This window comes from Pituophis catenifer, unplaced genomic scaffold (genome assembly GCF_029215685.1).
Source record: "Pituophis catenifer annectens isolate HBS135680 unplaced genomic scaffold, rPitCat1.0.hap2 SCAF_9, whole genome shotgun sequence".
In the NCBI taxonomy this organism is placed as follows: domain Eukaryota; kingdom Metazoa; phylum Chordata; class Lepidosauria; order Squamata; family Colubridae; genus Pituophis; species Pituophis catenifer.
In genome coordinates this window covers 132,121-371,245 of record NW_027256889.1, presented here as the reverse complement: position 1 = coordinate 371,245, position 239,125 = coordinate 132,121, and the positions used below count along the sequence as shown (strand labels likewise).

At 54.8% G+C, this 239,125-nt stretch overlaps 20 protein-coding genes across 35 annotated transcripts; 8 read left to right on the top strand and 12 right to left on the bottom strand.

Annotated features, from left to right (window-relative positions):
* Positions 1-2,665: 2,665 nt before the first annotated feature.
* Positions 2,666-11,577, top strand: DPF1 (double PHD fingers 1). 2 transcript variants are annotated; one of them, XM_070949962.1, is made up of 12 exons: positions 2,666-2,765; positions 3,792-3,952; positions 4,408-4,515; positions 5,385-5,512; positions 5,736-5,825; positions 7,053-7,131; positions 7,455-7,586; positions 9,203-9,253; positions 9,891-10,010; positions 10,798-10,910; positions 11,128-11,209; positions 11,302-11,577. In XM_070949962.1, exons 1-12 carry the CDS (start codon positions 2,734-2,736, stop codon positions 11,370-11,372), a joined length of 1,167 nt encoding a protein of 388 aa, XP_070806063.1. In that variant the 5' UTR covers positions 2,666-2,733; the 3' UTR covers positions 11,373-11,577. The 2 variants fall into 2 exon arrangements, with proteins under 2 accessions (XP_070806063.1, XP_070806064.1); XM_070949963.1 differs by lacking the exon at positions 9,203-9,253.
* Positions 11,578-12,346: 769 nt separating this feature from the next.
* SIPA1L3 (signal induced proliferation associated 1 like 3) lies at positions 12,347-29,137 on the bottom strand. Its single transcript, XM_070950158.1, has 21 exons — positions 28,890-29,137; positions 27,053-28,608; positions 26,558-26,688; positions 24,443-24,631; positions 24,083-24,257; positions 23,860-23,963; positions 23,447-23,604; positions 22,541-23,117; positions 22,165-22,439; positions 20,099-20,350; positions 19,669-19,818; positions 18,646-18,791; positions 18,141-18,244; positions 17,701-18,062; positions 17,122-17,349; positions 16,824-16,986; positions 16,283-16,463; positions 15,950-16,093; positions 14,534-14,666; positions 14,132-14,216; positions 12,347-14,020 (listed from the first exon to the last, which is right to left on the bottom strand). Exons 2-21 carry the CDS (start codon positions 28,410-28,412, stop codon positions 13,871-13,873), a joined length of 5,067 nt encoding a protein of 1,688 aa, XP_070806259.1. The 5' UTR covers positions 28,413-28,608; positions 28,890-29,137; the 3' UTR covers positions 12,347-13,870.
* Positions 29,138-39,168: 10,031 nt separating this feature from the next.
* LOC139320864 (WD repeat-containing protein 87-like) lies at positions 39,169-51,431 on the top strand. Its single transcript, XM_070949337.1, has 7 exons — positions 39,169-39,394; positions 39,733-39,900; positions 40,697-42,600; positions 44,697-45,498; positions 46,094-46,305; positions 46,967-47,304; positions 47,672-51,431. Exons 1-7 carry the CDS (start codon positions 39,242-39,244, stop codon positions 51,280-51,282), a joined length of 7,188 nt encoding a protein of 2,395 aa, XP_070805438.1. The 5' UTR covers positions 39,169-39,241; the 3' UTR covers positions 51,283-51,431.
* Positions 51,432-57,352: 5,921 nt separating this feature from the next.
* On the top strand, positions 57,353-62,678 carry MAP3K10 (mitogen-activated protein kinase kinase kinase 10). The gene is given in 14 exon segments (XM_070949971.1): positions 57,353-57,436; positions 57,526-57,588; positions 58,138-58,260; positions 58,262-58,420; positions 58,422-58,821; positions 59,961-60,141; positions 60,471-60,619; positions 60,927-61,013; positions 61,016-61,112; positions 61,218-61,366; positions 61,369-61,446; positions 61,545-61,661; positions 61,995-62,130; positions 62,276-62,678. Coding segments are annotated over 14 exon segments (2,226 nt in total).
* Positions 62,679-66,267: 3,589 nt separating this feature from the next.
* On the bottom strand, positions 66,268-68,203 carry TTC9B (tetratricopeptide repeat domain 9B). The gene is made up of 3 exons (XM_070949855.1): positions 67,818-68,203; positions 66,521-66,703; positions 66,268-66,350 (listed from the first exon to the last, which is right to left on the bottom strand). The coding sequence occupies exons 1-3, from the start codon at positions 68,185-68,187 to the stop codon at positions 66,268-66,270; spliced, it is 636 nt and encodes a 211-aa protein (XP_070805956.1). The 5' UTR covers positions 68,188-68,203.
* Positions 68,204-68,860: 657 nt separating this feature from the next.
* CCNP (cyclin P) lies at positions 68,861-72,505 on the bottom strand. 2 transcript variants are annotated; one of them, XM_070949416.1, is made up of 7 exons: positions 72,435-72,505; positions 71,374-71,480; positions 70,718-70,816; positions 70,477-70,632; positions 70,120-70,278; positions 69,711-69,889; positions 68,861-69,320 (listed from the first exon to the last, which is right to left on the bottom strand). In XM_070949416.1, exons 2-7 carry the CDS (start codon positions 71,434-71,436, stop codon positions 69,140-69,142), a joined length of 837 nt encoding a protein of 278 aa, XP_070805517.1. In that variant the 5' UTR covers positions 71,437-71,480; positions 72,435-72,505; the 3' UTR covers positions 68,861-69,139. The 2 variants fall into 2 exon arrangements, with proteins under 2 accessions (XP_070805517.1, XP_070805518.1); XM_070949417.1 differs by lacking the exon at positions 72,435-72,505 and having other exon boundaries at positions 71,374-71,505.
* AKT2 (AKT serine/threonine kinase 2) lies at positions 72,440-85,681 on the bottom strand. Of its 7 annotated transcripts, XM_070949411.1 has the most exons (15): positions 85,526-85,681; positions 84,528-84,586; positions 81,974-82,087; positions 80,224-80,352; positions 79,797-79,908; positions 79,323-79,476; positions 78,981-79,112; positions 78,293-78,358; positions 77,845-77,913; positions 77,616-77,738; positions 77,389-77,517; positions 77,055-77,269; positions 76,484-76,571; positions 76,265-76,367; positions 73,712-76,156 (listed from the first exon to the last, which is right to left on the bottom strand). In XM_070949411.1, the coding sequence occupies exons 3-15, from the start codon at positions 82,017-82,019 to the stop codon at positions 76,077-76,079; spliced, it is 1,446 nt and encodes a 481-aa protein (XP_070805512.1). In that variant the 5' UTR covers positions 82,020-82,087; positions 84,528-84,586; positions 85,526-85,681; the 3' UTR covers positions 73,712-76,076. The 7 variants fall into 7 exon arrangements, with proteins under 7 accessions (XP_070805509.1, XP_070805512.1, XP_070805510.1 ...); XM_070949409.1 differs by lacking the exon at positions 84,528-84,586; XM_070949408.1 differs by lacking the exons at positions 73,712-76,156; positions 84,528-84,586; positions 85,526-85,681 and adding an exon at positions 72,440-72,506 and having other exon boundaries at positions 81,974-82,331.
* Positions 85,682-85,815: 134 nt separating this feature from the next.
* On the bottom strand, positions 85,816-94,273 carry CUNH19orf47 (chromosome unknown C19orf47 homolog). 2 transcript variants are annotated; one of them, XM_070949415.1, is made up of 9 exons: positions 94,138-94,273; positions 93,930-94,017; positions 92,404-92,518; positions 91,316-91,397; positions 91,080-91,214; positions 90,085-90,234; positions 89,553-89,623; positions 87,481-87,900; positions 85,816-87,074 (listed from the first exon to the last, which is right to left on the bottom strand). In XM_070949415.1, exons 1-9 carry the CDS (start codon positions 94,235-94,237, stop codon positions 87,057-87,059), a joined length of 1,179 nt encoding a protein of 392 aa, XP_070805516.1. In that variant the 5' UTR covers positions 94,238-94,273; the 3' UTR covers positions 85,816-87,056. The 2 variants fall into 2 exon arrangements, with proteins under 2 accessions (XP_070805516.1, XP_070805515.1); XM_070949414.1 differs by having other exon boundaries at positions 85,816-87,900.
* Positions 94,274-94,427: 154 nt separating this feature from the next.
* On the bottom strand, positions 94,428-102,729 carry PLD3 (phospholipase D family member 3). Of its 2 annotated transcripts, XM_070949405.1 has the most exons (13): positions 102,519-102,729; positions 101,105-101,201; positions 100,790-100,856; positions 100,376-100,444; positions 99,508-99,755; positions 98,761-98,944; positions 97,460-97,580; positions 97,165-97,292; positions 96,550-96,750; positions 95,953-96,092; positions 95,442-95,607; positions 95,107-95,206; positions 94,428-94,812 (listed from the first exon to the last, which is right to left on the bottom strand). In XM_070949405.1, the coding sequence occupies exons 1-13, from the start codon at positions 102,727-102,729 to the stop codon at positions 94,619-94,621; spliced, it is 1,926 nt and encodes a 641-aa protein (XP_070805506.1). In that variant the 3' UTR covers positions 94,428-94,618. The 2 variants fall into 2 exon arrangements, with proteins under 2 accessions (XP_070805506.1, XP_070805505.1); XM_070949404.1 differs by lacking the exon at positions 101,105-101,201 and having other exon boundaries at positions 102,519-102,598.
* Positions 102,730-103,780: 1,051 nt separating this feature from the next.
* Positions 103,781-106,472, bottom strand: HIPK4 (homeodomain interacting protein kinase 4). Its single transcript, XM_070949403.1, has 2 exons — positions 104,844-106,472; positions 103,781-103,963 (listed from the first exon to the last, which is right to left on the bottom strand). The coding sequence occupies exons 1-2, from the start codon at positions 106,470-106,472 to the stop codon at positions 103,781-103,783; spliced, it is 1,812 nt and encodes a 603-aa protein (XP_070805504.1).
* A 1,560-nt stretch (positions 106,473-108,032) lies between these two features.
* On the bottom strand, positions 108,033-117,192 carry PRX (periaxin). The gene is made up of 4 exons (XM_070949402.1): positions 117,135-117,192; positions 115,866-116,025; positions 114,908-115,101; positions 108,033-113,850 (listed from the first exon to the last, which is right to left on the bottom strand). Exons 1-4 carry the CDS (start codon positions 117,159-117,161, stop codon positions 108,913-108,915), a joined length of 5,319 nt encoding a protein of 1,772 aa, XP_070805503.1. The 5' UTR covers positions 117,162-117,192; the 3' UTR covers positions 108,033-108,912.
* An 11,027-nt stretch (positions 117,193-128,219) lies between these two features.
* On the bottom strand, positions 128,220-130,211 carry SERTAD1 (SERTA domain containing 1). The gene is made up of 2 exons (XM_070949808.1): positions 130,173-130,211; positions 128,220-129,608 (listed from the first exon to the last, which is right to left on the bottom strand). Exon 2 carries the CDS (start codon positions 129,583-129,585, stop codon positions 128,905-128,907), a length of 681 nt encoding a protein of 226 aa, XP_070805909.1. The 5' UTR covers positions 129,586-129,608; positions 130,173-130,211; the 3' UTR covers positions 128,220-128,904.
* A 1,024-nt stretch (positions 130,212-131,235) lies between these two features.
* BLVRB (biliverdin reductase B) lies at positions 131,236-135,273 on the bottom strand. The gene is made up of 5 exons (XM_070949687.1): positions 134,950-135,273; positions 133,037-133,198; positions 132,865-132,954; positions 132,254-132,385; positions 131,236-131,986 (listed from the first exon to the last, which is right to left on the bottom strand). Exons 1-5 carry the CDS (start codon positions 135,062-135,064, stop codon positions 131,823-131,825), a joined length of 663 nt encoding a protein of 220 aa, XP_070805788.1. The 5' UTR covers positions 135,065-135,273; the 3' UTR covers positions 131,236-131,822.
* Positions 135,274-137,510: 2,237 nt separating this feature from the next.
* Positions 137,511-174,847, top strand: SPTBN4 (spectrin beta, non-erythrocytic 4). Its single transcript, XM_070949766.1, is given in 37 exon segments — positions 137,511-138,060; positions 138,648-138,799; positions 139,443-139,616; positions 139,987-140,078; positions 140,327-140,407; positions 140,674-140,789; positions 142,328-142,440; positions 142,948-143,135; positions 143,301-143,418; positions 143,520-143,678; positions 144,101-144,403; positions 144,931-145,081; positions 145,177-146,050; positions 146,213-146,350; positions 147,924-148,304; positions 148,431-148,812; positions 156,793-156,995; positions 158,196-158,286; positions 159,506-159,679; positions 162,372-162,635; positions 164,831-165,055; positions 165,374-165,463; positions 165,784-166,062; positions 166,381-166,511; positions 166,590-166,794; positions 167,091-167,468; positions 167,576-167,820; positions 167,926-168,064; positions 168,832-168,916; positions 169,214-169,410; positions 169,520-170,082; positions 170,405-170,474; positions 170,581-170,751; positions 170,753-170,865; positions 172,334-172,507; positions 172,635-172,677; positions 172,766-174,847. Coding segments are annotated over 37 exon segments (7,584 nt in total). The 5' UTR covers positions 137,511-137,900; the 3' UTR covers positions 172,928-174,847.
* A 441-nt stretch (positions 174,848-175,288) lies between these two features.
* Positions 175,289-181,870, top strand: SHKBP1 (SH3KBP1 binding protein 1). 6 transcript variants are annotated; one of them, XM_070949279.1, is made up of 18 exons: positions 175,291-176,019; positions 176,107-176,160; positions 176,241-176,286; positions 176,399-176,472; positions 176,569-176,627; positions 176,760-176,843; positions 176,922-177,077; positions 177,338-177,428; positions 177,539-177,729; positions 178,204-178,319; positions 179,067-179,220; positions 179,307-179,423; positions 179,599-179,769; positions 179,868-180,020; positions 180,104-180,200; positions 180,440-180,618; positions 180,837-180,966; positions 181,144-181,259. In XM_070949279.1, the coding sequence occupies exons 1-18, from the start codon at positions 175,952-175,954 to the stop codon at positions 181,172-181,174; spliced, it is 1,971 nt and encodes a 656-aa protein (XP_070805380.1). In that variant the 5' UTR covers positions 175,291-175,951; the 3' UTR covers positions 181,175-181,259. The 6 variants fall into 6 exon arrangements, with proteins under 6 accessions (XP_070805379.1, XP_070805380.1, XP_070805374.1 ...); XM_070949273.1 differs by having other exon boundaries at positions 175,297-176,019; positions 181,175-181,870; XM_070949276.1 differs by having other exon boundaries at positions 175,298-176,019; positions 179,133-179,220; positions 181,175-181,870.
* A 14,330-nt stretch (positions 181,871-196,200) lies between these two features.
* On the top strand, positions 196,201-211,247 carry LTBP4 (latent transforming growth factor beta binding protein 4). Its single transcript, XM_070949959.1, is given in 29 exon segments — positions 196,201-196,492; positions 198,950-199,171; positions 199,959-200,191; positions 200,920-201,025; positions 201,299-201,373; positions 201,515-201,637; positions 202,295-202,459; positions 202,593-202,769; positions 202,864-202,962; positions 203,070-203,201; positions 203,501-203,626; positions 203,713-203,838; positions 204,276-204,401; positions 204,592-204,717; positions 204,795-204,926; positions 205,086-205,211; positions 205,328-205,450; positions 205,961-206,092; positions 206,288-206,413; positions 206,535-206,660; positions 206,772-206,915; positions 207,502-207,711; positions 208,805-208,879; positions 209,006-209,134; positions 209,213-209,362; positions 209,478-209,630; positions 210,195-210,575; positions 210,761-210,913; positions 211,012-211,247. Coding segments are annotated over 29 exon segments (4,437 nt in total). The 3' UTR covers positions 211,161-211,247.
* A 762-nt stretch (positions 211,248-212,009) lies between these two features.
* KCNK6 (potassium two pore domain channel subfamily K member 6) lies at positions 212,010-215,699 on the bottom strand. Its single transcript, XM_070949960.1, has 3 exons — positions 215,390-215,699; positions 213,120-213,515; positions 212,010-212,904 (listed from the first exon to the last, which is right to left on the bottom strand). Exons 1-3 carry the CDS (start codon positions 215,697-215,699, stop codon positions 212,672-212,674), a joined length of 939 nt encoding a protein of 312 aa, XP_070806061.1. The 3' UTR covers positions 212,010-212,671.
* A 2,626-nt stretch (positions 215,700-218,325) lies between these two features.
* On the top strand, positions 218,326-220,602 carry YIF1B (Yip1 interacting factor homolog B, membrane trafficking protein). The gene is made up of 8 exons (XM_070949426.1): positions 218,326-218,362; positions 218,461-218,597; positions 218,674-218,778; positions 218,864-218,942; positions 219,037-219,094; positions 219,176-219,331; positions 219,420-219,513; positions 219,651-220,602. Exons 1-8 carry the CDS (start codon positions 218,326-218,328, stop codon positions 219,801-219,803), a joined length of 819 nt encoding a protein of 272 aa, XP_070805527.1. The 3' UTR covers positions 219,804-220,602.
* SPINT2 (serine peptidase inhibitor, Kunitz type 2) lies at positions 220,530-230,342 on the bottom strand. The gene is made up of 7 exons (XM_070949427.1): positions 230,231-230,342; positions 224,177-224,341; positions 223,436-223,483; positions 222,981-223,040; positions 222,730-222,900; positions 222,471-222,545; positions 220,530-222,053 (listed from the first exon to the last, which is right to left on the bottom strand). Exons 1-7 carry the CDS (start codon positions 230,301-230,303, stop codon positions 221,887-221,889), a joined length of 759 nt encoding a protein of 252 aa, XP_070805528.1. The 5' UTR covers positions 230,304-230,342; the 3' UTR covers positions 220,530-221,886.
* A 1,202-nt stretch (positions 230,343-231,544) lies between these two features.
* Positions 231,545-236,119, top strand: PPP1R14A (protein phosphatase 1 regulatory inhibitor subunit 14A). Its single transcript, XM_070949428.1, has 4 exons — positions 231,545-231,763; positions 233,542-233,622; positions 234,225-234,257; positions 234,763-236,119. The coding sequence occupies exons 1-4, from the start codon at positions 231,545-231,547 to the stop codon at positions 234,877-234,879; spliced, it is 450 nt and encodes a 149-aa protein (XP_070805529.1). The 3' UTR covers positions 234,880-236,119.
* The last annotated feature ends 3,006 nt before the right edge of the window (positions 236,120-239,125 follow it).

Sequence of the window (239,125 nt, the reverse complement as noted above, 5' to 3'; positions counted from 1 at the left end):
TGGTTATTGCAGAAGAGGTGCCCCCCTCCTCTCAGTTTTGGCTTGGATGGAGAAAAATTCTTCAGGTTAATCTTGTTTTTACATATTCCCAATGTTGGGTCTGGCAGGGTACTAGTGCTCAAATCGCAGCGGGAGGGGGGGGGACAGGACATTCCCGTACATTTCAGGGTGATGCCTGGTCTTGAGAGGCTCCCCTGGCTTCACCTCAGTAATCCAAGCATGGGGAGTGGGAGGTGGGGAAGAATCCCTCCGAGATGTAAAGGCTTGAGAAAAATTTCTTTCCTGGAGGACCTCAGGGTCACTGTTCAGGAACAATAAGGCTGAGCGTTTTCCCACAAGACAGCCCAGGGTTGATCTTGAAGGGGCAGCTGAAGGAGAACTTGGGGGAGGGTGTACCTTTTCCAGTGGGACAGCCAGCTTCAGGCAGGCTCTTGAAAGCAGCTGCCTGGCTCAAAGGCAGCAGCCCCTCCCACAAGGCTCCTTGGCCTCCTCAGCCCCCCCTCCAAAAGCAGAACTGCCCTTGCTTCTCCCCCACCCTTTCACCTTGGGCGAGCAGAGAAGACAGAAGTTGAGGAACAAGGCCTCTCCTGACCAGGCTGCCTGGAGAGTTCCAAAAATGTCGGGGGGGGGGGGGGGTGTTATTTTTTATCTTATTTTGAAACTTTTTGTATTAAAGAATCCCACCTATTTGTATTATATAATAAATAACAGAGCCAGTAATATAATATCCCAGTGCAAAGCTTGTATCTCTTATGGGGGGGTTTGGAGGGGGCAGAGGTGGGACACCGGGAGCCTCTCAGCACAAGAAACAAATGTGGGGAGGGGCTTCTTGGCTTGGACCCTTTTGCAGCCTCTGCAGTCCTGTCTGGTGAACCAGGAAGGTCAAGCGGTGGTGCCTGCAGACCACACACCCGGGGTTTTGGTGCCCCCATGACCAATTTTCTGGATTGGTATGCCAGGACATTCTGCTGCCAACTGATGGTGGCGGCTGGAGTTGCTGCTGCCAATGGTGCCCACAAACGTGGATGGGAGTCTTATCGCATGCCCAGCCTGGTATTGGTTTCTCAGGCCTGGCCCCTTCTCCACTTTAGCAACGTGTTAGGACCCTCCCGCGGGGCCAGGCGCAACACAGCCGGCGGGGGGCGTCGCCTCTGAATCCGGAGTTTTAGCGCAAATTGAACTGGAGGCAGGCTGGCTGCGGGCGGCAAGGCTTCAAGGCAACGGCCCCGGGACCTCGCTAGGCCGCCTTAAGGGCGCCCCGAGCGCAGAAATCCCGTTTCTCCGCTGAGCGGCGCGGACGAAGGAAGAGCGAAACCGCCAAGCGGAGGAGCGGCCAGGCAGGAGGCGCCCCTTCACGCGCGAGGCAGCCGGGCGGCCGAATGGCTCTCGGGAGGCGAGGCGCGCCAGTCGCCTTTTGCAAAGAGATGCCGCGGGCGCAGACCTCCGCCTCTCACCTTGCGGGTGTCTGCCCCGCCCCCCAAAACCTGCAGGGCTCTTGTACGAACCTCGCGAGGGGAGGAACCGGCAGCCACTAGGAAGGAGGACGCTTATGCCGAGCGTGGCGGGGGGGGGGGTCGTCGCCGTCCCTCAGCCGGCGGCATTCCTTGAAGGAGTCGGAGGGCGGATTCCTGCTGGTGCCAGGAAGCGGGGCTGCCGGCCAGGCCTTCGCCCGGAGGGCAGGAGGCGGCTTCCCGGTGGCCAAGGCTCTTCTCTGCGCCCACGCAAACGGCGAAGCGGCAGGAGGGGCGCTGCTCTGCCCACCGGCTTGGCCTCGGGGATTAGTGACCGGCGGGGCGGGAGGAGGCTTTGCCCCGGCCCCAACCCATACAGCGGCTAAGGGCCAAAAGAGGAGTGGTTGAAGTAGCCCCTCCTCCCCGGCAGGTCCTTCGAGGGCGTTTGCGGCTCAATTGAGTAGACCAAAAGGGGCCTGAGGAAATAGGGTGGAGGTCGCCGAGCGGGGCAGAAACTGCGGGGCTGCTCGACCTGGAGCGGAAAAGCTCTGCGGTCCCGCTGCCCCTTGACCCCAGATATTTCATGCCTGGAAGCGCTCTGCACATGCTTGGGAGCACCCTATCGGTTCCGTAGCCAGGGACGGTGACTTAGTTTAACTCCTGTAGCCTGCGCCGACTAGGTGTTGCCGCTGCCGATTCGATATCCCCGGATTGCGGCCTTGGCGGTCTCTGCTCCGCGCCGAGAGCCCCGCCCGCCCGAGCCGAAGCCGCGCTGCAACCGGCAAGGAAGGGCGGCTTCTTGCAGCAATGCCATTTACAGTGAGATTAATCCCTCTCCCATTTTTTTAATATCCTCCCTCCCTCCCTCCCTGTAGAGGTGGGTCTCCCAACTGTCAAACGCATGGCCTTGTGGGAGTTGAAGTCCTCTTGTGACAGTTGCCTGCTTCCCACCCCCAGCGGGTAAAGCGCTTGCAAAGGAAGGAGGGGAAAAATATTAATGCCAAAAAAGTGTCTGCGTGTGTATGTGGAGGAGAGAAGTCCTCTGTAAGACCGAGACTACATTCCCCATGGTGCACCGGGCTCAAAGGAGCTGGACTGTGATTGGCCCCCCTTGCTGCAAGCTGCTCGAGAATGAATAAAATTGTACAGTATATTCCGATGTGAGAGGTAAAAGGGGGGGGGGGCTGGGAAAAAGAAAAAGAAAGAGAGAAAAGAAAGGGGGATCCGTGGCTTCTCCCACCAGCCCAGCCAGGCTGGGTGAGGCATTTTCTCCCGTATCAAAATGGCCACAGCTGTGCACAAGTCTATCAAATGGTGAGTGCCCCACATCTGGGGGGTGGCACGATTCCCCGGCAGGCACGAGGGGCAAGGATGCAAAATGGGGGGAGGGAGAGGACTGGAGTCTCCCTTCCCTCCCCTCGCGCGGCGGGGGCTCAGCCGTTCCGGCAGCTGTTCTTGGCGAAAGGAGGAGGAGGAGGGAGGGGGCAGATGGGGGGGCGAGAGGCTCGGTCTGCCTGGTTGCTGGCAGTACAGATGGGCACGGGGAGGGCACTTGGGGCTGGGAGGCATCTGAGAGAGGCCCCCGCGGGGATGTGACTGCGCGTTCGGCGGATCGGCACCAGCGTGGGCTGGTCTCGGCGTCCTTCCCGGTGTCCCGCGTGGAGGTCTGTAGGCACGCGTGTTGTATGAGGGCCAGCGGTACAGGTGTGCCCGAGGAAACAGGTGCCGGGGCTCTCCCCAACAGGACGCGACGGCGAACCCAAGCAGCAGGCGGCCCGACTGCCGGGGTGGGGTCCGCTACTGCTCTTTCCCCCATTGTTCGGTGCCGGAGTTGCTCAGCCTCCCCGTGGGAGGAACTGAAGGCATCCCGCACCCCCGGTCACTCCTGGGCCGGGCTAGCAGATGGGCAGAGGCCCGCTTGATGTCATGCCCCAGCCGGTGCCTTCGAGCCGAGACGCTGCCTGGCCAGGAACAAAGTGCCCGGATCCCTTCTGGGGTGGGGTCTCTCGGGTTGGTTTCCCAGGGGAGGGGACTCTTCCAGGGGCAAATGGTCTCCTCACCCTTTGGGTCCCGGGCCAGCCGTGGCCATCGCCTCTTCCTCTTTGGGACCAGCTCTGTTTTCCCTGGACGGTGGGAGGGAACACGGGGGTCCCATGCCCTGCCACCTCTAGGGGCGCGGGCTCTCTCCACGCTGCAGCGGGCGGTAGCCTTCCCCAGCCCTTGCGGGGAATCCCTGGACCCGCTTTCTCGGCTCCCGGCAGCTTCTGACCCGAGGGCTGCTGTGTGAGCCGCGCCGGGCGGCCGAGGCGTGCTGGCTAAGGGCCGGGCCTTCTCTTGCAGCCTGGGCGAGGATTTCTACCGAGAAGCCATCGAGCACTGCCGTAGTTACAACGCCCGCCTGTGCGCCGAGCGCAGCATGCGCCTGCCGTTCCTGGACTCGCAGACAGGGGTCGCTCAGAATAACTGCTACATCTGGATGGAGAAGACCCACCGGGGCCCAGGTGCGGACATGCCCGCTGGGCACTGTACGTAATGCTGACCCTCCCCCAGGGGCCACAAGAGCCGAGTGCCTAGCTGGGGGGAGGAGAGAGAAGTACAAATTGACTTCATGAGGACTAGGAGCCTGAAACTGATGTGCAGAGAGGCCCATAGGTGGGCATCAGTTCTCCTTCCTAAGTTCCGTGGGCATCAGGATGGGCTGAGTTCAATGGTGGAATAAGAGCAGAGAGAAATGCAGCCTGCCTTTAAAGGACTCCCCTCATGCCAAACACCATGCCAGGAGGCATGGCAACCCATTTGCCCTTCAGCTTCCCCCCAGATACCATGAGGCTGCTCCACTTCAGGGGCCTGGCAGAGCTGAAACTCCTCTGCCAACCTTCAGATGCCAGGGGAGGGAGGCTTGCCCTCCCTGCTTTCCTGCCAAGTTCAGGAAAGATTGTGGGCGTCTCTCCTGCAGGCCTGGCACCCGGTCAGATCTATACCTACCCAGCTCGCTGCTGGCGGAAGAGACGGCGGTTGAACATCCTGGAGGACCCACGGCTGCGGCCCTGTGAGTTCAAGATTGGTAAGGAGCTGGGGGGCTGGGGGGGCAGAGAGTGTTGCCCTGGGCAGGTGCCGTATCTCGAGCAGGCCTTCTCTGCAGCTGCCTGGCAAATAATGGCCGCTGGGATTCTGAAGCCTTCAGAGTGGTGAAAGATGCCAATTGCCAACCAAGTAAAACAGACCCGATTCGGGTTATGGCTAAATGGAAACTCTGGAAAGATCAGATCAGAACTTGGCTTTGAATCATGGTTTATGAAAAGACACATCAAGTGCTTGCCAGGTAAGTGGGCAGCCTTGCTTAGAAGCGGTGGGCAGATTATTTAGTTATTAAACAAATTTACGGAGCTGCCCATTCCTCAGAAGGAGCACTGGTCACCAAACAAAATTAAAGCAGCTGCCAGTGAGGAGACCATTGAAAACAGTTCCCTTCCTGACAACTTTAACTCTTTCCTGCCTGTGGAATTGCTGCCTGCAGTCTCTGGCCTCCCATCTTGCACAGGTTGAGGTGATCCTCAGAGCTTGCAAAGCCCTGGACTAGCCATGGGCAGGGGATTCCAGTTTGCCAGGGGTGGGGGCAGGGCAAAACTGCTTTTCCCCCTCAGGTCAAGCCCTTGGGGATAACTGTGTGTGAGGAGGAGGAGGAGGAGGATGCCCTTACCTCGGAAAAGGAAGGGGCCAGAGGCAGGAGGCCTGGGGGGCGGGAGTGAGCAGGAGCTTGTGCTATTCTGGAGGTTCTGGGTGCGAATTATGCCAGGTGTTACTCTGGGATGAAGCATCTCCCTGGCAGGAAGCAGCAGCTGGGGCCGGTGGAGGGGAGGGAGGTGGTAGTGCCACAAGGAAGACCAGAGGAGGGGCTCCTTCTGTCTGACCCATCCTCCGCTTTCCCCCCAGATTGTGAGCCTCCCCTGAAGAAGGAGGCCTCTCTCCCAGAAGGGCCCGTCCTGGAGGCCCTGCTCTGTGCCGAGACGGGAGATAAGAAGCCGGAGCTGAAGGAGGAAGAGCTGATCTTAGACTGCCCGGTGAGGGCCGGGATCCCCACCCCCCAGGCCCTCAGGAGTCCTCCGGGAGTAGGGCGGTATAGAAATTTGATAAATAAATAAAGGATGAGGGAAGAATCTGGGCGGTCTCCTTGCTGCACCACCCCCCAGCTTCCTGGTTTGAGTGTCTGCAGGCCCTTCAGCTGCGCCTCCCCCGGGGCCTGGGGGGAGCACCCTCTGATGCACCCCCTCCCCTTTCTCACAGAAGGCTCCTCTTGGCGAATTCCTGCATGATTTGGACCCAGAAGATCTGGAGGAGGACGTCCCCCGGCGGAAGAACAAGGCCAAGAGCAAGGTGAGGCCGGCCTCCACTGGGCAGCAGGGCGGGTGAGGTAGTGGGGATGTCTGGGGCACCTTTGGCTGACAAGAAAAATACGTCAGGCGTAATAAGCCTGAGCCTTGCCCCCCACATGCTTCAGAGCCATTAAATTTGCTTTGACCAGCTCATGAAACCCAATATGTTTTCTACATCTTAGAAAATATTATCTTCACCAATGAGAAAGCTGGAGAGAAAAAGATTGCTTGCTTTCCGACTATTTTCAGGCAGGGTCGAAAGAGAGACCCCCGTCCACCAGTCGCAGCTGTTTGCTGGGATAATTGGCAGAAACTCCAGCAACAGATGCAGTCTAGCTCCAGGCTTTCCAATCAGGAGGCAGTGGGCTTCCTCAGGCCACCTCACTGGCTGCTTGGGGAGGGCCCACCTGACCGAAAGGGGCTACCTCAGTCCACGGCCTTCCGCCACAGCTGCCTTTGGGGCTCCTGGAGCCTGGGGGTGTCCTTAGCTGCTAGCCTGGGCAAGGGGGGAGGGCCCCCACCAGAGGGGCTCCTGGCTAGCAGTCACCTTGGAGGCCTCTGCCAACCAGGGCAGCCCCTGAGTTCCTTCCTCCTCACAGCAGGTGGCACATCAGATGGCGCCCCCACCCAGGCAAAGACCCACAGTGGGGTGGAGGGGCAAAGAAGAATAGTGGGAAGGGGGGGCAAGGAAGACTGGGGGGCTGCTGCGGGGGGGGATCCAGAGCCCCTTTGTCTGGCACAGACCCCCGGAGAGCAGTGAGGGGAATTCTGGCACGGTGCCTGCAGTTCCAAGGCTGTTCCTGGGTTTTGAGGAGGGCTCAGTGGGAAACAGAGAGTGGGACCCTCTCCGATCTGTGCCCCCACTAGAGTTGCTCCCAGTCACCATGAAACTCAAAGCAAAATGCCAGAAATAAAAGTAGGTCATTTTGTTTAGGGTACAGAATTGATTCCAATCGCATCCTCTCAGCTGTGTCAGAAGCTGAAAGCACAGTGGCCAGAAGGGGGCAAGGAGCCTCTAGCCAAAAAGCAGGGAGGGTGACAGCACAGCTGAAGGTGGGGGTGAGAGACCCCCCTCCCCAAAAAACTCAGAGACGCTTGTGCAGGGAAGGTCTACCATGTGTCTCGTCTTTCCCCACAGACCACCCACCAGTGCTCATGAGGCAACTCTAGAAAGTTGCCTCCGTTTAAGAGTCCTGGGAGTGTCTCACTGCCTTTCTTCCCCACGCAGGCCTACGGGATCGGAGGGCTGCGGAAGAGGCCAGAGGCGGCCCTGATGGAGGACCGGGACAAGCCCTACGTGTGTGACAGTGAGTGCGGCTTCCTTCTGGGAGGGTTGGGGGTGATTTCTGGGCTGAGGCTGGGGGGGGGTATTATGTGGGGCCTGTACCACCAGGCTGACTTCTGTCATGAGCCCCCATGGCCACCCGATGTCCCTGATTAGAGGCTGTGGGGGGAGGAAGGGGGAGCGGGCTCAGGGCGGCCAGGAGAATGACCCCGTAGGGCCTTCTGGGGGCACCCTTGGCAGCTTCCCAAAACCACCTAGGAGAGAGGAGAAGCCTGCAGTTTCCAGGATGGCAGAGAAGCTGGGCTACCTTGGGATGCCTCCTCAGCAATTTTCTGGCCTTTTCAGTCTGCGGGAAACGCTACAAGAACCGCCCTGGGCTCAGCTACCACTACACGCACACACACTTGGCGGAAGAGGAAGGCGAGGAGGGCCCGGAGCGGCACACCCTGCCCTTCCACCGCAAGAACAACCACAAACGTGAGTATCCCATCCCGTCCCATCCTGTCCCCCGCTGCCCTTTGTGCCAGGGTTGCAGCCTGCCTGTAGCCCCTTGAGTGGGGGAGCCAGCCTGGGGTGCATGCTAAGGCCAGGCCAGGATGCAGCTTCCCAAGTTGGGTTTAAAGGATGGGAGAGTCTCCCAGGGAGCCCCCAGAGGGACAGCAGCACAACTCTTGGGGAAGGGGCCGCAATCTGCGGCCCCCGCCTTGCACAGGGAAGCTCTCAGCTCCAGGGCCTGCCAGAGTTCCCAGCCACCCAGGAAAGCCCCTGGCCCAATCTCCATCCCTGCTGCCCTTCTCTCCTTGCCTTGAAGGGTGTGGAGGTCCCAGCTTCCTTTGCTGGATGTTTCACAGGCCTTCCTGTGGGGGAAACACCCTAGACGCCACCCCACCCACGAAGGAAAACATCCTACACCCCAGTGGAGCTGCAATTGCTGTCTTTTGTGAAAGTGCAGCAACTGGAGGTGTTGGACTGCGGTGGGGGGGGTCTAGGTTCCCAAAGTTGGCACATTTCAGACAGGCAGCCACTTCACCCTCCCAGAAAGTCCCCCCTCCCTGCTCATCCGCCACTGAGGGACGGCTCTGCTCCGAGAACCTCCCACCCTGATGCAGTTGCCATGGAAACACGGTGGGCGAACTTGGCAGGTGGAAGATTTCCAGCTTGGGTTTATCCAAGAGTGGGGGGACGGGTCTGGGGGAGACTGAGGCTGGTTGGGAATGGGAGCTGGAAAGGCAAGGAGGTGGGGGGGAGCATTCAAGGTTGCACACATATGCACGTGGAAACCTCTGCCTCCCCAGGAAAGCTTGGGGGCTGAGTGTGCAAAGAGATGCCTGCACAGCTTCGGAACAGAGCTCAGGCTTCTCCGCTTGTCTTTCTGTGTGTGTGTGTATGGATGAATTTCAGGGAAGGGAGAGGCCAGATGGGGTGGAAGAGCTTTCCTCTGAGAAGGCTGCAAAAATGGGACCCCCGTTCCTTTTGGGGAGGAGGGGGAGGGGGAAAAGGCTCTGCAAGTGGGTGCCCCGGATGAAGCCCTCTCCTGATCCCTTCCCCAGACCTGAGGGGAGGGGGAGGGGGAGGGAAAGAGGCCTCCCCCTCCCTAACAAAGACATCCCCTCCCCAGTCTTGGTGGTTGCCATGGAGATACCAGCGCCGTCGCTGGAGCAGTCTGCACAAAGCAGCCCGGAGGTTGGGAGAAGGGGCTGTTTGGAGCCGCCGTCCCTTGAGAAAATGGGCCGGGGGCCTGCTGCCTCCCCCCCGCCTCGGCCGAGACCTGCCTTTCTCTCTCCCAGCGCCGGTCGTGGAGTCGGTCGCTCGCACCGCCTGGGCTGCTTTTCGCCCGAAAGCTACCTCCCGCCCCACGGCCACGGCCCACGGCCCCCCGTTCTTCCCCAAAGCAGCTCGGCCGCTCTTTCGGGAGATCCGCTTCCTTGCTCGTTCACCTGCTCGTTCTGACAGGCCAGAGGTCCGGAGAAGGCAAACGCCCCTCCCAGGCTTGGTTCCCCGATTCAAATCAAATATATTCCTTTATTTTTTTTTCTTTTCTATGCTTATTTCCCTTTTTTCCATTTCTTCTTGCCATTTCTGGCTTTCTCTAGAGTTTTACAAAGAACTGAACTGGGTCCCAGAGAACCAGCGCAGGCACACAGGTAAATCCCACAACAGTGCTGAGAGGTTGGAGGCGTGGGAACGTGGGGTCTGCCTGGGACCCCCGTGCGGCCTCCCCTCCCCTGTCAGGAGCTTCTCCAGAGTCGTGGGGAGGGTGAGAGGAAGCGCGCTCCCACCTGTCTGTCCTGCGGCCAAAGTCTCCGTTTGGGATCATCCTCCCAACTATTCCGGGATCCTCCGAAAAGCGGCAGGGAAGGGGAGAGAGCGGAAGACCACGGAAGGGCAGCATTTTCTCAGCCACGCAGGCGGCTTCCGTGAGGCAGTTGCGCGATTGCCATGTTTTGCGATGTGCCCACCTACCAATGCAGGCTGCCCGAGGAGTGCCTGGGTGGCAGTTGCTGGCAGAAACCTGAGCTGGGCGCGGAGGGGGATGTCTGCTCCCTTTGGGTCTCTGCAGTGCACAGCCAGGTGCTTGCTAAGCACCCGGGCGCAGGAGGCCGGAGCGAGCGTCTTCCAGCCCCGGGAGAGCCGTTTGGGAGTGAGCGAGTGAGCGAGCGAGCAAGCGCGCTTGTGGCCGGCTGGATGTGGCGACCCCCCTCGGCGGGGTGTGTGTGTGTGTGAAGACAGAGGGGCGTGTGGGTCCACGCCTGATTTCGACCTCTCCTTGCTGTTTTGCAGCTAAGAAAGCTCCGGATGGGACAGTCATACCAAATGGTTATTGTGATTTCTGTCTAGGCGGCTCCAAGAAGACTGGCTGCCCGGAGGACTTAATCTCCTGTGCTGATTGTGGACGCTCAGGTGAGCCGGCTCAGCCTCTGGCCAAATGGCACCTGTGGGCATGATGCAGCAAAGGAGTTCGGGGTCTCCTGGGGACCCATGAGCCCAAAACTTTGCTCCCCCTTTTTTGAGGGAGGGAATAGGGTGGCAGTTGGGAATTTGGTGGCTACACACAGCACAACGAATGGGGATTGCTAAAGCCCTGCTAGGGCTGGCATGTTTGTGGCTTGGCATGTTGAATATGCCCAACACTTTTATTGGGTACATGATCGGATGTATTTTCTGAAGCCTCCTTGCCACCGGTCAATAACAAAGTGATGCCCAACCAGCAGAGTCCTTTATGCCCAGTGGCAGGACTCACCTGTGGCTCAGAGGCACCACTTGAACATGAGGGGGGGGAGCAGGGATGGGTTCTACTTACCTTTACTACCGATTCACAACGGGGCTGCGCGCGCATGAGAGCGCTCTTCTGCGCATGCACAGAAGCGTTCTGATGACATCAGGGTCAGTGGGCAGAGCCTCCCGCCAGTTTTACTACCGGTTCTATAGAGGGGGGAGCATCCCTGGTCCCTGCAGGTGCCTTAAGGTCTTCTGCTGGTGGGGTGTGGAAAAAGCCGTAGGGCCTGGCTTGTTAGGACGGCTGGAGTTGGGGTTTTGTGTGTGCGACGGTCTTTCCCCAAAGCTCTTCCAGCTTCCCCTGCTGGACGGCTGGCCCTTGGAGGCCATTCCGGATGGGAGCCCAGCCTCGCAGGTCGTTGCGGAGGCAGCTGCCCACCTCAGAGGCTGCTGGTTCTTTCCCCCCCCCCAGGGCACCCGTCGTGCCTGCAGTTCACGGTGAACATGACGGCCGCTGTGCGGACCTATCGCTGGCAATGCATCGAGTGCAAAAGCTGCAGCCTCTGTGGCACTTCAGAAAATGACGTAAGTGAGCTGCTGCTGGACAGCAATCGTAGCTTCTCCGTTCCCCCTGCAGGGTTGCCTGGAGTTGCCCACTGTGGCCTGCAGAAAGCGTGGCACTTTCCTAGGCCGATGGCAGGCTGTCAGGGCGGCCATGGGGGGGAGGGTTGCTTCCCCTGCCCCTTGAAGCAGCATCCCAGATGGATGAGCCTCTCAGTGGCAGCCCCTTCTTCCCCCCCAGGACCAGTTGCTCTTCTGCGATGACTGTGACCGCGGCTATCACATGTACTGCCTGAGTCCACCGATGGCTGAACCCCCTGAAGGTAAGAGACCCCCAGCCAGCTGGGGAGGGCAGGGAGGGGACTCCCTCTGCTGAGAAGGCCAGGATGTGATCCCCGGCTGCTTTGGCTTGCAGGGAGCTGGAGCTGCCATCTGTGCCTGAGGCAGCTGAAAGAGAAAGCCTCTGCCTACATCACCCTGACCTAGGCTGCAGCCTCAAGGCCCCCCCGCCAGCCTCAAGGCCCTCCAGGGGGCCTGGAATTGTACTGCAGGCCATGCCCGGGAGCAGTGCAGGACCTTCACTCGTCACTAAGAGGAACATCGAGGTCTGGCACCCAAAATGTTGATGAGGCTCCTGTAGTGGGGACTGGCACTTGCCACCTCCTGGCTCCACCTAGGCCACCCCAATGGGGCCAGTCCACACAAAGCCATACGCCGGGGGGAGGGACAGAGACCAGCCCCTCTGCCCTGGTGGGAGTGGGGGGGGGAAGCTCCATCCCTCCAGACTGATGCATGTGATGAAATTGTTTGCCTTTGCTTGCAAGTCCAGAGGCTGGCTACCTGGAGGGGAGGGGGGCATCCTGGCTGTGGACCCCCTTCCTGCCCATGGGAGCAATGTGCAAGGCCTTTGACAAGAGTTGGGACCAGCCGGCAGGACGGGGGTTGGGCTGGGGGAGGGAGAGCCAAGAGCAATGGGGGGTGGTAACCACTAAGCTGTTGCAAGGCTGAGGGGGGGGTCTATTTATGATTTTAAAGGTGGGGGGGAGAAGAAAGTTTTAAAAGGGCAGCCTTGAAATAGGGTGGGTGGGCTACTCCAGGGACAGAAACGCCTGGGAGCAGCCAGAGGCCTGTGGGGGCCTTGCCCTGCCAACCTCTTGTGTAGCTGTGTTGTTCCGTTGCCTGCAACTTTTGTGTGCTTGGATTGTTACGTACATTAAATGTGGTCAGAATCGCTGCCTTTGCCTCTCTCTGCCCCACTTGCGACAATGGGAGGGCAAATACTGGCCGGGGGTGGCTATCGGAATGGTAGCCCCTTTCCAGCCTCGGTCAGGGTCCCCCAGGCACCCTGACAATGGAGAACCTGAACATTGAGCCCCTCTAGGAGCTGAGGTTGGAGGGGATCCCCCCTCCCATCCGGAGCTTTGCCTCCCCCCCAAAAAAGTAGGCTGAGATTTCCAGAGTATTAGAGAATTTATTTTACAAAAACTGATGGTCCTCTCCATCAGCAGCTTTAAGACAGAGCAAAATTAAATAAAACAGATTTGATCTGCAAAGATTCTTATAAAATTAAAAACGAACACATAATACAACCGATAGACATGAGGAGCTGCAGGAGACATCGTGCCCACAACCGAGGAATTCTTTCTAGAAAGTGTGTGTGTGTGTGTGGGGGAATCCTTAGGATACAAATTCCAGTGAGGTCCCACTACAAAATTAAAAAAAACCTAGGAAGGTTGTGGGGTGGTGAGCCCAGAAGAGAGGCAGTAGGGGGCCCTGGCACTGGTCTCCCCCTGACTCACCCAGAGAGGGAAGTGGGGATTCCTGGAGAGCCCCTTGGGCTCATCCGCAAATGGCTTCCCAGCACTGGGGGCCAAGAGGAGACAGAAGCCCCTCTGCCCACATGCAGAATTAAGGCTAGAGTGGAAGGGGAGGTCGTCCGCAGCCCCAGTGGTGCTCGAGAGAGCCAGCTGGTGCGTCTCTGGCCGGGAGCCCTTTCGCCTCCCTTTCTTATTTCCCTGAAACCCTGGCAGATGGAAAGATGAGGAAGGGGGAGGAAGGCTGACCCCTGGCAGGTCTGGGCCAACCCCCGGGACAGGATGTGCTTCGCATAGATCATACGCTGGTTTTGCAATGTGAAGTGTGTGTGGGGGGAGAGAAATGGTCCAGGCCAGCTGCTCCAGGTTGTCGTTGGCAGAAGCCTCAGCCAAAGAGGGTGAAGGGCCCCGCAGGTCACTGAGCAGGACAGACACCCCCCTTTTCTCAACCAACACCCCCTTTGGGTGGAAGGGGCCCCTGTAGTGGAGACAACAGAGCACCCTCAGTGTGCCCTGCTGCCAGCCAGGCCGGCCCAGCAGAGGACTGGCACAAGGGTAGGAGGCGAGGCAGGAAGCCCTCACATTCCAGAGCAGACACCCGGGAGGGCCTGGGGGGTGTGTGGGATGGGGGGCGGATCCCCCAGCCAGGAGCCTTCCCCTGGGCCTCTATGGCTTTGTGCCAGGACAGGGTCCCATCCCTGCTGCCACTGGAAGAAACCAAGTGTGCTGAATTCAGTTGCATGCACAGAAATGCAATTGAAAAAGATTACAAACAGTACCATTGATACAAATATAGTGTTTTATAAAGAATGTAGACATTTAAACTTTTTTTTAAACTTCCTGAGGCGCTCTGCATTCCCTAGAAAATAATTTAGTTGTTAGAAAGTGCTGAGAAGCTTGGCTGGACTTGGCCGCCCAGCCTGTTGGACACAGACTGGCCCTCTGATGGTGCTTGACTTTGGTGGGGGGGGAAGCTTGGCTGGCCATCTCCAGCCAGGGCTTAAGGACCCCTCCTGTGTCGCAAGAGACCCTCTCTCCAGCCGAGGCACAAAGGGGGCCATGGGGTCAGAGCCCAGCTGGCAGACAGGGCACTGGCAGCGTACTCTCCAAGGGAGCCCCCTGTGCAGATGCCACGCCTGTTCTCCCTCCGCCGCCGCCCCCCCCAGCTGCTCAAAGCTCCTCTTTGTCGACGGCGCTGGAGAAGATCTGGGCGAACTTGCGCAGCTGCTCGTTGGCGGTCTGGGACTCCTCCTGCAGCCGCTGGTTGCTCTGCCTGAGCGTGGCCACTTCCGCCTGCAGCACCACCTTGTCCTGCTTTTCCTGCAGAGGCCAAGAAGGAGCAGGGAGTCCCAGGCCATGCAGAGCCCGGTCCCACCTTCACAGCCTCGTCCCTCCCCCTGGGGATTCTGCCAAGCCCCCCCAGCTCCTTACTTTCTGCAGGTCACTGTGCAGCTGCTTCAGCATCGCTTCCAGGTGGGAGACCTTTCCTGTCAGATCCGCCGGCAGCTGCTGCTTGCTGCAAGAGCAGACCGGAGAGGCTGTGACGCCAAGCCCACCCGGGGCTCCTGGAGAGGCTCTGCCAGGGGCTCCCCCGCCCAAGCTGTCCAGAACGAAGGCCGCACACCCACACCCCAAGCCCAGGGGGGAGGGGAGGGCTGAAGTCACATGGAGGTGGGAGGAGGTACACCTGCAAGGCGGGGCACCAATCTCACCCAGACTGACAGGCAGACCTTGGTGGTCCCAACATCCCCCCCCCAAAACATGACCTTCCGTGAGGAAGTTTTCTCACCCTCTTCTCAAAACATACGTCTGCCCCCCCCGCCCCCTGCTCACCTTAAGACAGCAGCAGTATGTGGCGCTGGCTGCCTCTCCAGGCTCAGATGCCCAAGGCCGGGGCTGCCAGCCGGTGCCGCATCTGGGCTCAACATGGCCTCATGGAGGGAGAAGAGGGAGACAGCTCTCTGCACTGGGGGTGGGGTGGAGAAGAGGGGGAGAATCTGTAGGCTGTCAGGCGAAAACCTGCAGGCCCCGATCGCCCAAAACTGGCACCGCTGCCAGGGCAGAGAGCCATGCCAGTCAGGGCTCATATGGCCTGGAAGGCAGCCCCCGCCCAGGTCCTGGAAGCCCCTCTCTGGGGCAAGAGAAACATTTAAGGGGATGGAGCACCACTTGCAAGGCCATAGACATCCCTGGGTGGTGGGAAGGGAAGGGAAGGGAAGGGAAGCCCTGTTTGGAGAGTCCAGGCTGAAGGCCCAACCTAGCCCCTAAGCAGCAGCCCTCCCACCCACACCCTGGTATCCCGGCAGGCCTTCTCACTGTTGGCTTCCATGTGCCACCGTAGACTCCAACTCCGAGTTCAGAGAATTCAGCCCAGCTGCCCCCATCGCCCCTTGCCAGCTACACTCTGCCTTGCCAGGGAAAGTAGCCCAGGGCCAACGTCCCCAATTTGCACAGAAAAGAGGCAAAGCTGGCATGAAGCCCATGTGGGGAAAAGCCCTGCTGAAAACTCCATCATCCACCCTGGCACAGTGGCCGGTCTTGCCCGGTCTTCTGCCTTTGCCTACCTTTCTGCTGGCTGACTGGGCAGCAGGAGGAGGAGAAGGCAGCACCCTGAGCCCCCGTCTCTCACCATGACTTGGGGAGTCAGCCCCTCCCCTTACCCAGCATGCCCTTGCCCAGAAAGGTGGTGTCAGCTGAAGGCAGCCAACAGACCTGCCAGTGAGGGAGACACCTGCCTGGGCCAAAGAAGGAGCTGTGCCCTGACATGCAGGCTGCCTGCATACTTCCCTCCAGAGGGGGCAGGCAGGTGGCGGGCTGGGGATGGGGTGGGGGGAGGGCAGACTGGCCAAGAAAGCTGTGGCACCGCTGACAAGCAACTACCACAGCTCCTGCTGACACCAGCTCTACCATCCTGAAATTGGGGGCAGCCGAGCATCTGGGCTGGAGGGCAAAGCACTTTGTGGATGCTTGTTCCCCATCGCTCTGCATGAAGGGTTTGCTCTCCCCCATGCCATGGCGGGGGGTGGGGGAATACATGGGCAGCAAAGAAAGCTAGGAGGGATCAGGGCTGCCCAGGGAAGGCAGAGGTCCCCAAAGCACGCAAGGCTCCCAACAGCCAGCTGGCTCTGGGGCCTGATGCCAAAGTCCTTTCCCGCCTCCTTGGAAGCAGAGCTAGAGACCCCGTTCCCCTTCCTGGGCTGCCGCGTCACCTGCCTGGGGAGGAGGAAGGAAGAGGGTGCACGCCCTTACCTTCGTAGGCCTTTGCGGCACTGACCAAGCTTGACCACTCCAGGCCTGCGGCTGTGTCCGGCAGGGGCATCAGGGCGGGGTCAAGGCACCGCAGGGACTGGTCGCGCACCTCGGTCAGGGAGAGCTCAGAGGCAGAGACGGTGCCTGCAGAGAGGGAGGAGGCCCCCAGACCCATCAGCCAACCTATGCAGGCAGCCCTGCTGGTGGAAACGGGTCCCCAGGCAAGCTCCTCCTCCTCTGGATGTTGGGGTTCCCCCTGTACCCTAGGAATGTCAGGGAAGACAGGGACCCCCATTGCCTGCCTGCGACCGACACTGCCCCCCCCCCACTCACCCTTCTCCAAGGAGCCCCCCCGGCCGCTGCTGGCCGGCCTCCGCCCAGGAAGGGTGCTGGTGAAGAGCATGTCACTGGAGAGGGGCTGTTCAAAGCAGGCGCTGCTGGTGAAGGAGGGGTCTCGCCGTCCGCTGCATAGACTTTCATCCGAGAGGGTCCGCTGGAGTGTCTTCTGGGGGGTCTGCGGGGGAGAGTGGAGACCTTCTTCAAAGACCCAGCAAGTCTGTGTCTCTCAATTCTCCTCATCCCCAAACAGTTGGACGGGATCCCTGGGAAGCCTCTAAGTGGTCATCTCCTCCAGTGCGTAAAGGCTGCCAAGACTCGATCCCACCAAGAGGCCCAGGGGAGCATTCAGGCACCAGCCCCTCCCCTCAGCTCACTCACTCAGCCCCTCCCCACCAGCTCACTCAGACCTGGAGCTCTAATGGGGAAAAGCCAGTGCGAAGCTCTCAGACACATTTATGCCCCAGGTTCTAAAAATGCCCCCCTCCAGCAGATCCCCCTTCCATGGAGAGGAAGGCGGTTGGGGGTGGGCGCGCACCAGCTCATCCTCCTGTTCCAGGCTGGTGGAGTCCATGATGATCAGCTTCTTCAGGTCATCTTCGATGGTTGACTTGTGGGCCTTGCGTGGGGAGCGAAGGTCTCGCAAAGAAGCTCGGAGGCGAGGCTGTCCAAAGACGTTCCTGGTGCTCAAGTCAATTCCTCTGTGGGTACAGGGGCGGGTCAATCACACTCCTCAGTCTCAATCAGAAGCCTTCACGCCCCCCACCCCCAGACAAAGCAGCTGGCCATGGCACCACCCAAAGCAGGGCTCACTGCTGCCCCCTGCCGGCGCTCACTTCTGGGACTCTGTGAAGGGAGCTGGCCTAGCCGAAGCCTCGGAGCTCTTCTTCCACCCAGCGGGTTGGGGCCTAGCACTCCGGCTGCTCTGCTTGGACAAGAAGGACTTGGGCACAGAAGCCGAGAGCTGGGAAGAGCTCGCCTGGGGTCCAGGAGCCGCCTGGGAGCCGTCTGCAGGGGGGGTCTTGTAGACCTGGATGGGGTAGCTCACCCTGGAACCACTGGGGCTGAAAGAGAGACGGAGTCTGCGGATAACTGGGCCCCCAGCTGCCCATGCAGGGGCCACTCCCTCAGCAGCACCTGGGGCATCCTGCCCGTCCCCCTGCTTGGCCCTGGACACACGGCACCTGCCTCTCTTGGGTGGGGAGGGAAGAGCTCCACCCCAAATCCAACCCTGGAAAAATCAGGACTGGAGCTGCTATCAAGGACAGGTCTGGCCCCGAGGCCCTCGCCATTCACCTAGGAGGTCCCTCCTTCTGAAAATCAGGTCTCATCTTGCAAGACGCCCCCGGCGCCCAACAGGCCTGCAAACCCATCACGTGTTCAGGGTCCTGGTTATGTTGGGGGGCAGCAGTTACCTGGCCTGCCAGAAGGGCTCTGGGGCGCTGTTGTTTCCCCCCCTGGCAGGGCCGCCAGCGCCTTTCCCAAAGGCCCTGGGGCAGTAATTCCAGCTCTGTCTGCCCAAGTGGCCAGCGGGCCAGGCCACCTCCGTCCTCTTGCTATGGCCTTCGGGGAGGGCGGGGCCAAAGAGAGGTGAGGACACAGGCACTCGGTCGCGCCGGATGGATGTGGCACCGCTGGCATCGATGCCGCTGTTGCTGGAAACCCCGCCCTTGGCCCAGAGCTCGGGTGCGCCGTCGCCAGGATCGGCTGGGTCGTCGCTGTGGCCACTGGAGGCGTTGCTGGAGAGTGTGTTGCTGCTGGAGGTCTGCCCCTCTCCCTGCAGGGGGAGGGGGAGTCAGCCACTCGGACATGAAGGGAGGTACCCAACAGGCAAGCCCCAGGAGCTCATGCTCACCTTGGGAGGTTGGTCTGGGGAGTCCAGCAGCTCCCACTGGCCTGGCCTCTTGTTTCCGGAAGCCGCTGAGAATCTGGAAGGGCCTGGCATGTGCCATAGCAGCTCTGGCAGGGCAAGGAGAAGGGTTAGGGGGAGCCGCTCCTTTGGGGCCTCCAGGTGGGAGGCGATTGGTTTCCTGCTTCTCCAGTCCCATCCCTTGGCTGGAGGGCTGGCCTCTGCCAGCCCTCTTTTCCTCCACCACCATCCTGGGTGAGGCTTCTATTACCCAATGCCAGGCTGTAGGAGACAGCAATAGCAGCCTGCCCTTCTCAGAAGCTCCCGGGGTGGCCCCAGGAACCTGCCGCCTGTCCGGCCCCATGCTGGGAAGGGCAGCCCTCTCTGTGCCCAGGGGGACATGGCTAGGCTTCCCCTCCCCAATGCCTGGCAGCTTCAGCATAGAGGCCACTTCCAAAATCTCAGCCCAGGCACACCACCAAACCCCCCTATGCCCGCCATCCGTGCTCACCAGGCTTGAGCCTCTCCATGGTGCCTTCCTGGCTGGCCAGCCCTCTGCCGGATGAAGAGGAGTCCCCGTTCGGGATCACCTCAGAGGGACAGAGCGTCTCAAAAGGCCCCAGAGGCCGCAAAGGGACCACGTATCTGTGCACAGAGCTGAAGCAAAACAGGGCAGCTGAGAATGCCACCGACACAGCGGGAAAAACACCACCCAGCCCATTTGTTAGCAGGTTTTAAAAATACCAGGCTTAAAGGAGGGAGGGAAGAGGGGCACAGGAGCGGAAGAAGGAAGCCAGCTCCTCCTGCACTCGGCTCCATGGGTGGGCAATGGAGGGGCATCCGGAAGGGGTGGAAGGCTAGGCCGAAAGGCCAAGCCAGACCCTCGGCTGGAGCAATGCAGCACAAGAACCATAGGTGGCACCCTGGGTGTGCATCAGAACGCCCCTTGGCAACTGTCCATGGCGTCTGAGGGGGCAGAGAGAGAGATCTCCCTCCTCCCTCCCTCCCCCCTTCTCTCATTAACAGCCTCTCTTGAGGCAGAATCGGGCAGGGTCAACATTTCGAGCCGACAGACCCCGTTTGCAGCCCAGAGAGGATCTTTCCCACTCCAAGCCCCTCTACCAACGCAGCCCCTTGCTACTCCCCAGAGCAAACAGCTCAGGCAGGAAGCGGCTCCCACCCAAACAGCCCAGGATGACAAAGAGACGGCTGGGAGTTGAGCTCTCTGCATTTCCTGGTTTGCCCCTCTTCCTGGTGGGGTTGCAAGGTCTGTCCCAGCGCGGCCTCTGGCTGCTTCTTTGAAGGAAAGCCTTCCCCCCCCCCCAGCCCTGCAACTGGAACTGGAGTGGGATGCAAACTGCTACGCAGCAAAGAAGCCCCCCACCCCCGGAGCCAGGCGCTCTTCTGCTTCTCTGGAACAAACCCTGCATCTTTGCTGCCAGCGGGCAGCACCTTGCTCAAAGAGAATCCGCGGGATGGAAAAACAGGCTGGTCAAGCGGGCGGGACCCAGGGCTTGGGCATCCACCCACGTACCTGTCCGGTGAGGGCTTGTACCAGGCGAAGGAGCCTCCTGAAGAGCCCGGAACAGAGAAACTGCCTGAGGGCTGCCGGTACGACTGGCTCTTTTCTGTGCCACTCTGGGAGGAGGAAACGACACGGGGGGTCTCTGGGAAGCTGGCGGGCCTAGAGAAAGAGGGAGAGCTCTGAAGACTGGGCCCACGGCTGCCTGGCCCACAGTCGTGCCCAGGAGTCATGCAGGCCTCCTGCGGGGCCATGGACCGAGGCAGAAGAGGGCCATTGGCCAGGCTGCATCCGCCAGAGGCCACAGCAGAGCACACTCTGCAAGGCTCCAAGTCCCAAAATTCATCCTGGCATGGAGTCTGCAGGCCAGGCCAGGAACATTGGCTGACAGTCATCGGAGCCCAGGCTCTCAGCGAGCCCCAAGGCCTCCCCTCCTCCTCACCTTTTGCCATGCAGAGGCTGGACCTGGCGGTAAGGGGTCAGGGTGCTCTGCTTTGGGGTCCTGGTGAGGGACTGGGACTGGCCATGCCCTGGCTGCTCAGCCCATTTGGGGGGCTGGGAGGAGCCTTGGGTGGCAGAGCCACTCCACTGCCAGGCTGAGTTGCTGCGATACGGAGGCCGATAGCCCCCAGGCAAGCTTTCGGGTTCTCCTCTGGTCTCCATCGCGCTCACCTTCAGGGACTCGGCCCACCCCCTGGAGAGAGAGAGAGAGAGGGAGGGAGAGGAGGGAGAGGGAGAGGGAGAGAGAGAGACGCTCAGGAGGCGTCAGGAGGCGTGCAGAGAAGGGTGCCGGGCAGCTCCGTGAAGAGAAGTTGCAGGCATGGAGGTCGGCCTTCCTGCTCCTGGTCCTGCCTGCCAGTCGCCCACTTCAGGACCTGCTCCAGGGGCACTGCTGTCCCCCTGAAGACCCTCAAGCATTTGCTGACACAGCCTACCTAGACCCTTGCCCACGAGGCCCTACCATGGGCTGCTTCAGGTGCCTGTGAGGGGGCCCAGCCACTGCGGTGCCTGAGAGGCGGGCATCGTTGCCCCCCTGCCCCTAGTCAAACCTTTGGCCAAGCAGGTTCCAAAAGCGGCCTAGTCTGCAGGAAGGGGGGCAGCCCTGGCAGCCCCCCTTTCTCAGGTACCCTGTGCTGGTGGGGGTTCCTCCACCGCTCACAACATGCAGTTCTTGGCAGACGGAGCCATCTAAGCCGGCTCTGTAGCTGCCAACACGGGAGATGCCTCAAAGCCTGGGGCAACCTCAAGCTTCCAACCCCCTGCCCAGCCACTCCCCCAGGCCAGGCCTCGCTACCTGCCACCCACCTCCCCGACTCCATGCAGCAAAAAAGCCACCAGATGGCCACCCTCCAGCCCAGCTGCCAGGCGGAAGCCAGCTCAGTGCAGGATCCTCTCAGTTTTAATTGAATTCGGTTTTAATTGGGTTGTTTTAAATTTTGGGCCAAAATTATTTAATTGTTTTTTAAACTGTTTTTTAAATTTTATATGCTATGTTTTATCTTGGCTGTACACCGCCCTGAGTCCCGCAGGAGAAGGGCGGTATAGAAATAAAATAAAATAAAATAAAAAAATAATAATAAATCCTACCCTGCCTATCCTAAAGCTGACGGGGAGGGAGGGAGGCGTTGCTGGAAGCCACTGGATGCCTCCACTTGCTTTGCAAACCACACCTGGAAAACCAGATAGGAAGCTGGGAGCTGGGTGGGGACTCCTCCTCCTCCCTTCTCTTAACTGTGCAGGTTTCCTCTGGAGGAGACAGCAAGCGACTCTCAGGCAGGAAGGGGGGACGTTCAAGACAGTGGAGAGGAGTGATAACTGGAGAGTCAGAAGGAAGCAGGGGAGGGCCAAGCCCCGGCAGTTCCCCTTCTGCACGGCCTACTGGATTTTAAGCCTGGATGCCACCCCAGGCCTGAGAGGCCCACAGGAATCCTTGGCCTCTGGGCTTGCCTCCCTCCACACGCATTTAGCGGCTTCTTAAGCAAGATCCAAGGCAGTGGCACCTTGACCTAAAACGAAGGCAGCCCCACAGGCGGTCAGAGCAGCTGCACTCTGAGCCCCAGGACTCCCTCAACCCCTTTTTTTGACCTGAGGAGCTATCGGCCGGCCTGCCTCTGTTTCGCTCCAAGAAGCAGCTGGGATTCCCAGCAGCTTCCCCCTCTGAGCCAGGGGCTTTCCCGAACAGCGGCCCAGATGCCCAGCCAGCCCCGGTACCTGCCAGAAGAGCCGCTGGTGCCACTCCCTACCGGCTGCCGAAGCCACAGTCATCCCAACAGGATCTGCCCAAGTGGTTCCCCTCTCAAAAGCCAGCTGTCTTCTCCCGGGGGTCCCAGACCAAGAATGGACAGCCACCACCAAGAGGGGCACCGCAGCCCAAGAGAATCAACCCAGCAGAGTAAAAGCCCTTCTCTGAGGAGCTCTAAACTCCCACCAAGGCCAGGAGCCAGGAGAGCAATGTAGAGGCTGGTAGCCTTGGGGCTTGGCAGGGAGCCTGAAGGCGCAGAGGCTCACCTGCGTGGAACACCATCCTCGTGTGGTGGAATCACCACCACTTTCACAGTGACGGAGGTACGCAACCAGTCGATCATCTGGTCGTGGGTGAGGGTAACTACAGCCACCTTGCATATCTCCACCAGCCGGCTGCCCTGCCGCAGGCCTGCCTGCCAGGCGAAGCCGTAGTCCTCCACCTCGGCCACCGTCCCGTCAAACTTCACATGGAAACCCAGCTGCCCCAGCCCGTTCCTCCGCAGGGTCATCTCTACCGTCTCGGCACCAGAGGTCATGACCTGGGTGAAAGCATACAACCCCGGGCGGGGTCAGAAATACCAGTTTCCACTCAGGATGGTGGGGGCATCTTAACTAATCAGTGGGCAGGGGTGCTACTGACCTTCAGTCTCTGCACAATCTCTTTAACATCTTCAGGATTATTCTCTGGGGCCTGGACAAAAATGTGGTCCCCCCGTCCATAGAAAATTTTGAGGCTGCAATTGTCTGGCGTCCAGCCAATCACATCTGCGCAGAAGCAATTGAAGACGACTTCTTTGGTGGCCAGGTCCAGGAGGGCCATGAACTCATTGGAGATACCCAGCAGGCACTCGATCTCTGCTCCCTGCGAGTAGTCCTGGGCCAGAACTCGCCAGACGAGGGCCCCCGCACTCTGCTGCTCAGCCCCGGCCCGAGCCCTCATTTTTTCCCTCTTCTTAGAGGCCAGTGAGATCAGGTTGAACTTCCCCGTGGAGTCGATGGGGGTACTGGTGACGCTGTTCTCAGCCAAATCCTTCAGGTACTCGTGCCGCGTGCGCGTGGCCATGGTGTGGAACTTGTCCGACTTGTGTGCGGCATTCTCGGCATTGATCACCTTGGCGAGCAGGAAATCCCGGAAGACATCCGACTTGTGGAAGGTGGCCTGACTGGGGATGGCTGGCCCAAAGGGGGGCACATCCTTGGAGCGAGTCACTGCCACACTTGGGACATGGAAATGAAAACACAGGCCTGTGGCTGAGACTACACAGGCCGCTGCCAGGTTACTCGGCCGTTCCCTGTGGGCCAATCCCAAGGAGCAGGACCGAGGCCCACTTCAACCCAAGGGCCCAAGATCGGAGGATCAGCTGCCCAAGAAGCCGGAGTTGCGAGGATCACCTGCAGCCCTGATCTGTCGTCCAAGAGAGGCCGCCTAATCGGCCCGACCTCTGGAGAGCTGAAGGAGTCCACTGACGCCAGGATGCAATCAAGGCCCGGAGGCTCGCCTCCTCAGGTGGCCAAGCCCAAACTCTGCCCAGACCCGCACCCTTACCTGTAGCGGACGCTCTCTGTGCAGGGACTCTGAGCACAGACAATGATGAAGACGTGCTGGAAATGAGAGCGGATGTTCTGGGGGGTGAAGGGCAAAGCCCCCGGCTCCTGGAAGATGATGGTGACGATGTCGTTCCCGATGTGTCTCTTCCGCAGCAGCTGGAAGGAGGGTGGCACTTGAGAGCCTGGGAAGGAAGCCTGGAGCCCAGCCAGCGGCTTGGGAAACCAGAAGGAAACATGGACTCCCTCCCCAGTGGGATGAGGGGGGGTCATGGTGCAAAAGAGAAATGGCCAAGACCACTAAATTGAGCCCCACAATTAGTGACAACCCCACAGCTCAGTATGCGCCATGTGACCCCCAAGGCCAGTCTCCTCTCTCCTCTGAGCCAGGCCCCCACCTGCCGTGCCCGGTACCTGCTGCCTGTTGTTGGGGGTGTAGGGAAGCATCGTGGAGACGTGGAACATGATCTCGTAGCCCTGGTAGGTCGTGTAGAGGGAGTGGGTGCCAGTGGAGTCGGCTGTGAGAGAAGCAACAGGGAGGACTCAACAGGGTGGCTGAGTCCCTCAGAGGACAGATATGGTGCCAGCAGTGTGTCCCACCCTACCAGCCCCCAAGCCCCCCTTGGCAAGAACTTACTTTTGGTGTCTAGCTGTGCAGCATATTTGCGGAAGCCCCTCAGGCAGACCTTCTCCCCCAGCAGGGCCAAGAACTCCTCAAAGGCCGGGCCTGCCTCCTCGTTATTGTACATCTCCTCCTCTGAACTCTGGCCAGCCTTGCAGTACAGGACACCCACCTTATGTTTCCGGCAGAGCTGGGGGGAAAGCAGGAAGAGCCCCCTCAGAGCTAGGTGGGGTCCAAGGGTTAGGGTCAGGGTTCCCAGTGACTCTTGGGACGGGGGCTCTGGGAAAGAACAGGGCCTTCCTGAGCCACAGGCAAGGTGGATGGGCAGGCAGGAAAGCCTTCCATCACCACCCAGGTTGCACCCGTGGTGCTTACTCCTTGCTCGTCCAGCTTCCGCAGCTGCTCACAGACTTGGGGCACACTCAGAGCCAGGCGCAGGCAGTGCATGTTCAGCTCGGGGACCACATGCTCCAGCACGTCCTTCAGGGGGATGCCACGGACGGTGCCATGCTTGGTGGTAGTGGGTGTTGCGTCTTCTAGGATGGCACCACGGAGGGTGGTCAACTGCAGGGCCCAGAAAGAGAGGCAGGAATGACGCTTGGCCCGGCCCAAGGGCCACCTGGACTCCCCTCTTCTGGCACAGCATAGCAGAGGGCTGCCCACGGGAGGGCTCCCTCTTGTGCCTGGGGCCAGTGGGCCACATCCTCTACACTGGGGCTGAGCGAGGACAAGAAGAGCCATCAAGCCAGCCTCAGAAATTTCCTGGACAGTCTTCCAGAACGGCGCTCTATGCGGGAGAAAGAGCTCTAGAGAAAATCCCTAACCATCGGACAGGCTAGAAGGAGCCCAAGGCTCCATCCCTGCACTATCCAGGACAAACGGCTTTATCTCTTAGCCTCACTCCCAGCATGCAAAAGCCCAGGAGACATTTTTATCTTACAACAGGAAATGTGCAGGAGCGCCAGCCCACCACATTCAGAGAAAAGGCCCCTTGGCCCTGGAATGGACCCACCACCCAAAATCCAAGATGCCGCATGGAGACGGCAGCCCCATTCACTACTTCAGACAGTTTGCCAGGGTCCAACGCATTCGACCCTTGGTCAAAGGGACAGTTAGGGTTTTCAGGGGGTACGAATAACTCGGACTGTCCTTGCAAGGCAAAAGCAGCCCTTTTGGGAAGTTTAAGCTGCAGGGCTAAAGGGCCTTTGGTGTCTCGCAGGGCCCACAGGGGGCTCAGGCTGGCCTTCCTTCCCTTTCAGTGGAGAAGTGCTGGGCACAGCAGACATGCTCCTCCCAGGCAGGAACTGGCACTGCCAGCTTCACGGCCAGGCCCTCTTGGCGCTGCCATGTGCTCTGCTGGCTCGGATGGACTTGCTTCACAAATAGCTCACGTCAGACAGAGTCCAATCTCCACAGGCTGTGCTTGCTTACTTGTGGCACCTCGGACTAGCAACTCCACCATTAAGCAACACACAACATCACGTCACTGGACTGACTTATGATGGCATTCTATCAGTCCTGGCCGCGACCGTTAGATGAGTCCCATCTGATTGTGGCATCCTGCGCTCATGTGATTGTCTTTTGTGACCTCCTGCCAGCTTCTCCAGCAACTTTGCTTGCTGGAAGGGAGCAGTGAAGGCTGTGAATGGCAATTGTGGGACCCAAGGCTGCTGCGATGTTCTATTTAGCCAAGCACTTAAGTCACTATCTTGTGACCGGGGGACACTGCAATGGCCAGAGTTACAAACACCCATACGTCTCCCCATTCAGGCCACTGTATCTTCAAACCGTCACTGAACAAGTGGATCACTTGTATATTATAAATCAGTCAGACCCCACCTGCTGCCCAGACCCCACCCTTTGAGGAGGGCCAGGAGGACAGAAACTGCCTGCTGCAAAGAAGATGGACCTCAGCCTTGCAAGAAATCCAAGGGGCCAGAAAGAGAGCCACCATCATTCCAGAAGGGAGTATGAGCGAGGACAGAACTACACCAGAGATCCCAGCTGAATGTTGCAGAAAAAGGATGAAGATTACAAGCTGTCTGCCAGGGCACATGCAGTTGCTGGTTCCTTTCCTAGAGATGGTCAAGCTAGGGAGGCTTCAGTATGGAAGGGGGACTCGACACCCGGGCTACGGGGACCCCTTTTTGTTGTGGGATTCTAACTCTCAGGCAGGAGACCCTCCCACAGAAAGGATTAAGGCAGCCTCTAAGCTGCATCCCCAGTGACTAACTGTCCTCCTGATGTCCTGGTAGGACAGCAGCCGAGAAGACCAGAGACCCGTCTTGGATGATTTTCCTGCCCCTTGAGCTTCTCCGCACTAGGAGGAGGTATATCTCCCAGCTAGTTTGGGAATTAATGGGGATTAAAGCCCAGGGACTCTCAAGAGATCTTTTTAAAACCCACCATGTCCCAAATCCTGCAGCTTCTGCCTCACCCACTGCTGCCGAGCTGCAGGACCTCCAGTGCCTCCGAGCAACAGCAACTTACCTCGCTGGTGCGAAAGATAATCCTGTACTGGTACTGAGGCCCGTAATCCCGATGGTCCTCCAGCTTCTCACGCCTGATGCTGACTGCCACGGGGCCCAGCTTCTCATCCACCCCAAAGTAGTTAAAATGTTCTGATGGGGCAGAGAGGAAGAGGGGGAAAAGACTTAGCTGTTCATCCTGCGCACCCTGCCCTCGACTGCCCCATTGTTCCAGCCATTGTTTACCAATCGGCAGTGATGCCCACCCACTCCAAAGCTCCTCCAGCAAGGCTGAAACCTGGCTGCCCAACTAAGCCAAAGAACAGCCCCTGCAGCTGAAGGGACCGGAAGGGGGGGGGGAAAGAGGTGCACCAGGGGAACCGAAAGGAGAAATTTGGGATTGCTGTCTCCATTCATGTGGGCATATTCTGGGATCAAGCCTCATCCTCAACTGCCCACCTCCTCAGGGACCACTCACCCTCTAGCACCCCAAACGGCAAAGCCCCAAAGTGCCAACCTTTGCCAGAGAAGTAGTCCCTGTAGTACCGGGCACCCAGGTCCACGTGCTCAATGCTGTAGTGCTTCAACCGGCTGAGACTGCGCTGCAGTTCCTGTGGCGTCTCCAGCACAGAGATGCTGGCGTTTGTACAGTAAGGGGCAGGGGTTGTCTCCGCAAAGGCCCCCTCTCCACAGCCACCCATGGAGGCAGGTGAAAAACTGATGTTGCGCTCCCCCTCGCCCCCAATCTCGTTGCGGAAGTGAGGGCAGCTGAGCAGCAGACTGTTGCTGCTGTTGTCCCCCAGATCATGCTCCAGATTCTCCTTGGAGTTCAGGTCCTCAGGACTGAAGAAGGTGCTGGGCACATCCAAGCCGGCCAGGCTGCAGACGGCAGCAGCTGAGCCTGCGGAGGCAGCCGAAGCCCCTGTGGTGGTGTTCCTCCGCTGAGCCACACAGACCCGTCTGGCCACCACCTCATTCAGGTCAAAGAGCAGGCTCTGGACGTCATAGTGGGCCAGGCCCTTCGGGCACAGCCAGCCCCGGCCCGCTTCCTCCGCCTCCCCCAGGGCCCTGCTGCAGTCTCCCTCCACCCGGCCACTCCGCAGCTTCCGGAAGATGGAGTCCCCCCCACCCCCCTCTGCCCGGAGGCCCTTCTTGCGGGGCTTCTCCTTGGGGTGAAGAGGCAATCCTGATTCTGCCTGGGCCTCTGCCTTGGTGCTCTTGGCAGTATGGAAGGGATCCACCAGCCGCTGCCGCTGCCCAGTCACTGCCTTCCCACTCCGGAACTCCTTCAGCATCTCGTAGAAGCTCTGCTCAGAGAGGCCTTGCGCGTCGATGGAAGATGTGCTGCCATACTCACGGAAGAGGGGCAGGCCGCCAGCCAGCCGGGCTCCCCGGGGCTCCATTGCGGCTTCCAGGTCACACTCGCTCAGGGTGACCTCACTGTTGCTCCTGTTCCTCAGCGCCAGGAACACCCTGCCAGGAGAGTGCGGCCACCCATCTTGGAACTCAGTGTCCTTAGACCTCCTCCGAGCCAGGCGCCGGGAAGGTTTCGGCCCCAACGGGAAGGCAGCCTCTCTAGATGGCTGCCCGTTCTGAAGCTCCCACAACATGGGGCCCGGGGCCTCTGGAGCTTTGGCAGCACTGGGGGCAGCTGGATCCTTCAACCCTTCTCTTTTGGGAGGCCAGTCGGCAATCCGGGCCCGCACCCCCATTTTTGGCACAGCAGGGGTTGTGGTAGCTGGTCGCAAAGGAGAGGCATCATCCACATGTGGGGTGCAGCCGTTCTGGGACCAGGATCCTGGAGAGGAGTAATCGCCCCCTGTGGGGTCCAGGCCCACCACATCGCAGCTTTCATGCACAGGCCGATATGCTGTCATAGTCTGGGCTGGGCTCCCTGCAGGAAGATGCTCTTCATCTCCATCGGGACATGGGCACACCACAGCCGGCGTTGGGGAAGCCTGGAACAAGCTGAGACAGCTCAGGGCAGCATTGCCCCCAGCCTCTCCTCAAGGCCCAGCAATGGAGAATGACGACAGCAGCTGAGCTTCCATTATTCCAGCAATATGAATCATTCTGAGAGAGAGGGAGAAACAGCATTAGCCTTGGCCCTCTGGGGCAAAACATGGGGCAGGCCTACTTTGCTGCTGGGGAACAGAGCTGGGAATCTACTCTTCTGCAGAAGCCAAAATACAATGTAATATGCTCTATGCTGGGCAATGAGGAAGTCCAAACTCCCTCAGATTTGTTTTATCCGGGGCAGCACTCGCCTTGCTAAGCAGACGGGGGGGGGGGCTGACTTTGCCTGGAGATTGTGGTGCCCAAATTCCCCCTAAATCTGGCGGCCAGAGGATTACCTGTGAAAGTCCTGAGACAGGCTGGGGACCGCCTGAGTGGCTGCTCGCCTTTGCCTGCAGGGAGCAAAGCATTGTGTGTTTTATGTGTGAGTGTTTGTCAGCCATCCTTGTCTACTCATTTCTTTAAAAGATTTGCATAGTCACCTATTTTAATCACAACTCGAACAACCCACCACCAGGTGCCCCACCGGACACAGTGGGGCCCCAGACATCTCCCTTAGGGCAGAAGGGAAGGGGGCAAGGGGGGGGGTCTGGGTTTGCAGCCATTTCTTAGGCCACCTGCAGTGGGGACCCAGCATGGAGCACTTCGGCTCTGCTGCCTCCACGCCTCAAGCGATGGAAGAGGCAGAGGGAGGAGGAGAGGGCAGCCCTGAACCATGGAGGAGAAAATGGACCCCTCCCTCCGAAAAACAAAATGGAAGTGCCATCTCTTGAGCGTCAGCCCTGCACTGCAAGAAGCATCCCGGCACCTGCTGCTGGCTTGAAGGGTCCCCTGTAGGAGTGCAGGAGCTGCCCTGCCAGTGCCAGACACTGCCAAGGCAAAAAAAACTGTGTTCCTGCTGAGCCTGTCCCCTTGCCCCCACCCCACCCCCCTGGAGGACATCATGCTACAAACGCTCGCAGAGCAGGGGGCTCCTGTGTCCATATGTCGGTCTCACAACATCCCTGAAGCTTATGGGGAAACATCCAGCTGCCCCAGCCTCAAGAAAGGTTGGCAGCCGCCTCAACATTCTGTGTCCCCTCAAATAAGCCTCTCCTGGCCATTTGTGCTCCAGAAGCCGTCCTTGAAACACTGCAGTGGAAGGCCAGCCTCCTGTTGGGCCCCAGCCACATCTCGCTTGCACAGCCCCCCCGCCTGACCCTCTCTGACATGCCCCATGCTCAGGAACCCGCAGGCGGAAACATTGGGCACCCTTGACTTTTGACCCTTGTCCAGTGCTAGACAAACATTTCAGACTGATCAGAGGCTCTTTAGCGAGAGCTCTGGCTTTTGGAAGCACTGCAGGCCGGGGAGGGGCAATACACGCGCGCGCGCACACACACACACACACACACACACACAGCTCTGATGCTGAGGTCCAGAGATGTCCAGAAACTGCCACTGTTCATGCCAGGCAGAGCTGGGTGTTTTTCTCCCCTATCAAAGGCTGTGCAGCAGGGGGGAGTTTCAAAACCCTTCACTACCGGTTTTTTTGTGGGCATGGGCATGCTCGCGTGCAGCCACAATACTTCTGCGCATGCGCAGAAGTGTCCGGGCAGGTGGAGGAAGCCTCCCACCATTGCTGAGCAGAGCGCTGGCCTGTCCGGGCTCCAGCAAGAGCAGCCAGTAGCCCCAGCTGCCCTTGCCCAACCAGGGGGACAGATAGGAGCCAGGAGTGCCTTGCAGCCCGGTCCATGCCTTGAGCTGAAGTAAGGGAGCCCTGGGGAGCCTCCTGCCATAGCCACAGGGTCCCAAGCACTGCTGCCCAACCAGGCAAGCCAGCAGCACAGGCTCAGGTGCTCAGACCTGAGGAGGCAGCAGGGACACGTACAAACCCTCATTGAATCCTGCAGCTGAAGCATCTATTCCCCCCAGGAGCCCTGCAGAGACTGGGTCAAGGAGAGGCATTCTCTGGGAGAACTTTGCTTTGGCCATGCACCCCCCAGCAGCTGCAGGAGAGCACACCCGGTTTGCCTCCTGGGCAGCAATGGGGGCTGTTCAAATGGCTCTCAATTCCTCCTGCCTTGGATTGGAAACCTCCGTGCCAGCTGCCCCCCAGAAACCAAACACTCTGCCCACCTCCAGACTCTTCCCAAAAGGCCTTCACCCAACTGGACATATGTGCATGTGAAAGTCTTATTAACTGTTTTCAGCTGCGTGCAAAAATGACCAATGATTCAAGTTTCTAATACTCTCTCCAGGAAGAGAAGCCACCAAAACCTCTGCATGGAAGAAAGTTTCCCACACATTTTCCCTGGAGACCGAAGCAGACTTCCTATTCGGGTGCAGTCATGCACAATCTGCACAGAGCCCACAGTCTGGCACATGTCACAGCACTTTCCTCTGACGGAAGGTTGCTCAAAGGACAATGGTGAAGAACTATTTTGTATCGCCACAGAACCAGGACAAGAAATACCAGTTGCACGTGCCTGAATTTTATTTAAACACAGGAAATAAGATCTGTGCCTAAAACTCTTGGCCAGCTGAAGAAGCCCAACTCAGCCAACTGACTTCCACATCCTGGTGGAACCTAGGACTGCAAAGCCCATTCCTTAGGGAGCTACAGCCTCCTTTCTGGGCTCCTGTTTCTAGGCAGAGTGCACAATGACACACTCATGCTGCGCTTCCTACAGTGACATTTTCTCCAGTGCTGGAATACCTCAAATCCCGTGGACCCACATGCCCGTGGTCACAGGGTGCTCAGGAAATAAAGCCGCAGGCTGTACCTCAGTTTTTCCACTAAGCAGGCCCCTGGAAGCCAGAAAGGAGCCAAAGGAACATCCAGAGACTGAAGGGGAGAATCCAGGAAGGAAACCCCGAGGCACTAGCCGTTTCCCACAGGGGCATCTCTGGCCATTAAGCCACCATTGGACCAGCCTAGGAGGATCCCCACCACTGCAGGACCATCTCCAGGGCTTCTTGTCTGACAAAGCCACCCAGAGTCCGTGCTGGTCAGCAGGCAGCTGCAGCCCCCTTTAGGTCCAACCACCTCCCAGAACTAGAGTTGCTCCCGTGGGGGCAGAACCAGGCTGGCAGCACGCCCCATCCTGGAGTGGGGCAGTGGGGAGAGCCCAGTCGATTCACTAGAACCCGGAAAGCATTGGCTCCTTTCGCCAGCTGGTCAGGAGAGCATCTGAGGGGGTTCTTAGAAGGAGCAGAGGGCAGAAAGAGAAGATGTGGCACCAAGGCTGTCCTGAGTCCATGCATGGAAGGAAGCCAAAGCTGGCCTGCATCGGAAAGAGGGAGTCGTGCTGAACCCAGTTCCAAGTCAGGTTTACCTCCTCCCACCCCTAATCCGAATTTGGGGCATGAGGCACCAGAGCAGTGACATTCAACAGCAGGAAGGATCAGACCTGCAAACTGGCAGGCAGGCAGGCGTGTGGACAGCTTCAACTGCTTGCCAGCTCCCTGGCAGTGCACCCCACTCATTACAAGTCCCAGACAGGCTGACCCAGTGCCTTCTGCTCCTTCCCACCGATTCCTCCCCAGGAGCAGACAGGGGTCACTGATCAGAATTGTCTTGGGGGAGGGGAGGCTTTTGAAGTTGCATCACAGGCTCCTCCCACCGACGGTTTCAAGGCAGCTCCGGACTGCAGGCTAAAGAACATGGCTGACGCTTGGCTTTTCCCACTGGCTGCTTTTGGCCACTGCACAGGCTCTTCCTTTTGCTGCCTCACCTGCGCAGAGCTGCGAGGCCACTACCTGGGGTGAGCCAGAGACTGCTTCTCCCTCCGATCTTGGAGATGCTGGAGCCTTTGAAGCCCAGCCCCTGGGGAAGCAGTTCAGCACTTCTGGGGTGATCAGAAGAAGTAGGGAACTCCTAGCAAAGAGCCCAGGGGTAGAGGGTTGCAGGTGGGCAGGTCTCAAAGGTGCACCGATCAGGATCAGGATGTGGCCTTAATGGTTCGCTATTGGGAAAGAGCAATTGTTCTGATGACAGCGTGGACCAGCTGAAAAGGGAAACACCTGTAGCATTTCAGGAAGCCAACCCCATAGGATGAGGCGGAAAATGTGAGGAGCAGATCTCAGGGGCATCTGCCACTTCCACTACCCAACCTAACCCCTAAAGCTGTCCTGACAAAAGCTGTTCAACTGCACCCCGAAGCCTCCAAGCAGCCCACTGAGGGCTCCCCTCCAGGAATTGGGGGCGCTGACTGAGCCTTCATGTCTGCTGCTCTGAAAGAGGCCCCTTGTAGCTTGCTTGGGGTCCCCTGGCCACCTTCAACAAGAGGACGGGGGGGGGGGGGGGAGCCAAGGAGCATCTCACTGGGACCTGCATTTTATATACTCCTGGAAGAAGACAGGAGTCCTCAGCAGACTTGTCTGTTTATTAAAGTTTGTTAAACTATATAGTCCTAGACCAAACACCCAGAAGTTAAAAAGTCCACTGCAGAACACACACTCGTCCAAAAGCTGTTCATGCCTACAGTTGGAGAAGCTGTTCTTAGCTACCCCGGTAATCATGGATTACGTAGTGTAGAACTGCTGAACAAGAGAAGTCGGAAGAGTTTGCAATCGGAGGAAGATCGACTCAGCTCCCCAAAGTGCCCCCTCCCCCGGGGAAGAGAAGAGATTCCCCTGCCGAGCTCTTGGCACTCCAGGGTTCCCTTGCAGGTGTCTCACTGCTGGACTAGGGAGCGTCTTTGGCGCTCGTAAGAGCAGATCACTCAGAAGCAGGAGCTGCTCTCTCGGTTTCAAAGGCCAAGCAGATTTTGTGAGTGGTCAAGCAGAAACCAAAAGCCCACAACCCTCTCCCTGAGAGAACTCCATGAGAGGAACAGCGCTTTCGTTCTTGATTCGGAGCTGCCCAGTTTGGCGTAAGAGGAGCGACCACGTAAATGGCTTAAATACCTACACACAGCCCCATAAAGAGCCACCACCCAAGCCAGTGTTGATGAGAGCAGAAGTAACACAATTCTGTCCTGCTAGCATTCTATCTAGGCACCACCAGCCTTCAGACACGGCTCCAGCTTGCCCCCAGGTGACCTCTTGCAGTGGCCATCAGCATATGGATGACAACTGACTGGAGGAGAGGGGACCCTCCACCTTCTCCATCTAAACTGGCCTTCCTAATCTAGTTGGCTGCAGCAGTGAGCAAAAGAGGTCCCAGACACGTTAGAGGATTACTGGGGGGGTATTGGTGGGAGTGGGGATAGTAACAGGAAGTTAAAGAGCTGGCTCTGCAAGTGGGGGGGAGGTACATGTTGTTCTTGGCTAAGACAGTCATTGGGACCAGGAGGCACGACATCATGAGATACATTGACTTACGACAGTTGTTCCAGTTGCCATTGTAAAGTGAATCCCATGCAGTCATTAAGCGTGAAGTCACGTGATGGCCACTGGCCACACCAGCCAGCTTCCCCATTTTGCTTGTCAAAAGCTATAAACTGCAAATGACGATCACGTGCCCACAAAATATTGCAATTCCCACAGGCACCCAGCGCCCAAATCAAATCAGGCAACTGCAAGGACGCTGTGACGGCCACAACTTCAAGGAACGGTTGTAACTTTAAATGGCTGCTAACCAAGCATTGTCTGCATTACAGAAGATCCAGTCGGACCATGCCAACCACTCAGCGTTCTGAATAACATCCCATCTGCAAAGATCTCTGTGCTGGGCAGAAGGAACCAGGCCTCCTTGAGTGATCTGGCACAGAAAACGTTTGAAACAAATTGAATCAACGTCTATGTTTGGGGTTTTAAATGAGGGGTCCCGGCTACTGTTTTGCAGTCCAGACTAGCATCCGTAATTAATTGCCCTGTGAATTTTGCTACATTCTGCTGTAAAGATTTCCACCCGAACAGAAGGTGGGATTCACAAGAACCCAAAGTCTGAGCTGGAAACAGCTTGCAAAGCTCTTGGAAGCAAAGGCAACTGTGCTCCAGCACCAGCTGACTGAGCGATCCCAAGGCGGCGGCGGCTTACGACACCCACGCATTTCCTGTAGACTTCAGTTCCTGCCCGAAAGGGGCTTCGTGCCACCTTCCCCACAAAAGCCTTTGCGGCCAGACAAGCGGTGAGTAAAGACCCCGGAGGAATCTGCAAGAGGGCAGGCTGAAGAGTGCTCACCCGTCCTTAAAAGTCAACAGATGTCTTAGCTGATCTTGGTTCAATCAGATCTAGTCCAACTGGACCCACCTTTGTCCACGATAAAGGTCTAGGCTCGGTAATCCTGAGGAAGAGGAGGAGGAGGAAGAGGAAGAGGAAGAGGAGGGAGGTAAAATAAGAGGGGGAGGAGGAAGAGGAAGAGGAGGGAGGAGGAAGAGGAGGAGGGAGGAGGAGGAAAGAGGAAGGAGGAAGAAGAGGAGCAGGAGGAGGAGGAAGAGGAGATCTAAGACTCTCAGCATCTCTCCATCTACAATGAGCCGCAGTGGTGCAGTGGTTAGAGTACCGTACTGCAGGCTACTTCTGCTACCTGCTGGCTGTCTGCAATTTGGTAGTTCAAATCTCACCAGGCTCAAGGTTGACAGCCTTCCATCCTTCCGAGGTCGGTAAAAGGAGGACCCAGATTATTGGGGGACAGAGGCTGACTCTGTAAACTGCCTAGAGAGGGCTGGAAAGCCCTGTGAAGCAATATATAAGCCTAAATGCTATTGGTATCGCTAGCTTCAAAGAGAAAAGGAGTTCTTTCCCGTCAGCTTAAATTGCTCAATCATTCTTCATATACCAGCTTCAAACTCCACCCTAGCTGAAGGAATGGGGGGGGATCTCCCCCCCCTCTTATATACACACACAAACACAAGATCACAAATGGTTTAGAAAACCTCCTTGCAAAACTTCAGTGCCACTCGGGAAAAGCATTCCTTGTCCAGAAAGACCAAATTAACCCTCCCTGCATGCAACTAAAGGGGGGCTGTCAAAGCTAAGGGGGGGCCTGCTCCCTCTCCAGATCCTCCTATCCCAGGCTTGGCCCTACCTAAGGAATAGGAGGCGAAGGCCCATGGAGGCTTCTGAGCACAAGGCCGAGCTGCTTCCTAAAAACCACCAGGCGGGTCTCTGGTGCAACAGACAGGCACACTGTCTGGGCAGGAAGAGGCAACCAACATGGCTCCCATCAGCCCCAACCACGGGAGCTGAAATGTTCTCTCTCTCACATACACACACTCCAAGTTCCAGGGTGCCTGCCTCCCCCACAAGAACCAAGCCCCACTCCAACTCACAGAGCTCTGAAGAGGGGCAGAGAGGCCCTAATCTCAGAAGCCACCCACAGACCATGGGCCCCACGGTGCCCCTTCCTCTGCAGACTGGGTGGATTCCAGAGCAGGATTTGCCCTTCGGAGCGCAGGACACATGCCTCAAACGCTGAGCACTTCCAGCTATCCCTCCCCCCACCGGGTAGAGTGCCCCAGAGGCTCCGGATGGTCTGCCCACCCCACTTCCAGGTGCTTGAGCAAGAATGCGGGCAAGGCAAACACAGCCAGGACTGGCTATTTGTTTAAGGGAGCGATTGTTGCCTCAAAGTCAAATAGAAATCTCCCTCCGCCTTTGTTTTTATCAGGGCAGGCTTGCGCTGAACAGAGACGTCCCGCCACGTGGTTTCTCCAGCGGACAGGCCCACTTTTCAGGTGCCACCTGGGAAGAGCGCGGGAGGCACCTGCTCTGTGTAGAAGAATGGACTGGGAGGAAGCCTTGGCATTGCGGTTTTCTCAGGGCCACCGCCACACGGCCAGCAGAGAACCACTGAACCCTCTGGCTGCCCCTTTCGTGAAGCACATGGCCTGAGAGGACTCCGAGCCACATCTCAGGAAGCAGCCACGTTGCTCGCTGCCACGGTCCAAAGGCCCCGCCATGGGCGGGCTCTGTTCCTGCAGGGATCTCTAAATGCCTAAGGTGGGATCCAAAAATTGTCCCGGCCCAGGAATCTTCTGAGTTACCTGCTGGGCAAGTTCAGGAACAGAAGCTGCTCACCGTGGAAGACATCTCTGGGACAGGCTGCCACCCACAACCTGCTACAAAGTCAGGGCTGATCCCAAAGGGCGTAGGAGTCCGCCCGTCCGCCAGAGGGTGGGAAGCGGCTGCCTTTTGGCTCAGGGTCCTTTTGGGCTATAGATGGCAGTCCCAAACTGAGGCTGCTCCCCGCCCCCCCAAGCAAGGAGACAGGGAAGAGATGGGCTGGCCTCAGAAACTCCCATGATGCCCCCAGAACTCTGGGCCCGAGACAGGGAAGGCGAGCCAAGCCTCTGGGTGGAGTCGCTCTGAGAACGCCCCTTCTAACTGCGAAGGGTCCTACCCTTCCTGAAAAGTTACTTCAGCAGATAAAAGGGACAAAATGCAGGCTCTCTACCCAGGCAGCAACCCAAATGGTAAACTGGGTCTGTGGCAGAGAGGGAATGGGGGCTGCTCTCTAAAGCGCCTGGAGGTTTAGGATCGGTTTAGGCGCTGCGGCCTCCAGCCGCCCCGGGGATCCGGTCCAGTCTCAAACCCTGGCCAAGAGGTCCCCCTCTAAGGGCTGAGCTCAGGGGGAATCGGAAGCCGGGCCTGGGAACTAGCGGCAAACTGCAACACCCATCCTCCTCTGCCCCGCGGAGACAGCCTCCCGCATCCCCGGCGCCGGGCGGCCTGGCCACCCCTACCTGGAGGCACCGCCGGCCCCCAAGCTCTCCCGGCGACGCGCCAGGGGAGCAACAGGAGGGCGGCCGCGCAGCCCGCCGCGGCTTCTCATGCGAGGGGCGGCCGGAGCGTTTTCGGGAGCGGTCCAAGCTCGGCCTTGCCGGCCCAGTAGCAGCGCCCCCGAGGCCGCCTTGGCACCTGCCGCCAGGTGAGCCCGAGCCCGGGGCGGGGGTGGTCCCGACGCTTCTCGGCCCTGCGCTCGCCGGCCCCGGACGCCATCCGCTCCCCCTGCCGGCCCGGGGCGCCCACCGAGGTCGACGGGGCCCCCGCCCGGCCCGCTGCAGGGGCGGCTTCCGGAGCACAATGGCGGCCGGGCAGCTCCGGGCAGGAGCCGCTTCCCCCGGGCCGGCGGGGAGGTGGCCGCCGCCGCCGCTTGAACTCTGGCACCAGGGAGCCCCGGCCGCCCCCCGCCAGACGCCCCGCAGCCCCGCGCCGGGGACCCCAGGGCGGCTGCAGCGACCCCCTCCCGCCCCGCGCGCCGATCCCGCGGCCTCACCTGGCGCTCGGCGGCGGCGGCGGCGGCGGCGAGCGCGGAGCACCCGGAAGGAGGGCGGGCCCGCGGAAGCCCCGCCCCCAGGACCGAATGCGCCAGCGCCGGTGGGGGGAGGGGCGGCCGGTCCACCCGACGGGGGCTGCGGCTCTGCTCTCCGGCCGGCGGCCAGGACGGCGCCCCGTTTCAGCCCCTGCCCGGCGGCGGCCGTGCCCGAGCCGATGCCCGGCGGGAGAAGGAAGCGGCGTCCGGCTGCTGCAGCAGGGGCCCAGCCGGACGGGACGGTCTGCCCTCTGGGCTCCACGCGGCCTTCCTGGCCGGCCTCGGGGGGCTCCCTCTGGGTGCTGCGGAGCTTCTTTCCCTCTCCCCTCGGTGGCGGAGGATACGAAGGAGCCTCTGCTTTCCCCCAAGGTTCCGCCCTCGCCGTTAGGTCGGGTCCCAGGCGGGTCACTTGGAGGATGCCGCTCCCGACGCTTCTGCCTCGGACTCCGCCCCTCCGCCGCCCAGGAGCGGGAGCCGTTTGCAGACGAGCAAGGCAGGCGCGGGCTCCCGGTCAAAGGGCCGCCCAGTGCAGGGCCCCAGTTCTGTCCCCTGGCCCTGGATTCCCGGGAGGAGCCCGCAGCTCTCAGCCAGTAGGAAGGCTGCGTTCTTGATCTGTTAAAGCAGCCCCAACCATCTCTCGTCCTTTTTCCTTCCTTTTGGGATACAAATATTTGACCAGTGACCATCATGGCCTCCCAAACAGAGCATCCCATTCAATGGAGTCTCTCTGGTTTTGCAAGATGATACAGAAAAAGCTCCACCTGAGCTGAAAAGGAAGATCCCATTGCTACTTATAATCCTCAATAAGGTTGCCCAATTGTATGGCTGCTCTGGGCAGCTTAGTCGCCTCTTTCTGCCCACCCCCACCCCCCAAATCAGGAGGCTCCACAGGGGCTCCTTGCCCATTGGGCGGAATGCTGTGATGTCATAAAGCCCTCCTGGGATTCTCCGGGGATTCCAAGGCTCCAGGCAAGTAATTCCTGGTCCTCTGGGCCTTCCCTCCCATCCCATCCCATCCCACCCCCACTTCATCCAGATACCTCCCATCAGGACTCCCCTGGGCAGTGCCTACCAGCCACCACCAGGGCCCCTCCTGCCAAAGGCCTGTTTTCCTCCAAGCCGAGGTGGAAGCACCCTGCAACCATGGGGGAGCTTAGCTTTTTTTTAAAAAAAGAAAGCTCTAACCAGGATGGTGGTCTCTGGAGGGGAGACCCTCCATAAATCCCAGGACTGAAAGGGAGATTGGGACACTCACAAAAAGCTTCTGAAAAGGAGAATGCTGGCTGCCATTGTTTTGTCAAGAAAAACATCAAGCAGTTCATGGCACCCTCAGCAACCGAGCCCCCCCGCCCCCCTCTCCAGAGGCCCTTCTGAGCTTGTTCTGCTTTTCCCTGGGGCTGGCTGGGATCAAGCCACTTTCATGCAGCTTTTTTGCTTCAGAACCCAGCAGCTGCTGTGGTTTATAGCCCAGCCATTATGGCTTCTTCCACAAACCATGGTGGAACTCTATGAAAACTGAGCTGATGCCCGCCATCCATATTTCCCAGGCTGCTACCAGGGAAGGTGCCAGCAGAGACAGGATGCTGAAAGGCCCCGTCCGTGTCGCCCCTCAGTGGAAGGAGCTCCAGAACCAACTCAGGGGGAGGCTGGAGCTGCAAAAGGTGAGGGTCCTGAAGCCAGTCTGGGAATCTTCTTGGCCCAGAGTGGGAGAGGGCCATGGGACAAGGTGGGGGATCAAGACCAGAGTCTCAAAGAATCGGATTTCTTGAAAAAGAGGATAAAGGGGGACAGAATCCTGGGAAGGGGATTCTTTGACTGTCGCTGAAGCGATGGGGAGGGTGCCCCTGGCCTTGCTGATCCGGGAGAGGGTGCAGCTGTGTCAGCAGCCAGCCATCCCCCCCCCCTTTCCCAGCCATACTGCTCTGGCTTCTGCACCTTGCTCGGTGCTGTCCCCCCCCCCACCTTGCAACCTCTCCAGCCCCACTCTCTCTTGGTCCAGGCCTTGCCAGAAGGGGCAGAGGGGATCCCCTTTCTCCTGAGTGACAGGCCCAGCATCGTCTTCCGGGAGAGCTGCTTCCCCAGTTACATGCCGCTTTTCTGCTACTACGCAACCGAGTGGGGGAACTTCTTTGCCTCGTTCACCTGGAGGAGGGCCAAGCGAAGCAGGGTGAGTGCAAGGAAGGCCCTGCCCCCAGCCTAGAAAGAGGCTGCCCCAAGAGTGTCCAGAGGTTCTACTGCTGGATCAGGCCAAGGCTGCCTGCAGGCCACGAGCCTTCGGATCTCTGCTTGATCAGAGCAGGCTGCTTTGATGGGCTCTTGCCAGCCGTCCTCTCCCTATCAGCACGTGGAACTGTCCTGGCCCTGGCGCTAAAAGGGGCTGCTGGCGTTTGGGTCTCCTTGGTTCCGCCTAACTGGTTTAAAGGAGGACCCGGCTTGTCATCCCCCATCCACCACCACCCGCCTCCCCCTGCCCCCGTGCCTGAGGACGCTCTGGTTCTGTGTTCTCCAATCTGGCTTGAGCTACCCTGAGCCATTCAGCCTTCCCCAGCCCAAGAGGAAACCGGCCCTCTGTGCCCCAGTCCTGCTGGTCAAACAAATCAAGTTCCTCCTACTTGTGCCCAAAGATGCTCAGACTGTGGTGGGATCCTCTTTCACAGCTAGACAAGATCCCAAGCCCCTAGCAGTGTGATCTCCGAGATCCCTTTTCTCCCTCTGAGCTAAGGCTCCCTAGCAGCCCAACTCTCTTTTCCTAGCCTCCTGTTATGGGCCTACTGCAGGCAGGGCCGAGGAGGAAGGGTCTGTCCACTCTGTCCATCCAGCCTCTTCTCTTTTTGCCATAGAAGTCCAAGCAGCGCTGGGTTGAAGGGCTTGACGGGGCAGGTGGGCACGAGCCTTGAATGGAGGAAAGGTAGCGCTTGCTCCCTGAACGGCCACTTTTGCTGACTCTTCCTCTTTCCTGGCAGGTGCGTGTCTGGAGTTATAGCATGGAGGACGAGAGTTCAGTGACAGAGAAAATGTACACCTTAGATGAGCATCCGGGGGTCCTCACCATCACCTATGTCCCCCACGTGCACCTCTTTGTGGCTTACTGCGATGACATCCACTTTCGCTTTTTTGGGGACCACACTCGGGACTTCAAGCTGCTCTCCAAGATGTCTTCCCCCTATTCGGTCACCAGCCTGTGCTACAGTCCTGAAACGTGTGAACTGATTTCTGGTGCCATTGGAGTGGTGGCTTTTTGGACCTTTTTGATGTTGGAGGTTCCCTCTATGAATGTCACGCAGGAAGTATGTGTTGCGACTGGTGAGTTTGTGCATTTTCTCAGGGTGGAGCAGGAGCGGAGGATGCTGGTGGCCCTTTGCGAGAACATTATTCGGGTATATGACTACCAAACCAAAGCCCAGATCCGCACCTTCCAGATGAGCCAAGGCGTCTCTCTCACTTGCTGTGCTGCCTATTGGCCGCAGAGCTTCCTCTACACAGGAGACCTGGCTGGGGATGTCAAGGTGTGGAACTTTGATACGGGGACCCACGTCAACCAGTTCAAGGCCCACCAGAGTGCCATCAGCAACGTAATCATCCGGATCGCTGTGCACAGCTTCATGACTGCCTCTTTGGATGGAATGCTGAAGGAATGGAACTTGACGACCTGCGAGCTTCTCCGACGGGTGGACATTGGAGAGGAAGTCTTCCAGATGCAATTCCTCAATGAGCAGACTTTCTTCCTCCGCACCCAATATACCTTCTCCATCCGTACAGTCAACAATTTCTACCAGCTCTTCAACAGAAGCAAATCGACCCTCAAGAGGTTGGTGCGTGTACAGTGTGGACCAGACAAGGCCCGCATCCTGGCCACCACTGAAGATGGAGTCATCCGATTCTTATCCCCTGTGACAGGAGAAATGTTGTTTGTTACCTGGCCCTTCCAGCTGCTAGAAAAAGCTCTGGACTATGTTTATGACCCAGATCGAGAGGAACTCTTGGTGACAATGGGAACAAGTGACATCTACGTGTTGGATACTACCAAGAACCCTTGCCCAGCCAAGTACATTTTGCATACTACAGACAGCATGGACGACAAGGTCCTGTGTTTGGCCTACAGCCGTCTGGACCTAAATGGCCGGACCACCAGCTTCATCTTCAGCGGGTTCAAGAGTGGCAAAGTGCGCTCGGTCACTCAGCAGCTTTATCGAATGGGCAGTCGCAAACTGCACGATGGCAATGTGGTGGCCCTCAGCAGTCTCTCAGGCTTAGGGTACCTGTCGTACCATTCAAGGGAAGCCTCCTTCCTCTGCTCCTACGGACTCGACGAATACATCATCCTCTCGGAAGTGATCTTGAAGAAGAACAGCCTCCTGGAGGTGCTCCCTCTGGTCGTCATTCCCAGCACCAACTGCAGGATCAACATCCTCCTGCTCATCCCCGGCTACATCTGTGCCTTGACGGAGCAGAACCGAGTTCGGCTGTGGCGCCAGGCAGCCCTGGTTCCTGGCGAGAAGAACCCCTTCTGGAAGGAGACAGCAGCCATGCACTCGAGCACCATCACCTCTTTTGACTACTGCCACACCCTGGGCATATTGGTGACCGGCGGCTCGGATGGCTCCGTGCGCATTTGGGACATCCTGGGGAAAATGTTGGTTGACTTTGACACCACCCTCAAATTCAGCCGCGTATGTTTTGCAAACCAACGGGGGGACCTGGTGGTTGGCTGCAGCACGGACATCTACTTCATCTCATGTGTTACGTACCTCCCAAAGAAGCATCTCACCAGTCTGTTGACCCACCGTGTAAGGGATGATGTGGTTGAATATCCACTGCCCTTCCTCCCCCGCTTCCTTCTTACCTTCGATATTGTTTTTGTGCCCAAGTAAGTGGTTCCATTGTGTTTTGGTGGGGTGGCTAAAATTATCTACCTATCCTCTGTCTGTCTGTCTTTCTATATCTATATATCAGTCTATCTTCTATCTATACCTACCTATCATCTGTCTATCTTCTATCTGTCATGTATCTGGAGCTTGTTGGCTTAACAGACATTGGGGTTTTAATTTTATGGTGCTGTATAATTTTTTTCTGGAGAACATCTGCCTTTGCATATTCCAGATATCTGCAGGTTTCTGCTTTGTGTAGTGGTTTTTTCCCCCCCCACACCTGTACCAGTTGGACAGTGGACGCAAACCACCTCTTGGCCAAAGGTTTTCCCCACATCCACTACACGCAAAGTGCTTTGCCTCAGTGTGACTCTTCCAGAGCTTGGCTTTTTCACAGAAGTTCTTCTCGTATATCAGACACTGAATCGTCCCTTCAAGTTTTTTACTAGCTCAGTTTGAGCTTCGAAGCTTTTCCTGGGATCATTGGGCTGGAAGACCCTCATCCTTGCAGACCTTTGGAGGGTTAGTCCTAGATCTCAGTGGGCTCTCTGGCTCCAGAGCAAAGTCCCTTTGCCTCTGCTTCTGATTGGGTTCTTCACAAGCAGGAAGAGCCTCAGACTGGAGGATGAATAGTTCAATGAAGGTGTCGATGCTTGTGGAATTGCCAGGTGAGATTCCCCTTCAGGATCAGTCAGTTTCTTCTTTGCATCACTCTTGCTTCTTGAACCTGTAGCCCAGCTACATTTTCATGGATTTAATTCTATGTCTGCATCCCAACCTAAGTAATTTTTATTAATATGGGAAGTAATTAACTTGACCGGTCCAATTATTGTATCCATACTCTGAGTTTAATGTGGATTTTCTTTGCATCATAGATTTACTTAGCTTTGTTTAGATCTACCTATCTTGAGAACATTGTCCTCTCTCTCCGAGTTAACAGAGCACATCCTGTTCAGGATGGGTCTTCGATGCTTGAACTCTTGAAAGACTTACTGAGTTTCATTGAAGAACTCCAACATAATTTGCTGACCTGGGATTGAAATATACTGTTGAGTCTTCTCTGCGTGATACCCAGCCCAATTGTGGGGAATAACCTGATCCAGCAGTTTCATATTGATCAAAAGTAAGGGAGGAGAATGTTGAGTCCATGACATCCCACCATGGAGGAGGCTTCCACTGGCTCTCCTCTCCCTCCGCTGGCCTCTTTCTTTGGGCCTGATGATGGCCGTGACCATCTCATCTCCTTAAATTCCCAGGACTGAGCCAAGCCTGCTTGAATTGAGATTGCAGAAGTTCTGCATGGACCAAACATCCTGGGATCCTGTCTCAGAGAGGGGTGACCACCAGGTCAACCACTGTCTGCACCTCTTATCCATCATTCCTTAGTTCCTTACCACTCACCATTGCCTCTTTCTCTAGCCAGCATCTTCCTTGGCATTTCCATTTTCCTGTGAGTTCCCTTACCTCGTTCATGCAATAAACCATCTACTTGGTTAGATTGTAAGCACTCATCCGTCTGAGGTCAGATTCAACTGAATTGCTCCAGAGATGGTGGACCCCTTGTGGGTATCATTGTTCAATGCTTTGGAAGAATCAGCGGCAGAAAGACAGCCAGTCCCCCTGACAAGGGACAGCTGTTTTGGCTGCCATCCTTCCCTGCCATCTGGCTGTTACCATACTTTTAAACAAGCATCCACACACAGATATCCTGTTTCCTCTTCCATGCCAGTAGACCACGAGGGGCAGGAGCACATTGTGGGGCTTGCAGGTTCCTTAGACACAGTTTCTGCTTGGGGACTATTTTGGAGAAGGGACACCAGGAAGTTTGTGGACACCTGATCCTTTTAGGGTGGGACTTTAAGATTGGGACTTTGAGCACTGTTGGGGAATCAAACCGGGAGATGGCATGGCCACCTTTTGCAGTCTGATGCCCACATTTGGGCTATGAATTCTGGGAGTTGTAGTCTAACTTACCTATGGGCAGCATGTGGGCAGCTGCTGGGGAACTGCTTGAGAGGTCAGGGGTGATGTGCTATATGGTTAAGAGAAAGAGGCGGCTTCTAATTCTCATGCACCACCATCCTTCGTTGTTCAGGTACCTGCAGGTGGGCAAGCAGGCCAAGAAGTTTGAGCGGATGGAGCCCCTCACCAACCACAAGGAGGTGTTGATCGAAAAGGGTGTGGCCAAGGTGGTGGAGTTCGTCGGCAGAGATGTGAGCGTCTTTCCTGGCCCTGATTTCTATGGGCTGCCCCCGCCGCCCCCCAAGGAGACACTGCCGGAGTTTGCGGTGGAATACCAGCTCATTTCACAGCCCACTCTCGGGCCTTCTCTGGAGAAGAAACTTGCTCCCCCACCGCCTTACCGTGGCCTCCCGCGGATGGTGGAACACGTCCCCTTGCTCCAGACCCTTCGCTTCCAGGAGGGGCACTCTTGGCCGATAGCTCCTGATGGCTATGTCCCCAACTCAGTCATCCGGGCTCAGCTCTTTCCCAAAGGAACTCCCCCCGATCTCTGGTGCCCCTTGCTGTCAAGCCGGGACCCCCTGCCCAAGAGGAAGCTGGTCAAGATCCAGATGCCGGAGTGGGACACATCCGAGGTGGTGGAGAAGGCGCGGAAGAAAAAGGCCCAGAAGATGAAGCAGACGCCCTCGGCCACCAGGGGCCACCGGGACTTGCTGGCAGAGATTATGACCAAGCCCTGGCTGAGGCACAAGCCCAGCGACACCAGCCTGCCCTCCGTCATGAAAGCCATCCTCAACCTCATGGACGATGTCCCTTACTCCACCTACCTGCTCTGCACCTCCGCGCTGGTGCAGCTTTCCGAGTCTTACACCCTGCCCTCCTCCATACAGGAAGTGGCCTTTGAGCGCCTCATCCAAGACACAACACACAAGGAGGTCAGGGCAGGTGGGACTGGGGCACCTCCAGGGAGGTCCTCGGTTGTCACTGTCCACGTCCTCCTTGGAATGACAAGGGGGGGGGGGGAACGGCAGTTGGTAGGTGAGAGTGGAGGAGGCAGTTCTTCCTCCCCCCTCCAGCCCAGGATGGACGCACAATCAGAGCCAAGTGACAATGTAGGGGGAGGGGCAAGGAGGAGAAGGCAGGAGCTCTTCACCTCCCAGGGAGAGGCAGCTGCTTCTCAGGAGCTGCAGGGCTGGCAACTATCTAGCAGGTTGGACAGGAACATCCAGAGGTGACGATGTGTGTATCCAACCTTTCTCTCCTGCCCTTTCCTTCAGGGGTTTGAGGCAGAGGGAAGAGCAGCTGGCTCAGGTGGCCCGGAAGACTTGAGAGCCGCTCGGGGGCACTTCCAGAGGCTGAGGCTCCCGCCTTCAGCACCTGCTTATTCTTTACCCAGCTTTGTTATTTAGCCAGAATTACTGCAGCCAATTAAGCTGCTGACGGAGCATGAATCCTTGTAGAAGTTGGCCTGAGCCAGGTCCAGGTCTAACTCTGACCATCCTGCTTCAGCTCAGGTGTCTTATTTCCTAGGTGAGGATGCGGCTGGCGGCCTGGGAGGCCTTGGGGAAGATGGATCTCCTGGGTGAACAAGAGGTGGTACCCCTGGCTCGGGCCCTGATGGATGAGAACAGGAAAGTGCGGGACCTGGCCCGTTCCTTGCTTGACTCAGTGGCTGGCATCACCGACAAGTTTGTCCTGAAACAGGAAATGCAGCGGCTGGTGGCAACAAGCCTGGAAGACCTGTGAGTCCCTTCCCTGCCCTGCCTGGCTAGAGGCAAAAGATGTGTCCCTGTTCTCTCTGTGTGAGAACCAGGCCCTTCTCCTCCTGCCCGGGAGCAGGTCCTGGAAGGGTCTCTTGCCTAACCTTGCAGTGGGCGATCAATCTGTGTGGCCGATTCCCATCAGATGGCCTTTAACCCTGAAGACCCACTGGGGCAACCCTCAATTCCTGCTGCAACAGCAAAAGGGCGGAGACCTTTGCCTCCACCCTGGCTTTCAAGCACCCCTGAGTCTTCTGCTTGGCCCCTGTGAGAAACAGGCAGGAGTTGGGCTCAGGTGCTCTCGGACTCATCCAACAGGGTGGTCTTATCCTTCGATGTGGTTCTACCTCTCTACCAGGTAGAGCGTGGGTCAGGCTAAGGGGCTAAAAGATGCCGCCCCGCCCCCCCTGAATGGTGGGCCTGGGGCCTTTGGGGCTGCTTTCCTCTCCACTCAAGGCAGGTCCAAAAGAGCTGCCAGAGGTTGGAGCTTCAATATCTGGACTCAGGGCTTTGGGGACCTCAAGGGTTGTCCTCAAGGAACTGAGCGATGCCTGTTTTTCTGTGGAGCAGTATGGTTTCCAGGGTGGGGAAGGACCCTCCCTCCGGACCGCCTGCCTTCACACGGGTGTCTCTGCCTTTCCAGGAGGGTGCTGAGCCAGAAAGAAAGAGCCGCGTTTCCTCGCAGAGTGCGAGCGGCCGGCATCGTAGCTGACTCGAAGGATGAAGCTGTCTATGCCTTGACGGAGGGCACTGAGAGGCTGATGACCTGCGTGGAGAATCAGCTGACAGCCAATCTCTTCCTCATGTCTGAGTACCCACCGCCAGAGGCCCAACTCTTGGGGCACCCTCCCCCTTCCCGGCGCAGGCGCATCTCTGGAAAAGCAGCTGAGGAATACGGAGAGCCAGAAGGGCCAGAGGCAGGCCAGGCCCGGTGGCTGGGACTCTTTGGCCGCTCGGGCAGGAAAGAGGCTGAGGTTCGAGGTAAGACCCCCTTGTGCCTTGGGACCAGTGTGGCTTCCCTGCGGCCCCCCACCCATGAATCTTCCTGTGGGGCCTTGACGCCTCTAAGGTCAGCCATTTGTGGCCATGCTCCGGCAATGTCAGAAGGCTGTTGGGGGGACCCCAAAACATCTTGTAGGCTCAGAGCCTGGATCCCAAGGGAGAGCTCATCTTGGTTTTGCTCTGATGGGGGACAATACCTACATTAATCTTCACACAGATGCCGTAGATGAGATGGATGGTTGGAAACCAGGGGGTTGTGGGGGTGTCTGCTTCTGGCGCAGGCGGTAGTCTTGTTATTTGCACCGTCCCTCCTTCCTTTCATCTTCTCTCTCCAATTGCCCCACAGCTACCACTGAGGAGGCCAAGCAGACCTCCCCCAGAAAGCTGCCCCGCATCCAGCAGGCCCGAGGGAAGGGGGTTGCCATCATGCCATCCCCTGAAGTCCCAGAGAGCAGCAGCAGCAGCAGCCCCAGCCAGCGCACCACCAGCACCAGCGGGTCCCCCACCACGAGCAGCGGCAGCTCCAATACACGGGAGCTGCGGGCCGCCAAGAAGGCGCAGCGTGAAAAGGAGAGGCTACGGCACCCCAAGGTCCCAGCCACCTCTTCCCAAGATGTCCACAGACTGAGGAAGCTGCGCAAGCGGGCCCAGCCCATTCTCCTGCAGCGCCGAGACACCCGCACACAGCTCTACACGGAGATGCTGAAGAGCATGAAGGTCCGGAAGGAGCAGTCGGCACCGGCGGTGGTGGTGCCTCCAGCGAAACCCAAGGCCGGTAGCAGCCTTATACAGGCCAAGCCCAGCCCTGTGGAGCCACCCACGCTGCCCCCGGGTCCTTCCGGGCCCGCCACCAAAGGCATCCTCATCGATCCTAAGCAGCAGTATGCGGCCAGCAAATCCAACTGGCGCAATGACCTCTACAAGTTGATGATGCTACGCATCGCCCCCTCGGTTGAAGGGCGCACCGTAGGAGAGGACTTCCTTGCCTCTGCCCGAATTGCCCTTGCTGGCCAGAAACTCTCCTGGGAGCTCCTGACCAACCTCAGCCAGGCCCTGCTCAGCTCCCAGGAGAAGCTAACCACAGAGACCCCCGCCTGGAAGAAATACATGGATGATTTCATCAAGCTCTCCCTGAAAGAGTCGTGGCTCAAGTCTTCGGTGGAGAGCTTGGAAACCGTCGTGGCCGTGAGGACAGCCGGAGACATGCCCAGCAGCTCAGAGACGGATGAGCTCAGTCAGGATGAGGCAGAGAAGGAGCTGCAGGAGGAAGCTGAGGAGAGAGCCACTGTGGCGGAGAAGAAGAGGCTCCAACAGCGTGGAGCTAAAGAAGGCAAGCTACTCCAAGTGGCCTCCGAAAAAGAAGCGAGGCGGATGGCTAAGTTATCCGAGAAGTGGGGTGCCAGAATGGAAGACGTTTCCAAACGGAGGCAGGAATCAGTGGCCAGGGCCAGGGAGCAGGAGCTTGCTCGGAGCAAGGAGCAGTTGCCTGCTAGGGGAAAAGAGCGGGAACATCTGGAGAAGGAGAAGGAGCCCTCTGGAGGCAGAGCACGAGGAGCAGAATCTTTGAGGCGGAAGGAACGGGAAGCTACTGAAAGGAGAGGAAAAGAAGTGACGGTGCACAAGGCCGGCCAGCCTGCAGGCAAAGCAGAGGAGGAGGCAGAGGAAGTGGAGGAAGCAGAGAGGAGCCAGGAGGAGCTGCTCAGTGTGGAAGAGCTGCAGAAGAAGCCCCTCCTAACGGACTCCGAGAGGATCCTGACCCAGTTGTCGGAGGACACGCTGAACGAAATGAGGACAGAAGGCAAGGCCAGAATAATGGAGGAACTGAAGGCTAGAGCTTTGCAGGAAGCCCTGGAAAAGATAAAGAAGGGAACCCTGGCTGAAGCCCGCCAGATAGCTCTGGCCGAGGCCAAAGACCAGGCATTGCTCGAAGCCCGAAAGAAGGCCCTGGTGGAAGCTTGGGAGAAGGTGTTGGCAGAAGCCCACCAGAAGGCGCTGGAGGAGGTGATGGAGAGAGCACTGGAGGAGGCAGAAAAGATTGTCCAGGCTGAGGGATTGGAGGGGAACATGGCGGAGGAAAGGCTGCAGGAACTGGTGCTGGTAATAGCTGAGGAACTGGCCAAGGAAAGAGTCATGGAATTGGCCATGTTGGCTGAAGTAGAAGTAGATGAGGCCAGAGTTCTGGAGTTGGCGGAGGAAGAGGCCATAGAAATAGATGAGGTGAGACTTCTGGAATTGGCTGAAGCAAGGGCCCGAGAACTGGCTGAGACCAGGGCCCAAGAACTGGCTGAAGCCACCATGCTGGAGATGCCAGAGGAAAGACTCCTGGAGCTGGCTGAGGTAAGAGCCCAGCTGCTGGCCCAGGTGAAGCTAATGGAGAAGCAGCTGGAGCAGGAAGAAGAGGAGTGGGCTGAGAAAAGGGCCCTCTTCTTTGACAAAGAGAAGGTGGGCTCCCCAGAGGCCCTGGATGACAAAGGCATTTGGCTCCTCTCTGAAGACGAAAGAGAAGCCCTGGTGACCCTGTGGGAGATGGACCAGGCTCCGGAGGCAGAGGCTGAGCTGACTGCCCAGGCCCAGCTGCTCCTGGAAGTCCTGACTCAGCCAGAGAAGCTGCAGAGGAGGGATTCCACCACCTTTCAGAACCTCTTCCGCGTGGCATCCCTGGTCAGGGTCCCCTCAACGGCACACCTGCAGGAGATGGTTGATGCTCTGCTCCAAAAAGCCGAGGACCTGCTTAAGGAAGCTGAAGAGAGGCAGGACTCCTTGTCAGAGGAACAGCTGTCTGTGCTCGGGCGTCTCAAGGAGGCGGTGGAGGCCCACAAGCCCTGGAATGCCAGCCCCAGGCAATATGGCGCCCGAATGAAGAGGCTTTTTAAGTCCGTCCTGGCTGTGCTGCAGGCCAGGAACCTAAAGAGGCGGCTGACCAACAATGACTGGCTGCAGGGTTGGCAGTGGAAGGTGGAGAAGGCCTGGACCCAGGAGGAGCGCCGGGAGGAGCGCCCGGAGAAAGACCAGAGAGCCTGGCTGAGGAAGAAGCTCAGGCTGGCCTTTGGGAAGTTTCAGGCCGAGCAGGAAAGGGCTCAGCAGGAAAGACGGGAGCAGCAGCGTAGGGAGAGGTGCCTCAAGTTCAGATCGCGGCCCATTGTGCTGGGCTTCCCGGAAGGGGCAGAGGGGAAGGAGGGCAGGGTACAGGAGCAGGGGCAGAGGGAGGAGGAGTGGGGAGAGGGCCTGGAGACGGCCAGGCTGAAGTCATCCCTGAGAAAGGAGAGGGCAGCAAGGGACCATGGGAAGCTGACGTGGTCAATGGGCCAACAGTGGGAGAAGGCCTGGCATGCCTTCCTACAAACGGAGGAGCTGAGCCCGGTCCTGGCTGCCCCCCAGCCAAAGGGGTACCGCCTGCCCAAAGACTCTCTATACAAGACGACCAAGCCCACCAGGCGCCTCCATCGGAAGATGCTCCGGCGGGGCGGCCGGCAGCACATCTTCCGCCTGGACGAGGCCAAGGGGGTGGACTGGGAGACCTTCATGGGGCTCTATCTCTCCATCGCTTCCATGAAGGAGGAGGGAGTGGCAGCTGCCGCGTGGCAGGAGCAGGCAGCCACGCTGCTTGACCTCTATGGCATGAGCAACCCGCTGGTGCGGGCCATGATCCAGCAGCTCCTGGTGGGTGACCATCGCCAGCGGAAGTACGTGCCCAGCAGCTGCTGGAGACTGAAAAGGGCGCAGGCCGACCTGGGCCAGAGGGTCCTTTACGAGATGATCGTCCACTCTGCCCGGCTTCAGCTCCCACAGCCCGCCTTCCACCACGTCATCCCACTCAGCTACCAGAACAACGTGCAGCCCTTCAAGATGCAAGGCGTCACCCATTTTGGCCCCCTCTACCTCAAGTGGAAGACCTTCTTCCCCAAGGGGAAGCTGCCCAAGCTGAGCCTCTACGTGTATTCGCATCCCTCCTCGTAGCTTCCTGCTCTGTCCGCGTGGATCCCTTCCTTCCCACAGAAGCTCCGTTTTGCTTCTTTTCTTGCTTAAAGGATAGCCTCAGAGAGTTCAGAGATTTTTTTTTGCGGGGGTGGGGTGAGCAATTTATGCAAACTGTAGAATAAATTAGTTATTCAGGCCATCTGTCTGGATCATTGTTTTAAGTTCGCTTGCTTATTTATTTAATTATTAGTTCTCTGCACCAAGCAGAGACAAGAATGTGTGTGTGGGGTGTGTGCGCTATTAATATATATTATAACGTATACACTGAATCAGGTCAGACATCACCTTCTTGGGCTGGATATTCATAGGGATGGGGAATATGAAATAAAAGACTAGCAATGGTCCCACTCTAAGCAAAACAAGTGTAGAGACATCACACGGAGCACAAAGGGAGCTATTTTCATTGTGGTGTTTGTGACATGCGGCTGTTGAAGCCAGACCACCAGAATGGCTGGGTGAAAAATGGTCACTGGCTTTGAGTTGCACTCCTGGAGAAAAACCAAAGAACATTTTGGGCTGCGGGAAGAGCAAATCTCACATCTCCAGAACACGCAGCGGTCTGGGCACAGAGGCCTGAAGGCGCTGCCAGGAAACCACAGCCGAGACCGTTCAATTGAGTGACCGGTCCCAGGAGGCAGCCAGCAGAGCGCAACAATGCTTCTCACATTCGTGCTTACCAATCCAATGTTCCTCTGGAGGGGCTTGGACCAGTTTGTTTGGGATTAATGTACATTGTTCAACTGACATTCTTGTTTTCCTAAAGTAGCCGTATGAGTTTCACCTGTCACACTCCATATATTAGACCAGGGGTGAGTTCTACTTACCTTTACTACCGGTTCGCAACGGGGCCGCTCGCGCGCACGCTCTCTCTTCTGCGCAAGTGCAGAAGCATTTTATTGATGTCAGGGTCAGTGGGCGAAGCCTCCCACCGGTTTTACTGCCAGTTCTATAGAACCGGTGCGAACCGGGAGCAACCCACAACTGTATTAGACCCATTCTTTTCAAAACATCATACATTATTTGAGAATGACTATTTCCAAGCAACCTTACTTCAGGATCAAAATGATCTTCAAATGTACCAGAAGAGCAAGCTGGGGGCACACAAAATCTGCTAGCTAAAATATTACTTTTAGAATAGATCACTATTCCTCCAGATAAAATTTTACAGCACTGCTTTTCTCCAATTATCTCACACCATTCCTGGTTGACAGATCCCTTTGCAAAAAACAGGCAAAACTTAAGAAATTCTTTTCCAAATTCGGTGGCTCAAAAATTATTTTGCCTGACAAACCCGTAAAAAAATCTTGGGAAGGTCCAAGTGAAGGCTAATGCCTGCAAAATCCTTCAGGGCAGTGACATCTGCTGGCCAAGGATCCTTCCTCACTGGCCGCTCAGCATCCTGAAATGGAATACCAATGGCTAGATAATAAAACATGGAAATGAAATATGAAATATAAAATGAATGTTAGAATATAATATGTGAAAATATTTTTTTTTGGAATGATAATGCCATTGTTAAATAAATGACAAATGAGAATAATGGTATAAAGATATATATCAGGTTGATAATATGAGAAATTAGATAATTAGTAATTAGTACAATATGATTATAGGGAAGAAACAAGGGATTTGTAACCGATCGACACACTGCTTGAAATTGTAATGGATGAAGGATGTTTTATGTTTTGTTTGTTTAAAAATAAAAATTTTTTGCAAAAAAAAAAAGGCATCCTGCAATGGAAGAAAACAAAGGAATAGCATCCAGGAGACCCACCAGAGCAGAATCTACTGCCTGGTCTTGCTCAATAAGCTTAGATCCTTTAGATCAGTGGTTCTCAACCTTCCTAATGCCACGACCCTTTAATACAGTTCCTCATGTTGTGGTGACCCCCAACCAAGGGTGGGTTCTAAATTTTTTTACTACCAGTTCTGTGGGCGTGGCTTATTTTGTGGGTGTGGCTTGGAGGTCATGTGACTGGGTGGGCATGGCTAGCTGGTCATGTGACCGGGTGGCTATGGCTATATGTATAGGGACTTCTCAGGGGGCTGAAAAAAGTCATTTCTGACAGGTCCTCGCACTTATGACCATCCTCACATTTATGCCTGTGCAGCATTCTTAACAACCATGTCACTCATTTCACAACTGCTTCTCTTCAACATGGTATAAGATAGGGCAAAAAATGTAAAATGTGAGGACAGTCGTAAATTCGAGGACTGGTCAAAAGTGCGAGGACCAGTCAAAAATAACTTTTTCAGCCCTCTGAGTAGTCCATATGCATAAAAGGATACAGCAATAGAGAGGGATGAAGGAAGGGAAGGGAAATTAGAGTAGGAGTGAAGGTAAGAGAGGGAGGAAGAGAGGAGGAGAAAGAGAAAGAAAGGAAGTAGGGAGAAGAAGAGTGGGGGAAGAGAAAGTAAGTAAGAAAGAAAAGACAGGTGGTAGGTTTGAGGAGAAAGATTGCTGTACAATAAAAAAGATGAAAGGGAAGAAAGCCAACCCCAAACAAATATAAAGATATTAAGATAAAGAATGAATTGTTAAACTTTAAAGAATAAAAGAGAACAAATAGCAATAAATAGCAATAATTAGAAACACACATACAAACATACAATGTATTTTCTTTGAACAGAGTATTTGGCCGATTCACAAATTTAAACAGTTGTAGGAGGTTAGCACCCACCCCTTTCCTAGAAGAATGAAATATTTTGGGAAATATTAAAAAGGCAGAATATTATATTTCCCTACCTGGATGAGAAATGGAGAAGCATATTTTACAGACAAAGCAGCTCCCACCTTCCTGCCCCCCACCCTTTGTTAATGGGCCAGAGGCAGAAAGTCAATCCTTTGTCAAAGGACATTTGCAACACAATAGCAACAGAAACTAACACAATGGGCCCCATCAAGCCATGTGATCCTGTCCACCATTAAACCATCTTTCCAAGCAGTCTCCATGTTTCCAGTGTCTTTTTCCCCACTTGGAGCAGACCCCAGAAGGATATTTCTTCCAACACAGTATTTAGTCATTTCAATTAAATTTACAATTTCTATATTTCCTTTTTACCATATTTATTCCTCATCTATTTTTTTAAAAAAACAATATTACCCTTCATCCTCATCTCTAATCTTAATCAAATTCAATTTTTCCCTTCTATTCTATATTATACCCCTTCGCATTGTCATCTATTTTTATATCCATCCTCACATTGGTTAATTATGTAATACAGTTGTTTAATACAAATTCAACATTTTAATATAAATCAATTAGTTATATAACTATCTTTTTTGTATATTAATCAATATGAACATGAATATTCCAATTATTTCCATGCAATCCAATTTCTTACAAATCAATTAATTATATTTACCAATAATAATAAACCAAATAATGTCTCCCATATATTCCTCCAAACCACAACTTAACCATTTCTGCTTTCAACACAATATACAATTAATAGTATCTCAATTATTACAATTCCCTAGTTAAACAGAGCTTTTTTTCTTTTGTGTTTTAAAATCTTGAACTCTCCTCTTTTGCCCTAAATTTCCCATTGTTTGCTGTTTTGCACCTACCTTTTTTGGTGCGGAAAAAGAAATCTCTCTGCCTCATTTTGTCACGTTGCAGCCTGCTTACTTTCAATTTCACTTTTTCAGCATAGCTAGGGGGAAAAAAATCTGCTCCAGGAATTTACCTCTTTGCAGCTAGCTCTTTGAAGCCCCGCGGCAAGAATTTAAAGTTTTTTTTTCCTCTAGCCATCAGCTGGGACTCCGGAGGCAGCAATAGATTGGGAGTGGGCGGGGTAAGCGAAGGGCAACCGGGCGATCCAACAGAGGCAGAGGGTGAGGGTGAGTGAAGGCGTGAGGGGGGGTGAGAGAGGGCTTTGGCAACCCCTGTGAAATGACCGTTCGACCCCCAAAGGGGTCGCGACCCCCAGGTTGAGAACCGCTGCTTTAGATCCATGATGGCGAAACTGTGGCACGCAGAGCCCTCTGCTGGCACACATGCCATCGCCCCAGGCCAGATCTCCGTGGCATTTCTTTTGTGAGCTGCTGTTTCGTCATTTGCAAACGACGAAACAGAAGCTGACAAAAGAAAAAGATCTTACTTCTTGCTGCGCTGCTCGTGTTGGGATACCCCGCCGGTCAACTGGTCTTCAGGTCTCTGCTGCGCATGCACACCTTTCAGTTTGGGCCTGCGTGCGCACACAGTTTGGGCACTTGGTGTCTAAAAGGTTTGCCATCACTGCTTTAGATGCTTTGAACAAAAATTACAGGACCGAGTTTGTTGTCACTTACATTGTACTGATTATCTGTGTTGATCTTTACATGTTAACCAACTGAGATATTGAAGTCTTAACTAACCAATACATTCCTATTACATTCTGTGATATTTCCAAATTCCCTATTCATTCACTTTGTCTTCTTTTTCTTTGAGCCTGTTTTTCCTCTTTTCTTGTTTGCGTTTCTTCTTTTTTTTCCTTCCTGAGGAATGGAGAAGGAAGGAAGGAAGGAAGGAAGGAAGGAAGGAAGGAAGGAAGGAAGGAAGGAAGGAAGGAAATGGGTGGGAGGCAAAAGAAAGGAAAGCCCCAGCACTCTCCTCCTCCCTCACTGCTGCTGGCCCAAGGGCCGTTGCCACCTCCTCCTCTCCTGGGAAATGGAGGACAGGGGCAGCGTCAGGGGCAGCAATGGCCCCATGGTTCACTGCTCTTCTCCAGTCCTGGTTCCACCTAGAAAGCCCACCGGGAGACAAATTAGGACTGTGGGAGAGGATGGGGGCAGAGGCTTGCTTGTCTCTGGGATCTGTCTTCCAAGATAAGGTGTGCCTCGCATGCCCAGCTGCTTCCCTGCTTTTCCGTGGGGTCTCCAAGGGGTTCTGCGTCTCAGCCACTGCTCACTTTGCCCTGTGATAAGTCCTTCTAGTCAATAACTCGGAAGGCCCTCTATCCTCCCAGGCCAATGATCAAATCCAGATGGGGGGAGGGGGAGGGACCTGCAGCTGAAACCTCAATATTTGTGACCACCTCTATGGAGATTCTGTGTCATCCAGGTTGTCTCAAACATATTTTTTCAAAAGGCAAGTGGACTTTGTTTTTTCCTTAGGGAAGAAGACCTTTCCTTCTCATCCAAGAAGCTTCCTTAAGGAAAAAACGAAGTCGAGTTGGTTTTTGAAAAATGCATCTTTGACATTTGCAGACCACCTACCAACCCCTCCCAAATGCCAACCAAGTTTTTTTTTTCAAAACAGTTTTTTATTTTTATTTCTCATACACATTTACATGTACAGTCATTTCCATCATTTTTCATTCATCTTTTCTTTTAACTTTCATTTTTACTTTTTCGGGACTGCTCTTTTACCCTTTACCTTTACTCCAACCTTTCTTCTTCTCCTCCCCTTTTCTTCCTTCCTCTTTCTCCTACTTCCTTCGTTCTTCCTACTTCCCTTTCTCTTCCCCCACTCCTCTCTTCTTCCCCCCTTCTAACCTTTTTTGCTCCTCTTTCCCCTCCCTTTTCTTCCTCACCAACCAAGTTCTCATTGTTGTAAGGAGTGCCAAATAAGAGAGCGCTGTTCTTGGCAGCCCCCTCCCCTCTCCCCCTTTCAAAAATACTGGTTCTTGCCAGACTGCTAATTGGCCACTTACCACAAATGTTGAGCTGCAACCTCCTTCGGATTGTGAAGGAGAAAAGCGGGGGTTAGAGGCTAGAAATAGCAACCAGCCCGCTGCCTCTGGACAGCAAAGAAGCGCGAGCTGCCCGGCGAGAGGACCGGGGGCCAGGCAGGATGAGAGGGGGCCTCAGGTGCTGCCCGCTCTCCACCTGAGAGGGAACCGTGGAAACTACGAATCCCAGCATGCCCCGGCCTCCCTCTCTCCCCTCCCCCCAGCCTGCCTGGCCGAACTTGCACAGCAGCAGCGGGGAAAGACAGGAAAACAAAGCGGGCGGGGGGCGTCAGGGAGGCCGGAGGGCCAGTGAGGGAGCGCAGGCGAGCGTGCGGCCAAGTGCAGCAGTCGGGGGCGCGATCTCGGCGGGCCTCCGCCTTCTCTCCCAGGCACGATGCTTGCGGGGACGGCTAACGGGAGGGGGGATCCGGAGGCTGGGCCGCCGCCACCGCGGGGACAGCTGCGGATAGAGTCCCCGGCAAGCCGAGAGAGGCCCGGGACCGCGGCCGAGGACGCCTAGACTGTGGTATGGAGCGCACCGCGGGGGCTGCTCCTCGGCCGGTGTAGGGCGCCAGAGCCAGCGGCGGTCGAGCAGCACGGAGCCCGGCCAGGTGGGCGGACGATGAGCAGGTGAGGCCAGCGCGAGGCAGCCCCCCCCCCCCGCGCGCCCAGGTAGCTGCCCGGGTTCTCCCCCACACACACACACACCGCTTTGTCGGGCGAGGGGAACGTGGGGAGAGCAGCAGCCGCGGAACCGAGAAGGTCCCACACCCCGCCGGCAGTCTCGGGACCCCTCCTCCGCGTGGTCGGGCGCGCCGTCCTGAGCTAGCGCCGCTTGTCCGTGTCTTGCTCGGGGGATGGCGCCGCGCAAATGTAAAGCCTCTTTCTTTTCCAGCCGGGACTGGGATGGATGCCCTCAGATGGGCTCCAGGCAGGCGGCCAGGGCCTGGCCTCGCGGCTTGGCAAAAGACAAACAGAGGAGGAATCCGATTCCTTTGCAGGGGCTGCAGCGCCAGGAGCGGATGCTTTTCCCTGGACCTTAAGAAGATTCCCGGGGCAAAGAGTTGGGCCCCCCCTCCTTGCTGGGAGGATGCGGCCTCAAGAACCTGTGCTGCCCCTCCCCCCCCCCCCCGCCTCCCCAGGGCTGAGAAATGGGGCCTTGGCTTGAGCTGCTGCTAGCCTCTCAACCTTGCTGGCTGGAGGCAGACTCTATGGAGCCAGGCTGCAGTGGGCCCCCCAGGATCTGCCCACTGGCCCCCCAACCCCTTCTGGACAGCTGTCTTTGACTACAAGGAGCTGACCCCTGGACCAGGGAGAACTAGTGGAGGTGCTGTCCAAGGGCTCCACTATCTCAGGGGACAAGGGCTGGTGGACAGGGAAGCTCCAGGAGAGAATGGGGGTCTTCCCCAGCAATTACTGTCCAGCGACCCTAAGTATGCCCAGGTCCCCGCCCCCTTTGAAATCCCCGGGAACTGGAGCTGGAAAAGATCATTGGTGTAGGGCGCTTCAGCAGGGTCTACAAGGGGCTGTGGCGAGGAGAAGAGGTAGCCGTGAAGGCTGCCCATCAGGATCCAGAGGAGAAGCTCACTGTGACAGTGGAGAACATGCGCCAGGAGGCCCCGCTGTTTGCCATGCTGTGCCACCCCAACATTATTGTGGTGAAGGCAGTTTGCCTGAGCCCTCCCAACCTCTGCCTGGTGATGGAGTATGCCCGCTGAGGGACCCTCAACTAGGCCTTGGCAGGCAAGAAGGTCCCTCCTCACATCCTGGTCAACTGGGCAGTGCAGATTGTGCAGGGCATGAGCTACCTTCACCAGGGAGCCCTGGTTCCCATCATCCATCGGGATCTCAAGTCCATCAACAGTAAGTCACCTGGGCGGAAGGCCTCTGGTGTGGGAGAGGTTGTATTATTTAGGTCCCCCTCCCTTCTTCATGTTTCAGCCTCCTTGGTCTTCCCAAACTTTCTCCCTTCTAGGCAGGCGGCTCCACTGATCCCCAGGCCCACAGGGGTTTGAGCCCTCCAATGACTCTCCTCCAGGAGTTGTGGGGGCTCCAGCCCTGCAGGCTTTTAAGGAGGGATTGGACAACCATTTGTCCAGAATGGTCTAGGGTCTCCTGCTTGAGCAGGGGATTGGACTGGAAGACCTCCAAGATCCCTTCCACTCTCTTATTCTGCCTGTGACGTTCTGTTGCTGCCAGTGGCCCAGCAAACCGTTCTCTTCTCTCAAAGCATGGTGGCTGGTACCTACTCCTAGTCACGGCCAGTTAATTAGTAACTCACTATTTGTTGCCATTTCTCCCTTCTGGCTCTGAGCACCTTGTCCAATTGTGTGTCCTGCCCCCCTTCCAATCCTCCCTCTGGGTGCCAAGAGAGGAGGCCCAGAGGGCTGGGCTGGGCCCCATCAAAGGGCTCTGGTGACTCTGAGCCTCTGTGCGAACCAAAGTGTCAAATGCAGCCTTGGAATAGATTGGATGTTCTCTAGTATGTATGTATGTATTTTTTATTTATTTATTTATTATTTATTTATTTATATCCCTCCTTTATTATTTTTGTTTACAAATAACTCAAGGCAGTGAACATGTTCAACACACCTTCCTCCTCCTCCTATTTTCCCCACAATAACAACCCTGTGAGCTAGTTGGGCTGAGAGAGAGTGCCTGGCTCCAGGTCATGCAGCTGGCTTTCTTGGAGAAGGCAGCACTTGAACTCATGGTCTCATGCTTTCTAGTCCCTAACCACTAAGCCAAACGGGCTCTCGGTCTTCTGGTTGCTCTGAAAACTCCCCCTCCCCCCCCACCCCGGTTGTTTTGTGGACATGGTGTGATGTAGAAAAGCTTCTTTGCTAGGACTGCTGCTCCCGATTGAGCAGACTGCAGCCACCCCCACCCCCATCACGGGGGCAGAGCCAAACCCAGCACCAAACAGAGCCTCCCCACAGCTGCTGAAAAGGCAGTATTGATGCTTGTCAGGTGCCTGAGGGGCTCTCCCCCTATCCCTTCAGTTCTGAGCTTGGAACACATCGATCACGAGGACTGGAGCCAGCACACCCTCAAGATCACTGACTTCAGCCTGGCATGAGAGTGGCACAAAACCACTAAGATGAGCACAGCTGGCACTTATGCCTGGATGTCGCCAGAGGTCATCAAGCATTCTGTCTTTTCCAAGAGCAGCGATTTTTGGAGGTGACCGGAGAGAATGGCAGGGGAGGAGGACACCCCTTTTCTGCAGCAGGGCAGAACTGGGGCGGAGGGGCTCTTCTCCGGGGGAGACTCTGCACAGCCTCTTGGTCCGGAGTGGTGGAGCAGAGGTTTGGGCCACAAGGGCCACAAGCCACTGATGCCCACAAAACTACGCTCTGGGTCAGGTGCCCAAGTGCTCTTTTGCCAAACGAGTAGGTGGATCCCAGAAGGCTGTAGGGCTCAGTCAGATGGGGGTGGGGCAATCCAGTTTCCCAGCTGGACATAATGGGGTCTGCCTGCCGCTGTGTTCATGTGCTCGTCCATCTTCCCAGGTTTGGGGTGCTGCTCTGGGAGCTGCTCATGGGCAAGGTGCCCTACCGCGAGATTGGCACCCTTGCAATGGCCTGTGGTGTGGCCATGAATAAGCTGATGCTGCCCATCTCCTCCATGTGTCCTGAACCCTTTGCCCACCTCCTGGAAGGTGAGAGAGAAGCTCTCAGCTGTGGAAGGGCACTGCCAGTTCTGGGAGGGGTCTCCCTCTCCCTACCATGCAGGAAAGGGGAAGGGCAGGGCAGCCCTCTTCCTCTGACATGGTCCCTTTCTCTGCCCCTCTCTATGCCAGCTGCTGGTCTTATGTCCGTCTCTGAGGCCAACATCCAGTATGCTCTTGAATCCACTTGGCAGTATCCACCTGGCAAAACTGGGCCATAGCATTTGAGCCCCCCTCCCCTCCACAGGGGCTGCCCTCACACATTAAGCCTCACACTTTCCTTGGCTTTGCTCTGCAGAATGCTGGCACCCAGACCCCCATGCCCAGTTGGACTTCCTGGGGTAGCTGGTGGCCATAGAGCAATCATCCCTCTTCCAGATGCCCCTGGGTCCTGCCAGTCACTGCAGCAGGACTGGAAAATGGAGATTGTGGGGCTCTTCCATGATCTGAGCACCAAGGAGAAGGTGACCCCCCCCTGGTTTAGGTCGGGCAGCACTGATGGAATTCTAGGGGAAGGGCTGGAAAGCTGCCCAGCGGCATGTGGTCCTTCACCCTGCGCCCCTGACCTAGGTGTGCCCCTTGCCCCCAGGAGCTGGGAGGAGGAGCTGCTGTGGGCCATGGAGGAGCACCGGACACAGGAGGTGCTGTGCCGGCGGGAGCAGGAGCTGGCCGAGTGCGAGATTGCTGTGGTGGAGCAGGAGCTGAGCCTCCTGATGCTGCAGCTGGGCCAAGAGAAGCCCGGATCAAGAGGCAGAAGGGGCACTTCCAGCGCTCCCACCTCCAGCTGTGAGATGCGAACCACATCAGCCTCCCTTCAGGTGAAGCCGGGGTCATCAGCCCCTCCACCCTGGGTGGGAGGTAGGCAGGAAGCAACCAGGCAGCGGCGGCTGAGTCACTTCTCTCTCGGCTCGTCTAGGCTTTGAGCACAAGATCACAGTGCAGCCAGCCCCCAGCCTCGATTGGTAGAAAGGGCTAGCGTCCCCCAGCCCCCCAGGGAGGCCTAGCCTCATCCCATACCTGTGGGCCATTCGCTGTGAGTCCCACAGCCACCGGATCTGCTCTGGGAAGGCGCTGCAGACACCTGCATGTCAGGTGGAGCAAATGTTTCCAAGGGACAGGTGGGAGAGACCCAGGAAGGGAGCCACCACAGGGCCCCGCTTGTTATGCTGGGAGTCTGGCAAAGTTGGCTTGGCCATTTTGGAGGATGGAGGTTCCATTGATCGAAAGATTCCTCCAGTTCAGCCAATGCCCTGAGGACCCGGTAGAGCTAGGACTCCCTGAAGCCCCCGGGGAAGGTGATTGGAGTGGTGCCAGTGGGGCAGAGGACCACCGCTCAAAAGCTGCTTCCCCATCCCTGGTTTTGCAGTGACCCCCTTGGACGGAAACCAGATGTGGGGCCGAAGCAGCTTGGCCAAGGAGGAGGAGCCGGTGGGGTCGAAGAAGAAAGGGCGGACGGGGGGGGGGGCAAGCTCCACAGTCCACAAACAGAGACTCGGTGGGAGGACAGATATGGGGCCAGATGGCTCCCTGGATGGCACTCTCCCTTGCCGGAGAGGCTGGAAGTGAGCAATGGCATACCGAAGCTGCTGGGACAGGACATCCTGTGTGGGACAGCCTGGGATGGCCATGAGAATGCTTTCCTCACCTGCATAGGTTGAAGTTCCTGGCCCAAGGCAATAAACAGTGGTCATCCAGCACACCCAACTTGGGCAATTCCCCCAAGCACGTGCCCCTGGCAGTGGGCTTTGCCAGCCTCGTGGGAATGCTAGGCTGCTCCCGTGTTCCCTCTACCCCAAGAGCTGGGCTGGAGGATGTGGCAGGCAGAACCACCTTCTGCACCCCTTTCCCCAGCAGCCGAGAGCCGGTCCCTCAGGCGCAGATCTCTGGGCATAAGCAGGGTGCCTCGGAATGGCTGCATGGTCCTTTTGCAGCCCTTAATTTAAGGGCCTGGGATAGTTGCCATGGATTTGGTCCCGCACTTCTTTGCAGTTCTCCTGTCCCTGTTGGACTGTCCAAGAATGGAGGTCCAAGTTGGGTTGATCAGCGATGATTTAAATGATTGATGTTTCCAAGGTGGATGAACCGGAGCAGGGGAAATCTCAGTGGAGGCTGGAATGAATAGGGGCTCCTCACTGTGCTTCCTTCCCCACATCTCAGCTTTAGCAGGACAGGGTGGGGGAAAGGGAGTGGGGTGTCTAGAGCTACTCCCTGGGGAGCTGTGCCGGTCATGCCACAAGATCTGCCTTCCTTTTCCTTTGCCTCCCTCAGAAGAGCTCACCGAGAAGGATGGCAAATTCCAGCCATGACCAGCCACTCTTGCTCCTGGGACCCTGGCTGCAGCTGCTGCCATCCATTGCTGAGGAACCCAAGCAGGCTTCAGCCACTGGGCATCGTGGCTGCCACAGTGACCTCGGCCTGCTGGGCTGCACAGTGATTTTGGCTTCCGTCATGCTGGGCATGGAGCTGGCCGAACTGGCAGGCGATGGGCTGAGGCTGCCCCCACCTCCTGGGCCACCCAGCAGCATCACCCTACTGCCCCTTTCCGACTGCAACTCCACCAAATTGCTTCTGCCCTCTGACATGGAAGATGCCCCCCTGGACGAGCAGCCCTCGCCCACAGAAAGCCCCGCCTGCCTTCCCCAGTGGAGTCCCCTGGTGGGCATGGTGGTGGAGAGCTTCAAGAAGGACCCCTGCCAGCCACTCGCCCCCACCCACATGAGTGCCACACAGGCCCTCAGCCAAGCGTACCGCTGGACACCATCCGAGGGAGCCTCCCAGCAGGGTCCTGGCCATACAGGTGGGCATCAACTGCAGGCAGGGTGCAGGCTAAAAGGACACGAGGCTGATGACCGCAGAAGTTAATCCTGGGCATGGAGGGGCTGTTGGCAGTTCAGAGGCTAAAAATGAACCACCTGGCTGCTTTAAGGCAAATAACTCCGTAGGGAGTGGAGATCGACTTCCACACAAAGCAGAGCCCTCTTCCTCCCCCCCCCTGCTGCTGCCATCTTGGCTTTTCTCCCTCCAGGCTGCCAGGAAGCCCTGCCTTTTCCAGCTTCCCTAGATCCTCACTTGCTCACACTGTCCGAGCCGCCAGCCAGGACACGCAGCAGTCCAATCCAAGTGCCACTGCTGTGCAGCCTCCGCAGACACTGGCCTTTGCACCCCAGCTTGGACCGACCTCACCTGGACCCCTGGAAGTTCATCTCCCTGGGCTGAATCCCGAGGGCAACCCTCTCCCCAGGAACTCTCGAGTCCCGCCAGACCCTTCTGGACATGGATGTGGGCGGGCAGCCTCAGGACAGCATGGTGGCCCTTTGTCAGGCTCAGCCATGTCTGTGCAGCCTGCAGGCTGACATTTCTCACTGGCCCCAGGAGGACCTTTGCACCCCAGGACATCCTTGGGAGGCTGAGGGAATGGGCTGGCTTTGGGATCCAAGGTCCCTGAGGGGATGCTGGGCTGACCGACCAACTGGAGGCTGCTGGATTTTGGGGCTTCATGAGCTGAGCTTCTGCGATTGATTGTTTTTAAAGAAAAGGTATGTTTGAGAGGAGGACAGTGCCTACCTGACATGCTTTTTCTGGGTTCCTGCCTCATTTAAGAAGGGGCAAATGCCATTGTGCGATGGCACCTTTGCCCTTGCTCTGAACAGCAGTATCAGTATTGCATGATCTTCCTACAGGCTTCAGCCTCCAACAGCCCTGCAGGATAGGCTCACTCAGGCGACTGAAGAGCTCCAAGCCCTTCCCTTTCTGCCCCCCCTCAAGCTTTCTGCCCCATATTTGTCAGGTGAATTTAGATTTCTAAGCGCAAAACAGAAATTGGTTTCACTTTCCAGGGAGGCCTCTGAGCCCCCCTAAATCAAAGAGGCTTTCCTAGGAAATAAAACAGAGGAGCTACAGCCGAAGCTCACAGGGCCTTCCAGAGAGGGGAGCGTGGCATACCTGGGCAGACCCCCTTAGCCAGCCTTCTGTGAGAAGGCCTCCCCATGCCAAGTGTAGATCCTGCCCCGAGGGATGAGATGGCTACACTGAGGCAAACTGCTCCAATCATGGCAGGATAGCCAGGAGACGCCCAACTCCCAGATTCTGAGTGCGTAGAAGGGCTGCACCTTCACCCACACACAGAGGAAGCCTGGCTGCCTTTTCTGAATGCCTAACCCCAACCGGGGCTTCAGCATCACAGAAGGCAGCAGTCAAAATTGGGCCTTTTGCTAGTACTTGCAAGTGGGGGTGAAGGTAGCCAGGAACTGAGGAATGGGGAGCAGGCCATTGATAGCCCTTCTCCCAGTTAGCATTGCTGTCCTCTGTATGGCCCTGGCACAAGGAAGCTGCACCCCATTTCTCCCTCCCCAGCCAGCCCCAGGGCCCTTCCTGCATGTTTGCCAGAGGGTGAGGACCAGCCTGTTCCTTCAAATGGTTTGCTGTTTGGCTGAAGAAACCTCAATTCACAAAGGAGGACCAGGGGTGAAATGCTCCCGGTTCGGACCGGATCGCCCAATCCAGTAGCGATGGCGGCGGGTGGTTCGGAGAACTGGTAGCAAAAATCCCTGCCGCCGACCCCCCCACCCCGCCCGCCATGCCCAGCTGAGCCACGCGATCATCGGAGGCTTTTTTTTTTTTACTTTTAAAAGCATTTTTTCTTCAGCTGACAAAATGCTTTTAAAAGTAAAAAAAAAGTTGGCCATGCCCATCCGGTCACATTACCCTGCCCAAGCCACACCCAAGAACCGGTAGTAACAAATTTTACATTTCACCACTGGGTCTGCCCAAATGTTTTTTGCCCATCAACACTAAGAGGAGGCTCGGTGGGAAGCCCGTGGCAGCCCCTCTCTCTGGAACTGATTTATTTAGGTGGTCAGGAACCACTTTGTGGATCCAGAGGGATTCTGAGAAGCTGATCATCTTATGGCACAAACCAGAACCAGAGCCTGGGTTTTAGGGCCGCGGAGGGGAATGGGTTGTAGACAGGAGGGGGACCAACCAGGCAGGACAAATCTCCCCTCCAAGGGCTACCCAGAAGCAATTGGGCAGCCAGAGCAGAAGGGGGGGGGGGAGAACAACAACACAAGTTTTTTCCTGCCAGGTGAAATCCTGAGTGTGAGGAGGAAAGAAGCAGCAGGTGCTCCTTCCTTCCTCCCTCCCTCCCTCCCTCCCTCTCTAGAAAACCCTGCTGCTCTTTGCGGGGGGGGGGGGCGCCAAGGGGAGTTCGGGGGCTGCTCCATCCACTTGGTCAAAAGAATGCTGTGTTCACCCATTCGCACGGGGGGGCGGTGATGGCCATAGCCCCAGAACCCTCTGGCTGTTCCCTTCGCTTTTACCCCTCTCTCCTACTTCCGAGGAAAAACCTCCAGGACCAGGATCCGTGAAAGGCACCCGCGCCTATCCAGAAGCCCCTCCTTGGAGCCTGTCGAAGGTCCCGCTTGCGCCCGGCCTGTCGCCTTTGTGCCCTTCCCCACCCCAAGAAAGCACTCATCGCCCCAGAGATGTTTGGCAAAAAGACACTACATTCTCCAGCCCGCAATCCGGGTCAAGCTGTCTCTGGAGAGCATCGCGGATTCCCGGATCTTGGACGCAGCTGAGACTTGGATCAAGGCCCGGCCTGGCCAGACGGGAGGGAAGGAGGGAGGAGCAGGTCCGTCCTACGCGGTCACCTCCTTTTCGCGCTGGTGGCAGCGACTGAGCTTCATTTCCGTCAGCTGGATGTAGCGGAGGACGTTGGTGTCTGGGGGGGGAGGGGCCGTGAGCGGAGGGGGGGCTCCGGCGGATGGGAAGTGCCCCCCTCCCGCTTCCCTCCGACGCGGCTTGGCCCCCTTCTTGCCCGGAGCTGGAGCGGCCGGGACTCAGGGCCAGGGTCCCTTTGCCGCCTGGCCCTCGGCCCGCCCAGAAACCCACCTGTGGGCTGGCGGCCCTTGGCCTCCTTCAGGTAGAGCAGGGCCTTGTCGCAGTCGCCCAGGTGGTAGAAGGCGATGCCCGCGCGGTACATGGCTTTGAAGTTGCCCTTCTCTTTGGCCAGCACCTTGAGGCAGTATTCGCGGACTCGCTCGTAGTTCACCAGCTCCGACTGCAGGAGGCAGGCTGCGGGGAAGAAAGCGGAGGGCACCGACACACCCCGAGCTCGCCTTCCCTGCTTTCACATGCGGCGGGGTGAGACTGAGCCGCCCCCGAGGGATCGCCCCCACCCCCCGCTGCGCTTGATCCAGCCCGGGGCCAATGGGCCCCTCAGGCTGCAGCAAATGGGGGGAGGGGGGAGGAGAGCTGCTCCCTCTAGAGACTGCGCGCGCGCCGCACTCCTTCTGCCCAGCAGTGAGGCTATTGTAAGGCTCCCTCTTTTTTCCAAGATTAACTCTTTGGGGTTAAACTGGGGTGGGTCTATTTCTTCTTCCTCCTCCTCCTCCTTTGTCATTTCTTTCTTCTCTGAGACAAAAGCACAAAGTTGTCGAAGTTCATTTTGGGCTACAAATCCCACCTGAAATGACCCAGCTGAAGGCTTCCATTCTGCACACCAAGAACGCAACCGGAAATGCAGCTCTAGCGGCCTCTTTCGCTTCTCGAAGGGCTCGTCGTGGCTAAAGGGTCCACATGACACGGGGGACCCAGAGGAGACCTCGCGGTGCTGCCAGTCGCTGAGAAGGCCCCCCATCCCGCACCGCTGGTCTCAAAGCAAGGACGACGGGCCGGGAGCCATCGCCTGGCGCTTTGGGGCGCGGTTGTGAGGCGGGCGGGCGGGCGGGCCGGTCAAGCAAGGGAACGTCGCTTCAGCGCTGAAACGCCCCGGGGGCCTTTGCGGCTCTTTGGGCCAATTGGGCGGCCTCGGCCCATCATCCGGGGGGGGGGGCTAAAGGCACAGGGAGCAGCTTGGCTCCATTGAAAGGAATACCTGATGACATTAAGGGGAAAAGGCTACCGGAAAAAAACATGTTTAATTGGCATTCAAAGACCAAGTGGCAAAATTAAGTTCGGCGGCCCCTTTTCAGGCTTTGCAGAATTCCAGTTGGCCCCAAGCAGCGCTTCCCTGGGCGTCGGCAGGCAACAGAGGCCCCTTCCACGGTGCTGGGAGCCGCGTCTGACTCTGAAAGGCTCTCTCCAGCTGGGCGGGCGGGCGAGGTCGGGTCTTTCTACTCCCGGCCTGGGGCCAGGACTACGCGGCTTCCTCCTCCCTCCCACCTCGGCGGCGGGGGCGGGCTCTTACCAGTCAGGCTATCGTAGCACTCCATCTCGGTGCTGTCCGCCTGCTCCCGCTGCTCGGCGGACAGGCGACGCCAGGCGACCAGCGAGCTGCTCTTCGCAGCCGCCGCCTCGGCCTCCCCCTCGGCGGCCGGCGATTCCAGTCCCTTCAGCTGCAGCAGGGCTCGGTGATACTTGCCGATGGCTTCGCGGAGCTTCTTCTGCTTGTAGCAGCGATGCCCCTCCGCCTTGAATTCCACCGCCCGCTGGAGCTTGGCCTCCAATTCCACAGCCGCGGCGCAGCGGGCCCGACAGTCCCCTCTGCCCGTGCCCAGCACCAAGGAGGCCCCGCCGGCCTCCGGGCAGCTCTGCTGGTACGGGCTGCGCTCCTCCATCCCCGCCTTCACTGGCCGAGACTCATGCCTAGCCCAACGCCTGCTTCCGGCGGACGGGGAATTGGCAGAGAGGCTGGGCGTAGAGGGAGGGATGCGGGCAGAGCCACGAGCGCAGCTTCAGCACCGCGGATAGCGCACTAGCGCATTGTGGGAAACTCCTCCCGCCTCAGGACAAGGAGCCTGACCTCGCAGGGCTCGGGACCGAACCGGGAGGGGCGGCTCCAGGCAGTTCCCCAGTGGGTGGGTGGGCTAGCGCCTCTTGCCTGCCTCGGACGTGACGCTGGAAAAGCGTCGCCAGCGATTTGCAAGCTGGACTCTGGATGGGTTTCCCACAGTTTGAAGAGAGCTGTGTGGTCAGACAGCTGGCTAGGCTGAAGTTGGCTTGAGAGGCATTATGAGGAGCCAGTCAACGGGGTGGGGGGGTGTATTAGCAGCAGCACATAATGGAGGGCTCATGGCTACTAATGAACGAATGTCAAAATGGCTTGTAAGCTGCTTGGAATGTCATTGGAGTGGGAGAATTCAAAGCCTGGGATGCCCTCCGGCATGGTTAGCTGGCAGCCACAGCAGCAGCAGCCACCCCCAGCCCCACACTGCAACTGTCTCCTGGGTCCTGCCAGCTCCATGGGAGGGAGAAGCACACCATTTTTCTGACCTCAGAAGCAAGAGTGTCTTCACAAAAATAAAACACTTTATTAGACATATTAAGTCCCTTTGCTTACAGTCTCTTTTTTGTTTTTAGTCATTGGGGGCGGGGGGATTGTGCAAGACTCAAGACCGCAGAGAGAGGGTAGGATAGACAAATGGACCAGGATGAAATGGGAAAACTTTATGTATGAAGGAAGAAAAGGAGAGAAGGGGTCCCCCACCCTCTTGAGCCTAGAGTCACACCTGGGACAATGCTTGGCTTTCTGCACTCCCAGTTCAAATGTTATCCCGGCATCCTCCTCCTTCATTGGATGGGATCCCCCAGGAAGCGGCTCAGGAACTTGGAGGCAGCAATTGCAGGGTTGGTGCTGACACAAAGCTTCTGTGGTCTGGAGTATTTCAGGAAGATGGCACGAAGGGAGGCGTTGGCCCCCTGCAAAACTGCCTTGGCCATGTACGGGAAGACAGCCAACAGCTCGGCCTCACTGTGAGGAGAGAGGAGCGGTTGGAGGGCACTTACTGACCGAATCCATCCTTGGTCGGTTACTGTTCAAATGCCCCAGTCTCTGCGGTTGTGGGGACAGCCAGGGTCCTGCCTCACTAGGCTGCAGCTGACCTACAGAGTGTCCTGAATGGGGCACAACTGCACAGATGTAACCAGGCATCCCATGGGGCATGAGAAATCTGGTGCCATGCAAGAATTGGGGCAGCAGCCACACCTGTGGTTCCCATGCCCTCTGGGCACATGAAGAAACATGCAGTCTCACATCCAAGAGGTTGTGCTTTAAAAAGCTGGGAAATGAGGGAGAGACCCCAAATTATTTGCACCTCTGCTATTTCTCATTGACATTACCTTCGTTCCTTGCTCATCATACCTGTACACATGGAACTTTGGAAAATATTCCTGAAGCACATCCATGTCTTGGATTCTGGCTTCCCATGACAGCCGGTGTGCCAGAGACAAAGCTGCAAAGGACAACTGAGCGGGCTCAAAGCGCAGGCAGTCCACCTCCATCAGAGACGCTTCCAGGAAATAGAGGGCCAAGAACTGGACCTGAACAGGCATGGGGAAAGAGGGAGAAGAGGATGCTTGCTGCCTCCCCCGCACACTCCAGGACTAAATCACTGCCGGGGGGGGGGTCCTCTGGGTCCGCACAGGTACATCTCTCTCTCTCCTGCCCTCCCACAAAGCCAGGGACCTTGACCCAGGGATCGCTTGGGAACAGCAATTGGTGACCCTGCAGCTGGTTCTGGGCCCTGGCCAGCTCACTTGGGGACCTTTACCTCCAAGGTGCAATGGGCCACTTCTGCCAGGAGGCGTAACAGGTGGATGGGATTGGCGTAGTGCAGCTCAAACCTGAGTCGGGCTAGGATTTTGCGTTCCATTTGCAGGAGGTCCTTTCGGCTGCAGGAGTTCTCCATCATGAAGCACAGCTGGGCTGGCTGCAGGAAAGGAGAGAGCAGCTCGGACCTTATGCCAGAACGTGGTGGGGCCTTTCAGAGAGGCCCAGATGTCCTCCTCTGCCAGCCGCAAAGGCAAGAACCAAGAAGGGCTGCTGGAGCAGAGCAAGCGAGTTGCTTGGGTTGCCCGGTCTCTGGAAGGGCAATAGACATGCCCAAATCCAGCTTTCGCACTCTCACCTCTGGACAGGTGTGCTCCTCCAGTTTGCATGCCAGAAAGAGGCAGGTGGCGCTGAGGAGCTGCAGGTGAGGGATCCTGACCTGGCCTGCTCTCATGTAGCAGTTCATGAGATGGACGGCCAGGTGGAGGGTCTCATCAGCCAGATTCAGATACTCCTGGGGGGAAAGGAGCAGTGGTAAGGGGGAACTCCCCTCCCACGTCTAGACCCAACAAATCTGGCCACCCCAACCCAGTACTTACATGCACTTGTACCAGCCAGTCCACCAAAAGGGCTCGCATCTCCACTGTCACCGACCGCGGCAGGTCAAAGCCCTGGAAGGCATACGACGGTTGCTTCCGCTGTGAACAGTTCAGAGCCAAGGGTTGGGCAGTGCCTGGCCGCTGGCACAGTGTGCCCATTGGGCAGGCCAGGGGAAGTAGGTGGACTAGAGAGACGTTCCCTGGAATGGAGCTGAGGAGCAGGCAGTGTTCTGCTCTGCTCTTCTCCAGTGCAGGGCAGACTCCTTGGCAGCCCTATGCTCCCTGGCCAGGGGGTGTATGTGGCACACACAGCAAGAGGCCATAGGTAGCCAGCAACCCCCAAGTGATGGAGATTTAGGCTCCCTTGACTAGGCAAAGACGCCATCAGAGGAACCCTGAAACCTGGGCCAAGCCAAGGGGGTCAGTCTCTGTCTTACAGTTACCAAGACTGCTGATAACATCTTCCTCCATTTCAGAGGATAAAGCACCATCCTGGATGCCTTAATTGGATTCCTGCAGGGAATGCAGCAAGCCGACTCTCCCGCCTTCACCTGCTTCCCCAGCAAAGAGTATTCTGGATGCACAATGCCATTGGCATCCAGGCCAGGGGTTGCCAAAGGCCGGGTGGGGTGGGGGCCTCCACTGCCAGTGCTCACCATCAAGTTGCTAAAGATGTCAAAGGCATACTCCCTTTCCAGGGCCATGTCCATCCGCAGCATCGCTTGGGACAGCTCCTGCGCAAGGGTTAGTGAGGCTGGGACCACTGGAGGAGAAGGGGAAGACTGGAACATCAGCAGGGCTTCCTTGCAATGAGGGGATGCCGGCTTGTCACAGAGCATGGTGCAAACATAGGATTATTCTCCTCCCCCCCCCCCACGGAAGATGGACTCCCTTTGCTGCCCTCCAGGGCCCTTTTGGGTTATCAGCACCTCACCTCGCTCTCTCAGCAAAGGAGCTTCAGGCAGGGCTTGGGGGAACCCCTGCTTCTCAGCCTCTTTTTCATAGCTTTCCAGGCCTTTTTTCTGGAAGAGGAGGGGAATCGGGCAGCCAGCAGGAAGGCAAGGCTGGGGACGGGGTGGGGAGAGCTACCTGCCAAAATAAAGCCCAAGCAGCTGCCTCCCCACCTCCACCCTTTGCACATGACCTGCTGTCCTCCTTCCCAGCCTGGAGCCCTGGAGGGCTCGAGGTTGCCTCCTGCTGGGTCCAATGCTGTTCAAGGGCAAGATTCCGGGCCTTTGCCCCACCAGGGGAGCCCACCCGCAGAGCTCCCTCTTGCCAATCTCATGGATGCAACCTAATGCTTGATAGAGGCACCCTAGCTCCACCTCCTTCCCTGGCCAGTTTCTGGTGGTCCTATTTCACCCAATCCCCCTGGCAATCTGACAGCTTAAAGTATTGAGGGGAGGGGGGGCAGGATTTGGGGATTTGTTCCTACCATACTGCCACAGCTCAGGTGCAAAGAGGCTGAAACATGCCTCTTGTGCTGTCCCACAAAGGAGGAGGTGGCATTAAAGTTGGGCTGGCCATCTTCTCTCCCTTGACCAGCTGGGTCCTTACCAGTGGCCCCCCTGCAGCCCCAACCTTGGGTTGATTTCCCCCAGGATTGATTCCTGAGAGCACCCAAATAATTTCCAGATCTGAAGCTTCAGGTTGAGGCTGCCTTTCCTTCCTCTCTCCCTTCCCACAGCTCTCCTCTGCAGGGCCAGGAGCGACCCACCTTCCCAGATGCTTTTTCGGTGCTCTGGCCTTCATTGCTCTTGCTTTTCAAAGGCTCCCTTTTCTCATCCACCTGAAACAGAGCAGCATTACTGAAAGAGGGGGGTCGTTTAAAGGAACACACAGCCCTCCTCAGAGGTGGATGCAGCCTCATTTTATTAGTGAACCTTCCCAACTGCCCCAGAGATGGCAGGCATTCCACTGGCATCTCCCGAGTTGGTGGGAGTGTGAGTCCTTGCTCCCAAGTGATTGAGAGGCTGCCTCTGCTCCTCCTTCTCCCCCAGTTTGAGGAACCCAGAGGAGCAGGGGGTAACTTTGCAGCTCAGACAGAGGAGCTACTGAGGTCTGTTTGTAAGGGATGCCAAAGAATTCCTCCTCCAGATTGCCAGAACTGGTAGTGGCATCTTTGGTGAAAAATAATGGCCACAGATCCTCTCCTAGTGAGAGGACAAGAATAGTGTTTCTTCAATTATCGCCCTCTGCCGCCCGACCCCCAACAGCCCAGGCTGCCTAGGGCACTTACTCAGCTTACAGTCTGCCCCACAAACAAGGCCCCTACCGAGAGTACGGCTCTTTGCAGCAGCAGCAGCGTCCAGGGCCTCCTCTCGGGGCCCGCCATGACCTTTGCCCGAACACCCACAAGGTGGGAGGGAGCTCAGAGCACCAGAGGATTCCCAGCTTGGCTAAATTAGGGCTCATTAGCAGAACAAGCCACCAGCGAGTGGAGCAGGAGGGACGTTTGGATGTTCCAAGGTAAGATAGAATATAATATTACAGGCTGTAATTTTAGGTCGCTTTTCAAAACCGATGGCGGAGTGGAAGGGGAAGTTACACCGAGAACACATTTCCTGGAAGCCAATTCCTGGCATGCCGCCAATTCCTGAAAGGGGGGCAGGTGGGGGGGTCATTGCCTGATGCTTAAAGGTTGGAGGGACGATGGTGGGCCTGGGGCAATTCTGGGGGTGGCTTACTTTAGTGCCTCTCCCTTGGCAGCTAGGTGGCTATTGAGCAGTACTGAAGGAAATAGCCCACCATTTAAGGGAGGGGGCTTAAATTGCAAAGATTTAAAGAAGGCGAGGAAGACAGGGACAGGTAGGTTTTGCTGAAATTCCCTGGATAAAATGTTCATCTTTGCGAAAATGAGGTAAGTGGCCTTCCTCAAAAGACCACGGCTACCTAGGATTGAATTTGTAGATAACTATAATGAACAAGAGCTTGGGTGTTGCTTTAAAATTGTAAAGTATTATAATATTAAATAAATTTTAAAAAGACCGCATAACCAAGAAATAAAATCTTTTATTGCTTGTACCGTACAAATCTGAGGGTGGAGGAAGGCAATTCTGTGGTTTACCAAAAAGGGAAAAAAAAGCCTTTCCAGTTTTTGTGCTTATCAGCCACATTTACAAAAACACTCCAGCAAACTTTATTTTACAAACGGAACTCAGGATCTCGAGCCAGCCCTGTCTGTGAAGGGCCAGAAGTGCTGCTGATTTCCAGCAGTAGGGAAGAGAACGGGGAGAAAACGTACCGCAACAGAGCGGGCGCTTCACTCTAATCTAACAGGGGCAACATTAAATTAGTAAATCTGAATTAGAACTACAGCAAACAAGAAAAAACTATTCTTTTCCCAGTCACCCCAATCTTCACCGAGATCCTACCCAGCCCTGCAAGTCCAGCAGGGCACAAGAGTTCCTCCCCAGGAAGCCGAACTCTGAGCAGACCCAAAAGGCTCAAGGAGGCTCGGGGGCTGCCGGCACTTCGGGTACGCTGAAAAGGCCACGTGGTGGTCTGCAGCAGCCAGGGCTCACCCTCCCACCCACCCCGCTCTCAGAAGGCTCTGGCCAGGAGTGCCCAATGGGAGCCACCCTGCAAGGCAAACAGGCAGCACCAGGGCAGCCGACTGGGAGTCTTGGAGGTTGCATTCACTGGGGGAGCCCCTGTCCTCTCCCTCCAATTTGCCACAGGGCTCCTCAGGACATCAGATCAGAAGGGCCTGCTTGAAGGCTCCGCACAATGGAATCGTGCAACTGCCACTGGCTGCCTGTAGGAGTTGAGACACAGAAAGCCAGACAGGGCTGCCATGGATGTTTGCAGCCAGGTTCATGCCGTGCCCCCCCCCCCGCCTCCCAGTTTTGTAGAAAGACTCGCAGTGGAGCCCAAAGCAATTGTGGAATTGGCAGAAGTCCCTGGCACAGGCAGGTCCCCAAAACCCAGGAGGCACAGGAACCCCAGGTCTGCTAAGGTCAATAGGAGAGTCAGATAGAGCAAAGGTGAGCTCAGGGGTTTGCTATCCTCTGGCCCACCAGGTGGCATCCTCCGGTACCTGCCCGAAAGGTGACATAGGTGCGCAGGAGGGACTGCTCTGGCCTGCCAGCTACACAGCTGGAGCAGCCTCTTTCCCTGAAGGCCTCCCACTCTTTGCACTGGGGGTGGGTGGGGGGCTGCGGACTGTTAGCCAGCTGCAGGAAGGTCCGTCTGCCTTCCAGCCATGCTTTTCAGAGGACCACAACCTCCTCTTTAGCAAGGGGGTGGTGGTGTCTGCCTGGGTGGCTTCTGGGCCCTTTGCAGCAACTCAGCTGAGCGGCGTCTGTGCTCTGGCAGAGTCCGAGCTCCTCCAATCTGCTTGGCCTGGCCTGCTCCTTCCCTGGTCAAGCCACATAGGGGACAAGGCGAAAGGCAGCCGGATAGCAAACCTCCCTTCCTCCCAAGGCAGGGCCCTGCAGCCGTGGGAAGAAGGGAGGAGGCCTGCCAGGGGGCTGCCATCCCCACAAGGCCAGAAATGGGAAAGGAAGGCAGCTATCTTCCACAGCTGAAAATTGGGAGGGAAACACTGCCAGCCCCCCACCCCACCCCGCTCCACAAGGGCATCCCCCTTCATAGGAACTAATTGGCAGGGGCAGCTGGGCCCAATCACTCCAGCGAGGGCCACTGCTGGGCCTTGCAAAGAGCAGCTGCGGACTGTCCGGGGGCAAGAGGGTGCAGCTGCCATGCCCAGCACCCTGGTTTTCGTTAGAAAAGGCCACTGTTCTAAGTGGGGGCCAGTTCCCCGTTATTTGGAGGGCAACTCAAAAGTTCCTGTTAACAGCAGCAGCGCCCCTGGAGGTGATGGGGAAGCCCACCAAAGGTCAACAAGGTAACAGTTGCCAGGTTACTGACCCCAAGAGCACCTGAGTGCTGGCCGGCCAGCCGGCCACTATCCCACAGACACGGGGTGGTGGGATTTCGGGGCTCTGCCCTTCTTAGCACAGCCTTGCAAGCCAGTGTTAGGGTCCTCCACACTCTGGGGTTCAGGGTGGCACCCCATACATGAGGCAGCGATCGGTCACCCTGCCTTCCACCGACACGATTTGGTGGCAGAGTGCAGCCCTCAGAAGCCAACCAAACACGCCAAAACAATTTCCATGTAAAACTCAGCAGTGTCCCAGAGGCAAGGGAGAGAGGCTGGTGTGTGTGCGTGTGTGGGGGGGGGGAGGGGGGCAGGGTCACATGGGCACAAGTGAGCCAGCTGGTCCTGATTGCAAGGGCCGACATGGCAGGTCCAGGCTCGTCCGCTTGGCTCCCAGAAGTGGGAAGGTGGGATCAGCCAGATGGGGTGCTCTCTCCCCACCCCAAGTCCTGGCACTCTCCGGGTGGCACTGCAGCCCTACTCCCGAATGCTGGCGGAGTAGGAGAACTGAGGGAAGTGGGTCCGCTGGTCGGCATCCAGGGGATCCACGCAGTCGTCTGTGGACAAGAACATCCCGGCCGGGGAATTCCCAGTGAAGCCAGAACCAAAGAACTAGATGAACTCCCCCCCCCCACCTGCCTCCCAATGCAAAGCCCCCTACTCACATCGGTCTGGTGGCGTAATGGTGATGGACTGGGCTGTGAACTCGTCATCAAAGTACCGCGTATCTATTTCGGACGTCACTTGGGGCTTGAAAGGGGGCATGAGCTGGAGGGAGAGAGCCTGCTTAGTTCGTCTCATGGGTTGCAACTCCCCCTCCCCGCCTCCCCATCCAGGAGCCCCAGAGGGGAGAAGGGCAGCAGCAGCTGCATCGCAGAGCCTACCTTCTTCTGAACCACGTCTTGCCAGTTAACAGCAGCAAAGAACCGATGCTCCATTACCTCCTTAGCATCATTGGGGCCGCCCCCCAGTCTGGCAAGAAAAGGCTTGGTTAACAGCTTTCTGTGTGCGTGAGTGTGCCCACAGATTCAGGGGGAGGGCAAATGCCTGTTTGAGGGAGAACCAAGTCCTTTCGGGAAGACAAGGAGGGGGAATTCCTCGGGATGGGGCTGGCAGCTCTTCCCCCCCACGGCTGCACCCCAGAACCTCCTCACTGTATATTCTGCCCAGAGGAGGGCACTCGCGTTATACGTGCATTTGTGCAAACTATGCACTAAGCGTTTATTTCAATCTCTAAAACAAAGATGTCAACTGTAATTTATTCCAAACGCTGGATTCATGCCAACCATGGCTTGGCCTTTGAATCTGATCAAGGGACACACACACACACGCTCTCTGGCACATCCAGGAACCCAGCCCAAGGACCCCTGACCCTGACAGCTCGGCCCCTCTGCTTCCCAAGCGAAGGCCCAAGGCCAGGCTGGTGCTGGGAGGGGCAGTTGGGAACTCCCTCACCTCTGCTTGGGGTCTTTCTTGAGCAGGCCGGCCAGCAGGGCCTTGGCTTCAGGGCTGAGGGTGCGTGGGAAGCGGATCTCCTCCAGGAGGATCAGCTCAAAGAGGCGCTCATGGTCCTGGCTGTAGAAGGGCAGCCGGCCGCACATCATCTCGTACATGACTACACCCAGGCCCCACCAGTCCACGGCCCGCCCGTAATCGTTGTCCTCCAGCACCTGCGGGGCAAAGGGCAGGAGAAAGATGAGACACGCAGCGTTTGGCAGCGGGGGCTGAAAGCCATTCCACCTGCCAGCCTTGGCCCCCTGCGGCCAAGGACCCGCCCTTCCTCCCATACCTCTGGGGCCAGGTACTCCGGTGTCCCACAGAAGGTCTTCATGGTAGCACCATCGGAGATGCCTTCCTTGCACAGCCCGAAGTCTGTGATTTTGATGTGCCCGTCTTTATCCAGCATGAGGTTCTCCAACTAAAAGGCACAAAGGCGGTTGGGCCCTAGCCGAGGGGAGCCTCCCCACCCCCTGCAAAGCTGACCCAGGGGCCACCCCTTTCGACCCTCATCTCCACCTTGATGTCTCGGTAGACGACGTCCCGCGAGTGGAGATACTCCAGGGCAGAAACGATCTCAGCCCCGTAGAAACGGGCACGCTCCTCCGTGAAGACGCGTTCTCGCGAGAGGTGGAAGAACAGCTGGAAGGGAAGCGGCCAGGTCAGGGGGAAGGACCCAAAGGCCGCTCCTGCTTCCAGTGAGCGAATAACAACACCTCCAAGGAAGGGACTCCTGGCGGACACCCACCTCCCCTCCGTTGGCGTATTCCATGACGAAGCAGAGGCGGTCGTTGGTCTGGAACGCATATTTCAGGGCCTAGAAAGAGGGGCAGAGATTTCCCTCACAAACGGCACCTCCAGAGAAGCCGCTCCCTGCCCACCATGGCCCTGCGCTCTGAGTAAAATCAACCCCAGGCTTGGCACACAACTCTACTCTTCTGCCTTGTGTTGGGAAGAGAGGGGAGAGGGAGAGAGACGAGGAGGAGGAGGAGGAGGAGGGTATTTCAGAGGCTCTTTCACCTGAAGCCTCAATGTGGAATTGAGCCGGCCTCAATCTGGGCCCCCAGATTGGGGCAGGACCCCCAGGCTTTTACTGGCTCTGGGCGCCCTCCCCCTCCTCAGCCCAGAAGAAAAACCTACTTCTGGCTAGCAGGGAAGTATTCCAAAGCCCTCCTGGATCAACCCTTGGCATGTACCGTGAGAAAGGGGTGCCTTGTGTTCTGCAGCACTCGGCTCTCCGTGACGGTGTGGGCCACTTCATCCTTGGAAGAGAGAAGAGGGTCTTCACCCAGCACACCTGGCAAGTACCTGCCCTTCACCATTAACCCTCCCAGCCTGTCTCTCCAGGCTCCAGGAAAACAGCAGGAATGGCAACCCTTCCCAGGGCCGGTGAAGAGGAACAGCTGGTGGGAGTAAAGACATGCCTCCCCACCCCCCATGGCTGAAACAGGCAGCGATCCTTGGCTAACTTCTCTGTGTGTGGTCGGATCCATTCTTCTCTTGGGTGGCAGAGGAAAGGAGCTTCCCAGAATCAAACTGTCTGAGAGCTCGTTTCTTTCTCTCTCCAGGTGCAGAAAACCCCTGATTCTAAAGGGCTTCCCCACCACCAGATTTTCTGAGGAAGGACCATGGGTCAGTCCTCTGAAGGAGAGGCCGGCGAATCCTACCCTAGGAGACTCCTGCAGATCTTGAGTTGGCTTGGATCGGTCAGGGTGGGGCCTCCCTAAATGTCTTCCTCTGGCTGCTAAGCCTTGGATGGGCCCCCTCCCTGGCCTGCTCTTGGGCAGCAGCCCTCTGGCTGGTCCCCCAAAGCAGCCTGTTGCTGGCCTGGCCAAGCCTCTCCACTCTTCCCCCCCACCCTGAGGGGCTGGAGCTTCCGCCCACCTTGGCAATGATGACCTTTTTGCGCAGAATCTTCATGGCGTAGTAGCGCCCTGTGGCCTTTTCCCGTACGAGGATGACCTTCCCAAAAGTGCCCTTTCCCAGGAGTTTCAGGTAGTCGAAGTCACTCATGGTCTGGCAATGGAAGGCAGAGAGAGAGAGAGAGAGAGAGAGAGAGAGAGAGAGAGAGAGAGAGAGAGAGAGAGAGAGAGAGAGAGAGAGAGAAGAGCTCCTTGCCTGCCTGACCAAAGCCTTTCAGGTAAAATCCCTGGCCGTAATTTGACAGCACCCCTCAACTAGCCAAGATCAGCGTCCGTCTCCTTCCCGCAGACCCGTCTCGCTTACCGCCTTAGTTCTGGCCTTGGTCACCGCCACTTCCATTTCCTCGGCCCCTGGACTGTCGCTGGGGGAGCCACACTTGTAGTCCATCCTGTCCTCTTCCGCCTCCTGGTTCTTTAAGCTGTTGGCCACCATCTGAATGGCCTGGATCCATTCTTCCCTGGGAAGACGCAAACCGGCACTCAGGGCACCAAGAAGCCTTAAGAAGTCTGCCAAGGCAGGGCAGCTCTATTACAGGGCAGCCAAGACAAACAGAGGTGGCAGCCCCAGGCAGGAGATGCCACTGCTGGGTAAGGGAGCCGCCACGGTCAGGGAAGCTAGGCATTTCTGGTGCCCAAAGAAGACTGGGGTGCAAGAGTTTGATGCGGAACTACATAGGACGGGAAACACCACCAAACAGACCACCCACCACTCCAGCCAGCATCTGAAACTGCAGCTGCTAGTGGCGGTCGAAATGAGGCCTCGGGGCTGTCCACTCACCTTTCCTCTGGAGAGTCCACGTGGAACGTCCGCTCAATGACCGTCGTCCACTGCAGGCAGCGGATGATGAATGTGTTGGGGCGCGGTCGCTCGGCTTTCATCAGCTGGCATTCTGGGGAGACGGGAGGAGGAGGAGGAAAGGGCCCCCAGGTTGGAGTCTCCCAGGGAGCCTTCCTGGAAGCCCTCTCAGCCCCTGCCCTTTCAAGATGGCTCTGGCCTGGCCCAGGTCCACTGACCAAGATCTACACAGGCTCAGACAGGGCAGCTTCCCCCAATGCAGAGAGGCGAAGAGGAAGAGGGCAATGCCAGAGTACCCGTTGCTCACACACCCAAGTCACTTGGCAAGGTGAGGGAAAATCCTGTCACCATCCCTGGAGGTCTGGAGAACAGCCCGCCCACCTTTTCCAAGCTAACCTGGGCAACACACCTGCCACAGAGAAGTTGTTCAAAGGGGGTGCACTGTGGTCAGCAGCTTCTGGCTTCTCCTTGTAGCCGATGAAAGAGCCGTCGCTTTTGAGGAGGAAGTATCGGGGCCTCCAAGTTTTGATGTATTCCCCTGGAAAGGCATTCTGGGGTTACCCAGGGAGCAGGCAGCTTTTGTTCTGCCCCCCAGTGATTGAACAGGGTAGGCAGGCATAGAGGTGTGACCAGGGGTGAAATGTAAAATTTGTTACTACTGGTTCTATGGGCGTGGCTTGGTAGTGGTGGGGGTAATGTGACTGGGTGGGCGTGGCCAACTTATTTTTTTTAACTTTTCAAAGCATTTTTTCTAATGCTTTGAAAAGCCTCTGTCAATCAGGCAATTCAGCTGGGATCGTTAGAGACTTTTCAAAGCATTTTTTTAACCACCTCTTTGTCCAAGAGATTGCAGAAAAAAATGCTTTGAAAAGCCTCTGACGATCCCAGCTGAGCCACACAATCATCAGAGGTTTTTTTTTCACTTTTTAAAAGCATTTTTTTGTCGGAAAAGGTTGTAGAAAAAATGCTTTTAAAAGGGAAAAAAAAGCCTCTGATGATCGTGCGGCTCAGCTGGGCATGGTGGGGTGGGGGGGCGCACAGGGATTTTTGCTACCGGTTCTCTGAACCACCCATCGCTACCAGATAGGGCTTATCTGGTCCGAACCGGGAGCATTTCACCCCTGGGTGTGACCCCATCAAGCTCCACATTTGGCCCAACACCCCTCAAAGCCCCCATCTGGCCTAAATGTTGGAAGAGGAACAGATCCTCATATGTCACCTTGTCAGACCAGCTGAGGCTTCTCTTCCATTGGCTGGAGAAAGAGCTTCTGTGGGTGGGGAGGGGGGGATAGGGGAGGCCTCCTGCTGCTCCAGGGCAGGAACCCTCCTGGATTCTGGCCAGGGCAGGTCAGCCCAGGCGAGAGCTCTTTTTTTTGGGGGGGGGGGGCTGCTCTCCTGTCCAAGCCCCCTTGGCAAAAGCGGACTGAGGCTTGCCACAGCTGTGTCTGCCACCCCTCCAGGCCACAGCAGGACCAAAATAGCCCCCAGCTGCGGTCTATATTTGTCTGTCGGAAACAAGGACTGGACGAGGAGCAGCAGCTCAGGGGAGGGGGAGGGGGAGGGGGAGGAGACCTGCCTGGTGACAAACAGCTCATGCCAAGCCACCTCCAATGATTTGTTTTGGGTTGCCCTACAACCATCGAGTCCTAGATGATTGAGACAAGCCCCTTAAGAGCACAGACTACAGAGCTGGGTCTTCCCTGGGCTGGAAGAAATGCAGCCCAGTAGCCCCTCTCTGGGAAGGCTGGTGGCTCAGCAGACTGAAAGCATTGTGATTAACACCAGCTGCCTGCAATTACTATAAGTTCGAATCTCACCAGGCTCAAGGTTGACTCAGCCTTCCATCCTTTCTAAGGTAGGTAAATTGAGGACCCAGTTTGTGGGGGCAATAAGATGACTTTGTACAAATATACAAAAAGGATGAAGGCTATTGCTTAACGCATTGTAAGCCGCCCTGAGTCTCCGGAGAAGGGCGGCATATAAATCAAAAAAAATTTTTTTTAAAAAAAGGCTGCTCAGGGCCTTCACCAGCTGCAGCCAAAGCAACGAGCATCCCAACTCTCAGGAGCGGCTTGCAGCCCAGGGGAGAGGCCTCCATTGGGGGAGAAGCCCCGCTGCCAGCTCAGGGCCTCCGACAGGGCAGGCGGGGCACTGCTCACCTCGCTTGTGCAGCCATCCCTCCTTAATCACCGACACCTCACTCATGTTGCTGCCACCACGGGGCACAGAGAGGGGCTGTTGCCTGCCAGGGGGGCCAGAGGTGGCCTGGCGACCTGCAGGGGAGAAGGGAATGGCTGCCGTCCTGAGAACATTCAGGGTGGCCATCCTGAAGCCCTGCTACCCACTCAGCACTGCAGAGCAAACTCGGCTTCTGAACACTTTGAAATTCTTGATGAAGCCACAATCGACACCAGCCTGGCTCTCCCCCGCCCCCCAATCCCTCATCTGCACTGGCCGGTGGCTAAGATCCATGACCGATTGAAGGCCACAGGGCTTCCACTAGCTCCCCTTGACCTCCCAGTCAGAGCCAAGGCCACGCAGCCACACCCCACGCGACCCTGGCCAGCAAGAGAGGCCAGGATAACCAAGCAGGATGCCACAGACTTGCCACGGTCAAGACCGGGGACCTTCCAGAAGCGGCTTGTTACTTGCACGCTTCGCACATGGCTGCCTACGAAGGGTTGGCTAAGCTTGGATCCATCTCCATAAGGCAGTTCTTATTCCGCTGGGCTCCCAGAGCGAGTCTGACATGGATAGGCAGAAAGCTTCTGTGGGCAGAGGAACAACATAGAGAAAATGTCTCCCAAGGGCAAAGAGGTTCAGAGAGGCAGCACCACCAATAAAGATGCCAGGTGATGAGGAAGAGGTGACAGAGCTGCAGCTTCTCCAGCAGGCAAAGGAAGCCAGGTCTGGAGCCTAAGAGCCCCATGTCACAAACCAGAGGAACCATTGGAGCCGTCTTATGGAACAGCCTACAGACACAGCGCTTCTATGGGATGGTACCCGGCCTCCGTGCAAAGACCCCCAGCAAAGGGGGAACCCACCACCCGTTCACTGGCAGCCTGCTCAACTGGCCAACAGCTTGCACTGTGCAGTCGGGAAATCCTTCTCAATGTCTAGCCCATAGGTCTGCAACCTTAAACACTCAAAGAGCTATTTGGACCCATTTCCCACAGAAAACACCAGGAGCCACAAAACCCTTCCCGTGCCTGGCTGTTTCTTGAGCGGCCCCAAAACTAGCGCATGTAGTTGAATTAAACGTTCTGTTTTTTTCTGAAACTTTACTTTTCTTGGATTTATCCATGGTTGGCCTACCGGGGGTTGAAAACTCAATAAATTGCGTGCCGGTGGGTGTTGCACATTGGTGGTTGTGACGCATATTTTGAGTGACAGGGAGCCGCAGCAGAGGTGAAAGAACCACATGCGGCTCCAGAGCCACAGGTTGCTGACCCCTGGTCTAGCCTGACCCTCCTTCCTTGGTGCTGGTCCCTCCTTCCTTCTAGGGCAGCAAACAGCAACACCATTCCTCCTGGGCTATCACCTCCAGAGGCTGGAAAAGTATCACAGCCCCCTTTTTTGCACACTAAACACACTAAGTCTAGATACTTCTTTCCAGCCTCCTGTCTTGACAACCTGGGGTTTGCTATTATGCTTTTTAAATAGTGGTGCCCCAAACTGGCCAGTCTGTATTAGGAGGACCCAGATTGCTGGGGGCCAGATGCTGTAAAGCACTGTGAAGCAGTATAGAAGTCTAAGTGCTATTATCATCTGAGTAGGGCACGATGGAGTGAAACAACCACTTTCTGTCATCTGCCTCCTGTGCCCTTTCCCGATGGCTGTGGCTGCTTATCTCCTTGCCCCAGTTGGAAGACTCTCCAGAAGGACGTCGCGCAGTGTGCTGTTGCTACAGCGGCTGAGAGTGGCAGGGACAGCGAGGGAGTTGCAATAGAGCTTTGGAGAGTCCATTATGGAAGACTGGAAAGGAATGGATCAGAAGGCTCAGCCCAGGCTTGGGCAAAAGGACCGGAGGCTCCCCTCCCATTGACTCTGCTTCTGCTGATAGCCAGAAAAAGAGCAGAAAGCTAAACTGGCCTCTCCAGCCAAAGAAGCCACGTTGCCTTGTTTCCTCAAAGCACGCAGGCAAGGTAGGGCAGCCGGCTGGAATCTGCCCAGGAGACAAAAGGCCTTTCAAATGGCAGAAGGCAGGGACCGGACTGACGCAGCGGCTCAGCATTACATCAAGTGTTACGCTTTTACACGCCACCTCTAGTTGTAAGCAAGTTGGGAAAACTGAAAGGACTCTGGTCGACAGGCTCTGATCACATATGGCAGGAGGGACACAGGATGGCGGGGAAATGCCTTCCGCCACCCTAGAAATGAACTGCTAAGGAATAAAATGCACCATCTGTGTAACTCAGTGCCTCAAGAAGCCAAAATGCATTAGAAGTGGCCACGGCCCCAAATGTAGCCAGGGCAGCTTAAACATCCACTTTTCAAGCCCATGTCCTGCTGCCCTGAGATGGAAGGGCTTTGAGTCAACGCAATGTTGCAAAAGTGACTCTCCTGGAAATGGCACCTGCCAACTCTCCCAGCAGGAGATCAGAAATGGGATGTGTGTGCGTATGGTGGGCAGGGCTAGACTACTGCTGCCATGCCCCCCCGATTGACATTTAGGCTGTCAGGAATCCCCAGGAGGGAGCAGCATCGCCTTACCTTCTGGCAAGGTAGAAGGGCGGATACGGAAACATCTGTGGGATGCACAAAAGGGATGCCTGGGGAAAGACTCGGGTGTGAAGGTTCTGCACGCTCCTCCGCAGTGACAGCGATGCGGAAGCTCTGCTTAGAACCAGCAAAGCCCCTGGGCGGGCAAGGCAACTGCCACCTCTCAGCTGGCAGTCTCTTCCTTTGCACTGGCTGCCCCCCACCGGCCCCACTCCGCTCATGGGTCTCCCCTGACTTCCAAAGCGGCCAGGCCAGGCCTGAATCCCACGCTGCTTTGGGCAGCAAGGAGGTGAAGTTCGAGGCCTGAGTTTCTGCCCACCTTTAAACAAGCACCAACTCGCCAGCCTTTGTGACCGGGAGCCCTCCTAGTGCAAGACATTTGTTAAAGAATTTGCACTGTTTGGCCTGTTTAAAATGAACGTGCTATTTGCCAGAACCCAGACTTTCTCCTGGAGCCCCCTGGGGTGCGGGAACTAACCCCCTCTGGAGCGACCATCCTTCAGCCCCATGGGGCTGCGGTGGATGGAGCCCGGGAAGCCCGGGGGGTGAGGGGGGAGAGAAGATGTGCCAGCCCACTGGGCCTCCCCCGGTTCCCCGCACCATTCCCCACCCAGGGTTGGTCAGCCCGAGAGTCCCAGGTCTCCCGGGAGCCTCCACGGCCCAAGCCAAGGGCCAGCCCGGCCTGCGGTCCCGCTGAAACCAGCCCGGGCTGCGCGGGCCGCCTCGGATCCGTCTTTGCCAGCCTCCCGGGCAGCGCTGGCCCCCCTGCGGGAAGGGAGCGGGCCTCAGCGGCCGGGCGGGAGACAGGCGGAGCGCCTTCCGGGCCCGGACCGAGCACGAGCCGCGGGGGCGCGCGCCGCCCTCCCCTCCTCCGCCGCGCGGCCGACGGTTCGGCCTCCCTCCCACAATGCCCCGCGCGCGGCCGCCCGGCGCCGGCGCTCTCGGCCAGGCGGCGGGGCCCGCGGGCGTCGCCCCCGCCCCCCCCTCACCTGCCGCCGCTACCGGCGTCCCCGCAGGGCCATCCTCAGGGCTGCCGTCGCGTCAGGTCCGACGGCGCCCGCGCCCGGAAACCCCGCCTCCTCCCGGCCCGCACGCAGGAAGGGCGGCCGGGACGCGAGAAGGAACGACAACAACCCTGCCGCCAGCCAGCCTTCGCCGTTCTGCGCAGGCGCGTTACCGAGTCCCGGCGCCTGCGCAAACGTCCCCTCGCACATGCGTAAAGGCGAGACAGGCGCTTCTGCCGCGGCGCCCGGCAAAGAAGAGTCGAGCCACACCAGCCGAGCGGAAACACCGTTTATTGTGAGCGGTCGTTCGCCGGCCCGGCTCGACGGCTGCGCGGCCGCGGTACAGCTTGAAGCGTCCATCATCCCGATGTACAGCGACTCCAATTGATAAACCCGCTTTCCAGCAGCGAAACCCCGATAGGCGCCTCCCGCTAAGCCCACGTGCCTGTAGGCGGTCTCAACTGGCAGCCTGGGGGCAGGGTGGCGGGTCACCGAGGGAGGAGGAGGAAGGCAGCGCTGCTCCCCCTTAGCACCCCCCCTTCCGCCCCGGTGGCTCTGGGGGATGTGCGCGGGGATCCAGAAACCTCCCCCCCCCCACCAATCAGGAGACGGAAGATCGTGCGTGCCCCAGATCCCCCCCACCCCCGGGAGATCTTGCCAAGGCGGGGGTGGAGGCAGATGACTTCACAGGTCTTCTGAAAAGGAGATTGTAAAAGCCAGAACTGGGGCTTTTTCTGGTGGTAAATAGTAGGGGCCCATCAGTGCCAGGCGCCTTCCTTTTCCTGGCAGATCTACCTCTCCTTAAACTTGCGATGCCCATCCATTTCCTAAGGCCAAGGCCATAGCTGTGCTTGCCCTACCTCAAATCCTATCAGCTGGGGGGGGGGGGTGGAGCAGAAGGGTGTGTGCCTGCTGTAATCCAGGATTCCCCCCCCCCCCCCACTGATGGACAGCCGAAGCCACAAGAGGGGGAGCTGGGTGGAGAAATACTCACTGATCCAGAGATGCCAGCCACCTTCAGCATGGCAGGTGAGAGAAGAGCCTCAAGACATTGGATATGTGCGCTTTAAAAAAATGGGTTTGCTTTTGTTTGCTCAAAAAAGGTCTAAGAGGGAATGCGGGTACAGCCATTTGCACACACGCACCCCCAATCTAAGAATATCTTAATTCAGGAGTACAGCAAAAGAAACGGAGCTAGATCAGTCAGGGATCCTGACATGTAAGACAAGGAAGGGCGTTTCTCAACCGGAAAGGAAAGGAAAGGAAAGGAAAGAAGGAAAGGAAAGGAAAGGAAAGGAAAGGAAAGGAAAGGAAAGGAAAGGAAAGGAAAGGAACCCAGAACACTACCAGACCCGCCTTGCCAATTGCACAGCTCCAGCATCCACTAAAAGATGTCTGGCACCCAGTCAGTTGCCCTTCCTGGAATGTGGGTGTTCCAGGATCGGCAGATGAAAGCTCAGGACAGAGAAGGGAAAAGAAGGAAGGGACCGCCTGTCTCTCTTATGGACACTACTTCCTAGGAAAAAGCAAACACCTGCAGAGAAAAAACAGAAGGTGTGTTCAGAGGGCTGCCCAGAACTCCTGGCTTTCTCTCCAAGGCCGCCTAAGCGCTCGCACCCTGCCAGGACTGGGCTTTTGTGTGCCTCAACCATGCGTGGCCCTAAGCAACTCTAGATGAAGTGCTGGGAGAGCCAACCAAGAGCTTCACAGAAGCAGACCCGCATCAGCTGCGGAATGCGGCCACCCGCTCACATCACAAAGGGAGCTGACAGGAGAGATGAACACACACACTCGCTTGCCCTCCTCGTCTGGAAGCTCCCTCCAAGCGGGATCCCAAGCCAGGCTCACACAGTCTTCCTGCCCAGCCTCTTAAAGACACTGACAGTGCCCGTGTGGTCCATCTGAGCGCTGGGGGGCTCTGCAGGGCTGGAGCTGCTTACCTTGGAGCTCCCTAAAGTTCTCTTTATGGTGACTCGGAAGGAAGAGTCCGGCCTGCTCCTGGAACTAGTAACACTGCTGTCCTGGGCCTCAAGGAGTTTCAGCGAGCGCTTGCCCAGTCTCTTGGCCACACTGCCCGGGGCAGGAGACAAGCCCTGCGTCTCTTCCTTGGCATGAGTGGCAGGTCCAGCCACACTGTTGCTCCCCCGTCGCTGGATTACAGTGGTGACGGCATCAGCCGCCATCTGCCTCGCCTCAGAGCTGGTAGCTTTGGCCTTGATGGCGACGCCAACTTTGCAGATCTCCTTGGGTTGGGAGGGTCTTTTCAGCACTCCTGCATACTGCAGCACAGAACTGTCATCATCGCTGTCAGCCGCTTTGTCCTCCTGCACGTCCCCCAGCCGGCTGAACACTCCTGTGGGCTGTGGAGAGACAGAGCAGAGCTCAGTGGCTGGATGATTCTGTGTACCTCTGCTCTGGAGATGAAGCAAGCATCACTCCAGCAGGCCAAGGGTACCACTGGCCTTGCACTCAGGCAAAGAATTGGGAGGCATCTGGCAGCACCTTGCCTGGCTGTTTAAAGCCATTAGTTCACATGCAGAGAAGGAGAGAGGAAGACCATTTGGTGGTGCAGATGTGGGATCCAGAGGAGGGTCCACAAGTACCACAATCAAGCAATTAGAATTGGCAATCAAGATACTGAAGTGGTGGAAAGCTTCTGCCTTTTAGGATCAGCCAACATGAAAGAAACAAGCGGTCAGGAATTATGCTACAGAACAGCATTCAGCACAGCAGACACGAAGGCTTGGAAAAGGTCTCATGAATGCAGCCTATGGCTTTAAAGGTTAGAACTGTGCAAGCCACAGTACAGCATTGTCTGACACATTGTGAAAGCAAAAACCAGGACTTTGAGGAAGCAAGAGAGAAAGGGCAGAGACACTTTTGAATTTTGATGCTGAAGAAGATTCCTGAGGATGTCACAGATAGCAAGAAAACAAATTGATGGCTAATCAAATCCATAATTCACTTAAGTATAAATGACCAGACTCTTAAGTATGCTATTTTGAAGAGACCCAGCTCTCTGGGAAATGATCTGATGCTGGGAAAGGTGGAAGAGAAAAAGACAACGACCAGTAGCCAGGTGGAGGGACAACAGTAATGCGGCACCCTGGGAAGAGCTGAAGTTCCAGGACAGGGACAGACAATTGTGGAGAAAATCTATCTAAGCGAGTGACAATGATTTGATGGCAATCACCATTATCACAGATAAGAGATTGATGAAGTCACATCAAAAAAATTCAGGCAATCTCAAGATCTCAACACACACAGTAGTGTGTTATTGCACTAGGTACTTGTGATCTGTCTCACCTGTGTCTACATAACCAATCTTCCCTTCCCACCTCACCTGTTTAAATCTTATCTCAGTGTAGCCCCTCATGCATCTGAAGTGAGCTGCAGCTCACAAAAACAATCTTTTAATAAAATCTGTTAGATGGAAGACTTTACCAGACTTTTAATTTTTGCCACCAAATGCATATGCTCTATTCCTAAACGTAGAGAATCTCTACAGACCTCTACTCCTAAAATGAATTTATACCATAGTGAGTGTAAGGGGGTAGCTGACATGGCATGGTTGTCTTCCTGACACGAGCGACTGCTGCAACCTCCAACCAAAAATAGTTCATGACAAGAACCTTCCACCATTTAAAGCTTGTTCCTTCACAGCAAGATCTCAGAAAGAAAGAAACTGCAAAAAGCAGAACCAACCAACCAACCAACCAACCAGAAAAGTCCAGTGCTGCTGTGTCAGAAACAAGACCCCCAGGCAAAGAGTCTGCTTCCCTGAAGGAACCTGCTATAGCTGTATTCTTCAGGGAGGGGCATGCTAGGACAGGCCCCATTCAGGCATGGTCGGGGAGCCCAGCAGATCAGAACTGCCACCTCCCACCCAGGGCACCTGGGTCAGCACCCGATACGTTGGGGATCACTGAGTCAGTGGAAAACACCAGAAAGGAAAGTAGAGAAACTGCCATCAACTGCAAAGAAGTTGCAGTTGATACAACTGCACCCTCACCTTGTTTCCTATGGCCATCTCTCCACCGGTCTCTGCACCAAGCCGGTCAAACACAGAAGTTCTTTGCAAACCTGACAGAGAACACAAACATGGATGCATACAACATCTGCACTATGAAATGAGTAGAAAAGGAAAGGCTTTTCCCAAAAAAACAATCGAGCTACAGATTTATTTTTTATTCCCCTGCCTCCGTGCTGCTTCAAAAGAGGCTCTTCCCTTCAAGAAAATGAAGGAGATGTCGTGTCTCTCTATAGAAGGGAGACAAGGAGCAATAGATACTCTCAAGGGAACCCTGCCTAGTATAGCGAACAAGACCAGAAAAAGCTCAGTGACCAAAAAAACCTCCCATTATTACATAAAAAGATATTTGGTTTGAACAAATGCTCTTAATTGGCCACTTTTGCTTGATGGCCTGTTTGTCCTGATCAAAATTTTGTTTTTATATCCTTACCCCCACTTTCATTTCAAGTTTCCCACAACCTCCTTCCTTTGAAGAAGCAACCCCCCACCCCCCCCAAGATAGCTACAGTACCTTTTGCTGCCTGCTGCTGCTCCAGAATCTTCTTAGTCCTGGGAGTGGTTCCTTTGGGCATGTGGACAATGTACTTCCCTTCCATCTCTGCTGTGACGCGGCGCCGCTTCACTGGGATGGCGGCATTCTCAGCCCGAGGAGCGCAAATAGCTGCCACAGCAAAGAAGACATAAGCAAGCAAATGCAGTTCAATGGATGCTCTTGTACTGCCTGCAAATGCCACAAAACGCTTTCCACCGCTTCTGCTCAGGAGCCCAAGCAAGCACAGCCATTGGGATGTGAAAAGAGAAATTGCTCAGATTCTTGAGTGGCCTGTTCATTTTTGGCTCCAGGTCCTCCAGCTGAGCAGCTCAATTCTACCTTTGTGGAAGCAACAGAAGCCTAGACCTTAATACTCTAACCATGAAGGGAGAACGCCCAATTACGGCATGGGGAATAATGCTTAATGTGTTATACAAAAATAATATTTTACTTTTGTTGACTTCCATAAAAGTTGCAAGTGTTTTTAGCCTATGCATTTCCTTCTCTATACTCTCGCAGCAGGTAAAAACAATAAAAGTATCTCCAACCACCACTGATTTATGAAGGACAGCTGATGCTTGTAGCATTGAGAACATGAAGCCCTCTCCCCTTTCCCTGCCCAGCAGGCTTGGACCCCACCAGCATGGAACATTCCTTAAAGTTCCTGGCACCCTCATTAAAGTGCCCTGAAGACAGGATTAATGCCACACAGGGTGCTGCACAATTCCTAGCCCAATAACTCCCCAGCAACCAGCAGCTTCACCTTGCCAATGAAAGGCTGAGACTAAGAAAAGCTAAGCTTCTCCTCAAATGCAGCATTCCGAATTCATCTCCTATCCCACTCCTCAGAAACAGGATTGAGCACCACAAAGGCAACAGCTGCACACAATGGCAGTTTTGTAGGGACAGCGATGCCACTTAGAACAGAAGTTGCCAGCAGAGAAATACATTCAGCCATAGATTTTTAAAATTACCTGCTTTGGTGTTTTTTCCAGCCATTTTGTTGGATACGGTGATGGAGATTTTGGAGGCACTGGTGTCAGACCTCCGAACAGGAGTAGAAGGTGGAGAGTCTCGGCTTAAACTGTTGGCAATCATCCTGGTGGCAGCTGCAGAAATTGGTGAGATCACAACTGTAAAGAACAGCCACCGTGGAGGTCTGGACTCCGCTGAGACTCTGCGATCAGCAACACAGGCAACCTGTACTCACCAGTATTAGCATTCCTGCGGAGTTCAGATTGCAAAACAGTTTGGCTGGAGGCCACTGACTCTGTTGCAGCTTTGCACATATCCTGGAGGAGAAAATGCCCACAATAATAAAGTGATCATAAGCAGATCAGGAGACTGGACTCATCTTCCCCAAATACACCAAAATGGCCACCAAACCAGAAGAAATGCATCAAGCCCCCAGATTAAAATGTTGCATTCTGGAGAAAAGGCAGCTTGAGGAACAGCAGAGCCTCAGATGCAAAAATGGCCTGTAGTTCCTGAAGCATCTGTGAGTTTTAGCCTTTCAGAATTTCTTCGCTCCAGAGCTCGAAGACTAACAATGTCTATGGGGAGACAGGCCTAACTTCAGAAATTCCGTGTGCACTGTTAAGAGCAGTCTCCTTGTACTAGGCCAAAGATTATTTGGCATCCCCAGGTAACAATCTTTTTTTCTTTTTACAATCCTGTAACCCCTTAATTTTGAGTAGAGTTGGGGTGGCTAAATGAAGCTAAGCCTTTTTTTTTTTTTTTTTTATTTGATTTATATGCCGCCCTTCTCCGGAGACTCAGGGCGGCTTACAATGCGTTAAGCAATAGCCTTCATTCTTTTGTATATTTTATACAAAGTCAGCTTATTGCCCCCACAAACTGGGTCCTCATTTCACCTACCTTAGAAAGGATGGAAGGCTGAGTCAACCTTGAGCCTTGGAGAGATTCAAACCAGCAGAAATTGCAGGCAGCTGTGTTAGTAACAGGTTGCACTAAACCACTGTACTATCAAGCCTTTACTGGCCAGATGCCCTTCCTGATGCCTACGTGGAGTTTGCAGCAGATATTTTCTCCTGGCCCCCTGAGAAATACCTGCTGCTACCTAGGACTCTCAACCTTCTGAATGGGAGGGGAGCATCTTCACCACCAAGCCACCACGCCATTCCCCCAGGTACAAATTCCAGAATTATTAAGACACCCCAAAAGCCCTACATTTATTGGTCTCCAGAAAGTTCATCCTGAAAACCATGACTCAATAAATGTCCGAGGCCTCAATGTATGAAGTAAAGCAAGGATGAGCAACAATTACACGGAACTTACCTGCCGATATACCACTTTAGCATGCTTCAGAATGGCAATAATATCGCCAACTATCGTGATACCCAGCTCATTCATGATCTCCTTATTGAGGTCCATCAGCATATTCTTCTGGATTCTGCAAGGACGCAGACAGCAGTGGTCAACTCTATAAGCCACAATTCCTTGTTTTGACAAGGTCCTAAGAAATTCTTTAAATGAAGTGCTAGATGGCTCCATCTAGAAGGTATAAAGGCACTTGAACCCTGTCTTGGAAGCGTGAACATCATGGACATTTTGTCATAATATAGTATAGCCTTTATTGTCATTGTACATCATGTATACAATGAAATTGGTTTTAGCCCCACTGGTGCAATCCATGACAAAAAATACAACTTAAATAATATAAAGAATAATCCTTATGCAAGTAATTAGGGGGGAAAAGAAAAAGAGAGAAAACGTTTCCACGTGTGCGTGGAGTGATTGTGGTTGTGTTTTAAGAGTGACAGCCCAAGGATAGAAACTATTTTTAAACCTATTTGTTCGGCTGGCTATACCTGCCCGATGGTAGAAGTGTGAAGAGACACTGACCAGGGTGTGAATCATCTCTGAGTATCTTCGTTACTCTGCTAAAGCAGTGAGACCTGGCGATATCATCCAGTCATGTTAGAGGGTAATCAATGGTTTCTTGTGCTGAATTGATCATTCTCTGTAGTGCCTTCCTGTCCGCAGCAGTTAAACCAGCGTACCATACTGTAATTCAGTATGTGAGGGCACTTTCTATCGTGGACCGATAGAAACAGGTCATCAGCTGTTGTTCCACCTGATTTTTTCACAGGACTCTAAGGAAATGAAGTCTCTGTTGGGCCTTGCCAATCACGGGGGACGTGTTGTTTTTCCAGGTGAGATCTTGACTAATAAGCATTCCCAAGAATTTAAAAGAGGAAACCCCCTCCACAGTCCCCCTCAATATACAGTGGAGCAAGTTGCTCTCTGTGCTTTTGGAAATCTAGCACCATCTCCTTTGTTTTACTAGTATTTAGATGTAAGTTGTTATTTCAATATTCAACATTTCCCATTATGGAGAAATGGCTGGAGAAGTTAACAAAATTTTGCCAAAATGGATAAACTGATTTATTTTATCAGAAAGAAGATATTGCCTAAATTTATTAGTGACCAGAAGCTTTTTATGAACTTTTTTTGTTGTGTGTGTGTGTGTGTGTGTGTGTGTGTGTGTGTGTGTGTGTCTGGATAAAGATGAACTTTTGATTTACAGCTTTAACTAGACAGGGTAAATTATAGAAGGAATTATTGAAAAAAAGAGTAACGATGTAACTTTAAGGAGAAAACTTAAAATATTTGCACTTCTAATTGCCATGAAGAACACTGGAAGCTACCCTTTTTTCCCTTTCCTTGAGCTTTTTCCTTTCCCCTTGATTTCTTTCTTACTTTATTTTAGTCTACGTTAATTCTTTACTGCTTGAAAGTTTCGATCCCGGCAGGGCCAGGAAGAGGCCCCGGGACCCGGCGGCCGCGGAAGAGCCACTCGCCTGTTATCCACGAACGTGACGGCGTAGTTGACCGCGGGGCCCGGGGGGATCCCGGCTTCCTTGAAGAACTGGATCCACTCCGAGGTGGCTGCGGGACCAACAGCGGCGTTAACCGGGCGGGGGGCCAGCGAGGGAGGGCCATAGCGACCCCCCCAAGTAGGGGAGTGGGGAGAGGAGGGGGCAGGGCGGCCCCCCCGCGCCCACTCACCCATCGTCACCGACGCCATCGCGCTGCTCCAGGCGGGGCGGACGGAATGCCTGCGGAGAGCGACACCGCGTGAAGCCGCCGCACGGCTCCCGGGGCTCATCACCTGCCGGGGCCCGTCCCCGCTCACCCCGCTGCCCACAGGCCGCACCGGAAGGCGGCGCTGCGTCACTTCCGGCGGCCGCTCGGCGCTCCGAACCCTCCCCTTTCCCCCCCCCCGCGGTGGGCCGCCTTCGCCGCAAAGAGAGCAACGCCCCAGACAGACAGACAGACAGACAGACAGAGAGGCTGAAAAACGAGCCTTTAATCGCCCAAAGCCGTGCCTGGACTCGGCGGGTCCAGCAGGCGGGAGGAAGCGTCGTCGCCCCCCCCCAGCAGCTGAGCCAGCGGAAACCTCCCCCTCCCCCCCCCTCTGCCCATCGGGGGTGGGGGGGGGTGGGGGCCGGAGGCGAAGGCTCCTCTCCCCGGGCCGCCAGGCAGGGCTCTAGCGGGCGCCGCAGAGAGCCTCCCCCTGGCCCTGGGGGTCCAGCTCCCGGCTGTATCTGGAGTTCCAGTCCCGCTCAAAGATGCGCTGCAGCTGCTCCCGGAGGGTGGCTTGGTCCCCGGCCGGGTTCTGAGCCACCACCAGAGCAGAGCCTGCGGTGTGCAGGAAGTAGTCCCCGGACCAGTTGGAGGTTCCTGCGGGGAGGAGGAGCGATGAGGAGGGATTCTCGGGGCCCGGAAATGACTCCTGTCTGGGTGGCCCCTCTGCTCTTGCCCCATCTGCTGCCGAGAGCCCCCCCCTCCATATATAGACACAAGCACTCCGAGGTGGGACCAGCAAGCCCTTCCTCTTTGCAACCTACTCTCCCCCCCACCAAAAAAAAAAGAGAAGCTCCTTTTTCTGGCAGGAGCTGCTACCGCTTCCTCTTTCCCCTGCCTGCTTCCCCTGGGCCTTCCCAGTGTGTGCTGACCTGAGCTGTCCCGACTTACCGATGTAAGCCACCTTGTCTGTAACCATAAACTTGCTGTGGTTCACTCTGGCATAGGGGATCTTGCCCTGCGTCTCATTTGCGGGCACCACAAAGAGCCTCTGGGGAGGCAAGGGAGGCAAGTCGAGTGAGGGGCACTTGGAGATGGGGTAGGGAGAGGGCTTGTTGGGCTGGTGGGGGGATTCCCCCCCCCATGCCTGGTTACTTGCTCAGCCACAAAACAACTACCACAGAGGTTTGTGCGGGACTGCAAAGGGAAGGCCGACCCCTCATTTTGGGAACAGGAGGCATCTGTCTCCCTGGGCCTGGGAGGCAGGACGCCATAGGGCCCCTTACCACTTCCAGGCTGTAGTGGGTGCGGTTGTCCTGCAGGGCAGCCAAGGAGCGCAGGAAGGGGAACATGTTTGGCTTGGAGTGTCTCCAGCAGCCAACCAGGAGGCGGAGGCGGACTCTCTTCTCGTAGGCCACTTTCCGGAAGTGGTCATCGATGGCTGGCCAGAACCTGAGGGGAACAGCAGGGCTGGAGTCAGAACAGAAGAACAGAGTTGGAAGGGACCTTGGGAGATCCTCTAGTCCAGTTGCCCCCAACCTTTTGGGTACCAGGTTCTGTGGAGAGAGGTTTCTCTGTGGACCGGAGGGGGCTTGGTTTTGCATGCTGCCTGTATCCTATATGGCAGCTCCCTATCTGCTCCCAAGAGGAGAGTCTAGTGATGCCCAGAGGCATCTAACGGTCCCCATTGGAAACAAGTAGCACCCGCTCCCAGCCTCTGTGGGGCTGCTGTGAGGGAGAGCACCTCCTCAAAAGCTTGGGATGATGTTCCCCCACTGCTACTTTCCTCTGATTTACCTCCTGGGGTGGGAGAACTCCATGGTGGGCAAGTAACTCATCACGGACACATAGACAAACTCCTGGGCCCCTTCAATGATGCTCAGCAGGGACTGGAGATCGTCTGTTCGCCCGGTGGCACACAAGGCTGGGGGGGCACTCTGGGCAGCATAAAAGAGCATCCACCTCAACATCACTATCACTAGCAAAGCAGGCAAAGTCTGCCCGGAAGGCAGCAGGCATTCGGACCCATTCAGTGGTGGTGAGCTGGCACCTCCCAGCCCCCCTCCAAGAGCCCAATCTGGCTGGGAGCCTGGTCTGCCCAGGGCTGGGGAAAGAAGCCCTCTCATTTTGCCAAAAGGAGGGTGCTGTGTTTTTTTTCTGGGCAATAGCAATCCAGCTGTGTTTTGTGTCTCTGCTTGGGCATGGGAAGGGCTGGTGGGAATCTAACCCCAATCCATCAGAAGGGCTATTCTTGCTGAAGCCTCTTAGCAAAATGATCATTTTTGCACCTTGGAGAAGATGTTTCTCCCACTGAGGGTGATCAGAGGGTCCCATGAGCAACCTGGCAGCTGTTTGGAGCAGAGCACTTAACCTTGTCCACACACAGGTCCTCACCGAAAAGTAGACTGCAGCCTCTGTGCCATTCAGTTCCAGATCCAGGGGCGTCTCCTTGTTGTAGGTGGTGGAGTAATTGGCTGGCCAGGGTGATGGGATGGTGGTGTTTGGCAGCCCAAGGGCCCAGTAGGCCTCAAACATCTTCCCTAAGTCCTGGGCCAGACAGCTGCAGTTGTAGACAGCTGCCCCAAGCTCCTTCACCTGGCATCAGAGAGGAGAATGGGTCCAGCACATCTGGTTGCTCTCTTGTCCCCACATGGGACACAAGGAGCTGCAGGCACATAATTCAACAGGTGCACCCAATATCCCAGTAATGCTCCAGAAAAAAAAAGGGGGGGGCTTCTGAATGACTCAAAACCCCAAGAAGCCATCTTGGCTGCCAGCATACCAAGTCACAAAGCAACAATTTTGTTGGGACACCTAGGCAAATTGGTTTTGCCTGATGGTGCCAGGCAGCCTGCCTTCTGGAACCTTTAGAAAGCCTTCGAAGAGGGACGAAGAATGCCTGCAGAGTTGACCCTACAGGAGACACCTAGTTGCTCCACCAAAACCCTCATCAGGAGCCTCAAGGTTTGGGCGAGAGAAGGCCAGACAGGCTGAGCAAGAGGGCAATACCTGTGTAAGGGCACGCCAGTCCATATTTGCACTGCCAAGATAAATGTGTAGCTGGTCCACAATCCAGAATTTGGTGTGCAGGACTCCCCGGGTCAGCCTGGGTAAGTCCACTTGGCGGATCTGGGCCCCTGTGTGTTTAGAAGCAAAGACCATGGTTGGTCTGGGCTCCTTTGACTAGGCTACGGGTTCAGCATCTTCTCTGCCCTAATTAAGGGCCAAGCAGACATAGAGCCAGCAGCAGCAGCAGCTACAGCTCCCCATTAACTGACTTAAGCCTGCTATGGCAAAAACTCACCACTCTCCTCAAGGAGCTGAAGGTCGGTACTGGGCATCCGGGCAGAAGGCGGGTTGACCGCTATCCGCAACGCAATCCCTCGACTGGTAGCATGCAGCAGCTCGGTCAGTATTTCCTCCCCCTGATGGGTCCAGGTGGCAGCAGAGAAGTGACGGAGATGGGGTGAGCAGGAGGGAAACCCTTCCCACCCTTGGTGAGGCCCCCTCACCAAGGGGGCACGTGATGCCCCAAATGCTACCCAACCAGCCCTGGCTCAATCCCTAATGGCCCCTCGGATGAAGCCTGGGCCAGTAGAGCAAAGCAGGCTTAACACGCTCATTGTGTGCTATACTGTTAGCTGCTGCTGAACTTGCTTTCTCACATGAGAGCCGCACACAGCAGTTCTCTCCATGTCCTTGGACAGCTGTCAAAATGAGAAAAAGAGGCTCTTTGCTCTCCCTCTGTAGCCGAAGTCTGAACCAATGGATGTTCCACTGCCCTCAAAGGGAGCTTTGATGGACTGCAAGGCCACGCGTGGCTCCACGCCTGTGTAATTAGCTGCCTGTTTCATGTGGGTTTGGCCACAGTCCCATGTGCTAATCGGCATCTGCCTCTTGGCCAATGTCAGCTCCAGACCCCTTCCCTTCTTAGCAGCAAGTGCCTGCCACACACCTAAGAAGCCTTGAGGTTTGAAGATGGCCGACAGATGAAAAAAATGATCCGTTGTTAAAACTAACCAGTGGGACTAATGCCTGGGAGAGGTTTCACTGAGCTGGGACTTTACACATCTGTGAAGTGCATTTGGAAATTCTGAGAACTGTAAATTAGTATAGCCACAGTGTCCACTTAAAGGAGGATTCCCAGGTGGAAAAAGCGGTCTTAGACCAGACCTGGCTTCCTACAGCTAAGAAGAGGCTATTCTAAGCCCAACGCCAGGGAGTTATAGATCACAGGCTGGGAGGGGACCTTTGGAGTCTTCTAGTCAGCCAGCTGCCCGGGGCAGGAACCTTAGACTGTCCTAGACCATTGCTTGAAAACCTTCATGACTCCAGGAAGCTGGCTAACCCACTCTGTCCTAGTTCTCATAGTCAGGAAATTCTTAATCCAAGTCTGGATCTCCCTCGGTCAAGCTTCCATGCGTTGGTCGTCGTCTTGCTCTCATGAACTCTGGATTAAGCTAAGGACCCATCTTTGGCCGGGTCTGTGGACCATTTGCTGAGCCACGGGATGCAGGACCTGCCCTTGGGCTTGATCCCTCCTCCAAACGTGACTCTCACCCTCCCTGGAGATGAAGTCTGGGACTTCTGCGCTCCTCCCCTCACCTGGCTGGCTGAAGGATCATGGGTATGGGTGTCCTGGTTGCTGAGAGTCCAGTAGAAAGAGGCGATGTCCACCGAGCTCCTTGCGTTTTTCAGAAGGCTTTGCCAAGTCTCAAAAGTGGAAGGGCTGAATGTGCTGTTGTCATCGTATGTCACTCCCTCAGGGATGCTCTCCACCAGCACACTCCTGAGGGAACAATTGGGTGTTTATGTGTTTCACAAGGATATCACATCACACTGCAGACTCATTGAGCCAGGAAGCCCCATAACCTCTATGGTGTCCCAGGAAGGCATTCAGTCTGAGGGATTTTACCCATTAGCCAGCAGCAGTAGAGTCTCCTAGCCTTATCTCTGGGCATTGCCCTACTCTACTGCACGAGGGGGGAGCCGTGGGGCTAGTGGGCTTCTGGCATGCAAGCACGGGGTGTAGGCACTGCTATACACATGTGTTTCTCCAGGAGGAAGTTGGTGAGGCAAGGCAGTTCTAAAAGAGTCCCAATTTCCCTCCCAGGCCCCTTGCCCGGCTTCTCGTATGACCAGGCCCTTTTTCCTGGAAGGACCACCTGCGTCTTTGTTCTTCACAATACTTTTTGCAAGTGGACAAATGCCCAACAGAACTGAATACTCTTCTTCGCAGTAAAGCAAAACCACAAAATTTTCTGATGGAGAAGGAGCATTTACAGCAGGCCATGACATGACATCCCACTACCTGAAGCTAGAGCCCAAGAAAATCACAAGCAGAGTTCATACCTGCACGAGTCGCTGTATCTGTGATCCACATGTGGGACTGATGCCACATGCCCTAACGTGGCCAAACCGTGCAAGGGAAAGACGAAGGAGTGGACCACCAGGGCCACCACCAGCACAGTGGATAAAATGGCCGTCACCAGCATACACTGGAAATCCCAGGGCAGGATGGACGTAGATTGGCTGGGTGGCTCTGCAGGATGCAGCCTGGAGACACTGTGACAGGGCGTCCCCAGTGCAGAGCCATGGAACTGCAAAGGAAGAGGGGAGCTCAGTACCACATTAGCCACAAATACCCATGTGCATGGGAGGGGGCCAGTGGCCTGGTGGGCTCTTGCTGCTTTGCTTTCATTACTGGAGACTCTTGGGGACGAGCAGAGCTGTTCAATGTCTGCTGACCAACCCAGCAATGTCTGGAAGCAGCCTGACTGCTGCTCAGGCCCCCTCAACTCTGGAGAGGGAAACCCGGCTTGCAGGCCGCCCAGACAGGTTGCTGGCGCCCTTGCTCAGGACCAATATCCAGTGGAGAAGGGAACAGGTAAAGCAAACAAGGAAGATGGAGATACGAACTGATCTTCCCCAGGCAAAAGGGGCTGAAGCATTTTAAAGCCCAGAACGAGAGATAACTTGTGGAAAAAGCTCAGACCCTTCTAAGGAAGGGGGCCCAGCACAAGCAGACTGGCAAGATTTTGTTCTCCTAGCTGGTCTCAAGCAAAATAGTTTTAGCCTTCCTTCCTGGGAAGTTGATTTCCTGGTGCGGCCTGACAGCAGGACTGGGTGGGCTTAATGCCTCTCTTTCTTGCCCCCCTCTGGGTTTGGCCCTCCCATTTGAAAACAACAAGAGAGATGCCACCGCAGGTGGAAGACCCACCTGGTGCAGAGTCTGGCTGGGCTGCTCGGCCAAGGGCAGCAGCTCCTGAGGGCTCTCCAGTGTCTTGAGCTGTGAGGAAGGAATACAAAAAAGTTTTCCACCCTCAGGAAAAACCCATGGGGCAGGAACAGACCCACTCCAAGCTACCAGCACGGACGTGGCCATGGGCCAGCCAGAATCCCACATGAAACCTCTGAGGGGAAGATTCATTGGCTTTCATCAAGCAAACAGAAAGCAGCTCTGCACTCACCTCAGCACTATTTGCTTGGGGGGGGGCTGCATGGATCTCTTATTTGCTGAAGTCTTTGCCCCCCCTTGCAGATTAACAATGGGGTGCCTCAGATGTCATCACTCCGCAGGCAAGAGAACCCCACACAGCACAACCCCACCCCTAGTGCGGCTGAGAGACTTTACCTTCTGGTAAGCAACCGAGGGCTTCATTTCCTCAGATCTTCCTGAGTGGGAAAGAGCTTCAAGGAACCTGTGAAGGGCACAGGAAGAAAAAGGCGCTGCTCAGGGCTCTGTGCCCACCCTGGGTCACAGTGGTGGGGGCCAATAGGAAAGGATATCAGGTAGAGGACTTGTCCTGCTGGAGGCTTAGCCAGGACCGGTTTGTCAAAGCCTGCCCTTGAGCACTTTGGTCATGGAAGCAGTTTGGGAAGTGAGGAGGTTGAGCTTCGAATGTGGGTGCTGCCAAGGAGGGCCAGCCAGACCCGAGAAGACACTCACAGGCCTTGCAAGGCTGGGAGGCTGCAAATCAAGGAAACTTGGGCAGGAATTCTGGGGGGCTCCTTCTGAGGTGAGTGTGAGGGGAGGAACTGGGCATCTGTGAGGCACAGCAGAGAAAGGCAGGGTGGCCACTGGATCCTTAGATTAGTGTAACATCCAGGGCTGCATTGGGGCTCTGTCCCAACTCAGAAGTCAGGGTTTCCCTTCATTCTTGGCAAAGATCAGACCCTTCTGGCCCCAGAGGAGGGGGGCCACTCAGAGGAAGGCTCTAAGGCTAAGTGATGCCCACCATCGCCAGCACAAGCAGATGCCAGGACTGCAATGGCAGCTCATCGGGAAGGCAGCTGAAGCCTCCCTTTTACTCATCAGCACTCCAAAATGCAATTAATCCCAAGGATGTACTTAAGTTCAAAGAAAGACTGAATGCCAAGGAGCGGCCGGAAGGGGCGACTTGTGCCAAGCACATGCCAGCAGAAACTAAGGGATAGCCTGGGCCTCCAGACTGCAGAAACCAACTAGGCCCAATTCCACATTGGAAATTTCTTTTGCAGGTACCAACCACCCTCAAAAGAAAAGCACTTTTCTAAACCAAAGAGAAAGTTAATGAACATGATCCGCCACAGGCTCCTTGTGATCACACCAGGCAAAGGCCAAGCAGGTTATAAAGCTTATATACTTTATTATGGTATAAGCCCAGGTGGAAGACTGGAAATCTACCCCCTCTCCCATGAAGGGCGGGCTTTCCCAATGTTCAACCCACCCCAGCCCCCTCCCCAAAGCAGGCCCTGGGGGGGAAAGCGGCGGGGAGGAGCCGCCTTCTCAAAGGGGCACCCGGGCCGAGCGGCTCCGCCAGGGACTGGGCTCCCGCCGCCGAGAGCACCAACCGGCCGCATCCGACGCCGGGCAGAGCTCCCTCCCTCGCAGACGCCGGCCCGGCCCCGCCAGCCCGACTTCCCCGGGCCGCTTCAGAGCGTGCCCGCCCTCGCCAAGCGGCTCGGAGCCAAGGCAGCCGCCCGGGCAAGCCGCGGCGAGACCGTCCCTCCGACGGCCTCAACGGAGGGAGGGGTGGGGAGGGCTCCTTGTCTCTCAGCCCGGCTGCCCTCCCGGGGCTCCGAGCGGCTTTCCCCGGCGAGCTGTCCGGCGAGACGCGGCTTCGGCAGCCCGCTCCGCCTCCAGCTGTTGCCCGGCTCCTCGGGGGGGGTCTCCGTGCTCCAGCTCCGGCGGGGACGCAGACCGGGAAGGAAGGCAGAGCCGGAGGCAAAGCGCCCACCGGCAGCATCACGCCGCGCTGCCCACGGAGCGGCCGACTCGGGGGCGGCTGCCCACGCCACGCGGGACGTGCCAGGCGCCCCCCACCGCTTCCGCTCGTCCCGTCCGGACCCGCCGCCCCTCGGCCGCCCCGCGCCTACCGTACCGCGGACAGCTTGGCTTCCCGGGCAGCCCGACGCGCTCGCTCGGCCCTCCCGGAGCAGCCAAGCCCCGCCCGCTGCCAGGCTGGTTCCATCCCTCCGGGGAGCCAAGAGGGGGCACCCCCCCACCCCGCTGGAAGTGGCTCCGCGGAACCGGCCCGACCGGCGGCTTTCGTGGGACGGAGGCGGAGCAAAGGCGGCGAAAGAGCCGGGCATTCCGTCTGGTCCGGCTCGATCGCCCCCCCCTTGCCCTGATGGTAGATCCCTCCCGCTTACCGGGAATCCTGGGAGTTGAAGTGCGGCGCCGCGCCCGACGCTGCCTGCTTGCCTGCCTCCCTGCGCCGAGGTTGGCGGCCGATGCCTTCTTGCTCGCCTCGGCGGCGGCCCGCCACAACCCGCCCGCCGCGAGGCTGCAAAGAGCCGGAGCGACTCAGGGGGCAGCGCCGCGGTTCGGCTCTTTGGCTCCTTCCGCGGGGGGCGCCGTTCCTGGCTTCTTCGGCTGTTGGTCCCGGTGACAACTGGCCCGTCCTTTGTCCCCGGGGCAGCCCCGAAACGCCCCGGCCCACGAGGGCTCCGGGCTGCCCGGCACCACCAGGTGGAATGAGGAGGGGGCAGCAGAGCACGTGGGGGGAGGGGGCTGCCCGCCACTTTCAGAAAGCCTCCCTCCGCTTGACCTTGTGGGTTCTCGGAGATCAGCCTCAGGTGTGGCGCCCTCTCCTTCCAGGGTAGGCCTTGCTTGCTGCCCTGGCCCTCCCTCCCTGCAAGACCCCAGGCTCTCCTTGGGAGGAGGCTGATACTCCCTGCGGAGCAAAGCTTGAAGGCCACAAGTCGGGTGGGGGTCAGCAGGCAAGTCAGGGCGGAAGCGTGGAGGGTCCCTAGACAAACATGCCCTCAAAGCAGTCTGTAAATGATAATGAGTTTATTAACGATGCAACAGGTCAAGTGCCACCTGGACACTCAGGGGAATCAGTGCGGCCTGGGTGTGGTGCCCTCGGCTCCTGGAAAGACCAGTGGGCTGCCTGTGGTTGGTCAGAGCACCCCAACTCCATCACCCCCCCCACCCCCCCACCCCCCTCCCGCCGGGTCTGCCTTGGCCTGCCTTCAGGGCTCCGTACAGCTCAGTAACAGCAAGATGGCGTTTATTAAGTAAGTGGGGCTGGGCAGCGAGGAACAGTCTATATATTTAATGTCTAGAAAGGTATCTGTCCGGGCCTCAGTGGGCCATCTCTCCGCTGCGCCTGCCCTCTTCCTGGCCGAGGGTCCGGGGCTAGTGGTGGCTGGCAACGTGTTGCAGGTAGGGCTGCAGCTGGTGGCGATTCCGGGGGGCGTGCAGCACGGCCTTGAGCGGGACTCTTTCCATGCCGTGTTCGGCCAGCCACTCCTCACTGGGCAGCCAGGGGTTTGGCCCGGGCAGTGGCACAGCCGGTTCAAAGACCTCTGACTGCCCGTGCTGCCAAAGAGAAACAGAGCATTACTGGGGAAGGGGGCCCGGGGAGCGGCTGAAGTGCTCTGGGCAAGGCCCCATTCAGAGTCGGAGAGGCTGCTGGGGGGGCTTGGGTTCCTGGAAGCGTTTTTGCATCATCTTCCTCTTCTTCAGTCTTGCCAAGATTGATTGGTTTCTACCCACCCACCCCCTCTCCAAGCTAGGGAGGGCTGGGCTGGGCTGGCCTGCTGGGAGGAGAGCACTTTGCCAAGCTTCATGGAAAATGAAGAGCTACAAAGGCCATGGATGGGGGTGTGTGCATGAATAAACAATCCAACAAAAGACCCCCTCAGGGTAGTTGTGGTATGTTCCTTTTCTCCGAGGTGGGTGTCCATGCTGAGCCTGGAATGTGCAGATTCTATGATTGCCTTTGCAGCCTGCTACGACTCCCATAACTCCCTGCAAGCCCACTGGGGGTGGAAAGAGGCCGACTGGTCTCGGGCTAGGACAGCCAGTGGGCCCTCTTGGCTTTGGTGAGGGGCTCCTGAGCTGGACCTGCAAGGATGGGGAGGGGCTGAGCATTCTTCCCCAGAGACGCTGCTCAAGAGGGGTGCGAGCATATGCGAAAAATTGCTGTGGACTTGGGAGACTGAGGCAGCCTCATGGGTGGCCTAGGAGAAAGGAGAGAGCCAACCCCCAGAGCGACAGTATTGGTGTGGAGGGGGGGTACTGCAGACCCTCCCATGTCTGACTCAGTCCTCTGAGGCCCCATTCATGCCACCTCAACCACTGCCTACACTCCCTTGTTATGCCACCAATCAGCTCAGGGAGCTCCTTCTCTCCTTTGCAGTTTCATGAAATCCAGCCCCCTGCCTAATGTGTGGCCTCCTTTGACCATCCTTGTTACCTGTGTGGTGGGTGAGAGGACCAGGCCTTTGGGGTAGCTCGCCTCCTCCCGGGCACCGGACTCTGGCAAGGAAGCGGCGCTGGCATTGCTCTCCTTCTCCCAGCCGGGGAGGTCTTCTGGGGTGTACTGCCCCAGAAGAATCAGATTCTCAAAGGTGGGGTCTGGCTTCACGTGGTGAGAAGCCTTGTGGTGTCTGGGGCTGCCGGGCCGGCTTCGGTAGTAGGCTGGAATGGGCTCCTGCTGGGCCTGCTCATGGCGCAGCCGGAGGCTCTGGTGGGCCACTCTGTGCCGATTTGCCACCGCCTCGGCCGGGTCCGGGAGGGGATCATAGCCTCCCCCGCTGGGCCCTTCACCCCACACCTTTAGGGGCACCTCCCGGCTGGCTTCGGCAATGCTGAGCTCGTCCATCTGGCTAGTGGTGCCCTGGATGCCGTGGGCGCTTTCCTCCCGGCTGTAGAAGTGGTCCTCGTCCATGGCACTGTAATGTTGCGTTTCCTCCTCAGAAGCCTTGCCATGGCTGGGCAGTGACTCCCGGAGGCTCCTCAAGCAGAACTGATAGTACTGGGTGAGGTCGTAGTTCTGCTTCAGGGGTTGGGTGGAAATATAGGGGTGTTTCAAGGCTGCACTGGGGGTGATGCGCTCGTGAGAGTCCCAGGTCAGCATGCGTTTAATGAGCTCCACCATGCTCCGGAGGTCAAAGTATTCAGCCAGGGCTTCTGTGTCCGGGTAGATCATCTTGTGGACGTTCACTGTCTCCATCTGGTCCAGGGACTTGAGCACGTACTTTCTCCTCTCCACAGACTTCACTTTGGTGTCAGCCAGATACTCCGCCGGGGTTTTCAGCTGCCAGGAGTTCACCACCTCGGGGTGCTGGCTCCTCTTGAAGAAGAGGTGGGCCTTTCGGGCTGCATTCAGGAGGGTGGGTCTGGGCATGCCTTGAGTCTCGCAGATGTACCGGATCTGGTCATACTCGTTGTTCCCGGGGTAGAGGGGCCAGCCGAGGTGCAGCTCGGCCATCACGCAGCCCAGGGACCACATGTCCAGCTTCTCGCAGAATGGCAGCCCCAGCAAGATTTCTGGGGCCCGGTAGAATCGGGACTGGATGTAAGGCTCTTTGACGTAGCGCACTTCATTGAAGATGCTGGCTGATCCAAAATCAATCACCTTGACCCGGAAAGGGTACCTCACTTGGTCTACCAACATGATGTTCTCTGGCTTTAGATCAGCGTGGATGATTGACAGCTCTTTCAACTTGGCCAGGGCTCTCAGCACCTGTGTGGTCACTGTGCGGATGTGCCGGACCGGCAATGAGGAGAAGTTGTGCTCTTTCTGGAAGTCGAAGAGGTTTTGCTCCAGGAGCTCAAAGACCAGGTAGAACTTGAGCTCGTCGTGGAAGAACTCGTGGAATTGGACGATGTGAGACTCCTCTGAGTCCACCTCGGACATGGTCTGCAGCAGCTTCAGCTCGTTCTTGATGATCCTGCTGCGGTAGGAGTCATTCTTCAGGATTTTTATGGCGACCATCTCTCCAGTGCTTCGTTTCCAGCTCTTCACGACCTCCCCAAATGTGCCCTTCCCCAGAATCTCAAAGACGTCATAGAAATCGGACTCTGACTCGATTGTGACCATTGTCCTGGGCTTGCCCAAGCTCAGAAAGATGGGTGCAAAGTGGCTTCTTGCAAAGAGAGGTCCGGCCGCCGCGGAGCAAAGAGAATCCCAGCCTCCTCCGGAACAGGAGGTGATGCAACAGTCAGCCAGGTTCCAGAGTTGCCAGGTGAAGAAAGTTCTGTTATGGAGGCAGGGATCCCACTCCCCCTGGGGTCTCCTAACAGCCCCTTCCCTGGGAGGAAGAGCTGCTCCAAGGTAGGAAACCAGCCCAGTGCAGGAACACCTCTGCAGTGCCAGCCAAAGGGTTGCTTTTAGCCAAGGGTGAGTACTGCAAATGGATGGGTATGAAGAGGCGTTTGCAATATGGAGCGGACGTTCCGTGGTGAGTGGAGGGATGTGGTTCTCTCAGAGGAACCCCTTTCACCCCACACCCCGTCCTTATGTTCAAGGGTGTGCTTTGAGTGAAGGGTCTCTCACATTCCTGGAGTATATGCAATGCTCAATCCTAGATTCTTAACGTGGCATCGTGCTCAGAGGATCTTATCAGTTTGATAATTAATTTAATTTAATTTAATTAGGCAGAACTTTATATGGGTACCACACATAATCTTTTAGTGTCCCTGAGGAGAGGACTCCCTCTGTAAAACAAACTGGCTGTAAATGAACACCACAGCTGCCCGCAAGGTCTCCCTTAAGGCCAATAGGAGGGAAATGGTTGTAGAGAGAAAGCCTTGTAAGGACCTGTCTGCTCTACAAGCCCATCAGCCCTCCAAAAGCACCACCAAACACCCGGGAGGGGGCAGAAAACCCCCTTGTAGTTTATGTTCTTGCCCCCCCAGGTCAATTCTAAAGGCACCTGCAGACCAGATGTTTGCCGGCCCCTCACCAGGAGAAGAAGCCCCAGTAAAGAAGCTTTGTTTGGCCTGAGGCTAGTAAAGCCAGCTTGCTGAAGGGCATTGCTCTTGGGACACTATAAAGATTGATTTATGAACGCAGTGCTTTTGCAGATCACTGCACGTGGCCCCAGATGCCCAAAGGCCCAAGAAAGAGCATTGGATCCCAGCTGTTGGCTTTTCTTTCTCTCCTGCAAATCTGCCTCCCAACACCCTATCAAAATGTTGGCTTCCTTCTCTGAGAAGGCACTGGCAGAGATGCCCTCCTGGCATCCAAGATGGAGGAGGACCTGGTTTCTGCTGCTTAGGTGGTGATGGCATTTCCAGCACAGGAATTTGCTTTGGAGTTGGCTCACTTCAGGTCCCCAGCAGCAAGTGACCAGTGCAAGGGCAGAACAAGCCAGGATCTCTGGATGCCGGAACTGACTTTATGAAGTCCCACCTTCAAAGTGATGCAAAAGGGAAGAGGAAGGAAAAGGGAAGGGATTACTGAGTCCTTGGCTACTTTGACTGCTGGGCTGGTTCTGTGCAGAGATGGACAAAAGTGTTGTATCTATGGAGAGCCCAAAGATGAAACATGATGCAAACGTAATGGAATTAGTTCACAGATTAATTTTTATTCAAACCCAGGGTAGAAAACAAGCAGCAGCTGTAGAATGGGCTATCTGAGATAGTGTATCTTCTTTTTCACATTTTAGAAAAGGTCAGTTTATAATTTTGGGAAAGAAGCAGTTATCAGATCTTTTAGTTTTTTTTTAAAAAAAGGCCACTTCAGAAGGCCACGTTGGTTAAACTTAGAATAAAAGATTTCTGTACATTGAGCACATTGAATAATTTTGCCCCATCTGAGAAGAGGGAGAGGCCCCCTAAACTGCCCTTAACTCTCCCAGTTTCCCTAGGCCAGTGCCCCCCTTGGTGCCACAGGTGGGCTATTCCCAGGTTATACCTTGGGACAAGAAGACCACGGGAGGGGAGGGGGTTCTGAAGTGAAGGCAGTGGAAGCAGCCTCCCCTGGGTGGCCCTTTTGTCCCCAGAGGCTCAGCATCCTCCTCCCGCAGGCATGTCTCCCACCAGCTCTCCAGATGAGGGGCAGCATCAGTGTGAGGCATGCCCTGCTCCTGAGTGCTAGACCCTTTTGCGAACACCATGGAACAGCCCCAGCTGCTTCCCCACTCAAAGCTTCTTCCAACCCCCCCTCCCAATTCTAAAGCTACAGAATTAGTGTTATCAAAGGAGCTGGGAGTGGGGATGTCTTCTAATGGAAAAAGGCAGGTAAGTCCTTTGTCTCAAATGCAATCTGTGCCCGGGAAGCAGGGGGCAGCGCCCAACGGGCTTACCAGCTCTGCATCCCTTTCTGGGCTGGCTTCCTCTTTTAAGGCACAGCCCCGGAGCAAAGGAGGAGGGCCGCGGTGGAGGGGCAGTTAAAAAGGGAAGCCCATCAGAGAGGCGGCTCTACACCTGTGCCAGCCAGCCGTCCCTCCCCCTGCCAAGGCATGTCTTCCCCTCCTCCCCCTCGCAGTTAGTGCTGGGCCTTACATGGTGTGAGCCAGGCTGGGGAGCACCTTCATTCAGAGAGCCTCCTTTTCCATGGGCTTCCTGGGAGGGGGCCCTCCCTCCTCGGGGCCACTCTCTGCAGAGAAAGCCACAGCAGGCAGCCTGAAGTTGCCCCCCTCCTGGTCCTGCTGATGCTCGGAGATCTCCAGCACCTCTTGGGATCTGGAGCTTAATGCCAGTTTTGGAAACCTGAACTTGCTGGATGGCTCCCCTTTAGTGGTTGTTTTCAAAGATGTCCCCCCCGCCTGGGACCTGGGTGCAGTTACAGCCTCGGGGGCCAACTCCCCGTTGCGCTTCTTGAAGCCAGAGAGTGCGATCCTGGGGGGCTTGAATTTGGCAGCCTTGAGGGCTGTGGCAATGGTGGCACCGCAGTGGGCTTCCTCCTTGGCCTCATCAGCCTTAACCAGTTTGAGGCTCAGCTCTGGGTCAGTCTCAGCCCCCTTAGAGGGAGACAGGAGTTCCACCTGGGGCAGTGGGATCTTCCCCAACTTGCTCGCCCCATCCTGGAGCAGCACCTCCACCCTCTCTCCCTGGAGCTGGGCAGCTCCCTCGGCCTTGGAAAAGCCCAGCTTGGGCACCTTCAGCCTGGAGGAAGCCTCCTCCTCGGCTTCCCCATTGAGTTCGGTGGCCCACTTGGGCCTGGAGAGGGAGACGCCAAAGGGGGGCCTCAGCTTGAGTTTGGCGGCCTTAACCTGGCTCTCCTCTTCTCTCGCCAGGAGCCCAGCAGACCATTCCTTCTCCTTGGCCCTTCCCAGGGTCAAGAAGCCCCCCTTGGCTTCTGCCTCCTGCCCCACAAGGCCCATGGGAGCCTCCAGCCCCACCCTGGGTAGGAAGAGGCCAAATGTGGGGATCTTCACCCTGTGCCGCTTCCCTGCATCTGAGTGGCCATCTGTCCGCTTCCAGCCCTCCCTGCCTGTGCCTTCCAGATCCAAGGATTCCCTCTGCCACGGGTGGGGGGCCCCCACCTCATATTCAGCATGAGTTTTGAGACTTGGAGCAGAAATTTCCAAGCCAGGGACCTTAAAAACCGATTTCTTCCCCTCTGGCTCTCCCCCACCCACACCCCTCTGGCTTGGACAAATGGTGCTGTCTGCGCCCCACTTGGTGTCTACTGTCCCACATGCAGTGATACCGATTTTGGGCATCTTTAGCATGGCCTCCAGCCCTCCGTCCAAGTCTGTTGCCCCTGCCTCCTTGGCCTCCTCTCCCTTCTCCTGATCCCCAGAGAAGCCAACATCGGGCAAAGCAATCTGGGGCATCCTGAAGGCAGGCGCTGCCTCCTCGACAGGAGGACAGAGGGGCTGGGTATCCAGGCTCAACTCAGCCTCTGGCTTGGAGACGCTGAATGACGGGAGCTTCAGCCTGAATCTGCTCTCCTCGGTGCCCATCCCAGCTTCTGTTTCCAGCAGAGTGGGCACCTTTAGCCAGCCCTCTTTTGCCCCCATTTCAGAGTCCAAGGCATCTGTGCTTCCTCTGAATTTGGGAGGCTTCAACTCCAGTTGGGGGACCCTGGGCAAATCCTCCTCACCCTGCCCATCTCCTGCTGAACCCAAGGCCCCAAATTTAGGCCACTTCACTGAAGGAGTGCCTACTGTGACCTTGGATATCACCCCTCCCCTATCCAAACCCATATCAAGCTCCAGCTCAGGAGCCTTCACTTTTGGGGTGCTGAGTTTCGGCAGCCCCATTGAAGGCATCTTGAATTTTGCCTCTGACTCTTCCAGGCCAAGATCCACCTTGGCTGAAGGCAATTCCACCTCTGACAGCCAGGTCTTGGGAAATGAAATGTCCACCTTGGGCAGCCGTACCTTGGTGCCCAAGGCAGAGGCTTCAGCCACCCCTTCTAGGTCTTTCTCTCCTTCCTTCCCCAGGAACTGCACAGTCGCCTCTGCTTCTTCCTCCTCACCCTTCCCAAGTTTTTCCAGCTCCACCTTTGGCAGCTTGATCTTGGCACCTGTGCCAGGGGCTGCCTGGAGAATGCCCTCTTCTTTACCAGCCATGGGAAAACCAATGTCCAGCTCTAGCGTGGGAGCAGACACCTGGATGGGAGGCGCTCTGGGCCTCTTGAGCTCTCCCTCCTGCTGCTGGAGCTCCAGCTTGGCTGCATCTCCTGCCAGTTTCTCCACAGTCACCTCCCCTTCAGCTTTGGAACTAGGCACAGCAATCTCCACGGATGGCACCTGAACCCTGAACCCAGGGCTCTCCGGCTCTGGGATCAGCCCTGTTTTGGCTCTGGGGGCAAGCTTAGGCAACTCTACCTGGGGGAGGACTTTCTCATCTAGTTCTGGAGCTAGAAGGTGGACCTTCCTTCTCTCTCCTTGGGCCTTCAGAGAGGAAAGCTTCAGCTGGGGCATCTTCCCAAATGGGCCTTTTGGCTTCTCCTTCGGACTCCCAGGGACCTTCTTGGCTTTGGCCTCCACTTCTCTCATCATGAGGCCAAAAGAAGCTATCCTGAACTTGGAAGCCTTGGCGTCCTTCTCCAACATCCTGGCCTCCGGCTGCCCTGTCAAGCCCCCCTTGCTGCCTCGTAGCTTTACCCCCTCACTCTCTAGGGCACCCCACTCTTCCTCCTTGCCTTTGCCCCCAAAGCTCGGTAGTGAGAGTTTTGGCCCTTTAAACTGGACACCGAGAAGTTCAGGAGAGGTTCCCTCCCTGTCTCCGTCAGACCATCCTTCCATGCCATGTGGGCGGCCAATATCCACCTCCACTGTGGACAACTTCATTCTGCTCTCTGTAGTTTTGCCAAGCCTTTCCTTGGGCACTTCCCCTTCACCCTCAAGGGCTAATTTGGCATCTTCTGCCTCTGCTTCCCATTTTGATTTGGGGAAAGAGATCCCAAACTTTGGCAATTTCAGCTTTGTACCCAAGTCGGCAGCTTCTCTGCCCTCCACTCCAGACACCAAAACTTCTGGGCTCATTTTGCTCCAGACTTTGGGGCCTGAAATGCTGAATTTGGACAGTGCAAATCGAGATATTTTTGCCTTGACCTGACTCTCAGTAGTCAACTCTGGGAGACTTATTGGTGGGATCTCTACATTTGGCAGCTTCATCTTGGCTTCTTCTAGGTCAGTCTTTGGCCCTTCAGCGTCTGATGGCCGTTTCTCAAAGGCAAGGTCCACCTTCGGGAATTTGGCTACCATCCCAGCAAGAGCCGGCCCTTCGATGCTCCTCATCACTGGCTCCAGCTCAGGTTGGCTGACCTCACACTTCGGGAGACTGATTTCTACCTCTAGGTCTTTGCTCAGGGTCTCTAGGGTGACCTCCTGGGCTTTAGGTCCCTGCTTAGAAACGTCTCTTTCACGCTTCGCCAAATCCAGCTCTACCCCAAGTTTCGGCAGCTGAATGTCCAGCGCAGGCACAGTGGCAGATGGAAGGCTCAATGGGGCTGGAGGAGCGGTTATCTCAACTTCTGGCTTCTCAACAAAGATGCCCAGCTCAGGCTTTGGCACCTTAGGAAGTTGCACACCTGGCACCTTCATTGCCAGCAAGGAAACATCCACCTTTGGGAGGCTGATCTTTGTTCTGGGGTCTCCTTCTGGTTTCAGCATTTTGACCTGGACTGGAGGCAGGGAGGGGACTGCCTTGACAGGGAAATCAAATTTTGGGAGGGATATTTGAGGCATTTGAAGGTTAAATCCAGCCCCTTCAGCAGCCTCTTTGGGTTTTGCCCTTCCAGAAGGGGCAGCCAGTTCCCCCATGGCCTTGCAAAGATGCATATCCTGGACTTTGGGGGCAGAGATGTCAAGAGAGGGCACCTTCACCTCAGGGAGCTTCACCTGAGTACCACCTGCCGCTCCAGCTGCCTCTTGGCTCTCCAAAGGCTGCTCCCTCAGGGAAATCTCCAGGCCAGGCAGCTGAATTACGGAGCCCTTTGTCTTGTCTGCCTTGGAGCTCCTCGGAGTCCCCAGGCTGACTTCCACCCAGGGCAGTTTGCCTGCTCCTCCTTCTTGGGCTTTGGAGCCCAGCTGGGGTAGGCTGACCAAGGAGACTCTGCCCGAGATTTCAGGGCTGTCCATGCCCGTCTTCCCCTTGGGAAGCTCTAGATCCACACCAGGAGCTACTATGCCCAGAGAAGGCACTGTCCCTCCTGGTCTCAGCTGGTCCTCCAAAACATTTTTTTGACTTTCTCCCAGGGCAGGAGCCTTCATCAAGGGCAGCTTCAGTTCTGCTTCCTCGTCTGAGATCCCAAACTTGGGGATTTTGATTCTGAACCCCTCCCTTTTAGGGGCAGCCTCTGGGGCACACTCCAACCTGGGCAGGGCCAAATCTACGTCCACCTTGGGAGCTGCCACTTCGGCTGCAGGGAGCTTCAGCCCGGCCTGGAGAAGACCTGGGTGAGTCTCCAGCACACTGGCGCTTCCTTTGGGCAGGGCAGCCTCCACTTTGGGCCACCCAAAAAGAGATTCTGAGACCGCGAGGCTCTCACCTTTGGGGCTGGCCTCGAGAGACTCATCCTCAGCCCCCATCTTAGGCAGAGCAAACTCTACTTGCGGGGCTTGGAATCCCATTTCCATTTTTGTCCTGGCTTCTTCCTTGGGCTTCTTTGTTTTGGAAAAAGGCATAGTGAATCGGAACATCTTCCCCTCGCCTCCTCCCCTGCCTGCCTCCTTCAATTCCAGACCAGCATGGGGCAAGCCCATGGCAAGGCGGGCCTCAGCCGCAACTGCTTCCTTGACCTTGAGGTGGGGGAACTTCAGTCGGTGTCGCTTTGTCTCCAGGGAGGACAACTTCCACGAAACACCTGGGCTCGGTTCAGCTATGGCCACCTCTCCAGCACTCCTGGCCTTGCGCAGCTTGGAGAACTTGGGGAAGGAGAACTCCACATCAACCGGGGCCACCTCGGGCTTCCCGGCTGCCAGGTGTGCCTCCGTCTCCTGCAGGCTCTGTGCCACCATCCTCTTCTTCTTCTTCTTCTTCTTTTTCCTTTTCAGAGAGGAGAGACCCTGGATGTTCTGGGAAGAGAATAGAATAGAATAGAATTTTTTATTAGCCAAGTGTGATTGGACACACAAGGAATTTGTCTTAGCGCATATGCTCTCAGTGTACATAAAAGAAAAGCAAGAAGAAGCAAGGGGTTGGTGAGCCTCCCTGGCCAAGAGGCCTGCCTCATTCCCCGAGATCTGAGGGATGCTTCTCCCAGGGAGATCTCAATGGTCTCTGGCAGAATTCCTGCATATAAGGGTTCAGGAGAAAAACAGCCCCTTTTCCAGAGCTCCTCTGCCTTTACGATTAACGGGGAGGAGCAGGGGCTTCCGGGCTCTGATTTCTCAAGCCATCAGGCCTGTCCAGGAAAAGTCAGCATCGGGCTCTCTTTAGGCCCTCTCAGCCTTCCCTACAATGCAAGGGGGCTCCAGGGACAAAACAGGAGAGGGAAAAGGGCCCAACCAATCTTTCTGAAGAGTTTGTAGGAAGCAGGAAGGTTAGGAAGCAAACAAATGTGCAGGCTGTTGGGAAGAGAAATGAACAAACATCCTGCCTCGAGCTGAGCAGATCGGTCTCATCGCCCTCCAGAAACCCCCCGGGGTGCTTGAAGAGGAACCTGCGAGAGCCGATTCTGATTTAGACCCACTCCGTAAGGGGACAGACAAAGTCACTCCTCCTGGTTCCAGTGGTGGACAGTACAAGTGTGAGGAAAAAGCTGCAGGATTGAATCTGGATTCCATTATAAATGCAGCTTGCATTTTAGATGCAGCCACTGCTGGAATTGCCCTTTAACGATTTCTTATTCCTGCAGTAAACTTACTTATCAGAAATATCCCTTCTGGGATGACTGCCTAGGAGACTCCCAGTTCTTGTATCAGCCAAGAGAAGCCCAACGAAAATCACTTCCCCATTTCTCCTCCAAACTTGTTCTTGGAAAGAGACAGCCTCTGAGGACAGCGGACGGATCTCCCCTTGTGCTCCACCTCAGCTTCGGCTTGGGGCTGTCACCTGCCCTCCCTGGGTGGCTGCTGTGCAGAGGAAGGCAAAGTCTGGGTTCCCGGGGGTAAAACACTCAGCGTCACCTACCAGCTTGGCCATCTTGGCTTTGGGGCCTCTCACTTCAAAGACTGTGGCTCCGGGCTTGCGAGAGACGTCTGCGCTGGGAACCACCCGCTTCAGGCAGAAGGAGATTTTGTACGGTTCGGCACACTTGAGGATCTGCAGGGCGTCTTCATACTTGATGTTGTCAAAGTAAACTCTGGCACTCAGGAGCTGATCCCCTGCAAGTTGCAAGATGGGTGAGGGAGGATGTTAAGGACATTGCGGTAGGCTGGTTCCCAAGATCTCTGGCTACCAGGCAACCCATTCTCCCACAGATGCAGCCTTTGAAGTCATAAGAGCAGAAAGGCCTGAGCGGTCCAAAGCAGCCGGACGAGGCAGTGCCCCCTCTCGTCCTGCCAGGCTTGCTGCTGCCAGTTTCTGCCCCCCTGAGTTGGGCCCTTCTGGATCGACCCATTTTATTGGTTTATAATATGAAATACAAAAGCAAATAGCAGGCAAAATAGGGGAGGGAAAAGGGAAGAGAAAAATAGGAGCTTTGATGTTATGTATGTTGATGGCAGCAAAATCACTTTATGCACAAAATGGAAGGACGCTTTAATGCCCTCGGAGGAACGGCTGCAAAAGCTGGTGAAGTTAGAAGAGGTGGCTAAACTGATGACTTTGATCAAAGACAAAAACACAAGTACTTTTGTTTCTACTTGGAAACCGCTTCTGGACTTTGTGCTTGAGGTGGAAAAAAATGAAACTTTGATTTTGAGCTATACTGATTAGATAGATCTGTTGTTATAGAAATGGCTAGTTTATACTATTATGCAAAAGTAAAAAAGTTGAGGTTTGGTGTTACTTCTTATTCTACTGCATCAAAGAAAGTCTTTTATTTCTTTTTCCCTTCTTTGCACTTTTCCTATACTTTGCTTTTGTATTTTATATTATAAACTAATAAAAAGGATTGATCTGAGTTGGGTCCTTCTGGATCACTCACCTTCCTGGAGACTCAGCACTCGCGCAGCTGGAGAGTCCTTGAGCACATCCTTCACAAAAAGGCCTTCCTTCCCTCCACCGGCCACGCTCAGCCCCCGGGCCCCAGCTCCAGCCTCAGTCTCCACTACCATCTCCAGCAGCTCAGAGGCCTCAATGGTCTTCTGCAGAGGAAAGAAGAATCCATCCATCCATTTGTTGCCTTTGGCTTCCTGGGATGGGAAGTGGGGTGTCTACTAAATTTGCCACGTGATAAAAACTGGCTGCTTTGGAGGACTCTCTTTACAAAGCTGCTTGTCAAGCAGGGCAACCTCAAGGAGCTGCAGGAGTGGAGGAGGCAGAGGACAGGAGGGTAATAATAATAATAATAATAATAATAATAATAATAATAATAATAATAATAATAATAATAATTTTATTTCTATACCGCCCTTCTCCCGAAGGACTCAGGGCGGTGTACAGCCAATTTAAAAACACAAGACACAACAATGATTAAAATTTAAAATAATTAAATAGATTTGGCCGGTTTAAAACCCCAAAAATTTAAAATACCCCAATTTAAAATCATTATGTTGATAGCCCGGCCTGGCGGAACAACAGGGTCTTCAATGCGCAACGAAACACCCGGAGGTTGGAGATCTTACGTATTTCCAGGGGCAGTTCATTCCACAGGGCTGGGGCTCCCACAGAGAAGGCCCTCCCCCTGGGTGTCGCCAGCCGACATAACTTGGCCGATGGCACCCTGAGGAGACCCTCTCTGTGGGAGCGAACTGGCCGGTGGGAGGCTATTGGTGGCAGAAGTCAGTCTCGAAGATACCCGGGTCCTATGCCATGGAGCGCTTTAAAGGTGGTAACCAGCACCTTGAATCGCACCCGGAAGACCACTGGGAGCCAGTGCAGCTCGCGCAGGAGGGGTGTCACACGGGCACAACGAGTTGCGCCCATAACCATTGGGGAAGCGTGTTCAGTTGGCAAGTCTGTCTGATAATGGCTGCAAAGCAGAGCCTTCTAACAAAGCTGGCTTACCTGCCCTGCCAGGTACACCTTGCCAAAGCCACCTAGCAACTTCCGCCTGCAGGGGACTTCAGATGAAGAGAGGACCCAGGCCCATCCAGAGGCCTCGCTGAGCTTGGCTCTGTTTGCTCAGCTGAGCTGAGGCTTTCTGGGGCTCATGCCTAGTTTCCAAGGCAAGGTGATCCTACAGGCCCCCCTGCCATTCAGAGGTCCCTTCCTGCAGACCCATTGAAGCTCTGCAGCCTCCCGCCATGCTCACCTCCATTGCAATGAATTGTGCTGTCATCTTGGGGGAGGGGGTAGCAGAAGGATGTGCCCCTCCACTTCAGGATCTCCTCCCTGGTTCGTGCTTTTCTCAGGAGGGCACCCTTCAGCACCACATGAAGCTTCTCTTGTAGGCCTGGAAGGGGATAGTGTGTCTCAACCCCAGCAGAGATTCTGTAGGCTGCAGAGGTGGGAGCATCAGCCACGTTCCCTGCAAGAGTGCCAAGACATCCTTAGAATCTCCTGCCTCCCCCCCCCCCCGGAACAATGATGTCCGAGCTTCAAGAATCACCCCAAAGTAGTCTTGGCTCTCCCTCCTGCCTCCACCTACACGAGAGACCCCCTTGGAACAAATCCTCTCCTCCACTCCCTCCCACCTGAGGCCCTTCAGAGTGGGCCCAGGACTGCAGCAGACAGCACATCCCTCTGCCCACCCCACCCCCACTAGGAACAGGGAGCAAAAACATGATTGCTGGAGGGGGGGCTAAAACCTCCTCCCCATCAGTTGCAAGTGGGTTGTCATGGAGTAGGTTCATTACCCTCCTGCAGGCGCCCATAAGTCCTCCTTGCCCCAGAGCAGTCCAGCCTTGGCATGGCACTCAGCCCCCCCCCCCTCCCCAAAGCTGCCCCTTTTTCCAGGAGGAGGAAAATGTCTCAGACTTTGCTGGGGTGTGTGTGAAGAGCACCCGAAGCCCAGAGGCAAAGGAGCTTCCCTTGGCTCCGGCAGGAAGGCCAGCTGCAAGGAAGCTGAATGCCAGGGAAGGCAGGGCTGCTGCCGTTCCTTCTGCCCCTCCAGGAAGCCTGGCTCCAGCTCCCATCAGTCGGGGCGGAGGGGGGGGCAGATACTGCAGGAGTTGGCCACATTCAGAACCACTGTCCAATTGCCGTTGGCAGAATTGCTCACTGAATCCAGCCTGTTATGACCTCATCCTTTCCTTGGTAGGCTTCTGCCCCCACTCTCAGTGTGGCCTCGTTCTGTTCTGGTTTTGGACAGGTGGGCAGGCAGAGTGAACCCGTTCCAAGATTCTTTGGCTTAGAAAGAATCAACAGAGTTCATGCCTAGGTGGGAGAAGGAGGGAAGCAGGCAGGAGGGGGTGTGGGGCAGGATTGCTGACTTAAAGCAAGGGAGGCATCTTTGGGGAGACAGCAGGTCCAGTTTGGCCAGTATCCGGCAGGGATCCACCTCTGAACCAGTTTTCCAAAAGGGCACTGGTTAAGGGTGCCTTTCCAGGGCTGAGTAAGTCAAAGTGGAGGGCGAGGGGCGTTTTAGGCCAGGACATCAATTACCATCTGAAAAGTGGATAGAGCTGTTCAGAGATAGCAAACCTGGACCTGGAAGCCTCTCATAAGACTCATTCCAGGTGTACCATATTTTTCGCACTATAAGACGCACTGGACCGTAAGATGCACATTAGCTTTAGAGGAGGAAAACAAGAAAAAAAAATCTGCCTCTGCCTCCCAGCATCCATCCGGTATTCATTTGGCTAGCATTTTTGCAGCAAACAGCCTGGTCAGCTTCAGCATGTTATTGCAGCCCCAGCATGTGGCTCGACAGGGCTCCGCTTTGTTGCGCCCACCACCAGTCAATTGAATTGAGGAGATGCTGCCACCGGTGGGGAACACTGGAGCCTTCACTGCCAAGCATTTGCTTGGTGGTTGGATTGGCCTCCCGGAATACTGATGATCAGTTGTTCTAGGCGGTAGGGATCACTGCCGCCTATTGCTGCCATCTATTGCTGCCGTTTGCAGCTGTTCATTGCTGTTCACTACCACTGCTCTTCGCTGCCGCCAAATGGCCATTCGGCGGTGGCAGTAGCAGCAAGTGGCAGCGATCCCCGCTGCCTAGAACAGCTGATCGGTAGTATTCCAATCACCAATCGCTGATCCAATCACCAATCATCTGCTTGTCAGCGAAGGCTCCAGCGTTCCCCAGCGGTAGTGAACAGCGGCAGCAGTGACAGGCGGCAGCGGCAAATGCCGCCGCTGCACTAACCCACTCCCCCCCACCGCAATATTTGACACAGAGACATTTCCACTCACTTTTTTTGGGGGGGGGGACAGTGCATTTTATATTGCAGAAAATACGGTAATTTCTCCTTTCCTTGAGGAGGGGAAGCCAGTGGTTGATTCTTTCTCTTTCTCTCTCCCTCCCTCTCTTCATCAAATTTATTTATTTTTCAAATTTATTTGTCACCAATCTCACAGTTCAGGCAACTCTGCAGGATACATCAAGCTGCCTGGCCTGTGGCTGTGGCCTTAGAACGGGCAGCAGCACAAGGCGTGGACCACTACAGAGTGGTAGTGGCTACAGAGTGGTGGCTACAGAGTGGCAGAAAGAAAACCCTCCGTGGGACTTTTGTTTCCTTTCCTGCTGGTCAGCCCTGGGTTGGGGGCTGCTCTGCTTGAAAGCAGGCTACAACACAACACGTTCTCAAGGTCCCTCTGGGTGAAATGGCACCCTCCTCGCTGGAGTTCGATCCTGACTGGCTCAAGGTTGGCTCAGTCTTCCATCCTTCCGAGGTCAGAAAAATGAGGACCCAGATTGTTGGGGCAAAATGCTGACATTTGTAAATATGGACTGTAAAGCACTGTGAAGCGGTATATAAGTCTAAGTGCTATTGTTATAGTGCTATTGCTATTCCTTGTGGAAACAATTGATTGGATAGAATTTTGCAATGATTCTGCCGTATTTGTACCACACCTGGGCACTTATTTTAGATGTTGTTATTATTTAAGTTTGTATGCCATCGAAAGACATTGGGAAGTATACAAATACTAATAACAATTCTCAGTTATGTTTTAATTTGGAAGCAGCTTGGGGCAGGGAACACATATATGTTAAGACTGCTTGTTATGCCTTTCATCTGGACAGGGTGAGCCCTTGGGAAGGCCACCCCTCCATTCCCCCGGGGCCTCTGGAAAAGAGAACCAATTTCTGCCCCATGGATGCCTTTGGGATCCCCCCCCCCAGGCATCATCAGCAGTTCCTTTCTCGCCTTCCAGCCCAGTCCTGGTGGGGCCCAAGCTGCTGTTCATTTCATTCCCACACTGGACACTGGGGCCCACGCACCTCCATTCCCCAAAAGGTCAGGGCTCCATGCCAGACATTCCCTGCCCAGGAACACAAAGGGGCGCTGAGTCCCAGCCAGGCCTCTGGCATTGCCAGCATTCCAAGGAGAATTCCTCCACGCCTCTTCAGAGATCACTGTGGATGACAGCCCCAAAGGCTCCTTTCCACAGTGACCATTGAGCAGGAGCAGGGCCCAAAAGCAGCCAGAGCAGCCCCCCTCTTCTGACCAAGCAGAGGGATCAGGGAGCCGGGCTGCTGCCTCTCCCTGCTTGCCTGCCCACTGGGGCAACTCGGGACCAGCCTGGGAGGACAAAGGGGACCTGTAGCAAGAGAGGAAAGGATGTAACATATAGCTAGGAGGGTCTTCAGTCCACTGGCTCTGGACAGGCAATCCCTGGCAGGGCTAGGAACGTAGAAGTTTTTGTGGTCACCAAAAGGCCAAGTAGAAGCCGGAGGGGTTGAATGCCTCGGCCAATTGGGCCAGGCCCAGGAGTGAAATGTAAAATTTGTTATTACCAGTTCTGTGGGCGTGGCTTGGTGATGGGAGGGTAATGTGACTGGGTGGGCGTGGCCGACTTTTTTTTTTTAACTTTTCAAAGCATTTTTTTTGCAATTGCAAAAAAAGGCTTTGAAAAGGCTCTGCCAATCAGGCAACACAGCTGGGATCGTCAGAGCCTTTTCAAAACATTTTTTTTAAAGAATTTTTTTATTTTTTAAAAAAACAAACAAAACATAAAAACATTATCTTTCCAAACAATTACAGACAGTGTGTCGATCGGTGACATTTTTGTACTCTTCCATTCTTCAGTTTATCACTAAACATCCCTGCTTGTTTCCATGAAAGTTTTTTCCGCCTAGCTTATTTCAACAACCCATTCATTTCATAATTATTTCCAAATCTTATTCTCCATCCGGTAGCGATGGCGGCGGGTGGTTCGGAGAACCAGTAGCAAAAATCACTGCGCCCTCCCCTCCACCATGCCCAGCTGAGCTGCACGATCATCAGAGGCTTTTTTTTTTTTTACTTTTAAAAGCATTTTTTCTACAACTACTTCTGCTGAAAAAATGCTTTTAAAAGTAAAAAAAAAAAAGCCTCTGATGATCGTGCAGCTCAGCTGGGCATGGTGGAGGGGAGGGCGCAGTGATTTTTGCTACCGGTTTTCCAAACCACCCGCCGCCATCGTTACTGGATCAGGCAATCCAGTCCGAACTGGGAGCATTTCACCCCTGGCCAGGCCTTCCATGGAGCCCAGGAAATAGCTTCCAGCAAGGCTCAACCAGGCCTGGTGGGAAGCCCCTGGAGGTGAGGGCAGTGCCCTGTGCTTCTTTGGAAGCCAACCCACAGCCGTCAGAGGCCTCTTTCAGCAGGAGTCCAAGTTGCCTCTTTGGCAACAGCACAGTAAATCCCTTACACACGTTCAGGGTTGGAAGCCAAGATTCCCCACTCATGGGCAGCAAAATAAAAGTGGACCCAAGGAAGTCCCAGACTGGGCCTGGTGAAGAACTCCTCAGTCCCTGAGCCAGCCGGAGGGAGATGCTGACATGACTTCAGAAGCTCCCATAGTTTGAGTGGAAGAGGCAGCGAGCAAAAAGAATTGGGGGGCAGTCCCTCCCCCCTCTGCTCATGGCTGAGCAGCTGGAAGGTTGGGGAGAATGTCAGGCATTCTGTAGTCTCAGCAAAACTCGGGGGGGGCGGGCAGAACAAGGGCCGAGGCTGCAGTTCCACCCAGCAGAGACATCCCAAGAAAGTGACTCAGCCTCTTTCCCACAGATGGTCAGCCCAGATGCATTTCAGGCACAGGCACCACGATCTGGCCTTGCTAGATCACTGTGCCTGTTATGCACTTGTGCTGGACATTAACCTGCCCACCCATCTCATTCACCTGCCCCTTGAGAGCAGCCTTGCCCTGGCCGGGTGGGGAGACCTGGCAGGTGCGAGGAAGAGGCTTGGCTTTGGGAGAGCAGGTCACAAGCCCAGTCAAGCTGAGCTGGGGGAGTGAGCGCAGGAGGGGTTGCCACAGAGCACACTGAGGGTGGGGGGGGGCTGTGAAAATCAAGAGCAGAACAAAATGCTAAAATTAGTGTCAACTCAGAGTCAAGAGGAGCAAAAATGAAATAAAGAGAACTTACTCCTTCAGGACAGATTGCCAGAATCAGGGGTTGCCCTCAGAGACTCCGGGCCCATTTCTCTCTCTTTCCTGCTGGCTGTGCTAGGGCATTCAGCTCAAGAGAAAGGAGGCTTCCCAGTTTGCCCACCCACCTCCCGCAGCCCAGCATCCTGTGGCTGATTCTGGGTCCCGATCCTGATAAACCCTTCCAGTCAGATGCCCTCAAATCAGTGTCTCCTCCTCTCTCCTCAGCAGGCTAAGGGTGGTCCCGTTTTTAGAGGCCTCCTCTTCTCCTTCCTAGGAAAGTTGGTTGGCGGAACAGGCACCATATGTCCTGGAGAGAGACCGCATGAGCAAGTACAAAAGTTGGAGCTGGGTAAGGAGAAGGGAGGATCAGTCCTCGATCCCTGGCTTGAAAGGATCCCTTTTAGGCTGAGCTGTGAAACACAAAGCCCTCGGGCTCCAGGGATGGCTTCCAATACAGGCCCAGCAATGGGACAAGAGCTGTGGGAAGGGGGAAAGCTGGTCTGAGCCCTTCTGCAAGTCAGGCCCAGGGTGGGAGGAATGAGGCTTTCCCTCTCCCATGCTGGACCCCAAGGACGCTAAAAGCACCTGGGCCCCTCAAAGCCGATTCCAAGGATCAGCTGCAGCCCTCCTGTCCACCTGGTCCCTCCCTCCCTATCTGGGTTCTGGTCATCCCCCAAGAGTTCTGCTCTCACCTCCTCCTTTGCCCCCCTGCAGCCTCTGGGCTCTGCTCCCATCTCTCCTTCCAAAGGACTTTCCTTTTTTTTTTTTTTAATTGAAAAAGTTTTTCAAATACAAATTTTTCCCCCTTTTTTCCTCCCTCCTCCCCAACCCCCCTCCCCCTCCCCTCCCCCTGTGGCTTCTGCAAAATAAAACCCAAATTCATAACAGATTATATAATACTTTACCATCCCTTTGCTCCACCCCCCATACGCTGACCCTTTCTTTCTGATAATATTATTATATCCCCCTTATACTATACATTTCAAAATAACATTCAACTGTAACATTATATAATAACTCCTAATTTAGCATAATAATATTATTATATCCCCCAGTTTAGCAATTTCTACTCATAATCTACCCTTTTCCTCCTCCCCCATACATATATCTCTTAATTCAAATCTTTTATATATATTAGTATAACATTTCAAAGCAACCTTCAACTGTAAAACTATATAATAAATCCTAATTTAACATTTATTCAACTCATAGTCTGCCCATTTCCTCCACCCCCATACATATATCTCTTAACTCAAATCTTTTACATGTATTCATATCTAAACATAATATCCCTTTTCTTAAACTAAACAAAAAGGACTTTCCTTTTGAGACCCCTGTCTTGTCCTCTCCTTTTCCTGCCCCCAAACCAGACAGCAAACATCCTGGCAGCTTTATTTCCTGGCCCCGACAGCAGGGCCAGTAGTGCCAAGACCTTTCCTCCCATTGTTTCCTGGATGACACCCCCCCCAGTACATTCCTGGCACTGGACTGCCCAAGTCCAGGTGGGGGAAGCACTGGCAAGGGCCTTGCCCAGGCAAAGTGGGCTTCCCCGAGATCTCAGCAGCTCTCAGGAAAGGAACCGACTCCCTTCCTGAGTTGGAACACCAATTCTCACTTGCTAAATACAGGAAGAGGAGCTGAGGAGCTTTCCTGGGGTTCCAGAGTTCATGATCCAATGAAACAGGAAAAGCCATCTGCAGTCAGCTAGGAGCTGCTGCCTGGGTTCTGAAGACGCTGCCAGCTCTTCTTGTGTGGGTTGTCCCAAGCCACCTGGACCATTTCGCAACTCGAGAAGCAGCTCCTGGGAGATTTGGGAAGCAGAGCCCAGGTGCCTACAGGTGAGTAGCCCAGCCAGGAGCAGCTTGACCATCCTATCCTAGCTGGTGCTAGGTACCCTGAGACTGTCACTCCAGCCAGGAGAGCCACCCCCAGTTGGTTTTCTACTCAAGAGCAGGAGGGAAGCTCGCAGGGCAGCTCTGAGACCACAGCACAGAGCCACCAACGTTGGCTGCCATTTGGTGCTCGTTTGGAGTCTGCAGACCAGAACTGCTGCCCCGAATTAAGTCAAAGATGAAAAAAGGAAACTATCAATCAAAAGTTGAAAAAGCCCAACCAGCGGCTCTGGGGACATTTTGCGAATATGGAAGGAGAAAAAGCGGCCGCTCTGCAAACTCGAGTTGGGCCAAGCTCAGCAAGGTCCCTCGACCCCACCCCCCTCCCCTGATCCCCCGGCACTGGCTTTTCCCGGGCCGCGGGGCATCCAAGATTCTCCTCGTTGATATCCGAGAGGAGAGGGCTGTCGGGCCGACCGGGAGAAAGCTGAGGGCGCGCCTTCTCCTGTGGCCGGGTCGTGAAGAGCGCGGAGGCTCGGAAAAAGCCGGCGAGTTGAGCCTTTCCCTCGGCCAGCAGATGTGCGACGCCCCTTCTCGGCCGCGTCCAGTGAGCCAGGCTGGGAAGGGCCCGAAGGACGCCGAAGCGTCCCTCCCCCTCGCACAAGACCAGCGCAGTTGTGCAGAGCGAGTCGCTCCGGTCTGTCTCGAGAGGAGCCGCCGGTTGGGGAACAGGGCAAGCCGCGAAGCCCCGGCCCCTTCGGACTTACCCGAGCCAGTGCGTGCGCTGCGCTCCGCTCCGCTCCGCTCCGCAAAGCTCAACTGCCGGTCTGGCTGAAGCGCTCCGGGCGCGGTCCAGCAGGAAGGGGGAGGCTCTGGCCGACCCTCCATCCCGTGGGCGTCCAAGGCGGCCGCGGCGGGGCCAAGGCAGGGTCTGGGCGGCGTCGAGCCGGCTCTGAGGCAGCCCCGCCCAGAGAGAGACGTTGCGACCGAAGCGCCCTTCCGAGCCTCCCTCCGCCACAGAAGGCCCGTCGAGCGGACGAGGCGGCGCCAGTCACGATCTGCCAAGCGGAAGAAGCGACCAGGCGAGGGAAGGGAACTGAAAAACGTACCCAGGGAAGGTCTGGGCATCCCTCGCTCTCTGCAAAGGACCCTGCCGGAGCTGTCGACGTGCATCTTTGCGGGCAGAACACGGCAGCTTCCTGGAAGGCGTCCACATTCAGAGCATCCGAATACACCTCTTTACCCCGGCAGGAGTTTTGTATTTATTGTATTTTTAATCTGTCTTTTAATTCTGCTTCTGCTTACAGTCATGTCAGGTTCACTTAGAAGAATTGTTTCGTAAGGTGGGGGTGGGGTGGGGGCTAAGCAGGCTGGCCAGCAGGGCCTGCGAACCAACCTGTCACCCACTGAAGAAAGATGACATGTGCCAGCCAGGGATGCTGGGGAAGAGTCTCCAGTTTCCCAGTGGGTGAATCTGGGCCTGGCATCCAAGTGAGGCACCAGCTTTACCTCAGCAGCCTGGGCACAGTGAGAGGCCAGGAAGAATTTCTGGGCTCTGCACAGACTTCCACCCCATCTCAGCCACAAGGCTGCGTAGACGCCCTCTTGGCACACCCTCCTCCGATTGGCAGCTGAGCTTCTTCGGAGGGGCAGGACAAATGTGTCCTTCCTGCTCTCTGCTGGATTGGTGCTCCAACCAAGTCACCCAGAAGCCTGCTTGTCGGAAGAACACCATGGGGTCTCAAGAGCTGCCAGGTGGGGTGCATTTTGGAGTGCAGTGGGCCACACAATTTTGGAGAGCAAGATATGTTTGTGGGTGAAGTTATAGCACCGTGATGGCGAACCTATGGCACGGGTGGCACGTGGAGCCATATCTGTGGGCACACGAGCGTTGCCCTAACTCAACTCCAGCGTGCGTGCGTGTGCTAGCCAGCTGATTTGGGGCCTTCTGGGCTGACTGGAAGTCAGGAAATGGGCCATTTCCGGCCTCTGGAGGGCCTCAGGGTGGTGGTGGGGGCGGCAGTTTTCACCCTCTCCAGGCTCCAAGAAAGCCTCTGGAGCCTAGGGATGGCAAAAAACGGGCCTACCGGGCCCACCGGCAACCTTTTTGCCATTGTGTGCCAAAAGCAGGGGGATGTGGGCGGGACATGGGGGGCATTGAATTATGGGCATGGGCACACATGCGTGTAACCCCCCTGTGCTCCCCCGCTTTTGGCACGCGATGGCAAAAAGGTTAGCCATCTCTGTTATAGCAGTTGGGTGAGACTGGAAAACGTCCCCTTGCAGGCACACACTGAGAACCAGTATCATTTTCTGTCCTACCCTCTTGTCCCAAAGATGCCCTTTCCAAAAAGAAATGGGACTTTCTTGGGTTTTTTTCTCTTTGAAAATGGTTTGCTTCTGTTCCAAGTAGTTGAACTGATGAAGCTTCTTAAAAGTGAAACTTTTTTGAAGAAAAAAATGAAGAAAGTCCAGTTGCCTTTTGGAAAAAGCACCTTTGGGACAATCCTAACCTGGATGATTGAGAATCTTCATAGATGTTCTACCCTCTTCCTCCAGAGGTTTTTATTTTTCTTTTCCTTATTATCTATTTGCTTATCAAACCTCTGCCACAATCAAATGACTTTTGGTAACCCACATAGAATATAAAGTTTTTTACGCAAAAAGTGTTTAAAAAGCAGATTGGGTCAGCCTTAGTGTACATTTAAATGTAAACACAGACATCTGTAACTTGCAAAAAAGGGCCAAGGAATGCAGATAGTCCCAAGGTTAAGAACCTCTTGGGAAGGCTTCAGAAGGGGCAAAAGGGAAAGCCCCCCCTTTCTTTGCTACATTCTTAATATCAGTCTGATTCACAGAGCAAGATAAAGTGAGACAGGCTGGCCTTATGTGAACTTCTGTAGCTGCGTCAATAAACAAGTAACTAGTCAAAACATAATTTATGTATTGTTCAGCTGTAACCACCATGAATTCCACTGCAAGGTTGGGAACAGCCACTTTCTTAGAAAATTTAAAGATGGATTTATAACACCAATTATGTATTTATTTATTGTTTTATTTATTGGTTCGATTTTATATGCCGCCCTTCTCCGGAGACTCAGGGCGGCTTTTAATGCGTTAAGCAATAGCCTTCATACTTTTGCATATACCTGCTTAGTAGGCTTTCGGCCCCCCCTAAGCGGTGTTCTTTTTTATACAAAGTCAGCTTATTGTCCCCACAATCCGGGTCCTCATTTTACCTACCTCGGAAGGATGGAAGGCTGAGTCAACATGGAGCCTGGTGAGATTTGAACTTGTAGTAATTGCAGGCAGCTGGTGCTACTTAACAGCACTTTAATCTGCTGCGCCACCAAGGCTCTTAAGACTTATGGGAAGACAAGCAGGCTAGAATCTCCATGAGCAGCAGGAGGAGGAGATCAGGCTGCTGAGCAAACCCAGATCATCCTCTCCTTTTTTCATTCATAGTTGGGTTGTCACTGAGGAAGAAAAACTGTTGGGACTAGATGGGCCCCCCTTGAGCCAACCCAATAGTTCTACATTCTTCGCCTTAAATTGGTGCCAAATCCATTCAGAATTTGTCCTCTGCATGAACCTCCCTATCCTGGAGTTTCCATTCCAGCAATTACTTTGGGTCTCTGCGCAGGGGCTGCAACCTGCAGCCGACCTATGTACTGGTTCACCTTCCAAGCCCACCCCTCACAGAAGCCCCCACCTTGTCCCACAAACTCTCCCTCACTGTTCTGCCTCCTCAGGACATCCATCAGGGAGCTTGTCTTCCTCTTCCAGCACCAAATGAGGAGTTATCCAGTGCAGACCGGAATGCTAACCTGCTCCCTGAAAAAGGTGCCATCCAGCCCAGGGAGGGACTGCTGCCATTGCAGTCAAAACAAGAGGGGAAAGCAGCAGCTGGGTGTGCTTGGTCAAGAGGCTCTTGGGCCTTGGGGGAAGGAAACAAGAAGACCCTGTACCAGCAAAGACCCTCTTCATGTCCCTCCTTCTCAAATACATAGAATATATGCAATTCCAACATGAAAGTGTTGAATTCTTTCAAGTAATTTAACAGGATGCAGCTTTTTCACTTTTTTTAGTACTTGATGCTCATATAAATTACTCTCTCACCACTCTTGACTGCTCAACATGTGGGAGTCGTGTTCTCTCTACTCACATAAAGAGACCAGCCCGGTGAAGCTCCCCAACCCAGGCAGATCAGGAGGGTTCACCAGGAGAGGGGAAAACAGAGGTACCATTCTGGAGAAGACTTGGGTAAACGCTCGCTCTCAAAAGCAGGCAGTCTGGATCCCAAAATCAAAGTCCTGGCATGCCCTCCAAATAAGACAGATCTAGCCCTTTGTGCAAGTAAAGTTCCCGGCTGAGCTCCAGAAGAGGCGCTTTAGGCCACTGCAGAACTTTGCTGTAGCCTACATTGTGACTGAAATTGAAGATGGCAAGTAGAGTACTCAAATTATTTAAAGTTGGTCACTTTTTTTTGAGAAAGCTTCCAAAGAGGTAGCCGTGTAAGGAATTGGGAAGATGCAATTAAGACTTCGTTCTCTGTGGCAGAGGCTCTTTCCCTGAGATCATCAACTCCCATTTTCAGCAGGCAACCAGGGACCACAATTTCCTTTGACGGTGCCCTCATAGTTAATTTAATTTAATTTAATATTTAAATTTATGTGCTGCCCTTCTCCCGAAGGACTCAGGGCGGTGAACAGCCAGAAGTAAAAAACATCAAATAAGTTCCTGCACTCCCACAAGCACATCCATGAGACAGTCAAGATGGTCTGCCAGACCTGGCACCTGCTCCCCAGGTGAACAGAAGGCCTCCTTGAAGTTGGGGAGGCTGGTGGGCAGCCACAGATCGCAGTCAAACATGGAGATGTCAATGTCCTCCAAGACAACCTCCAGGCTATCTTCCAGAAGGTAGCCGCCAGGGCTCGGAAGGTCCAGGGTCCTAGAAGGGCAGGTGTGGGGAATCCATTCAGCCTCAGGGCTGAACAAAGACAGCAGGGGCTTTTGGGGCTGAGCAACATCACTCGAGTCCTCCAAAAAGTCCAGGAAGGCAGAGGAGTCCCCATCGGAAAGGAGGAGGTTGCCCATGGGCGGGGAGAGGGAAGGGGGTGACATCAGCCTCCAGCTGGGCTGTGACAGGTTGCAGGCCAGGGCACTGGGTATCGAGCTGCCCTCAGAAGGGTCCTCCTGGCCTAAAGCAGCCTGGAGAATAGGGGCAGGGCTTGGCTGCAACTCCCCCTGGAAGCGATGGAGCGTGTTGGCCACCAGCACTAGGTGCCAGAGGTTGGGCTCTACAATGCGCAGGCTTTGGTGGAGCTTGGAGACCGACAGGCTGAAGAGAGAGCTGCATGGCGGGGCTGCTGCAGGCTGGGCCTCCTCTTCGGCCCACTTTCGCTTCATGGCGGCCTGTCATCAGCCGATTTCTGGAAAGGAGCAGAAGGGGAGCGCTCAGAGATGCCAAGTGCCAAGCCCGGCCAGGCCCAGGCAGTGGCTCCAGGGGGTCAGCCTTGCCAAGGAGGCCAGAGCGCAGACAGAGCCAGGATTTCAGGCGGCTACTTCAGTGCTACAGAAGCGGAAACCTCCCCAGAGAACCAAGCAAGGGGGGGGGGGTTTCCGGATTTCTTCTCCCTCCTTTACTTAACTCGCCTTGCTGGGCGACCCCAGGGAGGCCGGGCGGCGGGTGAGGCGAGGCGAGGCGAGGCGAGGCGAGGCGGTGGGGGCTGCGACCCTAACCTGGCCGGCTCGTTTCACCCGGCGGTGACGGAGCCCCTGGAGCCGGACTGCCCGTCTCCTCCGCGCGGCGGGCAAGCGCTTCCTTCCCACCGTCCCCCGGCTCCGTTGCGCCGCTGGCCGGAAAGTTCGGCACCTCCGGGAGAAGCGCGCAGGCGGGGAAGGTGCGCAGCTGAGGAGCCTGTCCTGCCCGTCCACTACGGGGGCGCCTCTCCGCCCAGACCCGGCGGGGATCCCCGGGACCCGCTTTCACCTACCCGGCTGCTCAGAGGCCAATCGGCGGGATCTGGAAGCCAATCAGCGGCCGGTACGCCACCCCCCCCCACCCACGGCGTTCCAGGCGAATCTCTCCGATTCGATGAGAGGATCGCTCGGGGCGCCCTGCGTGGGCGGAGGAAACTATCGCGACCAATGGGAGCGCTCGCACGAACGCCTCATCTCCATAGAGTGGGCGGGCGGAAGAAAAGGAAGGAGCCGCGCGCTGATTGGCTGGACAGGGAGCGGTCCCGGAATCTGCCCGGTAGGAGGCGCTGTCGCAGAGCCGGGGCAAGGGCGACCCCTAGAGGCGGCGTTTGCAGCTTTGTCTCCTGGCGTGCCTGTTCCGACCTTGGAGGCGCCGGGCTGAAGCCGTGCGATTGACCCGAGAGAGGTCCGTGGTCCCCCTGGCGGAGAACGAAACGCCCACCTCCTCGGAAGAAGCGTCAGGGGAGGGTTTCAAAAGCACTTCCACTGTTTAAAAGATTTGGTCAAGTGAAGGGCAGCGAAGACACCTAACGCTCGTGCCTCTTTTCCTCATCACATCACAACAACCCTGCGAGGTGGGGTGGCTGAGAGACAAGGACCAGCCCAGTCACGGCTAAAGGGAGGATTAGAACTCACACCTCCCGGTTGCTAGTTCAGCACGTTCACCGCTGCACCAAACTGGCTGTTGTGTTATATGAATCCGTATAATCATGGTTTATGCAATAAATCGTAATCATGACTATTTTTAATTGAATCGGTGTGACGACTAGCTCAGTCTTCTATTTTACTATTCATGAAATCCTGGTTTTTCATGTTTCCCTGCATGAAAAGCAGCGGAGTTATTGCCCCCGACTTCCAGTGTGGCCACTAAATGCCCATCCGTGTTTATTCCCTTGACATTTATGTGCAGGCCCGATCTGTAATCCCTCTTTAGGACCACCAGCAGGGAGCAAGAACCTCACTCTTTTGTCTTTTAACCACAACACGAAGAGAAGAATTGATGGTTCAGGATAAGTAATTATTGAAAACTCCTTCCAAGTCAGTTCTTAATTAGATCCCAGTAATCACATTACCATCCAAAGTTTAGCATTTATTTGATTAGCTGTTTATGCTTTGTATGCTTTCAAGCTGCACAGAACTTTGCAAGCATCAACATGAATTAAGGTTTCTTAGCAACACAGGAGGAAGGTTAGCATTAACCTGGGGATATTCAGTTACTTGCCGTCCAACCTTTTACTACTTCTGATGGGTTTGTTTACAGCTGGATACCTAATTTTCCAGGTGGCCTCCGCATCCAACCTCCTCTCTGCTGATAGAAGGGGCTTGGCTGCTGCCTTCTACTTAGAACGTAAAATCATAGGTTTGGAAGAGACCTTTGAGGTCTTCCAGTCCAACCCCTGCTCAAGCGGCAGACCCTAAATCATTTGTTTTGCGCAAGGGCTTTCCTCGGCATAGCAAAAAGGGCTCTTTGTTGTTCTGCCATGGGAAAGAAGCTGCAGAGCATCGGCCCAGACGGGGGCCAGAGCCCGCCCACCTGTGTTTGGATTCAGGGGCATCTCAGCGCGCAGGGACTGGCCTTCAAGTGGGGGGGGGCTCTCATTAGCACAAGGAGCGGTGGGGGAATGCATCTGAGGCAGCGATTTCCAGCCTTTTGAGGAGGGGAGTCATTCCTTGGAATAATGCCTGGAGAGGTAGACGTTTTTCCCATCATACTCCGATGTGGTCAGGCACTTGAGAAAGAAGTGCCCCAGGTCATGCTTTGAGATGACTCGGGCACCACTCGAAGTGTTCACGGTTACGGTGTAGTTGCCGGTGAGGGGCTGGTCACCTGCAGGAGGAAGAACACCCATTGCCAGAAACCGCATGCAAAGCCCAACTGGGCCAGCCATGCAGCACCTGGCTCAGCCCCAGCTGAGAAATAGCACTGGAAATGGGGCACATTTCTCCATTAGGGGGTTCCGGGTGATACCACTGGTGGAAAATGTTTTTTTGTGCATGATTTTGCTGACTACCTCACACTCTTCCTGCACCCAGATTGACCTGCCAGTTGCCGGCCACTGTGCCCCCACCACCCAGATCTCTGCCTAGGACACACCTGCAATGTGGGGTGGCATGACATAGATGCAGTCCAGGCCTGACTCCTTCAGGATCTGCTGCATTCTGATGTGGTCTTCGGTCACTGGCTGCAGCCTGGCAGGAACTTTGTCCAGGTCCCACATCAGGAAAGCTACAAGAAATCGACAGCCCCGGGCCAAGTCAACCCAGCCCACCTCTTTGCGGGGAGAGGGGGAGAGCGTCCAAGAGCCTTGGAAACCTCAGCACCCCTAGATGAACGGTGAGAAGGAAAGGGCTGTGGAGACCAAGGAAGGCAACCCCCCCTGCAGGAATCCGAGGCAGCTCTGCACACCCCTTGGGGCCCAGTGAGGCCCCCTCTCCTATTTGGTCTGGAGAAGAGCAGAGGTGGGGCCAACATCCCACTGACATTCACTTCTTTCCAACCTCCAAGACCTCCAACTGCCCGGCCAGTGGAACCATTTCTCCATTCTCTTAATTCCCGGAGACCCCCAAGGCAGTTCTTTTCCCCAAGGAAACCCAGGGCTGGCAGACACATGGCCAGGGGGTGGGGCTTCTGACCCTTTGCTCAGCTGGAGATCCTGTCCAGGAGGCAGGAGCACATGACCTCCAGGCTTTTTATGGGACGCCTACCTGAGAGACAGGCTACCACTTTGCTGATGCCGCAGGACTTCATGGCTGCCACGATGTTCCGGGTGCCTTCAGACATCATGGTGGTGGGACCTGAGAGGCAGAGAAGGAAACTCACATGAGCCCAAAGCCTCAGAAGAGGGAGACGCTGGGGAGGAAGTACAACCATTCTTACTGAGGTCATTGCGAGTGCCCAAGATGATGATCACGGCATCCTGCCCCCTCACGGCTCGATCGACGTCTGCCCGGTTCAGCACATCTCCCACCACCACTTGTGCTGGCTGGAGGTCAGGGGGCAGCCGGACAGGATCCCGTACTAGCACTGTCACCTGGTAGCCTGGCAAGGGGGAAGAGAAAACAGCTGGTCAAGGCATCCTCCCCCCCCCCAAGCTCTTGGAGGGAGCAGCAAAGGAAGCCTCAGAGCAGGCTGGTGAAGGCGGCTTCAGCCCTTTGCCCTGAATGGGTTGGCAATGGGGTGGGGGGAGGGAGACTTCAGAGGAGGAATTTCTGCTCCCCCCGCCACTACTGGCCATTGCTCTCACTTGTCCTTCTACTCCGGCCATCTCTATGGACAGAAGGGAAGAAGGAAAGGATTTTGGTGCCGGTTTTCCTTGGCTACAGTCCTCTTTCTGCAAGACTGTCTATTCCCTTTAACGTTTAATTGTCTCCTCAGGTTGTTCAACGTTAAATGGTTTGTTTTTTTAAAATAACTTTAGGTAAATTTTTTCTTGGCTTGTTCACATATTTAAGAAAAAAATTACAGAGGAATCGCTAAACCTGTTAGGCCTGGCAGAATTTTTTGTATTACAATTTTTTGTGTGGTAAACCATTCTTTTTTAGATCATTCTCCTCTAAAGCCTTCTTTTCAAGCACACCAGCCTTCTTTAGGGTTTTTATATATTCAGCCAGTGAAAGGTATTTTATGCCACTTACTACCCTTAAATGGGCCGTTCCAACTAATTCCCTTGTTGTGGATTTTTTTCCCTTTGAAAATTAACCTGAGCTGCTTTGGGCAATTCTGGCATTTTTCCCTGCCTCTGTGCCAAGTTTGAAAGTACAGGACCAACCTCCTCTAGGCAGCTCAGGCTCAGCCCCACTTAAATGTAATCCAAGCCTCCCCCCCCCCCATAGCATTGAAGCTTCCTTTCCCCCTTCCATGGCATCACAAAGGGCCCACGCAAAGGACCTTTATATCTTCAAACTCAGAAGTAGCCGGAGGGCCAGGCCTAATCCTACAATCCACCAACTCTCCCCACCTGGGTTGACCAGCCCAGAGCCCCCCCTCCCCAGTTATGGCTGCAGTGCTCATCCAGAGGGGCACTGGGGAGCCCTTTTCACTTTCTTATCCAAAACATCAATTGCAGCAAGCTTTGCCCCGCCCCTCTCCTGTCTGTCTTGCAAAAGGGGGGTGGGAACACCAGCAATATGTGTCCCCAGCAGAGGTGGACTAGCACCCCCCCACCCCTTGGCTGGAGGAAAAGTGGGGGCAGAACAGCCTCCAGAATTAGCTCAACTCCCCAAGAAGCCAGAAAGTCCCTGCAGGGCTGGCCCCAAACTCTCCTCCTTATCACTGCACAGCACAGGGCAAGCAGGGGGGCGGGGAACGCCAGGCGACTTGTGATAGCGTCCCAAGCGCCTAGCCAGCCCCGGCCACTTCAGCCTGCCAAGGAGACTGGAACACGACCAGAGCTGCTTTGGGGTTCATGTCTGGTGGCATCACCTGCTACACCAAGATCCCATTTCCCGAAACTACACTATGGATTATGGACTCAGTGGTAGCACCAGCACCAGGGGATAACTTGCAGGTGCAGCGCCAACTGGGGAAAGGCATCCTTGATCCGGAAGCCTTGAATCTTGACCAACCCCACTTCGCAAACAAACAACACACAGCAGCCCCCGGGTGCAAGGCGCTCCTCCTTCGGTTCTCGCTCGCAACCCCCCCCCCCAATTGTCAGCCGCTGCGGTGCTTCTCTGGGGAAGCAGCCGTGTCCAGAGCGCGTCCTTTCGCAACCGGGGGGGACGGCGCGGCCCTTCGCGAGTCCCCCGTTTGCTCTGCCCCGCGGGCCGACGCCCGCTGCCCTGCCTCACCCGCCTCCAGGGCTTGCGCCAGGGTGGCCAGGCCAGTCATGCCGGTGGCGCCGAAGATGGCGATTTTCTTGCAGGCTGCTGCAGCCGGGCCTCCGGGCGCGCAACTTCCCTCCATGCCGTCGCCTCCTCGCCGCTCCAGCCCAGGGCCAAAGCAAGCCTTTCCGCCTGGAGCTCCGCCCAGAGAGGCAGGAGCAGCGGAAGGCGGCGCCTCGCCGCTTCGGTTCCCCCGGAGGACCGCAGCCAGGGGCTCGAGCCCCGCGGGCTCGCAGCAGAACGAGCAACCGGCGCGCCTGCCTCCCCTCCCCAGGCTCTCGGGAGAGCCGCTCGCCGGCCCTGGGCGACCGTCTCGAAAGGGGCGGGAGCGGTTGATGCGCAGGGCAAGCCGCGGGATCCAGTCTGAGCCTCCTTGGTCGGGTCGCCTTCCTGGGAATTACTGCCCGGCCCAGCCCGGCCCGGGGTTTGGCAAAACAGGGCAGCGCGGAAAGGAGAGAGGAGGGGCCTTACCCGGAGCCCAGCCGGCAGAGAAAAGCTGCCAGGCTCTGCCGTCGTCCTTTCGCGCGAGCCGTCCCCGCACGGCTCTCCGCTCCCTGTCCAAAGGCGCGGCTCAGCCATGCGGGGCCCTCCGTCGCGCTTCCTCCGATTTGGCGTGGTCGGCTCAGTTACCGGCGAGAGCAGCCGCTGCCTTCTCACCATCCAAGCTGCCGGCCGTTGCTCCGGTTCTTTCCGCCGCAGCCGCGCAGCCGCGGGAGCCCAACGCTGCGCTTCCCCTCGCTCCAACCAGCAGCCGCGGCTCCGGCCGGGGGGAAGGAGGCCAAGGGCGGGCGCAAGGTGACCCGGATCGCTCCCGCCTGCTGCCGCAGACCCGCCCGGGCAGCTCTCCGGCGGCCGCGGGCGGCCGGACCGCGTGTTCCGGGGCTGCTGAGCGGCGCCAGAAAGGCGGGCCGCCGCTCCTGGAAAGCACCCCTTGCAGCGGGCGCGGCGGCTGCTGGAGGGGGGCTCGCCGGCTTTCGGGGAGGGGCTGAGCGGCGCTCCTGGATTGGCTGCTCGGCCAGGACGGCTATAGCGAGATCGGCGTAGCGGCCCCGCCGGCCGGCTCGGCTCCGCTTTGCTCCTGCGCTCATTGACGAGAGCGCCCGCCAGCAGCATCTAGCCGCTGCGGGGAGGGATGAGGCCTCGCAAGTCACCGGTGTTCAGGTGAGGTTGGCCCGGTTGCGGCTGCGCTCGGGGGAGGAGGCCCGAGGGCCCCCCAGGGGCTCCGACCACAAGACCAGGAACGGGAGCGAGGCGGAGAAGAGCCGGAGCCGGTTCTCCGGAAGCCTCTCGGGAGGGGAGGGAGCAGGCCGAGAGTCGGGACGCAAAGCAGATGACCCCCGGCTCCGGCCGCCCTTCGGGGCCAGCCGTCCCCGCAGCAGGCCCATTCCCCAGGGCGGGGGAGGAGCAGAAAGGTCGCTCTTGCCTCCGTGGGGCAGAATCCTTTGGAAGCCTATGGCGGCTGCTGAAGGGCTGAGGAGGGATCTTCTGAACCCTGGGAAGGAAGGGGAGGGGTGGGGGTATCATCCAGGCCCTTCACCCCTCCCTTGCTGAGCCCTTTTTAGCCAAACAAGGCCAGGGACCCGGTTCCTTCCCTGCCAAGGACCAGATGAAACAGCACCTCTCCTTCGGCCTTGCGGTGTTGGGCTCCAGATTCCCAAACCTGGAAAAATTTGGGCTGCATATTTGGCGTGTCCAAATGGGTACGTAAATGATGGCCATCTTGCTCCCCTGCAAGGGATCAGGTGGCTTGCTGGACAGGGGTGTTGCCCCAGAGCCCTCCCTCCACCTCCCTGGGGGCTCGAAGCAAGGGAGTTGGTGCCTTGTGCTCAGTCCCATGTGCTGAGTTCCATCAGAGAAGGCATAAGGAGCTGCTTTACCCACAATCCTTGGCCATCATCTGCTTCCCGGCCTTCCTTGATGGGTGACTCTCGTGAGGCGAGGAACCCCATTCTCTGAGCGGCTCCTTAAGATGGCCAGGCAACCCAGGGCTCCTGAAACCATCTGTGAAAACCCACCGAATGTGGAGAGCCACGTTGCCTTAAATATTGGGGGGGGGGAATTATTCTGTCATACCATGTGGCTGTGGCCTGATGCTATGAGTCTCCCTGAGGACTTTTGCCCTGGCGCAATTCACCCACTCTCACCCACTTAAATTAACCTCTTTAGGATATTCCCTCAGCATCATTTGTCTTTCAGCCTGTCTTCCCCAGCAATAAATATCTATTCCAAGCCGCCTGCTCCACAGAGGGCGACTTTTGTTGGGGTTACACTCTGTCCTTCCACCACTCTCTTCCTACAATCGACTCAGGAGTCAGCCCCCCCTCCCTCCATAATTTAAACTGCAGCTGCTTCTGCCCCAGATTTTTCTCCTGAGGGACTCCCAATCTTCTGAATGGGCCAGACAAGTTTCTAGTGGAGGAGTGGGAAGTCATGGCAGCATGCAGAAGGTTTTGGACACACATACACCTCCAGCTAGTAGGGCAGTCTAGCTGCCTTGAGGGTCTCCAGGTTGCACCCTGAGGGAAAGGGAGAGCTAGTTCAAACAGATGAGCTGTGCCGCCCTCTCATCTACTCCAGGGGACAGCAAAGGCCTAAGCACCAAATTGCCTGCTCTTGCATTGTATCTTTTCTCAACCTTGCCTGGCTGGCTACATTGGGGACTGGTTGAAAGGGGGGGTAGGCATCTGCCAGCCCCTCTCCATTCTCACCAGAGAATCACCCAGTTGGTGACATCTCACACAGTCTTTGGGCCAGGTGTAGGCATCGCAAAGCAGGTGTGCCCAACAGATGCTCGCTTTCAAGAGCTGCCATTTTCTCTTTCATTCTTTCTTTGGAATTCTGAACTCAGTATGTAGGCGGCTGGTGCAGTTTCAGGGGTTCATGTGGCCCCTTTATGGGGCTTCCAGGAAAGCAGCAACATGGCAAACATTGCACCGGCTCAGCTGGATAACCAGGAGGCCCAGCAGCAACTCAGCAATACCCAATGGGAGAGCACCGATCCCACCCAGCCCCGGCTTTGGGAGGAGGCCACGGCCACCGTCAAGCTCTTCGAATGCTCACGGATCAAGGCCCTCGCGGGTAGGCCTCCCCTCCTCCACCTGGGCTCTTCCTGTTGGGCGGGAAAGGATATTGCCGATAGGGAGGGGCACCAAAACAGAGCTGGGTGAGGGTACTTCCCCTCTGAAATGGTGCAGCCAATGGGTTTTTAAATAAAAAAGAGGGGTTTTGTTTCAGAGAGATCTTCATTAAGTGTGCAGAGTGAGGGAGGGAGGGGTCCTACCTAGTGCTGAGCCCTGAAATGCGGAGAAGGGGGAGGTGTGGAGGGGATTGCTGGCCCAGGCCCCAGGAATCTCCATGGGGCGAGGCTCTGGGAATAAAAGGTTTAGCCCCAGGAAGAGTGAGAAGGAAATGCTGGACAGGTCTGGGATTGGCCCCATTGTGGCTGTCATCTCTCTGTGTTTAAACACCACCATAGAGAAGGACCCCATGGCTGTAGCTGTGGCCCCTTCCCCAGAAGTCCCCTAGGCCAATTAAAATAAAAAGCTCCCTGGGGCAGCAGGATGCCCTCAAGCTCAGCCTTGTGCTTCTGGTCCTTGGGGAGGGGGGGTTTTCTCTGTGGGATGAGAGATCGGAGTAATGCCACCCCTCCCCCCAAATTTTGCTAGATGAGCGAGATGCAGTGCAGAAGAAGACTTTCACCAAGTGGATCAACTCCCACCTGGGCCAGGTCTCCTGCCGAATCGGCGACCTTTATACAGACCTGAGAGACGGATACCTGCTGACCAAGCTGCTGGAAGTTCTGTCTGGGGAGCAGCTGGTATGGGGGTCTCTCAGCTTCTTCAGGGATGACTGCCCCAGAGGACGAGGCAGGTGCCTCTTAGGGCAGAGGGGTTGGTCGCTCCTGTTAAGAGGGGTGCACTTTTGAGCCAGTCAGAGTCACCTTGATTTTTGCTGGGTAACTTCAGGCCTCGGTGCCAAAGAGGGGCTAAGCCCTGAAAGGGAAGGCAATGAAGGGGGGGAGGGGGGAGGGTCTGGGCAGGATGCTCCCTGCCCCACACTTGCTCTCTGCAGGGCTGTGAGGGGTTATTGAGAAGGGTGGTTGGTAAAGGCAGAAGACACGGCTGTTTTGTTCTAAATCTCTTAACCAAATTCTGGAATTCTGCAACTGGTTGTAAATGCAAGCTAGTTTGCCAACGCCAGAAATATGACCATGTGATTGTGCCCTTGAAGATGGGTTCTAAGTATCTGTTTTCAAGTCTGTTGTAACTTTGAATGGTCATTAAACAATTGGTCGTAAGAACTACCTGTCAGTGTTACCTGTGCTGTGACTTACAGTACAGTACTATTTTTATTTTATCACATTTGTGCAACTTTAAACGTTATTTTTACTAGTCAATTCTGAATGTGCTTAGACTGTGCCCTGATGGGAGCAGTTATATTTTGATTGGCTTCTGTGGCAGCCCAAACCCACCCGGGGGAGAATGCGGATCCACTCCCTGGAAAATGTGGACAAAGCCTTGCAATTCCTGAAGGAGCAGCGAGTTCACCTGGAGAATGTGGGTTCTCATGACATTGTGGATGGCAACCACCGCCTGACCTTGGGCCTCATCTGGACCATCATCCTGAGATTTCAGGTAGAGCAAGAGGGCAACCTTTCCAGAGGAGGTGACAGATGCGGCTATGCCTGGGCAGCTGGGGAGGTCATCTGCTGCTGGAGGCTTCCAAGTGAGGCCTGAAGCAACCTGGAGACCATCTTGTCTCCCTAAGCTTTCCAGAAGCAGGAAGAGCTAGAACGGTATTCTGTGCAGGTCACAGAGAGTTTGGGGAAGGATGGACATCCTGGGCAAAAGAGGGAGGGAGGGAGGGAGGGAGGCGGCTGGTTTCTAGGGCATGTCAGGGAAGTCATCCATGGAAATGAAAACAGGGGTGGGGAGGGGGCTGAACACAGATGAGCTTTGGAGAGAGGAGAGTGAAAGGACCCCCCTCTCCTGCTTCCTGTCCCAGATCCAGGTGATTAAAATTGAAACAGAAGACAGCCGAGAGACCCGCTCGGCCAAGGATGCCCTCTTGCTCTGGTGCCAGACGAAGACGGCAGGGTGAGTTCTGAAGAAGGTACAGGTGTCTCTGTGGGGCCGAGTCCTGACAATCGAGAGGTGAGGGTGCTGTGAGCAAATGCTTGCACACTCAGAAGGGCCCTCTCCTGCCTGGATCTGCGCAGGCAGCCTGTCGGAGGGGCAGGTGATCCCTGGGGCCCTGCAGGTGCCTGCTGGCATGGAGGTGGAAACAAGGCCACCTCCCTATCCTAAACCGCCCTGGTTCAGAAGAGGCTGCTCCTCCTTTTCAGTTACCCCGAGGTTAACATTCAGAACTTCACCACCAGCTGGCGGGACGGGCTGGCCTTCAGCGCTCTCATTCACAAGCACAGGTGAGGGGGCTCCGAGCGGGCTCTGGAGAAAACATGGCTGGAGGGTTGCTGTCCAGGGGCTATTCTCTCCAGCCAGGGACTGGGGTGGGATGGGGTAGGTGGCCTCTCCTGCAGGAGCTGTCAGTTGGCCAGCTGCAAAATACAGAGGGTTTCTCATGGATTTTGGCCCAGGCTAGGAGTAGGTCCAGTACCATGAGAAGGAATGCCCTCTAAGTCCCACCCTTGAGAGGCCCAGCACCTCAGGATGTCTTCTGTTTCCTCCCCAGGCCAGATATCATTGACTTCAAGAAGTTGACCAAATCCAATGCAGTCTACAACCTCCAGCAGGCCTTCAACACCGCTGAGCAGCATTTAGGCCTGGCTAAACTTCTGGACCCCGAGGGTAAGGCTCTGAATCGACCCCAAATGGCACAAGTGGCTTTCTCTGCCCAAGACACTTGGAGAAAGGAAACCCTTTCCCAGCCTCAGGAGGTGGAAGGCGGCTCTGAGCCGGGAAGGATTCTTGGCAGTTGCATTTGGGTGGTCTGTGGAGATGGAGGTTGGAGGTCCAGAGCTCTGCCAGGCCCAGCTTTCCATTACAGGCGCAGACCCCTCTTGCTGGACGCTTGTCCCAAAGCGTGAAAGTGGCAAAGGAGCAGAAGGTGGGATTTCAGGCACCAGGACCCAGTTGGCCTGCCATCTGCAGCACTTGAACTGGGCTGGGAAGGAGCTCCTCAGTCAAAGTCTGGCAGAGAAACTGGTTTCTCTCCTGCCTGCTGCCAGTCTAGGCATCACGGCTCCAGATCTGGGCTTCTTAAGCAATATTTTCTGATTTGCCGGGATTAGACTTCCACTATTGCTTTTTATGGGACGCGGTGGCTCAGTGGCTAAGACACTGAGCTTGTCGATCGAAAGGTTGGCAGTTCAGCGGTTCGAATCCCTAGCGCCGCATAACGGGGTGAGCTCCCGTTACTTGTCCCAGCTTCTGCCAACCTAGCAGTTCTAAAGCCCGTAAAAAATGCCAATAGAAAAATAAGGACCACCTTTGGTGGGAAGTTAACAGTGTTCCTTGCGCCTTTGGCGTTGAGTCATACCGGCCACATGACCACAGAGACGTCTTCAGACAGTGCTGGCTCTTTGGCTTTGAAACGGAGATGAGCACTGCCCCCTAGAGTTGGGAACGACTAGCACATATGTGTGAGGGGAACCTCTCCCTTTCCCTTCAGGCCAGAGTTTGCCTCCCCAAGAGAGCTCTTTGCCCGGCAGGCTCTATAGCCCCTGATGCCCCAGTTCAAATGCAATGGCCAAAGAGGCTCCTCTCCAGGGCCCTTTTGCAGAGAAGTCTGGCAGCTGCCCCTTGGGTTGCTGAAAGAGGTGTAGCCCATCTCTTGGACCAAGAGAAGCCGGGAGACAGGCGCAGCGGCCTTTTGTTCTGCCCCGCCTTGGTCTGGCAGAGGGAGGGGTGCTGACCCCAGGCCCCCAGTGGCAGGGCCTTAGAGGGTCAAAGAGCTGTTGCACATAAAGCGTCCAGACAGAACTGAGGGATGAGCTGATCTGTCCCTGCTAATCCTGGGGGGCTGTGCCAGGATCTGACCCGCATAGTGGGTGATAGCCCACTCGTTCCTCGGAAACCTCAGAGGTGAATACGCTTCCCAAGTATCCATTACCTTTTCACAACAACCTGCAGATTAGTTGGGGTGGCAGTGGTGGGGCTGCCTGAGCCTCTATCCAGGGACGACGGTGGGTTTGAACCTGCCCAGGCTCTGCCCCTCAAATCCTTGTTGCCCAACCATGGAGAGGAGACATTGGCCTGCCTCCTGGCTGGCTCCTCAGCTGCTGTACTTTCTCTCCTCCTCCTCCACCACCTCCTCCTCCTCCTCCTCCTCCTCCTCCTCCTCCTCCTCCTCCTTCTCCTCCTCCACCACCACCACCTCCCCCCAGATGTCAATGTGGAGCATCCAGATGAGAAGTCTGTTCTTACCTACGTGGTTTCTTTTTACCACTACTTCTCCAAGATGAAGGCGCTGGCTGTGGAGGGGAAGCGGATAGGAAAGGTGAGCCTGGCAGGTGCGGCTCCCAGTGGCACCTGGCCCACGCTGTCCCCATGCATTGGGGGCACTCAGGAGGCTTGGCGGAGGGCGAAGGCTGCACTCCTGGTCCAGAGCAAGGAAGCCCCCCACACAAACACACCCTCCAGCCTGGGTGGGATATTTCACATGCTCAGCAGCTCAGCGTGGACCCTGGAAGGAAGGAGCCTCGTCCAGGTTTTGGGAGAGCTCCAGGAGGAACATGAGTGTCTGTTGGCAACCATTGGTCTGCCAGGGCCTCTTGGGGGACCATGTGGACCTGGCATCTGGCCAGGCAGCCTGGCTGGAGGGCAGAAGCTCCCAGAAACAGGCGTCTGGAGGAATTGGCAGCAGTGGCTGGCCATTGCGGAGGAATTAAGGGGTGCTCAAGGCCGTGTGGCAGGCTGGGTCAATTGTGTGGATGCCCCAGGGGCATCTGCTTGTTGCCATGCACATGGCAGGATTTCACAAAAGTCTCCCCTATCCCTGATCCAGGTATTGGATCAAGTGCTGGAGATCGAGAAGATCATAGAGCGATATGAATCTCTGGCCAGCGAGTTACTGGAATGGATCGAGATCACCATCCCCTTCATCACCAATCAGAAGTTTGCCAACTCTCTGTCTGGGGTCCAGCAGCAGCTGCAGGCCTTCACCGCCTTCTGCACCCTGGAGAAGCCCCTCAAGTGAGCCTGCCGGGACTGTCTTGGCACCGAGGGGCCCGCTGTCTCCCAGCAGGGCTCATGCTTCGGGCCCCTGCGTGTCCCCCAAGGCTGCTGCTGCCACCTTCCCTGCTTGCTCAGTGGGGACGTCCACCCCGGCTGGGCTGACCCCGTGGTCTTTGCCCGCAGGTTTCAGGAAAAGGGGAACCTGGAGGTGTTGCTTTTCTCCATCCAGAGCAAACTCCGTGCCAACAATCGCAAGCTCTACGTCCCCAAGGAGGGCAAGAGCATCTCAGATATCAACAAGGTAAAGAGAGGCAGGTAGTCTGATGGCATGTCTTGGCTCTGGCAGGCCCTGCCTTCCCCTTCCCCTTCTCCCCTCTCCTCTCTCTCTGTCTCTCTCGCCAGGCCTGGACACAGCTGGAGAAGGCAGAGCATGAACGGGAAGTGGCCCTTCGCGCTGAGCTCATCCGGCAGGAGAAGTTGGAGCTGCTGGCCCAACGTTTCGACCACAAAGCCATCATGCGGGAAACTTGGCTGAATGAGAACCAGCGGCTGGTCTCTCAGGTAGCAAGACTGGGCTGGGCTGAGGGAGCCCACGTGTCCCATGGGGGAAGCTTTCTTTTGACTCTTTTCACTGTCCCTCACTAGAAAGTCCCATGGAGCTCAACTCGGGGGGGCATTTCTAAAAGTGTGGGGGGGGGGCTGCTGGCCTTGGTGGGGACAGCTGGGGGAAAGGCTTCCATGAAGCACGGACCACAACCAGGATGAGGAGGTCAGGCAGCTCAAGAGCCTTGGCAGTTGTTGGGTCCAGCAAGGCAGAATTTCCTGGGGGTGGGGGTTGTCCATGGAGATTGGATCTCCAGGCACTCCTTTCTGGAGCCTTCCAGAAGGCAGGAGAGCTGCTGGCTTGCTCAAAAGGTACTCTGTGCATGTGCAAGAACATATTGTCCTGCCTCTGCTTACCAGCTGACCTTTCCTCTTCTCAGGACAACTTTGGCTGTGACCTGCCAGCCGTGGAGGCCGCCATGAAGAAGCACGAGGCTATTGAGGCAGATATCTCCTCCTACCAGGAACGCATCCAGGTGGTGCTGGAACTGGCTCAGGAAGTGGAATCTGAGGGCTACTATGACAGCAGGCGCATCATTGCCCAGAAGGACAACATCTTGCGCCAGTGGGGACTATTGACGGAGCTGGTCAGTGCCCGGCGCACCCGCCTGGAACAGAATGTCGCCCTGCAGAAGATCTTCCAGGAGATGGTCTACATGATTGACTGGATGGAAGACCTGCAGGTCTGGGTCCTCCCCAGGACCTCCTGGGGAGCTCGTGGGGGGGAGCGGTCTATAGGGATCTTGCCTCATCCCCTGCTCAGTAACAAGGGAGATCAGCTGGAAGGTGGGTCCTGCCCCCTGCCATTTTGCCAACCTGAATCCTGGCAGCTGTATTCGTACACATGGACATGTAGGCTCTGATACCTGATCTCAAAGAACACTGAGTGATATGCAACATCACACAAAACCCCGCAAAATGCACAGAGGGTAAAGAGAGCCAAGTCGGGGGCCACCCTGTTCTTTAGGCTGAAGTCAGAGTGTGCCACCCCTCTGAGCCTGGAAACAGAGCACCCCATGGATCCCTTCCAACTTGGCCTGGTCCAGAGGAGACTCCTGGCTCCCTGGTATGTTTTGTCCCCAGAGCAGCATTCTAGAGTGGGTCCATCCCCTGAGCCAACAGAGGTTTGGTGTGGCTCCAGCCGTGGCCTCTCCTGGGAAAAGAAGCCACTAGTCTCGTCACTGGAACTCATGCCCAATCACCCTGGCAGGCCCAGCTGGCATCGAAGGAGTTCGGGAAGCATCTTCTGGAGGTGGAGGACCTGCTGCAGAAGCACAGCTTGCTGGAGGCCGACCTGTCTGCGCAGCACGACCGGGTCCAGGCCCTCAACGCTGCAGCCCTCAAGTTCTCGGAGCTGCAAGGTGATCCTTGGGGCCTGACTGGCAGCAGCGGGGGGCACTTATGGTCTCATTGTGCAGGCTCTCACCACACGTTCTGGGTGTCCTTCCTCCCCCAGGCTACCAGCCTTGCGACCCCCAGATTATTTGCAACCGTGTCAGCCACGTCCAGGGCTGCCAGGAGCGGCTGCAGGAGCTTGCGTCCAAGCGGCGGAAGGAGCTGGAGGCCTCCCGCCAGCTGTGGTCCTTCCTGCAGGAGGTAGAGGAGGCCGAGGCCTGGGTGCGGGAGAAGGAGCGCATACTGTCGTCCTCCCAGAGCTTTGGCAAGGACCTGGACAGTGTGGCCAAGCTGCTGAGCAAGCATAACCTGCTCCTGAGTGAGATGAGCGGCCGCCGCTCCCTGCTGCAGGCGGCCATGCGGCAGGGTGAGCAGGCCTTGCTGCGCAAGCGCTTCGGCCTGGGCAATGTGCAGGAGAAGATCCGGGACGTGCGCCTGCACTGGAAGAAGCTGGAGGGGCTGGCGGCTGTCCACCTGCAGAAGCTGCAAGGGGCCTTGAGCTTCCATCAGTTCAGTGCCGACACGGACGACTTAGTAGCCTGGCTTCAGGATGCCTACCGCCTAGTCTCCAGTGATGACTTTGGGCATGATGAGCACTCCACCCGCTCGCTGGTCAAGAAGCATAAGGGGGTGATGCAGGAGATTGACAAGCACCGGGCAACGGTCCTGGCCCTGCGGAAGCAGCTGGCCGCCCTGGCGCCTGAGTACCATGAGACCATGGAGGTGCAGATCCGCATCGTGGAAGTGGAGCAGCTGTACGAGGAGGTGGCTGAGGTGGCCGTGCTGCGGTGCCAGTGGCTGCAAGATGCCCTGGCAGTGTACCACCTCTTTGGCGAGGTGAACGCCTGTGAGATCTGGCTTGACGAGAAGGAGCAGTGGCTCAATCGGATGGAAGTGCCTGAGAAGCTGGAGGATGTGGAGGCGGTCCAGCACCGGTAGGAGAGGCAGTGGAGAGAAAGATGGGGATGCGGTTGTTCGGGGCCCAAACACCTTGGCCTTCTTTCTTTAGTTGCTATTTCTTTCCCCCCCCCCCTTCCGCCCAGGCGGGCTGTCTTTTCTGGGTGAGTTGGGCTGATCTCGCCTCCCTTCCCATGCAGGTTTGAAAGCCTCGACCAAGAGATGAACAGCCTGATGGGTCGCATCCTGGATGTTAACGAAATAGTTCAGCAACTGATTGATGGGGGCCACCCTAGTTCCTCTGAAGTCCGATCCTGCCAGGATCATCTCAACAGCAGGTAGGAAGTGCCCTTCTCTGGAGGGAGAGGGCAGCCCAGCTGAACGTCTGGCATGAAGGCCGGCACCCTCCTCTCTGAGCCACGTACAGGCCAGGGGGGGTGGCAGCTTCTCCTAGTCTGTCCCCAGAAAACCTTCCGGGACCTGGGTGCTCCCCTCTCTTTTCAGATCTCGGTCCCTTTGGGCTGCTCCACTGAGAGCAAACAAGGAAGGAGGGACAGGCTGCTGGAGACCCTCAGGCAATTGCCCCATCAGCTCACTGCAGCTTCCCCTCTGTCCTGCCTCCCCCAACCCCTGGACGCTTGGCCGTGGGTTGCCAGAGCCAAACACTGCAGGAAGAGCAGTTATATCTCTTTCCTCCTGCAAGAAATCCCTGCATGCTCAGCCAGGAGAGGACGGCCTTTCTTACAACTGGGCACTGTACCATGTGTCCACCATCTCTCTCCCTCATTCCTTCCTTTTTTTTAAAAAAAAAGAAATTATTTTTATTTCTCATAAACACATTTACATGTACAGTCATTTTCATCATTTTTCATTCATATTTTCTTTTAACTTTCATTTTTCATTTTTCGGGACTGCTCTTTTACCCTTTACCTTTACTCCAACCTTTCTTCTCCTCCCCTTCTCTTTCTTCCTCTCTCTTCTCCTTCTTCCTTCGTTCTTTCTCTCCTTCTCTTTCCTACTTCCCCTTCCCTTCCCCACTTCTAACTTTCTCCTCTACTCCTCTTTCCTCTCCCTTTTCTTCCTCTCCTTTTCTCTTCTTTCTCCTCTCCTCTCCTCTCTTCTCCCTTCCTCTCTCTCTCCTCCTTCCCCTCTCTCCTGTTGTTTCCCTTTTCAGTTCAATCTAAAGTGGTATTCGAGCAGCCCTGATCTTCTAATTATCTTTATTCTCATTTCAATTTCTTATTCAATTATTATTTATTTTTATTTCATCATTTGCGTACATTTTTATAATATCTCACTTTTTTCCCTTTTACACACCCCCCCTTCTCCTTTTACTTGACATCATCTGGGTATTTATTTTTCTAATTGTTTTCTCCCATCTATTCTCTATTTTATTTCTATATCCTTATTCATATTTCTTTTCTAACCAATCATAAAATTTATCCCATGTCTTGAAATACATCGACTCCTCTTTAGCTTTTATTCTCAATGTTAATCTGTTCATTTCTGCACATTCTAAAATTTTATAATTTCTCCTTCCAACGGGATTTTATCCGCTTTCCAGTTTTGTGCAAATACAATTCTAGCTGCTGTTATTATATGACTAATCAAATATGTATCTTTTTTACTATATTTCTCTGGTACAATTCCCAATAAGAATATCTCTGGTTTTAACTCTATATGTTGCTGCAGCATTCCCTCTAACCTCACATTCCTTCCTCAAGCACTGAGCAGAACCCTAATCAGGACTCTGGTGCTCGGTCACAGCTGAACACAGCATTGCTCCAAAGGTCCAGATCCTGCTGGCCCACCCACGTGCTGGACAGGGGGGGCAAGTGTGTCTCTTCTTCCCATACCCTCATGACCTTTCCCGTGCTTGTCATCCCTTTCCTGGTCCCGTGGGGTGACTAGGTGGAACCGAGTGGTGGAGCTGGTGGAGGAGAAGAAAAACCACCTTGGGTCCATCCTGAAGATCCAGAACTACCTGCTGGAGTGCAGCGAGATTAAGTCTCGGATCCGGGAGAAGCGCAAGGCCATCGAGTCCACCCAGTACAGCAGTGGCGACCTGGGCAGCGTCCTCTCACTCCAGCGCCGCCTCTCCACCATCGAAGCAGCCCTGGTACTCCTGGAGCCCCGGCTGGTTGAGCTGCAGCAGGAGGGGGAGTCCTTGGCCACCACCCACCCTGCCCAGGCCATGGAGGTCCTCATGCAGTTCGAGGAGATCAGCGAGGAGTGGGAAGCTTTAAAGAAGACACTGCAGGGCTGCGAGGACTCGCTGACGGTGGCCAGCAGGTCAGCGGGGCCAGTGGCTGGGGGCAGGGCATGGGGCTCACCACAGGTGGCCAACGCGAGTGCTGGAATCGGAGAAGGCCAGGGAGGCCAATCTTGGCCTCTCACTGCCCCGGCCTCTCCTTGCAGGCTGCAGCAGTTCATCCAGGACCTGGACAGCTTCCTGACCTGGCTGGTGAAGACCCAGGCAGCCATGGCCTCACCCGGGGAGGAGCTGCCGGGGGACCTCTCGGAGGCTGAGCGGCTGCTGCACCACCATGCTCTGCTCAAGGAGGAGATCAGCCGCTATGAGGAGGATTATGCCAAGATTCAGGCTGTCAATGATGTGCTGGCACTGGAGGAAGCTGAGTTGCCCTACCTGTCCCTCCAGCAGTGGCTGCAGAAGCTGGAGGTGGGCTGGAACAAGCTGCTGGAGAGCTGGGAGTACCGCCGGGAGGTCCTGGTGCAGGCACACATCTTCTTCCTCTTCCTGCGTGATGCCAAGCAGGCCGAAGTTTGTCTGTACAACCAGGTAATCTTTGATGCGGCCCGGCATCGCTCTCCTCCACAGCAGGGCAGATGTGGCACAGTGCCGCTCCTGAGCTGTGGTGGGAACTGAGGAGGCAGAACTGGGAGGGCCTCCTGCCTGCCAGTTGCTGCACCCCTGGCTTCGGAGGAGGCCACCCACTTTCCTGCTTCTCAGCCCTGGGGAGCTCAGAAGGGGCCTGCTCTGGAGGGAAGCTGCCCTGAGATGTTTGGCCAGCCTGTTCGGCCCCGTGGCACCCATGGGACTTGCCCAGGTCTGCACCATCCCTTGACTGTCTGCCCCACAAAAGATGGGTTATTCCAGCTTTCCCCAGGCCTTGGTGGCCTCTGAAGAGTCTGGCCAGTGGCTGAGAAGGTCGGGCTTCTCCCCAGACACAGAGAGTCTGCCTGCTTGGGGCTAAGGGTGTCAAAGTTGCCAAGCCAACCTCAGTCTGGCCTGGCAGGACATGGGATCTCTGGGGTAGATTCAATCATACCCACTGAAGCAGCGGTGAAATCTACTTACTTTTGCTACTGGTTTGGGTGCGCTCCCGCGTGGGAGCGCACACTCTATGCCTCTTCTACGCATGCGCAGAACCTTTTTTTTTTTATTATTATTTGAAAAGTTTTACAAATACATTTTCTCCCCAGTTCCCCCCCCCCAAAACCCCCCAAACCCTCCCTAACCCTCCCCTTTTCCCCCCAGGACTTCCACAAAATAAAATCCTAATCAAAAATACATTTTATGAAACTTAAACCCCTCCACCCCCTGTATACTATTTATACCTTCATAAAACTCAATTAATCTATCCCTACATAATACCTTCATTCAGCTAAAAGCTATCTGATATTTCCTAGTTTGATATTTATTCTGCACATAATCTATCCACTTTTTCCACTCCCATACATAAGACTTTTGAGATCGGTCTTTTAAATATGCTGAAATCTTCGCCATCTCTGCAAAACTGGCCATCTTCAAAGTCCATTCTTCAATAGTGGGCATAGCATCATTTTTCCAATATTGACCTATCAATAATCTCGCTGCTGTCACCATATACAATATCAGCTTTGTTTCACCCAATGTAAAACCCTTAGCTATACCCAATAAAAACAGTTGTGGAGAAAACTGAAGTTTTTTCTTCAAAACATTTTGCATAACCCACCAAATTTTTATCCAAAAAGCCTTCACTTTCTTACAAGTCCACCATATATGATAATATGTGGCATCTAAGCAATCACATCTCCAGCATTTTGGTTGAACATTAGGATACATACACGATAATTTCTTAGGATCTAAATGCCACCTATAAAACATTTTATAAAAATTTTCCCTCAGATTCTGCGACTGTGTAAATTTAACATTCTGGACCCATATTTTTTCCCATGTTTCCAACATCACTGGTTCTGCAAAATTTTGTGCCCACTTTATCATACAACCTTTAACCAATTCATTTTCTGAATCCCTTTCTAGCAAAACGTTATAAACCCTCTTAATATGCATTGGACCTTTCTTTTTTATATGTCTAACCAATTCTTCTTCATGCATCATTATACCAGTTTTTTGATCTTCTTTCCATCTCAGTTGAAGTTGATTATACTGTAGCCAAGTTAAATTAATCCCTTCTTCCAACAGTATTTCTAATGTCTTTAATTGCCATCTGCCCCCATCCATAAAAAGAACTTCTTTGTATAACCCCCCCCCCCGAGTGACATTATATTTGTATTCCACATGATATGACCAAGATCCAGCCATAACGGTATTTTGTAATCCCATTTGAATAGGTGCTTCTTCCAAACTCTCATCAAAGAGTTCCTAAGTATGTGGCTTTTGAATACTTTATCCACTTTGTTCTCATAGAATAAATATGCATGCCAACCAAATTCAAGATCATGACTTTCTATATTCAGTATTCCAGTCTTTATCCTTCCAAACCAGTCACTTGCTTGTGTCAAAGCTGCTACTTCATAATACAATTGTAGGTTTGGAAGTTTAAGGCCTCCCCTTTCTGGAACATCTTGCATAATTTTCAGTTTGACTCTCGGCTTTTTCTCATTCCAGACAAACTTATTCAGTCCATTTTGCCATTCTCTCAATTGCTTATCACTTTTAAGCACCGGAATCATTTGAAACAAAAAGAGAAATCTAGGCAAAACGTTCATCTTAACTGCTGCTATTCTTCCAAGCAACGACAGCTGCAGTTTTTTCCACGTCTCCATATCCTTTTGTACCTCTCGCCACAACACCTCATAATTATTTTGAAATAATTTTATATTTGAGTCTGCAACTTGTACTCCTAAATATTTAACTTTTTTTTTTTTTATTGAAAAAGTTTTTCAAATACAAGTTTTTCCCCCTTTTCCTCCCTTCTTCCCTAACCCCCCCTCACCACCCATCCCCCCCCGTGACTTCTTCTTCACAACAATAAGCTAATTCATAATTAATTACATAATATTTTACCATGCCCTTACTCACTCCTCAAAGTACTGACCCTTAGCAAAGTATTCTTATAACTCCGCTTTTCTCCGCTTTTCACAATCTACCCTTTTTCTCCTCCCCCAAACTTATAAAATATTATTATTATTACAACAACATAACCTTTACTTTTATATATATTAATTTAACATTTCAAAGCAGCCTTCTCCAAATTTAACATTTGTTCAGTTCTATCCGATTCTTCCACTCCCCAAAATATATGACTTAAAAATCCTTTTTCTTAAACTAATCAATCACTAAACTAGCCTATTTCAACCCAGTTTCCTGCAAGATTACCATGCACTACAATTCTAAATATAATCCACTGCCCACTCTGCTAAAATATACATATGTCTATATATACATTCCATTTTATAAAAAAAGACAATAACTTTAAATTTATAATTCATTTAGTATCTTCTTTGATGTCTTTCCACTAGATTGTTAAATCCATCATCCATAATAGGGTAACATAGCATCCTGGTGCAACAGTTTATTCAAAATCTTCAGTCATCTTCTGCCCCCATCAATAATGAATATCCTCATGTATATATAAAAATAAAAACAACCACCCGAGTGACATTATAATTATATTCCATATAGTTGTAATTGTGGTTTTCATCAGGATTATAAATCCCCATCATCTTTGTGGGTAACAGCCAGATCTTCTGCATGCCCCAGCATGACTCTCTTGCCTTGTAACTCAAAATAGTTATAATATATTTATCGGTAAGAGAAATCCAAAATAGATAGTTCAAGTTCAAATCCAACAATGTAAGGCTCTTTCCACATCCCAAAATCACGGCATTGCAGAGATCTGCCACTTTCCTCAAGATAGTATTAAACAATAATTCGCCTCCAATATCTTTTCACATATTCATTTATTTTTTTTTTAAAATCCCTGGCTTCACTGTTGCTTGGTTTAGAAACTACTATTTCTACGAGATCTGTTTCTTTTCTTTTTCTTTTGCGGGTTGCATTTCCATCCAGATTTCCTTCCTACAAGTTGTGTATCAGCTGATCGGTTGTCATTCTGCTTTGTAAATTGATCTTGTTGGTTTTGTTTTATTATCTCATATGTCTTTTCCTTCACTTGTATATCAACTGGTTGATTTACGCACTTGTCTGTAAGTTGATAGTTCATCACATTAAAATCAGATGACACTGCTCTCAAATTTATAGACAGTCCAGCTGGGGTATCCAAGGAGTCCAGAGACAGTTTATCTACCACAGCCTCTGTAATTTGATGTTTTCCCTTTATTTCCAACTCCTTTTGCTTGTCCTGTGTTATGCCCAAAGATGTTAAATTTATTTTTAAAATTTTTTGATAAAATTCTTCCGCTTTTTCGACTGTATCCAGTTGGTATCTTACTCCTTGGTGTCTCAATATTAAACCAACTGGGACGTCCCACCTAAATAGAATATTCCTTTTTTTTAACTCATTCACTAGAAAACCAAATTTCTTCCTCTCCATTAACATCTTGGGCGGGAGTTCCTTAAAAATCCAAATCTTTCTTCCACAAAATTGCAAAGCAGAGTCATAAGAATTCTGGACAATATTATTTCTAATTTCTTTGTCTGTAAAATAAATCACCACATCTCTAGGCAATTGCCTTTGTTTTGCCAACCAGGAGTTTATTCTATAAATTCTGTCAATCCTGCAAAACACTTCATCAGGTTGAACCTTTAAAATCCCAGCCAGAATTTCAGAAGATATCTTCCTTAAATCATCTCTGTCATCTTCCTGCAAACCTCTCAGTCTAATTGCATATTCTGTAAAATTGTATTGGATCATTAAAACTTCTCTTTCAATCCTCTGTTGTACATTTTCTTCAATAACAGTCTTTTGATCAGCCTCCATTTTAAGTTTGTCTTCTGAACTATTATCCTGAATGTTTGCCAAATCCTTTTTAATTTTTTGGATCTTGTCATCCAAATTCTCCTCAGTTTCTTTCATTTTAGAGTTAGTATTTGCTTCCAACTGAGTCATAAAGTCTGCTAAGCCATTAGCTACTTTTAAAATCTTTCGATCCAAAAAGCCAAACTTAGATTTCACCAGTTCACCAATTTCTTTGATTTCCAACTTAAATTTTTCAAGTTGCTGATTCACAATCTCATCCCTTCTTACAATCTCCTCAAGAAGAAATTCTATTATATTAAAGTCAGGTTTCTGTGACTGGAGAATTAAAACTTGTTGATGTAATTTATTAATGGGGGAATCCCCCCCCACTGCCTGTTTGTCTAGTTTTATAAGTCTCAGTGCCATTTTTCCACGCAGACAAAATTTACTGGAAAAGAGAGAGAAAAAAAAACTTTTTTCCAACCAAGATCAATATCAAATCCTCAAAGAGAAAAAAGAAACAAGAAAAAAAAACACAGAAATGAGAGTGAGATTTTGCCTTCAGTTACAGCCAAAAGTATTCATTCTGCTACTTTGTAATTGAAAACGGAAGGAGTTTCCCTTTCAGCCTCTCTTCAAGCCGCAGCAGCAATCGCCATTTTAAAAAAAAACTTTTTTCCCTTCACTTCACTTCTTAGGCAAAATAGAATAAAAGGAATACTTGCGCTTCAGGATCAAAGGTCCAGCTCATATCTTCTTTAATTAATTTATTTGACAGATTTACAGGCTTGCTTTTGCCCCCTAGCTCTGCGTGTAGCAGAGATTTCCCAGAGCCCGGAGCGTCGGCTGGGGATACGGGGAGTCTCTTCCGCTCCCTCCCAAAAGTAAATAAAAAACTTTTGGGATTAGGCAGAGGACTCTACCCACCCCAGCCGGCTCTATCTCCGTTTCCTAATGGAAACGGAGTTTTTTCGAGCCACCATTCCGCTGAAAAAGGCGGCTCTTACAGGCAGTGGGTTCGACGATCCCAGAGGAGCGTCCAGCGGGGACAAACAGCAAACAGGAAGTCCCATTTAACTTTTGATACTATTTCAAAGCCTGCCTTGCTTTCAAGTTCCTGCTTACGATCTTGTGTCATATTTTTAACAATCATCTTAGTCTTTTTCTGGTTCAGTCTAAATCCTGATATCATACCATATTCTTTTATAATGTCTTTCATCTGAATTATTGATTCCATCGGCTGTGTTAGGGTAACAACCAGATCATCTGCAAATCCTCATGCCTAATAGCTATGCCATGTAATGAGTTTGAATCCCATATTGTATTCAACAAGACTTCTAATGTTAAAATAAATAACAATGGGGATAGTGGACAACCTTGTCTTGTTCCTTTTTCAGTACTAAAATTTGTAGTCAGACTTCCATTAATAATAATTTGTGCCGTTTGTTGTTGATAAATTGCTGAAACCGCCTGTATAAACTGATCCCCAAAGTCCATTTTTCTCAAAATCATTAGTAGAAAGTTCCAATCCACTCTATCAAAGGCCTTCTCCGCATCCAGAAACACCAGCACTGCAGATATCTGTTTATTCTTCTCAAGATAGTCCAATAAGTTTATTATTTGCCTTACATTATCCTTCATGTATCTGCCTTCTATAAATCCTGCTTAGTCATGATGAATCACCTCTTGAATAACTGGCATTAACCTGTTGGCTAATACTTTTGCGAAAATTTTATAATCATTGTTCAGAAGAGATATTGGTCTATAATTCTCAGGTTTTTTAAGACCTGCTTGCTCTTTTGGTATTGCGCAGAACCTTCTGTGCCCGTGCAGATGGTTAAAAAAATGGGACGTAATAACATCCCAGCAGGTGGACAGAGCCTCCAGGGGTGGGAGGGATTTCACCGCTGCACTGAAGGTGTGCAACAGGCTGAGTCTGGATATCGAATTTATCCCCTTGCTGGGTTTCCTACGCTGCCAGATGGCCAGTTTGCAAAGGGCTAACACTAGCTAATCATAGCAGAAATTGGGTAGCTTCTTTTCTGACCAACAGATTTTATTAAAAGGCAAGAAAGTCTTCCTGCACCTCACCAGACCTTAGATGGTGGAGTGCAATCCAGGATTTTAAAAGGCAGCAAGGCAGTGTGTGTGTGTGTGTGGGGGGGTGTTATGCAGGGCCTTGCCTTGTTGGAATTCCTTTTCTCTGCAGGTTTGGGGGCTAGCAGCTGGGTGTGTGTGTGGAGTTCTCACCAGCAGGCACAACTGCTGAGTCTGTGGCTGGATTTTCACAGAATGCCCAACCTTAATATATGCTAAGCCCCTCTAGTTAGTTCTCCAGAAGGAAGAGGAAGTTGGAGCCAATATAGTTCTTTTAGTCTTCTAACAAGGGGATGAGGGATTTTAATCAATTTTTCCTTCATAAATTCGACTTCTGACAAGCGTACGCTCTTATGTAACCCATTGCCAGCACCCATTTAGGAGAGGGGTTGGCAAGGGGGTGAGAGCATAGGATTTCTGCCTGCTTTTATCCTCCGGGGTGGGGTGGCCTTACACTGTCGGGGTCATTGTCTTCTCAGGTAAATTATGGCAGATTTCTAGATGCATTTTAAGCCTTTGTATGCCAAAAGAATAAGTCTGTTGGTTGGGCATTCGGTGCTTGAAAACGTTCTGGACAGTTCTCTCCTATATCCTTATTTAAAAAGAAGAAAACTTTTGCAAGGAAGTGAGCCAAGCACTGGGTGGAGATCACAGCTGTCTTCCTTAAGGAAACCCTGCAGGGCTGTTTCTCCCTGGGGGCATGCTGGGGGAGTGGACAGGCTTTTCTCTGAAGCTTTCATGGCATTGCAGAGCAAAAGCACCACCTCCACGTCAGAGGGTTGCAAGGAGTTGGTACAACTGCAGGCCCACCATCCCTGAGGCTGGGCCCTGATCCGAACAGGGGTGGGGTGGGGGATGAAGAAAGAGCAGTGGCTTAGGGATAATTGCAGCCCATGCAGAGATGCCTAACCCTTGCCCGCCCCCCCCCCCCCCCGGCTTCTTGTCTTGAGCCATAAAATCCAATTTCTATTGTATCTTGGAGTCTGGGCAGAGGGTCATTCAGATTTGGGTTTTCAATCAGCTGTGTCACAAACCGTTTTTTGGGTGGTGGGCTTGCTGGGTTAACTCTGAATGCAAAGTTTGACTTGTTTGCACAATGTTTTCCTCCCAATTCAATATCAAATAAATTCTGATATAATATTTTGCCCTTTTATTATCTCCAGCCTTGACCATATCAGCCTTTTCATTGGCTTGCCCTGATCACTTTCCCACCTAGAGCAAAAGACAGAGTTGTGCATTTTCTACCTGGCTGCCTTGTAGCTTCATCCAGGGCACAGCTGCCTGCCTTTAAAACTTCGCTGCATGCTAGCCTTATCTGTGTCATGCTGCTTCTGGTTTTGTTTTCACGCAGGTTTATCTTGTGCACAGCATCCTGATGTTTGCAAAGCCTTCAACCAATGTGTTAAGGTGGGGAGGGGGCTCAGCCTTGTGGATGATGTAATTGGAGGTCTCCCGCCCCCCTGGCCTGGCTTCCATGGTTCTTGCAGAAAGTCTACGTAGGAGCATCTCAATCAGCTGAAGGAAGCAGGAGGGTTTTGACGGCTGTGGCCTCAGCCCGCTTTTTGGCATTGTTGCAGGAAGCCACGCTGGCCCACACAGAGCTGCCCACAACAGTGGAAGGGGTGGAGAAGGCAATCAAGAAGCAGAAAGAGTTCATGACCACCATGGAACTCCAGATGCAAAAGACCACAGTGGCTCTCAAGGCGGGCGAGTGCCTGATTCGGCAAGGCAACCTCTATAGTGAGCGGGTGAAGGACAAAATGGAGACCCTCCGGGCAAAGTAAGCAGGTGGTCAGCAGAAGTCCCCCCCACCAGTGCAAAACCCACAGGACCTGCCCAGGTCTTCTGCTTCAACCCTTGCCTGCCTGGAGAGGCTAAACAGAGTGCTGGGAAGTTCCTCCCTGGGTCAGAATCCCAGGGTGGCTGCATGCCTTTCCCTGCTGCTCTCCCTGTGGCCTGAGCCCGGCCTTGCTGACTAGGAGCAGACAAACCCTTGGCCAGCCCCAGTCATGTAGACTTTGCAATGGGGAGAAAAGCTGTAGGCAGCCCCTCACACCTGTTGCACGAGGGCCCCTAGGCCTGAGGATGGCATTGACCAAAGGGAAAAGGTTCCACACTCAAGCCCCAGAGAAATAAACGCCAGTTCCTCCCCATGCCTTCCCCCACCAGGTGCCTTGAGGAGCTGTGGTGGAACTGTGGCCATTTGCAAGTGTTTGGATGCTGCTGGTTGGGGAAGGCACCACATTCCCTCCCCCCACCATCTGCAGGCCAGAGATTGGCTCTCAATCTCCCTCAGGTGACTGGCTGTATTCCCCACAGCCGCCAGGCCTTGGGTCCAAGTAAGGTGCTAGATCCACTAAGATGAAGGAGGGCTGCAGCAAAAGGGCTGGGGTCTGAAGGAACATGCTGGGAGGGGCTGCTTCTCCCCCTTCTCCTTAGAAGCATGTCTTTGCAAAGGGCCAAGAGCTAGTTTCTTTTGACAACTTAATTGGTGTCATATTCCAAATCTAGTTTCCTGCTCCAGATAGCCTTTTTTTTTTAGCCCAAAGCAGGAGGGGCAGAGAAGGTGTCCCTTTGGGGGGGTGGGTGTTATTATTACCACTGTCATCATCTATTTGTCCAATCAATATCTTGATCTTTGAGCTTATAGTGATTTGGGTTCTTAAAGAGGAATGCAAACATCACATTCTCTCTGATGGCATTTTTGTAGGTTTGTGAAGCAGGGAGTCACTTTGACTACTAAGATCCGGTTTGGCTGTTGGGAGGTTAATAAAAAAGGGGCTTCTGGGAGCACAGAGACCTTCCCTGGATGCAAAGGGCTCTGAAGCCAGCCCTGCCTCCACATCCCTTCACTGAGCAGAAAGGGGGCCTGGCTGGTTAAGATACCAGGAAGGGCTAAAAGGGGGCAGGGGCCCACGTGCCAGGCAGAATCCTCCTGGGAAGGAAGCTAACTAGGTTGACCAGTTTGCTCTCCTTGCAGGAGTGGACAAAATGTCCAGCTGGCCAACCTCTGGATGCTGCGTCTCACTGACCACCTGGAGCTGCAGCGCTTCCTGCAAAGTTGCCATGAGGTATGGAACACGGGGACTCCGGGTGTGGTGGTGGTGTATGCCCAAGAGGCCAGAAGAAACCAAGGGCTGGAAGGTGGCAGACGTAGGGGACCCCTGCCCCAGTTACACTCCCCCCAAATGCAGCTAGTCCTTTGGAGGGCCCCAGAAAGGATGTGCCCGGGAGGCTGTTCTGCTTTGGCCCGAGAAATCTGGCAGTGAAGGACCTCCCCCCCCCCTTTGCAAAAGGGCAGAGTAGTGTTGATTGTTTTGGGGGTTTTCATGAGGGGATATTCGAGCATGCTGCCTTAATCTATGCCCACAGCTCAACCAACAGGATGAGCTGGCCTTTAGGAGGGTCTGGGGGCGGGAGGGAGTATAGGTGGAAAGAGTAAAGCAGAAGGATCCAAGGATCAGAGTTACTCAGAGCTTTCCCCTCTCGTTTGTTAGCAAAAGGAATGTAGCTCTATCTCCCCCTTTCCTCGGGGTCCGGTGGGCATTGCATTCGCGGGGCGGTCTACCCCTCTATCCCCCCCCCCCCGCCCCAAGCACAGTTGCCGGCCTTCCCGAGACCCCGCGATCCGCGGCTGTTCCTTCAAGATTCTAATTCGGCCTGGTTGAGTTTCGCCTCCCCTAAGGTTGCCGTTGGGAGGGGCCGGCTATGGGGGATGCCTGATAGCACCACCACCACCCCGGTTGTACGGCACGCGGTGACCCGGGTTTTTCGATTTCCCACAGCCCTCCAAGCGAGGACTCGGCTTGAAGCCCCTCCGGCCTGCGCTGCCCCTTCCCGAGGCCGAGGGGAGACACTCCCAGCGGGGCGGGGGTCCCTTCGCGGCACACGACCTCCCCCCACACCCCGCACAGTTTCCCCCCGCCTCGGAGTGGCCTGGCTGGGAGGAATGAGCGGTTTGAGCCCCTCTCCACCCCCCACCCCCGCGAAAACCGTTCTCCGAAAGCGAGCGGCCCCCCTTCCCCTCCCCTCCCCTCCCTGCGAACTGGGTCTGAGCCGGGCGGGCGGAAGGGAGGGCGACTCCGCGGCTGCCAGCTCTTTCGCTGCAGCGCGCCGGCCGGGATCGGGGCGCTGGGGACCGTGACGCGGCAGGGTCTGGGCTCGGCTATAAGCCGCCGGGCGGAGGCGTCCTCTGCGCAGGTAGGAGGAGGCGAAGGGAGCCCGGGCCGAGTGGGGGGGGGGCTCTTCGGAGCCAGGCTGAGCGCGCCTCCCCGCCCGTCTCTCTCGCAGCTGGATGGCTGGGTGGCGGAGAAAGAGGCGCTGATGGCCGGCGAGGCGCCTCGTGACAAGGACGCGCCGTCATGGAAGCAGCAGCCGCCGCCGGCCCCCAAGCGATGGCTCCGGCACCGCGCCTTCATGGCCGAGCTGGCGCAGAATAAGGAGTGGCTGCACAAGATCGAAAAGGTGGGTGCGGGAGGAGCGAGGCTGGAGGCTTGCCTGGCGGGGGAGGAGAGACCCCCTCGCCTCCGGCCGGCTGATGACGCAGGGCGCGCTTCGGGCGGCGCGTTGTTCAGCTCAGGTAGAGAGCCCGTCTCCCCCCCCCACCTCCGCACTGCGTCTTGGAGGATGCTCCGGGGAAGATGCCCGGAGCCTCCTGAGGGCCTCTGCTCTGCCTTGGCCCGGGAGCCCCGGGGGGGGGGATGCAAGCGCCTCCCCTTTGCTCCGCAGCCTGTGCTTGGCCTGTTCTGTGTCTGTCGCCAGATGTGATATGCGGTGCCTGCTCCCTGGCTGGAAGGTTGGCTGACCTGCAGCTGCGGGGCTTTTGCTGGTGGGGAAGGGACCGTAGCTCTGTCTATGAAGAGACTCGGAGACGGCACCTGGCAAGCGGGGGCAGGGGTTTGCTCACCTGGGGGGGGCTGCCCTGGGAAGAGCAGGTATGGTAGAAGAGGCTCTGGGCTGAATCTGGCCTGGAGGGAGGTGGTTCTGGGACCAGGCCGCCTGACTTGGGCTGGGGTGGTGGGCTGAAAATCCGGTATATCCCTTACTTGCCAAGGAAGGGCTCATTTGCACCTGCAGGTAGCGTGGAGAGTTGAGTAACATGTGCTTGAAAAGATGCTGTTTCTCAGGTGAGAGTGGACCCCTTGGGGGCGGGGAATGAGAAAGAAGAAGGGGGGTTTCTTGGCACTAGCCCTGAGAGTGTCCGGATTAGTTTGGAGCTGCTGCTTGATGTGCTGTGAATGCAGAGTAGATGGCAATAATTAGAGGGCAGCTCCTACCCCAATGGCACCGCATGGTATAGCTGGAGATACAGGTCTCTTCTGAATTTAGGCACCAGATATCTCTTGCCACAGGCCCAGAACCCCTTCTTTCCTTCAGTCTGCATTCCTCTGAAGGGGTGATCCCGGGAGCAACTGATCCCAGTCGCTTTGTGGCCCTGCGACAAAGCGACTGACACTGCGGGGATCTCAGGGCAGCAGGAAACCCTCTGCATGGCAGACCACTTGCTTTGGGTGTCAAAAATTTGGGCCATCCAGAAGGGTCCCCAGGCAGCATCCAAGCACCCATTTTTTCCTCTGTGGAAGATCTCAGCAAGCCGAGTGGAACAGGAAACTCCAGGCTGAGTGAGTGGAGGGAGGCCCATATTCTCACAGGAGATTCCAGTGAGATTCCACAGGAAATTTCAGGGGGCCAGGGGAGGCCTTGGCTATGCCTTGGCATTGGTTTTGCTCAGGGTAAACATTGACAGAGAAGTGTGTGGGTTAAACTAGCCTGCCTGCGTCCTGCATAAATTGGGCTAACCCACCAGTAAAGGTCTGGCAGGCAGGAGGAGGCTGGGGTATTATGCACAGCTGTTGGCCCTTGATGTCTGATGTCTTGACCCTGTGGCCTGGGCAGGATGCTGCTTGCCTAGGGGCTTTGCTGGAGACCTGCAGGCGGTGCCCAGGGAAGCATTGGACTGATGAAGCCACTCAGGTAGTTTGCTGCAGCTTCCCAAGTCCTGTCCTGCAAGGGTTAGGGTTAAGGTTAGGTCTGCAGGCAGGGAAGATGGCTTATGTACAGCTGCAGTGGGAGCTACTGCCCTCCCGGCCGCTGCCCCCTCCCACCTGACATAAGCCAAGGCAGTTAGGAGGGCTGTGTGTTTTTGGCAGCCTCATGCCCCCCCCCCACGAAGACTCTCATCGAAGGGTTCCTGAAGGGAACAATCAGAGCATTAGAGCAAAGATGGCAGGGGGGTTGCCCCTCTGGAGAAGACTCCCTCTTTTCCAGATCAACGGAGAGGAAGGGAAGGCTGCTGAGCTAGTACAGTGGGGATGGGGATGGGCACATCCCGTTTCTCTCCTTCGGCTGTTCTTGTGCATTCAATGACGGCAACTCCTCCGTCATTGGACGGGGACAAGGGGGCAAGACGAGCGGCTCCCTGCTAGATGGGCTGCCCCATCTCAGGGTGAGGGACAAAGGGAGCGCTGGCTGAAAGCACAGCTGGGTCTGCAGAGCCATTCTTGGGCCCTTTCAAAGCCCGGAGCCAATGAGAGAGGGGAGAATTGTGTTCTCCAGGGCAAACAGGGCTGCAGACAGCAGTTCTGGGGAACCTGTGTTTAGACTAAGCTCCCAGGATGGGAGTGCATGGGTCTCCCTCGACTGGTGGCAAAAGCTGCTCAGGTTGTTGAGCCACAATGTATGGTGGCGGTGGTGGCCAACACGCCTAGCGACAACCTGCCACTGGTGTTGGCGAGTCAGAGGTCAGACCAACTGGTAAAGTTCCAAGGCCACTCGCGTGGCAGGGTGCAAACAAAGGGAGTAGGAGGATTTCTTAGGGAGGTAATGAACGACCATTTAGGAAATGAATTACCTAACAAATTCCTCTTTTTTTTTCTGGGTGTGCATTTCTAACATTCCTTCCCTTACTTTCCCGGCTTCCCCACAATCCCGCAGAAACTTAGGGAGCGTTTTTAGGAAGGGGCTGATGAGGAATCCAGACTCCCAAGTTGTGCCCAGAGGCCCAGGAAGCCTTGACTCAGCTTCTCAAGGGCACAGCCGGAAAGCTTCCTTCACTTTGGGGCCCTTCGGAGCCGGAGGCATCGGGCCCAGCATCCAGGGCCATTGGCAGAATGCATGGGGCGCTGTGCCAGCTCTTCTTTCTTTCCCTTGCCACTAGGAGGGGCAGCGGCTGATTCAGGAGAAACCTGAGTTAGCGGAAACGGTGAGGAAAAAGCTGGGTGAGATCCGGCAGTGCTGGGCAGAGCTGGAGTCAGCCACCCAGATGAAGGCCCAGCAGCTCCTGGAAGCCACCCAGGCCGACCGGATAGTGCAGAGCTATGTGGAGCTGGACAAGCAGCTTCTGCACATGGAGAGCCAGCTGCAGATGGTGGACGCTGGGCCAGACCTGGCCAGTGTAAACAGCAACCTCAAGAAGCTACAGGTGGGTTGCAGGAGGTCAGCAAAGGGTCTTTGAGAAGAGATTTGGGTGTTTTGAGGGTGGACTTCCAAAGGGCATCTGGCTTTGCGGCTCCAGTTGTGCGAAGGCTTTGCCAGTTTGGACTTCTCCAGGGCAGAACATTCAACATTCAACGGCCCGGCTCAGATGTTTCCTGAGATGCTGAAATGCCCGGACCTCTTTTAGCTTCCCAGGACAGCACTGAAAGAAAGGGCAACACACTGCAAATGAAAAAAAAAAAATGCAGCAGGTGCTGAAACCAGAAGCCTCCTTAATTACCTCCTGCGCCCTCCAATCAGCTCTGGTTGGTACTGGGGGGGATGAGGGTTGCCTGGAGTAACCTTGGACAGCAGTGAGCCAGCCTTGCCCCTCCCCCCTCGAAAATTTATGGAGCCCCAGGAAAAGAGTTCAACAGCCAGGAGACAAGGAGAGCCTGTGGAGATGCTGGGGTGCAAAGGGGTGCCTGCTTGGCTGGCCTGTTTACAGTAATAACAGACTATTGTAGCTCAGGGTTGAAATGAGGAGGCCTTGGTGCTCTCTGAGCTTGGTGGTTTTCTTGCAAGCATTTCATTACCCAACTAGGTACCATCATCAGTGCTAGTGTAGCACTAACATCAGACTAGCACTGATGATGGTACCTAGTTGGGAAATGAACCGTCTGTAGAAAAACCACGAAGCTCAGCACCACGGACCCCCCAGACTCCAGTAGATTGCTTCCCCTCTGATTTGTGGCCAGCCCTTTTAGGGCGGGGTGAGCCACCCCTTGGTTATAGGGTTTCTGGCCTAGCTCTTTATGGGAAGAGCTGGTGGCATTTCTGGCACACACCACCTCTCTGCAAACCTGTTCTTGGTTCTCAGTTGCTGCCACTGCTGCCGCACTCCCTTTCCCATCCTTGTCTAGCTGAGTTTTTCACGTTGCCCTTGGATTCCTGTTAATGGGAGAGCCTTTTGGCTTCCTTGCCACTCAGAGCCCACCTTGGGAAAAGGGTCACTGAGCAATTCTGTGGAGTTTGGAGACCAGTGGAATGCCAGTTGGGCAAAGTAGGCCATGGCCAGTTGTTGGGCTCCACTGTGGCAAGAAGCTGCCCGTGTGAACTGGGGCCCTGGCGGGGAGGGTGGGGAGCAGAGGAAGCCCTTGGGCTTGACCCCTTCAGTCAAGCGCAGACCTGCCCTGGCTTCTGTTGCTGGTGTGTTGGTGGGGAGGGGCAATCTGTGTGGACCACTGGAGGAGCTACAAAATGGGGCAGAGGGAAGGCTGGGAACTGCCCCATCTGGGCTCCTGGGGGCCTCTGCTGGAGCAGCTGGTCCAAATCAGACCTATTACGAAGTTGCGCTTCCTGCAGTCCGAGAAGCGAGTTGCTGCATGAGGAACCTGGAGGGAGCGCAGCCCATCAAGCTGGGAAGAGCTGCCCCTCTGCCTCCCCACCTTCTCTCTGCTCTGTGGGTATTCCTGGGTCAGTTCCTTTGGAGGAGGAGCCCCAGAGAAGCTGCTCTTGGAGAGGCACATCTGATCACCTCAAACACGTGGAATGGAAGAGGAGGGCAGGCAGCTGGTTGGGCTGTGAAGGCTAGAGGAAAGTGTCCCTGCCCCTGCCCCACCTGGCTGGTCCCCACTTCCCACCTGCTGGAGATTAGCTGGGTGTCCCATAACCTTCTCTTGAGATGGTTGGTCTCGTTTTCGCTTCTATCTTGAAGTTTACTTGGTTCTTTTAGAGCAGCAATGGTCTATGTGAGAATCATTATGGGTAGATGTTTAGACAGGAGAGCCACTTCCTCTCCACTGCCCCCTTTCAGCTTCCTCCCTCTTGGGCACGGGGTCTCCCTACAGCCTCCCTTCTGAGGCATCAGGTGTTACTGATGGCATTCTCCAAGCTCTACTCCGGAATTCGGCCAGGTTGTTTGGAGAAGGGCAGCTGGGCTGGAGCTGCCCCCGGGCCCCTCTCGGCGCAGGCACAGCTGACTGGACAAATGACTGGGTGACCAAGCCGGAGCCTTCAGCAAAGATGTCAGTTCCATCTTCAGTGAATTTCACGCATCAAGCAGAATGATGATGAGGGGGTGGAGGGCATTCTGGGCGGCTAAAGGCCTCTTCCAGCAGCCAACGTTTTCCCAGAGGAAGGCCCGGCAGAAGCCGGAGCGTGTTCATGGCTGCCAGCCAATGTCAGCTCTCTCTCTTGCAGACCCTGGAGACGCAGGTGGAGGAGTGGTCCAAGGAGGTGGGGGAGCTGCAGGCCCAGGTTGCTGCTCTGCCGCTGGAGACGGCTGGCCAGGAGATGGTGGATGACAGGCAGAATGTGGTGGGGGCACGGATCGTGCGCCTCATTGAGCCCCTCCGGGAGCGCCGAAGGATCCTGCTGGCCTCCAAGGAGCTGCACCAAGTCAGCCACGATCTGGAGGACGAGCTGGTAGGTGCTGGGTAGAGGTGGCAGCCAGATTGGCTTCAGGAAGGCTGATGGGGTTTGAAGTCAGTCATCTGGGGCTCCGGGCCATGCAGGACTCCTCTCTGACTGGAATGTCCAGCTACAGAAATCCATAAGGTGCTGAATGGCTTGTTTCCGCCCCTCACAGCCAGAAAAAGCAGCATGAAGCCCCCACAGCCAAGAGAACTGATGTATAGAGGAAGCTGCGCTCTCTCCACACTGGGGCCCTTGGTGCCAACTGGCCACGTGGCTCATATTGCTTTCAGCAGCCTGGCCCTGTTTTTGCCCTTGCTCTCCCTCTAGGTCTGGGTGCAGGACCGCCTCCCACTGGCGATGCTGAAAGACCGGGGGAGCAACCTGCAGAGCGTCCAGCAGCTGATCAAGAAGAACCAGGTGAGAAAGGAGACAAGGGCGCTGGTCCCAAACTTTGCGGGCAGCCCTGCCCAGAGAGGGATCTTGGCCAAGAACCCGCTTTGCTCTGAAGCCAGCCCAGATGGTGGCATTGCTTCAGAAAGCTGCGCTGGTGTAGCTGAGCCTCTGGGTCCCAGCCCAAAGCCCCTTCTCCCACAGCCCAAATGGAGAGTCAGTCAGTGATGCCAAAGGATGGTCCTTCACCCTGCCTCCCCATCCTTGGAGCTGGACCTGGCAGCCACTCTCCACTCTGGCTGGAGGTTAAAAATCGGCTACCTCCAATGCTCTGTCTCTGACACCAGAACCTGCGCCGCGAGATCCAGGTACACAAGCCCCGAGTGGACGAGGTGCTGGTGCGAGCTGGTGGCATCGCCTCCATCCAGAGCCCTGAGGTGGACACAATGCGGCTGCTCTGGGAGAAACTCTCCGAGCTGTGGGGTGCCCTGCAAGAGGAGACGGAGCAGCGGCAGCAGCTGCTGGATGCCACCTACCAAGTTGAGCAGTACTTCTTCGATGTGGGGGAGGTAGAAGCCTGGCTGAGCGAACAGGAACTTTTCATGATGAACGACGAGAAGGGCAAGGTGAGCCTCCCCTCTGCCCTGGCTGGAGGGTGCTGGTCCCTGCGCAAGGGAAGTGGTTAGCCAGCCACTGGAGGGGGTCTGCTGGCTGGGAGGCAGCTCCCCTTCTCAGGCTGTCTCAGGAGCTCTCGAGCAATCAGAGCCACCACTCTCCTCGGACCGCTCTGGTCCTTCTGGCTGGCGGGAAGAGAGGCACTTGGGGAAAGCTGCCTTCTCCAGCTGCGGGTCCGAGGCTACCCACCTGCGGGAAAGACCAGCAGGGCAAAGGGGGAGAAAGGGAGGGGCCTCCCCATACTCCCATCTCTGGAATCCCTTTTCCAGGATGAGCAGAGCACACTGCAGCTGCTGAAGAAGCACCTGATGACCGAACAGACAGTGGAGAACTATGCGGAGACCATCGCCCAGCTGTCACGGCAATGCCGGTCCCTGCTAGAGCTGGGCCACGCAGACAGGTGGGGCCCTGCCCTGCCCTCCCCGCCCCTCACCTATCCCCCCTGCCAGCCACACTGACCAGCTTGTGTCCTTGCCAGCGAGCAGGTCAGCAGGAGGCAGTCCCAGGTGGACCGGCTCTACGTGTCCCTGAAAGACCTGGTGGAGGAGCGTAAGGCTAGCCTGGAGCAACAGTATTGGCTTTACCAATTGCATCGTGAGGTGGATGAGATGGAGCACTGGATCGCCGAGAAGGAGGTGGTGGCTGGCTCGCCTGAGCTGGGGCAGGACTACGAGCACGTGACCGTGAGAAAGGGCAAAAGGCCGAGGGCGCGGAAGTGGGAGGAGGACCCTGCCTGGGGTACAGCAGTGCCCACCAAAAGCCAGCTTCTGGGCTGCTCAGTGAGGCTGCGACGTGCTTTGCCCATGCCTAGGAAATGCTCTCAAGCCTTGTGCTGGTTCCAGAGCCAAAGGGGGACAGAAGAATTAAGGACTGGCAAGGAAAAGGAAACAGCGAGAACGGCATGTCCAGAATGAAGAAAGCAAGGAGGGTTTTGACTGCTGTTGTGCGATCCGCATAGCTCTCTCTTTGTTTTGCACAGTTGCTGCAGGAAAAGTTCACCGAGTTTGCCAGTGAGACTGGCACTATTGGCAATGAGCGGATCTTGGCCATCAACCAGATGGTGGATGAGCTGATTGAGTACGGACACGTGGATGCTGCCACCATTGCCGAGTGGAAGGACGGTGTGAACGAGGCCTGGGCAGACTTGCTGGAGCTGATCGAGACCAGGGCACAGATGCTGGCTGCCTCCCATGAGCTGCACAAGTTCTTCAATGACTGCAAGGATGTCCTCTCCCAAATTGAGGAAAAGAAGCAGCGCCTGCCCGCGATTGCAGCCCGGGAATGCAAGACCTCGGCTGGGACTCTGCAAAGGATGCTCAAGTCCTTTGAGCACGACATCCAGGTGCTGGTGGCCCAGGTGAGTGGGGAGGGGACAGAGCTCAGGGAATGCTCACCTGGGGACGAGCAAGCTCCCGGGTAGGATCATATTTTCCTGTTCTGGGGGCGGGGATGGACGGATGGCAGGTACGGCAATTGCAGGAGGTGGCAGCCCAACTGCAGACAGTGTATGCGGGTGAGAATGCCGACGCCATCGCCACCAAGGAGCAGGAGGTGATGCGTTCCTGGAAAGAGTTGCTGAGCTCGTGCGAAGATTGCCGGCTGCAGGTCACCACCACGGCCGATAAGATCCGCTTCCTGAACTTAGTGCGGGACCTCATTTCCTGGATGGACATCCTCCTCTGTCAGATTGGTGCTGGTGAGAAGCCCAGGTACTGCCATGGGGAGGGAGAGTCGCCCCGGCCTGCCCTCCTCAGAAGGAGCGGTGCCTCCTCCTCGTGGCCCTTCCGCTCTCTCCACGCCATCTCTGTGTGCAGGGATGCGTCCACTGTAGAGGTGCTGATGAGCGACCACCAAGGCCTGAAGGGTGAAATTGAGGCTCGCAGCAAGTCCATCTCTGCCTGCGTTGATCTAGGCAAGACGCTAGTGCTGAACAGAAGCCCGGCCTCTGAGGAGGTGAGTCTCGCCTAGGGTCCATCGCAGAGCTGGCAGACAGGTGGGCCCACTGTGTGCGGGGGACGGGAGGACACCCCAGATCTGGCGCCTGAAGTGCTTGGGGGATTTAGCATGCAGGGGCTCACTTGGTTGCTGATGTTAAGGAATCGGTTTGTCAGAGGTTTTCCTCAAGTCCGACGCTGAATGTAGGTCTTAATCTGCACGAGAAAACTGCAGGGAGGAAACTGCGGGGAGCAGGGTGGGGGGCGGATCAGCTACCCTGGACTTGCTGAGGTTGTGTGGGGGGATCCTGGAGCCAGACCCATTCTCTATCGGGCAGAAGGGGGGAAGATGTTGCGTGGCCTTCTCCTACGAAGCCTCTGGGGGAACGAGAAGCCGTTGCTGATGCGGCTCCCCTGGCCAGAGCCAGAGATGGATTCCTCTGCACATGAGCAAACTGCCTTTGTTCTGATGATTTCAGCGGGAAGCAGGTGTGCGAGGAGGCGCCTCCAGGAGTTTACGGACAGCAGAGCAGAGCCCTTCCGAAGGCGGCAGGCAGGCCAGGGAGGGGGGCAGTTCTGTTTGCTTGCCAGCCTTCGGGTTTTCAGCCTTTGCCTGGCCCAGCGCCAGAGAGAGCCGAACTGCCTCTGGGTCTGGGGGCAGAGGGGCCTACGGCGAGTGCCCAGCTTCAGACACTAAGCTTTCCAAGATGGTGGTGGGGATCCTGGAAGGTTCAAAATTGTGCCCCTTTCCCCCTCCCAGCCAGGATTCTCTTGCTTGCAATGCAGATCAAGCTCCACCTGGAGAAGCTGATGACCAAGAAGAAGGAGATGGTGGACAAGTGGGATCAGCATTGGGAGTGGCTGCAGCAAAGTGAGTCTGCTTGTCCCGCCCCTCTTCCCAGCGGTAGTGGCCAAGGGGAGCGTCGGGCTGTGGGACCACCAGAGGAGCAGCAGCTTGGAGGCCGGCAATAGGCATCCTCATGCTCAGTGGCCGCCTCTGGAGTGATGCATGCCCCACTAGAGAGAGAGAGAAAGAGAGCTCAGCAGACTGTCCCTTGCTAGATCCTAGATTGGGCATTGCTCAGCTGCCCTGCCTCTGGGCTTCCTGAAGGAGGCCGGGCACGTCCAGAGGAGCCTTTGCTGAGAGCTGTTCCTCCCTCCTTGGCAGTGCTGGAGGTGCACCAGTTTGCCCAGGAGGCCGTTGTGGCGGATGCCTGGCTGACCGCCCAGGAGCCCCTGCTGAGGAGCCGGGAGCTGGGCAACAGCGTGGATGAAGTGGAGCAGCTCATCCGGCGCCATGAAGCCTTCCGGAAAGCTGCTGCCGCTTGGGAGGAGCGCTTCAGCTCCCTGAGACGTCTCACCACTGTAGGAGCCCAGACTCAGGCCCCTCACCCTGGGAGGCTGGGAGGTGGGCTCAGGGTGGTGGGCGCACAAGACACTCACTTTCCTCTCTCTTGCCTCGGTTGCCCCTTAGATTGAGAAACTGAAGGCCGAGCAGAGCAAGCAGCCCCCCACTCCTCTTTTGGGCCGAAAGATCTTCCCGGACCCTGCTGAGCTGAGCAACAAGGGCGCCTCCCTCCTGTGCCAGCCGCTCTTCGAGAAGGCCCATGCGCTGCTCAACGGACTGGAGCCAGAGCCCACTGAGGCCAAGATGGCCTACGTCCGGCAAGGGCTGAAACCGGAGCGGCTGCAGCCCAAGATTGACCACCTGCAAGAGGGCCTGGGGGCTGCAGTAGAAGCCAAAGCCCAAGAGAAAGTAGGTGAGGCCACCGCGGCTGTGGAGGAAGCCCTCAGAGTGGGTACCCTGAGCCGAGCTCCAGGGTCCTTTCTAGAACAGGGGGAGGCCAAAGTAAGCCGGTCAGATAGGCACCGGGAGCGCCAGGAACCCCGGCACCCGCTGGAACGGCACGAGTCCACCGAGCAGGATGCACCCCGGCATGAACCAGCCGAGCGCAAGAGGGAGAGACGAGACCGGAGGGCAGAGCGGCGGGAATCCAGCGAGCAGGAGGCTCCCCAAATGGACCCCAAAGCAGGAGGGTAGGTGCTGGTGCCTCAGATGACAAGCGTGAGAAGGGAAGCCGCAGCTTGCCTCTTCCCATGTGCGGGACTTCTACCTGGGGACTCTGTGCCCAAGGGTTAGCCCTTCTTTGGCTGCAATTTCAGTCAGGGGAAAGGCTAATCCGGCAATAAAAGAGGGATGAACTGGTACCATTTCTGAGGCGGTGAGTTCCTTGGGCACTCAGAAAGAGAACTGTGGGCAGCCCTCTCCTCCAAACTGCCCAGTTCCTCCTTGGCCACGCAACTCTGCTAGGCTGGCCACTGCCCGCTTCTGGCCTGATCCTCCCTCTCTTGTCCACAGCAAAGCCACCCTGGCTGACATTGTGGAACAGCTTCAGGAGAAGGAATCAGGGGTGCTGGCCCCTACCACGGTGAGTATCCTTCCTCTCCTGGCTGGGTGGGCCCCGGAGTCCCCAGCATGCAGTCCGTGGGTCCCTCCTTTCTTTTTGGCTGTCCGTGGGCCTTTCTCCCCTGTAGCCTCGGGAAAGAGAGTCTCCTGCCCGCCTTCCCAATGGCCTCGATGTGCTCCCAGAGAGGATGCCACGGCCGGACCGGCCCCGTGCCCGCGACAGACCCAAACCTCGACGGAGGCCCCGTCCCAAAGATTCCAACGCGCCACCAGGTGAAGCCCGGCGTTCTCGTTCGGCCCCCTGCCCAGAGCAGTGCCCCACCCCCGCCGCCCCCCACACATACCATCCAGCAGGAGGGCTACCTTCTCCGCAAGCTCGAGCTGGAGGGGCCAAACAAGAAAGCCACCAACAGGTGAGGCGGGGGAGGGCGGGAGAGGGCAACAAGACTGCTGCTTGGGGAGGAATGTAGCCCAGTTCTGCAGCCAGATCCTATGGAGCAACAGCTGGCAGCTGCCACTCACTCAAGAGGGAGGCCTGGTTATGGGGCCAGAGCATTTGGGTGGCCAGAGACAGCAGGCAACTGGGCTGGGCGAGCTAGTCAGTGGGAGGAGTTCATCGTCCCTGAGACTTGGAGTTCTGGAAAGGCGTTTTCCTCTGAGCTGCTATGAGCACACCTGAGTTTGGGGTTCTGTACTAAAACAGAGTGCTAAGTATGCCACAACATCCTGATTTAAAGGAATTGTTGTTTAAACGGCTCAGATCCTGGCAAAGATTAGGGTGTGCGAAGGTGAAATTAGGGTCTGAGGGTGAAATTCCAAGAGAGGCAAGAGGCTTCCACGGCTGGGCGCCAAGGGTAGCCTTTCCTAACCAGGTTCACACAATGATAGAAAGTCCCAGAATTCCTCAGTGGAGCAATCTGAGAATTCTGGGAACTGAAGTCCCCACAGTTGGAGAATACAATCTCGGGGACTCTGTTCAAAATGCTTTGGGAATCGGAGGAAGCCATGAGAATGACAGCTGAGGTGAGAGAGGCAGAAGTATAGGCTGGGACTTTATTTGGAAGTGGAATTTCCATCCCTAACTGAAGCGGTTGTTAAGTGAAACATGTAGCCAGACAGCGATGGTTATCTTGGTTGTTAGGTGAATACCTCAAGTTTCTCCTGCCTTGTGCAAACAGCCTCCGTTTCAAATCCTCCCCTGGCCAAGGTGAAGAGCCCCCTGTTTTCTGCCATTCCCTCCCCCTCCCCACAGCTGACCTCCTCTCCCCACCCCCACCCCCGTCACCTCAAGCAATCCTAGTCTGTCCCTGGCTGGAGGGCTCTACATGCCCCACATAAATCAGCTCCTTGGCTGCCCTGCCCCAAGGAAAGAGCCATCCAGAGAATGCTGTCCAGACCCCACCGGAATGGACCCCAAGCCAATGGTGAAATCTAAAATTTGTTACTACCGGTTCTGTGGGTGTGGCTTGGGGGGGGTAATGTGATGGTGGGCGTGGCCTTTTTTTTTTTTTACTTTTAAAACCATTTTTTCTATAACCTCTTCAGCGAAGAGGTTGTAAAAAAATGCTTTCAAAAGGCTCTGATGATCCCAGCTGAGTTGCCTGATCGTCAGAGGGTTTTTAAAAGAGGGAGGCAGGGATTTTTGCTACCCGCCTCCATCGCTACCAGATCGGGCGATCTGGTCTGAACTGGGAGCATTTCACCCCTGTCCCAAGCCCACCTGTATTGAGGGAGAGGAGACTTCATGGGGGAGACTCGGCCTCTCCCAAATGTAAATGCCCTGGGACAGGATTGGAACCAATTTCCAATGGAAAGCAAGGGAGCTGCTGGGAGGATGGATGGATCCTGAGAGAGTTTCTGTCCCCCCTCCCCTACTGGTAGATCTTGGATCAACCTTTACTGCGTCCTCAGCAAAGGGGAGTTGGGCTTCTACAAGGACTCCAAGGGCCGGGAATCTGGGAGCACCCACAGCAGCGAGCCTCTGCTGAGCCTGCAGACTGGCACCGCGGAGGTGGCCAACGACTACAAGAAGAAGAAGAACGTGCTGAAGATCAAGTGAGCCTCCTCCCGGGGGGAGGGTGTGGTAGTGTCGGAGCCAAGTATGCAGGCCTCTTGGAGGGACAGGCAGGGTTGCCAGGAGGGGCCCAAAGCTGCTCCCTGTTGATGGGATTCTCCCCTGCAGAACTAACGACGGGGCCGAATTCCTCCTGCAAGCCAAGGATGAGGTATGGTCTTTCTCCACACATCCCAGGGCACAGTGGGACACTCCCCACCTCTCTCAGACCTGTAAGAACTCTTCCCTCCTTCCTTCAGGAGGACATGAAGACCTGGCTGACGGCTCTGAGTTCGTCCATTGCGGAGCATGCGGAGATCACCCGCTGGGGCCAGGCACTGCTCACCACCTCCTCCACAGACGAAGGCCTCCCCAAGCGGGACACAGACAGAAGGGCCAGCACGTCTGGCAGGAAGAAATGAGACAGCTGCCCCCCACCCCCCACCCCTGGGGCTGGGAAGGACAGGCAGGCTGGCCGGCCAACGTAGTCTGGGGGTGTGGAGAAGACTCGGGGGTGGCTGAGAGGCCACCCAACAGGAGCTCTGAGGCTGCCAAGAAGGAGAGACAAGGGTGGGGCATGACTTCTCTGTGAGGCAGATGCTGGACCTGTGTGGCTGGACAAAGAGCTTCTGCCTGCCCCATCTTTTCTAACTGCTAGGAGCTGAGAGGCACCCTCAGCCTGGGGACAGAGGTTTGCTTCCCAATGAATGGCAACAGGAGACCAGGTGCCCCTGGGCTCCCCCCACCCCCCAGTTCCTTTTCTGTCCATGTCCTGGCAGCCGGACAGAAGGATCCGGTCCACAAGGTTCCTTTCGCTCCTCTGTTCAGTGGAATTACTGCAGCTCCCCAAAGGAGTCCCGCCAGTTGACAAGCACTGGAGAGCAGCCAGCAGGGAGGAAGCCAAGTGATGACAGAAGAGATCCCAGAGGCTGAGGGGCCATGTGGAGCACCCCCTTGTCTTCCTTGCAGCTTTACATCTCCCAGAAATGGTGCTACTGTGGGTGCCAAGGATGGTGTGTGTGTGTGTCTGTGTGTGTGGTTGGTTGGTTCTCGGGGCTTGCTGCAGGCCCTTCTCTGTGTGAGTCTCCTTACCCCCACCCCCACAAAGGTCACTTGCGAGAATATCGGCACCCACACAGCCCTGGACGAAAGAGCTGCTCTTTGGGGTTCAGTTGCCGCCTTCAGCCTGCCTGGGAGAGGACTTCCATGTCTGCTCTCCAGCCAATTGCCTTTGCCTCCCTCCCCTTTCAATGATGTGCTTAGACGCATGCTGGGTAAATCCCTGGGATGAACCCCCACAAAGATGGCCTGGAGGGGTTGAAGGGCAGATGCTCTTCCAGCTGACCCTCCAGAACTTCAGCCAGTGTCTTTGAGAAGTCTCCTGCTTTGCTTGTCAACCGCCCCTTCAGCACCGTGCTTGGGCTCCTGGGTCTTCCTGCTTTCCAGGATGAAGGTGGCCAAAGCGGAGGGTAGGCAGCGGCCCCAATGTGTGGGAAGGCCCCTTGTCCTTGTGAACAAGCCATATTCACATCCCCGCTCCTGCTGGGAGGGAGGGAGGGAGGGAGGGGCTCACCCAGGTGTATTTATATGCAATAACACAACGGGAGAACCAGACTCAGCGTAGCCCCTCCCAGCGGAGCAGTGAGAGCTTGCATGGGACCACCCGACTCTCAAGCCTGCCTCCAATGCCAAGTGTCCAAGGGCTGCCCAGTTCCTGACTCCCTCCACTGCAGCAAGGGAGTGGGGAGGGAGGCTGCTCTGAAGGAGAAGTAGAAATGCCTGTCCCTCTGGCCATGGAGTCATCATGCATGCCAGTCCTTTTCTCTGCATAGTCCAGAATGTGCCCCCCCTCCCTTCCGTGCTTGAGGAAGCAGGAAGAGATCGTGGCTGTGGGCCTGGGTGGAATCACACAAAGCGCAGGGAACCCACATTCAGTAGCTCAATTTGAAACTCCACTTCCTTTCATGACATGCTAATGTGGATGTACACGTACAGAAGAACAGGCAAAGAAGGATTTGGAATCAAAGTGTGTGTGCTGAGCCCAGAAGAAACCAGTTTAGCTGCTGTGTGGCTCAATTGTCTTTTCCCAAGGCACCTGTCTCCCTCGGGAGCATCCTTCAGCTAAGGGGTCAAGAGGCTAGTAGGTCAGTTACTGCTTCCTGTGGTTGTGTGACACACTGCCTGAGTTGGGGCCAAATCCAGCCTCTTCTGGGCCTGATGTAGTTTCCACAATGCTTCACCCTGGATGGGGTGGGCACAGCTTGTCAGGGAGCTTTCCTGGTTCAGAACTGTAACTGCTTTTTTTTTTGACTAGTATAAAGGATCAATCAAAATATGAACAATTGGGGGTCACATCTTTTCTCTAATTGTAAATCTGGACATGGGTTTTTCAGAGACCAGTTTGCAAACATTTTAAATCCTAGTCATATGAGATCAAAAGGTGGGGTCAACCAAGCTTCCGACAGATTTTTGCAGTCACTTTGGGAAGGTGCCCTCGACTGGATGGGCAAACTTTGGCTCAAGCATCCAAAGAGCAGCTCGTCTTCTTCGGATCCCTTGCACAGAAACGATGAGATTTATTCAGCCGCGCCTCCGGCTGCAGCAGTGGGGAAAGCACAAGCCCTTCGCCAATGATGGGAAACGGGGCGGTCGAATCCCGTTCTTTTGAGGGGGGGTATCGATTTCCAGTATAAACTGCCCACCTGCAGGCTAAGGCCACGGCGTTTCCAGGCGCTTCCGCTTTCTAAAACTTGCTCTGGCCGTTTCCTTGCGTGTATCTCGGGAGGCATCTGGCTTTTGGCTGCCTAGGTTGCGTCCCGCGAGTCAACTATTAACATTCATCCTGTAGAGACAGACGGGATCCAAGCGGGGAATAGTGTCGACAAAGCAGGGCTGGCCTACTGCTAGGAAGGGGCGGGCTTCCATTAGTTAAGAGTTTAACGTGTGGAAATTCGTCGGCGGGCTTGATAAGCAGGTGCCGTCTGGGAACGGGACAGGCTGTCAAAAATCACCGAGGAGGAGTCAAAGGAGCTGCTCCTCCCTTCTGGGGAGTCGCGACCTTTCCCGCCCGGCCAACGGCTGCTTCTAACGGGCTGAACTCATCCCTCGCGACGGGGCCCCGGTTTGCATTCCTCGAGACCCCCCCCCTTGATCATGCCGCCTGAAGCGGGAGGGTGCCGCTTGCTCCCCCAGAAGCCCCCCCTGCAGGCAAGTGCCGGGAGCAACCCCACCGACGGGAAAGGGGGCCCGGTCTCGAAAACCCGCAGCGGCGGCGCCACCGAAGCCCGGCAGAGGCGGCAGGACTACGACTCCCATCGGCCCCCGGGAGACTCGGCCAATCGGGAAGCCCCAGAGGAGGGCGTGGCCGTCGGGCGTCCAGGGAAGCCAATGGCCGACTGAAGGTCCGTGGCCAATCGGGCGGATCCGGAAGCGGCCTGGCGAGCAGGATGGCGGCGAGCGGCGGTCCGGCGCCCGGCGGGGCCGACCTGGTGCAACTCAACGTGGGCGGCCGCAGGCGAGTGGCCGCGGCCCCGGGGGGGGGGAGGGATGGGTCTGGCCGGGGCTCCTGCCCTCTTCACTCGCCTCCTCTCTCCGCCCGCAGGTTCTGCACCTCCCGCCAGACGCTCGCCTGGGTGCCGGACTCCTTCTTCTCCAGGTGCCTGGGAGGGGGCGGCGGGCGGGGCTCTCCTCTCCCCCGCCTGCCTGGCCGCCCCTCACCGCCTCTCTCGCCCGCAGCCTGCTCAGCGGCCGCATCTCCTCGCTACGGGACGAGACCGGCGCCGTAAGTGAGCCTCCCCCACCCCGCTACTGCGGGGGACCGGCGCCTCCCCGGGCCCTCGGCCGCTGCCCAGCCGCGACCTGCCCTGCCCTGCCTTGCCTTTCCCTTCCCCCAGATCTTCATCGACCGGGACCCCGGCCTCTTCGCCCCCATCCTCAACTTCCTCCGTTGCAAAGAGCTGGATTTCAGGTAGGCGCCCAGCTGCTTCGGGAGGGGGCGGGATGACGCGAGGGGCGCTGGGGCCGCCGCCGCCGCACCGGTTTCTCCGCCTTTTCTGCTCCACAGGGGGAGCGACCTCTCGCTGCTGCTGCATGAAGCCCAGTTCTACGGAATCACGCCTCTCAGTACGTTGTGGGGCGGCGGCGGCTCCTGAGGAGCCATCCTGGGCCCCCAAAGACGAGTCTTGTGGACCCCCCTCCCCCACTCCCAGCCTCAGGGACTCACCTGGCCTCTCTGCCTTGCTCTCTTCTCCACAGTTCGCCGCCTGCAGTTGCACAAGGAACTGGAGCAGTCCTCTTGCGGGAGCGTCCTGTTCGAGGGTTACCTGCCCCCCCCTTCTGGTAGGGCTCAGCCACTGGAGATATGGGCTGCAGCCGTCTCCCTGCAACCCAGTCAGCTCTCACTCTCCTTTCCTGCAGTGTTTCCTGCCAAGCGGTGGAACCGTCACAGCATCACAGGGGGACAGTTGGCTGCCCGGCCAGGCAACCCCCTGGTGCGCCGGAGCAACACCATGCCTCCCAACCTTGGCATCGGAGGGCTTCTGGGGAGAATGGAAGAGAGGAACATGGCAGCCGGTGGGTGTCAGGAAGGGAAAGGTGGAAGCAGACCTGGGAGGTGGAAGAGAGAGCCTGGGGTGCGGCTGTACTATTGCTGCAATGGCTCTGCTGTCTGGTTCTGCAGCCCTGCAGCTCGGTTGATACGGCTTGTAGTTTGGTCTTAACAATGGAAGAAGCTGGGATGCTTAAGGCATGGAGGGTGACTTGTGGCTTGTGGGAAATGCTCTCTGGATTTTGGAAATGAGGTGCAGCGCATCTGCATTGCACATTCCCTTTAGGAGCCACAAATGATCCAGGTATGGTTCGTCTTATCTGTGGCCATCATAACTGGGTCGCTCTGGCTTACGTTCACTTCCTTATCTGCTACAAGTAAGTGTAAGGGGTGCAGCTGAATCCTCAGCGGGGTGTATGTGTGTTGTGTGTGTGAATGGGAAGAGACTGGTCTCCCTCTGCTTCCTGACTAATTTCTCACTCTGTAGGATGAAGGAGACCTCTGGCTGGCAGCTGGCTTTCTGTAGCCCCCGGCTGGACTGGGTAATCGAGCACGTGGCATTAAATGCCCGGGTGCTTGGTGGGTCCCTGGGTGATAGTGACAAAATGGTGGCTGCTGCCTCCTGCAGCGAAATCCTTCTATGGGCCCTTCAGCCTGACGGGAACGGCAGTGAGATTGGTGAGAAACTACCCCCCCCCCACGTGTCCTTAGCAATCTAAAATGCCTCTTGGGTATGGGGAGGCCAACTAATTTCCTGGATCCTGGCTTTGCCTGGGCTGAGGTAAAAGTTTGTTCTTCTGGGCAGTGGGATCAGAATAAGGCAAGTTGACAGGTAGCTGCCAGGAACCTCCCCCTTTGATCTTGTGTGAATGTCTCAAACCTGTCCCCAAAATCCAGCTGGCTCTGGTTGTTGAGTCTTGCGCTCCCAGATGGCTGGGGAGGGCTTTTGAAGAAGATGAGGAGAACCCATAGATGGGGGGCCTCAACGCTGTCTTCACTTGTATTTTCAGAGACGAGTTGGGTGGAGAGGAGCAGGCATTCCACTTGGCCTCCTGCTCTGCGGGGTTCAACCTCTCCTTGGTTCAGGAGTCTCATGGGCCCAATCTTGCAGCCTCTCCTGCTCTTATCCCAGTTGCTTCTTTTGTTCTGTAGGAGTGTTCTGTTTAGGGGTCCCCCTAGAAGGTCTCTTCTTTGTTGGCAGCCAGCTTATTGCCACCAGCCACACGGGCAAGATTGGCGTCTGGAACGCAGTCACCAAACATTGGCAGGTAATGAAACAGCTCGGGGAAGGAGGATTCCTAGAAGCATTGGAGGTTGGCTTGTTACAAGGAGTTGTATAATAGCTGCAGATTTGGGGTTAATACAGCTGGGAGGTGGGGGTGCTGCTGTTGAGATCTTTGAGTCTGACCTGTGGCAGCTAAACTAAGTTTAAGTTTACTTTACTGTCATTGCATCTCGTACAACAAAATTAAATGCTATCTTCAGTGTACATCATACATAAGAAAATTATAAAAAAATAAAACAAACACACATTCTTCACATTCTACACAATTGAATTGAAAACCCCTGATACTGCATTAATATTGCACTATACTTGGCAGCTCCCCCCCCCCCCACTTTTGAAGATGGGGACAAAAGTTACTTGACTCCACTTCTCTGATTCTTAATCAGCGCTTCATGATTTTCCAAAGATCATAACAAAGTTTTGAACAGGTTGTTTGCCAGTTCCTGTAATTCATCTGGTCGTGAAGGTTTAAACTTATTCACACTCCCTGGGTGTGGTCTGACTGCATTTCATCCGAGTTGCTGGGTGGAATAAGGAGGTTGGGTCCCAGTTGGGGCTGGTGGGTGGCATTTTGCCCTCTTTGTGGAACAGCTTCAGCACTAGTGCAGCTCCCTTCATTTAAAACATCCATGAAAAGTCTTTGGTTCCTTGAAGTGTTTCCTGTTTATCTCAGCTGATGGGGTTCTCAGTTCAGGATCCGCCTGGATTCTCATAACAGGTAATTTTCTAGATCTCAGAGGCTGTGAGCTCCGGCTCTCTGATCTTCCTGTCCTCACCAGTTCCTCCACCTCCCCAGACTCAAGATGTGGTTCCCATCAACAGCCATGATGCTGCGGGCTCCTTCTTGCTCCTGGGCTGCCACAATGGCTCCATCCATTATGTTGGTGAGTTACGGCCAGCTGTCCCAGCAAGGCTATGTTGACTTTGTCCTGCCAGCTGCCCTTCTCACCTGCCAGCTGCTTCCCCACAGATGTTCAGAAGTTCCCTCTGCGCATGAAGGACAATGACCTCCTGGTGACCGAGCTGTACCGTGACCCTGCAGAGGATGCGGTCACTGCCCTCAGTGTCCACCTCACACCCAAGAGCAGTAAGCCCGCCCGCCCCCCCTCCCGGGCAGAATTGGGCACAGGAGCCTGGGTCACCTGCCCAGACTTTCCCAAATCCCGGCTATGCTTTGCCTCCCTTCCTGGGCTGGAGCTGGGGCTGGCCTTTCTCGGCTGGGGCAGGTTTGCTTGCCTCCAGCCCTCTGCTCCTGTGTATAGGCCACAATGGAAATTGGATTGAAATTGCCTATGGCACCAGTTCAGGGATGGTACGAGTGATTGTCCAGCACCCAGAGACAGTGGGCTCGGGACCCCAGCTCTTCCAGACCTTTGCTGTTCATCGTAGCCCTGTCACCAAGGTGATGCTGTCAGAGAAGCACCTTATCTCAGGTACTGGCTTTGAGGAGGAGGGGCAGATGGGTGAGGCCAGCCAAGGGTCCTCTCCCTCCCTCCCCTCATTTTTTCTGCCTGCTTCCCTCCACCCCCAGTCTGTGCTGATAGCCACGTACGGACATGGACGGTGACTCGATTCCGTGGGATGATTTCTACACAGCCAGGCTCCACCCCGTTGGCTTCCTTCAAGATTCTGGCCCTGGACTCGGTGGACGGGCAGGGGGGCTGCAGTGCAGGCACAGACATTGGTAGGGACATCTGGGGTGCAAGGGTGGGGCCTGTGAGATCTGGGCCCTGGGACCCCCCGTGCTTCCTTCTCTCTCCCATGCAGGGCCTTTTGGCGAGCGCGATGACCAACAAGTGTTCCTCCAGAAGGTGGTTCCAGATGCCAGCAAGCTATACGTGCGCCTCTCCTCTACTGGGAAGAGGTGGGTCTGCAGCGGTCAGGCTAGCAGGCGGCTATGCTTGAGGCCAAGCTCCAGTGGGTGAAGCCGGAGGCAGCTGGCCGGTCTTCTTAAATTTAGCCCTGCTCTTGCCTTTCGGCAGACCAAAGGTGGTCGGTACCACACCCAGCTTCACCGGGGGGGGTGGGGGGTGTTGTGTTTCCTGGGGAGGGAAGTCTCTTACCAAATTTTTACCCCAATTTTTGCCTCTCTCTTCCCTGCAGGATATGCCAGGTGTGCTCAGTTGATGGCTCATCCATCACAGCCTTCCTGGTCCAGGAGTGCGAGGGCTCCAGCCGCATTGGTTCCCGTCCGCGCCGCTACCTCTTTACCGGCCACAGCAATGGCAGCCTCCAGATGTGGGACCTCACCACAGCGATGGAGATGGGGGATCAACCCCCAGGTGCAAGGGTTGGGCTTGGCTGGGAAGGGTAGCCCAGGGGGCAGCCAGGGGCTCTGCAGTGGGCATGGGTAGACTGCCCCCGCCCAGAGAATGCGTTCCCGCTGCCTTCTGCTGTTCACTGTGTTGTTTCTGGGTCTCTCGGCAGACTAATCTCTGCTACTGCCCTTCCTCCTCCTCCTCCTCCTCCTCCTCCTCCTCCTCCTCCTCCTGTCCTGCAGATTGTGGTGGCCTCGCAGAAGAAGAGCTGCTGTCTGAGTTGGGGCAGTGTGACCTGGCCCTTACCCACACCCTGGAAACGAGTCCTACGGGGTCTTTCACTCTCTCCAGTACTTCTGGCATCAGGTACAGGTGGGCCCAGGTGCCTGCGTAGCCGATGGGGGCAGGTAATTGAAAGGGAACCCACCAGCAACTCCAGATGTGCAAGTCTGCAAGGAAAGAGAACTGACTTGCCAAATCCCCACCTTCCCTGCCCTTGGCTGGCCTTAAGTGTTCCTCAATGGGATAGAGCTCTTCTCTTCCCCATAGACAGCACGTAACAAGGTTGTGGTTCTCCTAGCCGCCCCCAAAACCGAGACGTCGATGGGACCTGTGAGAAGCCATTGAAAGCCTCTCCAGCCAGGTTGGACTTCCAGCAAGGAGACTGCCACCGACAACAACTGAGCAGGAACTTCTTGGACCAATCCGCCAAGGGCCAGTGGATCAGCCACTCTCGGGGAGGGCTCTCTGCTAGCCTTCTGAGCCAAAGATCGCCCAGTCCCCATCCTGCTCCCCTGGAGCCCACCCTCCCCCTAGCCCCATCCAAAGTGCCACTCAGTGAAACTTCTTTCTGACCTCTGGCTGTTCTTGGGGAGCAAGAGAGCCAGCGGGAACCCCTGCTGCTGCTGCATCCCACCTCTTGCAACTCCCATGGCCTGGAGCTCAATGGAGTAGAGCCTGCCACAGAGCTGCCCACCCCACCTCCTTCAGGGCTCCTCACCTGGGAACTCTGTCCCAAGCCCTTTCCAAGGCTCTCGGGGCCTTAGTCCTCTGGCAGGGTCCTTTTTTTCTTCTCTCTGGTGTGCAAGAGCAGACTGGATTAGGTGGTAACACGTGGCCTCTGCGAGGCTGCCCCCTCCCTCCTGTTTGTGAAAAGCCAAAGATACTTATGAGCAATATACCCCACCCCTCTTCAACTGCCTTGGCTGACTGGTTTCTCTTCCCTTTCTCTGATAGATAAGCAGCAATAAATATATGTGGAAAGATGTTCACAGAACCTCTGGAGTCTTCCTGGGATTTGCTGGAGGGCAAACCTTTCCAGGATCTTGTAGGTTGGCGTCCAAGTGCTGGTTTTGGCCAAGCAGATCTGAGGGGCAGGGGGGTGAGAGCCAGGAGCTCTGCAGGGCAGAGCCAGCTCCCTGCCTTGACTGGAGGGACAGCAAATGGTTAGGGTTAGGGTCTAGCAAGGACCACTTTGTGTCCCACTTTGGGGGTGGGACAGAAAGAATCCCTCCCTGTGGTAGATGGAGGCCTTGGAGGTCTTTGGAGGATCCTGAATTTGGATGGGAAGGGAGCTGAGGATCTCACCCACCTCTCCACTGCTGGATTTGTGTGACCAGTTTTCATTGGTGCACATAATGTCCGGCATGCTGAAGTTGTATCTGCCCTTGCGAGTGTTGCACGTCCGGCCGTTCCTCCTATTCGTGGTCTGCTATTGACTCCTTCAGATCGGGTTCTTCCTTGAGGCATGTCGGATAGGAGATGAAGAGGCAGCTGGACAGGGGCTGGGGGAATTACCTTATGTGGGCCGGCCACTTGCCTTTGGGGGTGCCAGAGGTGATGTTTTCTGACGGTTAGGGCTAAAGATGAGGGTGGGTTCTTTTGCAAAGGAGAAAACTGGGAGGCTCCATCTGTCCACAGGATCTCCCCTGCCAGCCCCCTCAAGTCTGGGCTGTGCAGAGGGAGAAGGAGGGCACCAAAGCTTCAGCCGACTGGGGCAGTGTGAGCAGCCAGGGCTCGTTTCCACTCACTCCTGCCAGTTGTGTGCTGGGCAGGGCTGGCATTGCCAAGGATGGAGGCGCAGAGATGCAGCCAGCGGGCAGGCAGTCCACTGATGGTCCTGACCAGCGGGCGTGAGCGGTGCTGGAAGCCCACCCCTGATGCAACGTGCTGCCAGCCCCACCTGCATCTGCTCCTTTGGGGGTTGCCAGGAGCGGAGCAGGGCTGCAGTTCATTTTGGGCCCCCACTGGCGAGGGCGGGCTGACGGGGCAATGAGAAGCCCACATTTGCCACAGAAGGCTCCAGCTGCATGTCCCCCATCCTGGTGTTTGATGGATTTGGGGAAACTGCCATCTGTAGCTGATACTGGAGTCTGTGAGGACTGTGAACCACCTTCCCCCCAAATTGGCACCCCCTCCTGTATGCACAAGGACCCCATTGCAATCCGGTACGACATGAATCATGATTCCGCACCAGAAAATGTGATTTTGCAGGTTTCACCTCCTGCTCCGCATCTGTATGTTTCTTGCTCTGCCCTGACTATTCAGTACTCAGGTGGGTAGGCAACATCTGATCAGTTGGTTAGCCTCTCTCTCTGTCCGTTCAACCCTTCACCCATCAAGGGCCTCTTTCTTCCACTGTCCCACTGGTTGAGCTGTGGGAAGGGGAAGCCAATGGGTTTACTGTGGGGGCAGCTGGTTCTGGCCAAGTCTAGGTACTGCTCTCCTCCCCCTCCCCCCCACTGTGTTAGTTTTATCTGGTGCAGTTGTATCTGGTGGAGTGTGAAGAGTTGATTGGACAATGTGATGAACTTGTGAGTGTGAGGCAGGGCTGTGAACGCTTAGCTGGGTGGGGAAAACCTAGGAGCTTTAGATTCGGGTTTTCCCAGATGTGCCAACATGACATCTCTAATAAATTGGAACTTTGAGGAACCTCAGGCTTCAGAGCTTTATTTTGTTGGGGGTGTTCCTTGGAACCCTGACACACTGCTTCCAGTGCCACCCAACTTTCAAAGGCACCCAAGGGTTTCCTCTTCCAGGAGATCCTTTCTAGTGCTGAGACAGTTACTCTTGTTCTGTCGTTGGTTTTCTAATTCCTCTTTTGAAGGAAGATCTGGAAACGGAACCGTATAATAAAAATACCCCCCACCCCTCAGCAATAATGAAATCAAGTGCAGTGAAACCCTAGGTTTCTCTCTAGCAAAAGTGCCAGTCCAGAAAACCACAGAATGAAACGGCTGGGTCAAGGGTGGGGGCACTCCCCCAGGCTGGCTGGCAACTGGGCTGAAGATTACCATATTAATACATGAAGATAAACGTACAATACCAACATAGAAGATTTTTCCAATATAGCAGTTACAAGCAAAACACAAGGCAGGAAAGAACAGTTAGTTTCATTTCAGCAGAGCAGAGTAGTTCACACTGGCTAGTTTCATTTTAGATCTCAGCACAGAGCAGGCAAGCAAGTTGCTTAGTTTCTGTTTCAGAGCTGCACTGATTCAGTTGCCTAAGCCATGCCCAGACTTCTTCCTTAAGTTTCTATTTCCAAAACAAGCCCCATTGGCTGACCTTGTTACCAGTTGATGAATATACTCTGACAAAAATAAGATGATCCAGACCAGGTGCCTGCTCCGTTGCCCTCCATGTCATCCCTGACAAAAAATGTGCCAACTGAAAATACCCTAAAGAAGAGAGATTCAGGGATTTCTGCCAACGAGTGATTCCATCCAGGAGAGGCCACTGCTCATTTCTGTGGGCTCACCTGAGCCCCCAACAACCAAGCTGGACCAAGGACTACCTGTTCCCATCACCTCATGTTTCACCTCCAAGCCCTCTGCAGACTCTGAGATGCTGAAACAGGTGGAGAACAAATTAAATTATAGCAGTCTTCTGGCATTTGGGTAGGAAAAGGAAGAATCAGAATAGAGCTGGAAGAGAGCTTGGAGGTCTTCAGCCCTCTGCTCAAGCAGGAGATTCTATACCTTTTCAGACAAGTGACTCTCCAGTTTCTTCTTTAAAAAGTCCTTAAGTCCTGGAAGCGGAGCTCTGGCTTCAGAAGGAGTGCTCTGCTCAGCCTCAAGTGAAGCAGAAGTCTCCAAAGGTATTGCCAGAGCAGAAAGGACATGCTGGATGTGTGAACAAATTGTCCTGCTCAGCTCCTTCTTGAACAGACCCCATCTGGAGTCCTGGCTCCAATTCTGGGCATCCCAGTTCAAAAATAAGCAAGGTCAGAGGAGGAGATGGAGTCTGGAAAAGACTAAAGGGAAAGAGGGCTCTTCCCCATGGCAGCTGAGCTGAGAGTATGCATCACAGTATGCAGTGATTAAACAATTCTTTTGCATGGATTTAACTTCTTGGTTTCTTAAATCTTAGTGGCCCAGGGGTGAAATCCAGAAGGTTCTGACAGGTTTTGGAGAATCAGTAGCAGAAATTTTGAGTAGTTAGGAGAACTGGCAAATACCACCTCTGGCTGGCCCCAGAGTGGGGAGGGAATGGAGATTTTTCAATATCCTTCCCCCAGGAGTGGGGAGGTAATGGAGATTTTGCAATATCCTTCCCCTGCCACCCCAACCAAGCCACACCACACCACGCCCACCAAGCCATGCCCACAGAACCGGTAGTAAAATAATTTGAATTTCACCACTGTAGTGGCCATATTAGTCTGTATATTAAGAAATAGCAGGCTTGTGGCACTTCAAAAGTATACAAAGATGTCAAAATTGTACTAGAGGGTAGATTATTTTTTCTAAGGATACTAGTGATAATTTGATTTATTGTCATAAAAAGATTACACCTTGTTTGCATCTCATGTCAGAAAATTCTTTCTTACTTTTATGTAAGAACCCTCAACCCATTAGCTGAGTCCATAACTATCAATGTATTTCAATCACTTCCTGGTGCCTTGGAGAGAAAGCTGAAGAGGCTCATGATTGGCGCAGGGAGGAGCATCCTTTGTCTTTGGCAGCCACACCTTTTTATTTCCTCACCATGCCTTCTACTGTCTTCTTGTCCACCCCTACCCTATGTCCTACTCAGCAGGTTGATCTGAAGGTGCAGGTAGAGAACGTGACAATAACCATGATGCCTGTCATTGCAGGAGGTGGCCACAGGCTCAGCCCCACCCACCCGTTGCTGCCAGAACCCTTGGAAGACCAAAAGGAAAGGGTTCTTGCCATGCTGGACATCACAATATAGTGCTCATTCCCATCTGTTGGCCTGCTCCACTCTGTGGCCAGCAAGTGCCAGCTGGAAGAGGGGGGAACAGCCATGGCAGGGCCAGACTGAGTGCCAGGAGTGTCGCTGGATGCCACCTGGGCTCAGGAGGGGCCTCATCTTTCACCAGCTTTGTCCCTTCCGGGGCCTTACTCACCAAAGGGGGCTTTCCCACTGCCAAGACCTACCTGGATGACATCTGTCTGCTCTGGGCATGGTTTTTGCCTGCCCCAGCATAACTGCCAGCTGCTGTGGCTACCCACCCAGGGGATGCCCCATCTCCCTCCAGCCCTCAATGTCTCTCCACCCCCACTTCCCAGATGTGGCCCCCAACAAGCCCAAGGAGCCTCTCCTGCCCCCTGCCCCACTCCCTGGAAACTTCCTCTGCCAAAGGGCCCCAGGTTGCTGAGGAAGAGACACAGCCAGCCCCCTCTGAAGTTGCCCTTTGCCCCTTGGGCACTGGCCCCTGCCCTCTGTCCAGCACCCATCAGAACAAAATTCCAGCAGCATTCTTGGGTTGGTGTTTTTGGTTGGTGCCTGCTTCCTTAGTCCCACTCCAGCTGCAGTCCCTGTGGAGTCCCTAGCTGGGATGAACCCCCTTGCCTACCTCCAGGGGAACACACTGATGCAGCCCCTGGGATGGGAAGGAGGGGGCAGGGTGCTTAATGAGCAGTGCAGAAGACCTTTGCCCTAGAAAGTCACTCCTCCAAGAGATGATAGAGTTTGGGATGCACCAACCAGGGCAGGAGGACCACAAACTCTTGTGGAGAAGAGGAAGAGGCCAGCCACTTGGCCTGTGTTTGTGGTTTTATTTTTTAACAATATTTCTTTCCTTCCTGGCACATGGGAGTGATGGGTGGAGAAAAGAGAGAAGTCTGTGTGTCTCTGTGTGTGTATGTGTTGGGGTGTGATCAGAGCAACTGCCAGCACCAGTCAACCTTCCTTTGCCTCCTGTGGGAGGTCTCCCCTCTTCTTGGCTTTCACCTTTCCTGCAGGGGAAGAACAATCCAGACTTTGGGGAAAGTACCAAAAGAGCAAAGCAGGCACCCCATTTTGTCTCCGCCTTTTGCAGTGATTAACAGCTGAGGCCAACTTGTAGAGCTTTGCATTTTGTTATCAGAGCAGTCTCTTGGTGATCCTACTCTGAGGAAAGGCCTGTATTTTTCTAACAAACACGTTGTTGTCATGCAATTTTATATGCAACCGAATTTGAAATAATCACAGGGAAATATTTATGGACACCAAGCACAGAGTGTCCAAGCACAGACACCAAGCACAGACACCAAGCACAGAGGACCCAGTTGTGGGGGCAATAAGCTGACTTTGTATAAATATACAAAAGGTTGAAGGCTATTGCTGAGCACATTGTAAGCCGCCCTGAGTCTTCGGAGAAGGGCGGCATATAAATCAAATTAAAAAAAAAACAAAAAACAGTAGTCTTCATGTTTTGCTGCTGTTATGTAACTGGGTCCTTGCCGGAGTAGGGGATGGGTGCCTCGAGGCCGTCAGTATTTTCTCGCTGTGCTGCTGTTCTCCATTGATGGGAATAAACTTTTCCACCACGGGAAGGTAGTCCTTGGGCAGCAAAACTAGGTGTACCAGCTGCCTTTCTCCATTGATGTCATCATCCTGGGTTCTGCTTGTCTTAACGGGAGACAGGAAAAATTGCACAAGTGGGAAAGCTCCTTTGCTTCAAGACAGTAAGCGGCAAAACACAGGGGTACTTTAGAAGACATTATATACGAGAGGCTTTGTTACTAAATAGGGAGAAGATTAAAAAACAACACTATTTAAAAATTACAGTCTGGTTATCAACGATTGAAGCATTTTCATACTCAATAATATTTAGAAGGGAACAAATTGTTAAATATAGTGAATTATTGAATGAAAAGGGTGAACTTAAATCGAAGAAAACCAGTTCATCTTTAAACCTTGTTCCTCCAACTGGTTTTCTTATATGCAAATACATTCTAGATATGACAAAGATTGTAAGACAGAAGGTTTTTATAATCATTTGACTAACTTAGATAAAATTTTAACAGGTTCTGATGACTATGTAATTAAAAAATTGTATGGTTATTTATTAGAGGTAAAATTGGAAGAAGAACAGGTTAAAGAAACAATTGCATGGGGGGAAAATTTTGGTTATGGAATTGATTTAGAGAAATGGCAAAAACTGTTGTTGCAAAATTACAAAATGACAATGTCAACAGCATATAAGGAAAATTTGTATAAGATGTTTTACAGGTGGCATCTAACCCCGACCAGAATAGCCGGAATGTTCAAGAACAAATCTGAAAAGTGTAGGAAATGTCATCAGATACAAATATACTTTAAACCAGAGATTTTTTTATTAGGGATCGTGCCAGAAACATACAATAGAGAATTGAGATATTTGATTGTGAATGTATTAACAGCGGCTAGAATTGTATTTGCTAAAAACTGGAAAAATGAGAAAATACCAATGCAAGATGAAGTTATTAAGAAAATCATGGAATGTGCTGAAATGAGTAAATTGACATTTGAAATTAGAGAACAAGAAGATAAACAATATTATAAGATATGGGATTTATTTTATCAATGGTTAGATAATAAAACATGGAAATGAAATATGAAACATGAAATGAATGTTATAATATAATATTTGAAAATAATTTTTATGAAACGATAAAGCCATAGTTAAATAAATGATAAATGAGGATACTTATTTGTTTGATAATATGAGAAATTAGATAATTAGTAGATTTTGAATATGGGGATGAAGCACAAAAGACTTGTAACCAACCGACACAGTATTTGCAATTGTAATGGATGATGGATTTATGTTTTATGTTTTGTTTAAAAATTAAAAAAAATCTTTTTTTTAAAAAAAGACAGTAAGTGGCATTTCTCTGCCACAAACCAGCTTAGCAGAGAGAGCATGACGGACAGAAGCTGACTCACCACCCTTGATGGCCAAAATTCTGGAATGTTAGAAGAGCATCTCCCCTCGAAGACGGTATCCTCTGCGCAGGGAATTGTTCTCCCAAAACAGCTGCCTCCCTGGAAAGAAGTCCTCTGCTCATCTTCCAGGGCCTTGGCAGGAAAGCGGCTGTCTGGCCAGGCTAGGGCTTCAGGTCTCCTTAAGCAAGGGACCAAGGCCAGGCTCAAGTCAGAGGAAAGCAGGGGCCTTTACCAATTGGTATGAAGTAAGAAACAGTTAATTATGAATATTTAAAAATAAAGAGAAGGAGCGGGAGGATAAAAGCTAAGAGTAAAGACAAAAGTCGATGCAGAAAGTTGTAAAATTGTATATATCTGTTGTTAGTATCATCTGATGTGGGTGTGTTTGTTTTTTGTTTTTGTCTCTTCTTTTGCTATTGTATGTTTGGTTTTAAAATGTAAAACACTCAATAAAATAGCACACAGGCGCGCGCCGCTTCTCTAGCTGCTTACAGGTTTCGGTCGAGCGGTCAGAAATGCGGAGAAGCGGACGGGAAGCGACTGATCAAGGCTGCCGCTCCCCTCCGAGGATCTGGGTCTGCTCCGAGAGCCCCACTAGGGCTCTTGCTCTCCATCGCCGGCAGGTGGCGCTTCATTTCCAGTGTCTGGCTCGGTCTCGAGAACAGCTGACCTGGCGGAGACGGAACGGAGAAGCCCCACGGCCCCGGGAGGAATGCTGGGCGCTGCTGAGCACGTGTGGAGAGCGCGACCCCTCGGAGGCTTCAGCAGAGGGGCGACAGAGAAGGACTTTGGGCGCTCTAAGCGGCGAGTTGCGCGGGAGGGGCAGGAGGGGGACATGTCCGGGGGCTTCCTTGGCCGCTAGGTCCAGGGGCTCCGACTCCCAAGCTTTGCCTTGTCCGGGAGGCTTGCGGAGAATCTCTTTGAAACGCACCAAGGGAGGCTTTCGTTCATTTCGAATAACTCACAACCAATAAAAAACAAACGCAGGCAAAAACTGGTAATAAACAGGGCGCCGGACATACCCAACTCCTTAAGGCCAATTTGTTCAGGGGCTGCAACCAGCCCAATCTGTGGCCTGGGAAAGAGCCAGATCCCGGAGACTTTTTTTGAAGGACAGCAGAGCAGGGCACCTCAAATCTAGGTATTATGAAACAGCAAGTTTAAGGTGGACTAAAGAATGGATAACTTTGAGAAATTCTAGATTATTGAATTTGGAGGGACACGATTTGTTGATGGGGTGGCATGCCTTTTTATGGTACAAAGGCATAAAAATACAAGGGTATTTTAGAAGACATCAGATATGTGAAGCTTTATGGTTGAATTGGGAGAAGGTCAAAAAATATCATTATTTGAAGATTCCAACCTGGATATCTACAACTGAAGCTTTTTCATATCCAGTAATACTCAAAAGGGAACAAATTATTAGGTATAGTGAATTGTTGGATGAAAAGGGTGAACTTAAATTAAAGCAGGAATTAGAAAACCAGGGATATAAAATGGATTGGTTTTCATATATGCAAATATTTTCTAGATATAGAGAAGATCTCAAACAAGGTTTTTATAATGTCTTGACTAATTTAGATAAGATTTTAATGGGCTCTGATGATCATATAATTAAAAAGTTGTTAGAAGTAAAACTGGAAGAAGAATAAGTTAAAGAAACAATGATAGCTTGGGGGAAAAATTTTGGTTACGGTATTGCTTTGTTGTTTTTGTTGCTTTAATTCATATGCCACCCTTCTCCGGAGACTCAGGGCGGCTTACAATGCGTTAAGCAATAGCCTTCATACTTTTGTATATTTATACAAAATCAGCTTATTGCCCCCACAATCTGGGTCCTCATTTCACCTACCTTTGAAAGGATGGAAGGCTGAGTCAACCTTGAGCCTGGTGAGATTTGAACTTGCAGTAATTGCAAGCAGCAGATGTTAATAACAGTGCTTCAGTCCACTGTACTACAGGCTCTTAACATAAATTGTGGTCACATAATTATAAAATGACAATGTCTACGGCTTATAAGGAGAATTTGTATAAGAAGTTTTACAGGTGACATTTACCCCCGACGAGGATAGCCAGAATGTTCCAGAATAAATCGGAGAAGTGTTGGAAGTGTCATCAGACTCCAGGATCCTATTACCACATGTGGTGGACATGCGGAGATGCAAAGAGGTATTGGAGTAAGATACACATGTGGTTGGAAAAAATGACTAAGAGACATATTGATTTTAAATCAGATATTAGGGATCTTACCAGAGACATATAATAAAGAATTGCAATATTTAATTGTGAACCTTTTAACAGCAGCTAGAATGTATTATTTATTTATTTATTTATTTATTTATTTATTTATTTATTTATTTATTTATTTAATTAATTAATTAATTAATTAATTAATTAATTAATTAATTAATTTGTATACCGCCCTTCTCCCAGAGGGGAGAATTGTATTTGCAAAAAATTGGAAAGGAGAAAGGACACCTACTGATGAAGAAATTATTAAGAAAATGATGGACTGTGCTGAAATGAGTAAATTGACATTTGAAATAAGAGAGCAGGACGATTATTTGATATGGGATTTATTTTATCAATAGATGGACAATAAGACATGGAGATAAATATATGTGGATGTTGAGATAAATTAAGTGGAATATTTCTTATGAAAATAAGCTTTGGATGTATAGTGATATTTTGAAGAGAAGAGGGAGCACAAAAGGATGTTAATCAAGACCGATACACTGTCTGTAATTATTTGGGAATGATGATGTTTTTATGTTTTATTTTTGTTTTAAAATAAAATCTTTTGTGGGAAAAAAAATCTAGGAGCCCCCAAATTGCCAAACAGCTCTGTCCAGGGAAGTGTGATCACATTCCCAACTAAAGGTGGGCACTCCATGGGACTTGAAACCAACTCAGGGATGCTTGAACTCAGATGCCTGCAGGAACGGCAGTGGGACTCAAGGGCCCGTTCCTGGTTTAAGGCTATTTCCATCTGGAATTCCCAGAACCAAATTGTAACAAATGCTAGGTGATGTTCAGCTTCAAATGATCACTGTCGATGCAGGCGGCGCTTAATGTAACCATTGACATTCACCATACATGACAGTTTCTGGACTGTGCAGATCCCTTCCTGCCTGGCAAAGGTTATTTCTGTTAAAAAGAACAGGTCGGTAAGACCAGAGCCACATTTTTCCCAAACTGGGAGTGTTTACAGGCTACGAGTGTAGGAGAACCACCCTCTCTTGAGGCAGTCGCTTCCAACACTGAAAATCTCTTTTACCATTAGGAAGTTTTTCCTAAATGCCAATTAAAATCTACAGCCTTCAAGTTGAAGCCTGGGATTTCTTGTCCATCTTCCAGAAGAACAGTCCGCCTGACCCTTGAAGACCATCATGTTTTTTCACAGTCTTTCCGGGCTAAATACACCCAGCACCTCACACTGTTCCTAGCAGGATTTCCCCCTTATCGAAATGAATGCTCACCTCCAGACATCCCCCATTTATTGGTGTCCTTTCGAAAATCCAATGCCTGGAACTGGACACACATATTCTAAATGCCTTCTGACCAGCACAGACTCAGGCTGACTCAATCCTCTACATCTGTCAGTGCAGTCTAGCTTGCCACTATTTATTCCAGCTTTTCTGGAACTGTTGGCTCATGTGACCCATCAAGACACCCAGATCCTTTTATGTACTTTTATGGTTTAGCTTTTGCTTTTTCCTATCCAGGCGTAGGCTTTTTGCATTTGTCCTGTTGAAATTCATCGTGCTGGTCTTAGCTGAATATTCCAGCTTGTTGAGATCCACCTGGGTCTTGGTACCCTTTTTAAGGTGCTTGCTCCATATTTTATCCCAGATTCAATAATTGTACTTTCCAGTACTTCATCCAAGAGATTTATAAATAGGTTGAACTGAATTAGGCCTAAAATGAGGTTGGGGCCCTTGGTGTACACTTGTTGCATCCGTGGCTCAGTCAGTTCTGTAGCCACCTACTGCCTGATGAATTTAGGGTAATCCGGCCCATATTTTCTGCCTGAAGCCCTTGAGAAACCTCACTGAATGCTTCGATTACATCAAGATGTGCCAACTTGTTATGAACTCAACTGGTCAGTAAAAAAAGCAATCGGGTTCCTTTGCCACAATTTATTCTTGATAGACTCTTGTTGGCTCCCGCCCAGCCACACAGACTTTCAGAATGTTCGGGAAGTGATTGCTGCTTGCTCCAGAATTTTCCATGGTATCATCAAGCTGACCAGTATGTAGTGACTGAGGGCCTCTCTTCTCCCCCTTTCTGAAGCCAGGGAGCAGCCTTAGCTTTTGTCCAGGCTTCTGGTGCTATGCCTGTCCTCCATGATTTCTGACAGATCCCAGAAGGAGCTCTGAGCTGATGATCTTCAAGACTCTCAGATGCGGCTGATCTGGCCCTGCAGGCTTCATGATTGGCCGGTGCTCTTGTCTTGTCTTGGCAGCCTCACCTCTTCTTGTCTTGGCAGCCTTTTCCCATGGGCCCATCCCTCCCTTTTTCCAGTTAGAGTTGCACAGCCATATTAATGAGATTACTCTGGTCCCAGAGACAGGAGTGAACATCTGGTCTGTTGATAGAAAATCGTTGCTCTCAACTGCCTCTGGAAAGAGCCTAGTTGTCAGGTTTTGATGTCAGCGTCCCAGCACTGACACTAGTATTGAGGTTGTGGTCCCAGAGAGTGATGTGGAATATGGAAAACATGCCAAGTATTTTTTACATTCTAGTCTTAGGAAGATCAGCCTCTCGAGACCCCTCTGGATCACCCTTGTTCAAATCTGACCGCCTGAAGAGAGTGGCCAGAGCATGCCACACAGCCTTTGTTTAGTGCTGATGGGAAAGAAACCTTTGGGCAAGCCTGTGCCTGGCCTTTGTGAGTTGGGCTTTCCCCCATCCAAACAGCTGCCAAGAATGGCCACGCAGGGGGTCCAGCCCCTGGCAAGCATGGGAGGAGCAGCCCTGACATAGGAGCTCTGCAAAGAGAAAAGGGCCCTCCTGGAAACAGCCATTCTGACAATCCCAGAGGTGAGGGAAGGGTCAGAGGAGAGGAGAGTGGAATGGCAGAAAACAGAGCTGTCAAGATTGTTGGGAATTATGCTTTTCGCTGAGCTGTAACTTGAGGGCGTCAGTTGTAGAGCTGAAGAAAGAACTGAGAGAATGGCAGTTTTGGCAAGTTGCAGAGGCCCACAGTTAGGGTTAAAGCAGAAGGGCGTTCATGAGCAGATCCTCAAGAGGTTAAGACTGATAGTTTTGAATAAAGAAGTGTAAGTTATGCAATCTGCCTTTTTCCCCTGGAAGAGTGGGAGTATGTGCAAACGGTGTTTTGTTTTTTTCCAGTGGGAATAGATGAATCCATGCTAGATCCGCTAATCCTGAGAAGTATAACCCTTTTTGAAAAAGAATTGGCATTGGATGTCCTGCCTAGAGTTCTCTCGGAAGCAGATGTTCTGGTGGCATGACATACAGCTGTGTCTCAAAAAGATGTCTTCCTGTAGGCCGGGTAGAGGATAAAGCCTCAGGACCTGGCTGGGAGGTGGTTATCTTGGTCAGGTGGCAGCACTGCCCCTGGGCAAAGTGGCAGGAGAAGCAGACGAGGGGCAGCAGTCTGAGGGCAGGTAGCCTGGCCTGCTTAGAAGCCACTGGGCTGAAAGCAGTAGATGGGTCCCTCCGAAAGGGGGCGTCTCGAGCAGATCCTCTCTTCCAAGGTGGGGGAAAAGCAGGGGTCACTCATTCAGTCACAGTACATGGCCTTGGATCGCTCTGGGAAGATCACAGCACTTCCCTGGCAAGGAGATGTCCACCAGAAAGGTCAGGTCAGGTGAGGGTCCTTGTTCTTGGGGAGGCTCCAATGCAGCTGGAGAGAGACTCGGGAAGTAGGTGGGGACTCAGAAGGGGTTACGGGGGCTGAAATCTTGAAGGAAGGGCCATCCAAGGAGAGTTTGGAGCTTCTCTTTAGTTGGTCTCTTTAGGGTCCCAAACAATCTTCTTGCCCAGTTTGTCTCCCACACATCTGGGCTAATTCAGGAGAGATTCTGAAGAGGCCTGGGGGGAAGGGGAGGGTTTCTCTCTCTGTAGAGAGAGGCAAGGGACTTGCAGATGCCTCCCCCCCCTCTTCCCCCTATCTTGAAGTTTCAGAAGAGTTCCCATGTCCAACTCAGTCCCCACCCCTCTGGGTCTGGGTCTGGCAGTTGTTCTGTGCTAGGTTTTTCCAGATGATGTCATGCGAAGCTGCATTGGAAGGAGGAGAGCGGGTGCTGTTGTTCCTTCCCCCACCGCCCACAGGCCCACTTCCTCCCTGGGGAAGCCATTAGGAAGCCCCACCTCTCCTTGCTGTCTTTGAGTGCTTTCCACATTCAAATGTTTGAGGGGGGGAAGCCATTTACTTTGCCCTCCCTTGAAACTTCCATAAATCCCAGGTCTGTTCTGTTGCTGCTCCAGGTTCCTCCTTTTCCCCTCTGATCAAGGGTCCCCCATTTTTCTGGAATGAGCATTCCTAAGTCCTCTTGATGTCTGAGAAGGCAGCAAGCAGCGGGGGGGGGGGGGGGAGAGATGGAGAATTGGCTTAGAGTACAAGATAAACTCATTATGACCAGCCAGTGTATGTCCAGCTGGCACAGATGTTTGCCCTGTTCCCAAACAGTGCCTGCTGGGAGATTTGTAAAGGGGGGCGTGAATCTTTCTTCTGGGAACAGCTATTGGAGGAGGAAGAGTTTGCATGTCAGAAATCCAACACAAAACAGCCCCGAGTGTCAACAGCTGGGGAAACGAAATGGGGAGGGGGGGTCTTTCCACTTAGAAACCAGTTTCAAATCTTGCATTTCCAGGCTGAAAAACAGTTGGCCTCCTGTTGTCAGTGACCCCCAGGCAGAAATGGGACGGAGGGACAGGGGGGCTTCGCCCTTCAGACGGGAGGGGGAGTGGAGGGATATGTGGGGCGGGCAGGGCAGCCTCTCCGGAGGAGCCAGGCGCGCTCCAGTCAGACTGGGCAGGAAGCAGCTGCTGAGGGGGGTTGCCCTGGTGGTGGCGGAGTGGTTGTGTCAGTGTGGGGACGCAGCAATTGGGAGCTGTGTGAACCAGCACAAGGCAGGGTGAGAGCCCCACAAGCACAGTGGAGGAGAGTGGGTGGCTTGCACGGGAGAGCACATCTCCTGATGCATCTGCTGCAGCTGTTTGCAGAGGGAAACAGCTGGAGGAACTTCAGCAGAGTTGGCTTGTCTGCTGGCACCTCGGCTCTGTGTGCAGGGGGGGGGAGGGCAGCCATTCTGCACTGGGGGGCCAAGGGAAGGACGCTCGCTCCTCCGGGCTTGTGGAGAGCAGCTAAGAGTTAACCCTGTTCCTGGCGGCCGTGCTCCCTTGTAAACATTGTTGTTGGATTGCAGCCCACCCACCCCAAGCTTGCTGCTTCCAATTAGCGGGTGGGTCTGTGTGCTCTCCATGGTGGGCGCATAGCCCTCCCTGCCTGCAGCCTGTCTGGAGCTGTGGCTCCCTGCTCAGCTTGGGGCCATGGGCTTCGTCCACCACCTCCTGCTGGCTGTGCTGCTGCTGGTTGGCTTCTCCCCCCTGCCTGGGGAGGGTCAGCAGGTCAAGGTCCTCTTCACCCCCACGATCTGCCACATGCACTGCAGCAACGGGCGCTGCATTAACCGATGTGAGCAGGGCAACGCTACCACTCTGTACAGCGGGGAGACCGCCAGGGCAGTGGAAGGGGCTTCTGGATTCCGAGTCTGTGAGTACCGAGGGGTCAGGGGAGCTGACGGTCCCATTCATTGGCTTATGGGTTGAGATGATGGGCCCCTAGTAAGAGACCTGCCCAGACTGGTCAATGGGGAGGGGGAGGGGAGGGTGGCAAGCAGACATCCCAGATCCTGGGCTGGGGGAAATGGAGTGCCCTGACTCCATTCAGTTTTCAAGCACCTCTTCCCTTTTGCTGCCTGGTGCAAATCAGGTGCCTCTGGGGGTGTCTTGCCTTACTTTCAGCCCCAGCCACTGCTTGGCAGGGCCCTGGTTCTCTGTGCCTCTCCTGTTTCCCAGGCAAGGTTCTGCCCAGGGATCAGCAGCTAGCTGGTCCTCATCCCTTTGATAGGCCCACCCCAGTTTCTTCCTTCTGGGGCCCCTACCTCTTCCAGCTGCTGCTCTGACTGCAGGGCTGTCTCTGGATGGGAGTCCTCTGTGCTGCTGACCCAGCCAGGCTCTTGGGCGTGACTTTGCCAGGCAGATGCAGGAGGTGGCTGAGGGCCTTGTTCCTGGGTAATGGGAGGAGGTAGGGCAGAGGCAGGTCATTCTCACAACCCGGAAGCAGGTAGCTGCCTGCAGGCTGGCCTGGCCTTCCTCTCCTCTCCTCTCCTCCCAGGTGGGCGTTGGAGGGTCTCCCAGAACTACATGGGTCATTGGGGGAGGGGAAATCCGGGGCAGAGGCACAGAACTGTCATCTGCTGGGCTACCTGTTTTCCCTCCCCTGATTTCTGGGAGTGGGTCACCTGCCTCTGTCCCCATTCTCCCATGAGCTCTTTCCCCCCACAGCTCAATCCCACACCAAAGTCCTACTGGAGCCTCTTTAGGGCTCGGTGCTGGGAAATGAAAGCATAAACAGGAGGCTGGCATCATGCCACCACCAGATGGGACAGCTGCCTTGGGCCAGATGCCAGTTTGCCTTGACTCCAGTCCTGCCAAAGTTGCGGAGAAGGAGCAAGGGGGTGGCTGTGAGATCAAGAAAAGCCTCTGGGCCCCAAGTGTTTGTCCGGCCCACACTTGGCCCCAGCGAGCCTCTGTTCTCCCCAGAAAGGCAACAGCCTCTAGCTTGAGCTCATGTGTGGGGGCGTTGGAAGGGGGGGAGGGGGCTGTTTTCAGTCTCCTCGCTTCCAGTTGTTGTGCAGTTTGTTCCACTTGATGCTACCCAGGCCTGGTGTGGGTGGGAGCACAACAGGAAGGGGCTTGGTCGAGGGTCACACACTCCTCACTGCTTGCTACAGCAGCTGCTCCGCACATGGGGGTGGGGTAGCCTTTGGCATCCCCCCCCAGGTGGAGAAAATGCCTAGCTGAACTTGAGGAGAGGAAGCAGGTCCAAGTGTGGCCAAGGGATCTGGCCCATGCAGCTGCTGTTGCTCAAGAGACATCCCTTCCCGGCCCCTCAGCCTGCTGTTCCGGCTGGCCTGGAGCCCCTGCCCTCCCGCAGGGCTGCCCCTCCTCCAACCAGAATCCTTTCCTTGGAAGGATTCTGAGCTGGAAGGCTTGGATAGGCACCAGGGGCTCCCTTCTCTGCCCAGGTAGCCCCAGAGGAAAGGATTTGTAACCTGCTGCTGCTTCTTTCCCTGTAGATTGCCATGGGGCAGGCGGAAAAAGCCTGGAGGCCCTCTGCCCGTGCCTCAGCCTTGCCATCACGGCCAGGTCTCAGTGCTAAACTCCTGTTGGAGAGCCATGCACACGTTCCAAATCAAAGTGACAGGAACATTTCTGTACTGAGGACAGTTGCTCACCCATCTGTCAGTCTGGGGGACAAATGCCTTTCCAGACCAGACAGGCTTAGGAAGTTACTGTTCAGGGCAAGGGCAGCCAAAAGATGGATTGGGAAAAGCCAAAATCTCCCCCTACTCACATTATCTTTCTCCTCCTGGATAGAACAACAGAATAACAGATAGAATAACAGCATAAGAGAATTGGAAGGGACCTTGGGGGTCTTCTGATCCAACCCCCTGCTCAAGTAGGAAACCTTATTCCATTACAGACAAATGGCTGTCCAGTCTCTCCTTAAAAGCCTCCAGTGATGAGCGACCCACAAGTTCTGAAGGCAAGCCGCTCCACTGGTTAATTGTTCTCACTGTGAGGAAGTTTCTCCTTAGTTCCAGGTTGCTTCTCTCCTTGATTAGTTTCCATCCATTGCTTCTTGTCCTGCCTTCAGGTGCTTTAGAGGATAGGTTGAGCCCCTCCCTCTTCTTTGTGGATTCTGCTTCCATCTTCCTCCCCTTCCTTCTCCTGTGCTCATTCACCTTGGGAAGAAAAGGTCCAGTCGAGAGTGTAACAGGGCCAGACAGGCAAGGTGCTTCATTGACCAGGGTGGGGGTGAAAAAAAAAGGCAGACTGCTGGGTGTTTTGTTGTTTGCATGTCCACTGAGAAGCCAGTGAGCTGAGCTTGGGTCAGCTGAGCTTCTGCCTCTGTTTCCACTCCCACCTTCTCTCTGTCCTGCAGTCCTGTGTCCCCTCATCTGCCAAAACGGGGGAGTCTGTCTCAAGAAGGACAAATGCCTCTGCCCCCCCAACTGGACCGGCAAGTTCTGCCACATCCCGGCCTTTCCTTACCTCAGTCAAGGACAAGGCCCTGTTCATCCTGGAACTGAGAGGGAGCCGGAGTATAGTCGGCAGCAGTCTGTGCACACCCTCCCAATCGCCAACCACCGCTACGAGCGAGATGGTAAGGAAGCCTGGAAAAGGGGGGGGGGGATAGGTGGGAATCAGATTGTGAAGGAACCACAAAGAGAGAAATGGCTGTGAAAGTTTGCTTACATGCCAATGTTCCAGGCGAGGACACCAAGGCAGGGCCATCCCCTGCCCATTACTATATGGAGCAGGGCAGTTAAGAGCCAGACCCCTGGGTTGAAGGGATAGAAGGATCTATGAGAAGAAACAGGGTCCCCCACCTCTGTCTCTCCCCTTAGGACTGGCATGTCTGAGTCCCATCTACAAAGAGCCTTTTCCGCAGTGGCACTCACCCTGCAGAGCATCATTCCCAACCTACCCTGGACCTTAGGCTGTCCCCACCCATTCTGGCCTTTAGGGAGGCTCTGAAGACACCGCTCTGCCATTGGGTCTGTAGGTCCAGCAAAGGTGGGACCATCTTACAAAGGCTGCATTGAGCTGAGATAGGATGCATTCGGCTACTGATGCTGATTTCCCCAGTTTTTCAGTTATTTTTATTGGATTTTTTTTTACCTGTTGTGAGCTGACTGGAGTCTTTGAGATAAGATGAGATGGGCAGCCATATAAATACAATGTCATAATAATCGTGTCATAGCAGCAACTCCCTGGGCAAAAGAGGAGCTCCTCAAGGCACCTGGCAGACTGGGGGCAGTAGGAGGAGGGAGGGGGGCAGCTTGCCCAGGGTCCAAGCCTTTCCTGGTGGCCAGGGCTGAGCCCCTTCTGAGCACCAAACTGCTGGCGGGGTTCGGGTTGGGGCCCCCACCTGCGTCTCCTCCCGCCAGGTATGGCGTCGCTGGTGAACGTCCATGTGGAGCACCCGCCAGAGGCCTCGGTCACCATCCATCAGGTGGAGCGAGTCAGCGAGGAGTTGCTACCCAGCGACCCCAACGCCTTCTCACCCTCCCGCCAAGCCCTCTCCGGCGTATTGGCCCAGAGCAGCAACCGGGACCCCGAGGGCGGCTACGGCGAAACCTCCGGCTTCGGCTACTGCTTTCAACAGTTGCGCGACGAAGAGGTAGGCTAGGGCGGCTGTCGAACAAATCGTGCTCGGGCGCCGGGCCGGCTGAAAAGCCGCTCCGGCACCTCCGACCCGCCAACCTCCCCCCACCCCGGAAGACACCAGGGAAAGCGGGGCTGAGCTCTGGCCGGGGCTCGCAGAGGCGACTGTAGATTCCCGCGTGCGCCCGAGGGTTTTCGGTTGTTTCCGAAGCGGCCGCGGCCGGGCGCCGGGCCGGGTCAAGCCTGCCTTGGTCCTCGGTCAGATGTCCGCGTCTTCCCTGGCCAAGCGCGTGGGTTTTCTCCTTCGGCGCCCACAGCGAGGGAGGCGGGAGCGGCGGGCGGGAAGAGGCAGGCAAGGAAGGCTCCCCCAGGCACCCCCCCCCCATTTCAGGTTCTCTCTGCTGAATTCTCCGCCTAACTCTAGCGCACGCAGGTCTGTTTTCACACCCCACGCAGGTCTGTTTTCACACCCCACGCAGAACCACATGCGTAGGCAAGAGTGCAACTTTGCGCGACCGATTCCTCTTGAGAGGGTGAAAATCCCCAGGGAAGAAGCGAGCGCGCTGCTCAGGGTCCTGTTTCGCATCTCAGGGGGGCGGGGGTGCCTTTTTGGCTTTACACAGACATGCTTGTGTGAAGTCACACCTCGCCTTCTCCTCGCTTGCCAGGAGCACGGAAGGTTAATGGGGTGTCGTTGGGTTGGTCAGGGGCATTGCCTAACTGGTCGCTACCTCGCCCTTTCAGTGCAGTGCCCCCATGCCTGGGCTGCGCACGCGAGAGATCTGCTGCCGTGGGTCCGGTGTCGCCTGGGGTGTTCATGGCTGTCTGCCTTGTGCCGATGGTGACGTGGGTAAGATAGCTGAAAGCCGGGGGTTCCTGCTGCCCCGGGGTACCCGATACCCAGCTGGCCTCCTCTGACCCAATTCTTTCCACAGATCCTCACACACACATCCACACGCACCTCTTGGCTGTGCCTGCTGCTTGCCTCCCTACTTGGAAAGCCCCACGTTCCTCTTCCACATCCCCCAAGCAGCCCCGTATGTGGGGGCGGGGGGGGGGGGCAGCGGTGGTTCAGGAAAGGGAGCGGAGTGGTCTTTCATTCTCTGATGCTGTCTCGCCACAGGGGCTTCTGGGCCAGTTGGAAGGAACGCGGTGGGCTGCCCCAGAGGGTTTTTGCGGCTGAATAATTCTTGCGTGGGTGAGTAGGCAGGGCCACTTGGGAAGGGTTGCTGGGCTGCAAGGGATGCAGGGAGCCTTGCTGAGAGGCTGGACCTGCAGGTGGGGATTAGTCCTCCCAGCTGATCCCACTGCCATCCTGGCTGTCTCTCCCTCTTGCCAGATGTGGATGAATGTCAGGAGGGCAACTTCTGCCACAATGGAGAATGTACCAACACTCGTGGCAGCTTTGCCTGTGTCTGCCATGAGGGCTACATCCTTGATTCCTCCCGCAGCAGCTGCATCTGTGAGTCCGGCCCCAGAGGAAGGCAGGGTGGGACAGGATGGCTCCATCTGGAAGTCTGGAGGGGCCTGGGCCGCTTCTCTGCCTGTGGCCTTGGGAGAGGGGGAGGGGGACTAATCTTTTCTCTTTGTGGCTTCCAAGGCAGGGAGGTCTAGGTGGGCCGATGCTGCCCTCTCCTGGCCATCCAAGGTAACATGGAGGAAACCCAATATTTTGCCCTCCCCCTCCCCCAGGGTGAAAGAATGGAGTTGACATCTTGTTTAACATTTGGTTGGTTTGAAGAATTCACACAAAAGTATGTAAGAGAGGGAAGTAAGATCAGATTGCTGAGAAAGCCACACTATCCACTTGCAGGCCATTGGCTTTTGATGTGAAAAGCAAGGCTGTGCCAAATGTATAATCGATCAGAAATTGTGTCCAGATATTAGGAAATAATTCTTCAAGTTCTTATTCAAAATTGGACAAATTATGCAACCAACTGATCTGAGCCAAAGATATAGCAAAATTTTATATTGGGGAGTGGCTGAAGGTTTTTAAGGCCTTGCAGCAACAGCCACTCTCCACCCTGCATCCTAGCCATGCTCAGACTGGGCTTGTCCCCGGTGGGGGGGGGCACCCCCTGGATTACCCAAAGCTTTAAGCCCTTTTCTTCCTCCCCAGCCCACCACGTGATCTCCGAGGTGAAAGCCCCCTGCTTCCGCGTGCTGCGGGACGGCCGCTGCTCCCTGCCCACCCTGCGGAACATCACCAAGCAGATCTGCTGCTGCAGCCGAGTGGGCAAGGCCTGGGGCTGGGGCTGCCAGCACTGCCCGCCCTTCGGCTCAGGTGAGGCACCGAGAGCTCTGCCACACGAGCAGAAGTTAATCAGCAGGGCAGGAATAAAGGCAAGGGGATGGGGTGGAGGGTGGGATGGGCACTTTGCCCTCTCCTTTACCTGCCACTGTTGCTCTCCTGCCAGAGGGATTCAAGGACATCTGTCCAGCTGGGCCCGGCTATCACTACTCTGCCTCGGACCTCCGCTTCGACACTCGCTTCCTTGGTCAGGACCCCCCCAGGGTGCCAGTGACCCGTCAGCATGGGAGGCAGGGGCCTCCCCCCCAGGTGCCTCGGACAACAGCAGCACCGTCTCTTGTGGGTATGTCTTTGGGGGGACGACTCATCTTGACCAGGGTAGGCCACCAAGGTAGCCCCCTCCTCTCTTCCTTATGCCAGCTCTTTCTGCTTTGCAGCTCTCTGGAGCGTCCCTCCCACTACGTTGCTGGAGCGCTTTCGTTGGCCCCTGCCCACTCGGTCCCCTGCATCTGGCCCAGCTGCTCCAAGTACAGAAGGTGGGGCTATGCCAGGTGGCAAGGGGCTGGAGGGAAGGGAAGGAAGGAGGAAGGGGGGAAAGGCCAGAGCGCAGAAATGACCAGGCTCCTGTGGCATGCTTCCCCAGAGGCTGGGCGAGGGGTGTGCGAGCGACACCCTCAGGTGTGCGGGCCAGGACGTTGCATTCCCCGCCGGGGGGGCTACACTTGTGTGTGTGACCGTGGCTACTGGTTGAGCCCTCAAGGCACCCACTGCATTGGTGAGTTGGAGAAGAGTGCCCCCCAAAATCCATGGGGAGCGACCTTTGGGATGTCATGCAGGCCTTCACCTCCTCAACAAGGCCACCCGAAAGACAGAGCGTCTGATAGTCATGTGGATGCTCAGAGGCAAACCGGGTTTTGCAAAACTGGTAGATTCTGGGCTGAGCCTGGCTTGCAGCATAAATGTCCCTCTCCCCCACATAGGTGGCCAGAGGAGCAGATGAAAGGGCTCCACTGGGCCATTCTTGCCTTCCCACCTTCCTGCCAATCGTACTCCTTTCTTCTCCTCTCTCTGCAGATGTGGATGAATGCCGCAGCAGTCCACGCCCCTGTCCCAACGGGCATTGCCAGAACTCCCCGGGTAGTTTTAGCTGCAGGTGCCGCACAGGCTTTCAAGCTGACCCCTCCGGAGTGGAGTGCCAGGGTAGGGGCTCCAGAGGATTTGGCCCTCAGGGGAATCACCCTTCCCATCATGCACCCGTATCTTCCATTGTCCGGTTTCCTTTCCAGATGTTGATGAATGTGCCCATGTGCCCCGGCCCTGTGTGGGTGGTCATTGCCTCAATACCCTGGGCTCCTTCCGCTGCTCCTGTCCCAGCGGCTATCAGCCCGACCCCTCTGGTGCTGAATGTCGAGGTAATGGGGGTGGGGACTTGGTGGGGGCAGGAGGCTGGCTGGCCAGCAGCACCAACTCCTCTCCTTCCCCACCTTTCTACTAGTATGCAGAGGCGGATGGCATCGAAACGTGGTTCTCATTCAGAGAAGCCTAGGGCATGGTTTGCCGTTATGGCTGCCCTTCTCTTTTTCTGCACATGTAAATGGGTACTCCCAAGCTTCCCCCTCCCATCCTCAAACACGCTGACTCTTGCCTCTGTGCCTGCTCCCGTGGGTACAGCCAGTGTCAGGGCCCACAAGATCACACCCCCTTTGCTGATAGGGTTTAAAACCCCTCTTAAGTGTGGGTCTCGCTTCCCACAAACAGTTGGTTCCCCTTGGCCAGAGTGCTGGGGGGATGAGTACATGAAGGAGGCAGGGAGGAGCCTGGGACACAAAGTTACCCTGTGATTTTCCAGATGTGGATGAGTGCCAAGAGCGCCCCTCCCTCTGCCAGCCTGGCCGCTGTGAGAACGTGCCGAGCGGATATCGCTGCAGCTGCCCCATTGGTTACCAGCCGAACCCGCTGGGGACTCTGTGTGCAGGTCAGGGGGCTGGGGAGAAGCTGCCCCTGTGGGTTGGCCTGTTGTCCCACTTGTGCTTTGGGGGATGGCAGCAGCCTGTCAACACAAACTTCCCAGGGACCCACTTTGGCAGGCTTTGCTCAGAGGCCTCCGGAGCAGAGAGATGGGCATGGGTCCAGAGGGATGCAGCCTCTTGCTTTGTGTCCCACAGATGTTGATGAATGCTTGCAAAGCCCTCCCCCCTGTGGCTCTGGACGCTGTGAGAATGTGCCCGGTGGATACCGCTGCCTCTGCCCTGCCGGGTTCCGGGCCAGCCTGACGGAGAACCAATGCCTGGGTGTGCAAGGGAAGGGAGCAGGGGGGAGGTGTGGGGGCAGCACAGGGGCACCACTGATGGGCAGACTCCTTCCACAGATATTGATGAGTGTACAGCAGGAGGATTGCCTTGTGGCCCTCAGGGGCGCTGCCTCAACACAGAGGGCTCCTTCCGTTGCCAGTGTGCCCGAGGGTACCGGATGGAGGGCGCAGGGGGCACTTCCTGCGTGGGTGAGTGCCACACATTAGAGGAACATGCCAGCCAGGGCTGAGCTCAGTTGGGGGCTGCCACCTTCCTGTAGACCCACGCTTTCCGAGTTCTGGGTCCCTCCAGGCATAGACTGGCAACACTGGCAAGAACGGTGCCCACTCATCTTTCCCCACTGCTAGATGTTAACGAATGCCTGGAGGGTGACTTCTGCTTCCCACGGGGTGAGTGCCTCAACATCGAGGGCTCCTACACCTGTCTGTGCGCCCAGGGCTTCACTGCGGCCCCCGACAGGGCCTCCTGTGAGGGTAAGGGTCCTGTAGGCTCATCTGGGGGGCACTGAGTGCATGCCAAGGGAGGGGTTGAGATCCAGAACCACTGCAGTGTTCGTGGCCTGCTGACTTCTCTTTTGGCCTTTGAACAGACATTGACGAATGTCTCAGTGCTACAGTTTGTGCTGGAGGGCACTGTGCTAACACCGAAGGCTCCTTTGATTGTTATTGCCCCCCTGGCACCCGCAGCACGCCCAGCAAAGCTTCCTGTGAGGGTGAGTGGCAGTTTTCAGCTGCAGCCTCTCAGCAGTTGGTCTTGGGGGCTGTGGGATGGGGTGGGGGGCACTGTTACTTTCAGCCTGCCAAGGTTGACAGAGGAGAAAGTCAGAATTTTGGTTGAAGCTCTCAGACAGGGGATCCTGGAGTCTCTGGTTGCTGGCACAGGATTAGCCACCATAAGCACAAGCTCCAAGTCCACCCAATATGGCCTTCCCTCACTTGACAGCACTAGTGGGCTCCGCAAATCAGGAGTTTCTCTGCCCCCCCCTCCCCCCAAGTGCTGGTACCTCTCCCAGGAGGGCCTGCTGCCAGGGCCCCTGCAGAGTGTCGTTTCACACATTTGCCTCCTTGCAGGGGACCTGGGGACCCCAGAGGCTCATTCTGGGATGCTCCACCATAGTGGTTAGTCCCTTGAATGCTTATCCAAGTCTGATCTCTGGAATTTTGAGCCCCTCCCCGGGGCAGGGAGCTCCTACTGAGCCTTCCTCTCTTCCTACATCCCACAGACATCGATGAATGCCAGGAATATGGGGCAGCCCTCTGTGGAACACAGCACTGTGAAAACTCAGTTGGCTCATACCGCTGTGTCGTGGGTTGCCAGGCCGGCTACCGAACCAGTGCCACAGGAGACTGTGTTGGTGAGTTCCGCCAGGCCAGCTACTGGTGGGCTTTCCATGTCTCCTTCCCCACCCTAGGCTGGTTCTGGGCATCTGTTGCACAGTGTCAGCATGAAACCCTTCTCCGAGAAGACACCCCCCCCCCCTCTGCCTGGGAGGGTTCAGCTTCCTGCTCGTTAACCTTCCATCTGTACCAACCAGTGGCTCCCCCTCCAGATATCGATGAATGCCAGAAGCCCGGGGTGTGTGGAGAGAAGCGATGCGAGAACACACTGGGCTCCTATCACTGTGTGACCACCTGCCAGATGGGCTACCAAGCCACTGCTGCTGGGGACTGCATAGGTGAGGACATCCGTGGGGTTTTGGCCGTGGGCAGGAGGAGCCTCACAGTGGTGACCTCTGCAATTTAGTGAGCCACCAAAGGATCACAGCTCTTCTGAGTTGGCATACATGACCCTTGCAGATGTGGACGAGTGCCAGAACAGTTCCCTGTGTGGTGCCCATGCCATCTGTCATAATTTGCTAGGCTCCTTCCAATGTATCTGTGACCAGGGCTATGAAAGTGCCAGGGATGGGCGGCATTGCTTAGGTATGTGGCTGGCAGCAGGGCAGGGGATGGAGACCCTGGGACAAACCGAAGGGAGGAGGGAGGGGGAGGCCTGGATACCAGTGGCACCTTTTTTCCATCCCTTCCTCACAGATGTGAATGAGTGTGAGACACTGCAGGGGGTCTGTGGAACAGCACCGTGTGAGAACGTGGAAGGCTCTTTCCTGTGCATCTGCCCCCAAACTGGGGAAGAGTTTGACCCCATGACTGGCCGCTGCATTGCTTTGCCCAGTGCTGGTAAGAGCTGGGGGGAGGCTTGGAAGGGGGGGAGGGCCCTGTGGGACAGAAGGTAGGTAAGCTCCAAAGGTCTGAGCTGAACAGAGAAGCCCTCCCAGTAGGTGGCCCTTGGAGGGAAACCACTCTGAACCCATTTCTGAAAGATTTGGGGTGGTTTTCAATGTCATACAATAACAATTGAAAACTGTCAGGCAAGTAACTAATTAAGGTGAGCCATGATGGCAGGTCCCAAACGCTTCGTGGAATGATAGGGGAAGGGGGGGGGCTGAGGACACCCCTTATTTCGGGAAGCCACCCCTTATTGCTGGGAAAACACCTCCTGCCCCCCACCTCAGATCAAAATGGGTCAGCCAAGGCCGGGCAGGGCGGGGTGGGGGTCCTGCAGATACCTGGGTGCCTGCAGGGCTTTAAAGATGAACTGGATCCCCTAGCAGAGCAACTGCAGGAGAGGAATGATGTTGCCAGACGGTTTGCCAGCTGCATTTCGGACCACCCAGAGCCCTCCAGCAGAGGGGAGGGAAGACTTTGGGGGGAACTCTCTGAATGAACCTGGGAGGGGGTCCCATCCACCTTCTCCGTCCTGCAGCTCGTCTCCCAGCTCTCCCCAGGCACCCAGATGCTGCGCAGTCGGAGAGCACTGACAGCCTGCGACGTGAGTGCTACTATGACCCAAATGCCGCCCAAGCGTGTGAAAATGTTCTGGCCAGGAATGCCACCCGCCAGGAGTGCTGTTGCAGCCTCGGCCACGGGTGGGGCCTTGACTGCCACATCCAGGCCTGCCCCTCCTTGGGGACAGGTAAGACTGGGAGGGTCAGCAGGGCTTCCTGGAAGAGGCTGGGGGGGGGGTGGCACATACAGGAATGTGGATTGGAACAGCTCTAGGAACAGAATCTCGCGCATGCCCCCCCCACTATTAAAAGCTTATTATTTTGCAGCTTTTAAATAGTGACAGAGAAATGGGAAAAACACACAAACATAAAAGTACATGCTTTGTCAAAAAAAATGCATTAAAATGTTTTTAAGTGAAAAAATAAAACAAAAGAAGGCATATAACAATAGCACTTAGACTTATATACCACTTCATAGTGCTTTTACAGTCCACTTTAAGAGTTTACAGAATCAGCATATTGCCCCCAACAAACTGGGTCCTCATTTTAGGACTAATTTTATCATTTTAACTGTAAATAGTTACATCTATATAGGCTTGTAGGTGGCATTGGGATCTTCCATCCTTTGGTGAAAGGATCCCCTGTTGTAATGGGAACGGGCAGGGGGGGGTGTAAGGGTTTTCTCAAGTTAATTTTGTGGAATGGGCTTCGGGCTCGCTTGCCTGATGGTAACTATACAAGGGACCTTCCCACTCACCTTCAATGCCATCAGAGAGGTGCAATCTCTTCTTACTCAGAGAACCTGTGGAGGTCGGGTGGGGGGGCGGGAAATGCAGAGGGGAGAAATGATGGCTTAAGATGTTGCAAGCAGCCTTTTAGTCTCCTCTCTCTGGAAGGAGTTTGGTCAGGCCCCCACCCAGCTTTGCTCATGACTTCTAGGAATCCAATAGGAAATGGGGAGGGAGAGATCTGTGCTTCTAATGGAAACCAAAGCAGGGGTTGGCTTTGCATTTGGGGCCGCAGAAGGCTGCAGGTGGTCTTGAGAATGTCTGTCAGCAGCCCCAGCTGTCTCTGGCAGAGGCAAGCAGGCTCCCTTTGTGGGCGTTCCTGGCCTCTGCCATCTTCCCTCTCCTCTGAAGGCTGTTGGATGGGAGCTCCAGCAACAGCTTTCACTGAGTGAAGTCTTTTTCCAATGGCCGAGCCACCCCTGCCACAGACTGAGGCTGGGAGGGGGCCTTGGCCCTTGGGGCAGCTGCTGACAGATGGCCTGTTTCCCTGCAGCTGAATTCCAAGCTCTGTGTCCTCATGGCAGTGGCTACGCTGCTGTCCTCATCAGAAACGTCCCAGCAGTTACAGGTGCGCACTTGTGTGTGTGTGTGTCTGGATGAGGCCAGCTTAAATGGGGCTGGGGGCCCACATGGAAGAGAGTGGGTTGGGGGTCTTCACTTTATGCCTTTATGCCAACTCGGTATTCCTATACAGATGTGGACGAATGTGCCCTCTTCGGCTCCCAGATGTGCAAGGGAGGGGTTTGTCTGAACAAGATCCCTGGCTACTCCTGCTACTGCCCCAATGGCTACTATTATGAGACACAGCACCTGGAGTGCATTGGTGAGGACTGCTGCCCCCCCACCCCCCACTTCTGAGGTGCTTGTGGCCTGAGATTTATCAATGCCCTTGTCGCCCCAGATAACGATGAGTGTCTGGATGAAGAAGCTGAGCCCTGCGTGGGGGGCCACTGCATCAACACCATCGGCTCCTATTACTGTTCTTGCGCTGCTCCCCTGGTGCTGGACCCCTCCCAGCGCCGATGCGTGACCAATGAGAGCCACGGCCTGGGTTCGTATTCTCCCCCGTTCTGGCCCAGCCTCGCAGGGGGGCATTGGGAGATGGATTGCAATGCAAGCCTTGGTTCTTTGGGGGTCATCCTGGCAATCCCTGCTCCACCCCCCAGATGAGGACCTGGCCGTCTGCTGGCAGGAGGTGGGCCCGGACCTGGTGTGCCACCGACCCCGCCTAGACCGCCGGGTGACTTACACGGAGTGCTGCTGTCTCTACGGAGAGGCCTGGAGCATGAACTGCGCTCTGTGCCCAGCCCGGGACTCGGGTAGGTGCCCTCCTTCTCCCCAGGAGCAGAGGATGAAGCAGAGGAGCGGGCCCCGTGCCCGAACAGGGAAGGGGAGAGGAGCACCAGGCACTGGGAAGGAAGAACTGCAGCCACCTTTCCTTTTCCCAGACATCTGTTTTCATTTATTGTATTTATTAAACTTTTATGCCACCCATCCTCATGGTAAGGAGCTGGAGGCCAGAAAGTACTTATTCGATGCAATGAGGTTTCTGGGTGCTCCCTCAGGTCCCATATTGTGTGCTTGAAATGCAGCTCTGCCAGCCCAGGAGGTGGTGATGGTGGTTTGCCTTCTTCCTGAGCCCCCGCTTCCATCCGGCCACCGGGAGTCTCCTTCCCTTTTTCTAGCTTTGTGACTCTTAATAGCAAGGAGAGACTGTGGGGAGAAGCTAATGGGGCACTCTTCAGAGCATTTCCTCTGGAGAGGATGGCCTCCTTTGTTCAACAGCCTGCCTATGCCCTCCTGCGGGGCCTCTGGAGACCATCTGCCCCTGCATTTAGACTGCTTTGCTCCTAACCCCCCTCCCGCCCCTTTGCTCTCCCCAGATGACTTTGAGGCCCTGTGTAATGTCCTCCAGCGTCCCAGTTATGGGTTGGGGCGGCCGGGCAGCCTGCGGGCACCCTTCGAATATGGCGGAGGAGAGTTTATGCCTTACGGCCCTGATGTCTACGACCCCCGGGCACGGCCTGGCCCTCTGCTTCCCAGCTATGATGCTCTCCCTCATGAGTCACTCTATGGACCATCCCCATACGAGGCAGCTGGCCTGGACGACGCACCCTATAGCGATGCACAGCTGGAGACCCCAGCTGAGGACCTCCGGGATGAATACCAGCCTCGTAGCCCCCCTGACTCAGACTGGCACTACCCGTCCCGTGGCCATAGGCACTCCTATCCTGAACGGCCCAGTCGGGCCAGCGAAGACTACCGTGAGTGGGTGACAAAGGAGAGGGGGGAGCCACCACTTGTATGTTTGCAAAACAGCACTTGCAGGTGGTCCTGGACTGGAAAGAAAAAGGGCCTCTGGGAGGGGAAGCTGTAAGGAGGGGGTGGGGGTCTTGGGCCATGGCAGTGCAAAAGGGAAGCCTGCTTGCATCTCTTGGTCTGTCACCAGCAGGCCGTTTTGGAGGCGCTGGAGGGCTCCCTGCCGAGGAATGCGGGATCCTGAGTGGTTGTGAGAACGGCCGGTGTGTCCAGGTTGCCGATGGGTTCACCTGCTCCTGCAACGAGGGCTACCGCCTTGACCCAACCCACATGGCCTGCCGTGGTGAGGGGCCCCCTCTCCTTGCCCCCCCCCAGCTGGCGGGCTGAGCCTGGTTCTCCTGGCCAAAGGGCAGCCTGACATGATCTCTCTCCTCTCCGCAGATATTGACGAATGCAGGGAAGTGGACAGGCTGTGCTCTGGTGGTCGCTGCCTCAACCTGGAGGGCTCCTACCATTGCCTCTGCCCCCTTGGCACTGCGCCCACAGGGCAGCCCCCCCGCTGCCTCCACATCCCCCGCAGCCGAGCCTGAGTTGGGACGGGTGGGGAATATTTATTACTTGTCCAGGTGGGAACGGAGAAAGGTTGTGAAGGTGAAGGGACCCTTTGCTCACCCCACCCCCTCAGCCTGCAGTCTCTGGAGGAACTGGGAAGATGGCTAGTGCTCAGGAGAGGGGGGGCTCTTCTGCTCCTGATTAGGGCCATGGGATGAGGGGGGTGGCCAAAAGGTCCCAAAATGGGGTCAGATCCCTCTTGTCCTTGGAAGGCAGGAGCCCATCTGGATGCCTGCGATTGGAAACATTTTCTCCCCTGCACCCCCCACCCCCTCTTTGTCAGTGTGTGCATGGGAAGGCATGCCCCCCACCCCCCCTCAGCTTTTCCTCATCTGCTGAAGACTCACAGCAGAGTTACCCTGCAAGGCCCTGGTAGGGGCACAGGGGCCTCTGAGCAGTGACAGTCTTCCCCTGGGCTTTCGCAGAGGGTCCGGAAATAGGGCCGAGTCCAGGTGAATGCCCTGCCTCCAGCCCTACCCTCATGGACCGAGCCCACCCCCCCCAAACGTTTCCCAGGTACTTAAATGCCTGTCATGAGGAGAGGGGCCCTACAACTCACCTTCTCTGATTCCCCCAGCTCCACCTCCCTTGTTGCTCCAACAGACGCTTAAACTCCCTTGCACATCTAAAAACTCCCACAATCCAGGTAGGGGCTGTCAGCCAGGCAGGGGGCCTTTTAGCATCATGCAAGCTGGGGCCACAGTCACTTCTTCCCTGCTGTTACTGGACCAATAAATATTTTCTATAAAAGGAGTTGACAGATTTGGCTTCTCTAAGGAGAAGAGAGACCAGCAGGGAGTTCGTTCAATCCCCCGCTCTTTGGGGCACAGGCGTTTGGTGGGGATGAGCAGAGTTGGCTGGACTAACTGGGGTGGGTGGGGTGGAAACAGCAACACAGGCCAAGCAGCGTCCAGGGTGGCTCTGGGGTCTCACAGCCAGAAGGGGAAGGAGCTTCTGCAGTCAAGCACTCAGAAATAACCACAAAGAGTGAATCCCACCAGTTTGTCTTCTCTGATGTGAAGTGTCAGTAGCAAAAAGTTTTGAGAAATGGACCCTGGATGGGGCCCTTCACTTCCACTTTCCATTTGAGGCTTTGGTGTCTCAAGCGCACAGCGCCCACCCCCCCTTCCGCCTCAGCAGCTCCTGGCTTGCAAAGCTCAGCTCAAACCACAGCCGGAGGCAAAGGTACTGGGCCACGTTGCACTGACTACAGTGATAGAAGGAGATGTCAATGGGGAGGGACGAAGGGCCTGGAAGCTCCAGCCTTTCAGCTATGCTTTTTAAATATCGCCCTCCCCAGCCCATCCAAAGGGAAAGCCAGAAGCTCTGCAAACTCTCCTTTCCTGGCCAGAGAGTAGCTGTATTCCCTCCCCTGCCCTCCACAGGAGTGGACTGTCCAGGAGCCTCCTTTCCTTGGTCAGGAAGGGCAGAGTGATCAGCCAGTCTTCCTTGTGGATTAGCCCGACTCTTGCCCTGCTGCTCCTTGCTGTTATCTGTTAATGGAGGAATAATGGGATGGGCCACATGGCCGGGGCTGTGCAGGTAATTTTTCCCTCTGCCCTGGCTCAGAGGCAGGGCTGGGCTCCCCCAGGATACTCTGATGCTCTTCGGGAGGCTGCTCCAGGGGCAGGAAGACCAGCTCAGAGAGGCCGTGTAGGTCTGCCAGCTTGTGGAAGGTCTGGAGAATCAGCAGCATGGCCATGAGCCCCAGAAGCAGATAAACTGGAAGGAGAGGGGGGAGATTGAGCCAGGAGCAGGTCTGGAAGACAGGCAGGCCCTTCCCTCCTCCTTGCCCACCTGAGAATCACAGGTTGCCCATGTGAGGTGGCAGGCTTGGGGTACCCATCAAAACTAACTCGTCCGGCTCAGCCTTCCACCTGGATGCTCTCTGGGTGGGCTAGCCTTTTTGCTTGTTCCCGGGGCAGAGCGCTACTGACCTGTGACAGAGACCTTGTAGAGGGGGCGAAGGCGTTGTCTGGGCTGCTCCCCAGGGACGTAGTCTCCCAGGCCAATGGTGCAGAGGGAGATGAAGCAGAAGTAGAAAGCATCCAGAAAGCTCCAGGATTCTTCCAGGGAACTGAAGATGGCAGCAGGCACTAAAAAGAAGGTCGCCAACACCAGGCCCATCAGCACTAACAGGTGCCCCCACGACAGGATGCGGCGGTCAGAGCCCCAGCGGAGGGCCAGGTATTCCAGAGGCCCAGAGGTGAAGGTGCCCACAAGGCGCTGCACGGTAGCTGTCAGCACCAGCATGGTGAAGGGGACGCCCACCACCGCGTAGAAGATGCAGAAGGCTTTGCCAGCATCTGAGAGGGGTGTAGTGTAACCGTATCCTGGGAGGAGGGAAGGGTGTGTGTCAGAGGCAGTGGTCACTGTGCTGAGGCTCCCCCGTGAACAGCCCTGGGCCCAAGAGCAGAGACCAGCGCGTTCATCCCTCCACTGACCACGCCAGCAAACAGGCTAAGCCACCTCTGGCCACGGGAGGACTATTCCTGCCTTCGCAGCATGCGCTGCTGTGGGGCCCAATTCTTAGTTGGATAGCAACCTCACACAGCTCGTGGGACAGAAGGTAGGAAAGGTGAGAGGCAGGCAGACCTCCGCCCTTTTGAAGGGAAGTGGAACATTCATGGAGCAACTGGAACTTCATGACGGATGGGGGGAGGGGGCGAGGGGCCTTTAGTTTGAGCGCTTGGGCTGGAAGCATAATAGGTTGATCACTGCTGGGACCTCCAAGGTTTTTTATTGTTGAAAAGAACAAATGTCAATCCTGTATATTGGGCACAGCAGGGCTACCCAGAAGTGACATGGGGCAAAGAGGCGGATGGCAGATGCCAGCACCCCAGGACACAGCAGAAGCCAGAGGGTGGGGAACCCTGGCTCCTGGGCAGCACCACCTGCTGCCTAATCCCCGTTCATATCGAACACTGCCTGTGGTGGCTTGGGGGCTTTTGGGTTAAGACAGGAGGGACAGTGACCTCTCTGTCCTAAAGGCAGAGCTGCACACCAACTGGGGATGCCACACTATGCTGGAAAGACTAGCTAGCTTACTTGTGGCTCAATTCCAGGGGGCCAAATGGTTGGGCTACCCCACCTGTGAGACATCAGGGCTACGGACCTTCTTTACAGCTAACGCTGGCACTTCTGCCCATAAGCCAAGTATTGCTGATAAAGCCCAGCACTTGCCCATATTACCTTTCAGCTTTTCTCTCTCCAGAAAGAGATGGAGAGGGTAAATTAACTCGTTTTTTCTTCTGCCATATCTGTGGGTTCTGTAATCACAATTATCTTCAGAGTCATTCTACATGACAGTTGTTCAATATCAATGTAACTATTGCTAATAAAATTTTGCAGGACTCTCCTCTGTGAAAGTATTTGCTATTAGATTTTTAAAAAATGGAACATGAGATTTTACTACTTGCCATTGGCACAAAAAGCAAAGAAATCGCCCCTCACCAATCATGGAACTGGACTGAGAAGGGCACCAGTGTTGCGACCTGTTTTGCAGGGCACCTGGACCGTCGGCAGCAGAGCCCTTCCAGGAGTAAGAGGATCCACGGAGGCCAGCCCAGTAGCCATCCGATGCTCCCTCGGAAGAGGCGGCTTTCACTAGAAGAGCCAGCTGCCGCCAGGCAAGGTACAAAGCGGAGCCGGTGGATTGCTACCAGTTCACGCATCCAAACGAGCCTGAAAGCCCGAGCGGGGAGACGCAGTTCCGGGTATTCCGCTAAGCCTGGCAGCTCCGTCCACACCCTTCGGGTCAGAACGGGCTGCAGTGCAGGGACCGTATGTGACCAAGCGCACCAGCAGAGAACCGCCCCGAGGCAGAGCCAGCGACTGTATTAAGGCCCATCTCAGGGCGCTCTTTCAGTCCTTGGCAGCCCCGTGCGAGCAGCAGCCGAAGACCAGGAAGCGGCCCCCGCTGCTCACCTGCGCCAGGAGTTCTCTGTCAAGATTGCGTCTCGGAGGGTGGAGGCACGGCGCCACGTCCAAGCGCGAAAAAGAGGCTGTGCCCGAAAGGTGGGGGTGGAGGGTGGGTCTCGGCCTAGGGCCCCAAAACGCGCTCCTCCCGATGCCGCCACCTTACAAGGCGTTCGGCTGCGGGGATCCCGCCTGATCCTTCCCACCCACTGAGCCCGGAATGACCCGAGGAAAGTGCAGGAGAACAGGGCCGCCTGTCCCCGAAGAAGCGCAGTCGGCCTCGGCTCACCCACGGTGGTGATCAAAGTGCTGGCGAAGAAGAAGGCCGAGGCGAAATCCCAGTTGGACGTGGCAGCCGAGCCGTTGTGGAGGAGGGCCGCGGCGTGGCGGTCGGCGCTCAACACGGCGTCCAGGAAACGCTCCAGCCTGGCCTCGGACAGGCAGGGGCTGCTGCGCAGGAAGTCGCTCTTAAGATCCCGCAGCTCGGCTCGCAGCCGGCTCTCGTAGGGTCGCTCGACGGCTGAGATGATCAGCGCTCCGAGGAGCAGATAGCCGGCGTAGGCTAGCGAGAAGGCCGCCAACACTGCGCCGCGCCTCATGGCTCCCTCGGCGGAGCTCAGAGCCACTCGCGGCAAATAGAAGCGGAAGAAGGAGACGCTTGCAGAAGCGAAGCCGGTGTCCGCCCCGGCACTCCGCGGACCAGCCTCTTGGGCGGCGGCCAGGCCCCTCCCGTCAGGCGGAGCCGGGACTGCCAAGAGTTGCACCTGGCAAGCGGGATACTGGGTCGGGCGCTTTCCGGACCAGTTCCACCAATTCCGCTCCTTCCATCGGGTGTGACGGTCGGGCGCTCAACATCGAGTACATGTTCAGGGGCCCTGGGCACCTCACCCTGACGCAGGCTAACAGATTAAAGCCAACCCTTGGAGTTCACCCCAGGAGGGTCAGATTTTGGAGAAAGCAAGGGTGGTGGGCACTTGGATGGACTACTGATCCAAAGCCGTTGTGCTTCACTGCTGCCCTTCTCCTGTCCTTGGCTTTGGTCCTTGCCACCTCCCAGAATGTGGGAGGGGGGGATGTTATAAAAGAGGAGCAGAAAAAAGAGCTCACTAGCCTCCGGAGGTCTTGGGGCGGGTGGCATTCCCCCCCCCTTTCAGGACTGTGGGTGTGCTCTAGGCAGGAAGCAAGTGCGAAAACAGGAACTGGGGAATTGGTGAGAGGCTTGCTAGCAAGGAAGCCTCAGGACCCTGGGGAGAACAGGAAGAGCCACCAGGCAGAGAAAAAGGATCCCCAGCAACAGCAGTCAGAGTGGGGAGCAAAAGAATTAGAATGATCATTCTTTATCAGCTAAGGAATTTATCTCCGGTGCATAAGCTCTCAGTGTACATACAAGTAAAAAGTGAAGCAAATCCCTCAACATCATTTTTTATTTTCCAACATTCACTCTCATCTTTCATGTGGACATTTCCAGAGTGTTCACATGTGTACATGAACAGCCTGTGAGGGCCCGAGTGCTTGTTCCAGAAGGACTGATTCCCCAATTCCACCAGACCCAGTGAAAGGGAGCCTATGGCTCTCTGTGCCACTTAGAGCCCCCCAGCATGGTCCCCAGAACCCACCAAACTGCCTGAAAGTGAATCCTCCTTCTGAGACCCACTGACACCCGTGGAGGGATGATGCCATGCGCTCCCCATCAACAAGGGCTTCTTGCAGAAAGCAAAGCAAGGCTCTCCCTCACAAGAAGAATCTGAAGGAACAGCAGCTGCTGAAACCTTGGGGCACCAGCCCAGCCGTGAAAGGAGAACTCCCCAAGTAAGAGCCGCTTAACACAACTGCCGGGTTCGCAACAGCTTCAACCAGATGATCACAGGACACAGAGAAGATGGCTACCTGCAAAATGGGGACAACAGTCTGACCTTGGAAAGCCTGATGCAGGGGCTATTATTTAGCCATTAAATGTCTAAGGAACCCAAATCTGGAATGACTCTTGGATGCTTCATATAAGAAAAGAACGACCGCCCCTGGGAGGGAGCAAATCAAAACAACCGCGTGCCTGTTCCCTGGCTTAAAGGGGCCTGCCCATTTACTGACCTGAGCCCTGGGAAAGGCTGGGTATTTAAGGCTCTTTGAAAGGGGTGGGCATACAGATCTTGAGAGGCCAATGCAGCAAGAAAGAAGACTGACTTAATCAAACAAGCGAAGCCTGTCAGGCTGTGCAGGTCAGGCAGTGGCTGTAGCTGATACCTAGGCCCTACATTGCGCTTGACAGAACCTGCAACTGCGCCCAGGAGCAGGGATGCCACTTGGGCATCACTACTTATGCCACCACACACTGGCTAAGTGCAGCTTCTGAGTAGCCCACCCACAAGATGCCCCATGTAAAGACTGCCTGAAGACCTTCCTGGCCAGAACTGCCATCTGTTCTTCAAGCAGGAGCTGAGAGTCCAGGCAGCTTGCCAGTCCCAAATGGGCACTGCAGCCTGACTCATGGCTAAAGGTGGGAGATCCCCAGGTCCAGTCAAGTCAGGGTGGCAAGGTTCTGTCCCAGTGTCAGGAATTTAGGCGGGTTGGATGGAGAGGAATGATTTGACCCTGCCTTGACTTGAGTGAGGTAGCATATGCCCCTTCAAGGTGTGCCACCTGAAGTTCTTCCCGTTCTGTGTCAGTTGGAGCCAGGAAGGCCTTTCCTAGATTGGGGGCCCTTCCGACAGACACTCATGTTCTAGCCTTCTTAAGCTTGACTACTGTGATGCACTGTAAACAGGCTCCCTTGAAAAGGACCTGGGAACTTCAACTGGTCCCAGAATTCAGTAGCGTGAGCAGTGATGGGCATGCCTCAATTTGCCCACCCCTGCTTTGCAAGCTGTATTGACTGCTGGCTTACTTCCAGGCAGCCTTCAAGGTGGTGGGTGCTAGGTTACTTGAGGGATCACCTGTCTCCCATCATGTATATCCATCCCATTCACTCCTCCCCTCGAGCGTCTCTGGGCTGCCCGGAGCAGACCCCGAATCCGCGGGTGGCCCTCCCTTCCTCGCCCCCACCGACTGTAACCGCCTCCGGGCGGGACGGCTTGGTGCGCGGTGACGTCATTGCCATCGCCAAGCGGGCGGGGCCTCGGTGACGTCAAGCGGTATCCCAGCAACCGGCCTGCCTGTCCGGAGCGACGGTGGCCTCACGTGCCTCGCCTCCAGGACCGCCCATTGCTCCGCCCAAAGCAGCGCCCAGCTATGGAGGGCGACCCGGCAGGAGGGGCCGCGCGCGCGCGTGGGTGTCGCGGGGGGCCCCGGGGGGCTCGGAGGGAGGGCCCGGGGGGGGGGGTCTCTCCGCGCCTCCTGAAGGCCGACCCGATTTTCCCTTCGCAGCGCCGGCCGAGCGCCGCCCGCCCGCCGCCCCGCCGCGGCTCTCGGAGGACCCGAGCGGGCGCCCCCCGCGGCCGGACCCGCTCTCCAACCTGGCCGCGGCCTACGGGAGCAGCCTGGCCTGGCGGGGGAGGGCGCTGGTGAGTGACGCGCCGGTGCCGGGCATCTGCCGAGTATGTGCAGAGCGCCGCCCGCCTGACCCGCGTCTCCCCGCAGGCCGAGCGCCTGGTGCCGCTGCGCCGCCTGCAGTGCTACTTCGCGGTGGACACGCGGTACGTGGGGCAGAAGCTGGCGCGGCTGCTCTTCCCCTTCGGGCACCAGGTGAGCGGGGGGGGGCGGGCGAGGGATCCTCTCTCCCCCCTTCCCGCCCCTCCCCCTCCGTCTGTCTCTCTGTCTGTCTCGGCAGGACTGGCAGGTGCGCTACCAGCAGGACCCCCCCGTGGCGCCGCGCTTCGATGTCAACGCCCCCGACCTCTACATTCCAGGTAGGGCCCGGGCAGGTGGGGGAGGGGCGGTGTCCCGGCTGCAGGGCCGCCCCCCCTTCCTCCTCCTCCTCCTCCTCCTCTGCTTCCTCCACAGTCATGGCCTTCATCACTTACCTGCTGGTGGCTGGGCTGGCGCTGGGCACGCAGAATCGGTGAGGCTGGTGGGGGCACCCGAGCCAACCGAGCATCCCTTCCCTTGCCCGGAGCCCCCTCTCCACTTTTGCTGCTTGCAGGTTCTCCCCCGACCTGTTGGGCTTGCTGGCAAGCTCCACCCTGGCGTGGCTCATCGTGGAGGTGCTGGCCGTTTTGCTCGGCCTCTACCTTGTGGCTGTCAACACCGCACTGACCCCGATCGATCTGGTCGCCTTCTCAGGCTACAAATATGTAGGGTGAGGAGCTTGGGACCCTTGCATCCTGGCCGGGGCGGAGGGAAGCTGGATTGGTAGTGAGGTTGACCCATCTTTTTCTCCTTGCCAGTATGATTGCAGGCCTCTTGGCAGGGCTGGTGTTTGGGAAGCCTGGTTATTACATGCTGCTCGGCTGGTGCTGTGTCACCATCTTTGTGTTTACGGTAAGAGGGAAGCTACCATGCTGGGCTCGTGTTGCGGGTGGATGGGCAGCCTTCCCCTCAACTGTTGCGGGTCCTTGGCCACCTGCCTACACTGACTTTTCCTAGCGGGCTTCTCTCATCCATCCTTCTTCTCCCAGATCCGTTCGCTGCGCCTGAAGATCCTGTCAGAGGCAACTGAAGGGGTCCCGAGGCAGGTCACCCAGAACCAAGTGCGCATGTACCTGACCATGGCTGTGGCTGGGCTGCAGCCCCTCCTCATGTACTGGCTGACCTTTCACCTCATCTACTGATGCTTTGCTCAGGCAGCTGCTTTGTGCCCCCATCCACCCACCATTTCCAACCAGCCCCGACTCCCTGGCCGCCCTGGTTGTGCAGAAGACAGAGTAGGGCAAATGGGCATTTCTGGGCCCTAATTCACAGCTCCCCAGTCCTTGTTTGCAAGGGGCCTGGCAGTTTGCACTGCTCCCACCTTGATTTGGCTCAAGACATTTACTTGTCCCGCTCTTTTCTGTCTGGTTCCTGTCCAGCTGGGTTGGTCACTCCTGCAGAGGAGCTGGGAAAAGCCTGCTTTCCTGTCCCTTCAGGATATGGAATTTCCTGCTTGCCACAAACCAAATAAAATGTGGGAGGCAGTGTGCGTGCTCTGTCATTTTGAGAGAGGTACTGGAAGGCATTTTCTATCTCCCACCTTCTGTCCCCCAAGGGGTTGGCCTGTCCTGCCCTGCCCTGCCCTGCCACGTGTGGTCAGGAGCAAAATGGTTGTGCCTTCAGCCACTTGGGGAAATGTTTGGAAGAGCGTGGGAAAGAGAAGCAGTTAGGTTTCTTGTGGCAGGCAAGCCTGTTTTGCAACAGGGGCTTTCCAGGGAGTAGCAGCTACCTTTGTTGCCTGCGCTGAATGGGCAAAGGGCAGCCTTAGTTGGGCAGGATAGTTGGGAGCTGCTGCCGGCCTCTTCCGATGCCTTCTGGGCTGCAGCCCTTGGCCAGTAGCCCCCTAGTACTAAAGCATTCGTTGTACAAAAGTTTACTCTTTTATTCAGAGTCCACTCATTACTAAAAAGAATTAAAAGAATCCCTCAAGATTTAATACAATCAAGTTTTGATTTGTTTTTTAAAAAAATATAAAACCCATTTAAAGCTGGTTATGTAGAAGCTTGCTCAGTGAGATGCCTTTGCAGCAGCTGTGCTCGCTGGAGCCGCTCTTGAAAGTCCCCCTCAGATTGGAAACACAACCTTTCCCAGTAGGAAGGGAAGCATGCGGTGGAACTGCTGGCAGCTGTAGCCAATGGTGCAATCCAAGGCCTTCGGTTGCCACAGTGCCCCCTCCAGCTCCTCTCTCTGCTTTCTTGCCAAGCCAGAGGCATTAAGGTGGGCCTGTTAGTCAAAGGTGGCCTCACCTGAGAGTCTTTGGAAAAACGGTTGCAGCTGTGGCACTCGATAATCTCAAGAAAACCATCTGGCACACTGGAAAGCAAAACTGGGCAGTCCCAACAAAGAAAGGGGGAGAGGCACTGGAGGGAAGGTCCTGGAAGAGAGCTGAGCTTAAGATATACTGAGGAATGAACTAACAAGGAGGGTGGGACACATTACTTTTAGGGTCCTTACACCTTACTTTTCTCCCTTCCTGGCCCCCCGATTGGGGGCTCTTACATTTTGCCGACTGCACTGGCATAGCCATATTTGGGATACTCAGCATTCCTTTCCCCCAGGGAAATGGGGTTTCACAGGGCTCTGGTAGAAGCTGCTGTAGAGCCCCCTGCAGGCACTACTTTACATAGCCTGTTCTCCCACCCCCCTGGGAAATGCATGGCTGTGGTAGTTAGCCCAGCCCAGCTTGAGAGGGAAGACGGTACCTTTGAGTCTCGGGTGCACTGGAGGAATTCTGCAGAAGCACACGGGTTTGAACACCCCAAAAGTTTTCTTCCTCCTGAAGAAAAATGGCTTCGGCAGCTCCACCACTCCTTTCCCCAGGCCCACCCATCTGAGCCGCCTCTGCGGGACTCAGCCAAGGGAATCACCGGCGGCTTCAGCAGGGGATTCCCAGGAGCTCTCCCATTGCGTTGAGAGGGCCCAAGTGGGGCAGGGCTATGTAGAGCCTATTCACCAGAGGGAAGGCAAGGGGGGCTCTGGGTCAAGCGAGGAGTCGTCATTGCTGGCTCTGAAAGGGGGGCACTGCCCGCAGCTCCTCTTGGACTTCTATGGAGCAGCTGAGCCAATTCCCCCGTGTACTGGAAAGGGTGATGGGCGGGGGGGGGGGAAAGGAGAGGGACGTTCCCAGGGAAAGAGGGATATTTCCCTATCAAAGCCCTGCAGGGTAAAGCTGCCTGCTGCTGTATTTACATGCTGCTTTGGTTCCCACTGAGGCAGCTCCCTCGCTCAGAGGGTGTAGGCATTGCTCATCAGATACTCTTTGTCATCCAGTGTGCTCCACACCGTTCCCACTGACAAGTCCGGGTTCTTCCGGCAGATCTTGACAAAGAAAACCCCCATCGAGCCCAGCAGGATAGTCACCAGGATGGCCAGAAGGACTGCAAGGATCACAGCTGGAGAAGAGAAAGAGGCAAAGGATCAGGTGGGGGAAGGGGCTTTGCTTTCAGAAAGGCAGGGGAGCCTCCCTGCTACTTGCTTGGTTGGCAAGGCAACTAGTACTGTGCGCCTCCTTATCCAGAATGAGAACTTACCACCGAGGGTGATGGACAGAAGGGAACACGCGCACAATGGGATTCCCTTCCCTGGAGAAGCTGTGGCAGTAGCACAATGAGGGAGTCGGCAGCCCTTCCCACCTCAGAAGAGCTGCTGTGGAGCTATTGCACCAGCAGCACCAAGGACAGCCCTGCCAAGATGTCCCAGAAAACCCAGGCCCTTCTTGGATTGAGCTGGCCACAAAACCAAGGTGCAGCGGGAGATCCCACTTCCCTCGTGGGAGTCCCTGCAGTCTCAGCTGAGGACTAGCTACATACCTCTGGTGGAGAAGCTGAAGGGTTCGGACGGGAGGCGAGGGTCTGCATCTGTGTCTCCTGGCTCTTCGGTTATCTCTGAAGCCGGGAGAAGACAAAGAGGAACCGGTGAAAAGTGGGGAGTTTGGGGAGGAGTGATCTGGAGTCCCAGCTGCCCTTTTGGGGGTCGTGTGGGGGAAGCATGGACTTTTCCAAATCATGCTGGATCTTGGGAGGTGGGGTGGGAGGGCATGCCAACTGTGTGGGAAGGGCGAGAGGTTACCTCCATCACCTGTGCACTGGCTCCAGCAGTGCTCCTCAAAGAGATAGTTGTTCTTGTTGCCACGGCAGCCCCCATAGACAAACTTCTTGCACATCTGGCTCTCGAGGTCAAAGTACCAACGGAGGAAGGAGGCTCGGCAGGGACCTACCACCCGGGGTGCAGCGCAGAATTCTAGGGGAAAAGATAATTTGGAGAGTCGCCTGAAGGGAAGATGAGAGTCCAGGGCCCAGGGAAGAAAGGCTCCCTCTTACCTCTGAAGCCAGGCTTATTTTCGTAGGCCTCTGGGTGATGTCCGGCTCTTGGTGTAGCCACTGGGAGAAAAGCAGAGCAGTTGGCCAGAGGCTGAAGACCAGTGATCATCCTTGGCAAAGCTGACTCTTCCAAGCCACTCCCCCCTTCCCAGGCCTGGGCACCCCTAATATGCACACCAAAGGTCCTAGAGGCTCATCTGCCCCACTCTCCAAAAGGCAGCGAGTGCCAAACAAGGTAAGACTTAACTTGCAGGAACACCTCAAAAAATCTCTGGCTTTGGAGGCTGTAGAAAACATCCCCTTGCAGAGAATTTGGTCACCAAGGCAGCATTATTAAAGGGCTATAGATTTTCAGAGACCCCAGCCTCCAGCCCACCCAAGCTCAGAGAGCAATTGCTTTAGCTCCCAATTTCTGTCCATTCTTCTAGCCTCGTGCATGAACCCAGCACTTTTACCTTTAGTGGCTGGCCCTCCATGTACCACTGTTGCCTCTGCAGCCCCACCTGGAAGTCAAGAGAATTCTGGCATCAGAGACCCAGAGCAATGGTCTTCTGGAGGCAGACTCACCAAAGGGCTTGACCTGACCTGGAACACTCCTGGCGGAGCAGCCTTGGACAAAATCTCCTGGGGAGATCTCAGCCTTTGCTCTGTGTTAAAGTTGTTAAATTTTAAGCTGCATTCTGGAGGGTGACCTGGAGCACACCCCTTGCTGGGAACCAACCGGGGATGCCAGGTCCTGGGAACTCCCACTTCCAGCACAAGGTGCTCTGAAGGCAGGAGAAACACAGGCTGCTTCCTCTCGGGGCTGAGAATTTGGGTGTAGCATAAGCCACAAAGCACAAAGGGGAGAAAGGCAGCGGGAGCCTCAAACCCGTTGTAGTGGCAGGGGGTCCCAGCAGTAGGAAAAGAGGAAAGCAGCGGCAAGTGTTGTGTTCCCAAATACACTTTACCCCAAATCTCTCTGGCAACTCTCTGGCATGCTCACCTGTGGGGTGGTGCTCTCTGAGCTAGGTTGTTTTCTTGCAGATGTTTCATTACCCAACTAGATATCACCAATGCTAGTCAGTGCTAGACTAGCACTGATGATCTTACTTAGTTTGAGTAATAAAATGTCTTCAGAGAAACCAAGCTCAGGGAGTAACAAGGACTCTCATTTCAACCCTGACCTACAAATATTCTCCTTTATTGATGCTCACCTCTGATACACATCTGGAAGCAGTCCTGTTCTGAGAAGAAGTTGTTGGCATTGCCTTTGCAACCCCCAAAAATGAATTCCTGGCACGTTTGACTTGTGGCATTGTACCACCACCGATGGAAGGATGCCCGACAGGGGCCCACTGTCTTGGGCGAGTGGCATCCATCTGAAAACAAAGAGAGGTTTGTGGAAAGAAGCAGCTTCAGAGAGGCCGGTGGCCTCCACACTCAATATTTTTCTGATGGCATTTAGGGCCACTGCCACATTTAGCTGCTGCCCACTCTGGGTGCCAAGAGCCCAGGGCAACTCCACCCAGATTGGTCTGGAAAGGCAAGTAGGATTGTGAACCACAAGTTATGAATGGGATGCTGAACTTGGGCCAGTGGGATCCTTCATCCCCTCTGCCTCAGAAGGCTGATCTTGCAGAGATAAATTTGGGATACCCCTCTATGCAAGTCAACTTGCCTTAATAGAACAGTCACAGTGGTACTTTGCTTGGGGGAAATAGCATTCAAAACTCAAACTCTGAAAATTCTTCCTTGGCTTTTCTGCAAATATATTTCAGGTATTGGCAGGGCTGGCATTTGTGAACTTTTCACTCAGAGCAGATGAATAGTTGCCCTACATTTTTATTCTATTACTGAATATTTAAAGTATTTTCCTAATTCTAGAGCTGATTGTAGGAAACTCTTCTAGTGGAAGGTCCTTATCTATGCACGTGACCATTTGTCCCAGGAGAATGGGAAACAACTTCTTTGCAAGAAATAGCTGTCGTTTGGGGGGAGGGTACAAGTGGGAAGACCACAGTACCCTAAGATTCTGCATTTCCCCACTGGTGAAGCCAACCAAGGAAAGGAACGCTGTCTCTCTGGATCACTTTCCTTGCCCACCAGCATAAGCAAATCCCACAGGATCCTGACCACCACAAGATAGTCGATGTGTGCCACAGCTGCAGTTTAGATTTTCCAGCAACCTGGTATGGCCAATTTCCCACTATGTAGCTGGGTTAGGGTTAGGGGGGCTTTCAGAGTAGGAAGGCTGAGGCAGGCCAGGCTCAAATGCACCTCTTCTGGAAATGTTCTGGATTACCGCCTCCCTCCCTCTGGTTGATGTCCTGCAAACACCCTGTTTCCGAGGTCTAAGTCTCAAGTCTTGCAAACAGTGTGTCTGGGCAGATTCCTATTCCCTCCCCCCCCAGTGACCCACAAAAGGAAAAGAGATCAGAGCCCGTAGTTAGCTTTTGGAATTACACGGAAATAAAATCTGCAGGAGAAGCAATTTCCAAGGGCAGAAGTGGGGAAAGGTAACCTATGCACCTGGAAAGAAGAGAGGGCTGTGGTGTGAGGGGGAGGCCTTTGGAGAGCAGAGGAGAAACTCATTCAGCAACACGTGTTGCTTGGCGTGGGAATTATCGCACTGTAACTGCACTTCCCTAGGCCTTTTCACTGTGAGATGCATACAAAACTTCTGTCCATAACCTCATTAGTTTTAGGTCAGAACCCAAATTGAAAAGGGTCCAAATCCCCCTTGGATTAATTTGAAACCCTCCTTAACTTGGAATGAGTTTGAAGCTTCAGGCATATAGCTATGTCATGGATATAAGAGTCTTCAGTTTATGACTGACCTGCATGAAATGTTGCAAGGGGCTAAGATGGCCATTTTTCAGATGAACAGAATTAGAGATTTTGTGCAGAAATAATGGGGCAGATTGTGAGCTTCAGAAAAAGAAGCCTTAATTTCCTGCTTTGCTCCCCTGGTGCAATATTTGTGGCCCAAGGATCCCATCCAGATTGCTGCTGGCAAGGAGCCACAGATTGGCCCACCATAACCTCCCACAGCAAGAGAAAGCGCAAGGAAGACCCTCAGCTCTTTTTTTTTTTTTTTATTGAAAAAGTTTTCAAATACAAATTTTCCCCCCCCCCTCTCCCTCCCCCTCCCTAACCCCCCCTCCCCACCCATCCCCCCCTGTGACTTCTTCGTAACAAAAAAACCCCTAATTCATAACAGATTACTTACTCCCTCGTCAAAATACTGACCTTTACTTACTAAAAATATTATAAATATCATAACATCCCCCTTTATCCATACATTTCAGAAAAGAAGAGAACAAAAAAAAACAAAAAAAACATTATACTATAACTATTATAAAATAACTTCTAATTTAACATAATAGTGTTTTATATCTATATATTATTACAACAATTCAAAACCACCTTCCACTTTAAAACTATACGATAAATCCTACTTTAATATTTAATCTTCTATATATATTACTATAACATTTCAAAGCGACCTCCCCTTAAAATCTAATTTAACATTTATTCCACTCTATCCATTTCCTCCACTCCCCTAAATATATCTCTTAAAAATCCCTTTTCTTAAACTAATCAGTCTGTAGTTAGCTTATTCACCCACTGTCCTACAAATTTACCATACACAACAATTCTTAATATCTTTAATTCACTGCCCACACTACTTAAATATATATATATATATATATTCCATTATGTCTAAATAAAAAAAAAGAAAAGACAATAACTTTAAATTTATAGTCCATATAATATCTTCTTTGAGGTCTTTCCACTGGATTGTTAAAACCAACATCCATAATAGGGTAACATAGCTTGCTGATGCAACAGTTTATTCAAGATCTTCAATCATATCTGCCCCCATCAGTAGTAAATATCTTCTTATATGTATAAAAGTAAAAACAACCACCCGAGTGACATTATAATTATATTCCATATAATAATAATTATGGGTTTCATCAGGATTATTGATTTCCATCATCGTAGTGGGTAACAACCGGATCTTCTGCATGCCCCAGCATGATTCTCTTGCCTTATGATTCAAGATAATTATAATATGTTTATCAACACAAAAAGAAATATCAAAGTAGATAATTCAAATCCATCAGTTTGAGGCTCTTTCCACGTCCCAAAATTATGGCAATGCAGAGATCTGCCACTATCCTCAGGATGATATAGACCAATATGTCGCCTCCTCTATGTTTTCACATAATCATTCATATTTTAAAGACACTGGCTTCACTGTTGCTTGAGTTAGAAATTTCTATTTTTATACAACCTATTTCTTTTTTTGTTTTCTTTTTGTGGGTTTGACTTCGATCCTGGTTTCTTTTCTACAGATTGTGTGTCAACTGGTCGGTCTTCATTCTGCTTTATAGATTGGTCGTATTGATTTTGTTTTGATGTCTCATGTTTCTTTTTTATCCCTTGTATATCCCCTAATTGGTTTCCATGCTTGCCTTGATATGTCATCACATTAAAATCAGATGGCACTTCTCTCAAATTTGTAGATAATCCAGCTGGGGTGTCCGGTAAATCCAAAGGCAATTTATCTGGTACATTCTCTGTAATTCGATATTTTCCCTTTATTTCCAGCTCCTTCTGCTTATCCTGTATCATTCCTGAAGAAGTTAAATTCATGTTCAACCTATTTTGATAAAATTCTTCCGCTCTTTCAATAGTATCTAACTGATATCTTTCTCCTTGATGTCTCAGTATAATACCAACTGGGGCATTCCACCTATATGATATATTTCTCTTTTTTAACTCAGACACCAGAAAACCAAATTTCTTCCTTTCTGCTAATATCTTAGGTGGGAGTTCCTTGTAAATCCATATCTTTCGTCCATACAATTGCAAATTAGAATTAAAAGAATTTTGCACAATATTATTCCTAATTTCCTTGTCCGTAAAATAAATCACCACATCTCTAGGCAGTTGCCTTTGCTTAGCAATCCAGGAATTTATTCTGAGAACTCTGTCAATCCTACAAGACACTTCCTCAGGTTGAACCTTTAAAATCCCAGCTAGAATTTCAGAAGATATTTTCCTTAAATCATCTCTATTATTTTCCTGCAAACCTCTCAGTCTTATCGCATATTCTGTAAAATTATATTGGACCATGAGAACCTCTTTTTCAATCCTCTGTTGCAGATTTTCTACATTACCAGACATTTGGTCAGCATCCATTTTAGGTTTTTCTTCTGAGCTATTATCCTGAGTGTTTATCAAATCATTTTCAATTTTTTGAATTCTATTGTCCAATTTATCTTGAATTTCATCCATTTTAGACTCTAGTAAATTAGTATTTGTATCCAACTGTATCATAAATTTTGAAAAACCATTAACCACTTTTAAAATTTTTTGCTCCAAAAAATCAAACTTAGATTTTACCAGTTCTTTAATTTCCTGCTTAAATTCTTCAAGATGCTGATTCACAATCTCATCCCTTCTTTCAATCTCCTCTAAGAGAAATTCTATTATATCAAAATCAGGTTTCTGAGACTGAAGAGTTAAAACTTGTTCCTTTAAATTGTGGGTGAGGGAATCCCCCCCCCTTCTTGTTTATCTGACTTTGTAAGTCTCGGCGCCATGTTTCCGCCCAGGCAGGCTTTGTTAAAAAGAAAAAAAAAGAAAAAGAAAAAAAAAACAAGAAAAAAGACTTCTTTCCAGTCAACAGCAATATCAAGTCTCCAGGAAGAAAAAAAGAAAGAAAAACACAGGAGCGAGGTTTTGTCTACAAATGTAGCCAGTGGTATTTATTCCGCTACATTGTAATAATAGAAAACAGAAAGACTTTTCCTTTCTGCCTCTTCTCCAGCTGCTGCAAACGCCATTTTAAAAAACTTTTTTCCCCTCCTTTCCTTTCCTCTTCTCTCTTAAGTTATTTTTTATTTTTAAAAGATAAGTAGAATACTTGCGGTTCAGTATTACAGATCCAGCTCACATTTTCTTTAAGTAATCTGTTAAATTCACAGGCTTGCTCTTGACGCCTGGCTCTGCATTCGCAGAGGTCTCCCAAAGCCCGGAGCGACGGCTGGGGATATGGGGCATCTCATCCGCTCCGTCCCAAAAGAAAAAGAAAAACTTTTGGGACTCTGCAGAGAGTTCTACCCACCCCTGCCGGCTCTATCTCCGTTTCCTCATGGAAACGGAGTTTTTTCGAGCCGCCGTTCCGTTGTGAAGGCGGCTCTGACAGGCAGTGGAAGCTGACGATCCCAAAGGAACGTCTGGCGGCGGCCAGCAGCAAACAGGAAGTCCCCGACCCTCAGCTCTTGACTGCAGAGAGAGGATTCTGCTACCTCCTCCTCTTTGCTCCAAGTTTGGGGTCTGCCCTGTGGCCACTTGCAAAAAAGGCAGGTGAAAGCACCCACTGTCCAAAGGCACAGAAGCGATGCCAGCAGGGCCAAAAGGAGCATTTTCTTACAGGAAGTCCAGTTGGCATCAGCTTCCTCCAGCAGACAATGGCAGGGAGGCAGGTGACTCAGGCACAAGTTGCAGACCTCACCTGAACAGGCTGAACCGGTTCAGGGCTGGTTGGCCCATCCCACCAGATCAGATTTCACTGAACAACCTCTCATCCCTGGGAATTTATCAGAAGGGCAGGCACCACTACCCCCACCTGGCTCTAGCCCAGGAAAATGCTTTCGTGTCCCCCCAACCCTGGCAGAAGACAAGAACGCCCATTTGGTCAGGACAACATGCCAGCAGGTGCCTAAAGCCCTGATGAGCACAAGAAAGGCCTGGCGAGAGGCTGCCATCTTCATATCTGGCAATGCCCACCCCTCTAGCAAAGCAGGACAAAGGCAGTCTGGCAAGTGCTCCAGACCCGGCTTCAAAGCCACATCCAACCCAGGGGAACTACCAGGCTGATGCCCGTCTAGGTGGGAAGAAAGGAGGCCCTCATCTCCCAGTCCCAGCAGCCAAAGGTGGCTGGGAAAGGAGTGGGGGTGGGGAGGGAGGGGAGACCAGGCTTCCGGATTTGGGACCCTTGACCCAGGGAAAGGGGGGGCTAAAACGATCCGCAGCCGGCCGATCCTTTCGGGTGGGGCACGTCAAGACCAGCCTGCGCTGTAGGAGCGCCCAAGAGAGGCACAGGGCGTTGGCACTGGCCCGGATACAGCGCAGGAACCCGCCTAACGATCCGCAACCAAGCCTGGCCACCGTATTTGAAGCTACAAAGGGGCGGACGGAAGGCCTCTTCCTGAAGACCGTTCAGGGGAGCAGCACGGGGCGCGAATTCTTACCTGGCGGCGACTCTGCGGCCGCCAGAGCGGCCGCCAACGTGATCCACAGCGCCAGATTCTTCTCGCGCCCCATCGCACCGTCCTCCCGGACCAAGCTACCCGCTGGGCCGCAACGGCCACCGAACACCGCAGGTGGGCCACGCCCATCGCTCTCCGGGCGCCAATCACGGGGGCCGACGTCTATCGCTATCGCACCTGTCTGCCCACCTATTTTGCATAGGCTGCGCAGCAATCACGTGGTGGTGGTGATGGAGCGCCCCACCGGTTGCAAAGTAGGAAAGTCCCGGATGGAGAAACTTGCCAGGTGTAGTCAGGGCGGGGCTACGGTCTGGACTACTGCTCCTGATTTCTTCTCCCACTCGCGGTTGCCTAGTTCCGGGATGGCTTCTGTGGGAAGCCTCCTCCGCCGGCTTCCACCCTCCGACTTGCGAAGAGCGTGCTGGGCTCTGCACAGGCCCCGGGGTAAAAGCCGGAGCCCCTTCCCTTCGGCCCTTTCCCCCTCCCTCTTCAGCATTCCGGCCTACCTTTTGCCGAAGTTTCGCGCTCGGACAGCCGTTGTGTTGGGAGCGCGACGTGGTCAGGGAGGCCCTCGCTTGCCTTAGTAGCCCCCACCGCAGGGAGGCTTTCTGAAGAAGTTGCACCTCTTGGGAAGGGCGGGGGGTCGTTGCCATGAATGTACTTGCATAATGACAGAACGGGCCAGGCGGGGATAGGGTGGAGCTAGAAGGAAGAGGCCGCTGGGCGTCCCGCTGGGCCGATGAAGCTGCTCCAAAAAGCTCCGGCAGCTTTCTCTCTCAACCTGAGTCCGAATCAAACGACCCGAATCGAGCAGCGTTGCTTGGCCTGCCCCTGCCCTGTCTGGCGGCAGCAACTCGAAGGGGCAAAGCCCAGAGGTGGGACCAGAGCCCGGTGAGGAGATTCGAAGGTAAGCACTTCGCAGGCCGGCGCTAGAAGAGAAGGGCCGTGCTGGCCACACATTCAAAGGGCTTGGGGGTGGGGTGGGGGGGATGCCGGGCCCAAATCTTAGCAGCCGGCGTTATTTCAGAAACTTGAAAGGCTGGAGGAGGGGGAAGTGGCCAGGCGACCGCGCTTTGCTGGAAGGCCATTAGAGGCCGCAGGGCTCGTTCCCGGCAGCAGCAGCTCTGGAAAAGGGAGGCCCGCAAGAACGGTCGGGAGACCGGTTGGGCCCCGCCTCTGCCCCCAGACCAAGACGGCCCCCTACCCCGAGGGAGGGTCTGGGAGTCAGAGCTCCGCCCCGGCTGCTATAAGGCGCGGGAAGCCGGCGGACGCCCCGTCTAATTGGCGCAACGATCAATGGCGGCGGATCGGGTGGGGAGGCGCTTAGGGCGTGCGTCGCCGGCCCGCTCTCCCGGCCTCTCTCCCGGAGGCAGCCGCGCGGAAAGGACAGCCAGCCCGGGCATCCAGAGGCGCCAAGCGCGGGTCACGGTTAAGTATGACCGACGGGAATTGCAGCGGCGCCTTGACACGGAAACGTGGATCGACGGCCGGCTGGAGGAGCTGTACAGAGGACGGGTGAGGGAGACGCCGGGTTAAGCGAGAGGACTCGGGGGACCGCTGGCGCCCCCGTCCAGAGCGGCCCGCCTGGGACAGAGCGACTCCTTTGTGGCCAAAGGAGCTGCAGCCTTCCTCAGCTTCCTGGGAGGCCGCCTTCAATTCTGAACTGGTTCCTCGAAGCCACGATGGGGTTAACGTTAAGGCTGTGGGACCCCCCCTCCCACCCCTCCCTCCCAGCTGCTAATGCTCCTCAGGGACTGGGGAGCCATCTGCCTTGTTGGGAGGCACATCTGCCTTTAAGGCTGCCAGGAGGCGCTTTAGTTGTAGCAGCAACTCTCCATCCTTTTGGTGAGCAGCGGCCTTGGTCTAGCTTTGCGTCCAGCAGGGTGGTTGCTGGTTGTTGCTTGCTGCTGGTTTTGCTGGGTGGGATTTTCAGGCTCAAGAGACTGAAGGTTGCTGGTGGTTCTGGACCAGGAGAGAGACTTGTGGCAACTGCCAAGAGGGGAAGCTGCACTCAGAAATACAATGGACTGGGGGCTGCAGGGTGGGCCCCGCCTGTCGCCCTTAGTCACCCCATTCAGCCGTCTTTCCGAGAACCATTGCTTAACGCATTGTAAGCCGCCCTGAGTCTCCGGAGAAGGGCGGCATATAAATCAAATTAAAAAAAAAACAAAACAGGTATTTGAGCCCCAGCTTTTCCTGGAATCTGGAGAGCAATTCTGAAATTCCCTCCTCAATACATGGGAAGAGCCCATCTGGCTGTGGAACAGGCAAGACTGAGCAAGAGATGGGCTCCTATCGAATTCAGGCTGGAATGAGGGGAGCTGCATCCTCAGCTACCAGAGGGCTGCTATCTGCCCTGCTCCAAGATTCATTCTGGCCCCAGGGCACCTTGGCTTGGAAAGGAGGCCAACCTTCTGGGCTCACAGAAAAAGTGGCAGATGGGCTTGCAGAGAAGGGTCACCGGCCTCCTCCTCCTCCGCCGCCTCCTCCTCTTCCTAGGGAGGAATGTGCATCCCCGCCTCCGGTTGCTGATATTTTCCTTGCCTAGAAAGGATTCTTCGAGGTGGGGGTGGGGAGCCTGGCCTAGCTATAAAAGAGACATCTCCAATCCTCCCATGAAAGGAGCGAGTTACCATCTGGGTTGCTTTTTTGCCTCCCCAGGGAATCTGGGAGGGGAGCAGCTCAGCTGGTAGGTTGATGCTCTGATCCAGAGGCTTCTTGGTGTGAGGGGCAGCAGTGCTGTGACTATCCTCTTCCTCCCCCCTGCATATTTACAGGGAGGTTGCAGAGAAAGGTTTTTGCACTGGAGGCTTTTAAGAAAACTGAACAGCCATTTGTCTGGAATGGTGTAGATAGGGTCTCCTGCTTGAGCAGGGGGTTGGACTAGAAGACCTCTGAGGTGCCTTCCAATTCTGTTATTCTGTTAAGGGGTACAGATGGAACCAGGCTCTCCCAACTGGATCAATTACTTATCGCGTGGTGGGCAAAATAGGAGCAATGGGTACTTATGCTCCCAGGAAAAGCAGCAACCACATCTCTGGGATAATGCGGGGGTGGGATGCTCTTCATCTTGCCTAAAAAGGGGGATACAGGTGGGTCTGGGTTTTGAAAACTTTGAAAGCTTTGTCATTCTAGATTATTTTCAAACTATGAAATGCTTCACTGAAGAGCTGCACAAGTCAGAGAGCCTGGGCTATTGTCAAAAAGCTTTCCTCTTGTGAGACCTCATAACTCTTGTTCCTAACTCTTGTTCCAAGAGCCCCTTAGCCTGACCCTTTTTGATTTTGTGGCAGGAAGATGAGATGCCAGATGAAGTCAATATTGATGATCTCCTGGAGATGGACACAGATGAGGAGAGGGCCAAGAAATTACAGGTAAGCTGCTTTCACATTACCAGGTCTGCTGACTCAGAATCCTGAATCGGCACCCTTGACTGGGTCCTCTCAGCAGGAGCAGAAGGGAGGTGAAAATGTTGAGTTTATAAACCGGGCAGGGACAAAGCAGTTGCAACATTAAAACAGAGCAAGCAGTGGAGTGAACAGGGGCTCTTATGCAGACAAAGAGCTCCACTCCTTGTTTTGAATTCTGAAGAAGTTGCTGCTCTAAGAGGTGAAGCTCTTTTTCACGATTAAATGAGCCTTAATGCCCATTAACAACATGCTGGTGCTAATTTCTGAGCACCAAGATTGAGGCATAGATTCATCTCGCCCTGCGCTATTTGCTAATAAGCATACCTAATGCGGAGTTAGCCTAGGCTGTGCCATTTTGTTAATAAATAGAAATTAGGATCTGAACAGGAAGAAAAGGGAACCGGTGAAAGAGAAGGCTGTGAATTAGATCTGAGCCCAGGGAAGAGATTTTCCTGGTTAAGTTCAAGAGTAAAGCTGAAAAAGAGGCTGGAAATTAAAAGGGCTGGACAAATAAATGCTGGGCCGCCCATCCTTTGGGACTGTTCCTCACTGTAATTTTTTTCTAGGGCACCTTGGAGTCATGCCACAACAACACGGAGGTGGGTGTCCACTTTGAGCAATCACTGGCTTTGGGTCCTGTGGAACGTGCATGTCCGCCAAGTGGGGGGAGTTGGCTTTCCCAAACAGATGCCGCACTTCCAGCTGCTGTGGAATAGTTGAGGAAAGGCATCCTTTCACTCTTTGGGCTCCCTGGCCTCCTTCCCACCCATGACTCCCTGAGGAGCTCCCTTGCAATTCCTGGGGATCTGGTTGCTCTTGATCCTGGGAGTCCCTATTGGAGGGAGATCCCTTTCTTGGGGGGTTGTTGTTGTTGTTGTTGTTGTTGTTGTTGTTGTTATTATTATTATTATTATTATTATTATTATTATTATTATTATTTAGACTTCTATACCGCTTCATAGTGCTTTACAGCCCTCTCTAAGTGGTTTACAAAGTTTACAAAGTTAGCATATAGCATATATGGTTCCCCCAGTGTCAGACATCTTCTCCACCTTACTGGAGAAGAATGGTGGGACTCAACTTCCTCCCCACCCCCACCCCCAGGACTTCACCAGAGAGCTGCTGGAGAAGCTGAGAGGTCTCAGAACGGAACATGTTCTCCGCCGGACAAGTCCCAGCAGCCAGAGGAGCATGGACCAGAGGCCCAAAGTCCCACAGTGACTGTGATGCTGGAGAGCTGCAGAGACGGCTGAGCTGCTGGAAGAAATTGCTGCTGTCTCCCTGTCTCCAGTAGGATGGACTGGCTCCATGGCTTCAACCACCTCCACCCTGCCGGGAAGGTCTCCTGCGCCCTTTTGAACTTCTCTCTGTTGATGGATGACAGGCTCTGCTGGGCTGCCTCCCCACAATAAAGTGCTCTGTCTCCCAGAAGCTCAACTGTTGCCTCTGCCAGAGCAGGGTGGGGGAGACGGGACCTTATGATGACGGGGACCCTTGTGAGAGAGAACCTGGCCAGGATAGAGTTTGCCCCCTGTAAAGTGCTCTGGACTTTTCTGGCCATCACCCAGAAGCTGCGCCTGTGTTTGCACACTCTTGGCTAGATTTTTTCTGGCTGGGCATGTTTGGCACAGTCTGCCTGATTATCCAGGGCCATGAAAACTCAGAAACGGGTTCCTTGCCCAATCCATCCTTCAGCAGCCCCCCCTGTAGCCGGTGAGGTGAGGTGAAGGCAGCAGGCTTTACTAAAGTCTCACAGCTGTGACTCCAGGTGGGTCTGTGACAATTTGCCACGGCCAACTTGCCATGGCCAATTAACTGTGGGACAACTTGCTCCGGGACAAGAGTTATACTAATATCAAAGAAATAGTGGAATAGAATAATTAAAGAAAGGATGCAAAAGGAGGGACAGAATGAAACGCGAATTGCAAAAATTAAAGTATTTTTTTATTTATTTTAAATAACGAAATAGAATAAATTGTCCTGCAGCAAGTTATCCCACGGTGAGTTGGTCACAGCAAATTGGCCGTGGTGAGTTGACCGTGGAGTAGTTGCCCCATTCCGACCCCAGCCAGCCTTTCCATGTTTCAGGCAACCCCCTCAGTCAGATAGAGGCACTGAGTCCTGTTTCCCCCCTCCCCACACTCAGCTGGGACCCAGAGTGGGTTTTCCGGGTTAGAAGCTGCTTCAGGAGTCCAACAGCACTTTGTGCTTCCCTCTTGCCGGGGTGGAGATCTGCGTGGTCCACCAGGAAGTCAGGGGTCCCATATGTTCAGCCCACCTGCCGGCAACTGGGCCTGCGGCAGCTCTCTCAATCCAGGCCGTCCTTGTAGCTTCTGGATCCCCCAGCATTATCTGGCTATCAAAGGCCTTCTCCCAGGCCCCACAGATGTCTGTGTGCATATGGCTTCCCATGTGCCTCCCCCACTTCCCATTACTGTCTCTGCAAGTCAATGTGTGCCAGCTACTGCCTGCCTCAGTCCAAGCCAGAGTGGCAGGGGGAGGGAGGGAGATCCTTTCCCCAGGGAGGGAGGGAAGATGCTTGCAAAGGGAAGCTGGGCCAGGCCCTCCCTCCCTCCCATGGCTGGTCCAGCAGACACTGGAGCCTCTGAAGCTTGTGCCCTTATTTGGGAACAGGCAGAGGCTGGAGAGGGGAGGGACTTGCTGTCCAGCTCAGCTGGGCCCTTTTGTCCTCCCTTGGCCTAGATGCCCACAGCCTGCCCTCCCCCCCCCAAGAAAGGGCTTTTTCTCCAGAGGGGGTTGGCATGAGGGGGAGTGCTGGACAAGGGCAGGAGGAGAGCCCAGTTGGCATTGGGGGCTCCTTTTTTATGGGCTGCTCTGGCAAATGACTTTTATCTCAATTCTTCCTCCTCCTCTTCAAAAAAATTCTTATTGAAAATTTAAAAGAGAAATGACCCCCAAGCCCACATAGTATACAAAATGTGTAAAAAAACAGTAATATTCAACAATTATGAAATAGTATTAACAAAAGGAGGGAAACGGCCTTTTCAAAAATAGATAAGTCACACTTCCTGAATACAATCTTTGCTACTGACCACTTTTCCAATCTCTCAATATAATTCTATTGGTTATTCTGCACAACAAATAAACCCCTCAAACACCCCTGTGATCAAGTTCCACAGTTTTGTAATATAGTTCAAAGTAACATTGACAAATGTAACTTGAAAACTTTCACATCCATCTACTTAATGTATGTTAAAATACTATTCCAAAAAGAAACTCAAATTAGATAGTTCCTTGGCACAAAACATCAAAACTTTAATCCCAATCTGTATATAATGTTAATTGTATAATATGCAATCCCAAAGTTAACATTGAATTAACTCACTTCATTGTCTTTTACACTTTATTGTTTTATAGTGAGGTGAATTGTTTAGTGTCCGAATACAATGGGATTAAGTTTCTGTGTATGTATAAATGCATTTGGGTCAAACATAATTGTTTAGTTTTGCAGATGTTATGTTTTATTGTTATGTGCTGTTTGCCACCTAGAGTTGCTGTAGTGAGAAGGGCAGCTGTACATGAATCAAATAAATAAACAGGAGTGGCTTGAGCAAGTTCAACATATTCAGGGAAGGCTAGAGTTAGTTTGTTCCCCAGATCAGTCTTGAGCCAAAATAGAACGAAGCTCCAAATCACCAACTGCAGCCTTGGGCGTCTGGGCTGTTGCCATTCTCCTGTGCTTTGAAAGGCTCTTGATACTCATTACCTCTCAGTCCAGACCCCCAGTTTGGTGACTTCTCTGGCACTGGGGGGGAGGGGGGCACTTTGCAAATTAAAAGTTCGTGCTCTGGCCCTGCAAAACCTGCCTGGCCCAGCCCTGGATCTTGTGGCATTCCTTTCGTGGCAGAGGCTTAACGGAAAGGGCCGTGCTGATTCTCATGCCCCTGTGGTCAGGAGAGGTCACCATCCATCTTCTGGCTTGCCAGGTCCTTGCTTTCCCTTTCCTATAAGATCCCAAACCCCAAAACAGGCTCCCTGCCTGCTGGAGAAAGAGCCTTTCCACTTCCACAGGATCGCTTGCTTCCCAGGTTGTCCCTGGATTCATCTGCAAAAGCTGAGCCTCTGGAGACTAAAACCACCTTTGCTCACTTCCAGATTCAGGAGCAATGCACAACCAGTGACCGTGGCCTTGTCACATTAGGTTATTGGCAGTCCACAGGGAGGCATCACAGTTCCAAAGGGATCTCTTGCCAAAACTGATTTCAGATTGATGCCCCAATTAACCTTTGGGATCTGCTTCTCTGAGTTACAGCCATGACCACCAACTGAAACTTCCCCTGGCCTACACAATGCAGCACGCCTTTCCCCTGCTTCAGAGGCAAACAGCTGGTTTGCTTGGGAAGACCCTTCTGCCGGGTGGGGGCCTCTCGCCTGCTTAGGCCCTGGCAACTGGGGCAGTGGGGCTATGAGCTGCTTCAGCATAGGAATTGCTGAGATGATGATTTTCTTGGGGCCTGCCTTGCTTTGCACCATAAGCTGAGCTTTGGTGCAAATGGCTTTGCAGAATCCGCTGATCTAAATCAGCTATAATGCTAGTCGGGCAGCTGCCGGTTCTCTAACTGATCTAGCTATCTCTGCTGCGAAAGAAGGGCCTGCTGATGCCACCGGAAAGTGACGTTGACCCAGGACCTTGGGATGGCTCTGATCTTTCCTCATTCCAACCTCTGGCTTTGGAGAGCAAATGGGCACTGTGCCTGAGCACCTCTCTTCTACCCCACCTGCTGCAGGGGCCAAGGCCCAGAGTGCCTGAGAGGACCTTCCAATGATACCTGTGATGTCCCCAGGGGTCCTGCTTGCTTTTTGTTGCTCTCCAGCCCCCTCCCTTTTTTGCCTGAGCAGAAAGAAAAGAGCTGCCGAGGAGAACCAGGGCCGAGAAAGGGGAAGCCTTGCTCCGCTAACCCTTGGAAGGCAATCGGACCATCTAACCTGGGGAGGTCTGGTTTCCCTACACCAAAGGGGCACATCTTGGGCCTCCACCCTCTCTCGTGCTAGTTATTAGCCAGGGTAGAGAGATTCAAAGATGGGCAGAATCTCTGGGGTTGTGGAAGTTATCCCTGGCTGCTCTCAGTTCTGGGTGGCTTGTTGTTGTTACTTGCGAAGTTGTGTCCGACCCATTGTGACCCCATGGACAACGTTCCTCCAGGTTTTCCTGTCCTCTACCATCCTCTGGAGTCCATTTAATCTCACACCTACTGCTTCAGTGACTCCATCCAGCCATCTCATTCTCTGCCGTCTCTTTCTTCTTTTGCCCTCAATCATTCCCAGCATTAGACTCTTCTCCATTGAGTCCCTCCTTCTCATTAGGTGGCCAAAGTATTTCAGTTTCATCTTCAGGACCTGGCCTTCTAAACAGATGTCAGGGTTGATCTCCTCTAGGACTGACCAGTTGGATCGCCTTGCAGTCCAAGGGACTCTCAGGAGTCTTCTCCAGCACCAGAGTTCAAAG

Excerpts from the sequence above, each read along its gene's own strand:
- PLD3 (XM_070949405.1), bottom strand. The coding sequence starts at position 102,729 with ATGCCCGGCTCTTTCGCCGCCTTTGCTCCGCCTCCGTCCCACGAAAGC. Across the intron at positions 98,945-99,507 it reads AGATACAGCGACTCGTGCAG|GAGTGTGCTGGTGGAGAGCA; the intron begins GTATGAACTCTG and ends TTGTTCCCTCAG. Across the intron at positions 95,608-95,952 it reads GAGTTCTCCCACCCCAGGAG|GTTCTGGCCAGCCATCGATG; the intron begins GTAAATCAGAGG and ends TGTTCCCCTCAG.
- SPINT2 (XM_070949427.1), bottom strand. The coding sequence starts at position 230,303 with ATGGGGCGCGAGAAGAATCTGGCGCTGTGGATCACGTTGGCGGCCGCT. Across the intron at positions 223,041-223,435 it reads TGGAGGGCCAGCCACTAAAG|TGGCTACACCAAGAGCCGGA; the intron begins GTAAAAGTGCTG and ends CTTTTCTCCCAG. Across the intron at positions 222,901-222,980 it reads AAATAAGCCTGGCTTCAGAG|AATTCTGCGCTGCACCCCGG; the intron begins GTAAGAGGGAGC and ends CTTTTCCCCTAG.
- PPP1R14A (XM_070949428.1), top strand. The coding sequence starts at position 231,545 with ATGGCGGCGGATCGGGTGGGGAGGCGCTTAGGGCGTGCGTCGCCGGCC. Across the intron at positions 231,764-233,541 it reads AGGAGCTGTACAGAGGACGG|GAAGATGAGATGCCAGATGA; the intron begins GTGAGGGAGACG and ends ATTTTGTGGCAG. Across the intron at positions 233,623-234,224 it reads AGAGGGCCAAGAAATTACAG|GGCACCTTGGAGTCATGCCA; the intron begins GTAAGCTGCTTT and ends ATTTTTTTCTAG.
- CCNP (XM_070949416.1), bottom strand. The coding sequence starts at position 71,436 with ATGCTGCGGATGGACATGGCCCTGGAAAGGGAGTATGCCTTTGACATC. Across the intron at positions 70,633-70,717 it reads ACTGGCTGGTACAAGTGCAT|GAGTATCTGAATCTGGCTGA; the intron begins GTAAGTACTGGG and ends CTTTCCCCCCAG. Across the intron at positions 69,321-69,710 it reads CCAAAGTTCCATGTGTACAG|TGAGGCCGAGCTGTTGGCTG; the intron begins GTATGATGAGCA and ends CTCTCCTCACAG.
- DPF1 (XM_070949962.1), top strand. The coding sequence starts at position 2,734 with ATGGCCACAGCTGTGCACAAGTCTATCAAATG. Across the intron at positions 10,011-10,797 it reads TGCTGATTGTGGACGCTCAG|GGCACCCGTCGTGCCTGCAG; the intron begins GTGAGCCGGCTC and ends CCCCCCCCCCAG. Across the intron at positions 10,911-11,127 it reads GTGGCACTTCAGAAAATGAC|GACCAGTTGCTCTTCTGCGA; the intron begins GTAAGTGAGCTG and ends CTTCCCCCCCAG.
- LOC139320864 (XM_070949337.1), top strand. The coding sequence starts at position 39,242 with ATGAAAACTGAGCTGATGCCCGCCATCCATATTTCCCAGGCTGCTACC. Across the intron at positions 39,395-39,732 it reads GGAGGCTGGAGCTGCAAAAG|GCCTTGCCAGAAGGGGCAGA; the intron begins GTGAGGGTCCTG and ends CTCTTGGTCCAG. Across the intron at positions 39,901-40,696 it reads GGAGGGCCAAGCGAAGCAGG|GTGCGTGTCTGGAGTTATAG; the intron begins GTGAGTGCAAGG and ends CTTTCCTGGCAG.
- PRX (XM_070949402.1), bottom strand. The coding sequence starts at position 117,161 with ATGACAGCACAATTCATTGCAATGGAG. Across the intron at positions 115,102-115,865 it reads AGTGCTGAGTCTCCAGGAAG|GGGATCAGCTCCTGAGTGCC; the intron begins GTGAGTGATCCA and ends TGCAACTTGCAG. Across the intron at positions 113,851-114,907 it reads AAGCCAAGATGGCCAAGCTG|AACATCCAGGGTCTCTCCTC; the intron begins GTAGGTGACGCT and ends TTCTCTTCCCAG.
- TTC9B (XM_070949855.1), bottom strand. The coding sequence starts at position 68,187 with ATGGAGGAGCGCAGCCCGTACCAGCAGAGCTGCCCGGAGGCCGGCGGG. Across the intron at positions 66,704-67,817 it reads GTGCTACGATAGCCTGACTG|CCTGCCTCCTGCAGTCGGAG; the intron begins GTAAGAGCCCGC and ends TCTTCCCCGCAG. Across the intron at positions 66,351-66,520 it reads CAAGGGCCGCCAGCCCACAG|ACACCAACGTCCTCCGCTAC; the intron begins GTGGGTTTCTGG and ends CTCCCCCCCCAG.
- CUNH19orf47 (XM_070949414.1), bottom strand. The coding sequence starts at position 94,237 with ATGAGCCCCGGGAGCCGTGCGGCGGCTTCACGCGGTGTCGCTCTCCGC. Across the intron at positions 94,018-94,137 it reads GATGGCGTCGGTGACGATGG|CCACCTCGGAGTGGATCCAG; the intron begins GTGAGTGGGCGC and ends TTGGTCCCGCAG. Across the intron at positions 89,624-90,084 it reads GCAGCAGCAGGCAGCAAAAG|GTTTGCAAAGAACTTCTGTG; the intron begins GTACTGTAGCTA and ends GTTCTCTGTCAG.
- SERTAD1 (XM_070949808.1), bottom strand. The coding sequence starts at position 129,585 with ATGAAGCGAAAGTGGGCCGAAGAGGAGGCCCAGCCTGCAGCAGCCCCG.
- SIPA1L3 (XM_070950158.1), bottom strand. The coding sequence starts at position 28,412 with ATGACAGCATATCGGCCTGTGCATGAAAGCTGCGATGTGGTGGGCCTG. Across the intron at positions 23,964-24,082 it reads TGCACAGCTAGACACCAAAA|CCGACTCCACTGGCACCCAC; the intron begins GTAAGTTCTTGC and ends CTTCTCTCACAG. Across the intron at positions 19,819-20,098 it reads CAGCCTCTGCATGGCAAAAG|GCCCGCCAGCTTCCCAGAGA; the intron begins GTGAGGAGGAGG and ends CTCTTTCTCTAG.
- YIF1B (XM_070949426.1), top strand. The coding sequence starts at position 218,326 with ATGGAGGGCGACCCGGCAGGAGGGGCCGCGCGCGCGC. Across the intron at positions 218,363-218,460 it reads AGGAGGGGCCGCGCGCGCGC|CGCCGGCCGAGCGCCGCCCG; the intron begins GTGGGTGTCGCG and ends TTCCCTTCGCAG. Across the intron at positions 219,514-219,650 it reads TCACCATCTTTGTGTTTACG|ATCCGTTCGCTGCGCCTGAA; the intron begins GTAAGAGGGAAG and ends TTCTTCTCCCAG.
- KCNK6 (XM_070949960.1), bottom strand. The coding sequence starts at position 215,699 with ATGAGGCGCGGCGCAGTGTTGGCGGCCTTCTCGCTAGCCTACGCCGGC. Across the intron at positions 213,516-215,389 it reads CACTTTGATCACCACCGTGG|GATACGGTTACACTACACCC; the intron begins GTGAGCCGAGGC and ends CCCTCCTCCCAG. Across the intron at positions 212,905-213,119 it reads CTACAAGGTCTCTGTCACAG|TTTATCTGCTTCTGGGGCTC; the intron begins GTCAGTAGCGCT and ends CTCTCCTTCCAG.
- HIPK4 (XM_070949403.1), bottom strand. The coding sequence starts at position 106,472 with ATGGTCACAATCGAGTCAGAGTCCGATTTCTATGACGTCTTTGAGATT. Across the intron at positions 103,964-104,843 it reads TCCTCTCACCCACCACACAG|CACGGGCAGTCAGAGGTCTT; the intron begins GTAACAAGGATG and ends TCTCTTTGGCAG.
- BLVRB (XM_070949687.1), bottom strand. The coding sequence starts at position 135,064 with ATGGAGGGAAGTTGCGCGCCCGGAGGCCCGGCTGCAGCAGCCTGCAAG. Across the intron at positions 133,199-134,949 it reads GGCGCAAGCCCTGGAGGCGG|GCTACCAGGTGACAGTGCTA; the intron begins GTGAGGCAGGGC and ends CCCCCTTGCCAG. Across the intron at positions 132,386-132,864 it reads AGTGGTAGCCTGTCTCTCAG|CTTTCCTGATGTGGGACCTG; the intron begins GTAGGCGTCCCA and ends GATTTCTTGTAG.
- AKT2 (XM_070949406.1), bottom strand. The coding sequence starts at position 82,139 with ATGGCCACCCTGAATGTTCTCAGGACGGCAGCCATTCCCTTCTCCCCT. Across the intron at positions 77,914-78,292 it reads CAAGGCACCCCTTTCTCACG|GCCCTGAAATATGCGTTCCA; the intron begins GTACATGCCAAG and ends CCCTCTTTCTAG. Across the intron at positions 77,518-77,615 it reads TCGTCTACCGAGACATCAAG|TTGGAGAACCTCATGCTGGA; the intron begins GTGGAGATGAGG and ends TGTGCCTTTTAG.
- SHKBP1 (XM_070949273.1), top strand. The coding sequence starts at position 175,952 with ATGGCGGCGAGCGGCGGTCCGGCGCCCGGCGGGGCCGACCTGGTGCAA. Across the intron at positions 176,287-176,398 it reads TACGGGACGAGACCGGCGCC|ATCTTCATCGACCGGGACCC; the intron begins GTAAGTGAGCCT and ends CCCTTCCCCCAG. Across the intron at positions 177,429-177,538 it reads CACTTCCTTATCTGCTACAA|GATGAAGGAGACCTCTGGCT; the intron begins GTAAGTGTAAGG and ends CTCACTCTGTAG.